The sequence below is a fragment of the Mirounga angustirostris genome, unplaced genomic scaffold (genome assembly GCF_029215605.1).
Source record: "Mirounga angustirostris isolate CCGP_5_RB_7025 unplaced genomic scaffold, mMirAng1.0.hap1 SCAF_7, whole genome shotgun sequence".
Taxonomy (NCBI): Eukaryota; Metazoa; Chordata; class Mammalia; order Carnivora; family Phocidae; genus Mirounga; species Mirounga angustirostris.
Genome location: NW_026991715.1, coordinates 145,790,072 through 146,061,966, shown reverse-complemented (window position 1 = coordinate 146,061,966; position 271,895 = coordinate 145,790,072). Strand labels below are relative to the sequence as shown.

General features: G+C 47.8%; 2 protein-coding genes, 2 long non-coding RNA genes and 1 pseudogene across 10 annotated transcripts; 3 read left to right on the top strand and 2 right to left on the bottom strand.

Annotated features, from left to right (window-relative positions):
- Positions 1 to 15,540: 15,540 nt before the first annotated feature.
- Positions 15,541 to 27,559, bottom strand: LOC123853661 (uncharacterized). Of its 4 annotated transcripts, none has more exons than XR_010413361.1 (5): positions 27,412 to 27,559; positions 25,034 to 27,229; positions 18,474 to 24,777; positions 16,928 to 17,798; positions 15,541 to 16,139 (listed from the first exon to the last, which is right to left on the bottom strand). It is a non-coding gene; the product is annotated as an uncharacterized LOC123853661 (long non-coding RNA). The 4 variants fall into 4 exon arrangements; XR_010413362.1 differs by having other exon boundaries at positions 15,541 to 17,798; positions 25,034 to 25,350; positions 27,084 to 27,229; XR_006793177.3 differs by having other exon boundaries at positions 15,541 to 17,798.
- A 26,651-nt stretch (positions 27,560 to 54,210) lies between these two features.
- Positions 54,211 to 128,641, top strand: ANKRD33B (ankyrin repeat domain 33B). Of its 2 annotated transcripts, XM_045863534.3 has the most exons (5): positions 54,211 to 54,712; positions 97,963 to 98,092; positions 113,532 to 113,672; positions 120,065 to 120,903; positions 124,105 to 128,641. In XM_045863534.3, the coding sequence occupies exons 1-4, from the start codon at positions 54,359 to 54,361 to the stop codon at positions 120,898 to 120,900; spliced, it is 1,461 nt and encodes a 486-aa protein (XP_045719490.1). In that variant the 5' UTR covers positions 54,211 to 54,358; the 3' UTR covers positions 120,901 to 120,903; positions 124,105 to 128,641. The 2 variants fall into 2 exon arrangements, with proteins under 2 accessions (XP_045719490.1, XP_054360768.1); XM_054504793.2 differs by lacking the exon at positions 54,211 to 54,712 and adding an exon at positions 68,813 to 68,956 and having other exon boundaries at positions 120,065 to 128,641.
- LOC123836609 (U6 spliceosomal RNA) lies at positions 108,501 to 108,599 on the top strand (annotated as a pseudogene).
- A 15,458-nt stretch (positions 128,642 to 144,099) lies between the features above and the next one.
- DAP (death associated protein) lies at positions 144,100 to 209,471 on the bottom strand. Its single transcript, XM_045863487.3, has 4 exons — positions 209,274 to 209,471; positions 198,824 to 198,920; positions 147,562 to 147,604; positions 144,100 to 146,005 (listed from the first exon to the last, which is right to left on the bottom strand). The coding sequence occupies exons 1-4, from the start codon at positions 209,326 to 209,328 to the stop codon at positions 145,892 to 145,894; spliced, it is 309 nt and encodes a 102-aa protein (XP_045719443.1). The 5' UTR covers positions 209,329 to 209,471; the 3' UTR covers positions 144,100 to 145,891.
- Positions 208,107 to 270,964, top strand: LOC123834328 (uncharacterized). 3 transcript variants are annotated; one of them, XR_010413360.1, is made up of 9 exons: positions 209,581 to 209,873; positions 211,948 to 212,047; positions 213,255 to 213,381; positions 223,897 to 224,107; positions 231,924 to 232,131; positions 244,915 to 245,048; positions 246,879 to 256,324; positions 265,277 to 266,586; positions 268,125 to 270,964. It is a non-coding gene; the product is annotated as an uncharacterized LOC123834328 (long non-coding RNA). The 3 variants fall into 3 exon arrangements; XR_010413358.1 differs by lacking the exons at positions 209,581 to 209,873; positions 268,125 to 270,964 and adding an exon at positions 208,107 to 209,030 and having other exon boundaries at positions 213,252 to 213,381; positions 265,277 to 268,058; XR_010413359.1 differs by lacking the exon at positions 268,125 to 270,964 and having other exon boundaries at positions 246,879 to 251,890; positions 265,277 to 268,049.
- The last annotated feature ends 931 nt before the right edge of the window (positions 270,965 to 271,895 follow it).

Sequence of the window (271,895 nt, the reverse complement as noted above, 5' to 3'; positions counted from 1 at the left end):
TCTTCAGAATTTGGGGGGGATCTGGATCCTGAACCATTTCAGCTTGAGTGCCAGGGCCCTTACAGAATGTGGAGGCAAAACTGGGGGATCACAGGACCAGGGTCCTGGCAGAATAGGGAGGGATGGGGCATGGCGGTGGGTTGAATAGTTTTCCCTCAGATTTCCCTCAAATTCCCCACATTCAAGTCCACTTGGAACCTGTGAATGTGACCTTATTTGGAAATAAGGTCTTTGCAGATGTCACTAGATGGATCTCGATTTAAACTCACATCCTTATAAGAAGAGGGAAAGACACAAAGAGACACAGCGGGGAGAAGGCACATGAAGATGGGGGCAGATCTGGGAGTGATGCAGCCACAAGCCAAGGAACGCCTGGGGCCACCAGGAGCTGGAAGAGCAGGAAGGATCCTCCCTCGCCTTCAGAGGGAGCCCATCCTGCTGACACCTTGATTTTATTTTATTTTTATTTATTTATTTATTAAGTTCAGTTAGCCACCATATAGTGCATCATTAGTTTTTGAGGTAGTGTTCAATGATTCTTTAGTCGGGTATAACACCCAGTGCTCATCACAACACGTGACACCTTGATTTTAGACCTTTGGCTCCAGAGCGGGGAGAGAATATATTCCTGCTGTCTGAAGCCACTCAGCGTGTCACGCTGGTCATTTGCCAGGGCAGCCCTAGGACACGGATAGAGGCCTGCCTGCGGGCAAAGGTGCAGATGGCCAGGATGGGGTGTGGGGCCGAGGAATGGGAAGGCATGTGGGGATCGTGTTGCAGGGTCAGGGATCCCAGCCTCACCAGGTGTGTAGTAAAGAGAATTGATGGGTTCCCCTACCTGAAACAGCCAGTGAGCCTCAGCTTCAGAGTGGCTGGATCTGGTCATTCCGAAAAAGCGATCTAAAACCTTCCTTTTCTCCATCTCTTGGCTCAGCCTGAGATGTGGTGCGCTCAGGAGCCTCTCTGTGGCCTGGCTATGGGGAGCTGCCGGTCCAGATGGGTCAGAGCAGGTGAGGAAGTGGGGCCATCTGTGTGGCCAGACCCGGGTCCCACTCATATCTTTGGAATGATACAGGGACGGGGGGCCTCCCAAAGGGAAAGTGGGGTGTTGTTACTGAGAGAGGCAGACAGGGATCTGAACGGGCAGAAACAACAGAAGCTGTAACCAGGAAGCACTCCATGTCTCCACCTCTGTGTCCCTCTGAACCTTAGCTCTTTCACCCACGAGTGACTACACTAAGTGTCGCGCTGAACATTCAGTGTCGTGGGACTTGGCAGAATGATCCAGCTGTGAAGAAGCACCATTCCAGATGTGCTGTCTGCTGCTGACTCGGAGGTCCAGGGCAGTCCACTTGGATGACCATTTCATGACTCACCTGGCCTCTCAGAGAGTAAATCCAGACGATCAGCACTGATTATCCACATGTTAAAATTTCCTAGGTGAATCTGACTGGGGAGAATATAGTAATCAGAGCGAAAAGATGTTGTACGGGAGAAAATGCGTCCTTTTACCTTTTGAAGGCTCTTACTCAGGGCCCCGGGGGAGCTTCCTGGGGTCTGTGCTGATTCCTTCTGACATGCAGCCACCCAGCGTCTGCCACGGCGGTCTTAGACCCGCCAATCCCGGGGATAAGCTGGGGATTATGTCTCGGGGATGAGGACATCGGTGTCCTGGGTCACCTGGCTGGAAATAGGTTCTAAATAGGGGGCAGGGGGGTGGGGATGGAATGAAGCAAACGGGATGCATAAATGGAGGTGCAGGGGTACTTTATTTTCTACTTAGGGGCATCTCAGCACATCTCAGCGGCCAGACAGCCTGCCTCGAGCATTCCCCTGTGGTGGGGCAGGTGCCCGTGGTAGCCAGTCACCCCTGTGTTGAGAGGCAGAGACAAGTGGAAGGTGCGAGAAGGCAGAGGAAGTGGGGGGAGGAGAGAAGATGTACATCATACAAGCGAATCCTCGGAGATGTTCACCGGACCCCAGACATGGTCCTAAGTGCTTCATCAGCATGGTCCAGACAAGCCCATGCTCAGGAGCTATGATTTCCCCCTTCGTAAGGATGCAGAGACGGAGGCACTTCATGGCCTGACAGTCATGAACGTTCACTGAAACACAACATGTTCAGGAACCCGGAGTTGAAAAACCGCGCATGGAGTTTGGATGTTCCCGCCACAGTATTTGCTAAAGGTGTTCTATGATTATGAAATCCACCGGCCCCCAGGGCTAAGGGGCTGAGTGTCCCTCCGGGATGCTCACAGCCTGAGGAGGGGAAGCACAGATCCACAGGATTGCAGCGGGGCGGGATGATGCCGGTCCTGGGTGCAGCCCCTGAAACACGGCGGGGAAACAAAGGGCCTGGAATTTCCCAGCGGGCGCCGGCACCTTTGGAGAGTTCCCAGTGTAGGACATTAGGGCCAGTGCGAGGAAGTAATGGATATGGAGTTAAATCGTGGGGAGGGTGTGTGTGTGTGTGTGTGTGTGTGTGTGTGTGTGTGTGTGTGTGTCTATGAATGCCAACACAAGGGGAGTGACCCTGTCCCCTGCCGTGGCAGACAATGAAAGGTTTCAAGATGGGAACGCGTTAGTCAGGACATTTTCAGTGAAAAAGGACAGAAACCAAATCCAAACTGGGGTAGGCAGAAAAAGGAATGTGTTAGAAGGACTCTGGGGACAGGACTCCAATGACCTCAGGACTAGAAGGGGGCTTTGGGGTGGGGCCAGGACTCCCTTTTACTTCCGACTCTGATGGAGGCTTTTCCATGATTGGCAGAATCCACCCCTTGGCGGATGGGTGTTGTTCATGTGGGGGGGAACCCACAAGGCAGGTGCCATGGGACAGATGCCTCTGTGTGGAGGCTGCCATGAGGGAGTACTTTGGGGTGGCAGTCCTGACCGACATCATGCGCGTTTAGGGGGCCCTGAACAGAGGGAACAGAGACCGATTTCCCAGCTTCAGTATGAAAAGCTCCAGGGCGGGGCACCTGGGTGGCTCAGTCAGTTAAGCATCTGCCTTCGGCTCAGGTCATGATCCTGGAGTCCTGGGATCGAGCCCCGCATCGGGCTCCCTGCTCAGCAGAGAGTCTGCTTCTCCCTCTCCCTCTGCTTCCCCCACTCTCTGTGTCTCATGAATAAATTAATAAAATCTTAAAAAAAAAAAAAGGAAAAGCCCCAGGGAAGGACTCTGATTGGTCTAGTTTCAGTCACATGACCAACGCCGGGCCAATCACGGTGGCCAGGAGAACAGAGCACGCAGGCAGGCCCGAGTCACATGACTACCACCTGACCGCGCCTGACGTAGGTGGAGGGAAGGAGGTGAGCGTGCGGTGCCTGGCGGCCCCCTGCCGGGAGGAGACGTGTTCTCAAGGAAAGGGATGAAATGCTGGTGGGAGAACAGCCGGTGTGCGCGGCCCGGAGGCTGGACCCGGCCTGGTCTTAGCGCTTCCGGGGCAGGTGGCCGGGCGGGGGAAGGGCTGGGTCTGCCGCCCCCCGACGTAGGCCGTCAAGGGCGGTGTCTCTCAACTTTGGGAAGCGCAAGCGCACCTGCCCCACGCCCGAGAATGGCAACGCAAGCCACGTTCGAGAATGGCAGCTGAAGCTCAGAGCAGATTGTCGGGGAGAGAAAGAAGCCAGATGAGCAGGGCTTTGCCTCCAAACCGCATGCCCCTACCCCAGCGAGCCGGAGCCCGCGGTCTCCTGCTGGGAGAGGAAAGGTCAGAACCGGAACGGAGCGGGCAGCTGCCCTGGTGAGAGGGGAGCGGTCCCAGTGGTGTGTAGACCAGGGCTTCTCTCCCTGCAGCCAGCCCAAGACCCCCCTGGGGAGCGGGTGCAAGTGCAGATCCTGACCCGGGAGATCTGGGGCAGGGCCTGAGATGCTGCTTTGATGGTGATGCCGTGGTCCCCACACCCCGCTTGCGTCACGAGGACTTCGAGTATGGATGGACTCGCCGCAACCGATGCGTGTTGGATGAAGCTGGGAGCTGCCTGTCCCGGCAGCCACCAAGATGGCGAGATCCGGCGTTTCCCCTCAGCCAGGCGGAGCTGGAAGTGTGGGAGGCCGGCCAGGGAATGGGCTTCCCCGAGCGGGCGCCGGTCCAAGTGCTCGGGGCCACCCACCTGCCCCCTGGACACATGGAGCGGTTGTGAAGAGCAGAAGGGAAGGGGGGGTCTGCTCTCACCCTTGGGTAGAGCCCGAGGACCTCAGCGCGGTGCCCCTCAGGGCACCTGTGGGGGGTGAGAGAGGGAGGGACCCATCAGCTCTTCCTGGCAGCAAGGATGGTGCCCCACTCCCATTCTCGCTATTGTAGGATGAGCAACGATGCTCGAAGATACCAGACTTTAATCTCCGGAACCTGTACGTGTCACTTTATGTGGTAAAGTCCTTGCACATACGACCAAATTAGGGAGCTGGCGGGGGGAATTATCCTGACTAATCAGGAGGCCCTGGCCCTCATTAGGAGGGACGCCAAATGCAATCACATGGATCCTTATAAGAGGGAGGCAGAAGGAGGTTGACGCAGAAGAGGAGGGCGCCATGTGACCAGGGAGGCAGCGAACAGAGTGATGCAGCCACAAGCCAAGGAATGCAGGCCGCACCCCTCCTCCGCCACCCCCCCAGCCCCCCACTGAAGCTGGAGGAGGCAGGGTAGGGGTTCTGCCCGAGAGCCTCTGCAGGGAGTGAAGCCTCCGACACCTTCACTTCAGATTTCTGGCCCCCAGAGCGGTGAGAGAATATATTTCTGTTGTTTTAAGCCACCCGGTTTGCGGTCCTTTGTTGCAGGAGTCCTGGGAACGGGGTGCAGCCTCGGGGGCTCAGGTAGAGACCGCCCCTCCTCCCCAGCGCCGTCTCTGCAGGGCCGAGGCGCACAGTCGCGCTGCTGACAGTGGGGGTGTCCGCGGGGCGGTGGGGGGCGCAGCGAAGACTCAGGTGTGGAGACTGTTCCGGGGATGAGCCACAGGCGGCCTGGACAGCTGAGGGTGAAAGGGCAGAGCGGGAAGCTGATCCATGACCCCGACGAACGACATCCACATCCGCACCGGGAAGGTCTGTGCCCCCCGGAATCAGCTTCCCCTGGCTCCCACCCAGCCTCTGGCCACGCAGCGTCAGGCTGGCCACACTCAGTCTTCTTCCCCTAACGCCCCCTCTCCTTGGCCCAGCAACCGGGAAGCCCCCCATCCTTCCCCACCCTCCCCCACCCGCACAGCACGCCGCCCCTACGCCCCACCCCCAGGACTTCCCCGAGGCATCAGTGGGTGGGGCCATGGATTTCCCTCCCCTTTGTTTTTATTAGGACCTAAACCTGCTCCAAAGCCCTCCTACCTTCCCTTCTGGGTCTCAAGAGCCTGGTGTGTGAATTAAAAGCCCTATCTGCTAAAAGCCCTATCTTTTGTGCTCCTGCAGTAAGGAGCCTGTTCCGTGTGTGGGCACCTGTCAGAGACAAAGGGAAGGAAAAAAAAGCACAAAAATTTTATTTTGAGATCTTCTGGGGCACAACAGATTGGATCTCCAAGAAAGGATTTGTTTGAACAGCAGGGTGTATAGGAACAAATAGTACCTGAGGGTGAACAAGCCTAGTTAACACCATCCCAGTCGTGACAAAGGTGGTGTTATGGATTGCATTGTGTCCCCCCAAAAAGATATGGTGAAGCCCTAATCCTCAGGACCTCAGAATGTGACCTTATTTGAAAACTGGGTCTTTGCAGATGTCATTAGTTGAAATGAGGTCCTCCTGGAGTCAGGTGGGCCTGACTCCAGTAGGATTGATATCCTACAAGAAGACGGCCATGTGAAGATGGGGACACACAGGGAAAATGCTTGTGATGTCCGAGGCAGAGACTGGAGCAAGGGATGCCGAAGATTGCTGGCCAGCCACCAGCAGGTAGGTGAGAAGCAAAGGAGGATTCTAACTGAATCTTGGAGGCCCTGCCAACACCTTGATCTTGCACTTCTAGCCTCCAGAACTTTGACAATGAGTTTCTGTTGCTTAAGCCACCTGGTCTGTGGTACTTGGTTATGGTGGCCCCAGGAGATGAATACAGATAGTGTCTACCCTGTCCTTGCCTGCCCCTCTGCCACGGTCCCTGGCCAGCCCCCAAGGGTGGACCCTCTTTTCCTCCTTGGCACCCACAACAGCACCCTTGTCCTGTGTCTGAAAATGGCTGATAACCATTAGGGAACCCAACTGAGGGTGGGAGTCCGATAAGGGGAGCATGACAGTCAGGGATCCGATATTTGACAGAACTTCTTTAGCCCTTCAAAAGAGGCACCTGCAGAAAGTCCAGGCTTCCGTTGTGCCCTTGTCCTTGCTCAAACTGCACTGGGACTTGTATAAGGAAATGCCTTTAGAACCAGATGGCAACCCACACGAGGAAACCAGGGATGTCACGCTGCAGCCAAATCTTGGATTTGCCTCCTAGTAGGGAACTGGGTTCGGTCACCCCGCTCACTCAGCTGACCTGATTCTGAATAACTTCCGGCCATTTCCAGAAATCGCCTCCAGACTGGAAAGGTGAAGGGCACCTGCTGAAGAGACGTTAGATTCCTATGCTTCTGGCAGCTCACGTCAGGGCCACCGATGTGACTGAACGGCTTCGTTCTGCACAGTTTTTGTGGTCTCAGAAATACAGGAAACAGCACTTCCTTTTGGTTAACGCCTTTCTCTTATTTCATTATCTCACCGCAAGGCTGAAACCAGTCCATCTGAGCGAGGCAAAGGAAGCTCGTATTTGTTTCCCTGGGCTGGGCTAAATTCCTGAATATTCTTCCAGTGGGAATGACCCAAAATTTTCCACTGAGCTTCCCTTCTGTGTTTCTTGACTCACCACATATGCAGGCTTCCAGTTAACTGAGCTTTTTAAATCAAAGAGCAGGTGAAACATGCCTCTCCTGGCCTATTTTTATATCTTCCTTATCCTTGCTTCTGCTCTTTCCTTCCTACATCTTTTGATTTTGTTTGGTGTTGGTGCCTGAATTAAATGTTCATTCGATCTGTCTGTATTGTTGTGTGAGGCTGAGTTTATCCTTTTTATTTTTGAGTAGAATCCCACTGTTTGAGGGGCGCCTGGGTGGCTCAGTCGGTGAAGCGTCTGCCTTCGGCTCAGGTCATGATCCCGGGGTCCTGGGGAGTCTGCTTCTCCTTCTCCCTCTGCTGCTCCCCCTGCTCGTGTGCTCTCTCTCTCTCTCTCAAATAAATAAATAAAATCTTAAAAAAAAAAAAGAAATAGGGTTATGAGAGATGTCATTAGTTAATATGAGGTCATACTGGAACAGAGCAGTCCTAATCCAGTATGATTGGTGTCGTATAAAAAGTGGAAATTCGGACAAAGGTAAACACACCGGGAGAATGTCATATGAAGATTGGGGTAAGGTGTCTATAAGCCAAAGATTGTTGGCAAACCTCCAGAAGCCAGAGGAGAGACCTGGGACAAATTCTGTCTCACAGAATTTGGGGGGAGACGAACCCCGCTGACCCCTTGATCTTGGGCTTCTAGACTTGACAGCTGTGAGACATTCAATTTTGGTTCTTTAAGCCACTGACTTTACGGTACTTTATATGGTAGCCTTAGCGAATAGTATACGGACTGATTATTCACTTTTAGAAAGATGTCTGTTTGGTAAAGAATGCTCACCACGTTAGTGTTCCTTGAGGTAGCCTGAGTAGCTATTGTGCTTACAACATATTTTGCCTTTTAATGGGGTGCCTGGGTGGCTCAGTCGGTTGGGTGTCCGACTCTTGATTTCGCCTCTAGTCAAATATCAGGGTCATGAGATGGAGCCCTGCATCGGGCTCCACACTCAGCACAGAGTCTGTCTGAGATGCTCTCTCCCTCCCCCTTCTCAAAATAAATAAATAAAATCTTTAAAAAAATAAATAAAATTTGATTCAGGAAGCCATGGAATGCATAATTTGTTGTGTTTCTGAAAACTTGCAAGGGAGGTAAGACATGACTAGGGTGATAATGAGCAGCTAGCTGATTCTGGTCAGCACGCCTCCGTACATGGGTAGCCCACTGGGTGGGGTTCCGGGAGCGGCCACAGAACAGCAGAGGAGGGCGTGTGGCGGGTCACGGCGTTTACCCACCGTGCCTTTCCCGACCTCCCTGGTCTCCTCTCTGGCTGCGCTGGCCCCTGGGGCTCCCTGCTGCCCTACCCTCCCGGGGACGCCCCCTCCCTCACCTCTCTCTGCATCCAGGCCACACACACACACACACACACACACACACACACGCTGTGGGCGTCCGCACGAGTGCCTCTCCCAGACAGGTTTCCCTCCACACCTGTCTAACGTTGCATGTGGCCCCCTCCAGCCACTGTCCGAGGCACAGCACTGTGAGGGCTGGGCCAAGCCATCTTCAAGGGTAGCTAGACCTTGGTGGGTAGCCTGAAGAACCAGTATTTTTCCTTGGCAGAGAGCTTGCCTGCCTTGGAAGCCTCTTGGCAACTCAACCCCTAGGGGATTTCTCTGGAAGGTTGAGAGGAGGGGAGGTCTCTTCCCTGGGGTCTGCGCTCACATCCTCCAGCTGGAAGTACAGATTTAGGATGCGCTCTTCCTAAGAACACATGACCCAGGACGGGGCTAAAAATAGTGCAATTTCTTAAAATTACACAAGGCTTTGATTACAGAGTATATTGGCTTCCCATGTCTGCCATAACGAGGCACCACAAACTGTGGGTGGGGGGGCCTAAAACAGCAGAAATTTATTCTGCAACAGTTCTGGGGGTGAGACGTCCCAAAGGGACCCTCCCTTCCCTCCTCTCCCTCTGTGGCCACCACCAATCCTCTGGGTTCTCGATTTAGAGCCACCTCACTCCAGTCTCTGCCTTGTCCTCTGTGGTCTGTTACTCCATGTCCAAATCTCTCTCCCTTCATACAGATGCCAGTCATATTAGAGGTAGGGCCTGGCCAAACCCAGGATCACCTCATCTTAACTTGATTATGTCTGCAAAGACCCTGTTTCCAAATAAGGTCCCCTCCTGAGGTTCTGGGTGGGGATGAACTTTGGGGATACACTGTTGAACCCAGTACACAGAATATCTCCTGTTTCGAAGTAAAGGTTTTATTCATTAAATGTGTTAACATTTGAGAATCTCTTGCCCCACTGCCTTGAACTTGGATAGTTTAGATATTCAGAGCACATTTGTGGATGAGGGTAATCTCGGTGTCTTAGTGGCTTTACATAATGTAGGTTTATGTCTTACTCTTGGGAAGCTGAGGAGGAGATTCTGATGAGCAGGTGGTGTCCACTTGAGCAGTGATTTGGGGACCCAAGGCCCTTCCGTAGGCTTCCCAGTTCTCCGTGCTCGTCCACAACAAACCTCGGCAGGGAGAGCACGCAGGGCGGTGCTTGGGCAGGTTTACCGGGGCGGAGCCTAGAACTTGCCCGTCACGTCCACGTGCATTCTGCAGGCACAGGCCACGCTGAAGGGCAAAGGTAGCTGGAACTGGAGGGGCCGGGGGCCGGAAGAAGAAGAGTGGGCTGGGCGCCTGGGTGGCTCAGTTGGTTAAGCGACTGCCTTCGGCTCAGGTCATGATCCTGGAGTCCCTGGATCGAGTCCCGCATCGGGCTCCCTGCTCAGCGGGGGGTCTGCTTCTCCCTCTGACCCTCGCCCCTCTCATGTGCTCTCTCTCTAATAAATAAATAAAATCTTTAAAAAAAAAAAAAGAAGAAGAAGAGTGGGCTGAGGGAAGAGCACAGCTGGGACGACCAGATCAAGGTGGCACCGAGGACAGGCTCATCCCAGCAGGAATTTTCCTTTGGCTTCTTCCTCTGGTTCTTCTGTCTGTCTTGCTAAGCACCAGCTGGCCTCCATTCGGACATCCTAGTCTCCCTACTCTGTAGAGCTAGTCCCTTGGACACCAAGATGCAAACATCAAAGGAGCATCGGCCTTTTGAAGGGTGACCCTCACTGGATAAATCCTAAATCCGTGTCCTTGGACACAGCCTAAGGGAATCTGTATGGCCCAGAGCAGGGGGCCTGCGGATGGGATTCATGAACTTCAGGCTACCTCTGCCTCCAGGGGCTTTGCAACCCTGCCTCCTGAGACTGGGGCCCTGGTGGGAGGGGCTGGTCCTGGGGGAGCTGGGGGCCCAGGTAGCCAGAGGGGGTGCCCAGGACCACACCTGGGCAGCGCTACTCCAAAGATTAAACTCACTCTCTCACTTCCCTGGCTGGTGGTTTTCAAACTGCCACACGAGGCCAGGAAGAAGCCAGTTCTTAAAAATGAAATAAAATAGTACCAAATAGAAAAATAGCAGGGTACACAGAACAATAGAACATAGTAAGAGAAAATATGTTTCAGGAAACTTTGATTTCTCTTTATATATATCTGTTCTGGGTTGTGATATAAAGCATTTCTTACCAAGGGTTGCAATCAAAACCATTTGAAAGCTACTGAAGCTTGAAAGTAGATGATAAACAGACACCAGGGAGGGGATAATGATGTTCTGGTTTTCACAAATGCTTTGTGCATCCCAGCAGGAGAGATGGTGTAACCCTGGGCTGGGTTTGGATCGTGGCTGAACCACTTCCCCCCTCCAGGAAGTACTTGGGAAGGTTGCTGCGTTCCCCTGAGCCTCCATTTTCTCATCTGTAAAATGGGCTAAATGATTACTTTGATGAGGAGGAGGAAATAGCGACTCACATTTATCAAGCACTTCCCATCCTGGAGCTCGTTCTGAGCATTTTGTGTCCGTCTCTACAGTGTTCCTCTGAGTAAGTCCCAGTACCATCAGGTGTATCTGTCCAGATGAGGAAGCCAAGGCACAGGGAAGTCAGGTAATATGCCCAAGTGACTTGATGTACGTGGAAACAGTGCTTGGCCCACAGAACTGAACAATTTTCAATTTCTTTACCATGATTTTGTTTCGGACGCTTTAAAGAATCCTTCAATATAAGCAGATGGGCAAGCTGCTGGAAGGCCGTGGGAGAGCCTGACTAGCAAGCTGCTGGAAGACCGCTATAAGAGGGCTCTGGAGGTGTGAAGTCAGATTCCGCCCCCACCCCACCCCGCCCAGGGCCTCGAGACAAGGGCTGCTCTCCTGAATTTTCAGCATCAGAGGAACTAACCACTCAAATTGAGAAGAAGGGACCCTCGCATCTGGCCCTGTGGCTTCCAGAAGGAAAGATAATGATGTGCCTGCACGTCAATAAACTGGCATATTAAAGTTTTTAAAGACTAGAGACCCAGGAACCCTCAGTCCTACCTTGTACCACCCCGCCCCCGCCCCGCCCGGAGTCAACACTGCTTCCAAGAGAAAGCCTGCAATTCAAACGCAACTCAGGAGAGGGTTGGCACCCACCCGGGAACCACAGGGCTGAACTCCCTTCGAGGGCATCAGCCAAGTCATTAGACCAAACTGCGAGCCGCAATTACCTCTTCGTTTCACAGAAATTATAAACAGAAAGCAAAGAGAGGATTGCATCACACCGTCCCAGGGGCAAGGGGACATTTGCTCTGAAAACAAAAGCTGAGCCCGGGAAGTGCGGAGGGGCCTTGGGAAGCTCGTTCTCAGCTTCTCAGCAGTTCTGACCAAGTTCAGCTCAGCGGGAGGTCTCCCCCCGCCCCCCCCCACCCTGTGACCTGCTCCCCCTCAAAGAGCTCCCCCCCCCCGCCCTGTTCTGACGCTGGCTTGTTCCAAATAGTTTTTCTGGATCATCTTAACTGCATAAGGTGCTTTATGCCTTCTGTTAATACACTTTTTTTTTTTTTTAATAGAATCCATGACTTGTTTTGGCTTCACTGACAAAACTCAATAGTTTATCTTGCACGGTGCTCAGCTCGGAGTGGTCATGAAATAAATGTGGAGTAAAAAGATGATGCTGGCTATCATAACGTACACAATTATATAATATTAAAACTAATCATGAACTCAGAGCTAACTTGCTGGAGCACTTTCTCTGCCTCCTGTCCTGCCCGTGGAAACACCCCAGCGGGTGCGCCCCGTCTTGCAAGAGCTGCCTCCCTGCCTTAGCTGGAAATAGCATTACTGCAAATGGTAACACTCTGGAAATGAGGGCAGGTGGGGGTGAAGGCTGGGTCAGGGCAGGAGAAATTAGGGGGCCTCCTACATGAGCCCGGGGCAGAGACGCTGGACCCAAGTTCCCGCATCACTCTCCCCAGCCCACCTGGAGTAGAGACCTGTCCCCCAGGCCCCCGAGCGCCCAGGTACACGCCAGCTGCAGCAGGACCCCTGGCTCCAGAGCTTGTGGTGGGCTTGGGGCTCAGGATCCCCAGAATGGGGGATGGTGGTGGACACAGTCATCTCCCAGGGGTGGGGACAGGCTCCTCGGGACAGGTTGGAGGAGCCCCGGCTGGCCTGAGGTCATGGGAAAACAGGCTCTCCCTGTCTGCTCACTGGGGTAACATCCTCAGCCTGGCTGGGACTGTCCCCTCACCCCCAGCCTCATCTATCCTCGATGGGAGCAAGAGCCTGAGTGGGAAGAGCTCTTCCCAGCCCTGCTCCAAGAGAAACTGCCTTCCTGGGTGACCAGAAGTTCTGCGCTGGGACGTCAGTGCTGTAATGTGACTTAACTATCCACAAAGTTGTTGCAAAGCCAGCTCCTCAGGATCCTCGGAGAACAGAAAAAGAACCACGAGCGGAGCTATAGGACCAAGTGAATACCTGAGAACAGCCTCTCTCTCTTTTTAATCCATTCCAGAGGTAGATTAGGGTCGCCATAACAGAATACCACAGCCTGGGGGGCTTAAACAACAGAAATTAATTTTCTCACAGTCCCTGAGGCTGGAAGTCCAAGATCAAGGTGCTGGCGGGGTTGGCCTCTCCAGAGGCCTCTCTCCTTGGCCTGCAGATGGCCCCTTCTCATTGCGTCCTCATGTGGCCTTTTCTCTGTGCATGTGCATCCCTGGTGTCCCTTTGTCTTTCTACAAGGGCACCAGTCATGTTGGGTCAGGGGTCCACCCTTTCGCTTCATTTAACCTCAATTACCTCCTTCTAGGCCCCATCTCCAAATACAGCCACATTGTGGGTTAGAGCTGTAGTGTATGAATTCTGAAAGGACACAGTTCAGTCCATAACAAGAAGAAAGTAACTGCTAAGTGGCTCCCAAAGGCTTCCAGGCTGTGTTTTGGTCTGAGGCAAAATGCCCAGACTCCACAGCCTGATAGAATGTTCGATATAGCCTCAGACGTACAAAAACAGGTGCTCTCCATAAATCCTGTGGTGAGCGTCAACTATCTGGTGTGGCCCACACTCTCAGACACACAAAATCATTGTTAGCAGGAAGCCAGGAGCCAATCAAGGGCGGCCCTTGGGGCGTAAGCTCCCAGGTCTGCTGAGCTAACCTTGCACCGTACGACCGGCATTGCTAAGTCCCTCTGGCTGGGACATTTGGGAGTTGCTACCATCATGCCAGGGGTTACCAGTCTGACTCGTCTTTGCCAGCATGTTTTGGGAGAAATGAGATGTTTTGATCCTAGTTTTCATGTATTTATCAGGGAAGCAGGAAAACTCTCTGCACCTTTCATGGCCATTGGGATTTCTTCTGTACTTTGTCTAGTCGTTGAATTTGTTTATGTCTGTGTTGGGTCACTGTTATTTTTTCCTAATTTATAGAAGCCAGTATGCATTGTGTGTATTAGCTCTTTGTCACATACTGCAAATATTTTCCTTTTAACTTTATTCTTTTTTATGAACCATACACAAATAACATAATTTTTATGTAGTCAGTCGGCCACTCTTTTCTTTCATAATTTCAGGCTTTAGTGGTAGGACAAGAAAGACTTTACTCTCCTCAAATTATATGCTCTCCCTTATTCTTCTCATGCTTTATTTTTAAGCATTTAAATATTCAACTTTTTAGGATGTTTTGTTGTATATTGTATTCATGTCCTAGGCCTGCTGTACTAAATGACCACAACCTGGGTGGCTTAAAAAGCAAAAAATTTATTCGTTCACCATTCTGGATGCTAGGGCTGAGGTCTTAGCAGAGCTGTGCTTTCTCCGAAGGCTCTAGGGAAGGCTCTATTCCCTGCCTTTCTCCCGGCTTCTGAAGTCGCCGGCAACCCTTGGCATTCCTTGGCTTGCAGACAGACGTTCCAATTTCTGCCTCTCATCTTCACATGCATTTTTTTTTTAAAGATTTTATTTATTTATTTGAGAGAGAGAGAATGAGAGACAGAGAGCATGAGAGGGAGGAGGGTCAGAGGGAGAAGCAGACTCCCTGCTGAGCAGAGAGCCCAATGCGGGACTCGATCCCGGGACTCCAGGATCATGACCTGAGCCGAAGGCAGTCGCTCAACCAACTGAGCCACCCAGGCGCCCTTCACATGCATTTCTGTGTCTCCTCTCTTCTTCTTATAAGGACCTCAGTCATATTGGATTAGGGTCCACCCTTCCCATCTCAAGTGCATTTGGTCTTACAGACTCCACCCACATGCCCATGCCCAGCACTGATTGGTCAGGGCCGGGCACCGGACCCTCGCTGGGCCAGTCAGAGCCCTTCCTTGGATTTCTGGGCTTGGGTGGGAGCCTTGGATTGTGGCTGTTCTTTGGTGATGAGCGCCCAGGGTCCTGGCTGCTGGCAGAGCCTGGATGGGGGTAGGAGAAAGTGAACTAAGACGGAAGCCAAGATAATCCCTGGAGGGAGTTTCTGCTTTGTCCCCGGTGTCGCTCAGAGCCAGCCACACCCGACGCCCTTTTTGAGTGATACGGGCCATGTGTCGGATTTCTCCTCAAAGCCCTCACTAATATAAAGACCACATTTCATCTTCCCTGCGTCTCCAACAGGGGTAGGCAGTGGGGTGCACAGTACACACCACACGATCAGTGAGTGAATGAAATAGCAAAGTTTTAGGGACACGTCGTCGACATCACAGTGTTTGCCATCTCTGCCGTTAGATTCCCGTTTCTAGAACCTGGTCAGTCAGAACCGTAGCTCGCTTCCTTCCTTGGGGTCATGTCAAACCTGTTGAACAACATTTGTTTTAACCGGCACCTTTAAGACACTGGCTAGGTGATTTGCAAAAACAATCTGCTGGCCTAATGAAATCAGAACAGCCTTGTTTTCCATCCTAAACTCGGGGATTAAAGAGGAAAAGCCGGTGTAAGCAGGGCGCCCCGGGGGGGCACAGCTGTGGAGATGTGCAGTGAGCGGATTGCTGGGCTCAGCACAGCCCACTCAGGAGAAGTCAGCTAGCACACAACCTCAGATGACAAAAATAGTTCATTAAAATCAGGAAAGGAAGTCTAGATTTTACTTCTCCAACAGCTCATCTTAAAAGAGATAAATAATTCAAGACAATGAATTGGTTGGACAAGCTGTTTCTACTTCATGGCTGTGGCCACACTAGGGACAGAAATAGGACACTGGTGTATATTTTGGCAAAATGAGACTCTCTTGCTTGCTTGTTTAAAACAGAACTGTTTCCGGAGCGCCTGGGTGGCTCAGTCGGTTGAGGGTCCGACTCTTGATTTCAGTTCAGGTCATGATCTCAGGGTCATGGGGTCTCCGGCTCTGTGCTGGGTGTGGAGCCTGCTTGGGATTCTCTCCCCCCCTCTCCCTCGGCCCCTCCCTCCCCCCCTACTCTCTCTCGCTCTCTCCAAAAAGGAAACAAACAAAAACCTTTTTTCTTCTGATTATAAAACATACAAGTCCATTTATAAGAAATTTGCAAAATATCAGAGAATACAATGCCCAGGGCTGGGTCACATGAGGAAGGTTAGGGCAGAAGTGGGTGGGGGGCTCAGGCGGCTCATGCATACCCCTGGGAGGGCCGTGTCTGTGGGGTTGGGCAGGGGGGTTGTGCGCGCCCCCCCTCCCCCCCGCCCAGCGTGGGGGCAAGAGAGCCTCACGCCAAAGCCTGGTGCTTAACTCCTCTGCTGTTGAAGCTGTAAGGAGACCTCCATGAGTGTTTAGAGCAGAGGGCAGCAAGGTACCCACCATGAACGGAGGTTTCCACTCCTGGGTGTTGAAGAGGGTCCGGTGAGACCTTTCCAAGCTTTAGAGGGAGTCAGGGCAGCACCCACGGCGACCGTGGCCCCAGTGGAGAGCTTGAGGGGTTGTTCTAGACTATTGCCCAGCTTTGGCACATTGAGGCTCTGACCTCAGCTCCAGCAGCAGCAGGCCTTGGGGTCCCAGGCTCTGGTGGTCCTGGGAGGCAGTGTCGGTCCCAGGGGTGGTTCTATGGGGGCAGAGGCAGTGGCTTGGGTTGGGAGTGTGTTGTTGAGTGTATAGTCCTCTGTTAGGAGCCCCACCGCACCCTGTACTCCCCCTACTCCCCGCACCCCTGCATAGCACTGACAACAATTCCAGTCAATAATTAACTGTGACATATCTGCCTCAGCAATAAGGTAACCAGCTATCTGTTAAATATGGCGGCCAACCTGTCTAGTTTGTCCATGGTTTCCCCAATTTTAGCACTGAATATACTGCACCCCAGGGCCTCCGCTCCATCCTGGGCAAACCAGAACCCTTGGTCACCCTACTCTGCAGACAGATGGAAATTTCCATGCCAGGGCCCTAGTGTCTGTTATTTGTGGCATCTCCTGTACCCCCGCTCAGACACGGTGCCTTGCACAGAGTATGCATCCAATAAATGTTTGCCAAAAGGGAATTATGATTACTGGAAATGCTCAGTAAATATTTGCTGAATAAATGTCCCCTTGCCAGTAAATGAGTTGTTTTCCATATGATAATATATTAACACAAAATGGGACAGACTGGATTTACAGATTCGTCTGAAAGGAATTAGAGATTTTTGCGTAAGTAGAAAGTGCCGAGTAGGATAAGTTTAGCAGGATAAATCCTCTAAAAAAGATCAGCCAATGGCCTAGAGGGGGTTGGTGCTGATTTCTTGAATCAGTCTGTAAGTGGAGATTATGGATTTCCAGATCCTCTCAGATATGAGGAGCCAACGCAGGAAAGACAGATGTTAAGCCAGTGTGACAGTCAGTCAGAGTAAGAACTTACCTTGCCTGTCACCTGCCATAGCAATCCTGCAAACATTCCCTTGGGTGGGATGCATCAAACCACAGCAGGCCTGGAGAGGTGATGTGATTTTCTCAAGGACACATACAGAGCAGAGATTTGAAAGACAGGCCATGTGTGTGCTTTCATTGCCCGAGTCTCCTATGACCAGGGCCATGGCACTGACGTCCAGTGGCCAGTAAATGGTTTCCTCAGGCTGCCTAAGCTGTATAGATGCATCTGTTAACTGTAGGCTGACGACCACTTGGCCAATGTTAAAATGTGGGGAAAAGAGCCAGGACAGCAGGCCTGGTTGCTGGCTCCTTGCTTGCATGTTTCCAAGGAAACCTGGAGGCATGATGAACCCTTGGCCAGTCCTTGGGAAGGTGGCTCTCAGAAGGTTTATTATGTCAGTGATGGATGATTTTGCTGTTACACCTAGAGCAGTGGACCAGGCCCTACCAGCTTGCTGGGACGCTTTCACAGATGTTAAGATTGACGATGTATGCCTGGTTTCATTATTGGGAGTCCTGAGTTTCAGTTGCCATGGGTGACTTATAGCAGGGTAAGTCTATCCGGCAACCCGTCCCCGGATAAACACCTTGGCCCCTGAGACCTGCATGGGTTTCCCTGGACAGAGGCCTTCCACACATGACCCCGGAGTTCTCTGCCAGAGAAAAAGCACATTCTGAGTGGGCTCAAATGAGGAGGCAGGACAGGGGAGTGCTGGACTTCTCTGGCCTCCCCGGATGCGTAGCTTTTCCAGCTGCTGGCTCTCCATCCTTCGCTGTCATAAATCTTAGCCCTGAGTACAATTACTATGGAGTCTTTTCAGTCTTCCTAGCAACTCACCAAACTTAGGGAGATGTGGGCCCTGCAATGCACAAAAGGAAGCAGTGAAAGCCCGTTTCATCTTTATTCTGCCGGATGCTACCCAGCCCCGTACACCCGACTCCCTCCACGTTCGAATGTGGGCTGTGAGAACCAAAGGTGAGAGTAGTCAAGGTAAACGAGGAGCTCCAGTTATAATGCCCTTGCAAGGGGTTCCTCTTCAGCTCACAGCCCCAGGGTCCACCCACCTGGAAGACAGGTGGCAGGGAAGAATGATGTCTGGGCAGAGGGGAATAGGTGGGGTGAAAGTCCCTGGAGAGCAAATTTCAGGGTTGATTGCTTTTTGGAATTTCTGGGATTTGTAGACTCAGGTTAATATACATACCTGGAGCCAAAGCCGCAAAGGCTTCCCTAGACCTCTGCTACTCATTATTGGCTCAGCCAGGCAAGTGCTTTGGGTCAAAGTATCCCCCAGCCCTGCAAATCCTCCTCCGTGTGTGCATCTGTTTCACAACCCAGAAGCACATTGCAAATCCATTCTTTCTCTTTTTCTATATCTATCTATCTATCTATCTATCTATCTATCTATCTATCTATCTATCTAATCTATGTACTCATCTTGAAGACTTTTATATATATAAACTAATGAGCACAATCATTGACACAAATACAAATGAAACAATTAAAAAATAAGATAATTGAATAATTACACATATACCTGCTATCGAAAGAAAGTCCCGGCATTTATTTTGCATCAAAAATTAATGGTTTTGGGGTGCCCAGGTGGCTCAGTCGGTTAAGCGCTGCCTTTGGCTCAGGTCATGATCCCGGGGTCCTGCAACTGAGTCCTGCGTCGGGCTCCCTGCTCAGACTCAGTGGGGAGTCTGCTTCTCCCTCTCCCACTCCCCCTGTTTGTGCTCTCTCTCATTCTCTCTCTCTCTGTCAAATAAATAAATAAAATCTTTTAAAAAAAATTATTGGTTAATTCAGGGGCGCCTGGCTGGCTCAGTCAGAAGAGCATGTGACTCTTGATCTTGGGGTTGTAAGTTCATATTGTGTGTAGAGAGTACTTAAAAATAAAATCTTTAAAAAAATTAATTGCTAATTCAGAATAGCCAAAACAATCTTTAAAAAGAAGGTCAAAGTAGGAAGACTCACACTTCCCTCTATCAAAACATGCAAAAAAGCAATAGTAATCAAGACAACATGGTGTTTATACAGTATAAGCATATCGACCAATATAGTAGAATTGAGAACCCAGAAATAAACCCATGTGTCTATGGTCAACTGGTTTTCAACAAGAATGCCAAGAGTTGGGCGCCTGGGTGGCTCAGTTGGTTAAGCGACTGCCTTCAGCTCAGGTCATGATCCTGGAGTCCCAGGATCGAGTCCCGCATCGGGCTCCCTGCTCGGCGGGGAGTCTGCTTCTCCCTGTGACTTTCCCCCCTCTCATGTGCTCTCACTCTCTCAAATAAATGAATAAATAAAATCTTTAAAAAAAAAAAAAAAAAAAGAATGCCAAGAGCATTCAATGGGAGAAGGGTGTCTTTTTAACAAATGGTGCTGGGACAACTGAATAGCCACACACAGAAGAATGAATTTGGACTCTTACCTCACGTCTATACAAAAATCAACTTAAAATGGATCAAAGATCTCAATGTAAGAGCTAAAACTATAAAACATTTAAAAGAGTTTTATATGGGAAAACTTTCATGATATTGAATTTGGTAATGGTTTCTTAGGTATGATACCAAAAGCACACGGGAAAAAAGTAGATAAATTGCACTTCATTACAATGGAAAAGGACATCATCAAGAAAGTGAAAAGATAACCCACAGAATAGGAGGAAATATTTGCAAACCGTGCAACTGAGAAGAGTCTAATATCCAGAATATAGAAATAACTCTTACAACTCAACAACAAGACAAACATCCCAAAGGACTTGCATAGACCTTTTCCCAAAGATGATATACAAAAACACGTAAACAGATGTGACTTAGACTTAAGTCAACATTATCAGTAAACAGACAAAATTGACATCAAGTGCCTCCATGTGCAAGGCAACGAGACGGACGCTTCACTATATATTCTTACCAAAAATGCATAATCCGAATCTAGTGATGAGGATACCTCGGATAAACCCAAATTTCAGAAAATCTGGATGAAGAGTATATGAGAGTTTTTAATACTATCCTCTTATAACTTTTTGGTAGCTACTTATGTGTCCCTTTCAAAAACATCATTGTCATGCAAGACAAAAAAAAAAAAAGGCAAAAAATAGCTAACAAAAGATGTCAGATTAAAGGAGACTGAAGAGGATTGGCAACCAAATAGGACCCTAGACTGGGAGAAAATTCTGTAGAGACATCATGGGGCACTTGATAATTAGATAATAGCACTCTATCAATGATGAATTTCCTGGCTCAGATACCATAGCACAGTTACGTGAGAGAATGTTCTTGTTCTTAGGAGATATACGTGGGAACATTTAGGGGTAATTGCATGAAGTCTTCAATGACCAGGGGAAAAATAATATGTACACTTATTTAGAAAAAGAGGGGTGATGTGGCAAAATAGGGCAAAACGTTAACAATGGGTGTGTCTGGGTGAAGGGTACATGAGAATTTTTCATACTCTTCTTGCAACTCATCTGCAAGCTTGTTATTATTTAAAAAAATAAGAAGTTATAGCACAAAATATATACAAATCTTATTTTAAAAATAAAATATTTATAATATAAAGTTAGAGAAACAAAAGGATGTCTGCCATACAAACTTTGGGGACAAAATCAACCCCAGCCTCTAGCAGGCAGTGCAGCCCCCAGTTGCCAGAGTGGTTGACATGGAACAAACAGTAAGCTTGGCACTGACCCTGACTGAGAGTCCCTGAGGCCTGGAGCCTTACCTGGAAGAGAAAAGCATCGCTTCCTGGAAGAAGATGAGGAGGAGGAGAAAATCACTTCTGGGACTAAGTGAGCTTCTAGAAGAATCCAAGAACCTGGAAGCTCTGCCTGTGTCCTCAGTGGTCTCAGTGAAGCCAACTGTGACCTTCCTAAGTCTGCTCCTTCCTGCCCCAGGTGACCAGAGCCGCGTTATCTCAAGTCAAGGTGCAAGTGTTGAGCGCCTACTGTGTGTAGGATCCTGTGGGAGTGAGGAGGCCACCAGGAGAGGCCTGGGTATGTGTGTGTGGCTCTGTGTTTGTGTTGCGTGTGTACACATGCGTGTTTGAAGTGGGGTGGGGGAAGACTTCAAAGCTTTGCAATTATCACTGCATTGGAGGCAGTGGGCAACCTCACTCCCTCAAGAAACCCATGTGGCGGCAATGACTCTTTCAATATGGTGGGGCAACGGTTAGTACTTCATGAGCACTTACTCTGTGTCAAGGGACACTTGAAATATTTCCCCCACATTAACTCCTAACCCTCATAACAACCCCAGGTGTATCACTATTATCTCTTATTTTGCATGTGAGAGGTTAAAATAGCTGGCCCGAGGCCACACAGCCAGTGACGGCAGCAACCGAGATGGGAGGTTCTTGGCCAAAGTTGAGGTGGCCTCCTTAGCACTTCTCCATACACCCCATTCTCCTTGATCTTGCCCTCCTGGAGCACTGGCTGAGTTGCCAATAAGAAGCAGCTCGAAGGAAACGTTCACGGTGTTCTTATCACATTGGGAGATGAGCCCACAGTCTTGCGATAATCCGGCGTGTTCATACACAGCCTTGTGGCCTCCTCCCCACTTTCACCGTGAGCTGCATTTGTCGTGCTTTTATTGCTCAGTTATGAATCAGTTGCGTGAATTGGCATTTGTGTGTGTCACACCAAACTGGAAAAAAAGATGGGTCCAGCCAGTTGGCATTTTAGGAGTATCTAAAATATTTAAATGTACCAGCTCAAGCATTTGTGCCTCCCTGTTAAGGAAAACAAAAAACAAAAAACCCAGATTGCTGCCAACATATTTGAGCATCATTTGCGCAAATTACCCTGCCACACTGCCCAAGGCCAGGGAGAGAAAGGTTAGTGGGAGCCTCCTTCTGTCTCCCTCTGGAGGGTCATTTAAAGGCAAGTAGTCCTTGGAGGAAATGCTCTTGGCCCCTTTATTATAAAGAATTACAGCCACGCAATGAGTCTGCATTTTGGTTCTGCGTCTACGGGCCACCACAAAGGAACATAGTAGCTAAGCAGGTTGCATCTGCCCCATAATTTTTCAGCACAAATAGCTACTTAGCCTTGGCCAATGGGCCAAATTCTTTAAACGCTTTAAATGCTTTAAAAAGAGTATGTCGTTCCGGGAGCCAGTGAAAGCATCACGCACCTACCGGGTGTCTAACCCGGCAGTCACAAAGCTCTTCATCTAACACAGGTGTCCTCCAAATCAGGTGTACAGTAGCATTACCTGGGGACCCTGTAAAAAAGACCAATGCTGCCCAGCCCCCAGACAATTCAACCAGACTCTGTGGACGGGCCCCGGAACCTATGTTCTCAACAAGCTCCCGAGCAACAAAATTGCCGAATGGATTTAGGTCAGAAGTGTACAGAGTTGATGAAAAGTAGTGCTTTTCTTGTCTTCTATCACCCAGCTACCAGGTGAGACTCCGGAGGCCACTGTCAGGAACAGCTGGGCCTTCTCTAACTAGATCACAATTTTAGGTAAATTAGTCCACCTAAAATGCTCATATGTTACCCATCCATGGTGGTTTCTCATTCACAGGAAGAAGACAACCAAGGTGAGAAGTTCATACCTTGAGGACTGAGGTCCCTCAAATTGAGACAAGGAAGTTTCTGAAGTGGGCAGGTGTGTGGCAAGCTGTGTTTTCCACAGTGTTCCCTCCCATCCCTCATGCTCTTCTGCAATTTGACCTTGTCACTCCCCTGTCGAGAAGTAGAGTCTCTTCCAGCCCCTGGAAACTGGGCTGCCTGTGGTTCGTTTGTAACGAATAGGATGTGGCAGACGTGATGCTGCATGACTTCTGAGGTTAGGTCAGAACAAGTCCCGAGGCTTCTGCCCGGTTCTTCTGGAATATTCCCTCTCGGGGTGCTCCTGCTCAGATCCCAGTCACCATGCTGGGAGAAGCCCAAGCCATGTGCAGGGCCTCCATCCGCCATTGCAGAACCCGGCCTTCAGGTCATCCCCGCCCAGGTGCTGAGAGCCGAGAAGCCTCCAGATGACGCCCGCCCCAAGCCATTCGTGTCTTCCCCGCTGAGGCTTCCATCCATCCCCATTCCACTCCATGCAAGTTCTTGACCCACAGAAACCCTAAGCATGATAAAATGGTTCTTGTTTGATGCCCTTGAATTCATTATACAGCATGGGTAACCAGAAGAACGGGGCTTCTCCGGTGTCATGTCATGAGGATTCTTGGGTGACAGAGCCCTGGGGGTGGGGACCCTCAGGGAGGCCAGGCTCTCTAGGCTCTGGTTAAGAGACCAGCTCCAGAGCTGCCTGGGTTCAAATCCGGTCCCTTCCACTTACCAGCTCTGTGACCTTGGGAAAGTTCTTAACCTCTCTGTGCCTCTCAGTTCTCTGTGTAGCGGAGATGATCATAGCAGTCACCAGAAGGTTGTTAGGAGGATTCAATATATTAATGTATGAATAGCCCCTGGCTCGCTGGAAACACTCTTAAGTGTTGGCAACATTTGCAATTTGCACAGGCCTTGGCCCGAATTTGATCACTGGAGGATTTAGCTCTGATCCTGTGGGCATTTATACTTGGAGGACAGGTTTATCTCCAGTTATGTGTCTCTCCTTGTCTGTGAGCTGGGGACTCGGGGCATCCGGAAAGAAGCTGCCTTCCCACTGGAAGGAGCTGGAGGGTTCCTGGGGAAAAGCACGCTGGTGGAATCGAGAATAAAGTGAAGCAGGAGAGAACCAGGCAAAGAAGCTGGAGAGGAAGGGAGCCTGGCCAGGCGGGAGGGTTGGTGCTTCACGGGGTGTGTGCTTGTATGTGTATGTGTATATGTGTGCACGTGTGCGTGTGTGCATGTGAGCGTGTGTTACCTGTGTGCGTGTGTGCATGTGGATGTGTGTGTATTCGTGTGCATGTATATGCATGTGTGTTGTGCATGCATGTGTAATGCATGTGTTGTGTGTGTGTGCGTGTACATGTGGGGGGTGATCCCAGGACAGGATGGGAGATGCCTCTGGAGAAGTGAGCCAGGGTTACCCAGCAAAGGGCTCACGAGATGTGACCACTGCACGCGGAGGTTTAAGAGTTGGGGATTTTAGGCAAGACGGCGGCAGGCACAGGGATGGGAAGTCCCTCTGAGAAAAGGCCTCTGGCAGTGGTGGAGGGGGCGTGGGGGGCACAGAATGAGGCACAGGCGTGACAACCTCCATGCTTCCCAAGAGCGTGGTACCGTCCCGGTCCTCAGCTCACACCAGGACAACCCTCTTCCGTGTCCTCCAACCTGGAGGGATCGAATCCAATTCTCTGTACGCGGGTATACATGGATACACGTTCTTGGGCTGATTTTCCTGTGGCCTCTCTCTTCCTGGTGAACGAGCTCGCTCCACTGTCCCTGGTCACCAAACAGCAGAGCCCTCCTTGCCAGCTTCCCTGGACCGTGTGCTGATCGCCGCCTGCCCTGAACGCCCAGCAAACCGCATCCGGGCGCGTGAAACGTTGAACCAGGGGTGTGGGGCAGTTATAATAGTTTTAAAGACCTTGACATTACTTGGATGAAAGTGCTGCGTGTGATAAATTATCTGTATGCGCCACCTGCCTTCGTTAAAGACAATAATGGGCTGGTTTTCCTGCAGAGGCTTCTGGCCGCTGTTTCAGGCTCGGCCAGAAAAGCAGATTTACGTTGTAATCACTTAGGCTCCCAAACGACTAAGCGTCATGGTACCAGTAGTTGGCACTTAGTGGGTACTTAATAAATGTTTGTGGGACGAGCGTGAACGAAAAACGGAAGAGAAGGCACTGGCAGTTATGAGGCCCTAATTTAAATCTCCCAGCCTGGAGCAGCTGTGATTTCCAACGTCACCCATGCAAGGCGCACGTGCTTGCTCAGTACCTGGACGCTACAAAGAGAAGGAAAAGGATCAGAAGAAGGGGCGGACTAATGCTGTGCACCTGCCTTCGGCGACGGGACCTGCCTGTCCCGGCCAGCATCTGCCCCCGCCCCGGGCCTCCTCACCCTCTTTAAGGGCAGGTTCCCAACCCGCGGGCCACGGGCTCCAAGGGTCTTAGAATGGGCTTGAGCAAATTCGTGCCCCTGGAAACAGCACTTGAGGGGCAGGTGTGGCCTCTTGCGGACGCCCTTGTGGGTGATCTTACCTGGTCCTTAGTCCCGTGCGTTGGCAGCTCCCAACACCAGATGGGCCTCGGTGCACAGCCCGTCCGCCTGTCCAGCTAAGTGGCAAAGCTCATCGCTTTTCACCTCCGTGTCTTTCATGGGGACGCTGACTTCTTTCTGGTTTCCTCCCGGTGCCGACTCGTGCTCTGCAGGCCTCCCCTCTGGGAGTGTGGGCCTCCCCAGCGTGACCGGCCTCAGGCAGACGCAACAGCCTTCTCCACAGCAGGGGAAGATACATCACGATTATGCAACTGATTCTTCGCAACCTCCGGCTGCCCAGGTCCCCCAAAGGAGTCACCTTGAGAAGCGAGATGCATATTTCAGTGTCCCTAAAACTTGAACTGCTTTCAAACCTTGTGGCAAGTTGTTTTGAATGGCTTCCCATTAAAAACAATTTGAAAGCCGTCAAACTCTAAGGGTTGATTCGAATGCGAGAAAAAGCTGAGTCATTCAGAGCTGAGTCTGGGGAGCAAGGCGAATGAGCAAATTTGAATAAATAAGGCATTTTTAGGAAAACTGAGGGCTGCCTTAAAACAAGCAAACTGGTTTTTGTACGTGACTCTTAACCTGAATTTTTAAGTACCACATAGATGTCTTGGGCAAAGACAGCTGTATTACTTAAAAGTATTTTTTCCCAAGATTGCCCACAGTGACCTTCATTTAGATGGACAAATGTAGGCGTGTTTGTTTCAAAAGCCAATCGTTTTCATTTATTGCCACAACAAGTACCTTCTAGAAACAAATTTGAATAAGCCAGAAGGATCAAGGTAATGTCCCCCAACAGACATCGGACGACTCGTTCTGTAAGATGTCCTAGCTTTAGAAACTAATAGTTGTTTTGTGTGTATATGGACTGTTTCACATTCTCTTTCCTTTCAGTCTTCACAAAAGTAACAGGCCTCTGAATGACAGAGACCCTAGGGCAGGACTAGCCCTAGTCCCTAAGATCCCACAGAGGCTCTCCATCAGACTATTTCCAGCCTCTCTCCTAAGTGGCTACACTCGGGTCATTTGGAGTTTATGACAGACCCATTTAGCAATCCCCCCTACACCCACCCCTGCCCTCTGCCTTGTTAGCAAAGAACCACCATTCAACCCAGATGAATGCATTCTTCTTGCAGCCAGAGGCCCACTGAATGAAAACAGAAGTCCCCTGGCTTCTGCAAAATTTCTAGCTTTCCTGATGAAAGGCACAGACATGGCCACAGCCTCCTCCTGTCTCCCTTCTTGCTGTCTTGAAGGTAAACATGATGTCTGGGGCTGCAGCAGCACTTTTGAAACCAAGAGGAAACAAGACTGAGGATGAAAAAGCAACTTGATAAGGACCGGGGTGAGCCTGGGGCCCCGATGCCATTCTTTAGCAGTGAAAACAAGGCCAGCAATCTCAAACTTCTGGGCTTCTTAGCATCCAAGAAGCACAAGACCGTTTGCTGTGGTGGCCAGGCTCTCTGCTAGCCTGACCTAACACACCAGCCATCCCTTTATTCAACAAACACATGGCAAGCACAGCTGTGCGGCAGGCAGGCAGGGTGGGAAGAGCCATGGAAGGAACATTGAGGCTGATAATTCTTGTCTTGACAGAATTCTGGAATCAATAGTTGTAACAATTTTTAGTTTCTTATGTAAAATGCACTAAAGCAATTGTATATTAATAGTTTAAATTTGCAAGTGACTCATGCGCTTGGGAGGCCATAGTCTTTAGTGGGTGGCGGGGGAGGGGATCAGATGCTGTTAGGACCCCTGCTCAGGGCAGAGATGAAAGGAATCTGGTGTTTAGCACACGCCTGCTCCATGCCCACGCTGTTCCAGAGACTCCACCCACATCACTCCATTGAGTTCCCGCACCCAACTTTGACAAAGAGGCCTTATTCTCTCTCTTTTATACATTTTGAACACAAGTCTCAGAGAGGGTATGTCATTTGTGAAAAATCACACGGCTGGTAGAGCAGATCTCAAGCCTGGCTCATGCATGACTAGACTTGAGTCACAATTTCTTGATGGCAATCTGTTGGAGAAGACCCCAAGCCCCACCTGCGAAGCATACAGTTTCTTTGGAGGGGGAGGCGGGAGCAAAATTCGTAACTAGAGGTTCCTGAATTCCTCCTCTGGTGCATTAGTTGAAGGAAATTGCTGGGTTGCTCTCCGGAGTATTTAGGGAGAATGTGAATTAGGAACTGCTGAAAGAGACATTAATAGATGTGAGGTTTCTGTCATGATTCAACCAATGCCGTGTTCATAAGAAACAGACGGAAGAGCCCATCTGTTTAATTCTCTTTTCTTGCGAGGACACAGCAGAACCGAGATCGAGTCCCGCCCGCCCCCCACCCCAGGACAGCCCGCACAGCCCTCCTCCCGCTACCTGTGTGGACAGAGCTTGGGGTCCGCGTCTCACGTAGTGTAGGCAAATATCCTGTGTCCACACCGTCTGTTCAGTTAGCTTCATTTCTACTCAGAAAAGTCCTGAGTGCCGTCCCGCGACTGAGCAAGCGGATTGAGGGTGTCTGCAAGGCCAGTTGGCGCACAGACAAGAGCTGAGCAAGTCTAAACTGATGTCTTCTTACGCCACCGTCCCAAGAGGCCCACTCTGGAGGAAGGTGGGGGGTGCTAAATTGTGTTCCCCCTCCATTCATATGTTGAAATCCTGAGCCCCAGTACCTCCTCATGGGACCTTGTTTGGAAACAGGGTTGTTGCGGATGTAGTTAGTGAAGATGAGGTCACGAGGCTGGTCCCTAACCCCGTTAACACTGGTGTCCTTCAGTTAGGGAAAATTTGGGCACAGACACACGCACAGGGAGATGGGCACATGAAGAAGATGCAGATAAGGATTAGGGTGAAGAGTCCACAAGGCAAGGAGCATCAGAGATTTCCCGCATACCCCCAGAAGCAGGGGAGAGGCATGCAACAGAGCGGGGGGCATACATATGTGTACATGTGAGTATATACATGTATGTGTGTGTCTATATGTGAATGTGTACGTGTGTGTGAGTATGGGTGTGTGTGCATGCGTGTGGACATATGTGTGAGTGTGTATATGTGTGTATGAGTGTATGTATGTGATGTGTGTATGTGGGACCATGTGAGTATAAGTAGGTGTGTAAATATGTGTGCATATGTGTGGACGTGTGGGCGAGTGTGTCAGCAGATGAGAATGGTGTGTGAGTGTGCCTGTGTTTGTGTTTGTGAATGTGTGTTGGCATGTATATGTGTGTGTGCATTTGGGTGCACATGTGTGTGAGTGAGTGAGCATGTGGGAGAGAAGGAGTGTCGCATGCGCGTGAACATGTACGTGTGTGATGGTATGTGTGGGAGTGAGTCGTGTGGTAGATGTCACAATAAATCTGTCAGAGGTTTTGTCACCTGTCACTCTCCTAGTGGAGTCTGAATTCCCCACTGGAGAAAAGACCACTGAAGGGTCCCTTGCTGTCCCTGGAGAAGGTTTGGGTCTCAAAGGGGCCGAGTGATTCTGAGCCCTCCCCTCCTGATCCCTGGCGCCCGTAGACAAGGGGGGTCCTTGGGAACAGATCCCCAGGACATGCACCGCAAGGACGGGAAGAGGCTGGAAACACTGGGAATGCCTCATTATTCCACACTGGGGATAATTTAATAACTCACCATACATCCATATAATAGCATATCACCCAGCCATTGAAAATTAAATTCTCAAGAATTTTTAATGCCTATGAAAGCTGCTTGTGGGGCACCTGGGCGGCTCAGTCAGTGAAGCGTCTGCCTTCAGCTCAGGTCATGATCCCAGGGTCCTCGGATCGAGTCCCGCATCGGGCTCCCTGCTCTGCAGGGAGCCTGCTTCACCCTCTCCCTCTGCCTCTCCCCCTGCTTGTGCTCTCTCTCTCTCTTTCTCGTGCGCGTGCTCTTTCTCTGTCAAAAAATAAATAAACCATAAAAAAAAAAAAAAGAAAGAAACCAGCTTGTGATGGTGGAAAACACCAGGGTTCAAGCGACAGCTGTGGTTTCATGAGACTCAGGAGCCTGGAATATTTTCTGGGCTCAAATCCTGAGTTCAAAGTCAAGGTCGCCATTTGTAGCTGTGTGACCTTGAGCGGGGAGCTTCCCTCCCTACCTCGGTTTCTTCACCTGTAAAATGGGAACGACAAGAGTGCCAACCCTTAGGCACTGGTGTGATATTAAAAGGTGTCCTGATACAGAGCACCCCCCCCCCATTTGTAGCATTGCTGACTTATTTGGGAGTAGCTACAGGTTAACCCCACTATCCCAAAGTACAGTGTTCCTATGAAAACTCTCCTAAGCCAAAATGCAAAACAAAGGAGCAATTACCATTAATTGATGTGAAAATTTTTGAGCCATCCCAGACCCCCAGAATAACCTTTCTTAGGCTTTTCTGATGCCTGAGGGCACATTGCTAACGGATGCACAAAATACGTGGAGATAAAGCCCAGATGCTCACAGGCACAGCGTTGCAGCTGGACCCCGGACACTGAGCCTGGTTCCAGCGGACGGAGCTCGATGGTACCCCTCTTTCCTGCTGCTGGGGGTGGGGGGGGCGCTCTGCTGCTCCTTTGTTTATCGGCTCATCTCCGGGGAAACCAATGCTGGACGCTCTTGCCGTTTTTCACCTTCTTTCCTGAAAGTGAAAATCAGCCTCTTCGGGTTTCTTTCGAGTTAGCAAAAACAGGTGGGTCTTTTGTGAAAGCGAAGTGCGGGCTTCCATAACATAAATTTTCCAAAAGTGAGAGGCACCTGTGCTCCCATAATGGCCACTTTCAAGCTCTGGATGGTTTAACAACTGACTTACAAAATTCTTGAGGACTTAACTGTCACCCTCAGAAGCCAGTTGAGGTGAAGAGGGCTTGGCTCCAGCAAACCACTGCCAGGGTTATTGTGGGGAATAAACTCATGTATGTATTAAACGCTTGGAGCAATGCATAGCACAAAAGACAGATATCAACCATCACTGTCAAGCTATTATATTTTGAAACATGGAACAAAATAAATCCGTAGAAGGAGCAATGCATGTGCAGGTGACACAGTGTGATGGATCCAGCGTGATGATCAACCAATTCTGTACATCTGAGGTCCAAAAAACAATTTTTAAATACGTATATGGCTAAAATGAAGTTCACCAACACGCCGAGGGGCGGGATTGCGGGCAATATGCATAGGTTTGAGGATTTGCCCAAGATTTGCACAATTAGCAAATAACATGATGTACTAATTTGATTTAATTTGAAGGTGGGAGTTCTGAAGGTGAAAACACCATCTCTTGGGACGAGGTTGGGGAAACCCGGCCAGAGGAGAGCGCCTACAGAGGGCTGCCTGGGTGGAGGGACCTCCTCAGCTGCTGGAGGACTGGATCTCCCAGTAAGTGGCTCATGACACTAGCATTCCTTCGGATCCAAAGGGTTGATGTTTTCTGGGCACATCCTACCTCCCGAATATAGCGAGAGAAAACCAGCTACATTTCTATCTGGGGCTGTGGGCGTCACTGTTGGGTGTATCAGGTTGAACAGTGCCCCCTGCCCTGCCTAAGTCATGTCCACCTGGAACCTCGAAAGAGATGTCATTTGGAAATCGTCTTTGCAGATGTAATGAAGATGAGACCATTCCAAGTCCCGCTGGAGTAAGATGGGCCCCTCAACCAACGTGACCAATGTCTTTATAAGGAAGAAGATGGCCACGTGATGTCAGGGCAGAGATTAGGGTAATGCAGCTGCAAGCCAAGGAACCCCAAGATTTGCCAGCAATCACTACAGCCTGGGAGAGAGGCAGGGAACAGATTTTTTCTCGGAGCCTCCAGAAAGAGTCAGGCTTGCGGACACCTTGGTTTTGGACTTCTGGCCTCCAGAGCTGTGAGAGAATAGATTTCCGTTTTTGACGCAAGCCAGTTAATGGTACTTGGTTACAGTGGCCCACTCAAAATGAATACACGGGGCCAAGGCCAAGAAGGGCCCCACCGTGGACGCTCCTCTGTGGCCAGCCCCCAGGCTGTCGCTGGGGGGGAGCCCCCCCCACCCCGTTCAAGGCTGCCCCCAAAGGGGCAGCGCAGTGTCCAGAGCGTGCTGGAGCCCTGGACAGCTTCCTTCATGAACTTTCTGATTTGCATGTGGGAAATGAATCCTTCCTCGCCAGCAGGACCGGGTGCCATGATCCGAGGGGATGTCCTCCACCCAGTGCACAAAAGGGAAAGGAAAGCAAGCTGCTGACTCAGCAGGTCGTTCCCTGGGTGGCTGGGAGGAAGGGGTCCCGGTTCTGGGGACCCCCCAGGGTGGCAGTGCCGAGGGTCCCCAGGCTCATCTGCCCCTCCCCCAGCTCATCAGGGACCATCCCGAGCACCGACGGGAAGGCCTAGCCCGGCAGCTTAATAGTCACTTCAGAACTAGACCAGTGGCAGATTAAGGGTTGCTAATTTGGAACCAGGGACTGATGTTCTATAAAAAGCAGAGGCTTTGGGATCTGTTTCTTTTCTTTCTTTCTTTTTTTTTTTTTTATAAAAGTAAGCCATTTTAGAAACTCTTCCTACACAAAAATGATGAAGTCAGAGGAATTAGTCTGCTTCCCTCACCCATTTCTTCTTTTGTGCATCCTCTTTTCCAGCTTCCTGTCCAGCCCCCCAGATGCCCCTGCTCCACGCTCGGGGTGCAGAGGGGACAGGCGAGACACTTCCAGGCCCCTCCAAACGGGGTCCGCAGCTTTAAAGAGATGCGCCCATCCTTCTAGGAGTCTAGGCACAGAGAGAGATTGCAGGGGGAGCCTCCTGGAGGTCCTGGGGTGGGGGGGGCCAGCGCTCCTGCAGGAAAGGGCGGATGGTGACAGAGGGGGTGCCTGGGAGTGGGTGACTGGCTCAAGGGCCCAGGTGACTCCTGATAGTCCTGCCAGGAATGTCTGCATTTCAGAAAAACACTGCAGGGACAAGAACCCTTGGGAATGAATTGCTCATTCATTCAGGGGAGTGAGTCAGGAAGGCCTTCCTGGGACCCCTCAGATTACACCACAGAGGCCCCATGGAAATTACCCCAAATACTTGCCCAGGACGGACATAACACGGCATCTGTGTCCTTCCTAATGTCAGGGGGGAGCAAGGCCTGGGAGACATCATAGCCCTCTCTTACTTGGCATGCAGACTAAATCTAAAGAGGAGGCAGCTCTGTGCTGGAAAAAATCAGAATGTTGAAACGGGCCAGGAAAAGGAACTTCACCTCGTTTCTTATCTTTATCCAACGGAAAGCAAGTTAGCAAGCAAAGTAACTTTGAAAAGCAGCTGCGTGAACACACACACACACACACACACACACACACACACCCTGAAGGGAATGTGTCTCCAGAAAGCAAATGAGGTACAATCTGGGAGCCTTGAGTGAACCAATTTCAGCTCCTCTCTGGTGGCAGAAAATATGTAAAGTCATTTTTTTTTCCTTTTTGTTTATGAGATTCGCCCCAAACTTGTTCTTCTGGCCCATCATAAGCCACTCGATGCGTAAGCCAAGCCGTTCCTCCCTGGAAAGCTCACTGGCTGTGAAGAGGCCCCCACTCTCTCACCGGCAAATTCTAGGACGTTCCTTTGGGGCCACAACATCTGCTGTGCAGCTATTGAGAGAAATTATGAAGAGCTGTCAGGGCAGAGAGAAACAGAGACCGGGGTTCGGAAGCAGGGGCCCGGAGCTACCCCCGGACCCTGAGATGGCTAGCTGGCCCCATCCTAATCAGGAGCAGGGCATCCCGGGCTGAGCGGGGCATCGTCGCCCGCAGACCAGACATGGTGTGGGGGAAGCAGAGCCTGGGGACGGCCTTGCCCTGGCCAGCAGGACACTCGAGGCCACCCTGTCCCTGGACACACGGGCCTGGGAAGGTCCCCATCACAGGGTGGGGACAGGAGGCCATAGAACCACAACTGCAGGACTAGGGAGATGCTTGCGAGCTTCCTTCTATTCCTCCCAGGGGACAAGGCGGTGTGGGCCTGTCCAGAGACAAATCCGGCTAACCCAGCCGTCCTGTGGGTGAGGTGAGCCACTCTCAGAAAAGGCGCGCACGCTGTGACAAGCCACCCTGTGCCTTGGATGTCTTCTCCTTCTAAGCCAGTTCACTGAAGTATGACACTGTGTCTACTTCGTGTGTAATTTGGAGAATTATGTAATGTCCTAAGAGGGCATTGCACATAGTACAATAATAATACAGTATAATTTATATACTTACATATAGTATTATAGAGTATAATTTACAAATCATATAATACAAATGTATATATAGTATAATAATTATATAATATAACACAACTTAGAGTGTTATGTGATTTATAGCATATATAAGTCTGTGATTTTTGTCAGACGTGTAACCACCATCATAATCAAGACATAGACAGATCTAGCACTTTTGAAACTCCCTGGATCATCATGCTCCTTTGGAGGTGGTCTCCCCCCAACCCAAGTCCCTTGTGACTCTGTCTGTCTTCTGCCCCCTCCGGGAGGCCTCCTGAGCCTGACTTCTTTCAGAGTGCTGCCCACACCGAGGGGCTGGATCTGGGGTGTGCAGCTTTCTCATTGACCCCACCCGTCCCCTCATGTTATTTTCACGTTTAAACATTTTATTAAGAGCCAGATCAGACTTGATTTTATTCTTACTTTCCAGGCTTTAAGGGAAGCAAACTCAGCCAGAATATTTGAAAATATACTTCTTAGCTTATCTCGTCTTCAACTGGGAGAACTGCCTTTTTTGACAATTAGTCACGACCTGTTGACGACCTTAAATAATTTTTGATTCATGTCAGCCTCCTGAAATGTGTTTTGCAGGACTTCCCCTATATACTGGTATTATTTAAAAAAAAAAAAAAAGTCCCCGAAACATGAAATCCCCTCCCAAACTTAGATCAGGTCTCACTAAGTGAAATTCCTGCAATGTCTACTATCTGTTCATCCGGGACTAGACAAACCCAGCATGAATTGGACTTAGAATCATCACTGTTATCAAACAGCCCCTCTCCCCCTCGGCCGGTGGGGATGCCGGTGTCTAAAAGGAAGAGCTCTTGTGACCGTTAATGAAAGATGTCACATGTCAGACCAAACTAACCAAAAGGCACCCAACACCCCCATCCCTGCTGACGCGTCTCCTTTGTCTTTTTTTTTTTTTTAAAGATTTTATTTATTTGAGAGAGAGAGAATGAGAGAGAAAGAACACATGAGAGGGGATAGGGTCAGAGGGCGAAGCAGACTCCCTGCTGAGCAGGGAGCCCGACACGGGACTCGATCCAGGGACTCCAGGATCATGACCTGAGCCGAAGGCAGTCGCTCAACCAACTGAGCCACCCAGGCACCCCTCTCCTTTGTCTTTTTAAAGCAAACATGTTCATGATGCAGCCGGTCCGTGGGGCCTGCTCAAGCCGCAGGCCCGGTCAGGGGAGGGGGGGATCCAAATCTGTCCTCTCGGAGAAGGCCCAACCCAGGCTCTCGCAGAGGTCTGGATGCCAACGGGGCACAGAGGCATGGGGCTCCCGAGGGCTGCTCGTGTTGAGGACACCCACTTCCCAGGACTGTAGTGGTGCCCTCCTTCCCCCACCACAGCCCGCTGCCCACCTGCTGGACGGCCTTCCTAGAGGCCCTACCATCACCTGCAGGAAACTCAGCCTCTTCTGCCCCCTCCATACCTGTCCTGGCCCTAAGCTGGGCTGAGAGGAGGGAGGTTTGCATGGCAAAGCCCAGAAGGGGAAAATTCCAGGTGGAAGGAATGTGTTCACGTGCTTGTGACTCAGGATGTTTGGCTGGAGCAGCAACATGAGGAGAGGGAAGGGGAGAAGAGAGACGAGAAGGGGAAGGGAGAAGGGGGAGGGGAAGCTAGTGCCCTGAGCTGGGCCAAGTTGGAGGGTGCTCTGGGGTCCAGCTGAAGAGATGAGGTGCTGCCCCTATCAGCCCCTATTCCTGACCCTTCCTTTTATTCTTCATTGTTTAATGACTACCTCCAGGAGGTAGAAGATGTCAGGGGAAGAGCCCAAACCCTAGAAGTCCAGTACGGAGGGGCTCAGACCAGGTGATGGCCATGAGAACGTTCCAGAAGGAGTGCAACGGAGAAGAAAGCCCTGACTGACCTTGGTCTTGCCCCCAAGCCTGTGTGTGTGTGTGAGAGATGAAGTATGGTGTGTGTGTGTGTGAGTGTATGTGCAAGTGTGGGAGAGTGAGCGAGCGAGCGTGGACATGCCGGACGGCCTCTGCTCGGGGTCGGGAGCGCTGCTGTCCCCACCTCCACCTGGGGTCACTGGTGGCTCTGCAGGGCGTCCCAGGCGGCCCTCCTAGGAGGGAGCAGGGGGTGGGCAGGCTGGTTCCATCACCACACCCACCATGAGGCCCTGCTTCTAAGACGAGAATAAATCACTCGGTAGAAGAACACGCTGTGCAAGGTGGAAAGGAACAAGTAGAAAGTCCCCACGCCTCCCACGCCCTGGGGGACTTCTGGCAGGGAAGGGGGATGACGGAATGCTGAGGCAGACGCAGACAAACCACAACTGCATGGCCTGCTATTTCGTTACTTATTACTTTTCATGTCGCGCTATGTCCAGGGAGTCCCTGAAACATTAGCTTCGGGATTAGTCTGGGTTCCCCCTCCCCCTGATGCCCAGGGACACACAAGACGACTCATTTAAAAAATAGCTTGATAGGGCCGCCTGGGTGGCTCAGTCGTTAGGCGTCCGCCTTCGGCTCAGGTCATGGTCCCAGGGTCCTGGGATCGAGCCCCACATCGAGCCCCACATCGGGCTCCCTGCTCAGCGGGGAGCCTGCTTCTTCCTCTCCCACTCCCCCTGCTTGTGTTCCCTCTCTCACTGTGCCTCTCTCTCTGTCAAATAAATAAAATCTCTAAAAATAAAAATAAAAAATAGCCTGATAACACCCAGTCTGGAAAAGGACGCTGTTAATGATTAGCTTATGGTGATTTTATGACAGCGTCGTCTGGGGAAGTGGGGTGAACTGAGTTACCTTTTGCACCGGGGAAGCTGAGTGGGGACATGACTGGGGTTGGAGCATTTTCAGGCAGGTCCTCATCCATCATGTCCCACCATGCAGGTTGGAGGTCACCATTCCGATTTCTCTACAGGATTCTGAGACCTGGCCAGCTGAGCTTCAGCTGCTAATTCGGCAAGCCTTTTTTCATGTCTTTGGGTTGACATGGAAACGCTGCTGGGCCTGCCACAGCCCCATCTCGGGGAACTTGCCCCATTCCCAGGCCCTGCTGGCCACCTTCTGGGCCTCAAGTGAGTTGGCCAGGAGTGGGTGGACTGCCAGCCCAAGAGAAATTCACACAGCAGCCTGCAAAATGGACCGGCACAGAGAGTCTGGCCCAGTGAGGAGAGGACTGGGCCCATCAGCTTCCTGCAGGTGGAGCTGAGGCCTTTGTTGACCCCAGGCTCATCAGACATCTGTGAGTGGAAGAGAAGATGAGTCAGATAAAGGATGTGGGGTCTCAAGGAAGGAAGCCAGCGCTGTGGACAGCCATGCAAAGACCAGACCGAGGTGGCCTGACCTGCCACAGACACTTCTCGAGCCCAGGTCACCATGCCTTGGACCCGCAGGACGTTCACTTCCAGTGTTACCCAAGCCTGGCCCACACATATCATGGCTCAGACCTTCAGGAGATTCTGGACCCTATTACCTCTGTGACAATAAACTCCATCTCCTAACTTGACGGGCCTGGGGGAGCTTCTGCCGCTTGAGGGAAAAAGGAAAACCCATGTAACTAAATCAGCCTCTGCCACGCAGGATTTTAAAATTCGTAATGGGGGGCGCCTGGGTGGCTCAGTAGCATCTGACTTCAGCTCAGGTCATGATCTCAGGGTCCTGGGATCCAGTCCTGGGATTGAGCCCAGCGTTGGGCTCTGTGCTCAGCGGGGAGTCTGCTTCTCCCCCTCCCCTGCCCTTCGCCCCATTCATGCACTTCCTCTCTCTCTCAAGTAAATAAATAAAATCTTTAAAAATAAATAAATAAAATAAAATTCGTAGTGGGACAGGGCCCTGATCAGAGCTCCAGGGCCTGGCCACTCCTGTGGGTGGTGATTCCCGGCCAGGCCACCCTCTGCTCCTGCCACCCTTCACCCCCCCACCTACCAGCATCCCAGCAGCTGTTTTATTAACTATCAGGTGAAATCCATTTCTGTTCCAAGTCTGTAAAGATTGATCAAATGGCCCCTGTGTGCAGGGCAGTGCAGCGGGGCTGTGGAGGATGCACAGAGGGCAGAGACAGGATACGAACCTTCCATCAGGAGAAGCACGAGAAGGAGGCAGCAGGGGATGAGGTGACCAGGAGCCCCTGAGGCCGTGTTAGTGATCGCTGGCACGTTATCTCCGGCGCTTCTCCGATCTGTTACTCTGGAACTAGACCCAGTAAAAATCCATCGGTACACAGCGGAAGCCGGGGAAAGGTGACATTACGTTGAGAAAAACCAATGCCACTTTTTCCAAACAATCAAGGTCAACACCAGCAGTGATAAATCCTGTTGATAATGTGGGCCCTTCATAGGGTATGTGATGAATATGGAATTTACCTCGATTGTCTTTCTCCCAAAACCCACCGTCTTCACCTATTCAGGAGAAAAACACCAGGCAAATTCTGACAGAAAAGCATTCTACAATATTCCTGACATAACTCCTCAAAACTGTCAAGGTCATCAAAAACAAGGAAAGTCTGAGAAACTGTCACAGCCAGAAGGAGCCTTAAGAAGACATGACAACTAAATGCAATGTGGAATCCTGGATGGGATCCTGTGACAGAAAGTGAATATTAGATGAAAACTAAAGAGATCTGAATGATCTATAGACTTCAGTTAATAATAATATACCAATACTGGTTCATTATTTGCAGCAAATGTACTGCACTAATGATTGCTATTAATTATAGGGGAAGCTAGGTGCAGGGCATATAAGGACCTCTCTGTACTATCAGCTCAATATTCTGTAAATTTAAAACTGTTCTAAAAACCTAACATCTATTTTTAAAAAACAAAACAAAACAAACACATCTGCAGCTTTGAGACTTGGGATGGCCAGCCTGAGACCCAGAATCCCTAGCTCTCCATTTTGGTGAGCTATTCAATATCTTCTACTAAAGCCATTTTCTGCAGAAGCTAGCTGCAGTGGGAATTCTGTAGTTTGCAAATAAGAACCTAGACCAGGACGTTCACATCCATATTTACATACAACATTGAAAAAAAGAAAGAGCTGCAGGAGATCTGGTGTCATTTTCCATTTTGAGTTACAATCATTTTAGAAAGGCAGGATAATGTGTCTGAAGTATCTGGGGACAGAATCGGGGCTAATGAGATAATATTTGCAAAATGCTCTGAGCTCCCTGGAGTTACAGAAAGGCAAGGAACATGTATTATCATCATTAGAAAAAAACATGCTTTGAAATTTTGGCAGGAAGGTGGAGATAAGTGGAAATCAGTTCAATTAACTCTTGCCTTTCAAAATAGACAAGTTCTATAAAAGTTAAAGTGATTTTTTTTTTTTTTTGGTAAATCAAATTCCTCCTTCATTCCTGTGTCAAACATTACTGTTCTATGATCTTTCAATTATTTTTGGTTGAGCTCCCTTTGACAATATACCCAAGCAGCTTTGGTTTCTCTGTTTTCAGATTCTCTGGCAGGATATTCTCAGACTTCAAAATCTATCCCTGTTTTGAGAAAAAAAAAAACCAAAAACCACAAACCACCCCAAACCGTATGCTTTCCTTTAATGTTATTTGAAATTTTAAAACAAATAACATGATCGAAACCAAATCATTGCAATGGTAATAATAGCAGAAATGATTTTTTTTTTTTCTTTAAAGATACATTGAAAAAGATCCTCAGCTCACAGAAACATGGAGTGAGCTTGGGCTTTACTGTTTGTCCTTCCTAAAGAGGAGGGTGGGGTTGTCACCGCCCCTCAGCATCAGCCTGTTTGGTTTTCAAAGTATGTAGTGAGGGGGGCGCCTGGGTGGCTCAGTTGGTTAAGCCACTGCCTTCGGCTCAGGTCATGATCCTGGAGTCCCGGGATCGAGTCCCGCATCAGGCTCTCTGCTCGGCAGGGAGTCTGCTTCTCCCTCTGACGCTCCTCCCTCTCATGCTCTCTGTCTCTCATTCTCTCTCAAATAAATAAATAAAATCTTAAAAAAAAAAAGTATGTAGTGAGGAATAATCAAGCATATGTGGGTAAAAGTTGGATAACTATGAGAATGCCTTCTCCCTCAGTTTAAGGGGAGGTATTTTACCCAGAAATTCTCCAGAGTGATTGTACCGGTTAAGACCCTGTTGTGATTGGCAGGGACTGTGGGCTCTGAGAGCACTTGAGCCACCTTTACCCCAAGCTAAGTTTTTTGGGTTTTGTTTTTTGTTTTAGATCTTGCAAAAGATCATAAGAATTAGCTAACACATTCCAGAACATTTTGCACCAAGACCCTAACACTATCTTGGTAGACACATACATGGCCCATTTCCTAAGGTGTAACTGAAGATGGTTTAATTAATCATTTTGCAAATACTAGCAAGAATTGCCAGTTTAAAAACTCTGCTAATGGCGTCCTCCCTGTTCTCCAGGCAGTTCAGCATTTTAGGACTTTTTTGATTTGCCACACCTACCTCCTGGCCCCCAATTCAGTTCGGCAAGATACTTGATGTGGCAACTAATTAGAGATCCAATTTAAATGACACGGGGGATTCACTGGCTGCCATAATGAAAGCCAGAGGTGGGCAGACTTCCCAGAAGGCTGATGGATGGCTCAGTTATGTGATGCAGAAAGCCGGGTTGTCTTCTTGCTATTCCTTTTGTAAAGATAGTTTTATTGTGGGGCGTGTCCCCCTTGTGGACCTGTAGAGGTCAAAGCCACCTACTTCCTCCTTAACATCCAGTGGGAGACAGAGTGGGTCTGTCTGCAAATCTCCCAAGAGCGAGGGTTACGTGATCAGACAGTTCCCATCACATGATCATCCCTGGACCAATGATGTGACAGGCACTGTGGGGCTCGGATGTGCATAAGTCAGTTCAGCGCCTGGAAAGGTATCACCTTCCCCCAAAACTCTGGGCTTCTCTAGGGCAGAGGGGGGTGCACCCAAGTGAAAATCTGGTCACCCTTAGGAAGGGGGGAAATGTCAGCAGATGCTCCCAACACACCCCTTACAGGGACCTCTGCTCTGCAGTCATTTTCTGGAAGTTACCTTTGGTAAATGCTCAAATTTCAAAATTTCTTCTTGGACACGTTTTCTGGCACAGATGGAATATTAGGGGGAAAGGGAGTTTATTGATAAGCTCCGGAAAGAGATTTTTCAGTCATGCTGTCTAGAAAATAGTCCCTAAATTCAGCCAATACACACCCTAGATACAAATTCATTTTTTGAAATTCTTGAAATTCAAGAACTTTGTCTTTGAAAGTTTTCAGTAAAAAAAAAAAAGTATAAAAAGACAATTTTAGCAAAGATTCCCAGCATCCATGGCTTGATTTGGGCACTAAATGTCTTAATAAGGGGAAGTTTACATTCAAACTTCTAAATATAGTTATCAAATATGATAAAGCTTTGCTGAAAGATGTCATTTTAAGAAGTTTACAGCTGTCTATCTTTTCTCTAGTTTTTCAAAAATAGGACACCTGCCTCTTGCAGAACATGAAAATGTGTATTTCACTTTGCCAATCAACAAATCTCAGTGGAGCCCATTGGCATTCAGATCGCCATGCAGCGCAAAGTGAATCATCTGGGGGCTGACGCATAGCTTTTCATATAATTGATTACCGTTAGTTGAGATTTTCTTATCAATTCCTGGACAGTGGGCTGAAAGGGACTGCTGAGGAGGCATGACCCAGTGTGTTCCCAGAAATGAGCGTTTTCCTTTAATTTTCATTCGGTATCTGCGAAGCCCAGCATTTCTGGAACACCACCAGCGCAGAACCCCATTAATACTTTTTTTCTATTTGGCCAATTTACTTGGAAGCATTTTCACTCTGCTACAAAAATATCATCAGCTTTCTCGAAGACCTGAGCAAGCCACATTTCTTGTCCAACAGTCTCTTGAGCCACGGTGCCTGATCAGATTATGAAGCTCCATTTCCTCGATTGGTTTATTCATCACAAGTAATAGGGAAAAGAGGGACACTAAATCAATGTTTTGCAAATCTTGAAGCTTGATGTCCTAAGCAAATTCAGCTAATCATTATTTGATTGAAAAATTGGAGTAGCTTAAACAACAATCTAATTTTTTTTCTTGGATTCTTCTCCAAAGACAACTTTGGCAGTTCGCAGGATGCAAATGTTCACAGGAGTTTCTCCACCACGAAAGGCTGACTTCGTTGCTGCTGTTGTTGCTTCAGTTTGGGGAATGGAAACAGCTGAATCATACAGAACCTTCAGGGCTTTGTAGGTTCCTGATATTATGTTCTAGTTCTGTCCAGTCTTACCTGCAGCAGAAAATTTCCTTTTGCAGAAAAAACAAGTGTATAAACATACAGAAAGTCTTCTTAAAATGTTCTGACCAAAATATCATTTAAATCAGGAGTTCCTGACATAATTACACAACATTTATGGAAGTCCAACATACTGGGAAAAAAAATACTCCATCCACTTGCGTGAATCTTTATCTGACATTGTCAAACATTTGTGATGCCGTCTTCAACTGCCCAAAAGGAAAAAAAAAAAAGCAAGGTTTTGACACAAACACCTGTTCCTGCACTTGGAGCATGATGAAGGGTGTGGTGTGGTGCCTGGTCCAGACTCCAGACATGTCTGAGACCCACGGGGCTGAGACCACCTTCGGTTTCCCAGTCCTGTCCTTGGCCTGAGCCCACCACATCCAATGGCACAGAGTCAAGATTTAAATCCTCTCTCTCAACAATGATCTGATGTCACCCTTACAGAATCAGGACAAGGGCTAACCTCTACAGACAGAAGACCATCCCAGGGTCTCTTTTTATACTTTATTACAGTATATAATTATGATGATGTAATCCAATGTTATTTTTAAGATACATGTCTATTTGTTTTTGTTTTTTTAAAGATTTTATCTATTTATTTGACAGAGAGAGAGATAGCGAGAGCAGGAACACAAGCAGGGGGAGTGGGAGAGGGAGAAGCAGGCTTCCTGACGAGCAGGGAGCCCGATGTGGGACTCGATTCCAGGACCCTGGGATCATGACCTGAGCCGAAGGCAGATGCTTAACTGACTGAGCCACCCAGGCGCCCCTGAATGAATTAAATTTTTATAGACCAGATGAACACAACACATTATATGAACACATGAGTTTCCTCTCAAGGCTTTCTTGCTTTGTTTTCTGCTCATCCCCACCATTCAGGCGGCTTGTTATTTATTCTCTGTAGTTTGTGTTTAAAATAAGTATGCATTTTTAATTTTCCAAATGTAACTTTAGATTAGGATACTTAATATCTTCACTCCTGCCATCGTATTCTGACATCCTCTCTTACCAAATACTTCCATACAAAGTGCTTAACGTGAAATGACCCAACAATGAATCTTAGAGAAGCAAGAGTTATTTTGTGCATCTCAACTACACTGATTTCCTTAAGGGCACGTAAGACAAAAACATTAAAAGAGGCAGTCCTCAGGTTATGAACGAAGATGTGCATTAAAATGCTGTTCGTCAGTTATTTATTTGGAATATGGAATCCTATCTCCATTAAGCAAAATGTTATAAATGGTGGCTCAGCGATGTCCTCTATCTGTAAATTGAATTATAGTGATCAAGTGACTTATGACATATGTGGACTCATGCAGAGAAACTGACCAGCCCATCTTCAAGCTCAAGTTTGGATGCTGGAAGCAGGGAATTCTAACGTGATGTGGGAGGTCTACGCTTCAGTGAGAAACCACACATCGTCTACCTACAACAACCTTCCCGGTTGTCTGGGTGTAGCCTCTCATGGTCTTTGAGCAATTTTATGTCTCAGTAAGTTGTGCGTGACTGTGCTAGCTTCCTGCAGCTTCCATCACAAAACGCCACGAACTGTGGCTTAGAGCAACAGAAATTGATGGCCTCACAGCTCTGGGGGCCAGCAGCCTGAAATCAAGGGGTCAGCAGGGCTGTGCTCTCTGTAAAGGCTCCAGGAGAGAATCCGTCATCACCTCTTCCAGCTTCTGGCAAGTTGCTGGAGGTCTGTGCTTGTGGCCTGTGGCTGGGAGGTGCCTCAGCCCAATCTGGCCTCTGTCCTCACGTGGCCTTCTCTCTTGGGTTTCTGTGTCCAAATGGCCCCCTTCCTATAAGGACACCAGTCATATTGGATTTAGGGTCCACCTTCATCCAGGATGACCTCTTCATAACTTGATGACCTCTGCAAAGAACCTACTTCCAGGGGCGCCTGGGTGGCTCAGTTGGTTGAGCGACTGCCTTCAGCTCAGGTCATGATCCTGGAGTCCCGGGATCGAGTCCCGCATCGGGCTCCCTGCTCGGCAGGGAGTCTGCTTCTCTCTCTGACCCTCCTCCCTCTCATGCTCTCTGTCTCAAATAAATAAATAAAATCTTTAAAAAAAAAAAAAAAAAGAACCTACTTCCAAATCAGGTCCCATTAACAGGTGCTGGGTGGACACGAATTTTGCGGGGACACTCTTCAGCCCAGTGTAGTAAGTAAGAGCAACACCCCACGATTCTGTCCTGTTCAGGAGAGGTTCAATTGACTTCTCTCCCTCCGACCTTGGAAAAACCAGCATGGCCTTTATTTGCACCTTCATTTCAATATTCTTGATCTATAAATGCATCTGCTCTTCAGATTCTCTTTTAAATGGGTTGGAGCATCTGCCTGGTTAAAATCTTTAACAAGCACTCATTTTTATATCTGTATGAGAGTCATCATTTTACTTTTAAAAAAAATGATCTAGAATGACAAGGAAGGAAAAAAAATGCACAAGGGAATTCCCTTCCCCTTCCTTGGGCCTTGGGCCAGCCCTGAGCAAACCACTGAAGTAGTCAAGGCTACTTTGAACCACCTCTGCCTTCCCCTCAACACCTGCTCCACCTCCCGGGAGATGTCTTCTTAGTTTCTTTGTCCTGCACACCAAGTGATTGGAGCCCTCACCTGGGGCCTGAGCACAGATACAAATGCTTTCTCGTGAACCCAGCCCACATTTCCCCATCCAAAGGCCTACTGTCCTCAGTGGCTCTGGGGTGAGTTCACCCTCAGGGATTAACTGGCCCCCTGTCCCTATGAACACCTTCACCATCTCCTGCCTTTTAAAAAGACAATACTTGCTGATCCAATTTAACCACTATTCAATATGATTTCCAGTAGTGGAATTGAGATTCTATTCCTCCTTTTTCCAGTCTCTTCCTCTTTTGCTGCTGAATTCAACTGTCTAAAGTTTTTTTTGTTTCTTTTTTTTCAATTGCTTCTTATGGCCTAGCAGCATGTAGATAGCTAGAAAGTCAGCTCTTATGAATTGGGAAAATTATCAGATAAAACATTTCCTTTTAATCTTATTTTTTTGGAAAAGGGGAATTGATTTGCTTAAACTTTTTTCTATTTGTACATTTTTCTATTCCCTTCTTTGGTCGGTGATTTAGTTTAAATTTTCAAAAGTGTTGAAAAGTATATAAATAATTACAATTTCAGTAATAACTTTAAGGATTTATTTATTTTTTTTTTTAAAGATTTTATTTATTCATTTACTTGAGAGAGAGAGAGAGAAACAGCATGAAAGCGGAGAGGGTCAGAGGGAGAAGCAGGCTCCCCGCCGAGCCGGGAGCCCGATGCGGGACTCGATCCCAGGACTCCGGGATCATGACCTGAGCTGAAGGCAGTCGCTTAACCAACTGAGCCACCCAGGCACCCCTAACTTTAAGGATTTAAAGATATATTTATACAAGGGGGCGCCTGGGTGGCTTAGTTGGTTAAGCGTCTGCCTTTGGCTCAGGTCATGATTTTGGGGTCCTGGGATCAAGTCCCACATCGTCAGGCTCCCCGCTTGGGGTGGCGGTCTGCTTCTTCCTCTGACCCTCCCTCCTCTTGTACTCTCTCTCAAATAAATAAAAATCTTTTTAAAAAATTTGAAAAAGAAGATATGTTTGTACAAGGATGTGCATTGCACTTTCCCACTGGAAATAAATTAAGAGCTCACCAACATTGGACTGTTTAAGTAAATTATGGTGTAACTGTGTAATTCAATGCTATATAACCATTAAGAAATTTGTAGGTTAGGGGCGTCTGGGTGGCTCAGTCAGTTGAGCACCTGACTCTTGGTTTCGCCTCAGGTCATGATCTCAGGGTCCTGGGGATGGAGCTTTGCTTGGGCTCTGCCTTAATGCCTAGTCTGCTTGAGATTCTCTCTCTCCCTCCCCCTCTGCCCCTCCCTTTGCCACCCCCCACGTGCTCTCTTTCTCTCTCAAATAAATAATCTTAAAAAAAAATTTTTGTAGATTAGTATTTGGGGCATGTGTGCCATTTTGCTGTGGCTGTTAGAACAAAGTACCACAAACCAGGTAGCTTTAAAGAACAAAACTTTATTGCCTCCCACTTCTGGAGGCCAGAAGTCTGAAATCAGGGTGTCAGGGGAGCTGTGTTGTCTCTGAAAGCTGGAGAGGACCTTTCCTCACCTCTTCCAGCTTCTGGTGGTTGCCAGACATCCCACCTCTGTCTTCGCATGGCCTTCTCCTTGTGTGTTTCTCGTCTCTTCTTAAAAGGACACCAGTCGTATTGGATTAAGGTCCAACCTACTCCCGTATGACCTCATCTTAATTTAACTAATTATATCTGGGGCGCCTGGTTGGCTTAGTCGGAAGAACATGCGACTCTTGATCTCCGGGTTGTAAGTTCGAGCCCCACATTGGGAGTAGAGATTACTTAATAATAAAATCTTAAAAAAACCCACAACAACTAATTATACCTGCAATGACCCTATTTCCAAGTAAGGTCACATTCTGAGGCGCTGGGAGTTAGGACTGCAACATATCTCTTTGGGGGATAGAGTTCAACCCATAACAGCATGTCAAGATATCTACATCATACTCTTAAGTAGAAAGAACTAGTAAAAAGATAGCAAGCATGGTACTGTCTCATTTAATTACAGAACGGGTTTGGTGGGGAAGTATGTGTCAACTTCTAAGGACAACCAGAAGCAGAGCTGTATTTACTAAGAATGGGTTCTGACTGAAGAGAAACCGTGAGCTACTCAAAGTTAGATTTTCAATGTTTTGTGGCATTCACTCAATAGAGTTGAAGTCAGATAAATGGATTTCAGGTTTGGAAGGTTTCAAAGCTGTAAATACTCACCGAGACCAGGAAATATCCATCGTTGTACCTTGGGTGGCTCTTCTAGCCTCAAGACTGGGGAGTAGCCCCTCTGGCAGGAAACATCAGGCCTGCCCCAGGAAGGGATTGGCAGGGGGTAGAGGAAGGTTCCAGGAGGCTAGAGTTGCCCCACTGAAAGCCGAGGGTAAAAGTTCAATGCGGCGTCCACATATCACGGTGGAAGGGAGTTGGCACTCCAGCTCAGGCCTGTGGTTGAGGTAGTCTGTAAATTTCTAGAAGCTTTCCCATGCTTGTTATTCCTGTGTTTCTATCCCAGGCCACAAGGAGAGGAGGCAGGCAGATTGGAGGTGACCTTGTTTCACGGCACTGCTGGAGAAAGGCCTTAGGTGTGGAAGGGCTATTGGTTGTTGTGTTAAAGAGGGACTGGCTCAAGGAAAGGGACATTGCGGCCACAGCTGCTGGGAGGCTGGGCGGTGGCCATGGGCTTCCTGGAGATGGCCCAAGATGGGTCCACAAATGCCTCAGCTTGGGTATCCTGCCTAAACTCTTTACCCTCTTCACTGCTTCCCTTTGTAATCTTCCAGAATTAGACCTGGGTCTCAGGTGGCTGGTACTCTCCCCATGCTCCACCCTGCTTCTCCTATGGTTTTTTTTTTTTCTGGAATGGGGTATAACTGGAGGCTAGTTCAAGCAGAGGAATACCAGGGTTCATCCTTCACGAGTTAACACTGAACAAACAATGTGCTTGTGTTCTAAAGAACAACGGGAATGCCAATTCTAACACTTACATAATGCTTATTATGTGCCAGGCTCTGTTTTAAATATTTTACTAAATTAGCTCATTTAATCCTCATTAACAAAACCGTGAAGAATGCACTATTACTATTCCCATCTTTATAGACAGAGAAACTGAAGCACAAAGAGGTTAAACAGTAGCTGAGAGACTCTTCTACTAGTCAAGGAAAACTCATGTCTTTCCTTGCCTGGGAATTATGTTAATAATGTCTCCCAGAGCAGGCTGATCTTGAAGAATAGTGTGCATTCTGGTGGGCTAGCTGGGGATTGAGAGCTGCTGGGCACATTCTTCATTGCCAGTGTCATTCTTTGGGTTAAACTGTGCAGGAGGAAGTCTGAGGGGCACACTGGGTAGGCATTCCAATTGGTGATCTGGCCATGGGGAATTTGGGGTCAACAATGATGTTAATAATGGTTAAGCTTCTGAGCCAAGAAGAAATGTCTAAAACATGAGTAAAGCTAGAAACAGTCCCGAATTCCAGATCCTGCGGGGATCTGGAGCCCCAAGGAGGCCCCTCCTCGCCCCACTGGGTAGGGTGGAGGCAGGAATTCCATTCTCAGTGGGAGGTTGGGGGGTGGTGGGCTCTCCTCCCCAGGGTAGCCTCCAACTACAGGGATTAAGATAATTTTGGGGGTAGGAGAGAGCTGGGCACTTGATTTATCTTGACCTCCGGGAAGGTTTCCTGAGGGTGAATGAATAAGAACAGCTAATATTAATCGAGTGCTTATTCAGTTAATTTTCATGTTAACCCTCTTCCATGTAATGTTTTCCTCAACCTTGTAAGGCAGGTGTTATTATCCCTACTGAGGGATATTTAGTCCTGGAGAGGTTAAATAACTTGCCTAAGTTAAAGAGTTTTAAAGAAATTTACTGAAGTGTGGTATATGTTGGGGAAAATTGTAAGGGTATAGGCTGATGAGTTATCTCAAAGTGAACCCCCTCTGTGCAACCATCTCTCAGGACAACAAATAAGGGCATGAAATTCCAAGTGTCCCACACACCTCCTTGACCCCTCCCCCATCATTCTCCCACCTCCTCCCCAAGGGTAAACGTTATTCAGATTTCCAGCAAAAGAGTTCAGTGTTCAAAAAATGAAATTCAACCAAGCAAATGTGAAGTTCTAATTGGTTTTATTAAATGATTCATGAATCAGGTGGCATTCCATCTAGCAAGTGGGGGAGAGCTCCAAGGAGTCCTACAAAATGGAAGTTTTTTATAGAAAGTTATTAGCAAAAGGAAAGAAAGGATAGGTTCAGGGGAGATCACCCTACCTTAAGGGGAAGGGTGGGGGTCTTATTATGCAGATTACCTCATCAGCCTTGTGTCGGGTGGGGACTGGGGACAGAGAAGGCGCAAGTGACAGGTTACTTCAGTAACGCTTCCCTCGGGAGCTCTTGGTGTGGGCAAAGCCAGGGAGATGGGAGGATGGTCCCAGAGGGAAGAGCCTTGAGGACCCTGACACTGGAGAGTCAGGTTGTCTGCTAGGACCAAGGGGTCGTGGCAGGGGTGTGGGGGTAGAAAGTGGGAAGTGTCTAGTTAGCAAAAATCAAGAATGGGCACAAACATTGGCAAATGGCTGGAAGAACCTCCCAGTGTGGTGACCACACCCACATTTTTAGGACCCTTCTCTTTTAGCATGGTGAGCTAGAGAAGGGGATGCTAAAGCAAAGAGCCCTAAGAGTGCTGGTTTGGGGAAAAAAGAAACCGTTTAGTATGAGATATTTTGGGGATTTAGGGAAAACATTTTAGAAAAATAGACTGAGGGGCACCTGGGTGGCTCAGTTGGTTAAGCAACTGCCTTCGGCTCAGGTCATGATCCTGGAGTCCCAGGATCGAGTCCCGCATCGGGCTCCCTGCTCAGCAGGGAGACTGCTTCTCCCTCTAACCCTCCCCTCTCTCATGCTCTCTCTCTATCTCATTCTCTCTCAAATAAATAAATAAAATCTTTAAAAAAAAAAAAAGAAAAATAGACTGATATATAGTTCAGAAATGGGGCCATTCCCCTGACCACCTAGAGAAGGGCCCGGGAATCTGGGGCTCAAGGAGTGGAGACTGGCATGGTGAGTGGTGACAAACTATTTGCCAATAGAGAGCGAGAGAATTAGGTGACATGAAAACAATTGTGATGCTGCGTCCTCTGGTGCGTGTTGGTGGACATGATCCTGCCAGGGAGAATAGGGAGCACCGGAGCCGCCCCTTGGCCATCTAGGGCAAGACAACAGCGACGCGGGTCACCTTACCGCACCTCTCACCCAACACACATGCGTTGTTAGGCTTGAGTGAGGGTTATAACGACCAGTGCCACAGCCAACACGTGTGGTCAGCCAGCCAAAGCACCCACATCCCACCAGCATGCCTCCCGTTTTGTGTCACAGACAGACTCTGGTCGAGCTGCTCCCCTCAACAGAGGCAGCCTCTCGGCACGAACACCTAAGTTCAAGGGTGTGATCAAGGGCCTGCCCTCTGTGGGGTCCTCACCACACTAGCCGCAGCTTTTCAGAGCAGGACCAAGCTGGAAGGCTTTTCTGTCCCTCCCATCAAATCAGTGCTTAACTAATAAATACTATCAATGAGAAGGACAAGGGACAGGAGGTCTGTGCTAATAAAGAAGAAACCAGAAGCCAGGACTCAAAGGGGGGCCTATCCATGAGACCTCCTTGCAGCCCGGTAGGTGAGGGGGACTCAGAAGGCAGGTGCCACAGCAGCAGATGTGGGCATGAGCCACTGGGGGGCGGGGGGAGGATTCCGTGGAGGAAATCTATGGTAAAATGTGCGTGGATTGTTTAACAAACAACTGTTGAGGGGTGCCTGGGTGGCTCAGTCGTTCAGCGTCTGCCTTCGGCTCAGGTCATGGTCCCAGGGTCATGATCCCAGGGTCCTGGGATCGAGCCCTGCATTGGGCTCCCTGCTCGGCAGGAAGCCTGCTTCTCCCTCTCCCCCTGTTTGTGTTCCCTCTCTCACTGTCTCTCTGTCAAATAAATAAAATCTTTAAAAAACAAACAAACAAACAAACAAAAACCAAACAACTTTTGACATCGCATTTGACTCCCAGAATCGGCCTTCAGAACCTTAACCTCAATCTTTAAAAATAACCAACTTTATTCAGATGAGGACCCAAGGCCTTTTGTCCTTGAGTAAATAGGGCTTCCCTAGCTTTACCCTGTTATTGCTAATTCCCGTCAAGAGCAGGAAAAAGGCAGAAGAATTGGCAAGGGGTGCACACAAGCCATGTACTTCTTCCAAATATCTAACCACAAAGGCAGAAATTCTCCCTAAAAGCAAGGGAAGTTGTTAAATGGTTAGATCCATTCAGCTCACAGAGAGAGGGATCCTGTGTCTGTCAACTGAACTAAGTTAGGGCCTGACAGCAGCTAATCGCTTTAATAAGGAGATCCAGAAATACACACAGAGACTTTTCTTTATATTTCTAAGCAGATCAGAAGTGTAAGCTGGTCTCCGTCATTCTATAGATTGACTGACTACAGGATATTCTAGGTTGCTTCCACGCATTATAATCAACCCAGGGAAATTTGCAAAAACTCCACGTCAAATAATTTTGGTTTACTGAAACTGTGTTTTTAAAAACGAGTGACTGAAATGTGTCCCATTTCCACTGGCTTCTGCTTCTGCAGGAGCTAGCTGCGAACCTCAAAGGCAATGCTCTTCTCCAAACCCTGGTCTTGGAGTGGAATTCTGAGGGGAATTGGGAGCCAGGCAGTGGAGCTTCTCAGTCTTTATGAAGCCTAGCCGAGGGGACCTAGAGCCACCCCGACACCCCGTTTTCTTCCTTTGACACCAAACACAGGGGCTGGCCTTAATTTCCTTTTAACTGTGGCCGTCACTCAGTCCAGACCCCAAGAAAGCAAGCCCCAAGCCAGCCAACGGGGCTCTCTCCAAAGCCCTAAAAGCAAGCAAACAGCTCTTCTCATTTTAATGAATTTTATTGCTACCCGCCAGGGGACAATAGGGCTAACAAAATCGGTAAACATGCTGCTTTTTCTTCTTGATTTGTAAACAATTTCTCTAGATTCTGGTGTGAATCGTTTGTAATGGGCAGCACAATTAATGTTTTCCCTACAATTAGGGTTTTTCCCCCATTTGGCTTTTTTTGGTTTGTTTTTATTTTCTGAATTAAGTTATATACCCACAGTAATAGACATTCAAAGTCTAGAACCATTGGGTTGCGATTCAATAGTGGCAGAATCATCATAAGAAGCCAGGTCTGTCTGATATCCCAATCCGCTATTCACCCCAAGTCACACTGCCTTTCCTATGGAAAAAATAAAAAGCATTTCTCATTCACCTCACATGGGCTGGTTCTCTCTGCAAACGGCAACATATTTGCAGAACCAGCTCCCTGGAGCAGTTTATATCATCAAGACTTATGGACATCTTAATTTTAATAACAGGGTAAGTTAATACTTATTGTGTGCTAAATTCTAGATGGACGTGCAAAGGTTTAAAACCACTCTCCCATTCCATCCTCCCTCCAGCCCTGGTTGTGAACAGTGGAGTGGACTTGGATTCACTCCATCCTCCATACTCTGCCTTCCAAACGAAGTTGGGGGTGGGAGGCTCCTACAGGTGCATTCCGTTTTCAGTCTTTAAATACACTGCTTGGAACATTGAAAGATTCTCCTGTTGTAGGTGTTACGGTTAGGTGGCCTGTTCCAGAAATAGAACTGAAGTAGTGTATTTTTTTTGGTTATGGTCCAAAGACAAATTATCCAACTAAATCGACAAATTGTGTAATTGTGATATATATAAAACTTAAAAAACCCTCATAAATTAAAATAATTGAAACCGAAGTCTTGGAGACAATACAATTTCTTGAGATTTAAAGTTATCCTGAGTGTTGGCAGTTTTGATAAGCAACTTTGTCCTTTCTATGCAGATCTTGTACACATAAGTGTTGACTTTTATTAAACATACATATGCCTCGTTTTTTGTTCTCTTAGCAACATTGAGAATCTTTTGTCTTTGTGATAAAAGGGGTGCATTTCTAAAAGGGGAAAATGATCTGCCTGGGTCTGGGGTCTGGTCACTCACAAATGACCAGGTAGTCCTTATTTGGGGCAAACGGCTCCAGAAATTTATCTTTCGAGGGAAAACCCCATTCCAGTGCTATTTGGATCCAAATTTCTAAGAAAGAAAAGGAGGAAGTGGTGAACTCGGAAGATAGGGCCTGAATTCCGTTGCTTAGTGATTGAGTGATGAGGACCACGGGGCGGCCGGACTCCAGAAATGGGTGCGTGTTGCTTGGTTCTAGGGCTGCAGCCCCGCAAAGACCCGGCCCCATCCCCCCGGGATCCTGCCACAGGCCGCTAGGGTTTTCTTTAATACCACCCCTCGCCTGCCGGTGCCCTACTTGGTTGGGAGGAGATGGCTTGCAAACCCAACCCTGCCCTGAGGGGGCACTTCAACTTGTAAATCCCCATGACCTCAAGTAACAGGCTTCTGGAAAGGCTAAAACCACCGTCGACCTTGGAAGGGGGAAATTCCCAGCGGGAATTTATGTAAATTTGGCCGGCTACAGAAAAAGATAGGCGCAGACCTTGATGTGGGTATTTCGGGCTTCAGAAAGAAAGCCCCGAGTACCGGAGGAAGCCAGTGCACCCAGGTCACTGCTAGCTCAGTTCATGGTTGTGTCTTTACTAGAAATCGGGGTCCTCCCCGCCTCCCACCCTCCCGAGCCCCGCGGACGCCAGGTTCTGAGCTGGCAGCGAGCACACCCGAGGCCCCGGTGACCGCCACGGAGGGTCTCGGGGCTTACAAGGCCTCGGAGGTCAACCCTGCTCGGGCCCCCCACGGCTCACACAGGGTAGTTTTGACCGTGTTCCCCACTGAGCCCCTCAGCTTGCCCTCCCAGGCCAGGGATCCTCAAGTTGGCCCCCGATGGCTTCGTCCGTCTGGTTGTGTCCACCTTTGGGCCCCGAGGGCCTTGCACGGGCTGGCCCATGGTGGGCACGCTATCACCAGCGGTGAAAAGGCAAGGAAGGAGAGGGGCAGAGAGGGGTGGTTGTGTCCCTGGTGGTATCCGCATCCGACCCCCCCCCCGCCCCGATCCAAACAGTTTCTGCCAAAGGTGTGACTCCTCCAACCCAGGCTCTCCACAGCGCCTCCACGCAGAGCCATTTCCGCGGGGATTTGGCCCGCCGCACACTCTCTTCCCCGAGGCCGGGGCTCCCCGCGGCAAATCACCGCCAGCACCGGGACAAACCCGGAGAAGCCAGGCCCGGGCGGCGTGGGCTGGAACTGGACCGCGGCAGCCTCCTGCGGGCCCGCTCTCTGCGTTTGGCAGCCAGCCCCGAGCCAGAGCCCGGTCGCGGCCTCACGCGGTTCTCGGTCTTGACTCCGCAGATCCAGGCACCGTGACGTGGGCTGGGAGTGGGGGAGGAGGGCACCCCTCAAGCTCTGGCCTGGAGCCTTTCCTTTTCACCCAGTGTGCCCACCCGAGCCCTTAAGACATCACCCTAGCGTGGCTTTTAGGAGCAACCTGCGAGCCACAGCTGCCCGAGTTCTGCGTGATCGGGGGACTCTGCGGACCGTCCCCTCCGGAAGCTCCCAGTTCAAAGGGGCGCGGCCCCGGGCCCCCTCGGTGGACTCCGCGTACTGTGCACCCACTCGTCCTCCGTGCCCTTGTCCCCGGCGATTCCCCGGTCTTAAGCTCGGAGTGGAGTTGGCCCCGGAGCCCGGTCTCCTGAGGCGGTGGAGAAACGAGCTCGGCGGCTCCGGTGCCGCGAAATTGTTGCAACCCCGGCCGGGAGGCCTGACGCCCTGGGCGGTGCCGGGCCCCGGGGTTTGGAGGTTCCCGACGCGGGAAGCAGGCTCAGCTCGCGGCGTCCCCCGACCCCCACCTTCGCCCTCAGCCCCCGGGGCCGCCGAAGGGGGGCGGGGCCGCTCGCCGCCCGAGACACGGGCCTCGGGTTCTCCAGTTACGGCTTCTGCTTCTCCCGCGCGTGCCTCTCTCGGCTCCGGGGCAAGGCGGCCGGGTGCGCTGGCCCCGCGGCGCCCCGAGGCCTCGCTCCGCTCTGAACTTTTGCCGGGCGCCGGGCGCCGGGCGGGGGAGCCCGGGGCGCGCGCCTCCTCCCGTGCGGCCGCCCCGCCCTCCTCCCCGCCCGGTCCCCGCCCGCGCCCGCCCGCCCGCCGCGCCCGGAAAGCCCCCGCGGCTCCTCCCACCCCCGAGGGGCTTTCTCCAGCCTCCGGTGACTTTAGTCTCGGAGCGCGGCTGCCCGGCGCTCGTTTCCGCCGGGCTGGAGCGCGCGGAGCCCCGCTCTTCTGGGGCCGCGGGGGACGAGGGGCGGTGACCTCGGCGCACGCCCCGCGCCCCGGCCGCCAGCATGGTGTTGCTGGCGGGGCCCGGGCCGGAGGGCGGCGGGGCGCGCCGCGTGTCCCCGCAGACGCCGTCCCCACCCCGGGACGCTCTGGACGGGGAGGACCCTGCCGACTACGAGGAGTACGAGGACTTCTCGTGTCTGCCCGACACCCACAGCATCGCCTCGGACGACTCCTTCTACCCCGTCGGAGGCGAGGAGGAATACGGCACCGCGAGTGCGGAGAGCGTGCCGGAGGGCGTCCCGGAGGAGGCGACCCTCCTGCGCGCCGCCTGCGCCAACGACGTGGGGCTGCTGAGGGCGCTGGTGCGGCGGGGACTGAGCGCCGAGGAGGTGCAGGAGACCGACCGCAACGGCCGGGTAAGTTGGCGTCCCCGCCGGGGTGGGATCCCCTCCGCCCGCCCTCCCACTCCGCGTCACCCTGATCCCGGCTCTGTCCAGTCCCGCGCGCCTTGGCCGCTGTCCTGCGGCTCGTGTGGAGCCCTGGGCGGCCCTGCGCCTCCCCGGCCGGGCTCGCAGTCTGGGCGGCAGCGGCGGCGGGGTGCGAGGGTGGCAGTGGAGCGTTGCCGCAGGTCGCAGCGCCGCGGGAGACGCCGCTAGGCTCGAGTCCTCACCGCCTCCCTTTGGTTTCCCGCCCCCGGAGTCCTCCTGTCCTTGAATTCCCCCGCCCCCAGCCCCGGGGGCCCGCGCTCGGATCCGGGTTGGAAGCCCCTCAGCGGGTCTTCTCCATCTGGGCCCTTCTGACCGTTACCCTTCCTGGCCTGCAGGGACAACGTCCTGCCCCGAGCCCCAATTGCCACCCCGGCCCCCCGGCCCCTCCGCTGCCCTTGCCCTTTCTCCTCCACGCCCGAACACGGACGGGCTCCTGCAGGCCCCGGGGAGTCGGAGTTTCCTCCCGGATCGCCTGCCCCCCTCCCGGAGCCCCCAGCCCCGCGGCGCCCCGCGAGCGTGGTCTCCGACTTCGCCGCCCGCGTGGCCACTGCCCCGAGCCAGGGCCGGCCGGGGTCCCCGGAGCAGGGCCTGGGAAGGCTGTGGAGGCGGAGACCCACCCCGTAGGGCAGGCGAGGTTGCGGGGGAGGTGGAGGGAGGCACGAGGTATCCCTTAGTCACGTCAGGACTCAGAGATAGCAGGAAACATTTTGAAAAGGGAAGACAAAGTTGGCTTTCGAAGACTTGAGAACGCCTGGCTCACAGGACAACCCACCCAACCCTCGGAGGGACACACTGCAGAGGGACCCCAGCGGCCGAGCGCCCGGACTCCCTCTGGGTCGGCAGCTGCTCACCTGAGTGTCACAGTCTCCGGTCCGGTCCGGCGGGATCCGCAGCCTCAGCCTCGCACAGATCGGGAGTGCAAGTGCTTTTTACCCCGGAGCCTGTGGCTGACAGTTTTACTCGGGATCTCGGGGACCCTGTGCCTTCCGTTTATCTCCGGAGCGGGGTGCTGTGTGTCCCCCTGTGGTTTGGGCTGGGCTCAGTCATGGAGGAGCCTGCCAGTGTCACTTTCTGCTTCCACCCTTGGGCGGCTTGCTTGACACAGCATTTGAAAGCAGGGAAGGGACTATGCTTGGTGTCGTGTGTCGCCAGCGCTGGCCCAGAGGCCCCGGAGCCCTGGAGGTGTTAGGACCCCGGGCAGTGCCTGCACCCCTCCTTCCCTCTGCCCTCACGGGGGGGGGGGGGGGGGCTGCTGGGGCTGTTTCTGCAGCTCTACTTTGGCTTTTACTAAGGTGCGTTTTCACACACAGGTGTTTATAGGAGACCTCTCTTGCCTGAAGCAGGTAGCAGGGCCTGCTTTTAAGGAAGCTTCGCAAAGATCAGGAAGAACATGGTGGGGGGCTGGTCGGTCCCATCTCCTGAGCAGCCTGGGGTGTCCAGGCGGCTGGGGTGGGCAGAGGCCAAGCTGCTTTGAGGCTCCACTGGGCCCAGCTTTATGATGTTTCCTTTGGGGGCAACAAATAAAAGTTCGGGGACTGCTGCATTCTAGCCATCTGAGAACAATATAAACAGCCCGTGGCTGGGGGGTTTCTGGGCTACTTTTGAAAGCCACTCCCCAGCATAGGGTCCGGGGAGGGCAGTGGAACTGGACAGAAGGACAGGTTCCAGCCTCTCTGCCTCGGTTTCCTAGTTGTACCTCCCAGGGTCGTGAGCATGAAACCCCCTAATGCACATGACACTGACAACAGCCTTCGTTAACCATCCCCTCCTGTTTCTTGTCAGCCTCCTCCCGGCTGGGAAGAACACATCCTCCAGCACTTTTTCCTTCTGCCAGGCGAAGTTTTTTTTCTCTCTGCTGTTCCCCTTGATTGCAGCGTCTCCCTTTGTTTCTCTGCGTTGAGTCTCCTCCTCTCTGCTCCCCACCAAATCATGATGGAGAAATGGTACATGGCTGGCAAATGGCAAGACCCCTGGGCTCTTGTATCTTCTGATCAGAAGGAGCAAGTCCTGTGTTCTGCGCTTTGGGGGAGAGGGAGGCCAGAGCTTCTCTTCTTCCCAGTGGCTCCTAGATTCTGTTGATCAAACAGCCTCCGTCTTCCTATAAAAACTGCGAATAAAGTGCTGTAAAGGGCCAATGCACGACCAATGGCAAATGGGACAGCGAGTCATTGCAGATGTGTTTCTTGTTAGGCAACGGTCAGGTACTGTAGGGGACCGGAAGAGAAATCAACAGTCCTTGCCTTTGAGAGTTGGCCCTTTATTTGAGGAGAGCACTCACAATAATAGTACCTGGTGCTTAGAGAGGAAGACTACCTGGTGCTTGGAGCCCGAGGCAGGGTCCCAGAAGGCAGTCCAAAGAGATACAGAGCAAGTGTCTTCAATGCAAGGAGCTCCGACAATCCTGGGAGCCTAGTGAGGACAGACTTGGGGGGCTGTGGAGGGAGGATGTTCTGGTCAGCTGACCGAGCCAAGGGGGTGGTGGTGGGGGCAGTATGGTTGGTTGTGCTGTGGTACAGGGCGGGGGGGTATATGGGAGCCAGAGCTGGAGAGGAGAGGCCAACCCGGGTCTGGTGGCAAGAGGCCAGCCAGAGGAGCTGGCTAAAAAACAGGAAATTGGGAAGTGAACTGGTTTCAGTGTGATAGTGTTCAACCTTCTGGCAGAGGTGTGCTCACTCACTGCCTTCAGGTCTCAGGGGCACCTTCTCAGGTAGCACCTTCTCAGGAAGGGCTTTTGTCGTATCCCAGTCTAGCCTGCAGCACCTGGAGCGGGGTAAACACAATCCAGGGGTTCAGGGATTGAGAGTGGTCACTTGAGAGAGCAGCTGACATTTGACTAAGATGTAGAGAAGATAATGTGGGGGAAAGCGCTGCAGGTAGTGGAGCGGCAAGTGCAAAGGCCCTGAGGCATGAGCCCTTTGGGCCTGATCTACAAGCTTATCAAAATTAGTGATAGTAAAAACCTTACAGAAAGCCCTAGAGAGAAGTTTGGTGGAATAGAGGGGTACTTGCTCCATCTAGAGAATGTGCAGCTCACAGGTCCTGCCCACAGCCAGCTTCCTAGAAGAAAAATGTCTCTAAAGGCTTTGAAAGGATTTCTGGGTACATTTGTTGAGCTAATGATCTCCGGTCAATTAAGAAGGGAGTTCTGCCCAAGCTGACAGATGTTTCATTCGGTTTGAGTAACCAAGGATCAGATGTGTCTTGTTTAAGAAAATGTGTTCATTCCTGGCTCCTGAGATGGGTACTATCTTGGGTGTGGCTCAGCATACAGTTTTCTTCTAAAATATTTATTGCTCTAAAAGGATCGCATAATTTAATATGCAACATGTAAATATTTGTCAAATAATTCTCCAGTAACATTCAAAGTGTGCTCTTGCTGTCATTTAGATTTATGGTTGTTTTGTTCCCTGTGACTTGGGGACGGTGAAAGCTGCCATAATTCTTTTTCATAATTCTTCTCTTCCTCTTATTATCTCCCGAGATTCACCTTTATGGAGGTGACAGCTCTGGAGACAGCCCTGAAACCAAAAGGACGTGTTTGTGCTGCTTTCATTGTTGTAGAAAGGCAGTTCGAATGTCAGACAGCTCTTGAACCAAATTAGGCCCAATTATGCTAAATTTAAAATATTGCCCTCCTTTCTTGATGTCATTCTCAGGCATGTTTAAATTCTAGGGGCTCTCCAAAGGCCCCGCCCCCCAGTTGCTCTCTAGGCTCAGCCAATTTGCTGTCTAGGCTCAGCCAAACCCACACCACCCAACCAGCATGGGGGTGTCTCCCTTTACTCGTGGGGGAGCTTAATGTTTTATAGATTTGCAGCAGTGACCGGGACCTTTATCTTGACACACACACGAGAAAAAAAAATCGTGTTTGAGTTTTGGTTTTGTTTTTTCGAATGCCACAGAAGGATTGACAGACTTTGGAATCCCCTTTCCCGAAAATGAGAAATCAAGTTGTTGGGAATTCACACCCAGCCCTCTGCCTTCACCAGGCCTCAGGCCTCCTGCACTGCATGTGCTTAGAATGGGGCTAGTCTCGATAGAAGGAGAATTCTGGCCTCCATAGGTTTGAGGGCCATCAAGCCTGGGGAGCTTGTGGGCAGGGAGCTTGACTTTGCTACTTGGGGATGTATGTTAGTGTGTTATTTCTGATGTGTGGGGGAGGGACAGGGAAGGGAGGATGAGCAGATTAGACCAGAGCCCAAGGGGCAGGAGCAGAGAAGTGGTCAGCTGAAGTGGGCATGTGGCAGGCAGGCTGACAGATGTCTGTCTGCTTCTTCCTCCCCACGGACCATGGCGAGGGTGGGGGGGGGTAGGTGGGCTTAGGGGTGTCCCTCTGGGCCCAGCAGCAGTAGAGAGGTCCATGCCTTTTTTTTTGTATCTTGTTTTTTATTTTATTTTTTTAAAGGAATTTTTTTTTTTTAAAGATTTTATTTATTTATTTGAGAGGGAGAGAATGAGAGACAGAGAGCATGAGAGGGGGGAGGGTCAGAGGGAGAAGCAGACCCCCTGCCGAGCAGGGACCCCGATGCGGGACTCGATCCCGGGACTCCAGGATCATGACCTGAGCCGAAGGCAGTCGCTTAACCAACTGAGCCACCCAGGCGCCCTAAAGGACTTAATTTTTTAAGGACAGTTTTAGATTCACAGCAAAATTGAGGGGAAGGTACAGAGATTTCCCATCTACCTCCTGCCCCAACACGTGCACAGGCTCCCCCATGACCAATATGTGCAAGCAGAGTTGTGCATTTGTTACAACTGATGAACCCACACTGACACATTATCACCCAAAGTCCACGGTTTACACTATGGTTCCGTCTTGATTTTGTGCATCCTGTGGGTTTGGGCAAGTGTTAATGACATGTGTCTACCATTATAATATCGTTAAGAGTATCCCACGTGTTTCTGATACAAGTGTGGCAGGTCTCTGTGGCCACAACTATGCCAGATGCCACGTAACTGAAAACTCAAGGGTGTGTACAACAGTAAACATTTTGCTAAGGATGGCACAGCTCGGGCTCCTGAGTGGCTCAGTCGGTTAAGCGACTGCCTTCGGCTCAGGTCATGATTCCGGAGTCCCAGGATCGAGTCCCGCATCGGGCTCCCTGCTCGGCGGGGAGTCTGCTTCTCCCTCTGACCCTCCCCCCTCTCATGTGCTCTCTCTCTCTCTCATTCTCTCTCTCTCAAATAAATAAAAAAAAAAAAAAAAAAAAAAAAGGATGGCGCAGCTCCGCTGATCTGGGCTGGACTTGCGTTCAGCTGGAGTCGGCTGCGGCTGGCAGGACCAGGAAGGTCTTCTCTGCGGGTGACTCTGCCCCGTGTGGTTTCTCATCCTCCAGCAGGCTGGCCTGGGCTGGTTCTCCAGGGCGGGCTAAGGGTTTCAAGAGAGCAAGCGGAGCTTACGAGGTTCGAGGTCACTTCTGCTGACGGAAGTCTCAAGGCCCCAGATCTACCCTCTTCAGGGGGAGTTTGCTTTTGTTTGTAAAAGGATGTTATTTGCCAACCCTGAGCACTTACTTGTTTATTTTAAATTTAGTTTTATGAAGGAACATTTCAGGTGGGTACCCAAGTAGAGGGTACCGAAAGCCTCCACATCCTAACGATCCAGCACCAGGAAGCCATCTGCTTCCAAAGTTCTGTTTTAATTTTCACAGGAAAGGGTGGTTTTTGATGCTGCTTTTCGTGTGTTTGTGTGGATGAAGATTTCAGAAATTTAGGAAGACCATTGTCATGGGATTTCAAAGATTTATTTATTTATTTTAGAGAGAGAAAGAGAAAGAGAGAGACAGAGAGACGGAGCACGGAGGGGAGGGGCAGAGGGAGAGGGGGAGAGAATCCTCAAGCAGAACCCGCCCCACCGCCCGCAGCATGGAGCCCAACCTGAAGCTGAGATCACGACCTGAGCTGCAACCAAAAGTTGGATGCCCAAACGACTGAGCCCCTCAGGCGCCCCCATCGTCATGGGATTTTAGAGCCGGGTTATTTGTCTCCACCTTTTTGCAGTAGGACAGAGTGAGGCTGAGAGGAGAGGGCATCTAGTGCGTCAGGAGAGGTGGGTTCTGGAGGGACCCTGGAGCTGCTTCTGCTGCTCCTTGGAACCCCGGTGGGCTTCTCCAAGTGGCTTCTGAGCTTTCTACCCTTGCTTCCTCCCGGCTGGGCATGAGAAATGGGAGAGTGGTTGGCTGATTTTGAGCATCTGATTTCTTGTAAAGAAATCCTATACTTGTAAAGAAAGACCTAAAATAATAACAGGGTATATCATTTATTCATCTGACATTTATATCAGTATAATAGGCAAACCATTCAAAGCGATTTTGCTTGACATGTGGCTATGACATAGCAAATGCTCTAAGTACTATTTAATTAATTATAAATCACTAAAATCCAAGCCATCCTATCAGAACTTTAGGTCAGTAACTCTTTAAAGCTTATAGGATAATGCATATTTTCTCTTCTTCCTCTGTCCGTTATAGTAACATCTATTTTTCCAGGGAAGTGTCCTATTTTTTTCTAAGTTTTTAAGGCCAGTCGTCTGAAGTTTCTATAGAGTTCTCTTTTTAATGTTTGTTATTACTGTCTTATATCCTCTTTTTCTATATTTTTGAGTTTGTGCTGTTTCTCATTTGTGACAAATATTATAAAAAAAAAAAATCTATCCAGTCCGTCCTTTCGGAGAGTCAGCTTTTGCTCTGGATCCGTTTCTTCACTCTTTCATCAGTTTCTGCTTTTTTTTGAAAAAATTATTTCCTACCGTCAGGTTTATTCTGCCTATAGTTTCCTCTTGAAGTATCAGTTTTGCTTTTCCCCCGTTTGGTATGTAGTATTTTCTCATTGTTCTGTTCTAATTTACCTTAGGCTTTCTTTTCTTCTTTTTTTGATCTAGAAGTTATTTAGAATTATGTGTAACATTTTAAAAATATATATTTTTTGAGCTTTATTAAATGAATTTTTAAAACCTGATTCAGAGAATATGATCTTTGTGACACTTTGAAATTTCTTGAGACTGGCCTTAGAGCCTTTTATTGGGCCGGTAATTCTAAATTATAACCATGTGATAATCTGATTTCTCCAAATTAAGTCAAACAGTTCCATACATAAGATAATATGTAATTCCTTTTAATTAAAAGAAATAAGAAGGTTGTAGTGAAGTTGTTAAAATATGTGAACAAAGAAAATATGTTTCATTCAAGATGATTGGGAAGTAATTTTTTTAGACAGCCTGCTGGAATGCTGGTGTAGGTGCACGCATGTGCATGTGTGCGTGTGTGCGTGTGCATGCGTGCGAGCACGTGTGTGCGTGTATGCACGCGTGTGCGGGTGTGCACGTGTGCGTGTGCACGTGTGTGTGGGTGTGCACGTGTGCGAGCACGTGTGTATGTGTTCTTAAGAGCTCAGATTTTAAGATGCAGTAGGATATTAAGAATCCTTGATGTCATTCGTGTGTGTGTACATAAAAGAGACTATTTTCAAGCAGTGTTCCTAAATTTGAAAGACAGTTGAAGGTGAATTTTACTTATTTCTACCAAGTCAGAGATAGGAAATGAAGGGAGATGTGAAATCCCCAGTGACAGTTGGCTTGGCGGCCAAATTGGATCGGAGCCGTGGGATTGAGAGCAATTTCAAAGTAACAAAAACAGATGTATGCTTCCCAAGGCGTATTTATGTCAGCTCTGAATAAGTTCAATCCAAAGTAGGCAAGTGATGGGATATGGAGTCAAGCAAGCATTTCTCTCTGGCTTCTGTTTCTGGATTTAACTGACTCTTGGATTAGATGTAACACCTGCGGAGGGAGGGCCGTTCCAGCTGAGAGAGGCGTGGGCAGCCGGTGGGGAGGTGAGACCAGTGAAGAGGCAGGAGCGTGCTTAGGGGAACTGCCTAGCACAGGCTGTTAAATAAATTTACCATAGCCCACTTTCTGAGACAAAGGGAGGTGCGTGAAGTTGGTTTATACATAAAGGAAGATGGGGGGTTAGGCTGAGTGAAAAAAGTCCATCTCAAAGGAAATGATGCTGTATGATTCATTGGTGTAACATTCTTGGAATAATACAGTTATAGCGACGGAGAACAGCTTATAGGTTGCCAGGGTTAGGGTTTCGGGGAGAGGAGGAGTGGGTGCCCCTCTAACGGGGTAGCAGGAGGGGGCCTGTGGTGATGGACAGCCCTGCGTCTGGACTGCGGTGGTCTGCACGTGGGTTGACATGACACAGGACCCCTTGCCCCGCCCTACGCCCGAACAAGCTCTGGATCGCAGCAGTGCTCATTTCATGGTGGGGCTCTTGCCCTGTAATTATTGCAGATGTTGACGTTGGGGTGGAAAGCCGAAGTGGGTAGCTTTCTGTAGGTCTATGGCTGTTCACAAGAATGAAATGAAGGAAGGCAACTCTTAAAAATGGTTAAGATGGAAAAACTTTATGTCAGTTTTGCCACCACAAAAAATTGGAAAATTAAATGAAATCATGCATTACCTTTTACCTGTAGCCTTACCACCACAAATAGATCGATTTCTAGAAACTAAAGCAGGATCAGACCTGGTTAATATGTGGGAATGGCACCCAGCGGGCATATTAGATGTTTGAACTGCTGCTACCGTGCACTGTCATCACCTGAGAGCTTTTCCCCAATACGGGATCCCGGGCCCCTCCCTAGACCTACTGGACCACAGTCTGCGCTTTATGCAACTCTTGAGGTGATTGGCACATACAGTTGTTGGAAGAGCGTTAGGACTTTTCTCAGAGCAGAAAACAAGTTTGGTGGCCAAAGATGGCAGGCTCAGGTTGGTTACATGATCCTGGACAAGCCGCACGATCTTTGGATCCTGAGTGTCCTCTAGATCCCCATCTATAAAATGGGAATCTTACTGTGAGGATAACAGTACCTCAGAGGCACCGAGGAGTAGGGGGAGGAGCGACTGTGGTGCATCTTGTGACCTGCACGTCCCCCTTTGTTGAAGGGTGGGCTGGCACAGGCCATGTCTGAGGTCTCCAGGCGCATCCTCCATGCACTGTGAGGGGTGGGGAGGCTGATTTTCACAGGTACCTAATGGCCCTCGAGGGTTATCAGCTCGCCCTGTTCTGCCCAGGATTTTCCCACGGTGGCACCGAAAAGTCCTGCATCCTGGAAAACCCCTGTGCCCCTGGCAGATTGAGATGGTCGGTCACCCTACCTGTGAAGAAGGCACTCATGTGTTGGGGCCACATACCAAAGGTCACCTAAGAGAAGCCGAAAGGCCTGCTGGACCACAGATTTCCTCCTTTGGCAGTATCTGGAATTCTACTTTGGAGGAAAGCGGTGGTATTAATTTATATTTTTGTGGGGGAGGGGATTGTCACCGGGAGGGAAGCTTTTGCCCAAATTTATTTATTTATTTATTTTTTAAAGATTTTTTTTTTTTTTTTTTATTCATGAGAGAGAGAGCGAGAGAGAAAGGCAGAGGGAGAAGCAGACTCCCAAGGAGCAGGGAGCCTGATGCGGGACTCGATCCCAGGACCCTGAGATCATGACCTGAGCCGAAGGCAGACGCTTAACCATCTGAGCCACCCAGGCGCCCAGCTTTTGCCCAAATTTAGTCGCTTAGACTGGTTTTGTTTTGTTTTATGTAAGCCCTATGCCCAAGGTGGGGCTTGAACTCATAACCCCAGGTCGAGTTGATGCTCCACTGACTGAGCCAGCCAGGTGCCCCTAGACTGGGTTGTTGTTGTTGTTGTTGTTTTTTAAACATGACAGAGAGCTGTCACCGAGGTGGGACACATGACAGGTGTATCTCTTTGAGGGTACTTTTGGGAGACCGGGGAGCCCTTGATCAGGAAGGGCCCCCGGGAAGGTCCTGAGAGGAGGGTTGAATCTTCACTGCCATGTGTGAAAAGTAGAATAGATACATTTCTCTAAAAAATTCAGTTACCATGAACTCTGGCGAATTTGGAATTTTCTTTGGTGTAAATAGATCTAAATACACTGGTTTTAGAATGAGGTACAGTGTATTTAGTTATTAAAAAAAAAGTAAAACCCTATCTCATTTGTTAAAAACAGCGTCTTATGGTGATTCTACTAATAATTTTATTGGGTCCCCAAATACTTAAGATGCTACTAACTTATTTGAAAGGTTTCCTAATGTTACTTCGGTGGAGGGGACCTTTGAACATAACTAAAAATTCATATCAACCATTTGTTTGCATCTGTTTCCATCTACCAGTTTGCGAATGGCTTGATTTGAACATAAGAGTTTTAGCAATACATAGAGGCTCTTTCCTTATCAGTAACATATGTACTTTAGAAGCAAGTCTCCGTAAAAATGAAAAAAGCTCATTTTTCAAAGAAGTGGCTATTCCTGAATGTTTGCTGTTAAAACATGTTTGACTCCATTCGAGCTGCTGTGACCAAACACCGTGGACTGGGTGACTTACACACATAGCATTTATTGCTCACAGTGCTGGAGGCTGACAGTCCCAGATCAGGTGCTGGTGGGATGGGTGCCCGTTGAGGTCCTGTCTTTTATCAGGGCACTCATCTCATCATGGAGCTCCACCCTCCTGATCTAATCACACCCAAAGGCCCCACTTCCTAATACCTGAAATGCTGAAGAAATTTTAAAAAATGCATTTAAAATATTTTTTTCCACTTGCAGAAGAGGTGGGCTGTTTATTTGTGTAATATGTGAAGAGCACTGCATGTGCATGGCTTCCACTCCAAAAAAGCCTAGGGTGTCTGCCTGGAGAATTGGATGGGTTCACATATGGATGATCTCCATCTGTGAAAGGATAGGATTCTGTTATTCTGTGATTTAAAAATAAAATGTTGACATGAGTAAAATTAAATAATGAAGTCGTCATAGAACGTCCAGGAATAGAAAAAAAATTTTTTTAAAGGGAACTAATTTAAGCCTTTAAAGTTCTAAGTGATGGGAAATCCCCCAAATGCAAACTAAAAGGAAGCAGTCTGAAGGGGAAAGTGAAGATAAGAGTGTTTTAACAACAGGTGCATTGATACATAATTCGCATACCATCCAATTCTCCCTCTTAGAGTGGACAAATGAGTGGTTTTTGGGACATTTACAGATGTATGCAGGCATCACCTCCGAGAGAAACTTGTACCCTCCAGCTGTGACCCTCTATCCAACCGGCCCCTCCAGCCCTAGGCAACCACTAATCTCCTTTAACCATTTACATTATTTATAACAGGACTGTTATGAAAGAAGAACTAGATCCTTGTCACTTTATGACCGGTTATCTTGACCTTTTACCCAATAAAAGAGTACAACATTCATTTCACTGCAGGAAGTGCCGTGTGCAAGACCCGGTGACAGGTGCAGACTCTTACCTTCAAGGGTCTTGCCGTGAATTACCTATGAGTTACAATGTATGATAGGAGTTCAAGTTTTTACACAAGTGTGCCAAGCCCCACACACGACCCATTTCACACTGAGCATCAAGCCGAACTGCCCTCTTGGTCGTCCCTCCTTGGTCTTGCTGACCTGTCCCTGAGGTCCTCAAAGTGTGGCTGCAGAGTCCAGCAGCGTCAGCAGCATCTGGGGACTCACTCCAGACTTGCTGAATCCGAAATTCTGGGCTGGGGTCGGCACTCTGTGTTCCACGACCCGGCAAGGGATTCTGACGCTCACTTTTGAGAACCACTGGTGGGTGGCAGGTACCTCTTCTGGTCCGTGTTTCGGTTCAACCTCTCCCGCCCCGGCTCATCCTGGCTCTCTATTTTGAAGAGAAGAGGGAGTTAGCTTTCTTCAGCCTTGTCCCCCCTTTTCTTGCTCCTGCCTCAGGGATAGCGGTGAGGCTGGCCAGGCTGGTTTTGCCCTTGACAGGTCTCAGGACAGGGGGCAGGGGAAGTGGCTCAGTAAAGGCCAAGGACACACTGCCGCACAGCCTACACCCCTCCCCTCTGGGCATGGAGCCCCTCCCTTTGGGCACGGACCCCCCCCCCAGCACGAACCTCCTCCCCCCAGCCCCCACCAGCTCTCCCATCTTGCCCTCTCTGCTAGTTCTCTTCTTGTTACATCATATTTGGAACCCTTCTCATAAACAAGGGGATAAAATCCCAAAGCAAACAAGTCCCAGACTCACTTGCCAGTGGCTTGGCTCTGATAGGCTCCTGAAGTCCTCTGCTTCCCAAGGCCAAAGTCGCGTGGGGCGGGCGGGTCTGGGGCGGGTGCCCAGGGCCCGGCCTTCTGCGCCGCTCACTCAGGACTCCCACCTTCTCTGGCTTTGCAGCTGTCCCTCTGGCTCTCTTGTCGGCTGTTGTGAAAGCATCCATTCCGGGGCGCCCGGCCTCATCCCCTGGAGTTCTTATTTCTTACTTCTTTTCCCCCAGCCCACCCACAGAAACTGCCCCTGGCCTGCGCAGGGCTGCCCCGCCCTCCCCAGGATTTTGGGTGCTTCTGTCAGAGTTGGAAGATGACATCCCTTCCGGGACGAAGGTGGGGGAGGGCAGGCCTGTGCCGGGCGCAGGTTGGTGCACAGTTCGGCGGGGTTTCAGAGCTCCTTCCTTGCTGGTCAGCCAGGTGCCCCTGGAATAAGCCGTCTGATCCTGACAGTGGCCTGACCTCGGGACCGCCCAAATCCCGGAGCCCCCGTGAAGTGGTCTGCAGCTGGGTCATGCACACTGAGGCCGCCTCCTTGGACTCCATGGGCTTCTTGTCTGCTTCTTGCTTCTTGGTCTCACCTGACTTTCTGGTTTCCATTTCTTGGCCCATTTCCTGAGCCTCTTTCCACCGGTTTGTCTCTCACTCCCCGTGGCGGTTATTTTTATGCATCAACTAGGCGAGGCTATATCACCAAGTTACTTAATCGCACACTTGTCTCTGCGAGCAGGGAAGGCATTTTGTGGACGTGGTTACCAGCTGCAGTAACTTAAGTTAAGGAGATGACCACTGCGGATGTGGGTGGGCCAAGTCCGATCAGCTGAAGGTCTCAAGAACAACCGAAGTTCCCCAGAGCGGGAGGAATTCTGCCTCAACACTAGCATCAGCTCCTGTCTGAGTTTCCAGCCTACCAGCTCTCACGCTTGTCTGACCGGTTCCTTAAAATACCTCTGTGTGTCTGTATCCCCTGCTGGTTCTGTCTCTCCGGAGAGCCCTGGCTCACACCCGCCTTCGGAATATTGCCGCTTGGTAGAGCCCCCTCAAGGCTTGTTCTGCTGATGCCAGCTCTCAGCCCCGGACAGCTCTCCCAAGAGTCACACTTGCGTTCACATCAGCTGCAGGATTTCTTGTGCCAACCTTCGCCCAACATCTCCTACTTGACAAGTTTGAAACACCGCTCATCACCACCCTCGAACATTTGGCATTGTTGCCGCTTGCCTCCAGGGCTGGTTTTGTGGCTGTGCAACCTGTGCAGTCGGTACCCAGGGCCTTGTGCTTAAAAAGGCCCCCTGTTTGGTGTCATGCTTTGCTGTGGCTGTCTGGAAGTTCTTAATGATTTTGAACCAGGGCCCGGCATTTTCATTTTGCCCCGGGGGCCGCAAAGTCCGTAGCCGGCTCTGGCTGTCCCCATCTGGCTAGTTGCCCATGGTTGCAACCCTGCATCTAGTCACTTTCTAAATACTGGACAGGCCCGTGATGGTCTCCCACTTTTCTTTGGGGTCACACTGATGTAATTTGGGGCTTTGCGACATGCCCCTGAAGTAGATGCTATACTTCCTCTCTGGTTCCCCCACCTCCCGCCCGCCCTCCACCCCTGCTGCGTCTTGCCACTTTCCACTCTGTTCTCCCGCCACTTCTCAATTTTTGTTCATACATGTGGCTTTAGTATGGCAGCAACATCTTCGGAAGCTCTTCCTTCAAGTCCCCCTACGAGAATGCTCCAATGCCTGGTTTTCTACTATGTCAGTAAGGGGATTGAGCCGGGTGACTTGCTGTCCCCCAGCCACGGGCTGTGCCACCTCCACACCCTGGCAGGTCCTTATTGTCCCTGGACCCCCACCCTTCCCCTCTCTCTACTGCAGGGCAGTCTCAGTTGGCACCTTTGCTGGAACTCTCTCCCGCGCCTCCTCACGGGGTGGCTTCTCTCTGGGTTCTCAGCATGTTTTGCAACTTGCTTATAAACTGTTTTCTCTCGGCTTTGTTCGGTAATGCTTGGTATTTTCTCTCTAGGCTTGGTAAGCTCCATGACGGAGAGTGTCAGCATCCTTCAGTTTATGTCCTCTTCAGCCTGGCAGAGGTTGGCGCACATAGTAGGTGCTTTGTACCTGCTCTTTGAATAAGATTGGGGAGCCATGTCTGCCTGTCAGTTGTATACCTTGTTTTTTGGGGTTTTTTTTTTAAAGATTTTATCTATTTATTTAACAGAGAGAGATATAGCGAGAGAGGGAACACAAGCAGGGGCAGTGGGAGAGGGAGAAGCAGGCTTCCTGCGGAGCAGGGAGCCCTATTCAGGGCTCGATCCCAGGACCCTGGGATCATAACCTGAGCCGAAGGCAGACGCCGAAGGCAGACGCTTAATGACTGAGCCACCCATGCACCCCATACCTTGATTTTGAAATCCTTAAAACTACAGTTTCAGGTCATATGCTCCAGTTTTTAATCCACTTGGAGTTGATTTTTGTGGATGGTGTAAGATAAGGATCAGATGTCATTCTTTTGTGTGTGAATATCCAGTTTCCCCAATATCATTTACTGAAGAGACTATCTTTTCCCCATTGTGTGTGTTCTTGGTGCCCTTGTTGAAAATCAGTCGACTTTCCGTGCTTGAATTTTTTTCTGGGCTCTGTTCTGTCGATCTGGGTGTCTGTTTTTTGGGCCAATACTATACTGTTTGCATTACTATAGCTTTGTAATATCATTTGAAATGAGGGAGTGTGATGCCTTCAGCATTGTCTTCTTTCTCAGAGTGCTTCAGCTATCTGGGGTCTTCTGTGGTTCCATACAAAATTTAGAATTTTTTTTTACTATTTCTGTTAAAAATGCCATTGGAATTGTAATAGGGATTGCACTGAATCTGCATGTTGTTTTGGGTAGTGAGAATATTTTAGCAATATTAATCCATGAACACAGGTTATCTTTCTATTTATTTGTAGTTTCTTTCATCCGTGTTTTATAGTTTTCAATGTACAGATCTTTTACTTCCTTGGTTAAATTTATTTCTATGTATTTTATTCTTTTTGATGCTATCATAAGTGGGCTTGTTTTCTTGATTGGGGTAAAGAAATGTGACTCATCTTTGCATGTTGATTTTGTATCCGGCAACTTTACGAAACTCATTTATTAGTTCTAACAGGTTTTTTTTTTTTTTTTTTTTTGTGGAGTTTTTAGGGCTTTCTATATATGGGATTATGTCATCTGCAGAGATCATCTTACTTCTTTCTTTCTGATTTGGATGCATTTTATTTCTTTTTCTTATCTGATTGCTCTGGCTAGTACTTCCAGTACTGTGTTGAGTAGAAATGGTGAGAGTGGGCATCCTTGTCTTGTTCCTGACCTTAGCGGAAAGCCCACTAGATGCCAGTAGGACCCTTCCCCTCCTCCCCAGTTGTTACATCCAAAAATGTCCCCAGACATTGACAAATGTCCCTTCAGGGCACAAAAATCACTCCCCAATTGACGATCACTGAGATAGAAAATAAAGGGATCCTGTGGGTGCCTTTTTACATGGAGAAATTCCTGCGATCATAGAAGAATCTATGGTATTTGGCACACCCGGTTGCTCTCTTCTGCCTCTTACTCACCAAATGTTTAGTCAGGTGTTTTTGAAATTTACACAGCTTCATTGGAAAATTGTGTTTACCAGCTCCTGTGAGCTGCTCCTATTCCATAAAATGAGAAAAACCCGTAGCTGCAATCCTCAGCACTGTAAACACTTACTAGTTTCTCAGTTGGAGTATTTGTTGTTGTCCAAATCTTGACGTTATACTTCATTTTCCTCTTGGAAAATACTCATAATAGGACAAGTTGTGCTTTTAAAAATGTAATATGAGGAGATGAGCTGCAAGAGGCATGACACATCCACTCAAATTTCACAGTTTGCCTTTCGTGATGATCACTCCCGCTTTATCCGGCACTGGGAGGACGTCTGGAGGCGGCCACCACATGCTCGTGGAAATTTAATTGATAATGAGCTAATGAGGAGCGAGAGATGACCCATTTCATGCCTGGCAAGACTTTGCAATGTACATTCTATCAAGTAAATTGTGCATTTGGTTTTGGTTTCAAGGGAATTTTTATTAACTAATAACACTTCAAGCAAACACTGAGCTGCAGTTCTTTAAAAAAAAAAAACTGTAGAAACTATTTGCATGAATTATGCTTCTTGATTTTGGTTCTTGAGTTTTGAAGTTACCTTCTTTTCTTTTTAATGGATTCATTGATTTAGCAAATATTTATTGAATGGGTTGCGGTGGGCAGTGTTCTAGGGACCGGAGGGCTGAACAAAGAAGAGTGAACTCCCTACTCAAATGGAGCTCCTGTACTCTTGGGGGAGAGAAACAATAAGTAAGACAATTAAGTAAAAGGCATAAAATCCCTAGCATGGGACAGGTGCTGAGGAGAAAGGTAAAGCAAGCAGGGTATGAGCGGCATGTGCCAGGCTGATCTGAAACTTGCCCTCCTCGCTGAGGAGAGAACTTTTGAGTAAAGGCAGGAAAGAAATGAGAGTCTTGCTGTGCTATTGTCTAGGGGAAGAGCAGTCCAGATGCAGCAGCAAGATCAAAGGGCTGTGAGGTGGGAACATCTGGAATGTTCTGGAACAGCCAGGAGGCCAGAAGGGCAAGAGCAGAATGAAGAGGCAGGAGAGGTCAGAAGGGACTGGTGAGCTCCCTTAACGAGAGAAGGCCAGCCTTGGGCAACCAGAGTTGGAGGGGCAGGAGGAAGACCCAGGTGCACTCAGAAGTGAGCCTGAGTAATGTCCCGTGGTGCTCTTGCCTTCAGGACTGCTTGTGGTGAGCTCGTCCGGTACAACATACTTAACTGGATGAACATCTTCCCAACAGTCCTGTAACTGAATCAGGTATTCCCTGGATGCCTATTGGGTTGGCAGCCAAGATCCCCAAACGTGGTTGTTGGTTTACAAATCTGTATTTGGGCTGCCCACTGATGTCCTTAAACTTCAGCTCCTTAGGTCTGACTTCAAGTCTCGGTGATCATTTCCCTCTGACGCAGGAAGTTTAAAAATGTGATGATGTGAGTCTGTGGAGCGCCAGGCTTTCCTCTTGGGATAAGAGACCCCGAGAGAAACCCCAGACCTGGAAAGCACATCTCGGGTCCTTGTGGCTTCCTCTGCCAGCCCCCCTGGCCTGGCTGCCCAGAGGCCCACTTCCTGAAGGTGTGCTGGGCGCCCTACCATGAGGAGGTACTGGGCTGTGGTGTTTGATGGGTTTCCACGTGGGCTTGCTGAATTTCAAGGTGCAATGAAGTTGGAGTACATGAAGTTTTCATTGTGGCAGAATGTTTCTAATTTTAGTGATTTGTGAAGGTCCTTCTGGATAGAGTTTGACTTTCCCTGTGAATGATCACACTACCCTCTGATCTTTACTCCTTTACTCTGATATATTAACAGTAATATTTGTTAGATTTTTTTTTCTGCTTCCAATATAAGTATTTAGGTGTGAAAAATGAAAACAAAACAAAAACAGAACAAGAAAGAGCCAAGTGCAAAGAAGAAAATATAAACAAGTACCACTGGTACCCGGAGATAATGAAGTTGATGTTTTACATGAACTGTTGGTCTCTTTATCTATCTCTAAAGTTTATCCTACAAATACAGTTTTGGATCCTACTTTTTTCACTTATAAGCATAGTCTGAGCTCATTTCTTTTAAAAGTACATTAGAATCTTGATTTTGAAAACCTATTCCTGCATACATCGTTGCTTATTTAATCATCTGCTGGGCATTTTGGTGTTTCTGAAATTTTGCTATTTATAGTAATGCTCTGATGAATGGATGTCTTAGTGTATCTTTTATTGGCACTCGGAGCATTGCTTCTTAGATCAAGCTTTAGGAGGTATATTATAGGGTTTAAGAGTATGAGCCTTTTAAAGGCCATCTTGCTTTCTAGGAAGACGACTGATTTCTCCTTGCACCAGTAGGCTTATGAAATTGCCTGTTTTGCTGGATCCTCATGACACTGCACATTAATTATTCAAAATATCGAAATGGATTTGTTGGTTTTTGAAAGATTAAAGTCATGCATTTTTATTGTAAAATATTCAAATAACATAGAAAGGCAAAATGCCAAAGATGAAAATCTCTGATCTAGAGATAATTAAATGTTTTAGGTATGACTTCACAGTAATTTAATATAATATGGTACATATAATCTGCTTTTTTCCTTAGCAATTTATTGAGGACATCTTTCTATGCCAGCAAACACACATCATTATTTTTAATTCCTGCAATATATTCTATTTTCTGTACATTTTCATTTATTTAGCTTATGACTTCCTGGTAGACACTGAGATTATTTCTAGTTTGTCCTTTATGAGCAATATAGCAGTTTACATATACATTTGCCTTTTTTTTTAAAAGATTTTATTTGTTTATTTGACAGAGAGAGAGAGAGCACAAGTAGGCAGAGAGGCAGGCAGAGGGAGAGGGAGAAGCAGGCTCCCCGCTGAGCAGGGAGCCCGACGCGGGGCTCGATCCCAGGACCCTAGGATCATGACCTGAGCCGAAGGCAGACTCTTAACAACTGAGCCACCCAGGCGCTCCCCCCCCCCTTTTTTTTTCTTAAGGAAATTGTTAGGTCTTGAGTTTGGATGCACATGGTGGGTCCTATTCTCGTGAAAAATTCTGCCTCTCCCTGGAGCATGAGTAGGCTTCTCTCTCCATAGCATTACATTTGGTCATTCCACTTGCTCTGGCCAAATAGTGTAACCTTTGGTCATCCTTGTAAGACCCATGGCATATGGGTTTTCCCTTTGCAAGAAGACTCGCAATATTCCAGATAGAGCCTTCTCCATCAACCCCAGTCCTAGAGGGAAGACAACACAGAAAAGAGCACCAGCCCACCTGCAGTGGTTGTATCATGTGAGCAAGCAGACATTTGTCCCAAGCCATTGGGATTTGGGGGTTGCTTGTTACTGCCACAGAGCCTAGCCTATCCTGGCTGATGTGATACATAATCACAACTTGCCCTCTAGAAAGAGTGAACCTGCTTATGCTCATTAGCAAGATAGCAAAGTACCTCTCCTTTCATAGTTGGCCAATGCTAGTTATTTTCACTCGTTTTAATCTTTCGTAAGTCATGGTAAAAAAACAATATACCTCACTGCAACATGCGTGTCTTGGATGATTAGTGAGGTTGAAACTTGTTTCATATAGCATCGTCTTCTCTGTCCATTTGTTTGGATTAGTCTGCGTTCTCTTCTTGAGTTCTGAGAATTTTTAAAATATGCTAAAGTTGTTATTCTTTGTCTAGCTTATGTTCCACATTCTTCTTCCAGTTGTATTGATTTTAATTTCTCAACTTTATGGCTTGATAGCTTTTGTCAGTTTGGGAACGTCCTCTGCTTATGTCCTGTTAAATATTGTTTTGTCTCATTTTCTTTTACTTTCCATTGTGTGACACCAGATTCACAAATACTAGACTTTTTCCACTATGCTCCATGTGACTCTTATGTAGTTTTTTTTTCTTATCTTTCCATCCTTTTTTTCCTGTCTGGCCATTTTTGGTTTACCCGTCTTCCAAGTCACTAATTCTCTGTGTGTCCTAATCTGCTTCTTAACTCCTTTTTATTTATTTATTTATTTGTTTGTTTATTTATTTTAAGAGATTTTATTTATTTATTTGAGAGAGAGCGAGCACAAGAGTGAGCACTAGCTGGCGGCGGGGGGGGGGGGGGGGCAGAGGGAGAGGGAGAAGCAGGCTTCCCAATGTGGGGCTTGATCCCAGGACCCCAAGATCATGACCTGAGCCAAAGTCAGATGCTTAACCGACTGAGCCACCCAGTGCACCTTAACTCATTTTTAAATTCTTAGTTTCATTTATTCTATATTTTATTTCCAAAATTTGATTTGTTTTTTTATAGATTCTAATTCTCTGCTAAAACTTCCCATTTGTCATTATTTTCTGTTACATATTAATCACAGTTACTGTAAAGTGATCACCGCAATATCTGTATCTCCTGGAGATGTTTTTTATGGTCTCTTTTTCTTTCGGTCCTGTCTCCTGATGTGTTTGGTAATTTTTTTTTTAAATGGTAGACACTGTATGTGAAAAATTGAAGTAGCTTTAAATGATGTTATCTTCCTCCAGAGAGGATTTAATTTGTTTCTGGCAGACAGAGTGGGCGGATGAAAGTAGGCTAGGTTGTGGTCTTTGTGAGGTCTGGTCTATTTTTGGCTTGCCCCACACCAGGGGCTCGCCCTTTGGGCTTGCTACAGAAAATGTGGCATGTTTAACAGGCCTGTCTTCCTTGGCAGGCTATGAACTCCGATTTTGTCTCCTTAACCCGAGACTGTGATAGACTTTGCCTAATGCCTCTGATCTGTAGTTAGTGCTCTCTGCTTGGTTTCTTGGTCTCTCAGCCTTATGAATCAGCAAATACCAGGAGGGGACAGTGGTGAGAATGGAAGTTCGTCTCAGGACTTTTCTGTTCTTTCTGGGATATAGAGCCTGCAAGTCCTGGTTGTTTTGGAAGTCGGATGCTTCCAAATAGATTTTTTTTTTTAAATTCAATTTTGGGTGCCTGGGTGGCTCAGTCGTTAAGCGTCTGCCTTTGGCTCAGGTCATGATCCCAGGGTCCTGGGATCGAGTCCCGCATCGGGCTCCCTGCTCCACGGGAAGCCTGCTTCTCCCTCTCCCACTCCCCCTGCTTGTGTTCCCTCTCTCGTTGTGTCTCTCTCTGTCAAATAAATAAAATCTTTAAAAAAAAAAATTCAATTTTACTTGTGTTCTCAGTGGCACAGTAGATGTAATTGAACTTAGCTGTTCATAGCTGAAGGTGAAAGTTCCTGTCGTTTGTCTTTTTACTTTGTGCATCCTGTTGTTTTGCTGGAGAGTGTCGATTTTTGTATAGTCAGATTTATCTGTCTTTTTCTTTATGGTTTCTGGCTTTGCTATTATGCTTCAAAATGCTTTTCTAAAGCCAAGTTTATAGAAATCATCATCTAAATTTTCTTCCAGTGTTTTTTTGGTTGTATATTTAATGATTCATTTTGGCATAAGCCACGAGGTAAAGGTCCAATCTTATTTTCCCCCATATGGCTAGGGCATTTATCCAACACCATTAACTGAGTAATCCTTCTTCTGCGAATAACTGAAATATAATCTTTTTTGTTAAGTACATGGTGTCTCATTAATTTTTTTTTTGTATGTCAATCACATTTTTTTTATTTATTTTTTTTAGTGTCTCATTAATATTTTAATTTTCACTACTTTGCTTACTAGTGAGATTATACATATTTCACATATATTTATTGACTTTGTTTTCTTCTGAATTTTCTGTTCTTTATCCATTATTTAATGCTGATATTTAATACATTTCTGTTGATATTTAAATAATCCTGTATATGTCATTAATTTTGGTTGTTGTTTTTAAATTTCTTTTTAATTTTGCTTATGATTTTATAAATGTAAATGAATATTAGGTTTTCATGTAAATTTATATTTTTATTTGTTATTTTATTTGTTGTTATGCTTTTGAAGTCCTTCCTTGCCTTGCGATCAAGGACATTAACTATTTTAAGATGTAAGTGTATATATATATATTTTTGCACTTAATTTTTTAGTCCTTTTGCTCTGTATTTTGCTATATGGTGTATGTGCGTATACTTTGCCTCCTTAATAATCAACTTTCCCAACAATGTTGGTTAAATAATTCATCTATTTTCCGTGTTATTCCTTTTACATGCCTTGACCTGTAAACACAAGCGTCTTATTCTGTGCCATCTGCCCGTTTTACCTTTTCCCATTAATGTGCTTTGAAATTCTTGTCAGTATTCTATTCTCTTCCTCCTGTTTTTGTTTTTTTTTTAATTGAGGTATAATTTAATTATTATACCTCAATTTAAAAATTAATTATATATATAAATATAATTATAAATTGAGGTAATATTACATAAGCTTCAGATGTACAATGTAATGAGTTGATATTTGTACGTATTGCAAAGTGATCAGCACAATAACTCCAGTTAACATCCATCAGCACACAGAGTTACAGCTTTTTTTCTTGTGATCAGAACTTTTAAAATCTACCCTTAACAACTAGTAGCTTTCAAATATGCAACACGGTATCGTTAACTATTGTCATTGTGCCAGGCATGACATTCCCCTGGCTCGTTTATTTCATAACTGGAAGTTTACACCTTTTGACCCCCTTCACCCATTTCTGTTAAAGTCTTGCATTTATCTGCTAGAAGATATTCTTGCCGGTGTGGCTTGTAGTGGACGCGCCCCAGACCTTTTCTTTGTCTGCTTTCCAGAAGGGGTCGCTTTGAATCATTCCCACTTCCTTGTCTTCCGCCGTTCACCGCCCTGCTGATGGACAGCTTGCTCCTAATGGGTGTCTCGATTTATCCATTTGGGACAATACTAATGACTCCCTGCAATGACAGATGGATGCTGACAAGACTGCTTACCCCTCTTTCTCCAGTCAGACACACTCATCCATAGTGTTTCATATTTATTGTTCTAATGCCTTCCTGTATTGCCTATCAGTGGTGATGCTACCAGCTAGAAAAGCCTGGGGCTCTCACCTGGGCATTTCCCCAACCAGAGCCCATGTTGTGCTGGATTGGCCCTTGTGGTTCGTACTGGGCAAGGAGGAGGAGGGAGAGCACTCATGGGTCTGCCGTTCTGCATTTATTGGGGTTGAGGGTGGGGGCTAGGGTTTTGGGGGTTCACTCTTTATTGGTGAATTTAAAACACAAAGTGGGACTTACGGTGCAGGAGGGGAAGCAAGCAGTCCGGCCATCTAGAGTTATCTAGGTCACCCAGGGCTTTCTAAAAAGGGGAACATCAGGGGTGGGGCATCCTGGCTCCTTATCTAGTTGAGTAACTGGCCCTGTGTTTAAGATGGAGGTCTTGGAAGCGGTTGCCTCCAGAATCAAAAGCTTAATGTCAGGCACTTAGAAGTGAAAAAGCTTATTGTCGAGTTACACACCATAGTATCTTTCATTTCAACCTTGATTTCTTTCCCATAGTTCTAGTCAGTATTTCTGGACTCCCGTGTTAGGGAAGGATGTTCCCAACCTCACCCTTACTTCCTCTCCCCGTGCCCACCTCTCATGTTGTCCTCATTATGTTTCCACTGATGAGATTAATAGCATTTTCTCTCATCTGTAATTATGCCTCCGTATATCTCCACTTTATCTGTGGCTGAATTCCAGCAGTTGCAAGCAAGTAACGTTGGTATTCCTCTAACAGGCTAGCTGTTGTTAGTTAAGACTCCACTAGGGTGCTAGACCACCTTTCCTTCTTTGTTAAGTTTCATGGTATATATTGACTCCATATTTCCTTTTCATTTTTGTAATGCTTTAGCTAATCAGCCCATTAAGCTCTTAAAAAAATGACCGGTCTTAGCTTTTATTGCTGCCCTGCTGGAATTGGAATATAGCGTAGGCCTTACTTTGTTCTGGCTGTCATTTCAGGTATTAAAACTTTGCAGTTTGGGAAACCTTTCTGCCCTCCATTCAGTTCTGCTGTGAACCCGAAACTGCTCGAGCAAATAAAGTCCAACGACAGCAACATTTTGCGGGTGGATGTTTGGGGCATCGAATCAGTCTATGAGCGCTGGTTTTGGGAAGTCTGAGAGGCACACCTAACTCTAAATTATAGAGCTGCAAGTAGAAGGGATTAGAGATGCCCTGCATTCCTAATGTTCCTGTAGGGAATTAGGATCTTGGAGCAGACGAGTGGGTGAAGGCGGGTGGACCCTGCTCAGAGCTGGTGTTGCAGGGGACTAACCAGAAGCCTAGGCGAGTGAGGGCCTCCCTCCCCTGTTACCGATACGGGATGCTCTCTGGTGGGCTTAGCTGCCCAGACGGGCTTGTTTCTTTTGGAGGCATGTTTATGTCTCAAGGTTCTATTTGCAGAGTATTTATCCTGTTCATTTCCCAGATCAGCCATATTTTGCCATGTATTAAAAGTTGAAGTTGCTGGTGGCTGGAAGAATAAAAGTTAAACAAGGGACCAGACATCTTGAGGATTTTCACGCACAGCACAGTTGGATCTGAGTTTTGCAGATGCCCCACACGATACCTGCTTTTACTGCAAAGGTCTCACTGACATGGTGCCCGCCCAGGCTAGGGACAGGGGGCAGGGGCCAGCCCCGGGCTCTTTCTCCTGCAGGCAGCTGGGAGCTGCAGGAATGGACACACTTGAGGGTGGAGGGTGGAGGGTGGAGGGGAGTCAGGCCAGGAGGCCGGTGACCTGATGGGGGCTTTCGCTGCCTTTGCGGGCCAGGGAGGGCCTTATCCAAGGCTGGTGTTCCGAGTCGGAGAGGAGGGGGAAGGTCACGTGGAGGAGATGCTCGGAGGACACGGGGCGAATGTGGTGCCGGAGTGCTGACATATTAGTTTCCTAGAGCTCTGATAACAAATTAGCACAACGTTGGGGACTTACACAACAGAAATTTTTCCTCTCACAGTTCCAAAGGCTAGAAATCCCAAATCAGGGTGGCAGCAGGTTTGTGCTCTCTCCGAAGACCCTGGAGGGGTCCTTCCTGCCTCTTCCAGCCTCTGGTGGCCCCAGACGTTGTTGGTCGTTGTTGGTGTGTGTCTGCACCAGTGTTCTTGCTGCCTCCAAGTTCACATGGCCTCCCTGTGTCTGTCTCATCTCTGGCTGACCTTATCTCAAGATCCTTAACTTGATTATATCTGCGAAGACTCTTTCCAAATAAGGTCACATTCACAGGTACCAAGGGTTAGGACTTGGACATATCTTTTTTGAGGGGGGTGCATGGTTCAACCTACGACAGGTGGTTAGTGGGTAGGTGAGGGAGAGAGGGTCGTGGCTCAGAGGCCTGAGTGAAGGGAGTCTTCTCAGAAGAGGGCCCTGGGCGGGGGCAGGGTGTGGCAAGGGGAGGCCCTGAGCGCCCTTCCAGAGAAGAAACAAATCCTCAGAGGGCCCTCATTGCCTACGAGGCCCTCTTTCTGGGCTCATCCGTGCACCCCAACTGGGCATTTTTGTCCCATCTTATTAGTCACGACCGTCTGGATGATTATGACTCTAGAAATCTCTGTCCGTTGTCCATTTTTTTGCCTTCTTAGTGAACGGGCCGGTGTGATGGTGTGAACGAGGAGGGAGGCCCTTCTAATGCTTTCCTCAGAAGACATTGCATCCACTGACTCAGGGAAAAGTTTGAGGACATGCTGTCTTGCATGTGCCTGGAGGATATATTGTTTTTGGCATAAGCCAGGCAAATGATTGCCAGCCAGAGAAAAAGCAAAAGAAAACAACAAAATGACCTCACTATGCACCACTGCCCTTTAAAATTAACCCTGCTTTCTACTACGAGCCTCAGATTCAAGTTGAATATATCTTGTATGTATGTGAGACTCTTCTTTGAGTTGGTTCTAGATTTCTGGGCCTTCATCTGCTTACCAGGAGCACTGGATTTTCCTGCTGTGTTTCTTGCCTTGGCACACGACTTCGATGTTTTCTCAGGGGCCCAAGTCAGAAGGCAATCTCCTCTTCTAACGTCCCGCCCCACGTCCAAGTGTTTGTTCTCCTGGCTTTGCTTCCCTCAGCGTCCGCCATGCCACCACCTTCTTCAATCGCACCATCTCCTTCCCGGTGACCGATGGCAGGGTTTTTTCTCAGTGCTTGCCCACCTCTGGCCCTGCTCTTTCCCACACCCTTCGCAGCACCATCCATGCCTTGTTGATCCTAAGCCCCATTTTTTGTAGTAATAGTAGTTTATTGAGGTCTAATTTGCATATAGTAAATTCTAAATGAACAGCTGGATGATTTTTGACAAACTCATCCACCTGAGCCTCATCGCCCAGCTCAGGATAGACTTTCCCTAGTTTCTGCTCAACGTCCCCCCCCCCCCCCCATCAGAGGCAACCACTGAGATTTCTGTCACTGTGGATTAGTTTCATCAGCGTTGGGACAGGGATGGAATCATACAGCGTGTGCCATGGCGCTGGGCTTCTTTCACGCGATACAATGGTTCTGAGATCTGTCCGTGTTACGCAGGTATCACTAAGTTGCTTTTCTTTCTTTCTTTCTTTCTTTTTTTTTTCATTGAGGGATAATTCAATATATTTATACATATACTTTGTCCATGTAAGGTATAGGTCTGAATGGCTTTGGGCACACTCCACTATGACTGTTTCTAGTGTGGTAAATATATATAGATAACATAAAGCTCCCCTTGTACCCACTGTAACCGGCGTATAATTCAGGGGCAGGACTTATGCTCATGCTGTTGTGCAGCTGTCACTGCCGTCTATTTTTATCACCCCAAACAGAAACCCTGTAACTGTGAAGCAGTAAGTCCCCATTCTTTCCCCCCTCTTTGGTTCCAGGAACCTCTAACCTACTTTCTATCTCTGAGTTTGCCTATTCTAGATCTGTCACATAGATGGAATTTGTGTCTGGCTTCTTGCACCCAGCATAACGCCTTCAGGGTGCATCCCTGCTGTGGCAGGTGTCAGAATTTCAGTCCTTAATTTAAAGAAATAACACCCCAGGGTCTGAGACCACATTTTGTTCATCCATTCGTAAGCTCAGGGACACTTGGGCTGCCTCAGCTTTCAGCTCTTGGGAATCACGTTGCCACTCTGCACACGGGTGTACAAGTATCTGAGTCCCTGCTTTAAATTCGTTTGGGTACATACTAGGAGTGGAATTGCTGGGTCATATGGCCATTCTTTTCTTTTCTTTTCTTTTTAAGATTTATTTATTTATTTATTTATTTTAGAGAGCTAGAGAGAGCTCGGGTGAGGGGAGGGGCAGAGGCAGAGGGAGAGAGAATCTCAAGCAGACTCTGTGCTGAGCGCAGAGCCTGATGCAGGGCTCAAACCCATGACGCTGAGATCATGACCTGAGCCAAAATCAAGAATTGGACACCCAACTGACTGAGCCACCCAGGCGCCCTCATGGCCATTCTATGTTTAGCTTCCTGAGGAGCTGCCAGACCGTTTTCCACAGCAGTGGTGCTTTGGTTCCAGTTTCCCCTCATCCTTGCCGACACTTGTTGGTTTTTGTTTTTCTTGATGATAGACATCCTAGCAGGTGTGGCGTGAAGTCTCATTGTGGTTTTGGTCACTCGTATATCTTTGGCTAACTTGGTTTTTGTACGGTTGTTACTTCATCGAGATAATGATTTACACACAGAACATGCAGAACTCTTAAGGGTACAGCTCAATGAATTTTGACAAATGAACATACACGTATAAATATTACCCAGATTGAGATATAGGACGTTTCCATTACCCTAGAAAGTTCTCTCCTACTCCTTCCAATAATCCCCTTTACTGTTTTTTATCACTATAGATTAATTTTGCCTGTCATTGGATTTCATTAAATGAAGTCAAACAGCATGTACTTTTTTATGTCTGGCTTATTTCATTTGATGCAGTGTGTTTGAGACCTTTTGGTGTTGCATGTATTAGGATTCTGTTCCTTTTGGTTGTTGAGTGGTATTCCTAAGCTTGAGGAGAGCAGAGCTTCCTTCTCCACTCTTTTGATGATGAATATGTGGGTGGTTTGCAGTTTGGGGCTGTTATGAATAAAACTGCACTGAACATCCTTATACACATCTTTATGTGGATATAGACTTTATTTCTCCTGGGAACATACCTGTGAGTGGAACTGCTGGGCCATCAGGTAGGCGTGTGGTGAATTTTATTAGAAACTGCCAGTTTTCAAATGTGGTTATTCCACTTTACGTGCCCACCTGCTGGGAACACAAGAGATCCACACCCTCACCAGCATTTGGTATTGTCTTTCTAATTTTAGCCGTTCTGGTGGTATCGCAGTGTGGGTTGAATTTGCATTTCCCTGATGACTAATGATATCAAGAACCTTCACATTTGGAAGAAGTTATTTTTTAAATTTTTACGTTAAAAAAAGTGAAGTTGGAAGACATTAAGCAGGTGTGGCGTGAAGTCTCATTGTGGTTTTGGTCATTTGTATATCTTTGGCTAACTTGGTTTATCACCTGGAGAAGAGACATCCCAGAGCCCGGAATGTTATGTTGAAGCCGTTGGCCCTGACAGATAAGAGTCAGACAGACAGATGTCAGTTTCAATTACATCCTAAATCAGGAAGGAGTTGCCAAGTCAGCTTGAAAAGGTGGGGAGGGGGCACATATTTATTTATTTATTTATTTATTTATTTTTAAAGATTTTATTTATTTATTTGAGAGAGAGAATGAGACAGAGAGAGATAGCATGAGAGGGAGGAGGGTCAGAGGGAGAAGCAGGCTCCCCGCCGAGCAGGGAGCCCGATGCGGGACTCGATCCCGGGACTCCAGGATCATGACCTGAGCCGAAGGCAGTCGCTCAACCGACTGAGCCACCCAGGCGCCCCTTGGGGGGCACATATTTAATAAATATTTTGAAAATAGAAGAAAATGGCAAAGCTCTCCCCTTCCACCGTACTTCCCACCAGAGGCAGGTGGTTTTTTTTTCCTTTTATGATGTGGGCTTTTCATTTCTTTCTTTTTTTTTTTTTTTTAAGATTTTATTTATTTGAGAGAGAGAGAGAGCATCAGGGGGAGGGGCAGAGGGAGAGGGAGAAGCAGACTCCCTGCTGAGGGGGGAGCCCCATGCGGGGCTCGATCCCAGGACCCCGCGATCATGACCTGAGCTGAAGTCAGACGCTTAACCGACTGAGCCACCCAGGCATCCCCCGGAGGCAGGTTTTTAGAAGGAATATCTGATCATGATGCATCCTGCCTCAGACCTCAGTTGGTTCTCCCTAGCTTCAGACAAGACTCAAGACTCCTTAGCCCTCCTTGCCAACCCTTCACGGTTTCCCGAATTCCCCTGGAGCTCCCAGCTCCCGGCCTTTGCACATGCTTGGCCGCCACTTGGGAAGCCATCCCCCTCTTCCCTGACACCGCTGGGCCTCCTGCTGTTGGGCTCAGCGGGGTGACTGCTAGCCTCCTCTCCCCACCTGTTTCCAATCCCTTGTCCTCCCATAGTCCTCTGGGCAGGCCTCGTCACTGTTGTTTACCTCCCTGTCTGCTTCCCTAGACTGACTTTCCCCAGGGGAAGGACCGTCTGATTTCACAGTTCACCTTTGCCTTCCTAACAGCCAGCCGGGCATACATAGCTCGTCAGTACCGGCTTGTCCGGTGGTAACCAAATACTCACGGGTTGACCAAAGAGCCTTCTGAAAGCAGTGTGACCCGCCTCCTCCCCTGGGAGCCTTCTTTGCCCTGGATTTGTTTTATTACGCTGTCGTAGGGCTCCTACGCCCAGATCTGTAAGGCAAATACAAATCATAAAATCCTGTGATCTCCCCTTCTCTCTGTGACCCCTCCATCCCAGCCGGCGACCAGGGATGACTCAGGGGGAAGGATCAAAGAGCAGGTGGCAGACAGGACCAATGAGGTGGCATTTTGAGGGGGTGCCCGGAGGCATCTGGGCCAGGACTAGGGACAGTCAGGTAAAGTCAGAATCCAAAAACATCAAAATCAAATCAGTCAGATTCAAATAAAAATGAACAGGAAATCAAGATAAAATACAATGAAAATAAAATAAAGTCAATGAAAATAAAAATAAACGGGAAAAGCAAGCTGAGCTGTTATTTCCAGCATCCCAGAAGGGGTTGACTGGGACGTCTCGCACCTTGGGCTCCCAGGTGCGGTACGCCCATCATCATGTCCATCTGAGAGCCCCGCCCCGCTCCCATTGAGCTCCTCCTCACACTTTTTGTCCCGTAGACCAGCTGGGGGCTTGAGACGTGCACACTCTGAGTCACTAAGTCTGGACAGGTGGGGTGGGAGGGGCAGTGTTCTGGAGTCCTGACAAGCTTTCAGGGGAATGCTGCCCCTGCTGGTCCGGGGACCCCACCCCGAGTGGCCAGCGTTGAACACCAGCCAAATCAGAACACAGTAAATAGGTGGTTTGGGGGAATAATTAGCCAAGTTGTTTATTCGCCATTGGCTGGTTTGGATTGTACTGGGTTACATCACACTGTGTGACACAAGACCAGTATCTGTGCATTACAGACTCAGTATTTGTGAAAAAAATTGCTTTAAAAAAATCCGAGTCCAGTTTCTTTATCATGAGTAGAGCGCACTGTTGTCTGAGACCCCCCAGCAGACCTGCTTTGGCAGTGCTTTGGCGTGACAGGCTGAATCTCCAACAAGGGTTTCAGTTCTTTGAGGCCAATGTCGTGGGCAATTTGGGTCCCTCTCTTGAAACTTTATGGAGCGTTTTTGCAAGAAATGAGGCTGACGGTAACCCCCAGGTCCTGAAAGGGTCAATTCGTTTTTTCGTTTATGGATTGCTTGCTTGATTGTAAATCTATTTCTACCCCTTTCAGCTCTTTCCAGAAAAGGATAAGCCCCAGCTCTCTTTCTCTCTCTCTTTTTTTGTACTGGTTCCTCCCAGTCTACGAACTTGCTTATGAAGTTGAACAAGCAGGACACTGGGAAGTTTTATCAGAATTTTTTCTTCCTTAAAAACTTTAAATTTTCTGATGAATAAACAGAAGTGTTCATTGTAGTAAAAACGGGACTTTTTATTACAGAAAAGTATAAAGAAAAATAAGCCACCTGTAATGTCATCTAGAATCAATCACTACTGAAATTCTGGTGCATTGTTGATAATTTTATAAGCCTATTTATTAAAGTATATATTTTTCATTTTATATTACGATTTAAGCCTTTTCTTCATGACTAAAATTCTTTGTATATCTCATTTTTACTAATGCTTGATAACATGTAAGATTATATAATAGAAAAATGTTCTTTTTTTTTAAGGTTTTATTTATTTATTTGTCAGAGAGAGAGAGAGCACAAGCAGGGGGAGCAGCAGGGAGAGGGAGAAGCAGACTCCCCACTGAGCGGGGAGCCCGATGCGGGGCTCAGTCTCAGGACCCCGGGATCGTGACCTGAGCCGAACGCAGACGCTTAACCGACTGAGCCACCCAGACCTCCCAGAAAAATGTTCTTTAACTTTTGTTTTCTAATTTCAAAAGGAGAACATTTTTGAATAAAGGAAAAAATAGTATTGTGCTCATGTCTTCTGAAGAATATAGTGAGTTCTGATTTGAGCCCAGAGGGGAAATTTTCTTAGCTGGTTTGTGGCATTAATTATATCTCCTTGTACCTAGCATAATACTTAGTAGATTTTAATGGCTAGTTATTAATGAAATCGTAGTACACTTTATTTAATTATGTATATCTTTGTATAAACATGTATTCAACCTTTAGTCCAAGAATCCAGTTCTTAAGACGGAAACATAAGTTGCTAATGTGTGTGGGGTGCGGAAGATTATGACTGTGTGTGTCTGGGGTCTCCTCTTGTGACTCACTGGTGTTTATCTAATGCCACATAACATCACCCCTCAGAATATAGTGGCCCGAAGAACCATTAGTATTCATATCCTCTCCCAGTTTCTGGATTCAGGAGCAGCTTGGCTGGGCAGTTCTGACCCAGGATGTCGCATGGGGTAGCTGCCAGCATCCCCCCCGTCAGCCCTTTCTCACTGGTGGGGTACTTTCTGTGCCATTCTGTTTTCTATATTTTGCTCTTCGAGTTCTTCTCTCTCTTTACAGTTCTTTGCTGAGCTTTGTGTATATGTCGTAAAAACTCGGGATAAACGGTGAGAGGAACATGTCATGGGTACTGACAGTCGCTGCCTGGAGGGCCTCTCCTGGTAACCAGGCCTGGCTTCCTCTCACTGGTGGTAAGGTGACTGTGGGAAAACCATTGCTGTTATTGGGAAAATAAGCCTGATAAGTATATAATAAATAATGTATATAACTGCATGTAATATATATACTGGATTTAAAGAGACACTATCGTTGAAAAAGTCACTTCCTAAAATGACTAACATTCTTGAAATCATAAATCCAAACAAGAGGTTTGCAGTGATTATAAAATTCACGTTGTTTGCAAAGTTTGGTCTAAAGGGAAATTGTTTTGAATTACAACTTCGAATTTGTCTATTCTTAATCCAAAGGCCGTTGGGTGAGCCCTGCCTCTGAAAGAATTTTCCTGATATATTTTGTCCATTTTATCCATAGTAATGTTTGTTTTTGTTTATTTAAAACTTATTAGGCATCTCTTTGACATAAGAACACATGAATAAAAATATAGCCTGTAACCCCATTGCCAGAATAATTTTACTTGTATACTTAAAAATGTGTACCCCTTGAAAGGACTTTGAAACAAATCCAAAATATTTAATAAAACCTCTAAGTCCCCTCTCTCATGATATGTGTCTTCAAGGTGGCTAGTTAGATTTCTTTCTTTTTTCTTTTTTAAGATTTTATTTATTTGTTTTGAGAGAGAGCGCATGAGTGGGGTGAATAGCAGGCAGAGAGAGAGGGAGAAGCAGACTCCCCACTGAGCAGGGAGCCAACACAGGGCTCCGTCCCAGGACCCCGAGATTATGACCTGAGCTGAAAGCAGGCGCTTAACCGACTGAGCCACCCAGGCGCCCCTCTAGTTAGATTTCTTACATCTCCTTTCAGGAAAATGAAAGATCACTTATGAACATAGACCTTCCAGGAGCCATGCACACATTTGAACAGTTCATCCCAAAAGAAATGATATCCCATGCCCTGTTCTGACCTGTGGTTACGGTTGTTTTACTAATACTGTCCCCTGAAGATCTTTGCACATCAGCACCTGCATTCCGACCTCATTCCTGTTGGGGGCGGCAGAGTGTCCCATAGCCTGCGTTGTTTTCAGGCTTTTGCAGTTACAGCTCTTCATGCAGATCTGTTGACATACTGTTGATATCCTTGAGGTGAATCCCTCACGGGTGGAACTCTTGAGCCTGCTTTCGATTTCTTTGCATTCGGTTGTTGCTTTCACATCTGTGTTATTCAGCCCCAGATCTGGCAGCGATATTTAGCAGCGATACTGTGATATTTAGCACAGTAAAGGTACCTGTGTTCTTGGAGGTTCCCTGGGACCCCAAGTAATTCCCTTGCTTGAATGTGTCAGTACCGTAAAAAGCTCGAAGCTCGTCACCGTGCCTCCGTGCCTCGGTTGAGAGAGTAAGCTGAGCACTGTGTGAGCTGGGAGGTACTAAAACACGTCAGGGGCATTTCCTTCATTCAGCAGATGCTTATCGAGTGTGTTGTAGATGCCAGGCACTGAGGAAACAGAGTCAGAAAGATGTGGTGCTTCTCCACTTAGAGCCCACCTTCCAGTGGGGAGTCCTCCCAGCCCAGGGAGGGCACCAGCAGACGGGCGTAGTAGAGGGTGACTAGACCCATGGCAGGCGGGAGGCTCAAACGGGTGGCTCAGACGGGTGCCTGGAGGCTCGGGGTTGCAGCTGTGAGGGGGAGGAAGGTGCATCAGGTGGAGGCCACTCCAGGGGCGAAGGCTTGGAGGCATGGAGAACTGAGTGAGGGCTAGCGGCGAAGGTTGGCGCTGGCGAGAGCCCCACTATGGGGACTTCGTGTGGCCACATTAGAGGTCAGAAGCCATGGGTGGCAGCATGTTCAGGTGCTCAGGTACCCTTGATGGTACCACGAGGAACAGTGGTTACCAGGCTGGAGGACTGGCCTTGTGTAAGTGTGTTTGGAATATGCGGCAGGACGTAGTTACCAAGATTTGATGTTGCAAGCTAAGAAAGGGAAATACCATCAGAAACTCTTTCTCCATCCTATTGTAAGTGAAAGTACATTGTATGCCCGATCAAGGAGCAAGGACATAATCTTAAAATGAAGGACAGTTTTTCCCACGGAAGAAAATAAATAGGAACACGATCGACACTACTGTACCTGTCGTATGGGTATGTGTTTGTAGGTTATGTTTGGATATGGTGTGTTTGCAGTGATGAGGATCACCCCCAAGATTCGCCTCTTGCTCATTCATGCTCTTGTGGGTTGGCTGGAGGTGCGGGTGGGGCCCTGCTCTCCAAGCCCTCACCCAGACCTTGGCTGAGAGACATTCCATCTGTGAGCTTCAAGGATGGTCAACGCAGAAAACAGGGACAAAGTTCTGTTGTGCACCTTACCAGCTCCGTCGTGGACTGTCACCCACACGTGGGCGAGTGTGTGTCCTGCGCATATGGAAGACAGGAGAGGCGGAGAAAGGATGTCGATCAGGACTTTTTGGGGGACTGCTAAGGGTTACTTGGGATGGCAAAACACCCTAGATGGTGAGCTTCCAACCACTTGTTTTTCTGCTAGACTCTCAGCGAGTGCATCTGATTATTATAGCTTCACATTACTGAATCAACAATTCTTTTTTTTTTTAAAGATTCTATTTATTTATTTGACAGAGAGAGACACAGTGAGAGAGGGAACACAAGCAGGGGGGTGTGGGAGAGGGAGAAACAGGCTTCCCGCGGAGCAGGGAGCCCGATGCGCGGGGCTCGATCCCAGGACTCTGGGATCATGACCTGAGCTGAAGGCAGACGCTTAACGACTGAGCCACCTGGGCGCCCCCTGAATCGACAACTCTTAACGGTGATTTCCTTTGCCCCTTTCCAGGAGATGCTACAAAAGCTCACGGGTGGAAGTTTTAGCACGACTCAGGGCCCCCTCCCAGCCCTTACTGCCTCATTAGTATCTCATTAAACTTTTTAATGTTGATTACGTGTTATAATCACATTTGGGATATGTTGGGTTAAATAAAATGCATCCTTAAAATGAATTTCACCTGATTCTTTTTCTTAATGTGGCCACCAGAACACTTAAAGTTAAGTATGTGGCTTATATTTGTGGCTCCTGTTATATTTCTGTTGGATAGTGCTGACTTTGAATATGTAAAGAATTCAGACGGATCAATAAGGAAAAGAAGCCAGCAGGAAATGGGCAAAGGATATAAACCAGTCATTCACTGGAACTTGTGGGAGCTCTTCTGACTGGTGATTGGGAATGCAAGCTAAAGACAGTAACAAGGACTTCCCATCGGACTGGTGAAAAAGAAAAGCGGGTTGAAGAAGGTTATAGGAAGAAGGTTGTAGGAAGGAGGTTGTAATTTGTGTACACCAGTGGTAGAGTGTAAGAAATTGCAGCCATTTCGGAGAGCATTTTGGCAGATCCTACTCCCATCTAGTTCACTTCTATAGGCGGTTCTCACCTGGGGGCGATTTTGGCCCCCCCTGGGGGGGGACATTTGGCAATGTCTGAAGACATTTTGGTTGCCATTAGTTGGGGATAAGAGATACTACTGGTGTTTAGGGATATAGCTAAACATCCCGCAATACGTGGGATCTCCTCTCAGGATAGAGCCATAAGATCCCTCATGTAGGGGCGCCTGGGTGGCTCAGTCGTTAAGCGTCTGCCTTCGGCTCAGGTCATGATCCCAGGGTCCTGGGATCGAGCCCCGCATCAGGCTCCCTGCTCAACGGGAAGCCTGCCTCTTCCTCTCCTCCTGCTTGTGTTCCCTCTCTCGCTGTCTCTCTCTCTGTCAAATATATAAATAAAATCTTTTTTTTTTTTTTTTTTTAAAAAGACCCCTCATGTAAACGGTGCCGTGGTCCAGAAACCCTGACTTTTAGATGCCGATTCCAAGGTAGTCCTAGCTCAGGTGCATCAGGAGATACAGACCAAGGTTCTAACTCAGTGCTCCGTATTTACACTTGCGGGACTTTGGAACCAAATTAAATTAAATGTCTATCAGTTTGGGGATATAAATGACTAGGGAGGGACCCATATGTGGAGATGCTGTGCTTGCCTGATATTTGGGTTTATCTCACATCCAGCACTGAGTAAATCAGGTTGCAGGCTCACAGGTACACAGAAATACTGCTTTTTTGTAAATATTTCAAATACAAAGTAACAATCTATATTCAACATATTGTTTATAGATACATGGCATAAGTAAAAAAATTCAAAAGCCAAGTCAGGATACCTATCAACACATAACTGGTTGCCTCCAGGGAGGAAGGACGCCCCAAATCAGCTCTTTTTGGAATGCTGATTTTTTTCTTTTTTCTTTTTTTTTAAAGATTTTATTTATTTATTTGACAGAGAGAGACACAGCGAGAGAGGGAACACAAGCAGGGGGAGTGGGAGAGGGAGAAGCAGGCCTCCCGCAGAGCAGGGAGCCCGATGTGGGACTCGATCCCAGGACCCTGGGATCATGACCTGAGCTGAAGGCAGTCCGCTCAACCACTGAGCCACCCAGGCGCCCAGGAATGTTGATTTCTTACAGAAATGTGAAGCGGTTATGACAGAATATTAGCCTTTGCTAACGTAGTCAATGTGACGAGGGTGTTTGTTATATTACTTACTTCCCATTTTACTTTTCTCAATATTTGGAATTTGTTTACAGTGAACGCTCACGCGTACCTCCTGGAGAGAGCTGCCAGAGTTGGGGCTGCTCGAGCCCAAGCAGATTATCAGGGGCTGTGCTGGTTTCTATCCGGTTCACTTGCGTCCCCCCAGCATTGAGCTGTGCTTGGCACAAGCAGGCCCTCAGTGAGTGTGTGTTGGGCCACCTGTCCATGGAATGTTCCATGGGACTCGTCCTGTGAGCTGGCTCGTGAGAGGTCCTGGGGCCACGCCCCACAGTGGGAGGTGCCCTTGGGACCTGCCTGCTGGCCAGGTGGTCACCTCCACCCCCCTGCACCAGACCTACACATCTCTTTACCCTCCAAACTTCTCATAACACATCACAGGAAGTAATTCAGATCAAGACACTAAAAAAAATCACACCTAGGAAGTCTAATAAGTGTGTGTTTTCAAAGGAAAACAGATGTCATATCATAGAAATTGCATGCTAATGTGAGTTCTTAGGGAGACACTTCAGAGAGGAAGTTTGCTGCCTGGGCTTTGTGGTTGAGCTCATTCAGCTTCCCCAAGACAGTTGGGAAGGGTTTGCCTCCAGCGACAGCCATTTCTTAGTTTAATGAAGAACTGAAGCAGAGCGATGCTATTTGACATGGTGCAGTCAGGCTTCTCTACAAGACGGTGCGTGTTGGGGATTCCGTGCCTTGCAGGTGCGCAACCTCTCCTAGGCTGTTCATGTGAGGCCCATGGAACACATTCCTGCCTGTGGAGCTGGTCTTAGAGCTTCATTACTCACCTTTTCCCTGTACTGTGTTGAAATAATGAGCCAGTGTTAGGGGAAGACTTTTATAGAATACCCTTTCCTTTGGAATCTCGTTGGGAGAATAGCTTAAGTAGATGGTAAGGAGGTGTTTTCAGAAGACTGTCAGAGTGGAAAATCTGAGCCAGTCTTGTGTTTGTGCTGGTTTGAGTGTGCCCGCACCACTGTGTGAGGCTGAACCAGGAGCCGACCCCTCGCAGGGACCTCACCCTTCTCAGGCCATTGTCTTTGCTGCAGCCAGTGGTCTGGGTTATTTTTATCCTGGGTTCCCACCTCCGCCCTGCAGTGGAATATTCTTTTCTTAGGCCCCTGATTTTAATTCACATCATCTTAAAAGTGAACAAAGGAAAACTTGGCTGTGATTTTCGTTCTAGAAGGCCAGCCTAGAGTATTTCATAAAGTCTGTCTCACTTCCAGGCTTGCAAACAACCCTTCTCCCAAGATTATGTGGGTTTTCTTGACCATTCCCCCACTGCTCCCTTGACTTCATCAGCCATCCCAATTGTGAGCATGTCTCAGGGGACCAGAAACATTTCTCAGTAAAATGTCTCCTCACAGAAGCTGCAAATGTTTTACGAGGTGTATAACACAAAAGCAACATTTTACAAAGTGATAGTTTGGTGAGAATTATTTAAAGCCTGCAAGCTCAGGCAATGTTAGTGTGAGTGAAGTTGCTAGATTTTTTTGCCTTCCAAATGGGCGGGAGCAATGTCTGTAAGCGTCCAGGCCAAGCTGGGGGTGGTGGAAGGCTGATGGTGGACATCACCTGCCATCCAGAAAGGTGCTGGCCATGACCTTGCCATCAAAATGTGGTAGGGCCAAGGGCAAATCCATTGACCATCTGGGAAGAAACTGTTTACTAAAAATCCTCGTATTCATTTATTTGTTCCATAAATATATCACAGCTCAGCATTGTCCTTAGAGCTGGGGGCTCAGCAGTGACCAACATGATCAGATTCCCATCCTGGGATTTACGTTCTCATCTGGTGCTTATTCATCATAAATAAGATTATTGAAACTATGCCACCAAACACATCTGACCCAACAGAACACACTCATGCTAGCAGTAACTCATGGCAGTTTTTAGAAATACCATGTATTTTAGAGGACTGGGATTCTTAAGTTCTTTCACAAAGCCGCATGAACATTTCCTGCTTCCTGCTGGTGGTACTATTATGGAGAATGGAGAAAGGTGTTGCATTGAAATGGATTTTCGAGTCACTGAGGTTTCTTCCCTTGGTACCCAACTTTAAAAAATTGTACTACGAATGATGGAGTTTCTTTCTCACATTAGAACATGGGTAATATCCTTTTTCTTCTGGATGATCAGGATGATTACTAGATCTATTTTTGTACCATACATATGGCCACGGGGTTCGTATGTGCTTCTTGGTGTACTGGTCTCTTCGCTTGGCTGCTTGTCAGTTCCTGGTTTCTTCTGCCCACTGCCCCTCCTCCCTCCTCATAGATGGTTCTCTTCACCACTGTTTACAGGGGTTGTTATAAAACTGTATTTCCTAATGAGAGCGTTATGCATGTAAACATCATTACTTGTACTTGTTTTTCATTGTGAATTAAAACCATGTAAGTTCCTCACAAATACAACTTTGTTTTAAAGAACGCAAACTGTACAGAGACATACAGAGTAAAAAACAGTTCCTTCAAAGTGTTCCTTTCCCACCTACCTTGTCTTAATAAGGAGTCTCCAGAGACACAGACCAATAGAGTTTCTGTGTCTGTAGGTATCTGTCTACCTATGTCTATATAGCTCCATATATCTTGAGCTAGATGCACACACACACGTATCTATCTAGCTATATGTAACTCTATAACAACTGTGTGTAACTATATAGACAGACATATACACACATGTACAGATTTTTTTCTGTTAAGGAATTGTTTCACACAATTGCAGAGACTTGGCAAATCCAAAATCAGCAGGGTGGGCTGGCAGGCTGGAGACCCAGGGAAAAGGTGTAGTTCAAGTCCAAAGGTGGTCCTCTGGCAGAATTCCTTCTTGCGTAGGAGAGGTCTGTCTTTGTTCTATTCAGGCCTTCAGCTGATTGAGTGAGGCCTACCCACATCAGGGAGAGACAATCTGCTTTACTCAGTATAATGATTTAAATGTTAGTTTTGTCAAAAAAAAAAAAATACTTTCACAGAAACATCTAGAATAATGTTGGACCAAATATCTGGGTACAACATAAAATTATGACACCTAAAATTAACCATCATGTACACCCTATTCTCATTCCTTTCACAGAGGACATTAATACTTTGGTGTAATTCATCTAGATGTTTCCTGTGTATTTTCTGGTTGTGTGTGTGTGTGTGTGTGTGTGTGTGTTGATGACCTTTCTTCCTCCTGCCTGCACCTCTTTCATCTGTCAATACAATAAATAATGTTACTAAAATCCTGGTGTTAGATCCTCCTTTCTTCCTGGGAGAAATGGAGTTTTGGTTTGTATATTTTTGTTTTTTGATGTGCAAACCCTTACATTTTTTAAGCAGAAACATCTCAACTCATTTTTGTTGTTGTTGTCACGCCAACATTGCTATGGTGTGTAGACTTAAAAATTAAGCTTATGTTTTGAGGGACTTGAATTTCTAGCTGATGTCCAAATGGAAGCTTCTACTTGTAGGTAGTTTACTGATTTTTTTCTTAATAATATTATTTTGTTCTCATGGACACTTTGCTTGTAATTAAAAAAAAACAGCCTATATGTGGCTTCGGGGACCATCTGCAAATGGGCTTCTGTCAGTTTAGCAAGTGGGTAATATTAATTTGCCTTTGTGACAAGTCTTTTGTTGCTGTTTGTCTTGGGAGACCATGGTCCAAGAGGGCCAGTAGACCCCCAGAGGGTAGGGAAGGAAGGTTATTGTGTTAATAGTAATGTAAGTCAGTCTCTGCTGGGAGACGAGAGGTATCCGATACCATTTTTTCCTGAGCCCTCAAATTTAGGTTTCTCTTTTTTCCCCTGATAATCTTCATTTCTGACCTAAGGTTGTGCTGAGATTTCCAAGGCTACTCTCAGCAGTGGTGTGCGGCACATTTTGGGAAGTCTTACTTTAGGTGGCCAGAAGGGGCTGTGGTTCCAGAATGGACCCTCCCAGTGGTTGTGGTAGCAGGGAATGGAGGTGTGCATGATTCCAAAAGAGAGAGCATGGAACCAGGAACCAGGTCCTGAGGAGCACTGGGGAGCACTGTTTTATTATCCACTGATGGAAATTCCTCCTTTTAACCCAGAGTCCTTAAGTAAAGATTGGATGGCCAGATCGGCAAAGGTGGGGGCCCTTTGGGATATTTTTGAAGGACAGGTTTTCATATGTGTTCAAGGCTTTCAGAATATCTCTTTCCTTTAATCCAGAAATACTACTTCTAAGAATATCTCCTGAGACAGTAAGGAATGAGAAGCATGAAGCCGTGGTTCTAGGGATTTTCATTGCAGGTTTTACTCATAATTTGGAAAAATTGGAATCAATCTCTGCATCCAAGAGTGGGGATGCATTAAATAACTATGATTCTGCCCTACTAGAGTAGGGTGTTCCACATCTGGTGGAAATGTTGACACACAAGTGTTTTGATTGATGTGAAAAGACATTGCTGATATAGTCCTCATTGAAACATGTAACAAGTTATCCTATTTTGGTATAGAAAACATGGGCATGTGTGTATGTGAGATTGTGTGTGTCTGGATAATTTTTTGTCTTCTCTGTTTCTGGATTTCTTCTCTGTAATAAATAAGAGCTTCTTGTGTCATTATGTAAAAAGGAAGAGGTTACACTGTGTTCAGCACGCCTTATTTATAAGTCAGGAAATTGTCAGACACTTGAGAAAAGCCTCCATCCAAAGAATTTCAAAATGAGATTTTGGTGCCCACCAAGTGGCGTTGCAGGTTTTCCGGGCCGTTTATGCAGCAGTGAGCAGACAAGTTGGGTGGGAGAAGGCAGATATTGGTGGCAGTGAGCTCTAGTTATTAGAGACATTGAAAGCCTGGACTCACTCGTGCTCTCTTCTCTTCTAAATTAAATTATTGTGAACCATTTCACTCTATGGATGGAATGACTTACTTCAAAGAAGGCATGAGCTGGGGCATATTAAATAGGCTTTACAATAGTCACAGCATGGTGGAGTTCCTTATGTTGCCTAAGGGAGGTCAGTATTTAAAAAAAAAAATCTGTGATCGTCTCTAAAACTGAAAATTCGAATATATGTGATTCAGTATTCTTCTGGGACAGCAACCAGGAGCTTATTGAGATAAGCAGGTGGGATTGCCCGTGCCCTTTCCTTGTTCCACGAAAAATGACATTCTTGTTAAACCCCTGGCCCACATAGAGCTGGGTCACCGTGGAGTTGCTCTAAACGTAAGCTTTGCATCCCCCATGCGGTGGTGTGTACGGTGGGCAGTGCTCAGCGTCACGTGATCCTTAGCTCCGGATTGCCACGTCTTGAATTTTAGCATGTCACTGAATCCATGGTGTGAGGAGCCTTAGATCATTTTCCTTCGTCACAAAGTGTTTAGTCAGCTCAGCGGCTGCAGCGAAATACTAGAAAGTGGATGGCTGATCAAACGGCAGAAATTTGTTTCTCACAGTTCTGGAGCCTGGAAATCCAAGACCAAGGTCGGGGTCCGGTGAGGGCTTGCTTCCTGGCTCACAGCTGACCGCCATCATCGTTGGCCCAGCATCTGCAGGAGTCCCCTGTGATGTCTTTTTTCTCTGACACCAGATACGTGTGGTTTTTCCATCCCAGTTCTCCAATTCTCTGACAGCAATAGGGTCTGCAGCGATTCCAGGAATTCTGACACTAACGCTCCAGGGTTAGCACAAACCCCACAGGTGTGCAGCTCCGTCCCACAAGTCTCAACCCAGGGGTCACCTTCTGACCAACTGGCTACAAATTTGGGGATTCCCACACTCCCCCCTTCATGTTTGGTAATTCACTAGAATAACTCACAGAACTCAGGAAAGCTCTTTACTGACTGCCACTGGTTTATTATAAAGGATAAAAGCCAAGAACAGCCAAACGGAAGGGGTGCTCAGGACGAGGTATAGGAAAGGGGTGCAGAATTGGCGTGCCCTTTCTGGGGGCACCACCCTCCCAACACTTCAACGTGTCACCAACCCTGAAGCCCCCCAAACCCCATTGTTTAGGGGTGTTTAAGAAGCTTTCATTAAGTAGCCATGATTTGCTCTAACCACTCAATCATTGGCTATTGGTGATTGAACTCAGTCTCCAGCTCTGCTCCCCTCCCTGGAGGTGGGGTTGGGGGGGTTGTGCAGAGAAGGAGCAAGATCTCACCTCCTACTTGTGGGGCGGTCGGTCTTTCTAGAGACTGGCCTCCATTCTAAAGCTACCAGCACCCTGCCCCCGATGTGCATCATCTCATTAGCATGTAAGAAACTAATTTCTAAGGGTTTTCAGAGCTGTGTGCCAGGAACTGGGGACAAAGACCAAATATTTATGTTTATGACACCACCCCTCCCACCTGGTCTCCCCACATCCAGGCTGGTCTCGTAGACGCTGTTTCCATCCAGCGGCTAGACTTGATGAGGGTACCTGCAACTGACTGCTCAAAAAGCTGAACAGTTTGTGCTGTGGCCTCTTGGGGTTCCGAAGCCCCTTGACGTCCTCCTCCTGGCTCACGAGGCTCCACCCCCGGGCCTCCCAGGCTCTTCCTCACCTCCTTCCCATCTTCGTCCACCGTCTCCTTCCCAGGGAGCCCACCCCGCGCACCCTACCGGAGCCATGTCCCCCCTGCACTCACAGCCTCTCTTACCCTAGTCTCCTTTCTAACACACTCTGTCCTCACTCATCTGGTAGGTCTCTAGTTTGCTGTTTGACCTCCCGTTAGAAGGCACACCGTATAGGCAGGGATCTTGGTTCTCAGACGTTTCCCAGGCATCGTGCCTGTCTCGTGGGCAGCACCCAGTGAACATTTGAAAGTGAACAAAAGCCTGGCTTGCTCTAAACTGCCAGCCAGAACCGGGGCCCGAGGTTCTCTGTGTCCCCCCGGGGGGGACAGTGTGTGCACATGGGGTCTGCAGTGGTGATGCTCGGGCTCTGCGCCTCTGACCCGCTTCCCTCTTCACTTCTAGACTGGCCTTATTGTCGCCTGCTACCACGGCTTTGTGGATACTGTGGTGGTCTTAGCAGAGTGCCCCCACGTTGATGTCAACTGGCAGGACAGCGAGGGGAACACGGCCCTAATCACAGCCGCACAGGCAGGTAAGACCCGGCTTTGCCTTCCCTCCCGGAGCTGAGGCTGGGGGGGCAGCTGCCAGGTGGTGGGGGGCCGGTGGGCGGGGGGACGGGGCTCTGCACTTGAACTCAGGTCGTGAGATTAACGTAAGGACTGGAATTGATCAGAAATCTGTTCTGCTGCTAAGAGGTAGAGGAGAAGGCCGGTTAGGACGCGGACACATTGTCCTTGTGCCTTGGGGACGATGCAGAGTTTATTTGTGCAGAGCTTGCTGTTGGGCACATCTCGCCCTGATACTGCACAGTCTTTGAAGGTGAAGCTGCAGCAGAAACCCAAGCCTCGTCATCCCTTCCCCTAGAGCACCGTGCCCCACCCAGTGCTTGGAGTTGGGGAACGGAGAGATGCTGGTGAACTCACTACCATCACGGGCGGTAAGGACTGGATCCGATAGACATAGTTACAAGGTAACCTTACACTTGCAGGTAGATGTAAAGAAAAGCCAGGAGCTACTTGCCGAGAGTGTATCCGTGTAACAAGGCGGGACTGTTAGGGAGAGAGCCTCCCAGTAAGGGTCCTTCAGCCCTGCCACCGAGCGCATTGTGGCTGTCCTCTTCTAGAATCGTCCTCAGACGTTTTTGGAGACAAGCACGTGCTCGTCCGTTCTGGACCATACGTCGTTTGTCCCTGTGGTGTTAAGTGGGTTTGTCACTTGACCACCTCGAAAATTCTTGGCTTGCAAGATTGATCTGTTTGATCAGTCAGGCTCCCAGCTGCAAAGAAGCTGCTTCCTGCCGAGTTGGGAAGAAGAGGCGTTTGCTTATTGACGGAATGTAGGACACCTCACGATGTCATGAGGAGCTGCTGGGTGTTGGACTCAGGGCTGGGAAGCTGGAGAAAATGCCCCAGACCACACCGCACTTTGATTCTGGAAAGGGAACATCTGCTGTGCCACCAAAAAGAGACCTCCCTGTCCTGTTTTGCATCACAAGCTCCTGGGTCAAAGCCAGCATGGGGGTGACTCTGACTCAAGGAACCCGGGGAGACCAGGGAGCCCAGCAAAGCCAGCATCTGGCAGCTTCATTCCCTGTAATGTAATAGGGAGTAGTCCGTATGTACACATTGCTTTTTAGTCGAGCTGGGTAAGGTGGAGAACCCCCCCTGAATTAGAGAGGAGCCAAATATGTGCAAAGACATGTTCGCCTCAGCAGGTCTTAGGGTGCGAAGCTCTGTCCCCATTGGGCACTCCAGGCTTCGAAAGCCGAGATCCACAAGATCCTCAAGTGCAAGAGTGGAAGTGGGTAGCGGGAGGCATTCAGTGACCCCGGGCTCCCCATTCATCGCCTCCCACTGGCCCAGGAATGGGGGATGCCCAAGTCAAGGGCAGCTCTGCCCTCCAGTAATTCTCCGGCTCAGTAGGCCTCTGATGGAGCTCTGATGGAGGGTGTGCTGGGGGCCGTGAGCGAGAACGCCCCACCTGGCCTGCTGGTTGACGACAGGGGTTGTGAAGAGGGGGGATGGGGAAGGGGGTTTGAACTGAATGCTGAAGGAATCAGAGGGGGGCCATTGCAGCCGAGGTATCCAAGTGCACGGGGCGAAGAGGGGGCCCGGCCCATCTCAGGGGGTGTGGCGGGAGGGTTGCGGGTGACTAGGAGAGATGAGAGGTGGCCCCACGAGGAGGCAGGGACCGGATCATTAAGGGTCTAGGTGCAACATGAGAACATGAGGGAATGCATTTGAGTGCCATGAGGCTGGGTGTGTGGTGACAGGGGCTGGATAATCCTCATGGGCTCAGAAGTGGCTTCAGAAGCAGAGAAGGAGCAAGACCTGCCTGACAGAAAGTGGTATGAGGGTGTTGGTGGAGGAGAGGCGGCCTCTGGGATGGCTTCTGGCATCAGGACAGGGGATGATGAATTGCCAAGGGACATATGTACAGTAATAGGTGGAGAAGCATTGGCTCCATTTGGCACTCAGGTCTTTGAGACGTGACATATCTAAGTCAGAGGCCTCAGCGGTAGGTGGAGGGTATAGAGCTCCAAACTCCACAGTGTCCGCTGGGGTACAGAGCGGGGAGGGTTCGGGGGTTGCCGGAGAGGGGGGCTTATAGCACAGGCTAGACATGAACACTAGGAGAATATGCAGTAAGACGAGGTTCCTTTCTTATTGATTTGCCAGAACTCTTTGTGTGTTAAGGGTATAGGCTGTGGTTACCCATGAGGTACCTTCTGAATTCTTGCCTATTGAAAATAATAGGATAACAACTGTCCTTTGACCTCCCCCCTCTTTTTTTCCATTGAGTGTTGCAGGGAGAAAGTCTGAGTCCAGCCTGCTTTTGTCTTTGTTGAGACCCACTAGGAGAATATGCAGTAAGACGAGGTGCCTTTCTTATTGATTTGCCAGAACTCTTTGTGTGTTAAGGGTATAGGCTGTGGTTACCCATGAGGTACCTTCTGAATTCTTGCCTATTGGAAATAATAGGATAATGACTGTCCTTTGACCTCCCCCCTCTTTTTTTCCATTGAGTGTTGCAGGGGGAAAGTCTGAGTCCAGCCTGCTTTTGTCTTTGTTGAGACCCTCATATTGCTGAGATTGGAAATATCTCCCACCTCATCTTTAACAATGAAAACACCACCCCCTCCGCTGCCGTAACTGTCGTATATCTCAGCTTCTTCTCTGCGTTTGTTTTGACTTACATTAGGTGTATTTTTAGGAACTCTCTGTTAATCTCTTTGAAACACTGTCTGTCTTGTTTTGTTCTTTCTTCCTGAGATTACCTTTTAGACATAGAATAAGTCACCTGGTCCTCACGCCACAGTGTTCTTTCTCATTTTTTCCCCCCTATCCTTTTACTCTAAGGTCTGAGCAAATTCTGCATATTATTTCATTAATATGTTTCTATGCCATTCATCGGATTACATTTACTTTATTCTTCTCGAGCATCCCTGAGGTCAGTGTGTTTGGGCTTCTATAACAAAAATCCCACAAACTGGGGGAATTAAACAACAGAAATTTGTTTCTCAAAGTTCTGGAGGCTGGGAGCCCAAGATCAAGGTGCGAGGCAGGGGATTTGGTTCCTGGTGAGGGCTCTCCTCCTGTGCACGGGGCACCTCCTTGCTGTGTCCTCACATGGTGGAGAGAGAGAGAGTGAGGTCTCTGGTGTCTCCTCTTATAAGGACACCTGTCCTCTTGGGTCAGGGCTCCACCCTTGTGACCATCTTTAACCTTCATCACCTTCATCATCAGTCTGGTTCCACCCTGCTCATTGGGGCCACGACTGGACTTTCCCAAAGTCGGATGTCCTGCAACCTGCCCCGTCCCCACCTCCAGCAGGCCTTCTGTGGTTTCGGGCATCGCGACTGCCTTCCCTCTGTGCCTTTGGTCACCCATGGGAAGCAGGGAAGGGGACAAGACTCCGGTGTTCACGGCCCCGGTGGAGCGTCCCCTGCAGCAGGAGGGAGAGTGTAGCGTGGTTAGACCATTAGGATTGCCGTGGCTGGCCTGTATGTGATTCTCTGGGCCCCACACGTCGGGGTGTCGCGGGGAGGTGTCCGGGCTGTGACCCAGGCTGGGTCGTGCCGGAGGGTGGCTGTCCCGGGTGCTTTCTCTACTTGGCACCGCTGTTGGTCTACTAACTTGGTTATAAAATATAATACACAGTGTTCCGAAGAAAACCACATAAGCAAGCAAAGTTAAACACAGAAAGCCAATGAAGTTCAGGGTGAAAATCACTTAGCTCCTCGCCCCCAGGGCCTTCCAGTTCTACTGTCTGGAGGTAACACTTGTTAATTTGATGGGTTTATGGGTTTTCTTCCATCTTAAAAAAAGTGTCTATCATTATAATGTATTTTCTTTCTTTCTTTTTTTTTTTTTAAGATTTTATTTATTTGCGAGAGAGAGAATGAGAGACAGAGAGCATGAGAGGGAGGAGGGTCAGAGGGAGAAGCAGACTCCCCGCCGAGCAGGGAGCCCGATGCGGGACTCGATCCCGGGACTCCAGGATCATGACCTGAGCCGAAGGCAGTTGCTTAACCAACTGAGCCACCCAGGCGCCCCTATAATGTATTTTCTTTTCTTGTTTTAAGTTCTCTCTTTCTACTGGGGTCCAGATCCTTAGCTCATTCACTGGTTTGCTCAAGCTGTGTCTGCAGCTGGCTAGGTCCCGGGCCCACCCTCTTCTGTCTGGTGCCCGCTCCCTGCACCTGGGCTCTGACCCTTGGGGCGCCCACCCCAGGCCTGCTGTAGAACTGAATTGTTTGGGGGAGATGGGTGGGGAGGAGTAAGGAGGTTTTTTTTTTTTGGCCGCCTTAAAAAAAATCTGATTAAAAAGCATTTCCTAGTTTGTCTTAATTGCCGCAACGGGAGGAAGTGATTTTTCCCTAATTTGTGTCTGAAGGTGGTGACAGGACCTCCCAGAGCCAAAGCACACAGACTTCAGCCTCCCAAATTTTTAGAGGGTGGTGCGTGCAGGGTTCCTGAATTAGCCCGTTCAAGGACACCGCGCTGTCGTGAAGCCATTTGTGTTCTGGGGGTGCCTTTTGGAGGAGGGTGTTTTGAGCGGCAGTTGTTCTCAGGGGGCCGAAGTGAAGAGCTGACTGGCCGTGGAGGCGGGGCCGGGCTAGGGGTGGGACCCTGAGAGGGTGACAGGGGGCTGCCCCTCAGTAAGCCCACAGCCTGTGGGGCGGGACATGGGCGGGGAGGCAGGGTTGAGTCCCCCCCTCCCCCCCAGTCCCATCTCCCTCTCCTGCCCCAGCCCCTCCTGAGCCACACCAGAGACCCGAGGGCCGAGAACGGGCAGGTGCTGTGTGTGGAGGCCAGCCTCCGGGCCTGAAAGCAAGGGCAGAGAAGGAAGAGGAAACGATGCACGGAGAGAGTCTCAGAACTCAACTGCTTCATCAAAGGACACGTGTGTTTACGTAGCCACTGCCAAGGGGCCTTTAGGAAAAAAACCATACCCATTTATACTTTCTACCAGGTCCCCAAGGGTATTCTTGCCAACCCTGGAAAAGATCAATTTTTAGTGTTTGCCAGTCCCTGAATGATGGTTTGCAGTTGTGTTTCCCTGATTCTCACTGGGGCCCAGGATCTGTGTTTCTGGGTGCAGTTTACTGAGTACCCAGCAAAACAGGGCTTCGCAATGAAGAAACTGCCTTCTTTTGCAGCACGATGTGTTTGAAGGCCCCTGTTCAGGGGTTGCTTCATTGAGCAGCCCCAGAAGGCCGGGACTGGGGCCGGCTTCTCACAAGGGCTGGTGACCTTTTCCTCATGATGCCAAGACTGTGGCACAGGCTCCAGGGGGGAGGAGCAAATCCCTGTCTGTGTGTCCTGTTCTCTAGGGCAGGAAAACATTTCCAGAAGCCTCCAGCAGAGTTTTGTTTGTATCTCACTGCCAGGGCTGTGTCGCACGCCCCGTGCCAAAACACGTCGCTGGCAAGGGTGATAGAATGACCCCGGATGACTTGGTCTGGTCAACGTGGCCCCAGCAGGATCTGCGTGGTTAAGGAAAACTTTAAAGCAACCATATATTTATATTATTTGATCCTGCAACCCCACTGACCGTCCGGAATTTGGGGGTCCTGGCTTTCTACAGCACTCAGTCAGCATTTGTGAGTATACATTAGGGCACAGATGCCTTGATCTGCCTGTCGGGTGTTCTCTAGAAAGTCTAACCTCTTCAGATACTTAATGCATAATAAACATTCAGCCGAATCTGTATTAGGCCTTTATGATGGAAAGACTGTGTGAAATGTATGAAATATGTATGTATGAATGTATGAAAATAAATCCTCCGATAATCTCTAGGTCTCATTTAGCCAGCAATTTCAACTTCTACCTCCCCCAACAAAAATAAAATATAAAGTGAGATAACCAAGGCAATGAGTAAGACTCAGGGTTGGAGTTGTGCGTTTATTTCTCCATGTGTCCTTCCTCTTTAACAGAAGGACAGGGGTGAGGCGAAGTGGGGGAGTAGCAGGTGTCTTTTTTTTTTTTTAAGATTTTATTTATTTATTTGAGAGAGAGGATGAGAGGAGAGAGAGAGCACATGAGAGGGGGGAGGGTCAGAGGGAGAAGCAGACTCCCTGCCGAGCAGGGAGCCCGATGCGGGACTCGATCCCAGGACTCCAGGATCATGACCTGAGCCGAAGGCAGTCGCTCAACCAACTGAGCCACCCAGGTGCCCCAGCAGGTGTCTTTTTAAACTGGTGATAAGATAGGGTTGGTTGGGAATAAGTAACCTCTGGTGCATCCTTGAAACTTGTTATTCCTTGAACTTATTTTTACAGTTCTGAAGGAAGTGCATAGAGAGCCAGCCTGGCATTACGCATGCTGCTCGCTGCAGGGGATAGAGTGGCAGTGAGGTTCTGGAGGGTTGGGGGGGTGGGAGGATGTGGGGATGCTCCTCAGGCCACTTGTGCATGGCCTGCCTCATAAACCAGATTTAGGGAGGGCCCCCTTCAGAGGAGAATGTACCACTTGGCCCGAAGCCAGGAATAAATGCCTTTTTTTTTTTAAGACTTCATTCATTTATTTACTTAGAGAGCATGGGTGGGGGGGCAGAGGGAGAGAGAGAGAGAGAGGGAGAGAGAATCTCAAGCAGACTCCCTGCTGAGTGAGGGGCTGGACATGGGGCTCGATCTCACCACCTTGAGATCATGACCTGAGCCGAAATCAGGAATCCCGGATGCTTAACCAACTGAGCCACCCAGGTGCCTCTAAATGCCTCTTTATTTTTTATTAATTTTGTTATCACCTCACATGATCATGATGTTAGTCTGACTTCATTCAGATTTTTTCTTTTTAGCTTTTTAAAGTGTTTTCCTTTTTCTTGGTTTCTAGTGTTTCTATTAAGAAATTAGAGCTTGGCAAGTCTCTGGGCTTTCCTAGCCTTGCCTTGTCTTTTCCTATAAACTCCAGTTTTCTGAGCCCTTCTCACTGGCCACTGCAAAGCCCCTCCCCGCAGCAGCTCACCCCGCTGTTCAGTCTGACACCTGCTCGTCCCGCAGACCAAGAGGAAGCCTGTCTGTACTGCCCTTCCACGCTCCCCTATCCATATCTCCCCACTCCCCACCTCCACCCTTGGGGAACATCTATTCACTCCTGCCGCTTTGGTCAGATGTGACATTTCCAAAGCCAATGGTTCCCTCTACTGGCCTGGTTTGGAAAAGTACATTTCAAGTACCTGGAGTCAAACCAGTCAAATCTTTAGGCAACTCAAATTCTCTAACATTTTCCCATTTTTAGAGGAACACGGGTTTATTGTCTCTTTGCTTCCCTTGAATAAAGGAGTAAATAAGATTCTTAACCCAAGACTGGTATTCACTAAAATGTTGAGTGAATTAACAATTAATATTTGTGATGTCCATGGAATTTTTAGGTAACATGGGTGATAGTTTGACAATTAACAACCTTTTTGATAAGTGAATTTTTTTTTCAAGGGAGTAGTAATCCTTGCATCTTATCATTTACCAAATATGGATTTATTGAGTTTGCAGTCAGCTGGGAGTTTTGGATGTATGAACATGGTCATAAGGGTTGTAGTGGTGGTGGGGATCCATAGCCACATGGGAATGTGGACCTGGGATATCATGGTTCAGGTGCCTAATCCAGGTTTGGGGGACCAAGGAAGAGCTTCCATTGCAAGAGATGGCTCATCAAATAGCTGGGTAACAAAAGAAAAACAAGTTTATAGATGTGTATACCTCATGTATACATGGGAGATACCCAGGGAAAAGTGAGTAACTCAAAGAAGTGACTTAGAACTCCAGCTCATATGGGATCTTCAACAAAGAATAAATATGGGGAGAAATGACAGGGCAGAGGAAAGTAGTTTTAGGCTTCCAGAGATGGCATTCTGTGGGAAGGTTAACTAATGGTAGATAAAGACTGGAAGGTTTGTTATGTAGATTTCTCTGGTGCCATCTCCAGGCTGATAAGATCTGCAGTTGCCTTAGTGATTAACTTCTGTCCTTTCTGGTACGAGGGAAGGAGCGACTCCTTTGGAAATGTATGTCTTGCTTTTAGACAAACGGGTGAGGGCAGGGAGCTTTTCTTGTGTCTGCCTTCGGTTCAAAATAATCCTGTGTCAAAGTAGCATATTTCTGGGTGGCATCTTCTGCTACATTTCAGGGAGTAGGGCCAGATTTTTAAAAGGAGCTAGTTTGTTAAGGAGTTGGGACTTCATCTAAGGAGCAACTGTTAAGTGTTTTAAGTATAGTTGTCTTGGTTGGAAGAGTGTTTTGGAGTTATCATGTTGGTAGTGTGGAGAAGTGATAGAGGGCAGAAATGGGACCAGGGAGGACAGTTAGGAGAGGGGCTATAGTGTAGCCCAGTGGGGGTGTGGTGACCCAGATCAGGGAGTAGATATGGGGATGGAGGAACAAGGATAGACTTGCAAAACATTTAAGAGATGGGGGTTGGCAGAATTGCATGATGGTTAGAATGAGAAAAAGTGAGGGAGGGCTGAAGACGAAGCCTAGATTTCTGGCTTGGACACCTATGCCATTGGTTTTGTTCATCACTGAATAAGAAACATGAGAGAGAGGAGCAGGTTTGATTTGTTTGTGGGACACTCAAGATGAAATATCCATTAGACAGATATTTAGATAAGAAAGTCAGGAAGAGAGACAGAGCTAAAGAGTTCTATTAGCTCTAACTGGATCCAGGAGAATGGATAGGTCACCAAGGAAGAGTGTATGGATAAGAGGAGGGCTTAGTCATGCATCTGAGGCACAAAGGCATTTCAGGAAGGAGAGAACAGAGAAACTCATAAAGGAAATTGAGAAGGAGTGGCCGGAGAGATAGAAGGAAAATCAGAAGGATGAACTGTCAGGATATCCATGAAAAGAGAATGTTTCAAAAAGGATGGAATGGACAAGGTGTAAACACTGGAGAGGTCAAATTAGAGGAAAACTGACTCATAGCCATTGGGTTTCTCTACAATATGGTCATTGGGGACTGATGGAAGGCAGTTTCAGGAGGATTTGGGGAGTGAAAGTAGCAAGAGTGAGAGTGGATGACTCTGGAAGTTGAACTGAGAAGTTGGAGGACTGAGGGTAGAGGCTAGAGTGGGGAGACAGGTCCACAGGATTATTATTGGTCATTGCAATGGACTGGATGTTTTTGTTTCTTCCAAACTTGTGTTAAATCCTGGCCCCCAAGATGATGGTATTCGGAGGTGGGCTTTTGGGAGATGATTAGGTCATGATGGTGGGGCCCTCATGAACAGAATTAGCGCCCTTACAAAAGAGACTCCAGAAAGTTCCCTCTTCTGCCATGTGGGGACACAACAAGAAGAACAGCAGTCTGTGAATCAGGAAGCAGGTCGCATCAGACCCTGGATCTACTGGCATCTTGATCTTGGACTCCCCAGCCTCCAGAACTGTGAGAAATAAATATTGTTGTTTAAGCCACCTGGCCTATGGTAGTGTGTTAGAGCAGCTTAATTATATATAATTATTATTTTTTTAAGATGGGAGACCCTTGCACATGCATATCCAGTTAGGTATTGCTGCGTAACAAGCAACCCCAAACTCTAGTGTAAAATATGCTTTATTGCTCCTGCATCATTGAATGGGCTGAGGATCGGATAATCTCTTTTTTTTAAAAAAAAATTTTATTTATTTATTTGACAGAGAGAGACACAGCGAGAGAGGGATCACAAGCGGGGGGGGAGGGGGGAGACCCGGGGAGGGAGAAGCAGGCTTCCCGTGGAGCAGGGAGCCCGATGTGGGACTCGATCCCAGGACCCTGGGACCATGACCTGAGCTGAAGGCAGACGTTTAATGACTGAGCTACCCCGGTGCCCTGGGGATCGGATAATCTAGACGGCTTTTGCTCACATATGTGTGAGTGAGCTGGACCTTGTTCTAGGGTGTGCTTGTGTACTTCAGCTGGGACAGCTCTGCTCCAACACTTCTTGTCCTCTTCCTGGGACCATCAGGCTAGCCTGGGCAAGTTCTACTCATGAAGATAGCTAGACTCCCTCTCACACTTCTTAGGAAGTCTAGCCAAGTAAGTGCACTTCAGGCTTCTGCATCATGCCTTTAGATGTCCCACTGGCCAATGTGACAAAGGGCAAAGTGAAAAATGTGGGCCATCACTGCAGTCTGATGGGAATGGATTTGCAAGGAGGGAGAGGTCAAAGAGAAAGAGGAGGTCATCTGAAGCACAAATATTCCACGGAAGTGAGTGGAGAGTGTTTTTAAAGCACTGGAAGGGGAGGAGAGATTGGCATCTTTAAATAGAAGAGTCACCCTTCCTTTTTCCTAAGGAGGGAAGGAGGAGAGGCTGCTTGTGGATGTGGGGAAGTTTGTGGGATGATGTAGGAAAGTTGAGCGGGTTCCCTTCTTGTGGTTTCTGTTCCCTCTGTGAGGTAGAGGTGTGTCATCTCCTGAGAGTGGGGTTATCTGTGAGGTAGGTGATTTTGAGTGGGAAAATTGTGCTCGCTTTGGCAGCCATCCACTAAAATTGGAACATTCCAGACATTAGCATGGCCTCTGTGCAAGGATGACATGCAAATTCATGAAGTTCCATATTTAAAAAAAGGAAAAAAAAGCAGTGGGAAAATTAAAAATTTTCCACATGCAGCTTGGGGGATAGTCTGGGAAACAGAAGCATAGGTGGGCCAGGTGGAGGAGCCAGGCAAGCTTGTCCATCCATGGGCACCACAGGTATTTTGGATTCCCACCCTTATATAGTCATTTGGAGAACATGCCATTGGCCAACGGTAGTGGAGCCGGAAACTTGGTGGTCGGGTGATACCAGAAGTCATCTTCGGCTTTTTAGTTTCTGCTGCTGGCTCAGCCAAACAATCACCGAGTCCTGTCTATTCACTTCTTTAGGAGCCCTCCATGTCGGCCACGCCTCTCCACCCCCCTGCCTGCCTTCCTGGGATTCATTGCATGCCCACCACTGAGGAAGGCTTGGGCACAGCGGGGAGAGGATCTGCACCCAGCTGCCCACCCAGAATCATTGTCCTGCCTTGTATTCTTGTCGAGTGGCCCCATGCTAGATCCCCCTTTTTATTTTTTAATTTTTAAAATTTTTTAATTTTTAAAGATTTTATTTATTTGAGAGAGAATGAGTGAGCACAAGCAGGGGTGGAGGGGCAGAGGGAGAGGGAGAAGCAGACTCCCCAATGAGCAGGGAGCCCGATATGGGGCTCGACCCCAGGACCCTGAGATCATGACCTGAGCCAAAGGCAGACTACTTAACCCACTGAGCCACCCAGGCGCGCTATAGGTCACCCTTTTTAAATAAACACTTTTGATTTTAGAATAGTTAGACTCACAGAAGAGCCGAAGAGAGGGTACAGAGAGTCTCATATGCCCGCACGCGGTGTCCCCTGTCATTGGGATCTTACAGTATCGGGATACGTTTGGCACAATGAATGAACCAGGATCAATGCTTTATTATCGTTCACTCAAGTCCACTCTTTACTCAGACTTCCTCAGCTTTTCTCTAATGCTCTTCTTCTGTTCCAGGATCCCGTGTGGGGGCCCGCATTACATTTAGCTGTCATGTCAAGCTCCTCTTGGCTGTGACGGTTTCTCACACTTTTCTTGTTTTATGACCTTGACGGTGTGGGGAGTACTGGTCAGGAAGTTTGTGGAATGTCCCTCAATTTGGGTGTGCCTCATGTTTGCTCATGATTAGACTAGAGTTAGAAGTCAGCAGAGGCGGGGAGGACCACAGAGGAAAGTGCCATTCTATTCACATCTTATCAAGGGTACCATTAAAAAAAATGGAGTGACACTTGCTAAAGATGGTAAGGCCGACTTCATTCAGGACCACTGTGATAGGTGGAGGGACCACCACAATGGGATTTTGCAGTGGGGGAGAGATGTTGGCTCAACTCCAAGTACAGCACGGGCAAGTGGGGATTTATAGCCAAGGAGCAGGGTGGGGGTCAGCAGGTGGAAAATGACTCAGAGGGGTAACGGAAGTTGTGGCTAAACTGAGCTAATGGGGTTCTTGCTGAAGGCAGGCCAGGGTGATCCGTCATCCCCTGGGGGGTGTAGAGGATGAGGACCGTGATCAGATATGAAGGGTGGGGTACTGGTCAAACTGAGCAGAGTTCTTGCTAAAACTAGATTTTCCAAGGAAGTGCACAGCTGGGCCTGGAAGATTCAGGAGGCTGACTAAAGTTTGGTCAGGCAAAAGTCTTTGTCAGTACAGCCGTCGACATGACTCATCACCACTGCTGTTCACCTTGGTCACCTGGTTGAGGTCATGTTTGTCAGGTGGCTCCACTGTCCCCTACCTGCTCGCTGTAGTCCCTCTTTGGAAGGAAGCCACAATGCACAGCCCACGAGTTAAGGAGTTGGTTGTTATGTTCCACTCCTTGAGAGTGTGGTACCTGCATCAATTATTTGGAATTTTTCTGCAAGGCACTTTTTACACACCCTGTCTTCTGGAAGTTTCACAGTGGTGATGTTGAAATTATCTCCCATTTTCCAGAAGTGGAAACAGAGACTCAGTGAAGTTGACTCACCTTCCCAGGGCTACCCATATATATATATATATATATATTTTTAAGATTTCATTTATTTATCTGAGAGAGAGAGAGAGAGAGAGAACACAAGCCGGGGGAGGGGGGGGAAGAGAAGGAGGAGCAGACTACCCACTGAGCAGGGAGCCTGATGTGGGACTCCATCCCAGGACCTCTGGGATCATGATCTGAGCTGAAGGAAGATGTTTAACCGACTGTGCCATCCAGGAGCCCCAAACAGCCCAGATTTTAAGTGACAGGCTGGGACTTGAACTTGGGTGTTCTCACAATCAGCTCTTCTAAGTCCTAAGTTCTCTCTCTACACTGGCATTTAAATCATGCTACTGAAGCTAATTCATCCAGAATTCACTTAACCCCTGGGTCACTTGCGCTCTTCCCTTAGGCAGGCTCTCGGGGGCACTTCGGGGGTCTCTATGGTGAGCCCACCCTTAGGAAGGGCTTTTTCGGAGGACTTCAGGAACCAAATCCTATCCCAGAAAGTTGGACTGGGCTCAAACTAGATTTCAGTATGGTGCATATTCTGGTTCTGTTATGTAAGGAAGGCTGTGTGCGTTAGCCTGTCCGTCTACCTACTTATCTATCACTATCTATCTGTCTTGCTAAAGAAAAGGAAAGCTCCCCTTGGTTAATTGTCATGGTTTCAAAGAAGTGTTAAAAGAGAAACTGCGGCAAATTAAAAATGTCGAGTTTGAGCAAAAGTTGATTCAAATTGGGCAGCATCCCATCTAGCAGATAGAAAGGCACTCCAAGGAGTTGTACACAGTAGGAGATTTTTATAGTCAGAGGAGGAAGGAAGGGAAGCGGGGAGGAAGAATACGGAAACTATACAGGGCAGAAAAGTGGGTTGGTTATTGCAAGGTCACTTTCCTTTAGGGGATGCCAGGGGTCTATCAGGCAGATGATCAGGATCACTAGTGCTGATCAGGTGATTCCTGATTGATTGGTTTAAGATTCCATCTCCGGAAAAACCCAAACTGTAATTAAGTCTCGGTTTGGTGATTGGGGGCTTAGCATAAGCGACTCCATTTTGGACCTGTTGTCTTGTTTTTAACGGAAGAGAGGTTAATATCTGTATATACTTAGAAGCATCTTGCCCATCCTTGATTTCATTGAACGAGGCCATCTGTGTCCTGAGAAAGCCAGTGGGGAGGCGGGCTGGATTTCATGGATTATTGAAAGCTTGTGCCTGTAGTCAGAACAAGTTGGCCACATGTTGGTTTTCCAGAGCTCAACATAATAAGCAGAACAGTTCTGTATAATGGGCTGTTTGCTTTGTGGATTTTCAATATTTCCTCTCCCCGACTGTTCAGAGTGTTCAGGATATAACGGTGCAAAGGACATCCTGCTGCAAATTACGACAGACGCTTTCACATTTTAAAAGAAATGGCTCTAAACGAATTGCAGTTCGTTTCACTCTAAATCTGACAGGTGCTGCAAAGTGTTTTGCTGGGTGACAAACCTAACTGAGATCAAAGGACCCCCCCCCCCCCCCCACACAGTTGAGAGCATAAACGCTGAGTGACGAACCTGAGATCAAAGGACCCCCCCCCCCACACACACACAGTTGAGAGCAGTTAAACTGCTCTGGGCTCCTGCCAGCTAGCGTCTTCCCCACTCTGGCACCTTCGATGACAATGGAGGGCCGAGTGAGTAACTGAGTGAAAAAGCACCAGCTGCTGGTTGGAATCCGTGAGTCATGGTGATAGTGGGGTGCACCCGCATGTACCCATTTGTAGCTTGTTTCGGGTGAGGTCATATTAGTCAGTGTTTCTCTCTCAGAAAGCTTCATGGCTCACCTTTTAATTTTTGCCGTGAGTTCAGGAGATGGGCTGAGGTCCATGGTAAGCAGACAACAATGGTTCTAGAAGAATCCGCACCCCACTTTTTGTTGAGAGTGGGCAGCCATGAGACCTCACCTCCTCTGCCACATCCCAGATCTCATGCGCTACCTGTTGCAGAGTCAGCTGGGGAAGGGGCTTCATGGCTCTGGCATCTCGATGGTGCAGAGGCCCCCCGGGGGCCGGAGGAGGAGGAGAGGAGGTGATGTTCAGTTAATGACAGAGGGCACCGGAGTGTCCACGAGGCCCCACGCCTGCAGCCTGACAGTGGGAGTTCCCCAGGAACATCTGTGCACTGGGAAGAACGGGGAGATTTCAGAGGGCTGGATCCCCAGCGTGTAAGGAAGGAGACTGGGCACCCAGCCCCTCCACCGGTGCCCAGGGGAGAGACTCCTGCAGACTGCTTGAACTCTCCAGGGCCTATTAGCTGAGGTCAGCAGGGGCGAGGTTGGGGATGGCAGCTCAGAGAAGGGCCTGGGGGTGGGGTGCAGGGGCTGGGTGGGTCTGGGTAGCAACATTCCCCACGTTCCTTGCTTCCTGCCTCTGTGTGTGTGTGTGTGTTTGTGTGTGTGTGTAACAGAGAGAAAGAGACAGACAGACAGAGACACGTCTGAGTGGTAACAGCAGGTGACAGCATGAATTGGCATATCCCCTCGCTGTGATGATGACCCTCTCCTAGGGAGCACTGAGAAATGGCTCTGAGATTCATTTTTAGTTTTGCATCTGTTTGCGTTGGCATCTCCTGCTGGGAACTGACAGCATCCAGGACCTTCCCCCGATCAGCCAGCGTCTGCCAGAGGCTTGCTTAGTGCAGTTTCCATATGCCGCCCCCACCACATGCTGGCTCCCCACGGTCCCTCCTTACCCAGTTGACAGACAGTTGGGCTCCCCGGTGGGTGGGCCACAGAGAACCGGAATGAACTGGGGTGGCGCCCTGTGTCTTGCGGTTTCCTGGACGCCGTGAGAATTATTTCTCGTGTCTCAGGGGCAGCCTCAGCCACCCACACAGATGGGCTGGTCCTGGAGGTTGACCGTGGGGCCGTCCTGGCTCTGGGGAGGCTTCCGGGGCATGCACACTGTTGGTGGAATGGGCTCGATAAACGTGTGTGATTCTCTTCGCAGGGCATGCCACCATCACCAACTACTTGCTGAACTATTTTCCTGGCCTTGACCTTGAGAGGAGGAACGTGTTTGGGTTCACTGCCCTAATGAAAGCTGCCATGCAGGGCCGAACGGAGTGCATCCGAGCCCTGATGTTAGCAGGTTTGTCTCCGCCCATCCTGGGGCAGGGATGGGGGGTGGGGTCCCCAAGGGTCTTGGGAAATGCTGATCTTGCTCCTTTGGAGAACATGTACTGAGATGCATCAGTTCCATAGAGACGGAGCCTAGTGGATGCAACGAAGAATAGTTTCTTTGAAGGGTGTGGTTGTCATGAACTGAGTTGAAACAGATGGAAAGGAAAGCAAACCCTTCTGGGTGGGGCGGGAGGTCACATTACTGGTCACCCTACAGGAAACCCCTCCTTGCACCCTGATAAACTCTTCCCTCCATCTTAGCTTCCTCCTGCCCATATTTGTTCTTCTTTAGAAATGTGTGTTCTGGCCTTGGCTTTGAGCGGCAAGCCTCTCCTACTGAGGGTGGGCACAGGGATGGGGGTATCTGGGGGTCTCGGCTCCGAGTGAAAGCCTGTCTCATTGAGGGTGAGCACAAGGATGGGGGCATCTGAGGGCCTTGGCTCTGAGTGCAAGCCTGTCCCATTGAGGGTGGACACAGGGATGGCGGTGTGGGCCCAGTAGCCATCCTAGATCCCCACTTGCTGGTGGTTGGAGTCACATGCTGAGACAGGATGCAGCAGTTTCCCTTGTGAGTGACATGTCACTGAGTGGAAAGATGGGCACCCCCACCTTGCTTCTTCTTCTTTTTTTTAAAGGAAACTTTTATTTGGGACTAATTTAGATGTATGGAAAGTGACAGAAATAGTACAGAAAGTCCCAGATGGCCCTCACTTGTCTCCTGCATGTTAACATCTTACAGAGGGGCCAACGCTGGTACATTACTATTAACTGAACTCCAGACTTTATTCGGATTTCGCCCATGCATCCATTGCTGTCCCCTTTCCGTTCCAGGATCCCATCCAGGCTCCCACATGTAACTGTCCCGTGTCCCCAGGGTCCTGAGGCCGGGGACCGTTTCTCAGTCTCACCTCCTCATTCCTGACCTGACAGTCTCCATACCGGCCTGTATACAGTGTCCCCAGCCTGTCTGTCATTTTCCTTGTGATTACATTGGGGTTCTAGGATTCACAGCTTGCTTAGATTCTTTTCTCCCACTTCAATCTGAGTGTTTTAGGGGATGCTGGAAGAAAAAGAAATTCAGTAAGTGATGACAGGTTTCAGAGATGAAAACTTTCACAGAAATAAAAAAGAACGTAATTAGATTTAATCTCATTGATTGTGCTTTTGACTCTGACAGTTCATTTTTTAAAGGCAAGATAACAGTTTCAACTGAGTTTAGGCCTTGCCTGTCCTATTAGCAACAAGAGGTCGTTCTTCCTAATTAAACGGTGTTTATGATGCTTTTGTGTTTGGGGGAAGCTTCATCTGCTTTTACTACTTCTGGAGCTAGTTATAATTGAGTGTAGGTTTTTAGTAATTTACTCCCCCCCCAACTATGATTGATCGATTGATTTTTAATGTTTCAAGTTTTTATTTAAATTCTAGTTAGTTAACATGTAGTGTAATATTAGTCCCAGGAATAGAATGTAGTGCTTCATCACTTACATACAAAACCCAGAGCTCATCACAAGTGCCCTCCTGAATGCCCCAGGAAAATGCATTACGTTTTCCTTTTACAGTAGATGCGCATGTATGTCTTAAAAGAAAAAAAAAGACTTGTGCAATCAAAGTCCCTCCTGGCTTGGGTGGATACCAATAAGGATACTGGTTGGGATATTTAAAAAATGTGCACAAATATTTTTAAGTTTTGTTATTTAAATTTAATATATCAATATTTAGAAAAACTAAAGCCTTTAAAGATAATAATGCCTGAATATTTCTTTGGATTGGCATTTCAACAGCGAGTGCATTTGTGTGCAGCTGGGGAAGGTTCCTTGAGAGCTAATCACAGAATGGGCATCCTGTGATCATTTCAAAAGCAAAAGGCACAAACAGTATTACGTTGAATGGTTAGGGTAGAGATGTGCATCTATCTCATCCTCATTTTTTCAAGCGCAAGCATCCTTCTGCACCTGAATTGAATTTCCAAATTGCAACTTCATTATACTCAATAGGAACCATTTCCTTTTAGAAATGATGGATCATTGAGTTGGATGCCCCCTAAATGGTTTAGATTTTCCAGTAGTTCATAACATCCAGATACATACCATCTTCTTATTTTACCTTGTCAGGCAGAACGAAGTAACGTTCGAATTATCAAAACTTTGGATTTTCATAAAAATGTAACCAGGTTCCGAAAAGCTGATTTATTGGCTCTTTGGTTTTTGGCTTCCCAAGGAATAATGTCAGCTCTGCTGATAACGCATCGCAAATGGGGCTGTGGGTTCTTGTTAATTCAATGGAATATTAATGCCCCGAAGTGACAGGTCTATTTAAATAAGTGGCTCTGAGAAGCCATAACGAGGATGTGATTTTCTCTGAAGAGAAGCAGAGCTCAGTGGAGGTTGGAAGGCTCCAGACTCGCTTAAGAGAGCTGGCTTTTATCCCTGAAGTGTGTGATTGTTGTAGCATTTGGGAAGCAGACACGTGCAAACAAGATGCTCGCCTCTTCCCGTGATTCTGGGCAACCAGGCAGACTCTCGAGAGGTGTAGGAGGCTTGTTCAACGAGGGAGAGGCACTCCTGTTGTTGGGCCTGTGGCCATTCTTGTCCCAGGCAAGCCCTGACTGTGTGCTTCTGGAAAGCCAAGTGATTTGATATCACTACAGAGGTTTCTTTCTGTTTATAAGGAAAACATGGATTTCCTGTGACCTGAGAATTTGCTGAGTTGGAATAGTTTCAAATGATTATGCAGGGAAAGGGCCAAAAGTCAGGCATTCCATGTCACCGAGGGCAGGGTTTTAGCTTGGGCATTTCGCTTGGCCCGAAAGCAAACCTTGAGAAAAGGACTTGAGGGCAACTAGTTTTTCTGGAAGGGGAGCCAGGAAGCCATGTGAAGGATGGGGAAGGGGGATCCTTAGGCAGCTGGGGGTCAGCCCTGTTGAGACCCTCTGAAAGACCGAGTACAAGATAGCTCGGAAATGCCTTCGGGGGTGGGGCAGGCTGGAAGCAGAAAGCATCTCTCCCACCCCTCAAATCAGGTCTCTTTCCTGAGACCCTGCATCCTGATTTTTCACATCGATTATATCCCAAGTACCCAAGACACAGGCCAGGATGGCACAGGAGGAGACCTGCAGGGACAGGTCCAAAAGGGTCCCGTGAGACCAGAAAGGCCTCTTGGTGGGAGGGGGACCAGTGCTGGGCTTAGAAGGGTAGATAACATGGGGGGCTGGCAGAGAAACAGGAAAGGAAGTGACACACCCCAGGCTCTGCCTGCCTACTGCTAGTCCCATGACCTGGCCACGACTCTGCGGAGAAAGCTTCTGATGGTGAGTGATGGAAGGTAGTTTGTTTTCCTTTAGCACCTGTTTTAGAACGCTTTCTGCTTCCCGTCACAGACATCCTGACTTGACAGTGGCTGAAAGAAAACAAGCATCTGTTTTGCTCACCTCGCCAGAAGTCTTGAGGTAGGCAGTCACGGTGCAGAGCTGGCCCGAACTCCATGAGGACATCACAGAACTAGGTTCCTTTTTCTGTCCACCCAGCACCCCCTAGGACCCCCCCTTCCTCTCCCGCCTGAAACTTGGTCACCAGAACTGTAGGCTTCAGACAGGAAGCAGCACCACCAACCACATAGTCACTTTTATCAGGGTACAAAAGCCTTCTCTTTGGGGCTCGATGACCAGCTGTAAGCGAGGCTAAGAAAAAGGGGAACAGGATTGCAGTTACTGGGTTAGACCAGTAATTCTCAACTGGGTGTTGCCCCCCACCGCCCCCCCAGAACATCTGGTAATATCTGGGGACATTTTGGCCTGTCACAACCGTGAAATGCTACTGGCATGTACTGGGTAGAGAGAAGGGTTGCCCTTAGAAGTCTTACTAATGCACAGGAGAGCCCCCACACCACATAATGGTCTGGCCCAAAACATCAACAGTCCCGAGGTGGCAAAACCCTGGTTTACACCAGTCATGATGCATTGCCTAGAACTGAGTATGTTGCTGCCTTGAGTAAAACAGAGGACTTTGTGTAGACAACTCATAGCATTCAACATGGCGGCAAATGGATGCACGGGTGGGAGCCCAACTTTTGTCTGCGTGGCTGGAGCCCTGGGTGAAACAGCCTTGGGTAGGGGGTGAGGGTGCCAGTAGTTCATGGGCAGAGGACGCATACACTGGCCTATCAGAGTTCTCCGTGTTCTCTGAAAGGTTTCTGTATATAGGGTTCATCATTGGTGCTGGCCTTCCATGATTTAATCACACTGTCCAGGCTGTTAATATTGCCCTTACTGATTGCTGAAGGAAGTGGATCCCCAAATCATGGCATGAATCACATCCTTAGGCTGCACTCCTGTCCGCATGGCCTTGTTCTTCAGAATGTGTGCAGTTTCCAAGATCATCTTGAAGAGGCACGAGGAAGGCACAGGAAGAAATGTGCTACACCGTGGACAGCTGTTCCTTTAGTTTTCCATTAGCTCTTGAAAAATGTCTCTCTCCAGCCGTGTTCATTAAGAATTTAATTTTGCAGTTTGTACCTTTTTAAGTGACATGCAATTAATTAAGGTTTAATGTGTCATCTATTTTTTGCGGTGACATTTTTACTGCCCCCTTTTCATTTTTGTCAGTTTATAAATTGTACTCTGGCTAATGAGTTCCATCCCGATTTCCAGTTCCAAATAATTACCACTCCTCTAGTATGCCTATTTTTTAAATGTGCCCCAGGATGAAGAGCACTATGAGGCGATCTCAGGTGGGCTGGGCCTGCCTGGGCCGGGGGGCCACGGGAGGGGTGCTGGGGCAGGGAGGCTGGTGAGCTGTCCTCGCCTCCGTTCAGCACACGCTGAGCTGCCGCCGCACGTCAGACACCTGGGTCTGCGTGGGATATAAATGCAGAAGCCTCCGCCAGTCCTGGTCCCTGGGGAGCTCACAGACTAGATAATTGCCCTAGTTCTCCACATTGCTTTGCCAGGGAAAGTATGACTAATGGGACCTGAAATCCTGAATGATTTTTAACCGTATGAGGCTGAGATTGGACCAAGATGAATTGAACAGCAATTCCTTATTAATTTCTCTTATAGTACCACGCTGAAATTTATGAACATTTCATCAAGTTGAGTTGAAGTTTAAATTTGCAGTATTAGGAGGGGCCAGTGGGTGGTATGGGGGAGATTTATTAAGGAAGTGACTAGTGTAAGGGAGACTGAGGATGTAGGAGGCAGGGTTCTCCAGAGACGCAGAACCAGCAAGAGATATACATTAAGAGATTTCTTTTAAAGAATTGGCTCACGTGATTTTGGGGGTTGGAGAGCCCAAAATTAGTGGGGGCAGGCCATCGGGCTGGAAACTTGGACAGGAGTTAATGCTACAGTCTTGAGGCTGAATTCTTTTTTCTCCCGAAAACTTTAGCTTTTGGTCTAAAGGCCTTCGACTGATTGGATGAGGCCCACCCACATTATTGAGGATCATCTTGGCTCAGTCAACTGATTGTGGGTGCCAACTGCATCTGTGAAATACCTTTACTGTGCACCTAGCTAGATTGGTGTTTGTTTAAATCCCTGGGTACTTTAGTCTGACCATGTTGACACAGACCAGTAACTGTCAGAGGAAGCGGTCCTCTCTCTGCAGGGTGGCAGGAAGTGTACAGGGCTGCGACTTTCTCTGTTACCATCTTTGAGGCCTCAGGTAGGTCCCTTGGCCACTGTGACTACCATCCATTCTGTAACAAACCTCTATTCAATGCATGCCTCCTACCAGCCAGGGTGAGAAGTGTGAGGAAATGAAAACGAGTAAGATGTGGGCTCTGCCCTGGAAAAGCCCAGGATCTGGTAAAGAGGATAGACCCAGGACCTCCTAACCACTCAGTACAAGAAGTGAAGGACCACACATTTCCTGCAAAATAGGGACCCTCACATTCCTCACAAGAGATCTGTGAGGAAAACATGAGATGATAAGTAAATAGGACACCAGATGCCTTGCAAGTGATTATTCCTTTTAGTATTCTAGAACATTCTAGTAACATCATTGACATGTTCACAGAGCACCTTTGCTGTCTAGTCATCTCTCCATTGCTGGAAAGCCATGAAATCTTATTTCTTTAAAAATCCCATGACTTAGGTGCTGAGTTCAGGCAGTTTTGTTTAGGAAAGGTGGGCCATTAAACGGAGCACTTAAAGGTGGGTTATGTTGTAATAATAGTACATGCAGTAGTTCACGGTCAGCTGCACGTTCATCCAGGTGGCACAGCTCCAGGTAGTCTGTCCCTAGGTTTTGGAAGTTTTACCCTTGATCCATTTCACTCTTTCGTTTCCTGCCATTGGCCGGGAAAGTTCTTGTCGCATTCACCCATTACTGTTTGTGTTTGCGTTTTTTTTTTTTTTATTTTCAGGAGCAGATGTCCATGCCAGGGACCCCCGCCGTGGGATGTCGCCCCAGGAGTGGGCCACTTACACCGGACGGTTGGAGGCCATCCGCCTCATCCAGAGGCTGCTGGAGCGACCCTGCCCGGAACAGTTTGGGGAAAAATACAAACCAGAGCTGCCGCTGCCTCCGGAGGCCGTTCTGAAGCCCTCGGGCTCCAAAAACTGCTTGCAGAGGCTCACCGAGCTTGTGCGGTCCATGCTGACCTCCCGCTCACGCCAGGGCCTGGAGGATGGGGGTGTCCTGGACCACATGGTCAGGATGACCACGAGCCTCTACAGCCCCGCCGTGGCCATCGTCTGCCAGACTGTGTGCCCCGAGAACCCCCCCTGTGTGGGGAAAAGGCGGCTGGCGGTGCAGGAAATCCTGGAGGCTCGGGGGAACCGGGACACGCACGCCCAGGAGAGTGACAAGATCGAGGGCTCTGAGCAGCCGTTCGGGACCTCCCAGGCCGTCGGGGGCTCTAGAGAGGTGGCCCCGAGAGCCAGCCTCCCGTCTCCGCAGCTGCCGGGGGCCCCGCGGAGGACCAGCCTCCTGCCCCTGCAGCTGCTGAGGAGGAGCAGCGTGCGGCCCGGCGTGGTCATCCCCCGGGTGCGCATCAGCAAGGCGCCCGCGCCCACCTTCCAGCCGGAGCGGGCGGCCGCCAAGGGCAGCACCAAGGACAGCACCCACCTGCAGCTCCCCAAGTGGCGGTACAAGGAGGCCAAGGAGGAAAAGAGGAAGGCGGAAGAGGCGGAGAAGCAGCGGGTGGCTGCGGCGGCGAAGAAGGAAAAGCGGGCGCCCTCCTGGAGGAAAAGGACGTGAGGGGTCAGCTGCCTGGAAGCGTGTGCGGTGGGGGAGGGGGCAGCGGGGCTCCGCGCGGAGAAGGATGCGGGTGTGCCTCCCTCCTGCCCTCGCCCCTCCCGCAGCGCTGCACCTACCTCCCTGCACATCCCGGGCAGACAGGCTCCCTCGAACCTGGACCCAGAAGGGCTCCCTGTTCGTTTGCTCAGGCTGCACCCTTGTGTGAATTGGGCAGGGCACAGGTCGATTCGCCTGAAACCAGTTCCCCTAGCGATCAGTACACCTGGTGGGCAAATTTGCCTCGAAGCCTACCTTTAGAACCTCACTTGAGAAATTTATAAGACCAGTTTATCAAAGGGTCTGAATAATTTTGTATTTTTAATCATGATCAAATTTGCAGCAATTTACTGGTGATGGGGCTGTTTGTATTTAAGACGGTTTTAATACATTTGCCCGAAGACCCTTTGTTTAACATACTGTTTCTGGCAATAATTATTTGTGATATCTCTATGATTTCATACAGAATTTGTCGAAGTCTCCCCTTTCTTGCTGTTTGTCGTTCCTTCTCATTGGACGCGCACATGAGCATTGTATGTTCTTACTGATTTGATTCAGTGATTCTGAATATTTGTTTCTATTTGATGGAGGCATTTCCTTTTCCAGCAAAATGATGACGTGAGACAGGGGAATCAGATTTCCTTGTGTCTTATTTTAAAGCTCTCTTACTTAGACGGTAATAATAATGAAGAAAAACCTGTTGTCAAAGTATGAAACCATGCATAGAGAAGCATGTACTTATTGCTGGAACTAAGTATTTTAAGCAAGGGACTTTAGATAAACTGGATGCAAAGCCTTTAACATATTCAAAAATAGATAGGAGAAAAATCTATTATCTAATAAAATGGGGGCAAATGTAATAAATTTTTACTAGAAATACAAAATTAATTCCTCTGCGCTCTTAGATAAATTGAATTCAGATATCCTTAAAATGTAAAAAAGATGCAAAAGAATAAGGCACCAGAGTGATACAAACCGCTGAGAAGGGGGGTGGGCAAGAAGAACAGGGATTAGAACTGAATATTAAGCAAACTTGTTTTAGGCAAATTCTCCTGGAGTGGGTTGGATGGCTCCCTCCTCCAGACTCAATTCCTGGTGTGGAATTACTTTTATTTTTCCTTGGACTGCCCGTGATGTTCAGTTTATCCTCATGCGGACTTTGTAGAATTTCCAAGATGCGGGGTCTTGGGCAGAGCACGTACGTGATTTGCCCGGAGCCCTGAGCTCTCAGTGGGAGTTCTGTCCATACTTTTTTTTAATCTCCAAAGCACTGAGAGAGTCTACTGAATCTCTGGCCATCTGGGTTGCAGAGTATCTGTCATATATGCTCTCTGACAGCACTTTATTTAAAAATTCTCCTCCTCGGAAGCTGTAGATTTAAAATAGTGGAGACCGATTTGGAAGCTCTTACAACCCTGGATTCGCATGTCAAATCGTGCTCCCTGGCTGGGGTGTGATGAGCGCCTGTCTCATGACGTGGACAGGGATGGCGCTGGCCTCTCCTTAGTCCCTCCCACTTGGCACCGTGAGGCATTGAGCTATCCGGGGTCTCACACTCACCTCTCCAGAAACCTCAATTAACACGCATTGCGCAGCACCAGCCTGATGGGTAGGTGTGATGATAAGTCAGATTTTAGTGAGCTCCTCCCTCTTTCCAGAATGGCATAGAGGTCTGGACCCGCTTTTAGCATCACCGACACTGGGTGGCTGCAGGTCACCCTAGTGTCCAAGAGTTGGTATTGGCCAGGTCCCCTTGGATGAGACGAGAGCTGGTCCCCGAGGTGAAGAGAAACACCCCTAGTCTCCCTGACAGTACGACCCGGCATCCTTTGAGATCATTGTCTGGTTTATGTATTTTCATTGCTTTGAATGGCTGGCTGCGTCTTCTCACTGAGGGGTCGCCCTTTGCTGCTTGCTCGCTTCCAGCGTCGGTCAGGGGCAGGGGTGATGATGGGCAGTCACCTCCTCCTGCTCTCCGCATGTCCCCTCAGCTTCGTCGCCACATTTTTTCCCTGCCTTCCACTCTGCCCGCTCTCTTCCTTGCTTGCCTCTCCTTCCTTTGCCTGTTTACTTCGGCAGCTGCGGCTAGCTGCCCTGATCCTCCCTGGCACCATCACCCTGAGGTCTAAAAAGGGCAGAAAAGCAAGGCGATCATGAGAGGCAGTGTGGTGTCCCTGCTGAATTACGTAATGACCTCCACCGACCCAGTGACTGAAGGACAGATTTCCCCAGCTTCTGTGCAGATGGTTTAGGATTTCGGCACAGCCCCCCACACCTTTTATTATTATTACTTTTTAAGATTTATTTATTTATTTTGAGAGAGAGAGAGAAGAGGAGGGACAGAGGGAGAAAATCTTTCAAGCAGACTCCACGCTGAGCAAGGAGCCCGACGGTGGGGCTCGATCCCACAACCCATGAGATCATGACCTGAGCCGAAACCAAGTATCGGATGCTCAACCGACTGAGCCACCCAGCTCCCCCCTTATGCCCATTTAAGGGAGGGGGACCTAGTTTGCTCTCCTGACAGATGACAGCACCACTCTGCTGTCGGAGGGAATGGGGGAGCTGGGGTCTGCTTGCTCCCCTGATGTTTATTAACTGTAAATAGTGAATTTCAAGTTGACAGGTACCTTCTCAGGGATTTATATATAAATGTAGTTAGAGGAAAAGATGAAGTGTATTTTAATACTTTTACTAAAATGTTTGAGTGAATTATGATTACACTAGACAGAAGAAATATTTCCAAGACGACGTCAATGCTGCTGTCTTCTAGGGAAATGTCCGCCATCTCCCTCAGTTGCGATTTTCTAGTTATTGGAGACCTGGGACTTTGGCAGCTGAAACGGCTCTGGGGTGGACGTGAGGTTACCTCAGCACGTCTCAGTTACCTCTTAGTTACCTCTTGTGGATGTGGACCCTTGTATTTAAAAAAATTCAGCCTGTATGTTAAGTAGTGGTGGTCATGATAACTGATTTTACCTCTAGAACTGGCTCCTCCCCGTCTGCTCCCGGGTGGGCGGGGTGACAGTGACAGTTTCTCGTCCCGGCTTATGTGACTCCAGTGTTCCGTAGTCTCCCCGCTGTGCAGGAGGGAAAAGCTGGGAGAGGTTCGTCTGGAATGACCTCAGTGTTCAGAGCATAAACTCTCCATGTCTTTGGCCACCCTAGAAAAACACAGCCCAGAACATCATGGACCAGAACATCGTTGACCTTCCTTCCTCTCTCCGAGGAAGGAGTATTCCATCACCTGGCAGGCGCCTGGCAGGACCGGGTACCTCAGCCACATGAAGATCAGAAATTGCAGTTCCTTGTCTCAGCTTCAGGCCTTCCTGGGACACCAAGCTCATTCTGCGGAGAAGGACGGAGAGATTCGTGATGTCAGCTGAACACAGGGCTTGTGCGTGCAGAAAGGCCGTTGCAGACTGCCTCTCCCCACTTCCTTCCATACTTTCGGGGGTGAGCAGGTCTCTGGGGATCCTGCATCTGAGTGGGGGCCAGGCGGTTTTGTGTGAAACAGAATCCCATGAGGTGGGGCCAGCCCCCAGTCCCGAAATGGATGCAAAGCCTGTCATCCTTAGGGAAGAATCTGGGGTACCAAGTCATGAAGAAAGGTCTCCCCGAGAATTCAGTAAAGGAGCCAAGACTAAGAAGTGGGCCTGGTTTGTCCCTTGCAGCGTCTGGCAAGAGCCCTACCTCTCCCCCCTTGTCCCCACAACAGTCGGAGAGCAGACTGTCTTTTCCTAATTTCCCGGAAATTCCTCGGAGTTCCAGGCCTGATGTAAGTCAACCGTTCCTCTTTCCCCAGGTTCACCTGGAGACCCCTGCTCGCTCATTGCCCATTCTCGTACCACACACCGACGCCCCAGGCTCTGGAGATCCATCATCAACCATTGTAAAGCTTCTGGTCACAGGCTTTTACGTGACGGAGTGCTCACACTTGTTCTTTTTTACAGCATTCGGGAAAATTCTAACAGGTACCCTGGTGTTTGCTCGGGACCCTTTCCGGCCTGTGTGGGTCTCTGGAGGCTGCACTGGCTGTGGGTTCTCCACACACCAAGTCCGCTGTGTGCGGGGCCCTCGGTTCCTGAACGAACTTGCTGTAGGGGAGGGAAGGTGGAGGGGCCATTGCAACTGGTCCTTAGAGAACAATGAGGTCACGTTTCTGGCAGCAACTGGAACTGGGAAGACAATGGTCACAGTGGGGGTGCTGGTACCCACAAAGTTCTTCTAAAAGACTGCTGGCTGTGTTCCCCGTTTCACACCTTGAAGCATTTAGAACTTGTTTCGTTCGTCTGGGTAACTCTGGAGTCAGCTGCTCATTTCTGGGACCTTGATGAATTCACATGTTTCTTCATTAACATGTAAAAGAAGAGGCTAAAAAAAAAAAAATTCCTCCTGGAAGTGGTTTTTTGAAGGAAAAAACATTTAAAAAAAAAAAAAAAAAAAAAAAAGCAAAAACACCAACCCACCACTACCTGAACTGATTTGGCTGGTTTTCAATGCCCAGGTTGTGCACACGATCGCCTCACTGTGAGCCGGCCTGTGACAGGCACAGCGCCCCCTGCAGGGCTCCGATGGCCCTTGGCTGCTGGGTGTGCCCAGGTGTGAGCGAGCACACACACGGATGAACTGAAGGGAGACCGGGCTGTGTGGTCGCAAAGATGACCTCTGCTCTGGCTCCCGGGGGAGGTCGGGGGTGACCTGCTTCGATGCGTGTGTTCAGGAGGGTTGGACAGCCCAAGACTCACTGGAAGCACTTTGTCCAACGGGACACGTAACACGGCCAGCGTGTCAGAACCCAGATCTTACCGCGAGGCAGCTATAGGAGCTCCTCGACGAGGTCCAGTAGCCGATCTGGGGCACCTCTCTGCCTTTGACGTTCACCCTTCACATCGAGAGGCGGAAGCCAGAGACAACTCTGCTTGGGGAGCACCACCGGCCATTCAGCGGCGGCCACGGGGTGGGGGCCTGAGTTTCTTGGAATTTGGTGCCAGGTTAGCCGTAGAATCAACATCTTACCCTGAGGAAGCGCTAGGATTTTCCCAAGTCTGCCCAAGGATTAGGTAGTCTAGTGAAAGCTAACACAGTTGGGTTTTTGAGAGAAATTTATTCATCCTAGTGTTACACCTTTGTCTTGTTTTAAAAGGAAATGTAGGCGAGAAACAAAGATGAAGCTGGTCATTCCGGAGAGAGCAGTGACCTGTGTTGACCTGACACTTTATACTGTTTTGGGAGTTTGCATTGAAGCACTTTAATGCCAGTTTTTGAGCAGATGTTCTAGAAGCTGGTTTGGAACTGTATGACTGGAGAACTGGATGCGAACTATATAAGGGTCCTATAAACCTTGCGAGCCTTGGGGACATCCTGAGGAATGGGAATGAGATCCCCTGCTCAGATGAACAGAAAACGCTCTCCTTGGAATTCTCTTCTTTCAAATCCTTGTCCCGCCTGGCATTTTTTGGGGGCGTCTGAGGGTGTGTATTTTTAATAACAAGAGGACTGAACAGACTTCAGCACGGGAAGCCAGATTGCAAGTTAGGCCACCTCGGTATATAGGCTCTGTTCTCTGAACATAAAGCTATTTTCATTGTTTCTGAAAATGGATATTGTAAAAATGTTGACTCTGGATAGAACTGTGTACATTTCATAGGTTTTTATTTTGACGTGAGTTTTGTTACAGTTTATAAAAGCTATTTTCCTATTTAGACCTCAGGGCTCCTTCGGGACCTACAAATACATGTGACTCCCAGCAACTTCAAATCCTTGCTATCCAAAAGGTTAATAATACTCTTTAGGTTAAATAGGATACCTTATTCAGCAGGAAGAATGTGTCCCTCTTAACCTCTGACAAATTCTGTATCTCATATTTTAAAAGTATAGAAGAAAAATAATGTAAACATATGGGGGAATTGTGGCTACAGGATTAAAAATCACTTGTGAAATAAACACTCTCCTGGTACAATGGTGTGGTATTGGAATAAACCAAAGTGTGTATAAATGAGAAAATGAGACACATACGTCAGTATTTTTAATGTCCCTTACTTTGCTCGAAATAGATGTGCACTTTCTTCTTCTGACACACTTTTACTTTTCAACGGTAAGATTTTTAAATTAATGATTCATCCAGGAATATTTTCACTTATGTTAAAATAATCTTGTTGCAGTTTTCATCTTTTCAGGGGCATCCAGTTTTGCTTTGTCTGTATTCTTTTTTTTTTTTTTTTAGATTTTATCTATTTATTTAACAGAGAGAGAGAGAGCACAAGCAGGAGAAGCGGCAGGCAGAGGGAGAAGCAGACTCTCAGCTGAGCAGGGGGCCTGATGCGGGGCTCGATCCCAGGACCCCGGGATCATGACCTGAGCCAAAGGCAGACCGTTGACTGACTGAGCCACACACATCTCTCTGTGTATTCTTTACCTAACTGGTACAATGTAAATGTTGTTCTGGAGTTTCTTTATTTAAAACATGTCCTTGAAAAGCTTAAATCAAAGAACTCTAAAATTAACTTCATTTTCTTTTAATGGCTAAAAAAGTAATGCACACACTCAGAAAAAATAAACCAAACTCTGTAAAAGGGTCTCAGCTGACAAGCAACTGACCCTCCCCCGGGGCAGTCCCTCCGACCAATTATTTATGCATCCTTCTAGAAATAGGTTTTAAATGTTTTCTTCCCTTTGTGTGTTATACAAACGAGATCCCGGTGTACGCACGGTTTCCATCACTCCTGTTTTGGGGAGAGCACGTTTGGCCCCTTCGTTCATGTGGGGTCCATCCGGTATTCCTCAGTAGAGATGTGCCCTGGTTCACCGAACCATTTCCTGGTCTCGGGTTATTGCAGTATTTTTGGTTCCTACCACGTAGGAGTAATGAAGAGTCTTGACCTGCACAGGGAATATTTCTCTAGGATTGACCAGGGTGAAAAAAGGCAGATTTTAATTTCAATAGTCCTGCGGCGTTGTTCTTTCCACAGCCTCCTGAGTGAGTCCTCGGCCACCCACCCGTGGACAAAAGAGGCCGTGTGCCTCCCACAGCAACACCTGCTGTTCATCTGACAGGCTGAGGGCTGCTGGGCTGGCGGGTTAAAAAGCTGTATCTCATTTTAATTTTCAGTTCTCCAATTACTGGTGCGGTAGAGCCTCTTTTTGTGTGTCTTCCGACCATTTTTATTTCCTGTTTGACAGATTCCTTATTTGTATCTGTTTCTCATGTGTTTTTTATTGTACTTTTTGGTGTCAGTCTTGCCGATTTGTAGGATTTTGCTATAAATTTCAGATCATAGCTGTTTGACACAGATTGTGGGGTTTTTCTCATCACATATTGTCAAGGTGTCTTGTATAAAAGTGTGAAATTATGATTTAGCCAAACGTATTTTTTTTAATATTTGAATTTGTGTTTCTTTTTTTTTTTTTTTTTTAAGATTTTTATTATTTAAAAAAAAATAATCTCTACCCCCAATGTGGGGCTCGAACTCACGGCTCGGAGATCAGGAGTCCCATGCCCCACCGTGAGCCCCTAGGTTATTTTTGATGAGACTGAAAACAGCTCCTATTTATTTGGGAAATTCCGCTTCGCCTTTAGGAAGTCTGAAGTCTGACCCATTAACAGATCGTCATTCAACTCCCTGAAAATCATTATTATTAAGGAAGGACCTAAATAGGAAGTCAAATTTTAAATAAAATTTTCTAGGCCACAATTGTGATTGGAGATTATTTGTCTTTGTTGTTTGTGACCAACGTGTGTGTGTTGGGTAGACGTATTAGAAAATAGGAACACATACAAGGGATAGTTCTTAAAAAGTGAAAATGGGATGTGAAAAGTGAGGGGACGGGGGGGGGGGTCTCATCCCCTTTATTTCCCTCACTGATTCTGCTTGGGGCTGGTGAAGCTGCAGCTCCCGCCCACTGCAGCCGAGGGCTCGATGGGCTAGGCCTCAGGCAGGTGCGACCGCCCTGTCCCCCAGCCGCGGGAGCGGTGTCTCCCCACCCGGCAGTCCTGTGGTCGAGAACGTCAGGCCTCGGAGGACCTCAGGACTGGTCACTCCTGCCATCTCCCTTGTGACGTCCTGGCTGGTTTGCAGCCAGGGACAGGAAAGGTGGCCCAGGTGTTCTGAAAGCCTCCGGTCTGCTGAGGAAACAAGCTCTGAGGTGCAGACGGCTCAGGTAAATGGTCAGTAGGCCAGCAACTCCCCATCCCAGGGTTCCCCGACCCGGCAGCCACCAACCCTGCCCCGCCTGCCTCAAGACCTGTTCTCCTGCCCGAGCTCGTCGTGACTCTCACTTAAAACAAAAACCTAACAAAATGTTAATACATCTTCCTGGCTAAAAATAAATAAATAAATAGATAGATAAATAAATAAATAAATGTATAACTCAAACTCTAATCGACCTTGATATTTCAAAAGCATTATTTCAAGAAATTAGTTGCGAGGGTAGGATTTCAACTTTTCTTTAGCTCTTATTGAAAAAAGGAGCTTCATTAATAGTGCCAAGAGCCTGCATGAGAAGCTGGACGGGGTGCCTCTTTCTGGGCCACCAGGAGCAGGAGGGTTTGGGGCTGTGGTGGGCAAGTTATCTTGTAGCGGACAAGGGGGCAAGGTGTCTTCACTCCCTGGGCAAAGGAGTCCGTTGGCTGGGAGCCCTTAGCCGTCCCACTGCCCCATCATCCCCTGTCCCTGGGGGGCCTCCCGGGACTGGGAGACTGGCTCTTACCTACTAGCTATCCGGAGTGGTCCTTGCCAGGGGCAGGCTTGGTGGCCTTCCTCACCAAACCCCGTTGGGATGGCCCTACTCCCTTGGTTGGAGTACCTGATGCCCTCTGTGGGGTTGGATGGGAAAAGCGTTCCCTGGCCTTCTTCCCTCCCACCGCTATGCAGGTGCTGGGCTCAAGCCCCATCCCGTGCTGAGCGCCCACCTGTGTCTCTTGAACTCTACCGACTCATCCCAGTCGCACACTCAGGCCGGGTGCCCTGGAGATGCCGCAGCAACACTCATGTTGTCCCTGAGCCAGTGGATTGATCTCCACAGTCGCTTAAGCCAGTGGCTCTTCAGGGGCTAGCGTGTCTGGGACCGGCAGCATCGAGATCGCTTGGAAACGGTCGGAAGTGCATCCTGGTCCCCCCTGTGTTAGTTTCTTGCGATCGCCGTGGCAACTGGAGATAACTTGGTTGGCTTCAACCCCAGAAATGCATTCCCGCCCGGTCTGGAGGCTGGATGTCTGAGATTACAGTGTCCGCAGGGCTGTGCCCCACTGAAAGCTCTAGAGGAGGATCCCTCCTTGCCTCTTCCAGCTTCCGTTGGTTGCCAGCAACCTTTGGAGTCTCTGGCTTGTGGACACGCCACCTCCGCATGGCTGTCTCTCTTCTCTCTGTGTCTGCATCTGCATATTCCTCTTTTATGAGGCCACGAGTCATCGGATTAGCGCCCACTCTCATCCAGGGTGAGCCCGTCTAAATTGTATGTGCAATGATCTTATTTCCAAACGAGGTTCACGTTCACAGGCGTCTGGGGTTAGGACCTCAACAAATCTTGTTGGGAGACACAATTCAACCCACACCACCCCAGACCATGGAGTCAGAGATATCGGGAGCCTGGGAATGCTGCCCCCAAACTTTGCCTGCCCACGGGACCCCTTCCCAACACTCACTGTCCAGCGCCCCCACCTTGAGGGCCACCGGTGTCACCAGCCCCTTCTCCTCGCTGCACCCCCGAAGGCCACGAGGGCAGAGGCCACGTCTTTGCGGTTCACTGCCATCTTTCAGCATCTGGAACAGGGCTTGGCCCCCAGCAGTTGGTCCAGGAGTAGCTGCGACTGGCGAGCTGGACGCTGGTTTCCTGACTTGGGACTGAGGCCCTTGAGTATAGGCCGTGGGCAGACGTGCTCTGGGAGGCAAGCAACAGAGGAGCCGGGAGAGAGGAGAGCATGGACCCTGGGTCCACTCTGCCCCCTTCTGGCTGCAGAGCTCTGGGCAAGTAACCTAACCTCATGCTTCAGTGCCCTGGTTTTAAAGGGGGGTCACCTGGGGGGCTCAGTCGGTTAAGCGTCTGACTCTTGATTTTGGCTCAGGTCATGATCTCAGGGTCGTGAGATCGAACGCCTCGTGCAGAGCCTACTTGAAATTCTCTCTCTCCTTCTCCCTCTGTCCTCCCAATTCTCTCTCTCTAAAATAAATAAACAAACAAACAAATAAATAAATAAAGTGGGGATTTTCCTGGTTTGCAGGGTTTTCATGAAGATTTAATTAAATGACACAGAAACTGTACCGAGATCTTCAGCAAGGTTGACAGAGTTGGCAGCCACTGAAAAGTTGTTTCCTCCCCCTCTCTGCTTACTCCAGACTAAAACCTAGGGACAATCACAGGGACATCTGCTTTCTAACTTTAGACCAGACTCCCAGGTGGGGAGTGGAGCGCTAAAGCCTGCCCTCCCCCGCACCGGCTCCCACTTAACAGCTGCTCTCTTCCCATTGGCTCTGAGAGCTCCTCGGCTGTCAGAGGCCACATCCATGGCCCAGCTGGACCTTTTTATCCTGATGCCGAAAGAGTGGCCATGGCTGGCACCATCACCAAATGCACTCGACATCCCCCAGACGGGAGTCCCTCCATCCCACAGAAGCAAGGAGAAAAGGGCGTCATTTCCCTCTCTGTTCCTGGTCCTGGGACAGCCTCGGGGGCTGAGCTTGAGCCTCCGACCATGGGTCAGTCGGGGTCTTGTGGCTCCCTTCCCCATCTGAGCTGCTGTCTGTGTGCATCTCCCGGGGTCATTCATGGGGCCTGGGCTCTGTGCCGGGGAGGTGAGCAGAAGCTGGAGGAGGCCCCAAGCACACCTGGGGCAGCCACCAACCTCCTCCCTTCATCTGCCCAGGACAAGGAAAGAACAGACTTGCGCCGGGGGAGGTGGGGTCAGTGGTGGCTGTCCTGCTAGGGATACTGCTGATCAGGCCACGTTGATGAGGGGACTGGTGTTCCACAAGGACAATACTAAGTGACAGTGGAAACTAGCTCAATCAGCTCGGTAGAAAACAGCAACGTGGAAAGTACCCTGCTTTATTAGATTCAGCCTGGCTTTTCTCCCAGAAAAGCATACGGGGAAGAAGATGCTTGGCTTGCTTAATTAAATGAAATGACAATATACATATTCTAGGCTGTGTGGGGAAAGGTCTTTGGGGACAGACAGACAGAGGTCCAGTCCTGGCTTTGCTACAAGTTCTCCTTGTGACCCAGGCAGTGTTCATCATTTCCTTAAAGAATGAGTCTCTGAATGAACGCTGCGCACCCTGTCTGTTGCCTGTCCTGAACACAGTGCTGGGGGCCACTCTGAACTTAGACTCCTTACTGGTTAAGTTGGATGGTAGTCCTCAGGGGTTCTCCATCTCTTCTCTGCCTCCATGACCTCCAAGTGATCAGGAATGCCTCTCAAGAACCCTTGTGTTTCCCAATGGAAGGTAGGTCATCATAATAATGGTTTGCAGTTGGCATGAGGACAGACATGTTTTAAAGGCCCATTAGGAAGTCTTCTTCCAGACAGAATCCGGCCAGAGCTCTTCAGCCCCAGGCCCTGTGTAAGCCCCTCCTCTGGTGAACTGCCTTGGATCATGCATGGTCTCCAAGCAGGTGGAGAGGTGTCCCAGCTCTTTGCTCTTAGGGCTGCACTGCCAATCATGGTGTAGCAGACTATGATCTGTGTTTGGCTCGGCTGCTCTGGTGGTCTCAGTTCCAGGAGCAGCGTCCCAGACCACCTGGGTCAAGATCTTTCTAACCACCGTGAAAAGGAAGAAGGGTGGCCCCTGGGAGAAGTGCCTCATTTCTCCCCAGAGCCCGCAGTGGAGCCTAGCGAGGAGGCCCATCCTCAGGTCTTCTGGGAGGAGGGGGACCTCTGAGCTGGATGGTTGCTGCTAACCTGCCCTCTGAGCATCCAGCCACCTGGAACTGAGAAAAGCAGCCAAAGAGGGAAGTGGGCCTTCCATGAGGCAGTGAGAGCCTTTACTTCCAGCCCTCCACCAGCACCCAGTGGTCCTGACTCTGGTCTGTGCCAGTGTCCTCAGGGTTAGAGCATAGGACAGCGGAGCCTGGCGTTGCCCCAAGAGATCGGAGAATACAGGAATAAAGTGTTTAATTACTGTGAGCTCCTCTTTTCTCATTTACTAATAGATGGAAATTATGCTGAAGAAGTCATGAGCACAGGATGCTTCAGGAGCTCAGGACGGGAATGCACACGAGGAGCCTGGAGGTCTCACTGTAGGGTTCAGAGGAGGTGGAGGGGGGTTGGGCACATGGAGCATCATCCCCGACAACCTTACCAACTCTCCTCGGTTAGGCATCTGCTCCCTAGGGGACCTCATTCTTATCCTGTGGTCTCTGGATGGTCTCTCCTCCTTCCTTCCCTCACACAACCTTGACATCCTCTCTATTGCCTAAAACTCATCGGCCAACTTAGCAAAACTGAACCTGGTAGTTGGCTGAACAAGTCATTTACTGGGGTTCCCAGGGTTGCTCCGGGTGCTCCTTCCTGGAAACTGGCCTGTGATTTTCTGACCTCATGGCTTCCTGGAGCAGCTGCTGGAGGAGGTGAAGGAGCGATGTCTCCTCCTTGGTTCCAGGGAAAACCCACTCCTGCTTGGCCACTGTGAGCATTTGTGTCAGATGGGATTAGGTTGAGCTGCATATGAGCGAAAACTCAATATTGAGTTGTCATTGTCATTGTCGGTGGTATTGTCATGACCATCACCGTCATTATGATTTAAACTAGAAAAGCTTACCATGCTACTGTGTGCCAGGCACGTAACAACCCTGTCACATAGAAACTATTATTTGCCTCATTTTACACGTGGGGAAACTGAGATACAGAGAGGTCAAGAAACCTACGTAAGGTCTTAGTGCTAGTGGGTGGAGGTGCTGAGATATAATCGAGGCCCAGCTTCAAAGTCTGTGCTCTAACTTTTCTGTTATGGACAAAAAAGTGGCTAAAATACATCAGGGTTTGTTTTTCTCTAGGCAAAGTCTAGAGAGGCAAGCTGGGGCTGGCACGGTAGTGCCGCTGTCATCAGGGATCCAAGCTCTTTCTGTCCTTCTGTTCTGTCATCCTTGGCAGGAGTGCCCATTCCCTTGGTTGCCTCATAATCCAAGTTGGCTGCTGGAGTACAAGCCATCACATCTGTTTTCCACAAGAGAAAGGGGTCAAGGGCAACAAGAGGCAAATCTTCTGGATGATTCACCTCCCTTTAAGACACCACCCACTTGTGTGGCATTCACCAGAACTTTGTCCTACACCTACCTGTCACGTTGAAAAATGGAGCTGTGGAACTGGGGGCATTGCCTGTATAGCAATAATGGGGCTCTATTCCAAAGAGTAAGGGGGAGTGGACACGGGGGAGAAACAGGCATCCCTGCACCAAAGCAGAAGAAGGTCAATGTTTTATTTGTATTTTCTACTCTCAATCATCTCCTGGGGTGCAAGCAGAAGGAGGCCCTGTCCTCTTCTCCATCTGATTTTGGGGGATCCTCACCACTGTAGACCTGCTCCCCTCATACAACTTTCCCTTCCAGTTTGCTCCTCCAGCCCCACTGGAGATGAGCACTGGCAGCATGTGCCTAAAAGGGTCCCATTTACTGCTGGAGGAGACAATGTCTAGAACTTAGACTTGGATTTCCAGACAGCGAAGCAGGACTTAAATCTAGTCTGTCATGATTTCCTCCCTTTTGTGATCTGGCCCAATAAAGACCTTCAAGAGGAATGGGGCTCACATTTCTCCTAGGGCTACCCGTCCAGGGAGCAGAACCTAGGCATCTCTCAGGCTTCAGTCTAGATGTTTGGCAAGCAGAGGACCTTGCCGTTCCTCCAGCTCTTGGGATCTTCTGCTGCCCAAGATGACTTCTGTTGGTGGGCAGAGGAGCATTGGAGCTCTCTTCTGTGGGGGATCCCAGAGATGGTCTGGGTTGTCAGTGGGTAGGCGATGGATCGGGTGGTGGAAAGCCTAGAGCTTGGCGTCAGATCAATCTTAGCTTTGCCATGAGCTGTGTGAACAAGAAAGTTGCTTACCACTCTAGGCTTCAGTTGTCTTGTCTTTATAATAGTGAAGGTAACGTCTACAGGTGGAGTTGCCGTGAGCGCCTGGCACATAGTAAATGCTCAATAAATGTGAGGAGGAGGAGGATGGTTGTGGTGATGATGAAGATGCTGGTGGTGAGTATGGGGGTGGGAAATACATCTGCTTGGATGCCTTTGGGAGTCATGGAAAATAGTGTAACTGGTTAAGTTTATATAGTTGAAACAAAGCATTAATTAATAAGTGCTCATTTATCCTTTTCTTATTATATTCAGGTTACCTAATTGTCTTTGAAAAAAATACTTGTTTATCATGCTAATGCGGGTTCTCTTTCTTAGACATCGCGGTACTTTGTGCCTGCAGAGTAATAATCCTTTGGTTTTGTTGTTGTTTCCTAGGATAACTTTTTTGGGGAATCCTTTTAATATACTAAGAGCCTCTATGAGGATAGTAAAATCACCTATTAAGTTGAAAACAACATTCGTTTTAAGGCAGGAAAAAAGCTTTAGCTATGAAAGCCAAACAATAAATCTATGAAGGACTTCATCAATTATCTTAACTGGCAGGATGGCCTTGGCATCATCCTAGGGCTGGGAAACGTATATGATTTGACATCATATGTCTTTGAGGGGGTTTCTGGATTATGTTTGAAGGGAATCTGACTTATGGTGACTCCAGATCCTGTTGCTTAGGTTTGTTTGTTTGTTTGGGCTGTAATTTTTGTTGAGAGGGACTTTCTACTAAAAATCTCCCTTCTGAGGCCCAGTCTACACTAGTTGGAGAGATGGCGCGTGCCAGGATGTGGGTTTCTTGCGCTGGTCCTGCAGGCAAGGACGAGGACTTGCCCACAGCACTCTGTTGTCGTGGGCACAGGAGATCTGGGGACTGCTTTTCTGGCTCTGGCCTGACACCGCCTCTGCTGTTCGGTAATTCTCATGACCGGAATTAGGATGAGTCTGAACCTAACTGAAAGAGCTACTCCTTTGTACCGAATGACTTCCATAGTCACACACGGCTTCCCCGGTTAGTGATGACACCCTGACAAGGAGTGTTTCTAGAAATGACTGAACCCGAAAGTTTCTAGCCAACTGACGTACAGAGGCTGAGGCATCATTGACATTGAGGGTGGAGAATTTTGTGATGAAGCGCGTGACTTTTGCAAACTTCTGTTCTGTCTCCCGCTCTGAAATGTGGTTTCTATATACCTTGGAAGGTGGTCTAGTTGCACACGCTGCTGCCAAATGTAGAGCAGCTCATTGGACATCCTCATCTTGGAGGGGTATAGAGATGTCACCTTTCCCAGTGTGTCACCCAGGTAGGGTGGAGATGTGGGTCAGAAGAAGCCACCTCCTCCAAGAGGTCACAGCTGACCTTAGTCCTTCGGTGGCTGAAACAAGGGTTGGCAGAGGGGCTGCTGGTGGGTGGCTGGGGACTCTGCCAGGACACAGGGGTACAAGGTGCGGCCGAAGTCCCTGCCCAAAGGAGATCTGTACCCACACAACTTTCTCTTCCCTCCACATTATGCTCGGCTCCTCGCTCTGCAGAGAGATGCCCATTTTCCAATTTCAGTCTTCACTCCTCTGCCGTGTGCACTAACTCCGAGGTTAATCAGCTTGAGATGTACACGGTCCATTTTGGAAAACAGGATGCAGTCATTTGGACAGAGGTTTCTAGACCTTCTTATGAGGATATGAAGTAGCTGAATCAAAAGTCTGCGTGTCTGTCCTGTCTGTCCTAGCGAGTGTGCTGGGGAAGCCACAGGGGCGGGGGGGGGGGGACATTTATCTCCGCTCTTCCTTGTATTGGTGACCCGGGAGGTCACTCTTATGCTGGAGAAGCATTGCATGCTTTCCCTGAAGGAAAGGCTTGGTTTCTCTAAAATTTTCCATTGCATCCAGGAGCCGATCTGCATCAGGGCAATTTGCTATTTGCTGCTCCAGGGACTGAAAAGCATACACAAGCCCAAGCTACTTGAGCTGCTTGCACCAAACGTGCCCTCGTCACTGAAACACATATATCATTTTTTTCAAGATTCCAGGATGCGGGAAATTTGCCTCTAATTATGTAATTGCATTGTTAGACGTCATGCAGTTCAAGAACAGGACCATTAGGGCTTCTCATCTTTGGTGTTGTTGATATTTTGCTCTGGATAATTCTTTGTTGTTGGGGCTGTCCTGTGCATTGTAGGATTTTTGGTTGCACCCCTGGCCTCTACTCACCGGATGCTGCCCCTAGCACCTCTCCCTTCCTCCCCAGTCCCCAGCTGGGACAACTAAAAATGCTTCCAGATATTGCCTGAGGTTCTCTGGGGGGTAAAATCGCCCGAAGGTGAAAACCACTGCCCCAGAGATCATGAAGATTTCACTAATGCTCCAAATACACTCCATGTTCTCGATACATCTCTACTTAAAGGATGATGCAAACAGGTTTCTGGTAATTTGCATGGAAACTGAGCCTTTGTGTGACAACATGTTGGGCTCTCTCTTTTAGAAAGTGATCCTCAGCAGCACAGAATGACAGTGCTGAAAGGTAATCAAAAAGCTGATTCAGAGCTTCTGGGGTGAGGTCCCAAATCTTCCTCATTGGATCAGTTCATTAGATCAGATCATGTTGGGTCTTTTTCAGTTGATAAATTCGATCTTTTTCTTAAATTGGATTTATAATAATATTTATAATATAAATATAAATTTATAATAATATTTAGGATTAAGGGGGAGGGGGAGGGAGAAAATTATTATTTTTTTGTCCTGAATGCCCTTAATTGCATCTTAGACAGTCTGTTTGGAAGGTCTGCTTAGAGGTTCGACAGAATGTTGCAAAGAGATGCAGACGCTTCAGCGTGGTGGAAGTGAAAACAAGTTCGAGATGCTTTGAGGAACCCGAGAAAAATGAGCAGCAATGAAAGGTCAAGATGGTTCATTTTACGTGTCCTCTTGGCTGGGCCACGGGGCCTAGGTATTTGTTAGAACATGATTCTGGATGTTTCTGTGAGGCTGTGGTTGAGATTTACATTTAAGTTGGTGGACTTCGAGGGAAGCAGGTGCCCTCCATGCTGTGGGTGGGCCTCATCCAGTCATGTGAAGGCCTGAAAAGAACGAAAGACTGACCGCCCCCAGCAAGAGGGAGTTTGGCCAGCAGACGGCCTTTGGCCTTGAACTTGGGCTTGAACTCTTCTCTGGGTCTCGCACCTGCTGGCCCAATCTGCAGATTTTGGACTGGTCAGCCTCCATAAACAGGGGAGCTGATTCTTTAAAATAGATCTCTTTATTTCTCTAGCTAGCGATCATCTATCTATACCAAGCGTCACCCACCATCACCTCCTGTCCGTTCTGTTTCTCTGGAGAACTCTGGCTAACGCAACTACTGAGGAAATTTCGAATACTCCGAGTTTCACAGTTAACCAGCACCACCCGCTCAGCCCCCCTCGGCTCCAAGAGCATATGGCTGTAGACGCCTCCTGGGATGGTTACGAAATGCCTGGGGTTTTGTTTTTTGTTTTTTTGTGGGTTTTTTGGTTTGTTTTTGTTTTTTATACTGCAGAGGCCAGCAGGATACCAAGTCTTGAGGGGAAAAAAAAGTTTACTTTGGGGTTTGTAAAAAGAAGCATTTAACCAGCATGGCAGCTGTGAAGTTAGAAAAAGCTGCAGAACAGAAGAGCACCACGGGCCACCGAGGCAGGAGACAGATGTTTTAAAAATATTTCATTAATTAAAAACCTGCTGGGTCTGGCAATATCTTTCCTCTCCCTCCAGATCCTCCCTCCGGCCCTGCCCCTTCTCGGGGTGCCTGAGCGTGGCGCCCCCACCCGGGGCCGGGCAGTGCCCTCCACTTGGCTGGTGATCATTCCACTGTCCCCGGGGGCGCCCACCATTTCCGGCTGGTTTCTGTGAAGCTGTGGGCCGGTCGCACCCAGACGCTTTGCTCCTGGTGCACACACTGGCTTGGCTCTCTGCGGCCCTATCTAGCTTGTGAAAGCACCAGGACCAAGGATGGGGAGCAGTATCATCTGGGTTTGGGCATGTGCTTGGGTGCACTGGACTCAGCCTTTGAGATCGTAATGCCTGAGGGTGCTCGAAAGGCCCATCGCAGGCCCCCCACTGCCTTTGCCCTGCTCCTCAGCCTCTGCCTGGTGTTTGCTTGAATCGGGCAGAATCTCATGGTGTCTCTGTTCTTGCACCATAAATGAACAACCATCACGATGATGATGATGATAAATTAAGATCAGCTGAGCGCTCCCCGCCTCCCCCGGGAAGTTCAGGAAGGTTCCTTTCGGCAATGATAAAGCTGAGGCCCAGAGAAGAAAAGCCAGCTGCCCAGGCTCTGCAGGTTCCAAGTGGGAGAGTGGAACGTGACCTCAGAGGGCCCACCCTTGCTCTGAGCTCCGACGGCGGCCGCCAAAGCACCATCAGGGGCTGACCCTGGAATGAAGAGTAGAGCCGAGGCGGTCCTCTGAGGTGGGTGGGCATTGATGTCATAGGTGTGGACCTGAGGACGAGGAGAGGCTGTCATATGGCCCCTGTCTTTTTCCCTGGACCCAGGGAGGGAATGGCACAGGCGGGGATGTGTTGAGAGGGGGGGGCCGGTCTCCCCAGACCAGGCCAGGGTGGCAGCGGGCCTCACAGGGGATCCTGCCTGGAGAGGTGGTCTCCTTCTCAGTCTATTTCAGGGCAGAGCACAGGGTCTGGCTCCACGGGCAGCAGCTGGATGAGGTGGCAGCCCAGGAAGACCATACGTGCCTCCCCATAACCTCTCAAGTCTCCCATCAACCTATAACACTTGTGAACGTTACCAGGGGATTTCTTGTTGAAACCAGTCAAGGGGCTGAGCTTCCTACTGGGGACAGAAGCCCAGTGCACAGCATGCAGAAGCTAGGGGCAAATGCAAGCCTTGTTGACCTCTGTCCTAGGGGGTCCCTAGGGTCCTCCAGGTCCTAGGGATCTGCCCATTCCTGCTCTGCTGATAATTAGCTGGGCCTCGGTGGTCTCCTCTCTAACTGCGTGCTGTTGTTCCTGGACACAGCCTGGGCTGGCATCGATCCAGCTCTCCCTTTCTGCAATCCCCTGTCCCTGCTATCCCAAATCTCTGCATCCTACCAGTGCCACCTGCCCATGGTGGGAGCTCTGTTCTTTTGAAACTGGTATCTATATTAACCAGGAAGTTAATATCCATGATTTTTTTTCATCCTTGCAAAACCCCTTTCTTTGCTTACATAACGGCCCAGTCAGACAGGTGGAGAACTGAGGGCCAGAGATGCTAACTGAAGAACTGGCCTCAGCAGAGGTAAGGTTGGCGCAAGCAGGTGAAAGCTGCCCCCCACCCCGTCCCAGTGCATGGCCCCCTGCCCCCCGCCTTGCCGCAAGTCCCCCTCACCACCTCACCATTACGGGGCATGTCTGGGCTCATCTGCTCAAGACCTGGCCTCCATTAAGACTCAGCTCAGCACCGGACAGCGCAGCCCGCGCCTGCCCTATATTCCCCTTTCAAAGGGCAGCAGCTAACCAGAGCTTTTTGTCCCTGTGGGGTTTTTAGATCAGCATTTGTCCTCATCACAGACCTTTTTTCTTTGTGGTTTCTGCCTTCTGCTTACACTCACTCCGTGCCTACCCAAACTGCTCGCATCCGGTCACCCCTGGGATTCCCTGTCTCCCCGAGGACTTCAGCATCCAAGTCATAATCCTTGGGGTCTCAGCATCCAGACTGCCCCTTCCAGGCCATCTCATCTCCTTGCCTCCTCTCACTTGATCTTTGCCATCCCGCTGCCTGGCTCCCCCGAATTCCTCTGCCTGCCAGTCCCTTGGGCCGTCACCTGACTCCCAAGTGTCCCTTCCATGGCAGCTGCCCTTCCAGGCTACCAGGCTGTGGGGCGTCTTATTGAACTTGCACTCTGTAGCCAAACTGCTTGCATGCAAGTCCAAGTCTCCCGAGTCTCCTTTGCCTTGTCTTGTGAGCGGGTGAGATGATGATGCAGCGAGCCATCTCCACTGTCCTGGGATCACTGAGAGGGTTCTGGCGGACGGTGCATGGGGAGTGCTTAGCCCAGTAACAGATGCCTGGCACAGCACGAACATGCGGCAGGGGTTAGCGGCGACCTTCCCCGGTGGCCCCCAATCTCCGCTAGCTCAAGCTACTGTAGGAAGCACCTGCACCCGGTCCCGAGTCCCTGAGCTTGGCCGCACCACCTATCCCTGAGCTCGAGTGCAGGGCAGCCTCTTCTTTCTCCAATTCCTCCCCTCAGGGCTGGTGGAAGCCCTAAGACGGGATGGAATAGTTCCACTACAGACCCCGCTCCTGTGTGTGTCTCAACCATTCTTCCTGCGCTCCGGAACAGGTTTCATCACCTTTACCAGGCCCTGAGTATCACCACCCCAGCTCTTCACTGCCCCCATCTGCAGACAACAGGCTCAGCAGGAGGCTGAGCACCTGCATGTGCGGAGAGAGCACCAGCTGTCCTCCTGACCTCGGTGCGATCTTCCTGGGCCCACATGGATTCTGTTCCATCCTCCCCGAGTGGGAGCTTCCTGCGGTGGCCCACGGGGCGGGGGGCCCATTCCTGCGTCCCAGCACCTTTTCCACCAGTGCGCATCTCCTCCCGTCATCAGCGCACTGGGGCTCCCCCCGCAAGCTCGGGCAAGGAAGTCTCTCGTTGGCTCGTGCTGATTCTCCTTCAAACCTACTCTCCCTGCCAGCTAGGGTCTTAGCAGGCTGCTCCACTCCGACTCCTGGGAAATCTGGCTTGTCTCTCCTCGTCCCGGAAACCCCAGCTCACGGGTCACCGAGGCCTCCTCATGGAGCTCCTGGTCCTCCCCAGTCTCTGGGTCCTGCCAGCAGAACTCTCCAGAACCCACACCCGTGCGGTCGCTGGCTTGCCTGCCTCTCTCCCCTTGCCTGGAACCCTGGGGTCCCATCTTCAGTGTGTCCCCAAGGGCCCCACCCTCTCTCCCTCCCCAGTCCTCACCGTCATTCTCTACCCCCGCGGGTGGATGCAGGCTGCCCCCTCCGGCCCTGACAGCGCTCCACGCCGTGGCCTCACTGTACCCAAGACCTGCTCAGCAGCTCTGCTCGGAGGCCCCACCCCGTCTCTCGCTTCCCTCACCCATTCTCCCCCCGTCCGTGCTCAGTCTTGTTGGCACCTGTTTCTGGTTAGTCTCTGTTCTGGACATTTCCGAGGAACGGAATCCTATACTACATGGTCTTTTGTGCCTGGCGTCTTTCACTGAGCATAATGTGTTCAAGGTTCATCCGCCTTGTGCCTTATGTTAGTGCTTCACTCCTTTTTAGGGCCACATAATACCCCACTGTACAGATATACTCCATTTTGTTGAACTGTCCTTCCGCTGATGGACGTTTAGATTGTTTGCACCTTCAGGCTGTTGTGAGTGCTGTCGCTACGAATGTTTGTGTGCGTTTTATGTTGACGTGTGTTTTCATTGCTCTCAGTGGCTGCCACCATTTTGTGCTCCCAGCAGCACAGCGTGGGGGTTCGGATTTCCCCGCGTCTTTGCCAACACTCGTTATTATTTGGCTTTTTGGTTTTAGCCATCTTAGTGGGTGTGAAGGGACTGTGATTTGCATTTCTCTGGTGACTAATGATACTGAGCCTCTTTTCATGGGCTTATGGGCTATCTGTAGATCCCCCTTCGACCAACGTTGGCTGACAGCAACTTCTGCCACCGGGCACTGTGCCTCAGGCTTCCCATCCGTAAAATGAGAGAGCGGTCAACAGACAGACACCCGGCTGGACGCTCCAAGCAGGCGGATGCCTCTCCCGTACGTCTCCCCGCTCCTGCAGGCAGGCTGTGATGGCTCTCACTAACCTGCAGCCGGGGACGCATTCTCACAGCGAAGTTTACTAGAAAAGCCATTTACGGAATGCACAGTACGTCAAACAGTGTGAGCGGGGAGGGAGGTTCCTGGCTTTTCAGCACGCGGCTGATGCTCTGGGTTGAATTACGTTTCCCCAAATGACGGGTCAAGTCCTAATCCCCGCTCTGTGAACGTGGCCTTATTTGGAAATAGGGTCTTTGCAGATCTAATTCCTTAATGTGATGTCATACGGGATTAGGGTGAGCACTAATCCAATGACGGTGTCCTTAGAAGATGAGGGGGATGTGGACACAGAAGCACACAAAGAAATCCATTGTACTTATGTTGCAGCCAGCAGTAAACACCGAGGAACACCAGCAGCCATCAGAAGAAGGGCATGAGCATCATCCAGAGCCTTCCTAGGGAGCAGGGCCCTGCTGATACGTTGATTCCAAGCCTCTAGACTCCGGAACCACGAAATGATACATTTCCATTGTTTTAAGCCGGCCAGTTTGGGGAACTATGTGACGGCAACAATGGGGGAACAACGCAAGTGACAGTGTTAATAATAAAGCCCTGGAGGCAATTCTTGTCCACGATGGCTGTGTGTTTGGCATTTCTGGCCACCAGCATTTATTTACAGAGGCCAACTGTCCACCGAGTGATACTAAATGTGTAAGACCCTCTTTCAGGTCTCAGTTGAGTACGGCTGATGCACTCATGCAAACAGCGGCCCCAGAATGAGGAATGACCAGGCTTGTTGGGAGATGCTGACTCTGGCTTATCAGCCCCCCTCCCCGTCCCTCCCCTCTCCCCCGCCATGACACCCAGGGCCTCAGCCGACCACGGAGTCCCTGTGGGGGAACCTCAAGGGACCCTCCCAGTCCAAGTCCATGATCTGTCTGGATCTCGAGGTCTGACAGTTGTGCTCACCTTCTCCTCCCACCCGTAGGGTTCCCAGAGAGCTTTGGATAAAGGCAAATGTGTTTTTTTCATCAAAAGCTGCTCACAGCCACCCCCGAGCTTACTACTAATGCTTTCTTAAGTCTGTCCCGGAGGGCCTACCTAGCGTAGGGCAAGCTGCTGGGCACAAGTAATAGGTTTTAATCAGCTGCATTAAGCTCTTCCATTTTAAGACATTTTAAAGTAGGTGATGAGACTCAAGGTGTCAGGTGTCCCAACAGTTCGACTTCGTGGCTGGGCAACAATTTGTGAAAATATCCATCACATAGGCACGCTCGTGATTCTACTGAAACCATCTGGGAACCCCCGTAAAATGTACAAGAAAAATCTCTGAAATATAAGAAAATACACGCCCTGAGAAGAAATGCAAGAGTTTTATTACAAGCATTATTATTCTCGAGGTTCACAATTGATGAATTCATTCAGGAAAATATTTTGCATGTAATGATTTAGAGCCCAGGGAGACACGTCAGGAGTAGCAAAAAGGACATGAACAGTGTACTTTGGGAAACATCGCGACACTCCGGGCTGCAAAACTAAAAAGTATCAAGGATGCGTCTGACTTTCTGAATTTCGTAGGGGAGGGTACAGTGGTCCGCACGGGCCTGACCTAGCTCCAGGAGGTAGCTGGGGGCGGCTGCTGGCTCGCTGTGCTCCAGGGCATGCTGCCTCCCCACCCCCAGTCTGCATCTCTGCAAGCCAGTGTATACCAGCATCTCGGCATTTAAGAAATACCAGGTGTGATGACAGGGTGCTTTGAGGGTTAGACCCTGCCTCCCAGCAAATCAACGAGAAGGGAAGCCAAACCGGGCCTCTAGAATGTGAAGCAGAGCTGCTTCGCCCTCGGGGAAGGGCGAGAGGCGGCTCTGACGAGGTCTGCGTCATTTTTACCAGCTGGCAGACGCAGGTTGGGTAAGGACACCCCGAGGCTGGTGGAGTGCACAGCTGCTGACCCGCCGCAGACACGGCTGTTGGCGAGTGGGATGTCGGCGCCGTACGCGCTCCCAAAGCCTCTGTTCTGGAAGCCTGCGATGGCTGAGGAGACCAGCCCACTGGCTTTTCAGAAAAATAAAAGCACTCTATAGCCATGAGCCGGGGAGCAGTCTAGGGCAGCTCTGGGCAGGAAAAATGGGCGGAAAGTGTAGGACGATCGGACTCGCCCAGGTGAACACGGGCCCAGGCACACCTGCACTTGTTGGATGGACAGGTTCTTCTAGCTCAAACGGAACACGGTGTTTCTACCTTTCTCTAGGAGACAACGGGCGGGTTTTCATCTGGTCTCTCCATGCATGCAATGCTGTTGCTTTAGTATTCCAGAACTAGCTTTATGTCTATTCCTCCATCGGTTGGTGGGCCCTTCTAGAACCCAAAAGCAGCTCTAGAGGGGATTCTGAAACACGCAGCTTTGCCTGATTGCCCCGGTGGAGGCTGTCTGGATCAGGAGGCAGTGCCGGACCTGGGACGCACACTGTGATCTCCTGCTGGGGGCTCCCTTTGGGCAGACTGCCTAGATTCTGATTTTCCAGGAGGTGGGTCCTGAGATTAAAGAGCCACTTCAAGGATGGGAGCTTCTCTTTGGCTTTTCCCGGGAGCACCTGGTGTCCCCCATGCAGTGACCCCCATCTCATGGGGAGAGGAATTCAGGGACACTGGTGTCACTTTGACCAAAAACCTTCCCTGCCCTGCCTTCCTGAAACCTGCCCCATAACTCACGCCCCGTTCTCCCCTAGCTGTTAAGACGCAGTGTCCTGTTACTAAAAAGCATGAAGTGGGCGACTTCTCTCGCCTTCACCTGTCTTGTCCTCCCAAATGTGCGCCCCTCTTGTTTTTAAGACCACAGGTAGGGCCTCGGATGATTGCAGACAGAGAAGTAAAGCTGAGCTCTGGAAACTTCCCTTGACTCAGGTCTGGGCAAGTTCGGCTTATGGCACTTGCAGGGAAACCATGACTCCCTGGACACGAGGTTGGGGGTCAGATCCTTTCTAGCTTCAGATATGGAAATTTAAGGCAAAGGCAGGGGCACTTGACTTTGTCTTAGATTTCCCAGTGGAGCAGTGTTTTTAAGAAAATGCCGTTCTCTTTGCCAGGGAAATACGAAAGGTCGGGAAACTGAGGCACTGCTGGTGGAGGCGCTGGGTCCTCGCCGTTCACTTGCGAGGCTGCTGGATGTGCTGGGTTCTCGGGGAAGGATGCTTGTCTATGGAGGCGTGGGGCTTCTGGTGAGCCACCTGCGCGGCCGCCGGGGGGAAGTCTTTGTCGCCCTGTCAAGAGACAGAATGCACTGGGTCACCGACAGTGAGCGGCGGGCTGATGTGCTAGCAAGGCCCCCAATGCCACGTCTACCGGCTTCCCTGCACGGTGGGTGATGGCACGGGGACCTACTGGCAGGCAGCAGGCTGTCCTCTGGGACTCTGGGGGTCCTGAAGCTCTCTGGGGTGCGGCCCAGGAACCATCCCAGGGGTGAGGATGCTCATGGTCTCTGCCCCCACGCCTTGAGCTCAGGTCATCGTGGGACTCCCTCAGAACTAAGCTGGCGTTGGGTGCCTTTCTTCTGCTAGAGCTGTTCTTGTGACCTTTTGAATGGGGCAAGACAGAACCAAATCCAGTGTCTTCAATCCTGGTTTGCTGCCACAGCTGAGTCAGGGCACTGGTTGGGAAGGAGACACACGGGGCGGGGCTGAGAGCCGGGAGGTGAAGCCAGGTTCAACCTGCTGAGTCGCAAAGAAGGTACCCGGCTATTTGTCAGGCGGAACCGCCTTCTCGTGCCAACAGTGCAGGTGTGGAGGTGGCTGGGGCCCAGGCCACCGCGAGCAGGCTGGGGCCATGGCCAGCTTTGGCTGAGCCAAGTGGCCGAGGGCTGACTCAGGACTTGGGTCAGCATTTAGTTTTCTCGCACATAGTAGGTGCACCACCGGTCTGTCCCAGGGGCCCTGTTCTTCATTCATCATATGCTAAGGGCTCGAATGCACTCGAGCCACAGGGCTGTGGATGGTATTCCTGTGCCATCCCTCAAACGCGACTTTGCTGATAGGTCGTTAAAAAAAAAAATGTTGCGGGTGGGGGGGCACCTGGGTGGTATAGTCAGTTAAGTGTCCGAATCTTGGTTTTGGCTCAAGTTGAGATCGAGCCCCGCCTCAGGCTCCATGCTCAGCACGGAGTCTGCTTGAGATTCTCTCTCCCTCTCCCGGCCCCTCCCGCTTGTGCTCGCTCTCTCTCTAAAATAAATAAATAAATCTTTAAAAAAAAAAAAAAGTTGGGTCTCACCAGAAGAAGGGGCTCTTGAAAGGTAAAGTGTGCGACAAACACCTGTGATTCAGTCCAGGGGTTGGCAAACATTTTCTGTAATGGGCCAGATAGTAAGTATTTCAGGCTTTGTGGGTCACACGTTTTGTCACTGTGGTGGGAAAGCGGCCACAGACGCACGTGCACGAATGGTCACGGCTGTGTACCACTGAGACTTCATCCGTGGCCGCCGGGATAGGAATTTCACGTAATTTCCACGTGTCATAACATATACTTCTTATTTTGAGTTTTTCAACCATTTAAAGACGAAAAAGCATGCTCAGCTCACAGGTCACCCAGAAACTCTGGGCTCGGGGGTGGCTGGCCAAGCCCTGGTTGGGTCTAAAGAAAGCGGGGGACTGAGGGGAGGGGAGGGGGTGTGCACCGTGCGGTCACCGTTCCACACGGGGCTCGCGGCAGAAGTGCCCCACGGACACGACAGCCCAGGGGCCCGGGACCCCGACAGATGAATGGGGTTTAACAAGGACAGGAGGAGTCCGACCCCATGCCAAGGGTTTGATGGAGTGGCTCTTACCCGGGCGATCACACCAGAGATGAACACGGTCGGCTTGGGCGGGCTGCAAGACAAGAAGGGAAGAGCGATTTCAGGGAACAGAAGTGGAAGGAGGCAGGCAGAGTGAGCATGGAGGAAGCAGGTTTGGGGGAGTGTAAGGGACAGTGACCCAGGAGTGACCTCCTCGTCTGTATTATTTCATCTCCCCAGGACCATCTGGGGTCCATCTCCTGAGTTGAGTTCAGGCAGGAGCCAGAGACTAGCAAGCAGCAGGTGAGTTGTGTGTTTTCTTTGTGTTTTTTGTTTGGTGGTGGTGGTGGTGGGGGGTAATCATTCTCAAACAGTGGCTGTGGGCGATCCCAGTAGTTTTTGTTTCATGAGATTATGGACATGGGAAAGCAGGGAAGAAGTGGGCTCATGCTGGGCTGAATGTGGAGACTCCCACCAAGGAGGAGGGATTCTCCTCCTGGGCTCTTGCCACGGCTTCTGGCAGCTTCTAACGGGGGAGATCCCAGAGCCAGTGCAAAGCTCCTGGCCCTTAGGAAACCCAGGTATTAAAAATGTAGGGTCCTTGTGAAGCTATTGTTATTTCCTAACATCTGAAATTGTATTGAGCTCCCCCACCTGTCAACACTCCTGGGGAGGTGGGAGATAGGACCAAAGTAACACAAGTCCATTGCTGAAAAGAAGACAAGTGTGAACATGTTAAAATCAGTTGTCATTCTACCACATGGAAATGGTCACAGTTAATACGTGGCTCTCCGTCCAATCTTTCTATCTATGGATAGACAGACACACTTGTTTTCATATTAAACTTTTTTCTTACAGAAAAGTCATCCTGTTTTCTGCATTTAGGATATGCTAAGCGTCCTTCCATGTTAGCACACGCTCTCCTGTGTTAGTACACACTCTCCTATGCATGTTTTGAAAAGGCTGCACATGTCATAATTTAAGAACACTAGAACACCGCTCCAGGGAGTACATAAATGCACAGTAGGGTGGCTCCCTGCCCAAAGGGAACCCCAAAAAGGTGGCCGAGGAAGCTTGAGCCATTATATATATAAAACACACATGCTCTTTCTCCCTCCTGGTCTGTCTATATACATGTATGTATACATTCACTGTTGAAAAGCAGACAAGGAAAAAAAATGTTAAAATCGCTATATTACTGTGTGTAGAAAGTATACAAATGCATATTTGCACACAGAACTGGACTATAAGAAAACTGCAGCCCAATCAGCAGAGGGTGCTCCTTGGAGAGGTAGCGTCTGGTTCTGGAGAAAGGAGGTGACCCATAGCTGGCAGGGTGTAGCAGAGTGCCAGCCTGCGGTGGGTCCCTGTGTCCTGAACCTCTCGGGCCCTCAGCGCCCTTCCTGCCGCTCCCTGGTGCACCCAGCCCCCGCTGGACGGCAGCCCCTGCCCCCGACTCCTGGGAATCTGGTTATCAGGAGACTGTTGGCAGCATTCCCTACCCGCTGTGTGCATGGAGGAAGGGTCTCCAGACCCTTGGAACCCCATCATGGGTCCCACGCTTCCAGCCCATGGCCTCCTTCTCTTCTCCAGAAGTGACCCTTCAAAGTCTGGCTATTTCCATCCAAGTTGGGCCCTGGGCGTCTCCTACATTAAACAAGAGTGTGGGTTCCAGACCTTGCTTGAGAATGTCTTGGGAAATGTGTGTAAATGATCGTGATTAGAGGTCATTAATGACCCGGGTCCAGCCCCAGCGTCAGAGGGTGATGGCCACTCCACTGGAATCCAACTCCCAGAGCCTCCCCTCCAGTGCATGACCACTGGGCGGCCATGGAGACTCTGGGGACTAAAGGAGAAGACCCTAATATAAGAACCCTCCCTTCCAGCCCAGCTCATTCCCTTAGGGGTGTCCAGGGACAGTGGAGAACCTAAGGATCCACCCAAGGATAGGGCTGCAAAATGGTGCTCTCCTTGCTGACCCTGTCTTCCTGAGGCACTTACGCTTTGACATGAGCTTTTACACTAAGCTCTTGTGCTTAAACAGCTCGTTGGATTCTCCTCATAATGGAAAAGTGTGTCCGTGAAAAGCAAGCTGGGCTCAGTGTAAAGACATACGCTCTGATAACCGCTGGGTGATGGATGGAGGAGAGCTGGGTGCTGGTGGCTCTGTGAACTAGATGTTTTATGGCATGTGTGTTCGGTCCAAAGTGGCTCTTTAGGTTTGAGATGGGGGGCGGTTTCTGAAACATTCTACTGGAATTCATGAACCACTTCCTGGTTAGGGCTGAGAAGAGGGAACAGATGACAAAGTTCCTGGAGCACATCCTGCAGATACATGCATGCGGTGCATATATCCCACAGTCCCTTTGAAAAGGAATACAGAAATGGCTGAAATGGTAAACAGTACAAATGACAGAAGTAACTATTAAAATTTCATATTAATATAAATACAAAAATAAGTCAATACCAAATAATTAAGGATTAAAAGTCCCAATAAACTCTTACCAAATCTTTGTTTTTGGTGTTGTATTAAAAAGTACACAGTGCCTTATCAGTGCCTGCCCATATCACATGTTCATTGACGGGCATACAGCGGGACCTCTCACATGCAGTTCTAAGACAGTGGGCCCACTGGGGTATTGAGGGAGCCGGCTGGGGGTGGGGGGCGTGGCCTAGGACGCCACCGAGGCCACACCCACCCCGTATCTTGGTCACGGCAGGCCCCATTCCGGCTGCCAGGTGTGGTGCTTGTGCCTCACCCTAGGGTCACCCTTTGCGCACAGCAGAGGGCTGATTCTGGGCCAAGGAGCAGGGGCAGTAAGTTGGCTTCAAGTCAGAGCAGACCTCTGGGACACAACCGAAACAATGCATACGCTGCCCACCTAGGCTGGGGGGTGCACTGGTAAAGACCTCAAAGACTTGACCCCACATCCCTGTTCTCCAGGGTCTCTACCTGTTGTAGCTGGCAAGAAATAGAGCACTGAAAGGAATAGGGAAAAAGCCCTGTAGATCCAACACGTTTTGGGGGAGGTTCTTGCTTTAAGATTGCACCTTCTAATTTTTAAAAAGCATTCAAATCAAGTGGGATTTATTCCTGGGCTCTTGGGGTAGTTCAGTATTCACAAATCAATCAACGTGATGCACCGCCTTAATAAAAGAAAGGATAAGAACCATATGATCCTCTCAAGAGATGCAGAAAAAGCATTTGGCAAAGCACAGCATCGTTTCTTGATAAAAACCCTCAACAAAGTAGGGAAAGAGGGAACATACCTCAACATCATAAAGGTCATATACGAAAGACCCACAGTGGATATCATCCTCAATAGGGAAAAACTGAGAGCCTCTCCCCCACGGTCAGGAACAAGACAGGGATGTCCACTCTCACCATTACTATTTAACATAGTACTGGAAGTCCTAGTCTCAGCAATCAGACAACAAAAAGAAATAAAAGGCATCCAAATTGGCAAGGAAGAAGTCAAACTTTCATTATTTGCAGATGACAGGATACTCTATGTAGAAAACCTGAAAGACTCGACCAAAAAATTGCTAGAACCAATATACGAATTCAGCAAGGTCGCAGGATTTAAAATCAATGTACAGACATCTGTTGCATTTCTATAAACCAATAACTAAGCAGCAGAAAGAGAAATCAAGGAATCAGTCCCACTTACAACTGTACCAAAACCCAAGAAGATACCTAGGAATAAACCTAAACAAAGAAGTAAAAGATCTGTACTCTGAAAACTATGAAACACTGATGGAAGAAATTGAAGAGGACACAAGGAAATGGGAAAACATTTCATGCTCATGGTTTGGAAGAACAAACACTGTTAAAATGTCCATACTACCCAAAGCAACCTACACATTTAATGCCATCCCTATTAAAATACCACCAGCATTTTTCACAGAGCTAGAACAAACAATCCTAAAATTTGTATGGAACCACAGAAGACCCCGAATAGCCAAGGCAATCCTGAAAAAGAAGAGCAAAGCTGGAGGCATCACGATTCCGGATTTTAAGCTCTATTACAAAGCTGTAGTCATCAAGAGAGTATGGTACTGGCACAAAAACAGACACATAGATCAGTGGAACAGAATAGAGAGCCCAACTCTATGGTCAACTAATCTTCGACAAAGCAGGAAAGAATATCCAATGGAAAAAAGACAGTCTCTTCAACAAATGGTGTTGGGAAAACTGGACAGCCACATGCAGAAGAATGAAACCAGACCACTTCCTTACACCACACACAAAAATAAATTCAAAATAGATGAAGGACCTAAATGTGAGACAGGAAAGCATCAAAATCATAGAGAAGAACACAGACAGCAACCTCTCTGACCTTGGCCACAGCAACTTCTTCCTAGACATGTAGCCAGGGGCAAGGGAAACAAAAGCAAAAATGAACTATGGGGATTTCATCAAAATAAAGTTTCTGCACAGCGAAGCAATCAACAAAATTAAAAGGCAGCCTATGGAATGGGAGAAGATATTTGCAAATGACATATCTGATAAAGGGTTAGTATCCAAAATCTATAAAGAACTTATCAAACTCAACACCCAAAACCCAAATAATCCAGTTAAGAAATGGGCAGAAGACATGAATAGCCATTTTCCCAAAGAAGACATCCAGATGGCTAACAGACACATGAAAAGATACTGAACATGACTCATCATCAGGGAAATGCAAATCAAAACCACAATGAAATACCTTCTCACACCTTTCAGAGTGGCTAAAATTAACAACACAGGAAACAACAGATGTTGGCAAGGATGCAGAGAAAGGGGAATCCTCTTACACTGTTGCTGGGAATGCAAACTGGTACAGCTACTCTGGAGAACAGTATGGAGGTTCCACAAAAAGTTAAAAATAGAACTACCTATGATCCATCCTGCACTACTAGGTATTTACCCAAAGGATACAAAGATACAGACTGAAGAGGTACATGCACCGCAATGTTTATAGCAATATTATCAACAATAGACAAACTACTGTGTCCATCGACTGATGAACAGATAAAGAAAATGTAGTATATACACAATGGAATACTACTCAATCATAAAAAGGAATGAAATCTTGCCATTTGCAATGATGTGGAGGGAGCTATATTACGCTAAGCGAAATAAGTCAGAGAAAGACAAACACCATATGATTTCACTCATATGTGGAATTTGGGAAATAAAACAGATGAACATATAGGAAAAGGAAAAAAAAAAGAGCGAAGGAAGCAAACCGTAAGAGACTCTTAATGCTAGGGAACGCACTGAGGGTTGCTGGGGCGGGGGCGGGGGGGGAGGACAGGCTAGATGCGGGATGGGCATTAAGGAAGGCACTTGATGTAATGAGCACTGGGTGTTATACAGAAGTGATGAATCACTAAATTCTACCTCTGAAACCCACGCTATATGTTAACTAGAATTCAAATAAAAATTTGGAGAAAAAATGTTAAAAAAAACAGAAAAGATTCAAGGATTGGGTGGTACGCACCAGCTCTTACCTGGCCTGGAGAGAACTGGGCCTGTGTTACCTCCCGTCAGCTCCAGGTAAACAATGCTCCTAAAACTGGAGTGCATTCTCCCCTCCCTGCCAGGTTTGCTTTAAAACCCTAGCGAGCTCAGCAACCAATTAAAAAAATTATTGATCATTTTAGCCATTTTTACTTGTATAGCTGTACGGTGGTGCCCCTGAGCGGCTGGAAGTACACGCACAGTGTTATGCAGCCATCACCACCATCCGTTTGCAGAGCCTTTCCAGAATCCTTAGGAGAGACTATTACACAGCGATCCCAGCCCCTCCCCGGTCCCCTCCCCCAGCCCCTCCCCCAGCCCCCTCCACGGCCCCTCCCCCAGCCCCTTCCCCAGTCCCTGGCAGCTAGTTTTCTACCTTCTGTCCTAAGAACTGAACTACTTGGCACCTCAGATGAGTGGAATCACACAGCATCTGTCCTTTTAGGTCTTGTTTACTTCCTGTGGCATAAGGTTCACCTAGGTTGTAGCATACATCAGAATTTTCTTCTTTTTTGGGCTGAATTATATGCCATTACATGGGAGGGCCATATTCTGTTTATCCATTCACTGCTGATGGACACTTGGGGTGTTTCTACCTTTTGGCTGCTGATTAATGATGCGGTGAACACTGCTGTGATAGGATCTGTTTGAGTCCCTGCTTTCGTCTTTCGTGTATACACTCGCAAGTGGAACTCCTGGGTCCTATGGTGGGTAATTAAACATTCAACTTTGAGAGACCACCGAGCGGTTTTCCACGGGAGCTCCACCATTTGAGATTCCCATCAGCAAAGCACAGGGTTCCAATTTCTGCACATCGCCAGTACTTACTACTTTCTGGGTTTTTTTGGTAGTAGGCATCTTAACGTGTGAAACGTGGTATGCTGTTGTTGTTTAGACTTAGCAACTAATTTTAAGAATAAGCTTCCTTGGGGCGCCTGGGTGGCTCAGTGGGTTAGGCATCTGCTTTCGGCTCAGGTCATGATCCCAGGGTCCTGGGATGGAGCCTCGCATCGGGCTCCCTGCTCAGTGGAAAGTCTGCTTCTCCCTCTCCCTCTGCCCCTCCCCACTGCTTGTGCGCTTGCACGCTCTCTAATAAATAAATAAAATCTTAAAAAAAAAAAAGAATAAGCTTCCTTGCAGCAGGGAGTAAAAATATCAATGTGCATTGATCATCATCCAAGGTCTTTATGACACCACATCCCCCTCCCCACTGCCACACCAAGTGTTCTTCTCCCTTCTGAAACTTTAAAAAGGCTATAATTGACTGCAAGGACATATGGCAGCTGCCAGTGACAAGATGATGGGAGGCTGACGTCCTATGTGCCACCTCACAGAGACATGGATTTTCACGTAGTTCTTCTTTGGCACAGGCTGCGTGGTGGTGTGGGTTGTCATCTGGCTTGGCCAAAGGGCCCCTTGCTCTTTGTCTTTCTCCACCTACAGTGAACAGCCTCTCACACTGGCAAATGATTGTCTGTTACAATTATCTAGTAAAAACCCTTCCTAAACTCCTTGAGATAAGATAGCTGCAACAAAAATTCACAAACGAGAAACCCTGGTAAAGAGCCTGCTTACAAAGCTGTGTTTGCAAAAATACACATATTTTAAACTCCATTAGGGCTCCATGCAAAGCATAACCTACATTTCCAAGATTCTATAAACTGTGATCGTGGCTTTGAGGATTTATTTAATCTGATGAAAATCATTCTGACAGATGTTGTTTTGAAGAGGCAACATTACTTTCTCTTAGGAAACAGAGACAGTGAAAAATATCATCCCTGCCCTCCCCACATTCTCAGGCTTTTCCAGTTTCTAAAAACCACACTTATTTAAACTTAAAGGAACTGCAAGCAAGGCGGAATTAGCGGGGATTAGCGCCCCAGTAACGGCTTCTTACACATCAGCAGAACTGTGCCTCCTCACACCTGCCCTAGGCAGCTACTGAGTGTCTGATGCATGGAACTTTCCAGGGCTCACCTGTTCAGGACCTCACAGTCTTAGCAGGGTCGTCTGTCCCTAACTAAATTTTCTTAGTATTTATTTTATAAGCTTCCTTGATGGCTAAGGTTTATGCCTTCCTGGCATTCCAGACAGGCAGGAGAAAATGCCAGGAATGCTTAGGGAATGAAAGGCCCTGTGGAATGCAGACGGCCCTCGGGACTGGGTTTGCGGGTCTCATCTTTATTTTATTTTATTTTTTAAAGATTTATTTATTTTAGAGAGAGGGACAGAGAGACAGAGAGAATGTGTGCACATGTGCACGGGAGTAGAGGCAGACAGTTTCGAATCTCAGGCAGATTCCCCGCTGAGCGCAGAGCCCGACTGGGGACTTGAACCCACGACCCCGAGATCATGACCTGAGCCGAAACCAAGAGTCAGACGCTCAATGGACGAAGCCACCCAGGTACCCCGCTGGTCTTATCTTTAAATAAAGGTCCCCAGGGCTGAGAAAACCATTCATGTTTTTAAAATTCTCCTCAAATCAAAAACAGCAATTATTGAAATAAGTGTCAATGTATTTAACTCAACATATCCGAACGACTACTAGGCCAACATGGGATCAACAGAAAAACTATGGATTTTACTTGATGTCCTAAGACCTCACAACCTGGACTGTCAGTGCGGGTCCCGGGTGACGGGACGTTTTCCGCCCAGCTCTGGGGGGGTGTAGCTCGGCCGTTAGGGTTCCAAAGGAGCCTAACCATGACCTAGTCCAGCTTCCCTCCATGTGGACCACCACCCTGGCCTGGGCCAGGGTGGCCTCTGCAGATGAGGACCTCCAGGTCCCTCGGGGGGCAGCCTCTGCATTGTCTCAGGCCCCCAGCATTTTGCCCAGTGGCTCCATCCCAAGACAAAGGCCTCTTCTAAGTCCCTCTTGTGGGACAGGCTTTCAATGTTTGAGGAAGGCTACTACGGGCCTCTGGGACACCCCCTTCCTGGGCTACGGGACATGGCTGCGAATTCCTTCACTTTCTGGGGCCCTTCCCCCACCTCGATTCCAGTGTAGTCTCTATAGAGTTTTGGCCCAGAACGGCACGCACACTCCACACGTGCCCCCGCAGCCCAGGCCGACGTGGTCTGGGAACGTGGATATTACTCTTGCTCAAAGCTATGGAGAGCAGGGCAGCCTGGGGAAATGATTCTGGGCTCCCTGGCAAGGACCAAAATGCTAACCTTCCCAGGCCTGATATCAATAGGCAACATGGTCAGCGTGTGTTTGTATCAACCCTGCTTTCCTAGCTAGTTATATGGGGTCCTTTCTCTTCCTCCCTTTAACTCTGGGGGAGAGCTGTTTCACCCTCAACCAAAAATTGGTTTCTATGAATGGGAGGTGGTGTTCAATGCCCGAGGGAGCGGTTGGCTTATGCCCTCCCCTGCATTCTGACAGAGATGAGGGTTGCTTAGTTGCTGTGTCAGAGCATTTTGGGACAGGGACACACACACACACACACACACACACACTGCAAGTAGTCAAAATGGCAGCGAAGGCATCACTGGAAAGTTCCATTTAACAGAATCATTTTCATGTGAGTGCTTTTGATCTGGGTTCAAGGTAGTCCACTAATTACCCTCTGCAAATACTTTTTCCTCTTCAGGTAAATGCACTCTGAAAATATCAGAGGGAGATGTTTATACAGAGATGGGGTCATGCGGCCTTTAATGCGTTGTTTGTTTCTTCATTTCTCTAAAGGGTGGAATGATCTTGGATGATAATAGCTCCTATTTAAGGACCACTTACCATGGCCAGGCACTGAGTTAAGTGCTTTACCTAGAATCATTGTATCGAACCCCCTCAAACTTGTGAAGTTGGGACCATCATGTCCACTTTACAAATGAAGGAATGGTAAATCAGAGAGGTTAAGTAATTTGCCTGAAGGCTGCACAGTAGAGAAGTACTCAGAGCCAGACTTGGAACAAGGGCAGGCCAGGGCACTAGCCTAATGCCCTCATTTCAGGGCTGAGAAGAGGATCACTTAGTGGCCTCTATTTTCAGATTCTGCCTCCTATGTACAATTTAGAGATGCAGATTTTTAAAGTAAGTAATCTAACTGTAGTCATAGGGTCCCTTATTTAACCAGATTTGAATATATTCAAATCTGCCTCAACATTTACTTTGAGTCGATAACGTATTTTTTTTCCTCGAAAACGATCATTTATGTCTATAGCCCTTCACTAGGGTACAGAGCACTTCCACATAAATGAACTCATCTGATTCTCTTCTGCAGGGGGTCATGTGTATTTTACCGATGAAGCGATGGCGGACACAAGAGGCTGGAATTTGTTCGAGGTCCCGGCGGCAGAGCCGGGGGGGCCTGGGCCCCTGAGCTGTTAGCTCGCTGCTCTTTGCTGGGGTCATTGCTGGCTCTACCCACGGGAAGCTTCAAGAACAAAGCCCAGTGAAGGTTTCAAGCCATCTATCAAGCCAGAACGCAGTTGACACGGTCCAAGAAGGCAGCCGGGAGGAAAGGCGGCAGCTGGGCCCAGCCAGGCACGGGTTCTGAACCCAGATGTCCGTGTTTGAGCCCCGACTCTACCAACGACTGGCTGGTGGGATGGGGTCTGATGGTTCTGAGGCTTAGCTTCCTCCTCTGTGACGTGGGATGGCCACGGACCCTACCCCATCAGCGACCTCACATACACACATCGCTCAAACTCTCCACCAATGTCGCGTGTTGAGATGACGACACATCCTCACCCCCGCCCTACGCACCTCCTCCCCACCCTTGCCCTACGCACCCTGCCTTTCGTTTCCACTGCCAAGTCACATCTGGTTCAGTTCTGAAGCCATGGAGAATAATACCCCACTTGTCTGGGACAGACAGGGCTTCCAAAGCGAACAAAATGGCCTGTGATAAATCAGACGTCCCAAAACCCACAGACTGACTGGACTTGGAGGAAAACTCTCTAGGCCCTCAATCTGTTCAGTTCCTATGTCGACACGACTCAGACGGCTTGTTTAGTTTCTCAGCCCACTGAAGCCAGGAGGAAACGGTCATGAGGAGGCAGCCAAGGACCGTGATGGGGCCACCCGAGCTTACAGTGGAGGCTGCTGTCTCTGGGGGAAAAGGCTGGGGAGGAAGGAGCTCCAAGCGCTCAGTCCTGAGGCCACCAGCCCCTCCTGCGCCCACAGCTCCTGGTCACAGCACAGGAGGTGAGGATGGAAGGAGGCCTGGCTGGGCCACTGGCAGGGGTCAGTGGAAGCAGGCCATCATGCAGAAAAGGCGACGTCAGGACCTGGGAGGGGGCCATCAGGTGACACCCCCTCCCTTCCTGGTAAGAAAGCAAGTGCGTGCTCGGGAGGGGATTCCCCCCAAAATCCCCCTAACCGTCAGCGTTGTCTGTGAGTCAGCGACCAGTGCTCACAGAACACCCAGAGCCTGTGTCAGAGTCTTGATTTCGTTTTCCGGTAAGCAGCTAACAGTTCCATGAGTCCTCCCCCGAGGCCACACGACAGAAGCAACTCCCCATTTAGCCTGCAGGCTGCTCCCAGACCACAACGCCTTTCAGGGGTGTCGTGCGGGGTCAGAGGGGGAGGGGGGGAGAAGAGGCAGGATCCCCCCAAATCGCAGCCCCGCAAATGCTGCAGATGGGCTGACAGGCTGTGAGGGCTTCACTGTGCCCCCCCGAGGCCTGAGAGCACGGCTGCCCCTCAGGGGGTGACCCAGCGCAGGAGGCCAGGTGCAAGCCCAGAATGAGACGTGGTGGCCAGCGCCGGGAGAGCATCGAACAGGGTGCTCTTCAAAAGGGGGGTGGTCAACACAGACCCTGACAAGGTGATGTCTAAGCTGAGGCCTGCAGGTGTGACAGGAAGGACATGATGCTGGGGCCCAGTGAGCAGAAGGAAGGGACGTGATGTGATTTGCTTTTGTCAGCACAAAGTGGGTGAGGTCAAAGGGGGCCCTCTTCTCCTGCAACAATGTAGGTGGGGTGACATGGGGTGCGGCCCAGCTCACCGGACAGGCCCTCCTTGTGAGAGGATAGAGCTCTTCAGGCAATCTAGAAGCAGATTCTGCCACTGTCTTTTGACTTTGCTTTCTAAACTCGTGGATTCGTGTTCTCACTGAGTTTACAGAAAAATATATTCCCACCTGGGGTGATACGTGTCCTAGTCCATAGATGGAAAACAAATCCTTCCTAGCCATTTTTTTCTTGACATAGCTTCCTGGCTTGGTGTTAATTTATTTGGGTTATTAATTTTCTAGACACCAAAATAATAATTAGCATGGCTGGTGACCGGAGGGAAACAGCTCACTTGACTGCACCCAGACATTTCTTTGTAATGTGGTTCTTCACAGACTCGTTTCCTACTGGCAGCCCGAGCTCAGGGGCCGAGAGCATTCCCACAAGATGGCGCTGCCGGTCCTCTCAGCTGCGGACGGTCGGGCTGCAAGCTTGGGTCGGCGCCCCCAGCCCAGGGCCGCAGGACGCAGGCTGTCCCCGGTGGGCTGGGGCCACCGGCATCTCAGGACAGGTGTGTCCCCCTTGTCCCGTGGGTCTGACGAAAGGTAAATAAAACACAACTCCAGTGCTTCTTTAAATAAAATTCTAAATCTGAGAGAAAATAATCTGGAACCCAGTTCCTTCTGGATTTGGTAAAATCTTTTTTCAAGGGCCTGAGCAAAGGTCCTCTTCCGGAGAGAATGTCTGAGCTCATGTTCAAACCAGTCTCCTAACACCTCATTTTCAAGGAGAGGACAGAGGCTCCAGGTCAGCAGTGATGGGGTTCTCTCACCCCCTTGTTCACACCTTCGCCCGGCCTGTTCTTCGGAGTCCGTCCTGGAGACGAGCGGGGGTCCAGGTCTCCATGTGGGAGGGCTCCTCAAAAGGCTTTTCCAGCTGGCATCCCCCCTGCGCACTCTCAGCTGATCGCTGACCCAGATGCCAGCACTTTACCCCCCCATTAGTGTGAGGAGGCTGACCGCCCCCCCAAGTCCCGAGTGTGCAGGGCAAGTGCGGCTTATGCATAGACGATGTGCTCCACAGACATCAGGACCCATGGCAAAAGCTGCTGACTGTTTAACCAGGGCCTGGAAATGTCACTTTCCCCCTTGACCTGTATTTCCAGAAAGCTACTCTAAGCTTAGTGCTCTTTCTGTACAGAGATCTCATCCTGTGACTTAGGACCTTCCCTTCTTCTTGCCTTTGTCCTCACCCCCTTGTCCCTCTTCCCTGGATGCAGAGAAGTACAGCAAGTACTCTAACTGTGAGCGTGCGTCTTATGGAGTTAGTACATAGGGGTCGTCCCGGCTAGAGACCGTCTCTGCGTTCATCACAATAGAGCGTGACCACATCGGATGAGACCACATCGGATGAGAGAAACCCTGGCCATGCTTCCTGCCAGGTGTGGACGGGCGATGCCACGTGCTGGGCACCTGCACGGTGTGGAAAACCTCTGTGGAGACTCAAGGAAGATCCAGAAGCAGTGAGGAAAGTGTATACTGGAGCATCTGAGCACCGGGCTTTGGAGACAAACAGCTCTGGGTTCAAATCTCCCCTGAGATAAGCCGCCTCTCTGAGCCTCAGTGTCCATCTGTACAATGGGAACAACACCTACTTCATAGAACAGTTGATACTTTAAATGGAATAATGTGTACACTGTGCTTAGAATGCTGTCTCCACTGACAAAATTACGTTTAGTGGCAACAGATACTGAATTAATTTCCTATATAAAGAGGCCCACACGTTGCTATTTTGTCTTCTAAAATTGTAATTTAAAAATTCTTGCCTTCTATCTCCCTCCCTCCCTCTGTAATAGAGAATTCCAGGGTTTCTTAGAGCTGCTTTGAACCTTGTTTTCTCATTCCTTGTTTTGAGCACATACTGCCATGGGGGTACAAATGGAGGGTTTTTACAGAGAGAAAAGGCCCCCGTGCCAAAGAATTTGAGCCCCTGCCTGTCTCACTTGCAGCATCCTGTATTATTCAAACAGCATAGGGAAGGAAAAAAAAAAAAAAAGGACTGCCTCCTTTATGTGGCCAAATGTTCCAGGGAAGTTACATGTTAGGAAGAATGTAGATTATCATTAAAGGCAAGGGCTAAATTTTAAAATAAACAAAAAAAATCTGTTTTCCCACGTGGTAATGTAGGAGGTGCTGGAAAGAAAAGCGTGCCTGTCGGTTAGCTCCAAAGCTACATTCCTGGAAGATGTTTGCTGGAGGTGGGTCACCAGTGATTAGTCAGTGCTGAGTTGGCGGCTGCTAGAGTTAAAGTAAAAAAAAAGAAAAAAAAAGAGAAAGTATTTATTGTCTGTAGTTTGAAATCAGATCTAGTCATCTGTTTTAGGGTCATGGGTCATGTTTACAATGATATGAGCTTGGGAGGATGGTGTCCGTGGCTCAAAGTACAAAGTATGTGTTTTCTAAAGCTGCTATAGCTTTAAATAGGAAAATGACTGTGTAAGTAGAACAAAATCTGACAACTGCTAACAGAATTTCTATTAGGATGAAGTACACACGGACATTAGATCAAATACAGACACCAACAACGCATCCGGCCTGCGTCTCCTTCTCTCTCCAGATGTCCAGGTGGCTGGCCTGAAATGGGGCCAGCCAGTGCTAGGATGTTTTTTGTGGAGAACCCAACAATAAAAGAGGACAGATGCCAGATTTCACTTGCTCTCAGGAGACTTTCGGCCATGGGAGCTTTGCATCTAGCAAAAGTCAAAACACGCCGTGGGAGGACTGAACACAGCTTAGGTTAAAGTCAAGTACACGGCATGATGGACAAGAGCTTTTGGATTTCTCTGTTGCTGGATTCGCCTGCAATTATATCCTTAATCCACCCTCCAAACTCCTGGCAGGGAGGGATTTGGTGGGCTGATTGCGGCAGTCCCAGCCCCCTGCCTGCCGGGCCGACACGATACGCTGCTGCCTGCAAGGGTCTCTGGATTTGCAAATGCAGCTACGGCCAGACTAAAAACACTAGCTCTTGGACCCTCCTCAGGTCACAGCACACCCTCATGCGTTTTCAGGAATTAACAGATAAAGAGGAGCAAGGTCAAATGCACAGAAACCTAATCCCACCTCGAATTCAGCTTTACTGTTACAAACCAGTTGGTGAGTTAGGAGGACGTGCATTCAATCCAAGAACCCCACCCTCATGCACCTGCTCAGAGCAGATGCTCCAGAGTATCCAAACAGCCCGGGAGCACGGCAGGGACGGATCGTGGTATGGACGAACATCAGAGTCCCTTCCGGGTGTGAGAAAAGCACTCTGGGCAGTGACTGAAGTCCTCATTCACTCCCTGACATTGATTAGTCATGATGCTCTGGTCTTGGCGACCAGGTCACTCCCTGGGGAAATTCATGTATTCAGGGCCCTAAGGTTTATTTGTGGTCTGTTTATCTGTTGGTGTCCCTTGTTTACTCACTCAACAGATAGATGTCTGAAAGTACCAAGCATGCTTCAAGATGAGGCAGCGATGAGCTACCTCTGGTGCACCTCCTGCCTCTTGCTGTTCAGTAGTGGGAGGGACACGGGGCTCGCCTGCGCTCCCCATCACCGGCTCTCCTCCACTAACGAGTGTTTGGGGCTCATCCGTTGTCCTGAACGCCGCACTAGGGGCTGGCTAGAGATGAAAGACAACAGAGCGCTGGACCCAGGCCCCCCGCCCCACCCCCCCGATTGTCATCAGGAGGCCAACCGGGCAGTCCCGTGAGGTCTGCCAAAAGCTAAGGCAGAACACAGGTCATCCCTGTTTCAAGGTGGCCGGTCTCTGTGGCAACCAGAACAAAACAGAGCACGTTCTTGTCCTTATCGACAGGAGGAACGTCCACGGGCCAATCCTCCGTCAAGGCTGCCGAGTTCCCCAGGGCTGCTCCTGGGGACACGTGGGGAATCAGAAAAGCTCCCTGAACTTGGTGAACAAGGACTTCAGGTGGCGAAAGAAGACCAGGGGCACGAGACAAAGCCAGCCGCCAACGCATGCCGCCCTGGACCCCATGCCCAAAGCTCCCATTACCACCTCCTCCTTCCAAGTGCTCCCTGTGCGCCACCCCCCTTCCTTTCCTTCCACGGAGACGGCCAGATAACCTGCCTTCCCCACCAATGAAGCATTCACTGAGCCTCGCATTAAAAAGGGAACCAGATAACTGGAAGGAGAAGCAGCTCCAAGGGGCCGGCAGACAGAAAAGCACGCCTTCGAACGGACACCCAGGCACCTGAGACTCAGTTTCCTTATCTGAAATAAGGAGCTAACTACCCCCTCCGAAGCTCATGGGAATTTGGGGAAGATCAAGTGAGCTCCACATGATGGTAGGCACGCTGCACATACAAGGTATGACTCAAGGAGAGAACCGTTACTAGCTAGGCGTGTAAATCGAAGCAGAGCTTTCTAGGCCACGTTATAGTGGGGGGGGGGGCACAGGGCGGCGGCTATCCTACATGTAAAAGGAAGAATGGAGGAGCACATCCTGGTGCCTGGAGGACGGCTCCCGGCAAGCTGAGGCTTTGCTCGAAGACCACGATGTGGATGTGGCCAGGTGGGGTCAGGATGGAGACCAAGGAGAGACCGTCCTGTGGCCGTAGCCACAAACAGGGAGGCCCCCGCTGAGACACCCTGGTTGACCTCTCGGCAGGCTGGATGTGATGTGCTTCGAGGGGGAAGAGCTATGTATAAGGGAATCAAAGGAGAACTTTGATTTTATAATCCTCACTTTGAGATGGCATGCAAGAACGGGGCCTCATACCAGAGCCTGCCTTCCCCCCACCACGGTTAGGCAAATAAATCCACACCTAAGGCCCACCTATTCTGAGGGAGTGAGGCAACGTGTCAGAACAGCACGGTTACAGGTCATAGGAGGTGGGTCAATGACAGTGGGGGTCAGTGACAGTGGCAAATCACAACAAATGTAAATGATCTAGAATGCAATGCAAACAAGGCTGGGAAAAGGAAGATGGGGCCTTTTTCTCTTTTTCCTTTAACCCTGCTGGCCCCGCAGAAGGCGGAGTTTGTTAGGGTTGGGAGAGATGGACATTTCAGTTGAAGAGTCGGTTCTGGCTGGGGAGCTCGACGTGACACAGCTGGGGTCCAAGAATGCACAGAGGCCAGGAGCATGGCAGGCAGGTCTGTGTATGCGGGTCTCTGCATGGCTACTGCCGTGCCTGGGCCCCTGCATCGAATGAACGTTTTCTGAGCAACCACTGGTGGCAGCCACAGGGCTGGGTACTAAAGACACAGACGGGGGCCTGGCTGCCCTCCTGGAGTCTAACTTGCATGAGGGCCCCGGGGCTCTCCACAGTGGACTGCAACTCAAGACAGACTTGCCAATGAACCCAGGGCCCCTACCTTATAGGTGGGATAACTCGATTGCTTTGCATTTTGTTATCCAAAACCAGAACACACTGCCTGACAAATGGAAATCTCGTGTGGACGGTGGGGGAGAATATTTGAAAGCAGGACTATTCCAGAAACTCTGTGGCCCCGGGAGTAGCGGGTGGAAATCCCCTGTGTTTGTGCTGTTCCATAGCCTCAGGGGAGCATCTGATGATCAAGCTGTCACCTTGGAAACCAGAGGGAGGGACCCCAAGGAAAGGTGACACCCATGTGGAGCAGGGAGCCTGCCTGGGGTAAGTGGAGGCACGACAGGGACCTAAAGTAGCCCCTTACCTTGAGGCTTCCCCAAGGAAACAAAGGTGCAGTATTCCGAATGAGATACGTGAACGTGAACGAAGCACCCAGATCAAAATCATTTGCATCGATGCTGCTTGTTTCACAAAGGCAGGTGTAGAGGGAATAGGAGCACTAACTTGGAACACCATCTTAAAGAAGTAAGTTCTATCAGGTACAAAGAACCACAAAGGGGAGTTCTCAAGCTCAAGGTGCAGTTTGTTGCTTTTCCTCAGCATTTGCCTCAAAAGAGTGCTGATCTGAGTAGAAAGGAAAAGACAGCATCTTCATGGTGCAGTAACATGGCTGTGAAAGCGTCCTAAACCACTCTCGGTGACATAAGTACAAACATTTTCTGCAACGCAGTCTTCAAAATGATACAAAGGCAGATGGCATGATGTTTGCCTTCCTATCCTTTTCTAGGAAAAAAAAAAAAAAAAGCAGCTAACCTCCTGCTGCCTCCTCCTTGACCAGTAGAGGGGAGGTAGAATCAGCCTCAGTTATCCCTGGGATGGTCATGTGTCCCTGACTCCTGGAGCTGGCTGTCAGGCTCGGCCTCTGTCCTGGCGTAATTTCAAGGAGCGCCACGTTGCACCCTCAAAAACATACCCATCTAAACATGTTGCATGGTCACTCGAAGCTGAGACACGGAATTCTAGAGTGATCCTCAAAGTTCCTGGGGCTTTTAGGAGTTTCACTGTGCGTGGAAGAAATGCTGGTGTCCCCTCTGCCTGTATGACCTTTTTTTTTTTTTTAAGATTTTATTTATTTATTTGACAGAGAGAGAGAGAGCACAAGCAGGGGGAGCAGGGAGAGGGAGGAGAAGCAGGCTCCCCGCTGAGCAGGGAGCCTGACATGGGACTCAATCCTGGGACCCTGGGATCGTGACCGGAACTGAAGGCAGTCACCCAAACAACCGAGTCACCCGGGCGTCGCTGCCTGCATGACCTGAACACCGAGCCGGCTGGTAAATACTCCCTCAAAGGCCTGCTCCCATGTTATCTTCCCATTGCCTTCCCCGATCCGCTGGCTGAAGCGGGTTTTCAGCTGTGTTCCCACAAAAACTCCCCACTTAGATAAGTGCACACCCAGCTCCCCTTCAAGGTCAAGGGCGGTGGCTGAACCTGTTCTCAGCACCTGCAGAGTGTCTGGTGCACGAAGAGCCTCAGCAAATGCTGTTAAAGCCACACGCGTGGCTGGCCCGGTCTGCACGAGAGACAGGAGCAAATCCACCTGGGGGTTTAACTGGGGCTGTTTGTTGCTCATGTCTTGGAAATGCATGTAACTCCTCGTGCGTGGAGAGCCTCAGAGGCTCGCAAGGGAGTGATTAGAGATCAGGTGCATTTATTTTTGTTACCTACCAATCTAGCTGCGCCAGGCAAGCTGGGGATCGGCAGGAACCTGGGGTTCCCAAGCTACTGGGCTGTTCCTCTGGTGACTGCCAGACTAATCTCGAACTTGTCCATAGTTTTCTCCCTATTAAGAGCGAGCTCAGGCCAAGAGGCACTTTTTCAGATCACCTCATGTCAAACTTGAGAATGGTGATGGAACAATCTGCGGAATCTTAAATAATCAGCGTGCTGGGGGCAGAAAAAGAAGGGTACGTCCTCCTTAAAACTGTTTTCGAGAGTCTGAATTAAGAAATTTAACAGAACCGCCCCCCCCCACACACCTTTCTATATGGTGATTCCTGGTAGCTGCCAACAAGGGCTGGATTTCTTTGTGGGACTCTTGCCATACTTCCCTAAAAATCTAGAGTGGTTCAAAATATACAGGTGATCAGACTGAGGCCCAGGCTCAAAAGCAGCCAACTGTGGAAAGAAACCAGCGTCTCTTTATGGTGTGACTTCACCCATGACGAAAGCTCAGCTCCATGCAAAAGGGACCACACTGTCTAAGGCATTTTCTCAGGAACTTGGAGAAGATAAAGATGTGCAGCCACCATCCCTTGCCTTAACAAGGACAGTCTAGCAGGCCCGGCCTCCTCAGCTGGATTCTCAAATGCCTGAAGGACCCAGGGACTTCCCCCTCGCCTACAGCCGTCCCCTAATGAGCGGGTTTGCTCATCTGCACGAGTCCATATGGGGACACAGGGCCTGCTTCTACTGACTTCCTGTCATCACCAAGCACTGACGGGCATGCGGGAAATACGGGGCTCGGTGAGGAATGACCCACTTCAGGGCAGTAGCTTGCAGCTCACAAAGGAGAGGGCTCAAAACAGAGCAGTCACTTACTGGCATGTGGAAAGATTTCTTCCCCCTTAGAAACAATATTCATGATGTCAGGTCCCTTTACGGCCTCATAATCCATGTAACCCAAGTGTCGACACTAAATGCCAGTGACCTGAGTCTCAGGGCTGGGATGAGACCGGCTGGCTGGCTTCTGAGGTGAGGCAGCCCCGGGTGCAGGCAAAGGGAGGTAAGCGCCGGCCTCCATCCAGGTGGACAGGTCGATATGCTGGGCGTCAGGTACTTTACGCTTAGGAACAGTTGTGTAGGGTTCTGTTTTGGAATTCTGGAAGCATCACCGAGGGAGGAGCCAGGGAAGTCAGCTCTGAAAGGACTCTTTTCCCCACCAATTAAAAGAAATATACCAAAGGACCCATAAGGAATGAGTAAATTATTAAACTATTAAGAAGTTGCTATAGATATGCAGTGCTAATTCAATGATTTGTAATGGACGGGTACAACGAGATTTCTAAGGCTCATGAAATACTGCTGGCTTTTGGTGGTAGTGAGCTTCCCGTGCTCCAACTGCTTCTTTACTGGACAGCCTGGGTGGGGGGGTCCCAAAGAGCCCTGATGGAGGAGAGAGCTGGGTCCCCACCATGCGGTCCAGGGCCTGGCACCGCCTTGTCTATGGCTTCCAGAGGGAAGCAACAGCAGGGAGGAGGGAGGCGTCCCGCCAGGAGCCACAACAGTGATGAGCGCTGGCATGGGTGTGGCCGCCTGTCACCTTGATCCAGCAACAGCGTGGCCTGCTCCTCAAACCCTTGGCCGGTGTGGGTGCCATTCACCTTCAAGTGTGCTCTGTGCCTCAGTTCCCATGATAGCCCCTGACCTCTTGCCTGGAACCCTTGGGGCCAGACAGGTTTCAGAATACAGATTTTTTCCCCCAAAATTTTATAAAAGACAACACATTACAGAGATCATGTATAATGACCGCTCCCAGAGCGGTCTGGGGCAACACCCCATATTTAAACCCATTAATATTTTCTACAGCAAAATGTCTGGGTATTACACTAAGTAGGATAAATAAGGACTATAAATAGCAATTTTTGCCACCGTAGGAGTTTTAGCATGAAGACAGAAAACCTTTGCAGTTTTCCGAGGCCTCTGGACTGTGCATTTTGCTTGTCCTGGGGACACCTGGGCATTTTCCAATGACGGCTTCCCACCAAGCTCTGGCTACCACTCCCTCTAGCACCAAGAAAGAGGAATGGGTTTGGAAGAAACAAGAAAGCACAGCTGTCAAGATGTGGAAAGTATCATAGGCAATGATCCCAGGCAATCTGGGATTACATGGAGAAGCTGCGGGCAGCTCTACATTTATCTGTACAGAGTAAATATGATTCATGCACGTAAGCAAAACCTTCGGCAAGGCAGAAGAAAACAAATGGAAGCAGAGAATTTTTCCCCAGTGGTCAGCTGCCCCCTGTCCTTTCCTGGCAGAGAGAACAGTGTACGAACGCCCTGTCTTCCATCTGCAGGCTTTTTGCTGATTGCAGAGTGCGTTTCGCCCATGTTCCAGTGTCTTCACTGCGGGCTTGCAGGGCGGCCGGCCCTGGGGAAGCGCTGGTCTCCTTTCACACGAGGAAGCAGCCAAGCTGCAGAGGCGGCCATGGCCCCCGGTGGTCAGGGGCCTGGGAGGAGGTGGAGCTGGGACAAGAACTCAGGTCCTCAAATTCTCCCGCAAACTGTCTTCCTGACACCTGCCACACACACAGCCCTCTGGACTGTGGCCCCGAGTCTGATCAGTCCGTCTCCGGTCCTGCAACGCGATTTGCGTGACCTTGGTCAACCGGGTTCTGGCACCACCGTTCCTGTCTCCTCTTCCTGGTAATTTAAATGCCCTTCAGATACCAGGGCCCAGAGACAACTTGTGGAAAGCGGATTAACTTCATTGAACCCATGTTTCCTAAACGCATTCGAATCTGGAACCCCTTGGGGGCAGATTAACATCGACACACTCCGGGACACTGATTAAAGGCCAGTTCCACTGCTGAATGTATGATTTTACGCGGAGTCGAGAGCAGCTTATCCATTTGGGAAAGTGTTTTCCCTGGAAGGCTGAAACAGAACCCAATGCGATGATCAGGAGACCCTGTCTAAGGAATCCGTTTCTCCATCCTCCTCCCTTTCCTCCACCTCCACCGCCAGCTCCCTCCAGGCCACGGGCCATGGGGTCCCTGGGTGGACGAGCCTGAGCGCGCGCCGCTGCTGTCTGAGAGCAGGGCTGTGTCTCCAGCTCTGATGCCCGGTGCCTTGTCATTTGTGGTGGGACAAGAGCGTCCCCTCCAGGGCCGATGCCCTTGCTGGCCTGCATTGTCTGCAAAACCTGGTGGACAGCACATTCTTAATGAAGTAAGGGGAACTCAACTTCAGTCTAAAACGCCTTCTGCTCTCCTCTGATTTTCCTTTCCAACTCAGTACAATTTTTTACGAGCAAGGGGATGGGAAGGGAAGGCAGATTTAAAAGTAAGGTGAAGTCATACCTTTGCAGTCTGATTTCCCTCTGCAATTCTTTAATGGACGCATGTGTTAGGAAATTCTAGAAGTTCTGAAATCCTTGGTCAGGTGGGGGAGCTGGACCAAGTGCCCTTGGTGGAAGATTAGTGAGCCAGCCCAAAGTGACATTCGTTTGGGCAGTTACTGCCCTTGAAGTCACGTGAGCTCCCTGGAAGCAAAGCATTTCTCGAACATGCATTGTGAGGTGGGACGAGGAAGTAGCCACAGTCACCTCCAAACGCTGCACTGGGAGTCTGAGCTTAGCGCAGCATCAGCAATTCTATGAAAACCGTGCGACGCTGGGAAGATGCCCTAAAGCCCGATGGGCCTGCAGCGCCTGGGAGCAGCACTGACCACCTGGCTCCCGTCACACCTTCCATGAGGAATGCATTACACAGAGAGAAGAGGCAAAGGCGTCCTTCTAAACACCCTGGGCCTTAAATATTCTAGCCCCTTACAGAGGGCTAGGGTTACTTTTAGTTCCAGGGTTTGACTGTAAAATAGCAAGAGACAGAGTCATAACGGAATACTACTGATGAGAGCTAATATTTCTCTTACTCTGTGCTTCCAGGCGCTGTCAACACACCGACTCATGTGATCTTCACGACCGCCTGCTCAGTAAGAGCTAACATCACTCACACTTTACAGATGAGGACACCAAGGCACAGGGAGGGTTAGTAAGCTGCCCAAGGCGACACAGCCAGTGAGAGGGGGAGCCAGGACCCCAGCTCAGGAGCCTGGGCCCCTAATGGCAGTCGGTGCTTTTCAGAGTCCAAACCTTAAACTCTTTCAAGGCCTTTTTTTGGCTAAGGCACCATTGTGTGAATTCACCCAAGTGTTGCTGGGTTTATAAGAAAATCAGACAGGCTGGTTAAGACTAACTTTACCAATCAATGACCGGGCAGATAAGAAACATTTTTTCTAGGGAGAATTTCTTTTAATAGTTTGTGAGACAAAACTATAATGGAATTTTATCTGCAACACACTTTTACTAACTTGAGAACAGCAGCTAGGGGCATGAAAACGCTTATCTGAATTTAATACACTAAATTGTATCTAAGAGATGTCAATCCTACACTGCAGGTTCCAGACAGGTGTAGGGAAAAGCACTGAGAGGTCAGGCAGGAACCCCGATGCACGGACAGTTCTGGTCTTTCTTCGGGAACAATACAAATCATCGCATCTTCCCCTAATCATGGAACGCTGGCCAAGCAATTTCTCCTTTCCTGATTGGGATTCCCACAACTGTAAGATGCAAAGGGGCAGGCTAAGTCCAAAACCTACACGGAGAGGTCATAGGGGGCTTTAAAGAGAAGCCAGCAATCTGCCTCTGAGGCAGGGGGCCAGGCTGCACACATCTGAGGAAGCTGGGGGCCACCGTGGAACAAATAACAGGAAATTGAAAGCCTACATCCAGGCAAATAGCTGGGACCGGGAAGGACAAGGTGCTTTAGGAGTATGAACAGCAGGGTTGGAAGAGCGTGATGTTTCTGCTGAGCTCCGAAAGAAGAGCACTTAGCTGAGCGAGGAGGGGCATCCGTCAGGTGAGTGAGCACCACACACAAGGTGGGCCAGGGGCCAGGGGCCAGGGAGAGCGGACTGGGGGCAGCTCTGTCTTCTTGGGTCCCAAGAGCTGGATGCTACCCCGAAGCACGTATCAACCTTTAACAGTGTGAAGGAATTCCACTGCGGGTACAAACTCGGGGTTGCTGGAGCTCAGTTAGCAGGTGGGTCACAGGGGTGTGGCACCACTAAACCAGAGAGAATTTGGGGCGCAGGGGCCCGAAGTATGACATTAAGCAAGACGTGTTTCATCTTAAGTTAGTCATTCTCTTCTATCTGGAATTGCTTGAGCTATGTTCTTTCAAATGGCTGTCCCATATTTTGACCATGACCCACAATAAAAACTTGGATCTTTTAACTCTGGGACCCAGTGCACGGACACACATACATAAAACGCAGTCTGACTCTTACAGCCTGGAGTGCACTCTGATATTTTCTGCTCAATCCTAGTCCATTAAAAAAAAAAAAAAATGCTGGTCTCCACCCACTGAACTGACTTCATGATCCACCCATGGGCCACAACCCACAGTTTGGAAAACACAGTTTTCTCTGACGGAATGCATTAAAAGATAAACCCTCCCATGCTTCCATTTTTCCCTGTAATCGTAACCAATGAGCAAAAGGCACAGTACGGTCATGCAGACAACCCTGTGTTATAGGTCAGCTACAGGAATGGGGTTTAGGGACAAACAGCTAAGGCTCTGACCACAGTCAAACATCCTTAGACCAGATATGCAGGGCACCTGCTGGGTGGGAGGGCGCTGCTTGTGTGTGTTCATGTGAGTCGTTTTCCCAATAGAGTAAAACCTTACTTAGTTGGGGTTCACTAATTTTGAAGTTTGTGTTCATTAGAAGAAAGGGGGGGGACACACAGGCAACACAGACAAGATGGTAGGAAGAATATTAACCCCTTAAGAAAATAAGGTTTTGGGAAGAAACCCAAAGCACCCTACAATGAAAATTTATACACAAATATTGGTATGTTTGTTACAAATAAGTCTTACTTATGCATTGTCACGTCTCCTCTATGAGAATTTACTGGCAGCACTAATTAGACAAGTCCGACTTACAGTATGATCACGAAAGTAACAATACCCTATTTTTTAATAAATATTTTACAATTTGGAAACTTAAAAAGTCTATCACCCTACCATTCACTAGAATTAATACAGACTGGTGAAGTTCTATTGCACGAGTTTCTTAGTTTTCTTAGGTTTGCTATCCAGATGTGTACACATATTCCTATGAAAAGTCAGGCAAATCACGCGGGAGGGCCGATGACAAAAGCCCAGTTTCACGAGATCCCACAACAGTCTGGTTAAGACAGTGTAACTGTGGCTCAAGGTTCAAGACCCAAACAGAATGTACTCCCAGAGACGAAGGGATAAATAGGTAATGTGTTCGAGAAATCCCACCATTGGAGAGGGTTTCCTCTCCCACCCCGTTGACCAGCTGTCTTCACAGACTTCCCGCGGCACAGCGCATGGGGTTGCACATGGGGTTGCACGTGGGGTTGTGTGGCTGTCTCTGGCCAGGTGGGAGGTTCCCAGCTGGGGACCACAGGAGGACGACTGCCTGACTTCTCCGACTATGGGGCTCGTTATCAGAGTATTTATAGGACGGGCATGCTGCGAAGCAGGCTTTGAACAAGGCTACCCGAGGAACACTCCCACAGCTCGCACTGGCATTGACAATGTGGGGAATGCCAAATAAGCTGACATTTAGCTACCTGTAACATGTCCCAGGTGAGGCCCTCAAAAGGGAAGAGTGGCTGTCTCTAAACAACGTATAGAGGTGTTGCCTGTATTCTTGAGGGCAGTGGTTGTAAGGGCGGTCCCTACACAGCCCCGTCAATTCATCTGGGTGTTGACTGGAAATGCACGTTATCATGTCCCACCCGGACCTACTCAATCAGAACCTGGGGGGGGGGGGGGCGCCCATGCTGGCAATCTGTGTCTCACCCCCCACCCTTCCACCCCCCCCAAGATGCTGGCAGGACTCAAGGCTGTGCTCAAAGGTGGGGAGGGGCAACCCTGGAGTCCTGCTCACTTCACTTTCAGAAACAACTTAGGGAAAATTCACGACCATATGCTGAGGCAATTCAGACAGACAAGTTTTTTTTTGTTGTTTTTTTGTTTTTGTTTTTTTTAAAGATTTTATTTATTTGAGAGAGAGAGAGAACACATGAGAGGGGATAGGGTCAGAGGACGAAGCAGACTCCCCGCCGAGCAGGGAGCCCGATGCGGGACTCGATCCCGGGACTCCAGGATCATGACCTGAGCCGAAGGCAGTCGTTTAACCAACTGAGCCACCCAGGCGCCCCAGACAGACAAGTTTTTAATCTGCATTTACATTCACACACACACACACACACTGCAAAAATACCACCCCCCCACGCCCATCTAGAAAATTCAGTCCTGATGCCTTAGGTGGAGCAAAGCAGGTTGGTATTTCCTGAGTGCTGCTACTGACCAGCACCATGCGGAAACCTTAACCAGCCTCTGTGACATGAAATCCTCCGAAAAATCCTCTGAATGAGGTATCGCTGCCCCATCTCCAAGATGGGAATCTGAGGCCCAGGACATCACAGGCATGTGGCCAAAGCCACAGGGCGACCCTGGCAGAACCAGGTTTAACCGCCCCCCCCCCCCATCCTGAACTCAGCTCACGGCACCAAGATGCTTCTGGGAAACCTGTCCCCACAGCCACAACACAGAGCCCTGAGTCACAGGTGTCTGCCAAGGGGTTCCCAGGGGTTCCCAAGACCACGAGCTAGCAGTCAGGTGCAGTGGGAAGTGCAGGTGCAGGGAACACGGCTGGAAGGCCGCATCTGGGGACACCTTGGCTGAGGAACGTGCACTGTCCTCCGGATGCGATGTAAGACCTCTGCCCCTGGCCCATCAGAGACACAGGCAGACGGTGCCCTCCCACTCGGCCTGTGGTGTGGCCCTGGGGAAAACGCCCAGGTTCAGCTTAGCCCAGGCTTAGCACCCAGACTCGAAACCTTTCTGCGCCCACTCAACCTGCCCCGGCCCGAGCGCCTCCCCGGGGACCGGCTGCCTGCAGCGCCCCCCACACTCTTCACTCCACAGCCCAGCACACGCTGAGTATTCGAAGGAGAGGAGAGAGAGATTTTACAAACACAACTTCAACGCTTTGTGCCTTCAAGGAGCAGAAGCAGGGGCGCTGAAGAGGGGGGGCGGCCCGCGGAGCACCCTCAGCCCCAGTGCCCAGGATGGAGGAACGCACAGGTGGCCCAGGCCTGGCTCTCCTCGGGGGGCTCTCACCCTCCTGGGGCTCAGACCGTGAACGCGAGGCAGAGAGGGGCTGAGGATGGCAGCCCCTCAGCAAGGGGAAAGTGCATTGCACAGAGCTCTGCCATGAAATCAGGAGTGAGTCCAGTCGGCTCGGTTGTGTGATTTTTCTCTGGAAACATCCAGACTCTTGCTGATGGGCACAGGCCTGGAGGTGCACACAGCGTACTGTGTGTGGTCACACTGGGGGGCGAGGTGACTGCAAGAAAGCCACCACCTCGGGCTTTAAGGTGCGGGGGGGGGGGGGGCGAAAGAGAAGCAGGTAGGACGGGGGAGGGGCAAGTGGAATTTCGTTTGTCTCCAAACGGAGATGCCCAGCTGAAAGCTGGCAATACCAGCCTGAACCGGGGGAGGCGGCGAGGGCTGGACAGATGGATACGGGCTTAGCTGTAGGATCACGGTCCGAGAATCTGTGAGTGGGGATGAACTTACCCTGGGCGCACGTGGAACGAGGAAAGAAGGGACAGAGGAAAAATGTAACGTAGCAAATAAAATAACCATTGCGAGCCTTCATTTGAACATGAATGAATGTAAAATGTGATCTCTTGAAGTATTTGAAATTGTCAAGTGTGACACAACCCCTGCTGGGGGTACACACTCCCAGGGTGTGCGATGAGGGAGCGCGAAGGCTTATACTCTGTTCGCTGTCAGGGGAAGGTGAGGGCAGGCAGGCCTAGGGGTCAGCATGGCCAACAACACCAGACGGCCGGCTTCCCACCCAGCTGGGGCCTGAAGCTTTTCTCTTCTTTAGAAGCCGGTGCTCTGGGAGACGGACTTGGCCTTCTCCAGTGTCGTTCATGCTCGGGGAGCTATGCTGGTCACGTTCTCCTACTACTCTTTTGGTGTTTTAAATCCCCAGAACCCCTACGGTGCTTTCTCTTCTACTTCAGTCTTGGTGCTTCTCCCTGTCCTGACCACAAGTGTTATGCCCTGTCTTCCTGATTAATCCATAAGCAGCTCATTTAGAGTGAGGTCCCTGTTTACATCCTTCTCACGCTGTCCTCCGAGTGAGGCCTCAAGCCCTGCAGGGGTGCGTGAGTGATCTAGGGCATGATGGTCCCTCAGCGAGAAGACAGTCTCCAGGAAACACAGAGCACGGGCAGCCGGAAGGACATGACAGGTGATGACCGCATGCTAAGGGAGGGGCTGTTACAGGCTGCATGGTGTCCTCTGGTCCTAACCCAAAGACCTCAGAATATGACCGTGTTTGGAGACAGGGTCTTTCAAGAGACCTTTGGTTAAAATGAGGTCATTAGGGTGGGTCCTAATCCACTAGGGTTGGCGATTTTATAAGAAGAGAGAACTTGGACACAGACACACACAGAGGACAGTCATCCACGAGCCAAGGAGAGGGGCCTCAAGAGAGAGAAACCGACCCTGCCGACACCTTGATCTCGGACTCCCAGCCTCTAGAACTGTGACATGATCCGTGTCCGTTGTTTGAGCCCCCAGCCTTTGGCACTGGGTCTGCCCGAGTGGACGGATGCAGAGGCACACAGAGCTCAAGTATCAAGAAGTCAGGTGGGGGCAGACCCCGGGGGCTGTGGCAGTGAGGGAAAGCTTTGTGGAAAAGGAGCTTGCGTGGGTCTTGAAGGATTGGTACAGTTCCGGTGAGCAAGCAGACATGGCCTGCTCGGGCCCCAGATTCAGGGAAACATGGGGGGAAGACAGGTCTGCAAGGGGGGTCGGATGCAGTGAGACTGGGTGGGGCTACACAGAGTAGGAGCCCACAAGACCACCAGGAGCCCCCAGCCAGGGCCAGGCAAGCGTGAGGGTCTATAAATGAGCCTTGAAGTCTTGGCGGAAAAAGCCCTTGGCTTTCTCAATGATCCATCAATAGCCGTCATTCATAAAGTGCCTTATTGTAAGAGAGTTGGTGGTATCTTTTCACCCTGTGAGGGGTCATCATTTTTACCCCCAATTTATGCCCAAGGAGCCCAGGCTGTACGAATTTAAGTACTTTTCCCATAATCACATCAGGCAACAGGTCACAAAGCTGGGAGTGAAACCCAAGTTTTCTGCCCCAAACTGAGTTCCCTGTGCTCCACCCCACTGCAGAGCTGAGCTGAAGCCCGCCACCGGATGGGGCTGGCCCTCCAGCCAGTGGGCAGCTCGGGACAGGCAGTCAAGCTGGGGCGAGCCATTCAGCAGGTAGCCGTCATCGGGGCGAGGACTCGGCGGGAGGACACACATGTTCTCCAGTGGGGAACAGAAAACAGCACCGAGGTCTGAGGGCTGAGCGTCAGGGAATGCTCCTCCAAGGAGGTGAAATTTCATCGGTCTGCCCATGCGCATTCTCGCTGCGCCTGAGAATGAAAAGGGTAATCGGGACTGGCAGCCGAATCCTTCCAACTAAGCCGTGGGTTCTTTCACACTGGAGGCACATCTGGGGTTTGGAACTGTGAGCATCACATCCAGAGCCTTGAAAAGCTGTCTGATGCAAGCCTGGCATGTGAGTTTAGACGTATCTGTGTTGATATAATACTATAATCTATATGATATAATACGGCTCTAATAGGCACAGGATGAGGTTCTTAACCCAAGGGGCTCCGAAATGGAAATCAGGGCACCCACAAATGGGGCGAGGGGAAAACCAACCCGCCTCGTACCTCGTCCTCATCAGCACCTGGTATTTCACACTCCCTTTCCTTACGAATTCAGGCAATGAGTCCCCACGCTGTTGGGAGCACCTGTGACTTTCACCCCACATTACTGTCATGCAGGATTTCGTAACGTATGGATATCCAAACAACAGCGGCCACTAGCCCTATCATGAAATCTCGTTATTAAATTTCTAAAGATCACAATTTAAAATGATATTTTGATAACAATCTCCTTCTTATGGCAAGGAAACCTATAATATGAGTAAACAAAAACAAAGTCGGGAAAATTGTAAAGGAGCGAATTCGGAAGGGTCTGGGGAATGACGGAATAGACGTGCAGACACGCAGACTATGGGGTCTCCCATCGGGGGGCCAGGGGTCCCCCCCAACCGCGCGGGGACTTCCTGCGGTCCAGCCTTAGCCCACGCCACCCATGGCAAGCATGGGTGCTGAGCTGGCTGAGCTGCTGTTAGAGAGAGAGGGACGTCTCAGTGACAAAGGCTGCAGAGGCTAAAGACACCGTAGTCAGCCTGGTGTCCCCGGCTCCGTAGCAGGATGGGCTGAGCCTAACAGGACAGGCATGGCTCTAAATACATTAGGAGTAACTTCCCAGCCCATGTGCTGCTAATGCCTCCTCCCGCCTGCAGGTGGCGCTCGGGTAGCCAAATCCGTGCCCTGTTCCACTCTCCCGGCCTGGGGACACGGGGTAGAAGCCCCACCTGTTTGTGGGTTCCCACGGCAAAAGCCTCTGACTTTGTGGCTGTTTAACACGCAGTTCTTGAAGACCGGCACATGGGCTCATAAAACAGGTGCTAGGTGAAGAGCACCCCTCGAGAGCAATTCCCCAGAGTTCATCTGGGGAGGGAGAAGAAAAATGCTAAGAATTTACACAACCGCCAGGAAGTAAATGGATTAATGAAGGTTTCTAGGCAAATAGGTCACGGAAAGGAACTCGGCAGGCTGCGTAGGAAGGGAGCTCTCCTGCCCTGTCCATCATCTGAGCCCCCTGGCCATGAAAACTCACCGTGGAATTTTAACAGGGAGGCTGCATGGAGTTATTTATCACTTTACATGTCAGTTTGTCACATGTAACAATTAATTTGATGATCCCAAATTGGACCTGACATGAATCCTCTTGATGATCCAGCACGCCTGGATTCAGCAGAGATGAATACTGTTGTTAATTTCTCCAGCAGATGATCCAAGAATTGACCAGGGTCGCTCTTGGTAATTTCTATACCACTCGACTCAGCGCCCACCCCAGTGACTGTGCCCCTTTGGCTGACAGCTGTGGCCAATTCGGAAGCATGGCGTCCCAGCGTGCTTACTGCGGTTCACAGTTTTCAGAGACAACAGGATGTAGGGGAGCAGGAGAAATCAAGTGCCATCAGAAGAGAGTCGGGGAAAATGGGGCTGAAAAGTCTCTGAAGATAAACTTTTCAGGAACACATCAATTGTGCCAAGTAAACTCCCTTTGAAGTCTGTACGTCCCTGGACAGTGAGAAGAAATCTTTTCTCTTCCCTCCCCCATCCCTCCCACAAGCAGCTGCTAACTCTAAACCCGGTCCCGGCTGCCCAGGGATCAGCTGCTGGATGCCACACCCCACCAGGCCCAGGTGCCATGGGGACGCACCAGTCACCTTAAGGAAACCCACTGGGAAGATGTCAACATCCACATGACGACGCTTAGCCCCTGACAGCAGTACCCTGCTCACACCCACCACCCAACAGCAAGTGCTCATGATGATTCTCTCAATTACTATTCCCCACCACCCTTTAGACTGTGGTTAGGAAGGAGCCCACAGAACCGAGTATCCATCACAGAAGCTGCGTGGCAAGACACCCAATGATCAATGTACTGAAAAATCCTCTTTGCACATCATTATGCTTCTGGCCACTGGGGCTACAAAATCCTGGCCATTAGAAGGCATGGCCATCCTTCAGAGCCATGTCCCTTGATAAAACGTCAATGCCAAAGAAACACAGACAGATACACCGTACATACCTGCTGTCTCATCAGCCTCCGCCACCACGGTCCCTTTGAAACAGTAAGCAGTTTATGAAAGAAAGCTAAACATTTAGTCCCTCGAAAACAGCATTTATGGTCACAAACTCTTAAGCTGAGAGGAGAGGGAAGATACAGTATTAATAGCCCACTAGATTCAAACAGAAGACAAAAATGTTAAAAACCATGGAAAAGAATTCAACCACCCCTCTACATATGTATGTGTCTCCTCTCCTAGAGATACAATTTGAGTTGCAAAGCTTGCTCAGCTAGCTAGTGGTGCAGCTGGCCCAGCTCAGGTCTCCTAACTGGGTCCTTCTCGTGCACCCTGGCGTTTCGTAAGAACTCAGGGGCTACGGAACACTGGAAATGATACTCAGCGCCTCTGGGTCATTCTAACACGAGTCCCATTAAGCCCATGTCCTGAGGACTCTTGGGAAGAACTAACAGATGACGAATGGAGGCACATATAGGAATGATCATTAAGAATATCCAGGCAAGGGCGCCTGGGTGGCTCAGTCATTAAGCGTCTGCCTTCAGCTCAGGTCATGATCTCAGGGTCCTGGAATTGAGTCCCACATTGGACTCCCTCGCTCGGCGGGAAGCCGGCTTCTCCCTCTCCCACTCCCCTTGCTTGTGTTCCCTCTCTCGCTGTGTCTCTCTCTGTCAAACAAATAAAATCTTAAAAAAAAAAAAAAAAACCCAGGCAAGAAATAAAACAAAGCAGCTCTTGAGCAATTTTAGTAAAGACAAAGACAGCATGCTATAGTCCCTAATTAACACACGGCACTTCACAAGGAGAGCTTATATGGCAGGCTCTGGGCCAGAAGCTAAAGCTAAAGAACAAATGTGCGAAACCAAGCTCCTGCCTCATTAAAAATCTTGGTCTGTGTTGGCTATACGTTTTATTATATGCCATTATCTTCATCCTCATTATACCGTGACACCTTCAGTTGCTCTGCATCTTAGTCGGGATTGTGTGTTATCTGAGTGCATTTTCACCGTGTTCATTTGGAAGATTATTGAAGCAAATACTGTAATACAAATGATGCATTGTTTGGGTGCAGGAAAAAACCACAGAGCACAAAAGAAAACCCGAGAGATTTGTTCCGCGAACTGTAGCGCACAGACAGTCCATTTCCTTGTGCTGTCCTAAAAATGTCATACAATACTTCTCAGTAAAAACTTTAAAAAGATTTACAGGCACAGCACCTTTAATCCTGTTTAAGTCTGAAATAACTCATTACCTACCCAGGATCTACTCTACCACCAAAAGAATGCAGACGGCCTCACTGAGGACCGATCCACCTGCTCATGTGTCTTGAGGACTGACTTGTGTTTTCTCATCTCCTCCAGAGTCCAGTGAAGTCCCAGCCACCTAATAGGAACTCCATAAATGCGTGACTGTTATTAATTCATGTGTGCTTTTCTTCAAAGCCTACAAATATTCATTTTCCCTCATTCTGTTTTCATCATCAAAGTCCCATTAGAGAAAAGACTTATCTACAAATGTCATGCTATGGATGAAGAGCCAGGTCCTGAAGGTTAGTGCTGTACCTGGGACCACCCAGGAGCCACGGGCCAGGACTCAGGGAGCCCTGGCTCCATCCCCAGCATGAGACTTTTCCAGGCCAAGCTGCTTCATGTACATTTCACGCGGACAATGGAAGGCTGGCCCTAGGCGACTCCATGTCCCTACACTGCTTGGTGTCATAGTCCTAAATATGGTCTAGAATTAAAAAAGAAAGCTATGAAGACCAACAGATAAACAGATAATAAGCCCAGCCTGAGTTGGATCAAACTCAAGCTTCAAGTGGAAACATTTCTCTTTCCTGGTTCTGTTGTCCCCTAAGGGATGCCGGCTCAGTGACTCAGAGGGAGGAGCCCTTGTGCTCACCCCCAGGCGTGGGTTTCCAACACCTCTCATCCAGGGACCAAAGCCCTATAGGCACAGAGTCTGGAGCTCTGAGTGCCCAGAAGATGCAGGAGGGTCAACGGACTCTTGCTGCCCTGAGCCTCCTTCCCCCTCCTCTCTTGGCTTCAGGCTCCCCTCGGACCCAAGAGAGGCAACAAAGGCACTTCTCATGGAAACCCACCCCACAGGCTCAGCCTTGCCAGAGCTGGAAAGGGTTTGCATTTGTTTCTATCTACAAATCGCATTCAAAACCTCTGGTAAAATGAAAACAGACTCTTCCATTCTTTAGTAGTATTTGTTTTTGGCCCATGCAGCACCACCCTTCCCATTTAAGACTTCTTATTTCTCTTTTCCACTTAAAGTCATAATGAATTTAGTAGCCATGAGTCATCGGTTTTGCCTCGATGCCAAGTTCCTCTGATTTGTGCTTTTCTGGTCTGATTTCCTCTCTTCGCTGACTTTAGGAATCTCCAATCCATGGCGTCTGAAATCGAGATGGACCCAGTGTTTGTGGTCTGTGTCTCCCACACACTGGGCTGGCAGTTCCAGGGCGGGCGGTGATGTCCCTGGCTCCGTGGCTCCTGTCACAAGAGGTCTCAGCACTTGCTGGAGTAGGAGCGACCACTATGCGGGCTGAGGGAGTGAGGGTGCCCTCGTGGGAGCCCAAGCCACCCCAGCACCGGGCCTGGACCAGAGTAAAGCTTGAGTTGACAACTGGGGTAGAAGAAAAAAATGACAGAAACTCTTCCTTCTTAGAGGAGCTTGGATGGAAACCAGTATTTAGCAAGATAATCCTAGTACTACAATTACGTCTCTGAACTTTAAAATTCAAGGTAACATTTTAGGCTCTCTTTTTAATAATTTCTCCCAAACTCTTTGGGAAAAGAGGGCTGGTTGCCAGAATATAAGTGGTAGGCAACAGAGTGGCCGTCTTTGGAATCAGAACAGGTTTGGAGTCCAATCTTCCTTGTGTCAGTTCCCATGGGAATGACCTCAGGCATGTCATCAGCCTTTCTCAGCGGATTTCCTCACCCTTAAAAGGAGGGGCCACTGCCTCCCTCTGTAGGAGGTGAGGACAAAGTAAGACTAAGTATTTAACGCACCTGGTCTAACGGTGGCTTGTATTTGTCATTATTTGGCTGTTAGACTTTCTGAATGATTCTGGTCATTGATAGCAGGGATAATCTTCTGAGCTTCTTATTCTCCAAGGCCCAATTAGGACAAGACAGATCATAAGCTCAACAGGTAGAGTGACAGACATGTTCCGAGTAAAGTCTCAAAAAACAGTCCTATAGACAGGTCTCACACATCCTGTCTCCCTTCTCCTCTGTGGGGTACTTATAAATACAGTGGTCAATTAGGAAGTTAATAATTACTTATGAATAGCTAAAGGGTAAATTTTTCATATAACATTTCCTACATTTTATACAGTGTTGACACATTTCTGAAAAGCATATAGACGTCAGTAGCATTGCAAAGCCTGGGATGGAATCTCCCTACTCAAAGTGTGGTAGGAAAAAGCGGCACCACATCCCCTGGGAGCCTGTGAGAAACGCAGTCTCACGCCCCACCCCAGCCCCGCCGAGGCAGTCTGCATTCCCCGGTGGTGTGCAAGCACACCGAAATTTGAGAGGCTCTGCCCACTCCTTGGTCACTCAGAGGAGACAGGCTATGGGATGGGACCTGCGCTGGCTGGGGACTTGGGAGCCTGGGATCCTGTTGATTGCTACTCAGCCCCTGCCACTTCTGCTTAGCTGAGCACCACTGGGCAATCACATCGCTTTACATGCTTCTTCCTTCCATCCGCCTGTTAAATCAGGAACTGTGAAGGGTCAGAGGTTTTATCTGACCTGTCAGTTAACCAGTTAGCCTGCCACAGTGTGTGTGTGTGCGTGCACATGTGCATGTGGGCATGCACATTCCCCCCCCCACCCCCCAGGACACAGACCTCTGGGATAATTCCACAGCTAACATAATACTCAACGGTGAAAGACCGAAAGCTTTCCTGTTAAGATCAGAAGCAAGAAAAGGATGCCCACGCTCAAAACTCCTATTCAACAGTACTGGAAGTCCCAGCCAGAGCAATTAGTCACAAAACAGAAATAACAGGCATATAAGTCAGCACGGATGTTTATAGATGATATGATCTTAGGAAATCCTAAAGGCTCCACCAAAAGCTGTTAGAACTAATAAACAAATTCAGTAAAGTTGCAAGATACAAAACCAACACGCAGAAATCGATTACCTTTCTAGACACAAACCGCAAACTAGCTGAAAAAGAAATTTTAAAAAATACAATAGCATCATAAATAATAAAATACTTAGGAATAAATTTAACCAAGGAGGTTAAAGATCTATACACTGAAAACTATAAAAAGTTGATGAAAGAAATTGAAGAAGACACAAATAAATGGAAAGATAGCCTGTGTTCATGGATTGGAAGAATTAATACTGTTAAAATGTTCAGACTACTCAGAGCAATCACAGAGTCAATGCAATCCTTAATCAAAGTTCCAATGGCATTTTTCACAGAAATAGAAAAAAATAATCCTAAACTTGGTTTGGACCCACAAAGACCCCAAATAGTCGAAGTAATCCTGAGAAAGAAGAACAAAGCTGGAGACGTCTTACTTCCCAACTTCAAACTATATTACAAAGCTACTGTAATCAACACAGTATGGTACTGACATAAAAACATACAGACCAATGGGACGGAATCAAGAGTCCAGAAATCCGCCCCTTCCCACACACTTAAAATGCTGGGGAGAAAACTTAGACTTAGCCCAAGGGATAGGCAAAAAAGACAATGAAGAGCTTTGGTGGACTAACACTCTATTTGTTTTGCCTTATTTTTCAGAGCTTCAGGGAAATGAAATATAAAGAGATGATGTACAGAGTGGCAGATTCTGGGGTCAAGAAACTGGAACAGTGACACTGGTGTATAATCCCACTGATCTACAAATACAAATGTTCTTTAGAAACCTGACCTGCCAGTAAGTCCAGGTAAATGGGTATCGTCACCACACTCCTAGGTTCAAATTACTGGCAACTCAGGAGGAACATACCTTGCCCGAAGACAGGAGTCTTGGGCCATGACCCACATTCCTGGGCAGGCACGCCCCGGCACGCCTTGACGCCACCTTGGTGAGATGCACCTCCACATGGAGCCCTTGTGCCAAAGTGCGCGAGAGAGGGAAGCGATGCAGAGAGGAAGAGCCAGGGGAGAGAGAGCCGGCCCAGCCCTCCCTCCAGCATCAGCAGTCTCATCACTTCCTCTACCTTTTTCAAAATGCTCATCTACACCGTTCCCCCTGACTCAGACGCCCCCTATTTCTGCTTATCGCATTTCTGTATGTGCTTCTAGCTTCAAAGAATGTCACCTCTTCCATGTTAATTGAACAGCATGTTAATTAACAGCATTCAGGTAGTTAATTGTCCTAGTTTTTCTGTCAACCTGCAGAATTATCCAGCACTACAGGGAAGTAACCACCCTTTCCCCGCAAAGTGGGGAGGTTTCAAAGCTCAGAAATATTCCATCATGTCCTCTTCCTACGGAATCCGAGGGTGCCGAAAGCTAATCTCAGCTGCAGAGGTCAAGCTATTCTGGAGGTAGGGATGTTGTTAAATCAACAGAATGAATTAGTACTTCTAGAACCAAACTTCAACTTCATGCTCAACTGCCATCTTGCAAAGTGGGTGCCCACATCAGAACTTCGTATTTCTACTCTGTCATCTTAGCTGTCCTTCCCTTCATTTCCCACCTCCCACGACACCCCCCAAAAAAGAAAACAGCAATTACTTCTCTAAATTTAGTTAGACTGGCCAAAGATGCTCTAGATCCCATTGTCATCGTGCCACGAGAACCTGCTCTACAAAGGAACACGTAACAGATGCAACTTAACCATCTTCGCGCACCAGTTTTCAGCTTTCGTCCTGACATATATATTCAAAATTATCTAGAATAAAAAGTTAGGGTGGCAGTCCAGCTTTTGGCCAAATTCTTGGACCACCCCAGACACACTTTTTTCTCCAGTGCTATGCAGTTCTCCCAGAGAAGGCTGTACTTTGTAGAGAGCCAGGGAGGCCACAGACAGCCGCCTTTCAGCCAGGACACCAAACAGCCCACCATTGTGCCTTATTTGCAAAAGCCTTAATCTCAGGCTTGACCATAAATTCTTGAAGCAATTTCCAGAAAGATCCTATTCTGGCTTCCTCTTAGCAGAAAACCCATCTTGGCAGCGACTCCATGTCAACAGTGCCTGGTATCTTGGCGACCAGCAGGGGACTAAGTGAGCTCAGACCCACTCATGGGCTCATGGGAACAGTCTGAGCAGCCCTGCCCTGTGATGGTGACACAGTGTTGATCTCCACATCCTCTCTCCTCCCTGTGAACGCCTCAAGCCCATTCATTCCGAGAGGGCTGAGAACATTCCCCTGAGCTGACCTCCATGTGCAGCTTTCCTAGGGGATGAGGAACCCTCGAGGCCCTCCTGCTTTGTTTTTCTTCCCAGGACTGCTGACTCCACCTGCTACAGCTCCACACACACGGTGCAAATCGCCTGATGCCCCCCGCTTCAGAAGAGGGGTTTTGTCTTGTTCACTAACGTGCCCCAACCATGGGGAAGGGCGCCTGGCACATAGTAGGTACTTACAGGTGTCGAGTGAATAAATGAGCGGCCCCCAGCGGGAAAGTGGACTACTTGGATGCGTGTGCACTGGGATATCAGCTCACGGCTGCCATTTTGAAAAATGACTGGGGCACAAAAACTCTGTCTCATAGAAATCTACTAGAAGAATGGGGGACGGTGCCATTCTAGTAATTTAGCCAGTGTCCTTTGGTTAGTTCTGATGGTGCCTGTAGGGATTAACCTTTCAGATTTGGTCTTATTCACAAATCCCACAGGTTTTATTCTAAATGTGTATGACCACGACTTGTGTCAACTTCCGGGTCCAAAGACACAAGCTCTGGGGACTGGATGTGGCTTTAAGAGGGGGCTCTATTGGGTGCCTGGCTGGCTCAGTTGGTTAAGCGACTGCCTTCAGCTCAGGTCATGATCCTGGAGTCCCGGGATCGAGTCCCGCATCGGGCTTCCTGCACGGCGGGGAGTCTGCTTCTCTGAGCTCTAACCCTCCCCCCTCTCATGCTCTCTCTCTGTCTCTCATTCTCTCTCTCAAATAAATAAATAAAATCTTATTAAAAAAAAAAAAGAGGGGGCTCTATTGACAGCCCTTGGGACCGGCTGGGTGCTAGTCCTCACTCAGACCCTGGGCCTTGCTCTGACCTCCTGCCACCAGCCTCGTTGGCCTAGGACCCTGCTGCCTGCACTGTGGTCCCTGAACTTGTTCTCCAGCTCTAGGCTGAGGTTCTGACCTCAGGCTCTGCTGGCTTCCCTGGACTTCCCTCCTCTTCTGTGTAGACCTGGGGCACCTGTTTGTCCATGTGGCTCTAGGGGACATCCCGGACCAGCTTCCGTCTGGCCCACATGGCCTCGGGTACCGTCTTCTCAAAATCCACTCTGCCGCAAACCCTCCATCTGGGACCATCTCAGCAGTGCTTGAGTTAGGGAGAGTAGCATGATCCCGTTCTGACCAAGAAGTTTGCTAGAGGGTTTCTGGCAAAGCTTTCCTTGCTTCTAAAAAGAGACTCTAGAAGAGATGTCTGTTTCTTCCTCTGGATAGCACGTGTCTGGATGTGAAGGCTGGACCTACTCTGGCCAACCCACCACCCACCTGCGGGGGACGCTACTCCAGGAGGAAGGCAGGGCAATGAGATGGGGCGTAGAAGAGCCCGGAGGACCCCTCTCACCTGCAGTCAACCCTACCCAGGAGACCCTACTCTTCACAGGAGACCCCCTGTGCCCTTGCTGCCCAATCCAGTCTGAGCTGGATTTGTTGCTGCTTGCAGGGCAAAGCATCCCACGAATGCCTCTCTCCCCAGCTCCCCTGAAGCATCCTGGTATCCCCCGAGTATCGCAGGCATGGCCCTCCTGAGGGCCCCTTGGCTCGTCCCTTCTCCACGTTCCCAGCTAAGAAAATGTGGGAGTTGGATTACAGTCCTGGTTCCCAACCTTTCATGCATGGGGACTGTTTTTTTTTTTTTAAGCGAGACAACACTCACATATTACGAAATTCACCATTTTAACCATTTTGAAGTATAATTCAGTGGTTCTTTTGATACACTGACTATGTCATGCCATTACTCCTTCCTAATTTCAGAACACGTTCACCATCCCCAAAAGAAAGCCCATACCCATTAAGCAGTCACTTCCTCTTGCCCCCTCCGCTCCCCAGTCCCTGGCCACCAGGAATCTGCTTCTGTCTCTTGGAATTTGCTTATTCTGGACATTTCATATAAAGGGATGGAATCATAGAATCTGTGGCCTTTTGTGTCTGGCTTCTTTCAGTTAGTATCATGCTTTCAAGGTTCAGCCAATGTTGTAACATGTGTTAGCACTTTGTTCTTCTTTATGGCTGAATAATATTCCACAGTATGGATATGCCATGTTTTCTTTATCCATTCATCATTTGGTGGACATCTGGGTTGTTTCTACTTTTTGACTCTTGTAAATAATGATGTGATGAACCTTCATGTATAAGTTTCTGTTTGAACACCTGTTTTCAATTCTCCTGGGGTATACATACCCAGCGGGAGAACTGCTGGGTCATATGATACAGCCATGTTTAACCTTCTGAGGAGCCACCATAGCAGTGAGGTCTATATGTTTTGTTTGTTCTTTAAAAAAATATTTTTATTGTGGTAAAAAAACATACATCATAAAATTTACCATCTTAGCCATTCTTAGGTATACAGTTCCATAGTGTTCAGTAGATCTACACTGCTGTGGAACAGATCTCCAGAACCTTTTCATCTTCCAGAACTGAAACTCTACACCCATCAAACAACTCCCTTTTTCCTCCTTCCCTCTGCCCCTGCAGCCCGTTGTCTTTACTATCTCTATGAATCTGACTGCTTTGGACACCTTGTGTAAGTGGAATCACACAGTTTTGTCTATGAATTTTTGTTTTTGTGACTGGCTTATTTCACTTAGCATTATGTCCTCAAGGTTCATCCATGTCGTAGTACGTGACAGGACTTCCGTCCTTTTTAAAGATTGCATAGTACTCCACTGTATGGATTTTGTTTATCCATTCATCCATCGATGGACATTTGGGTTGCTTTCACTTACTGGATATTGGGAGTAGTGCTGTTGTGAACCTGGGTGTGCAAATATCTCAAGACCCTGCTTTCAGTTCTCTTAGAGATACACCCAGAAGTTGGCAGGGGCTTCTTTTTAACATAAAAAACTTTGGGGTCTCTATCCTATAGATGTTTTGCTGTTCGTATCTAGGCCCTTATAGATCTTTAGTAAAATCTGACATCTTCCCTAGATTAGGTGACCTATCGGGTCACGTCCAGCTCTAACTCTGATGACTTTCTGAGGATTTTCTGATGAGAACACCATCCCCATGACTCCAGTCCACATTCATCTTACATTAATGCCTGCAGCCCTACCTTAGAACTTGCACACATCTAAAGACCAAAGTAAATATCCTGCCTGGAGGGAGCTAAGGGCCCAACAGAAGATGTCCACAAGAATAAAGAATGTTCCTCCTCCACACTGACCCTACCTCATTGATCTCTTTCTCTAGCTAGGAAATAAGAAGTAATCAAGTTAATAAAGTTGATGAACTATTTTGCCTTTAAAGAATCAAAGTCTAAGCTGTTTATTATTGACTCACCAAAGTATTTTCTGAGTGCTAGGGATTTGAGACAGTTGAAGTCAACAGAAGTTTATTTAAATAGAAGGTTTAAAAATTTTAGGCATAATAATTGTAATAAACTCAAAAAAGGCCTCTTGTTTCCACGTAGATATTCTTCTATGTAGCCTTATTCTATGAAGTTATTATTACATATTTCTATAAAATCCAAGCACTGCAGAGTTGATTTAAATTCCGTTCATATGTTTATGTAATAAGAAAACACTCCTGATAAATATTGCAACCCTTGAGTAACACCATAAAAACAGAAGAGGCTGATCCACTGCAGAAGCACAGAGCAGTGTCTGGGGGGAAAAACTGATGGCTCCATTTCCTTGCTTCCCTCCTTCCATCTGATAAAAAAGAGCTCTCCCAGCATGGAGGGGAGCGTGACAGTCTTGTAAGGAGGCTGGAGGCCTGTGCAGGGGGAGGGGGCAGGAACAGGGCGCTCAGAAGCTAATCCATCACACCTGGTTTCTGCATCTGCTAGAGAACCAGACGCGGTGTAAGCATCGCCTACAAGCCGATCACCAGCAGCACCAGGCGCTGGAGGAAAGCCGGGCCTTCAGCACTTTCCTTCTCATCCCCAAACTGAAGGAGTCCAGCCAAACTCCTGTGACATATGGATGCCCATATGCTCCCTCCCTTGGCAGAGCAGGGAGCCTTTGATTCACTACCTGCCAGACTCAAGCGTTCCGCTGGTGCCCATCTACATGAAAAGAGGACTCAGAGACCCAGTTCCTGGCGATGCTAATGCCCGTGAGTTCTAGGACACAAAGTGTCTGGGTCACACACATCGCGCTCTGTGTTCGTCAGGCGATTCTGGGAAAAACTTCCTAATGTACATAGCTGCCTTCCGATCAACCACCCTAACATGCACAGAGCTGCAGCCTTTGGAGGAAATGTTTCATTTATGCCACACGTAACAGGAAAACTGGTACGGGGGCCACCCCTAACCCATCAGTGACAAAGGCCATCCTTTGTGCTTAACACAGGGCCTCAGTGTTGTCAGGGAAATGAGATAAGCATGTACATCTATTCTATTTATGTTTATTTTTTGTCTGAAAAAAACCCAAACAAAATGAATTAAGCTTTAGCACTATTTACTATGTGGCTGTTCTGCTTGTCTGTCTCGGGGCCTCACGGTCCTCAGGGCTCCGGAGGAAGGAGCGGGGGCACCTCCCACGTGCCCTGTGCCCCTTCAGCTGCTTCTAATGTCTTCCAATATACGGGACACATTCGTTAACAGGGTAACGAATTCAATTCTCTCGTTTCAGCCTCGATACATCCATGCACCCAGAACTGTGCTCAAATGTATTAGGAATGAATTTAACCTAACTTTTACAAAATGGACTTAACGTGATGGCTTAAAAAGATCCTCACAAAAGAACTCCAGGGGCAGAACTCCTACCCAACAAGCCCAAGTGGAGAGTAATAACAGAGAAGGGCTCACCCTTCTCCTAGTGTAAGTGCCTCGGGAACCACGTTACAGACACCAACGATCTAATCAGATGTGACAAGATGTGGCCCTCCCCCACAAACTCTGATATCACCAAGAAGGCCATTAGAAATTTAGATTTACATCCTGAATCACTAATGAGAAAGCTCACTTCAAGGGTATTTGGACCTTGAGATATTAGCTAATGTTAATACAAAGTCACAATGATTAGCAAGACATTGAACATATTGCTTATTTATCTAATACACAAATATTCATTTTGGATCCAGTCTATAATTTATATAACAGTAGCACAGTACCCATGTATAAATTTAAAAACGAATATACACATACTGGGGGTGCAGGCCCCAAACAATTTTTAAATTGATGGGTTGTGTGACCAACGTTTGGGGCCCACATCCCTGGTACAGAGCATCGGCTCGGCTGGGTAGGCATACTGCTGCAGTGCTCGACCCAGGCCACACTGCACGCTGGCACAGAGAAAAGAGACATTCGCCCTGTCATCGTCATGCTTAATAAATTATTATGCTGCCGTTATTGTTGGTATGTCCATGAAGCTGGGCACTGTCAATTGATGCCTGGTGGCATGAGGTGCTGTTGCTTACTATGGGTTGAACTGTGTCCCCCTAAAATTTCTAAGTTAAAGTCCTGACTCTCAGTACCCCAAAATGCGACCTTATTTGGAAATGGGGTTATTGCAGGTGTAATTAGTTAAAATGACTAGGATGGGTCCCTAATCCAATAGGACTGGTGTCCTCACAAAAGGGGGAAGCTGGGGGGATGCCACAGGAAGATCACAGTCATGCTGCCACCAGCTAAGGAACTACCAGGTGCTGGGAGAGGCCTGGAATAGATCCGGCCCTACTGGTTCCAAGGCGGCACGGCCCTGCTGATGCCTTCCTCTCGAACGTCTGGCCTCTAGAACTGTGAGAGAATGTTTCTGTTTGTGGTACCTCGTTCGGGGAGCCCTAGGACATGAACACACTGCTTCTTACAGGAGGCAGCCAGCCCATAGGCGTTCTGCCTGCTCTAACCTGGGAGACGTGAGCGTGGGCTCTTCCGAGCCTCCATGGAGGGAGGGCGAGAAGAGGGCGGACATCAGGACAGGCTGCAGTCTGCAGGGATGTGGGGACCGGCCCCTGCTCCGCCAGCTTTCTGCTGCCCAAGCCGCCACCGGCAGAACGATCGCTTTCATCCCTCCCTTGCTGGTGTGCAAATGTGAGCCCTTCATCAATGCCCCATGCTGCCTGCAGGCTGAGAACACTGATCTACGAGTCTCATGTGGGCAAACCTGACAGAGAGGTGGCCGACGGCGCCTAGAGTCTCCCCCATTTTCCTTACCAAGACAGTCAGGGCCCTTCCCCGCTGTTCCCGCCACCATGACTTCGTGCCTCTCAGGCTTTCTATTCTAGGCTCTCACGGTGCCTTCAGAACTGGCTCTCCCTGGCGGAGGCATCTATCCGTAAGCAGGTGACAACCACTTAGCCTGTTCCCAAGGACATTCCATGTCATTTGATGCCCCACCACATCAACACTCGGCCTTGGGTCCAGGGCAGGGGTCTGTGGCCCACTGCACCCCAGCATCCGGGTGATGGGCCCCACCCACCAACACAGGGCACCGGGACCAGAACAGGTGTTGGTAGCTGGTGGGCACTCAGCACCCCTAGCCCACCGGCATCTCCACACATCTCAGGGAAAAGGACACATCCCTTCTAAAAGGCGGCTGGCAACTAGCCTGGATAGAAAAGATGATCTTGGAAAGTAAGGATGATGTTGAAATTGGTTCATCACATGGTTTTACTAAAGTTCAAGCACAGAGATAATGGCTTACAGAAAAAAAAAAGGTATATAGATTGTGCCATCTCTTAACTCCAGAGTTTTAAATTTTTATTTATTTATTTATTTTTAAAGATTTGCTTTATTTATTTGACAGACAGAGAGAGTACAAGCAGGGGGAGCAGGAGAGGGAGAAGCAGCCTCCCTGCTGAGCAGGGAGCCCAATGTGGGGCTCGATCCCAGGACCGCGGGATCACGACCTGAGCCGAAGGCAGACGCCCAACTGACTGAGCCACCCAGGCACCCCTTAAATTTTTATTTCTTAAGAATTCACTTCAAGTGAGAGAACCATTAAACATGGCCACAGGTTGTCATTTGGCATCTGTTGGGACTGAATTGCTTTCCCCCAAAAGGATAAGTAAAATCCTAACCCCAGTCCTTCAGAATTGACCTTTCTAGGAAATAGGGTTTTTCTAGAAGTAATTGAATTAAAACGAAATCAGTAGGGTAAGCCCTGATCCAATGACTGATATCCCTACAAAAAGGGGCATCTTGGACACAGAGACAGATATACGCAGAGAGAAGATGATGTCAACAGACACAGGGACAGCACCGTGGAGACAGACTGAGGTGAGTCATCTACGAGCCAAGGATCGCCAGCAAACCACCAGAAGCCCGGAGGGAGCGTGGAATGGGTCCTCCCTCATAGCCTTGGGGGAACCAACCTTGGTGACACCTCAGTCTTGGACTTTCAGCCTCCAGAACGGTGATGCACTACATTTGAGTTATTTTAGCCACCCAGTTTGTGCTATTTGTCATGGTGGCCCTATAATAATACAGCAACCATACAGCAGTAGCTGTTTCAGGCCAGGGTTATCGGTGAATGCTGAAAGTAGCAGGTGCAGTCCTGACGAGAAGCAGGTGCATGCGCAAAGCAACGAGAAATTGGTCACTGATGTGCAGGTTCCCACAGGAGGTCAAACAAGATGGTGTTCTGCTTTATTTCAGCTTTTATACTGCAACAAGTGTCCTTTCATGGTCTCCACTGTAAAGATACTCCTTGTTTAATAAATAAAGATACTGGGGGAGAAACTTGGAGACCATGCAAATACCTGTTTCTCCTGACTTTCACCCACTCTTCACAGCATCCATCAGTGGATCTTGTCTGCAACAGTTACTGAGCTGTTTGCCTGTTGGTGATATTCTATTTCTCTCTCTCTTTTTTAAAGATTTTATTTATTTGAGAGAGAGAGAGAACAAGTGGGGGGAAAGGGCAGAGGGAGAGAGAGAAGCAGATTCCCCGCTGAGCAGGGAGCCTGATGTAGGGCTTGATCCCAGGACCCCGAGATCATGACCTGAGCTGAAGGCAGATGCTTAACCGACTGAGCCATCCAGGTGCCCCTCTAATTCTCTCTTTTATCAATTATTAATTACAATTCTTTTTAAAGAAAGATTTTATTTTTATTTATTTGACACAGAGAGAGTGAGAGAGAGAACACAAGCAGACGGAGTGGCAGAGGGAGAGGGAGAAACAGACTTCCCGCAGAGCAGGGAGCCCGATGTGGGGCTCCATCCCAGGACCCCAGGATCATGACCTGAGCTGAAGGCAGACGCTTAGCCAACAGAGCCACCCAGGTGCCCCTATTAATTAAAATTCTTCTGCAAAGAGCTGTCCCTTCTCCTCATTCATACATTCAATTACTTATATCAGGATGCACTCATGAATGTTTATTTTACTCTATGGGTTATAATCCAATACTATCATTTTGTTGCAAATTGCTCCAGCTTTGGCCATTAGGAGCTCGTTTGGGTTGGCTTCTGTGTTGTTCTGACAAGCCCCATCCTTTATAGCACACTTCCTCATGTTCAGCACTACAAGGTGTTCCAGGCTCATCTAGGACTTTCCTGCCCTGGCCCTGGAATTTGCCACTTCTGCAAGGAACCCTGGTTCCCTTGAAGTGGCGGGTGGGGGTGGGGAGGGAAGTGTTTAGGAACAAAGATCTGGGCTCTAGGGATGCTCATGGTTACATGGGTGTCGGTCCTCACGGCTTTAGGCTCTCTCAGTGACCACAGCAAGGGAGTACAGGTATGCATGCCAGCCCCCCATCTACCTTTATTTCTGCACCTAGGTACACGTCTGCACGTATCTACTATCTATCTATCTGCCATTTAAAACCGAGTTCATGCAAATACCTCTGATTCTGATTCAACACCAAAAGCTCATTTCAGTCTTCCTCCTTTCTAGCTGTAAACTCTCTCTGACAGCGAGAAACTTGGCTCTCATTATCCACCACCCATTTACATATTTGTTCAACCCTACTATACACACAATGCAATTTCAGAATTGCTAACCCAAACCCCTGTAAGAAACACATCTGCTAACTGGAGTACAGCATTTTTGGACAGTTTTTGTCTTTAGTCTTAAGAGTATCCGGTCAACATACTGTTTTCCAAAATTATTTGGGTAAGTTGTTTTCTCCCCCGGTCCTTGCAACGGGTTATAGTAATCACTTGTATTACAATTAAGTTCATTCGGTACTGTTCGGAGTCCATTTTGGGTCTCTCCCACATGCTGGATAATTTGAATTGTCTGTTTACTTCTTGGGTATGTGAGGTTCTTTTTTTTTTTTTTTTTTTTTTTTAAGATTTTATTTATTTATTTGACAGAGAGAGTGAGCTAGAGAGAGAGAGAGCACAGCCAGGGGAGGAGGGAGCGGGAGGAGCAGATTCTCTGCTGAGCAGGGAACCTGATATGGGGCTCCATCCCAGGACCCTGGGATCATGACCTGAGCTGAAGGCAGACACTTAACCGACTGAGCCACCCACGTACCCCGGCAGGTGAGGTTCTAAGTCAGAGCTGAAAAGAGCCATGCTCAAGAAGGGCTGTGCACTCTGCATCCTTGTCACCCCATCCCTATATCTCCCCCTTCTTTCCACTGCTTTCCCACCAGCCCCAGTGCACACCATCTAGCAGCCACTCAGGAAAGTACTGGCTAATAATAACGAAGCCTATTCCTCTTCTTGGAGATGAAGAGCCACAGGTAACTAGCGCTCAGCTTGACAGGAATTCTTGGGTAACACTTTCAAATTTCTTGTACTTTCTTTTCTTCCTCCTTTTTAAAATGTAGCATCTCAAAACAACTTGGCAGCCTAGGAAATTATTTGTAAATATCTGGAAAATTAAGTAGCAATAATATTTGCAGGAAAAAATAATCTGAGTAAAAGTTTTTTTTTGTTTTGTCTCATAATAATGCTCTCGTTGCTCATTTTCTCTGTAATCAGGATTTGATTTTAGACTAATGAGGAAGGAAGCCACCAGAGATGAGTCAGTAAACGCAAAGCCAGTTATAAAAATCTGGGAAAGAAAGCAAAGAGTTTTGCAAATGTGGACCTAAGGAGGAAATTGGCATCTGAGACCCTACACTTATTTTTATATCCAGAGGACACTTGGATCAAAACATGAAAAATAATAAAACTTTAGGATTAGGGTAATGTGGATGGTGAAGTCACATGCCATGACATTTCCAAGAGAGTAATGAAATATTTGGCAAATTCTGCAAATAAGCAGGCCTTTTTCTATGCCCAGTCCTCCGAAACCTTGTAAAATGATAATCATACCACCTGACAGCAAAGCTGCACAGGTAGACTCACAGGCTTGAGGAATATGGAAAAGGTTATGGGTGATCCAGAATCAACAAGTTTATTTGATAAATATTTAATTTTATTGATAAATATTTGATCTGGATTTACATTCTACACCTGTCAATATATTCTCTCTATTTTGTGTCACGTCAGGGGATTCTATAGCCTGTTAGGGGCATGAGTCTCCAAGTCAAGACAGAATCGGGGCTGAATCCTGGCCTGGCCACTAACTGGCTACATATCATTGGGCCAGATAACCTCCCTAAGCTTCGGTTTCTTCATCTCTATAATGGGCACAGTGATACCAACCTGTAGGTGGCGTGAACTTTGAACCCGATGTGAAAAACTTAGTAAGTGCCTGGTACAAACCAAGTGCTCCCTTGGTAAGCGCAGCCTCAGGGTTAACAGTGAGGACTCTGGGCTCCACTGGAATGCTGGCTCTGCCACTCATTTGCTGTGTGACCTTGGAAAAGTCACTGAACCTTTCTGAGCTGTTGAAGAGGGAGTAGTAATCTGGAATGGGGATAATAATTAATAAGCAACTCTGAGGGGCGCCTGGGTGGCTCAGTTGGTTAAGCGACTGCCTTCGGCTCAGGTCATGATCCTGGAGTCCCGGGATCGAGTCCCGCATCGGGTTCCCTGCTCAGCGGGGGGGTCTGCTTCCCCCTCTGCCCTCTTCCCTCTCGTGCTCTCTGTCTCTCATTCTCTCTCTCTCTCTCAAATAAATAAATAAAATCTTAAAAAAAAAAAAAAAAAAAACAACTCTGAAATAGCGATGACAACAAATGGAGTAGGTACCAGGATCCAGTGAATTAATACGGACAGAGCACAGAGAACGGGACCAGATGTACCGCACTCTAGAATACTGTCAAGGACAGTTAGCTAGGATTATTCAGTCAGCCCACCGGATGGATGAGGAGGGCACCCTGGTGGGAGCCATTTCTTACACAAGAGTACCAGGCCTGGTGCCAAGGTCTGGAAGGAGACGTGCTGGCAGTGTTTGTCGACGGCTTCGGAGTCCTCAGGGGCTTACTCCATCTGTCAATGGCGTGTCAAGTGGTCTAACCCACAGTGGTCAAGAGCAAAGCTGGAGTCAAGAACACAGGAGCTGACACACTCATAAGGAACACATTACAGCAATTTGGCTGCAGGGAAAAAAAACAAACCCTTGCTCATGGGTTATGCAAACCCTACTCTGCAGTCAGCCTGCTTCAAAATTCTGGGTTCCACAGAGAACAAATCTTTGAGGTGAGTAAGATGCTAAAATCTAGAGTGCTGGGTGCTTGCTCCTTTGTCTTGCAATCATTCATCTTCTGGTATATTTATTCAAATTGCATGTCTTTGATAAAGGTTGTATTTCATCTCATGAAAAAAAATCAATAGAAAGAAAATGAGTGGGCTGTTTTGTCTTTATTTCTAAACATGCTAATAAATTATCTACTCTCACTGTACTGACACTGTGTTTCACAGGGAAACAGCTCTTTGTACCTTACTCTACTTCAAGTCACACAGAAGAGCATGTTCTATTAACTCCCCAGGCAAGGCTTTCTCTCCCACCTTCTTTCTCCCGACGGAACAACGGGATCCACAGACGGGACCTCCCAGGTTCTCTAGTGGAGGGAGTGACACAGGCCCACACCCTCTTATACTTGATACTGAGTTCAAGAATTTTCTAAAAACGGAAAGTTTCCTTATACCCTGTATGGAGGCAAAAGTCAATCTGAACTGACCCACGCCTGTAAATGTAAAGAACTTACCTCCCTTGGTGTGAATATCATACACGGATTCGGATATGATGCCCAGGGCCCTGCCATGGGCGCTGTATGGAATGTGTGATGCTTTATTCTCATAAAACCCCCCAAAATGTCTCAATTCTGAAACAAACTGGGCCCCAAGATACAGGACTGTGGACCTCTAGGAGAGTTACAGATGCTGTTCTGTTCCAAACACAGCTGTGTGAAAAGAACCAGTGAGAAAAGTAATTCTAGAATTTTCTCTCAACTGCCACCTTCTTTTAAAACCAGAACTTGGGGACGCCTGGGTGGCTCAGTTGGTTAAGCGACTGCCTTCGGCTCAGGTCATGATCCTGGAGTCCTGGGATCAAGTCCCGCATCGGGCTCCCTGCTTGGTGGGGAGTCTACTTCTTCTCCCTCTGACCCTACCCTCTCTTGTGCTCTCTCAAATAAATAAATAGAATAAAAATCTTAAAAAAAAATAAAATAAAATAAAACCAGAACTTGGGCCCAACTACCACATTGCGGATCTCATGATTTTAAACAGGCAATAATCACTCAGAAAAGACTTTGCCCCCAATTGTGTTTGCCCCTCAAGTGACCGCACCATAACTTACACCCTACAAGGTTCTACAGAAAACGCTCAGTGGTACATACATACAGGGACACACATGTCCTTTTAGGGGATGCATGCTCTCGGGAGCTACTCTTCCAGAGGGAGAAATAAATGGAATAAATAAATAAATATTTATAAATAATTATATTCATATATAATATTTATAACTCGCCCTGTGAGTTAATGGATCAGGAATTTAAACCTGGGTCCAACAGGGCGCATGGCATGAGCAAGTTTATGGCCTCTGTGGACTTTAGTTTCCCATGCGAAAATCGGCAGACACCACCACCTACTACTCAGGGCTATTGCACTGAAACAAAATAATGCCCACTGTCCACAGAGACACAGGTTAGCTGTTTTCCACACCCTTCTGGCACTTAGCTTCCTCCTCTGGCGGAGACACTCTCCGGGGACAAAGGTGCAAGGCAGAAAGCTCGGTGTCCACTTTCTCTCACACGGGCAAGCTCAGACAGAGGGGTATGGATATGTAAGGTATACGCATTTGTAGTGCATGTTTACCTATGACGGGGTGGCAGGAAATGGATTTGTACGGAGGTTCTGGACCCAAACCCAGCATCAGAAGGTCCGAGGAAAACAGGGAGTAAACAAAGCTGGGGGTACTGCCAGTAGAGGAGCTGTTGGGGACCAGGGGAGATGTCATTTAAGGACACCTGCGCACTCATAAGGGCATGGCCTTGCTGGTTTGGATTTGGCTGTGGAATGGAAGAGTCCAGATGTGTGTGGACAGCTTTAAATCAGTAGTTCCCTCTCTTGGCTGCAAGATGCCAGGCCCACCCCAGAGAATCAACTAGAATGGTATGTTCGAAGGTCTCAAGGTGATTTCAGTATTGTCATGGAAGACGAGGCCACTGAACACAGATGGACGGCAGGTGCTCCAGCTGCCCGGCTTCTCCCGTCGTGGGGGTGGTGGTTACAGAGCCTCACTGATTAGGAAAGGAAAAACACACAGCGCAGGGCCTCACGAAGCGAGGGGTCATCAGAAGCCCGGAGCAGAGAACAAACGCGTTAATGTTTAACCAAGTCACGGCTGCCCGCGGAACAAGCCCGAGACCCGCCGGCATTCTCACCTGGGGCTTTCCCATTCCTGGTCGTCCTTGTCTTTCTCTTCTTTGGTGTCTCCTGAATGTGGGTGTTTCTGCACGATGCGCATTCCACCAGCTTTCACTAAAATGAAAACAGAAGGGGGTGTGATCAACCTGGCAGTGGACCAGGGGAACTAGCTCGAAAGCTTTCAGCAGCCCCACAGCTGCGAGCTAGTCCAGATAACCTGGCATCAAGGATGAACCACAGAGGTTCCTGCTCTTTCGGGGCATTCGGTAGGATGTGGCAGTGGACGCGATCTTTTACTCCAGAGCCACGTAGAAACCTTCCAAGGCTGCTTGCTTTAGGTCCTTGATGCAACCGGGTCTCCCTTAGCCCCCGCCCTGTGACATTTTCTCAAACGCCGATGATGCTTTTGATGGGGTGATACAGCCCTGGGGGACACAGGACAGTCCCAGAGCCCACTCAGGCAGCAGCCAGTGACATCTGTGGTAGCCTTTCCCAAACTGTGTTGGGAAGCCTCGGTGTTGGCACGTGTTAACTTTTAAAAATGCTCTTACTGACATATAATTCATATACAGTACGAGTCACCCATGTAGAGTGCGCAACAGTTTTGAATGTACTCAGGGCTGGGTAACCGTCGCCACAGTCAGTTCAAGCCCACGGTCATGACCCCAGACAGAAACCCCAACCCCGTGAAGGGTCACTCCCCAACCCCCTCCCCCAGCTCACAGCAACCCCTCTTCCAGGCTTGCCTGTTCTGCATATTTGACCCCCTTCTTTCACGCGCATGTTTCCAAGGTTTACCCAGGTGGCAGCCTGGGTCAGACCTTCGTTCCTTTTTTTATGGCTGAATGATATTCTACTGCACGGACAGACCACATTTTATTTATCCCTTCATCTGTGGGTGGACACTTAGGCTGTTTCCACATTTTGACTATCATGCATAAGGCAGCTGTGAACAACTTGTGTACAAGTTTTTATGTGGATACATGGACGTATACCTTCACTTCCTTGGGTATACACCTAGGAGTGGGAGAGCTGGGTTACACGGTAACTCTCTGTATATCCTTTTGAGGAGCTGCCAAATGGCTTTCAAAGCCACGGCACCATTCTGCATTCCAACCAGTCGGAGCGTTCCAATTTCTCCCAATGCTTGCCAACGCGTACTATTGTGTAACTTTTAGGTTATGGCCATCGCAGTGGGAGTGAAATGTTATCTTATTGTGGTTTGATGTGTGTCCTCAATGGCTAATGTTAATACTGCTCTGCAAGAAAACAAACCAAATCCACGCCCCCCCCCATGCCCAAATGGGGATTCCAGGATCTCTTAGTGTGGGAAATGCGGTGTTGAACACATTAAGTGGGTTTCCTTAAGACAGATTTTCTTGGCCTTTAGCATGCATTGTAAGCTTTATGAGGGGCACAGAGTGTACAATCTTTCCCAAATTCATTTGACCCCAAAACTACCCCCCCCACCCCAGTAATGCTGGTTATCATCCTTCAGGACTTTAGTGTTCCACATTAAATAGAGTTTGGGAATGCTGGCCTTATATCCAAAAAGCCAGCCTCACCTGGCTGTCACCAGCATGGGCTTTGGGGTCGGTAAGCTACAACACGTCCTCAGCTATAGGGTGTCGGACTATTTAGCCCCTCAAGCCTTGCTGCTTCATCCGCAGAAAGGGGTTAAGAGCTGCATCCTAAGATCTTTAAATAAGAGAAGCTGTCGAGATGCTGAATATTTATAATAAATATAATGTTTTCTTTAAAAAAAAAAAAAAAAGAGAAGCTGTCAAACCTTTCCCCTGTATGGTGTGTGGAGATGGGGCTCTGATCACACAGACTGCCAACCTGTCAGGCCACGTCCTCTGCTGTGACAAATTTGGTTGGACCCTGCTGCATTAAAAAAAGTCCAGGACAAGTCTCCTTCTGATGCAAAAGGAGGGAGAATGTGAAAAACGCCCCCAGGCTCTCACACTTCGAGGTTATTAGTTTTCAATGTCCCAGGGAGTTTGTGGGCCCCTGCCTTCAAGAAGCTGACAGTGCCCGCTGCCTGGCCAACAGTCCCTGGCAGCAGGCTGCTGAAAGAATCCAAGGCAGAGGGCAGGTAAGATAAAGGACTCTGTATAATGATGCATCTGCTGCCACCACTAATTCTTTTCAAGGGGACGTTCTGCTTTGGAAAGAAGGATATATAATCCTGTTTAGTAATTCTTCCAAAAATTTGCTTTTTATCCCATCTATTGATGTTTATTTCAATCATTTTATTTTCCATTTCTAGAGCTTTTATTTCCCTGTCAAATTCACCCAGTCTTTATTTGATAGGGTCTTATTCATTCTTCATGGTTTTAATTCTTTTCTATATTTAATCATTTTAGGCATACTTGTTTTGTAGTTGTACATTCGATTATTTTATGATCTGAGGTCCTTGGGAGTCTAATCCCACTGCTTGCTTTTGTCTGCTGAGTCTCTCTCTCGTTGCAGTAACTGCAGATTATGAGCTTTTCTTCAGTAAGGCTCTGTCTGTGGGGATCCTCTGGGGCCTGGGGTGTAGACATACTTCTGTCAAACCAGGAGTATAGGCACCCGGAAATCCTTTTTACGTCTGATTTCTCAGAACAGGAACTGCCAAACGGTATAAATTTGAACTCACAGCCCATGTAAAGGCAGTCCTGCGTTGACAAATTCTTAGGGAGAATTTTTTGTCCCCCCACCCTTGCTCCACAGGCTTGGCCTCTAAGCCCCCAGCTGTATGTTGTTAAATGAGACCAGTGGGGGTGGGCCCTAATCCAATCTACTGGTGTCTTTATATGAGGAGGAAGAGAAACCAGGTTACTCCCTGCCTCACGTGGGCCCGAGACTCGTGCTAACAGTGCTGAATTTCAGTTTCTTCGGGTGTGGTTCCTAGGGATTTTCCTCCCTTCGGGCTCAGATTTTTTCAAAAAGAAAGAACAAAAACACCACTGCAGGTGGCTTATCAAGATATTCCAGGTTGGGTAGTAAGTCAAACCTTAAAAAATAGAAACGGAAATAAAATTCTGTAGTTATGTTAAGATAATTTTCTACTCTATTGAAATGTAAGCGTATTTTTGGCCAAAGGAGGAGGCTGGAAAAATTGTTCCCTTACATTTTTTTTTTTTTTTAATTCATTTCCTCCCCATCCATCCCACCCTTAGTGCACATCCATTAGAAACTCGTCAGAGGTGCTGCTATGGGCCGAGTTGTGTCCCCGAAGCTCATGGGTTGAAACCCTCACCCCTATAACCTCAGACTGTGACTGTATTTGCAGACAGGGTGTTTAAAGACTGGATGAAGTCAAAATGAGGCTGTGAGGGCAGGTCTTGAGCCAACAGGGCTGGTGTCCTTGTAAAAAAAAGGAAGAGACAGGAGGGATGCTGCCACAGAGAAGTCGAAGGAGGACGCAACAAGAAGGCAGCAGGTCTGCAGCCAAGGAGAAAGGCCTCAGAAGAAACCAGACGTGCGGGCACCCTGATCTGAGACCTCCAGCCTCTAGAACTGCGAGAACAGAAATTTCTGTGGTTTAAGCCCCCAGTCTGGGGGATTTTGTTACAGCAGCCTGAGCAGATGAATACCCATGCCTATTTAAAAAAAGATGTCTGAATCATTTCAACTTGGCAGACATCAAACATTAAAATGGTAACTCACACGTATGCTCTGTAAAGGGACTGAAGGGAAAAGGGCTGTGTCACTAACTACAAAGAAGACTGATGATGAAGGTCAAGGTGACATTTGAAATAATCGAGCCCAAAGCCCGGCCACCCCTCCGTTGAAGTACACACGTCAAGGCTCAGTCACCTCCCATTAGCGCTTCATTCAATTCGGTTTATAAAAACAATTAACTTCATCAATCCCTCACAGTGTGTGTGGTGATTAATGCAGCAGTAAAAAGTGGCAAGAATAGTAATAACTCAACACCGAGACAGGTTCATTTGAACTTGCAATACTGCCAAAACGTTATGATGGCACATATTTATTGTGATTGTTTTACCCCTGTCACGAGGACTCTTCATTTGTGAAAAATACAAAGGCAGAGTTGTTTCTGCAGAAATCTTTGCAGAATTATTTGCAAATGGAAGTATTTTTACGAGACATTAGAAAAAACAAGGACTCGGATTGTTGGTGTAGTGGTTGTTACTCAAAGGAGAGCTCAGAACTGAGAAGAATACCAAATACTGTATTTAGTATTAGAAGTGTATGGACAAAAAAAAAAAAAAAAGAAGTGCTGTATGGACGACAGCGATGTGGGTCCTGGAGCCAGATCTCTGGGCTCGAGTCCCAGCCCCAACTGCTCGCGCGTGCGTGTAAGTGTACTGTGTATGTGTCTTTCCGTGTGTGCGCGCGCACGCGTGCATGTCTGGGCACATTGCTGGCACCCTCTGTGCCTCAGGGTGCTCCCTCTGTGAAGAAAGGGGGACAGCGCTCTCCCTGCCAGGGGTTCGCCGAGGACTCAATGAGTTAGCACATGTGAAAGGCCTCCCACCGGGCCCGGCACCTGGCAAGTGTTCCACTGATGTGGTCAGCTAAGCATCCCTAGGACTGTCGTCGGTACATCGCCATCTAAGTATGGAAGCTTCTAGAAAATCACAGATCCTGGGTAATGCTTCAACTTTGTTCTTCTTCACCATCACTGTGTGCAGAGCTCTTTCTCACCCCTGGCCACATGACATCCCACCTTAGAGTAACCCAATGGAGTGGATCCTGAGGGGTGAAGAAGGGGAGGCCAGCAGGCCCGGAGCTGGATCTGGCCCTGGCAGCCTGTACCCTTGATCACACCCTGCAGGTCCTTCTTTGCTTGGACCTTCCAGGAAACAAGAGAGCATCACTGCTTCTCAGAGGAACACAAAGTGATGGCCCAGGGCAGGCTCTGATTACTGTGCCACCCAGGAGACGAGACGGAGAAAGTGAGTTTGACATTCAAAGCTCTTTGCAGAGCGGCTTCCTGCCTATGGGGTAAAGGGAGGGGAGGAAGCCTTCTCCGTGGTCAGACTTCGCCAGGTAAGGAGTACTGGGGAGGCAGCTGAGGACATCTCCCCTGTCCCGGGTCTGGGAGATTAGGTGGGGACGGGACTAAGGAACAGGGTCCGTGGCAGCTCGGAGAGACAGCTCTCCAGGAGAGGGGAGGGAGAACCCACCGGCAAGTGAAGAAGAACCTCCTGTCTGCGGGGGCTCGTGGGTCTGCGGTGGGGCTGGGTTAAGGGGAAAGTAGGGGATGAAAGTAGGGAGAGGTGCTGCCAGCTGATCTACCCCCCTCCCCCCGCCCTGAGGAGAACCTGCCCCCCCCCAAGACACCTGCAGTCCTGACAGGGGCTTCCAGGTCCGTGGGCAGCGCGGGGAGCAATGGCTGGTGCTAAATAATGAGCTCTGATCAATTCCTGAGCTTGTGCCCCGGACGGTTTTCTCTCTAAAAAGCTGAGGAAGAATGAAGGCAGATGGCTATCCTGCACTTAGAATCATAGACCAATGCGGGAAGGCCCTTAAGTGACACAGAGCAATCCAGTCACTCGTGGAGCTGAGGTTCAGACACATGACGTGATGGCTGGGGCCACAGAGCCCTGGTCAGAACTGGACAGGCCGGGCCCGCCTTCCACAGTGTCCATTCTACCACCGGGCTGGGATCCAGAGCACAGAGTGAGTGGTGACCGGCCCAGGACGGGGACCTTGCTGGACAGACTGGGCCAAAGCTGAGGAGGGGGTGCGGGCAGCCGCTTGGGGATCCTTCAGTTTAGGGAAGCTGATTGCCGAAAGTGCAGGGAAAAGGAGGATCCATCTTCCCCTCCCCCACCAAGATGTCTACGCCCTAGTCCCGTAGAACCTATGGATGTGTTGGGTTAGCCGGCAAGGGGGAGTTAAGGTTGCTACTCAGCTGACCTTAAAATAAGGAGATTCTTCTGGAAAAGGCGAAAAAAAAAAAAAAAAAAAAAGGACTCTGCAGAACCCTCCCAGAAGGAATGAGCCATGCAGACACTTTGATTTCAGCCTGGTGGGCCCCATCTCAGACTTCTCACCTCCCGAATGATAAAATAGGAAAGTTGTGTTATTTTAAGACTCTAAGTTTATCATGCTTTGCCTACAGCGGCCACTGGAAAGCGATGCAGTGGCAGACTTAAGTCCCAGGTGTCACCATAAGCCCCCACTCCCTGTCCCCTGTGCACAGGCCATGGGATGGGGGGCCTTGGCCTCTGCACTGTTCCTTGTAGGAAGGCTCCCCGGGAAGGGAAAGAGACCCCCACTTGTTCAGCCCCACCGCTGAGATTCTGGGTTGTCTGTGAACAACAGTGAGCACTACTGAACTCACTAAGGCAACTGTAACTAGTACTTTATACTTTTGATGTCACTGTAACTAACACAGTACTTGAAACAACAGTGAGTGTTCCCTATACAAATGAAAAGATTTCTGAAGTTGGGAAGGGGAAACATTCCCCAAACCACAAAAGAATGCACGGGGCATCGTCTGGAATGGAAAGAGGATGAAACCAAGTACGGAACAATGAAGTGAAATCTAAACTATGTTTTAGAAATGCTGCGTTCCACCCTGACAGGGAGTTTTTGAAAAAAATGCAGTGACTAGAAGGGTCTTTTTTCTCTTTTTTTCTTGGCATGTCGGGAGCAAAAGCAGACTTTCCTGTGCTCTTCAAGGGTTAGTGACTGGATTGAGGGCACCAGGGGTGTGCTTAGCAAATCTGTGACTGAACAGTTAATACAATAAAAGACAAATTAGTCTTCCATTGCTGGTGATAGAGTGGCCTAGATAATCTGAAAACCTTCCTGCAGGAGACGATTTAGGGAGAATTATCACCCACAAACTTTTAAATGCATCCTTAACTCATGTTTGAATGATTCATGTAACAGAGACTTGAATTATCCTCAAATGACTAAAAAAAGTAATCTGTTTTCCGTTTCACTTTAAATAAATACAATTATGTTTATATTTCCATTTGACTCAGTTCTAGAAGGGACGGAAAGTCTACTTTTCAAAGAAAACCATATGTAAAATTAGTAACGCTCAGAGCTATCACATATTAGATTTACAAGAACTTTACTGACATATGGTTTTGGCTACCCTGGGAAATGGAGGGGAACGGGGCCATCAAAATGTATTTAACAGAGAGATTTTACCCACATCACCACCACAAACTCCTGAAGATAGGCAGAAATGAGTAATAGCGTGTCTCATAATTATGTTCCGTGCCGCCTTGGCACCCTGGTCCTGCTATTTGATGGAACAGAACCTCGCTCACTAATTCTAACTTTGCTAATCTGTATTTGCAATAACGCTCATAAAACAAGCCGTCTCAGCCCATTTCTCCACGGATACTTTGTAGTGGAGAGCAGTGGAGGGGTCTCAAGTCATTAAGACTTCATTACTTTTACCGAGGGCCCAGATGACAGCGCCCTGCAGGGTGAGGCGGGGCCGCCAGCGCCTTTAGCTCAAGCTGGTGGCTCCTGCCACGACAGGGAGTTACTTAGTTTCCCTCCGTCTCTCCCACTAATACAGGAGGCCTACATGTTACTAAACTTCTGTTTGTTTTTCTCTTGTTAATCCGCCATGAATTTAGAAGGGTAGAGGGCAACACCAGCATGCTGTAACACTCAGCACACGTTAGTTACTATTTCCACTACTAAGATGCTACCTGAACTGGCTGAGAGGCCCCTTTGCATCACTAGTACACACTGGAGATGGCTCAGAAGTGGAGGGACGTTGCAGATCCTGCATGCTCTGGGGGATGAGAGGTGATGAGAGGCTCGGGAGAAACTCTCTCAGGAGCTATTTATTATTTTGTGCCTGGCACTGGGCCAAGGCCCTCGGGACAATGCTATCAATAAGACTCGGCTCAGAAATGGGGTGCCTGGGTGGCTCAGTCAGTTGAGCGTCCGACTCTTGGTTTTTGCTCAGGTCATGATCTCAGGGTTGTGAGATTGAGCTCTGCACTGGGCTCCGCACTGAGCACAGTGTCTGTCTGTTCCTCTCCCTCTGCTCCTACCACCTGGCCCCACCCCTTGCCCCGCGCAAGCGCGCTCTCTTTCAAATAAATAAAATCTTTAAAAAAAAAAAAAGACTCAGCCCAGAAGTAAGGAGAAGAGAGGCAGATAGGTGGAGTTAAGTGTGATAATGAGGAAACGGGTTGCTGTGGGAATGCACAGGGGGGCACCTGGCTCAGACAGCAGTAAAAAGAAAACACAAAAGAACATGAAGATAGTTATGGGAGAGGACTTTATTGTTTCCAATTGAGAATTTAAGCACTAGTCTTTGTTACTCAACTTAAGCACTTAATGAAAGGGTTCCCAAAGTTTTTAAGGCTGTTATTTTGATTTATGATTTACCTCTGATGATTATTCTTTATTATAGTGGGTTGTCGTTTTTTTAGTTTATTTTTTAATAACATCTACTCCACAGAACTGCCTCCTCTCTGGCCATGCCAGAGTAAGCACGGACACCCTGAGCTTTCTTGCTGGAACCTCTGTAATACAGGGGAATGCACTGAGGGGCATTGCTGGTAAGCAAAATACTTCAAGCAGCAAAAGGCCCCTTTCTAACCAGTACCCCTGGGTCAGGATGCCAGGCCCTTCCTCCAACTCTGGCCAAGTGTGACTGGTCTTGGAAAATGCAGAATAACAGTGACAGATCCCTAAGTAGCTCCTACTTGACTGGGGCCCCAAAGGCTGAAGGACCTGTCCTGAAATTACTTGAGGAGTTTACCTGTGGGATTAAATGCCCTTTGGCACTGGTCCTGATGGATGGAAGGAACAGAGCTGAAGAAGTAGCAAAGGAAGCCCTGTCCTGAGCCTTTCCCACAGGAAGGTCAGCTGGCCCAAACCTCCCATTTAAAAGAATAGGAAAACTGAGCCCTAGCAAAATGATGGGCCTCAAAACTTAGAACCCAAGTTCACTGCTCACCAGCACAAATAAGTTGGTTCCTTGCTCCTGGCGCATAAATAAGCTATTTAATTTGTAATTCACAAAGCTTAGCTGTTTACAATTCAAAGAAAATTAGAGCCCTTTATGAAGTTTCTCCTGGGAAGCTAATAAGTACAGTTTACATCTCTGATCTTAAAAATCTCCATATTGATATCTCTCCACGCAATTTAATTACGGCGACTTTGATTTGGTATCATTCCAACAGATACGCTTTAATGCCACTCAACAGCCAGGGACAGGGGAGTCATGGGCAGACGGCTGCCACATAGTCCAAGGCCATGAGTGTAACTGGGGGTGTTCCTTCCTGTGGAACTGCCCAGGTCAGTGGGCAGCTGGATGCGGATCCCTAGCAGTAGGAACTAAAGGTCAAAGTTATCTTTAAAAGCAACCCCTTTGAGGCACTCTCTCCCTTTTTTGTAACTAAACCAATGCAAAGGGCCCCAAAGCCTATTCTCCATGATAGTGGAGCTGTTTTGTGAAATCCCATGCCTCTTCAGTCCCTACACACCAGTTAGCCATTATTCTTCTAAGTGCCAGTTACTTTACTTGTTGTTGAGAGCTTCTCTCACCGGTGAAAAATAATATCTACTCTGGAATGCAACTTATTAAAAACCGCTTTGTTGCCCCTGTTGAGGGAGAGAATTAGTGCCCTAGAGTGGGAATGGCAGACAGAGATCACCGGGCTCTCCTACAACAAGAATGGGCACAAACGGGCCCCCCAAAGCAGCCATGTTTGGATAAGGCTTCTGTTAGTGGAAGACTGACTTTATCAGTAATGTGTACAATGAAGACCCTGAAGGAAGCCCCACACTGAGGTGACTCAGTTTCTGCGACGGTGGCCTTGGGTCCTCCCATATGGATCGACTGTCATTCCAAAGGAGAAGAGAAACAGACATCGACAGGGTTCGTACAGAGTCGGAAGAACAAACGGGAACTGTGCTCGGAGAGAAGGCGGTCTGAACATAAAGCCCGCTTGGATTCGTATTTTTTGTTTGTTTTTAAGAAAGATGACTCTTTCCTGGATTTAGCTTCCTTGGTTCAGAAGTTTAGGATTTGAAGAGGAAAAAAAAAAAGCTCACGGAAAAAACACTTAAGAAAAGCTGGATGCGAAAGAAAGTCGGGCGAACGGGGACCGTCACAGTGAGTAATTAATGACAGAAATTGTTTCCGCTCCTCTGGTTCTTTTGTCCGTATAAGACGCTGTCCGCCTACAATCACTCATCACCACGACACTACACACATGGACTTCTAATCGCTCCGGATACTCGTTTTCCTAAGACATCTGCTCATCCTGAGTGAGTACTGGGCGCAAACGTGTCTGGGGAGCTTGTGCAAGCAGGTCCTTCAAGTCATTCTGATTTGCATGCAACTCCCACCGGCTTCGAGGCTGCGGGCCCTGCGCGTCCGGGGCCTCGGCAGCGCGGGCCGAGTTAGTCTGCGGAGCCCCGGAACGGCCGCCAGAGCCCGCGCCCCGGCGCCCCCTCCGCGCCCCGCCCTCGCGCCCCGCGGGAGGACAGAAAATGGGAACGAGTCAGTACCGGCGGGCGGGTGTCCGGCCTTCGTCTCTAGCTTCCCCTCGGGAGGCGAAGACATGATGCGACCGCGTGTCCGAGGGGCTGCGACGGCGACGGCGAAGACAGCGGGCTCGCGGGCCGGGCTGGAGGAGCGCGAGCGGGAGCGGGGGCGGCGGGGCCGCGCACGGAGGCGGTGACGGCGGCCGCCGGGAGGGGCGGGCCGGCGCGCGCCGACGTGGCGCGTCCCGCCCACCGCGGCTGCGCGTTGTCGTCACGGCGCCTGGCCCCGCCCCTCCGGCGCCCGCGCGTGCTGTGTGGTGAGCTTGCGCAGTCGGCAGCGCCACGTTGGAAGTTGTGGCTCGGGGCGCGGGAGGAGGAGGCAAGGCGAGGGCTGGTGTTTGTGGGGAGAGGAGGCGGGGCTGCTGCTGGCAAGGGTTGTTGGCGGAGGTTGAAGTGGCCCAAAAGGAGGGTGGCACCTTCCCGGGCCGCCCTCTACCGACCGCCAGATGGACGGTGACGACGGTGGCGCGCCCCTGGGGACCGGCCTGTCTGCCAGATGCCCTTGTCCAGCTCACGCTTGGAGAGATTAATCACGTGCGGAGAGGAGACCCCCCCCCCCCCCAGGTGGGACCGATCGGGAGCCCGAGGATTGGAGGGATTTGTTAAAAGATGCTGCAAATGGGAGTACTGCCCGTGAGAAAGCGCTGGGAAGCCGGGGGTCTGGACAGAGTTCCAGGACTGTGTTGCGCCTGTGTCCCGTGTGCTGTCTCCTTGTCGCGATGGATCTCGATTCTGTCCAAAGCTGATCCTTCGCTTTCGTGCCCCGGTTCGCATCCTTCCCGCTTTCTCAGGCGCTTTGCAATTGCAGATATCCCCTCCTGCGCCATCAATCCCGCCTTGCTGAATTAGCGTTCAAACATGCCCAGTGTCTTTAGAAAAGGAAACACTACCGTCTCTCTTGGCTCTACATCTACTTTTGACAATACAGTACCTCTTTTGATCAAAGAGGTTGAGCATCTCACTCCCTCTTATCCCTCAGTCCAGTCCAATCCATCTAGTGATCCTCCAGCTGTACAGAGGCTGCCCCCAAACCGGGAAGGTTCTTTTGCCAAGGTTACTTAGGACTTCCATGCTGCCCAATCCAGTGGTCGCTCTTCCAGTCTCATCCTACTTGACCTCTCAGCAGCACTTGACCTAGACGACCGTCCCCCTCCTTAGCTTCAGGGATGCCACATCCCTGCCTTGACATCAGTGTTCTGGCTGGGTGCTTGGCTGCGAACTCTGTTAGGTGTGTTGGCTTCTTTTCTAGATTTGTAAACATTTGAGTATTCTAAGGCTCAGCACCAGCCTTCTTCTCTGGACTTCGCTCTAGTGGTCACCTACAGGCCCACAGGTATGACCGTCATCCATATGCTTAAGGATACCAAATCTGCAAACCCATTTCACTATCCCTGTGCCTTCACTAGGCTTCAGGCTACTTCCTTGACCTGTGGATGTCTAAGGAGCACTGCCCAACTCTGCATCACAGCACACATAGAAATGCACATTCTACTCATTTGTCCTGGGCTTTCTCCCCACATTTCAACAGTATAATAGCAAGATAGCTGTTGGCCAGGCGGCAGTCATGATATATTTGTCATCCCTTACATTCATTCATTCACATCAAAACTCAAAGACAGGTGTCAGCAGCTTAGAAGAAAATCCAAAATAAATAGTAGAGCGCTCTTTTTAAGAGATGCTGCATCACTTACACTCTTAATGCAGCAGAGTGAGAAAATCCACAGACAGCTATTGATTTGGATTCTGAATGGAAAGAACGTTTAAGGATACCCAACCAATTAATTGTATGAATATTTTCCTTTTTATGTATGTGCATGAGTACTATATGGTTAAAAACTCGTCTTAATAAGCCCAAAAGAACCATTTCTAGGAAGTATAAAATTTCTAGGTTAGAAAACATTGTGTTATAGTTTAATTGGCAGCATTTTTGCCTTCAATGGTACATAAAGTTGCATGTTAAGAGTGATGATATTTTCTATCCTGTGACGTGTGGCATTCCTAGGGAATCCTAGGGTAAAAGAAGGAGGTTTCTGAGGAGGGAGTCAAGCTATCCAGGGGCCTTAGTGGCCCCACTGGGCTACCCTGAGGCCTCAGAGGATCCATATCTTTGCTAAGCCCTGTTCTGGGACTACACTGGGACACTTCGATGTGATTGTCATGTCTAGTTTTACTTATTCAAAGCAGAATTCCTGAGTCACCCACCTACCCCATAATACTTTCCTACCTAGAATAGCATCCAAACTACAGTGGGGGGTACCTGCCTAATCAATAGCATTGCTATTGAAGAAGATGTGGTTGTGTAAGCATCTTGGCTTGGAAAAACCACCTGTGTTTCCCAGCCTCCCTTGCAGCCGGGGGTGGGGGGCAAATTCTGCCACTGGAATGTAAGTGGGAGTTTGTTGGGAGATTACTGGCAAAATTTTGCATGCTTGAGGGGCGCCTGGGTGGCTCAGTTGGTTGAGTGTCTGACTCTTGATTTCAGCTCAGGTCATGATCTCAGGGTTGTGGGATTGAGCCCCGTGTCGGGCTCCATGCTCAGCACAGAGTCTGCTCGAGGTTCTCTCTCTCCTTTTGCCCCCCCCCCCCAAATAAAATAAATAAAATCTTAAAAAAATTTTTTTGCATGCTTGATATGAAGACTGCCCTTCCTCTCCTTGACTTCACTGTTGATACTGCCCTGAATTCAGCCAGGAAGTGGAAGACAGAGCAATCCTATTGCAACCATGAGGCGACTAAAGGTAAGCATGCCAAATGCTAAGGGTAGCAGAGCACAGAGATCAGAGGCATGTGGGATTTGAGGTTCTGTGGAGGCTCTGCAGAGCAATGGACCTCCCTTATAGACTATTGTGTTGTGTGGAAAACAAACCCCTATTAGATCAAGTCCCCGTGGTTGGTGTCTTTACATGTAGCCAAATGCAGCCCCCAACGCACATGGCCTCCCAGGCCCTGCATGATGGGGGCCATGCCCGCCTCTGGGAGCTCATGTCTCATGGCCCCTCTGGCCACCCTGGCCTTTCTGATACTCCTTTAGTGGGACAATCCAGTCCTTCCCTTTGGGCCTTACCATTAGCTGTTCCTCCACCCGGAACCATCTCCCGCAGATTCTTGCACGACTCACTCCTTCTTATTTGGAGTCAGCTTTTCCATCGGGCCAACCTTGCCCACCAAACCTGAAGAAGCCAGCCCAGGTACTTGACTCTCGTCCCTTTGTGTTCACAGCACTTCATCCTCATCCAAAATTCCTCATCCATCTTCTGGGCATTAACTCTCTGTCTCCTCTGACTGTAACACCAATCATGTGTTAGCCCCACGAGGGGAGAGACCTTGTCCAATTTGCCCACTGCATGGGCAGCATCCAAAACCAAAGTGAGCACATAAAAAGCACTCCGTGGATATTCTCCCTCATAATTCCAGAGCATGGATACATTTAATTTCTTGCGACTGTTACCAAAATGAACAGCCAGTAGGGACTACACAGAGAATGAAAATACACCTACCGTGTAGGTACCATCAATACAGATGGCCATGTATCCTTTCTACCACTTACTTCCACCATGCACACGTTTGTGTGTGCATGTGTGTATGCGTACGTGCAGGTGTGTCAAGCCTCACCAGTCCCGGATGCTGAGGGTAAATGTCACGCACCACCCACTGGAAGGTTTCTATGTGGCCATGCACACCCAGCTATTATTAGAATTGCCGAGTGACTAATCTCCTTTGAAGCTCACTCTAATTCTGAGAGCAAGGCGGTTTCACTTCTTTTACCAAGGAAAGAAAAGTAAGCGAAAGGGAGAAGGAGGGATTGTTGGGTTGATACGGGACACAACTCGTGAGTCACGCGGGGACCAGAAGCTGGCTTTTTGAAGCCCTAATCCCATTTTCTCCCACTATTGGCTGCCTTCTAAGTAGAGTGCTGTGAGCTGTTTCCCTTTATTCTCTAAGTAGACTTGTTCGATCCCAGATGGTGCTGGAAAAAATGGTGCCGAATGCAAGATACTTCTGAATGTGAATACTGTGAGCACCGGAAAAAGTATTTGAAGAAGGAACAGAAAGTGCAGATCCTCTCCTCCAGGTGTGTGTGTTGTCCCCTGGGCTCCAGCACTGAACCTCTCTCAGCCTGTGTCCTTATCTGCACGATACATCAGAGGTGTGAACACTCACCTCCTCAGGGCTTGTGTGAATTCAGGATGAAGTGCTGCATACAGGCTGCTGAGCTCTTCGTGGTCACATTAGCTGTCCACAAGATCCTGAGACCCAAGGGCTCCTCCATCCTCACTGATGGAGAAACCCCGCCCATGAAAGGCCAAGCACAGGGATCGGTGGCTGGTATGGGGGAGACCCGAGAAAACCCCATGCTTGTCACCATCCTGCTCTGTAAACCGTAACATCCTGGATTATGTAGTGTTACTACTGTGAAGGGAGTTTTCATTAGCACTCAGGAAATAGGTGAGTTGTCCTAGGGTGTATTGAAAGTACCCCACCTATCAATCAGTTTGATGAACGTTGCTTCCTTATTCCAGACTGGCCCATAAGTTCTGTCTTCTTGCGCTGTTTGTCTGACAGGTGAGGATTTTTATATTCTGACTCACTACACAGCACTTCTCTTCCATTGTTGATATTGCTCAGAAAGGGAGGGCAGCCTTCTTGACTTTGTAACATCCAAGAGATTTCTTATTATATTATGGAGGTTTTAAAGAATATTAATTTAAGGATAATTTATGTGACACCCCCACACATACAGTACTTAAGGAGAATATGCATGTCCTAGAGTCAAATAAAAATAATAGAATATCACGGGTCTTACACCCACCCACACACACACACACACACGAGGAATCCTTTGGGATTCATTGGGCTTCGACTTGTCAGTCACATGGTAATCTAGAAGCACTTTGGGTCATTTTTCTAAAGTAATTCAACAGCTAATAAAGGACATGGAGGTCAGTTTTGGTCACATAGGAGGTTATCCTTTAGCTAAGGATATTTGGAGAAAAAAAATCCCAGCCTGAATCTTGGCAACACATTCTTCTTATCAGTATTTGGAAGTGAGAAATAGAAACTGCAAAAAAGATGAGTGGGCTACAGCCACGAATGCTGATTTCCCACGGAACTGCAAATGCTGTGGAGTCTGTTTATGAAAAGTGTGTTTTAGCGAGAGATGTGGGGTGGGCGCAGGGATAATTTTGTTTCTGGCTCTTTCACAGAGTCATGATTTGACCTTGTGCAAAGCTACATCCACATTCTGGGATTATAGTTCCATAGTGGAGGCGATAACACGAATCTCACTCGGATTCAAGTAGTTATTCAATATTAGTCTTAGCATTTATCTCCTTATATAAAATTCTTACAAGGGTATCTGAATTGCTCTAAGTATAAAAAATAAACATGACAAAGACATCAAGAATAAAGAGGTTTTCAGCAAGATAAAATCATCTCAAGGGAGTCTGAAATTGAAGAACAACATATATTGCTTAGATTTTTTTTTTTTTTTCTTAATCTATCCAGGATTCAGTGGTCCTAGGACATTATTTTACCCTTGTCCCATTAAAAAATTTGGAAGTTTCTTCAGGGGTGAGTATGTCATTTTTAGAGAGCTAAAGTGAAAGACAAACAGGACGTTGAGAGGCTGCTTCGGCCTTTCAGCCGTGAGCCTCTGCTCAAACTTTCCACTTGGGATTGGCCTGGGAAGGAGAATCTACAAATGGCGGAGAGCTGGTCTCGGGGTTTCCAGACCAAGGTTTGAGACCCAGCCTGATCACACAGATGTGTGACACCAGGGAAATGCCATCGTCTCTGAGTTTTGATGCCTCCCTCCCCTTAAGAAATGGGAGTAATAATGCACCCTTCTAGAACATTTACAAGAAGAGTATGTGATAGCATATTGAAGATGCTGGGTAAACTTCAAGGAACTAAATACAAGTCTACCCAAAGCACATTACTTGTTAGAGATTTTAGAGAAACAGCAAAGTAAACATGACAGACCATGACGACTATTCAAGACATACATACACAAGACAGAACAACTGTCTGTCTTCTATGTAATATACAAGACAGAACATGATGAATATTCTGGAACAATACGAGGTTCCCAGTGATTTGTGGATGGGTAGGAATGGTGATAATGAACTGGTTTCAAGGGTTAGGGGACATAGAGTCGAGCTTTGCAGGTTGAGCAGAATGCCTTTCCAGTCGACAGGAGGCAGAAGGAGGACATACCATATGGAGGAATAGCAGAGGAGAAGCCTGGAGGCAGGAGGCAATGGTCTGTGTGTGCAAAACAGTGATTCCTCCAGTCTGACTTGAGGGTGGGCTGAGCACGGAAAGGTAACAGAGGATCAAGGAGGTCCTGGATTAAGGTCTGGCTGAAGAGAAGACAGTGGGATTCTCATCTTGGCTTCTTGCATTCAGTCTCCTGCAATATCACATCTTGTAGCCTCTGGGATGCTTCCTTGTACACTCAAGAGGAAATGAAAGTGGAAAAAAGCAAAAAGCATTTCAGTATCATTTAAAAAAAAAAAAAAAAAAAAAAGCTTTGACCTTACATTTCCTCTGAATGCGTATAGGGAGCCTCCAGAGGTCCCTGGACCACATTTTGAAGATTGCTGTTTGGGATCATTGTTTAGACATATACTGATTTAAGATTAAGAATAAAAAAGAATTTGGGTTAACGAAAAGAACCACCACACCATCGTTAGTGGGGATGTCAGCCCTACAATAGGCTTGGACCGCAATGCCATCTGGTATTCCCCAGCGGTGGTCCAGGTCAGCAGGTGGACACTCAGGGGCTCCCTCTTCTGAGCTGATTCGCAGGTGCTGGGCCAGCCGGGTCCGATGGGAGGGTGGTGCGGGATTGTCTTCCTGAGTGACAGCCGCAGCCCCCGAGGTCTGGGCTTCCCTGCTTACCACAGCTGTTTCCAGATGCACAAAGCCCTCCTGCTGTGCTGCTTGCCTTCAAAAAGGCAGTTTGAGGAATCTTGGAGTTTTGATAGTCTTATAGACACCAGTTTTCAAAAAAGCTGTTTTCACAGGCTTTTCAAAAAACCGAGATGGGTAACATTGTACAAGTACAATGGTGATTTGATACATTAATATGTTGCAATATGATCACCACCTTAGCATTAACTAACATCTCTATTAGGTCACATAATTATCATTTTTGTGTGTGCAGTGGGAACAATTAAGACCTAGTCTCTTAGCAACTTTGAGATTTATGATATATTATTGACTATAATCACTGTGCTATGAATTAGATCTCCAGAATGTATTTATCTACTAGTTGTAAGTTTATACTTGTAAACATCTCCCCAATTCCTCCAACCTCCAGCTCCTAGTAACCACCAATCTACTTTCTGTTTCTATGATTCAGTTCTTTTAGATTCCACATATAAGTGATACTGTACAGTTATTTGTCTTTGATTTATCTCACATAGCATAATGCCCCCAAGAACAATCCCATTCACAATAGCCTCAAAACCAATAAAAGGCTCCGGAATAAATCTAAATAAGGAAGTGAAAGATCTGTGTACAATGAAAACTACAAGACTTTGATGAAAGAAATTAAAGACATAAACAAATGAAAAGATAGCCCATATTCGTAGATTGGAAGAATTAATATAGTTGAAATGTCCCCACCACTCAGAGCTATCTATAGAATCAATGCAATCCCTGTCAAAATTCGAAAGGCATTTCTCACAGAAATAGAAAAAACAATTGACAGGTTTTTAAGTGAGGAATGGTGAATGATCTCAAAGAGCTTGTTGGCTATTTCTTTCCCTTCCAAAGCTGCGTGTTGTGACTTATCTCAATAGGCATAGATGTTTTGACTACTACATAGTAGATGTTTGGACTACTTTCATGTAAGAAGCACTTTTTATGAATACATTAAAAAAATAAAAATATACTTTAGAAAACCTAAGTAATAGAGCAGTGTCCAAAGGTGAAAGCAATAACCCTGTCTCAATAATCCTGTCAGCATTAGAATCTACCACATATGACATCTGGCTTCCAGAAAAAAATAGATAAGGATTCTTTTTAACTACCTTATTTAGTACACTGTCCCTCAGTTTATGCTTGTCTAATGTTTCCCTCATTGTTAAATAGAGGTTATGGGTTTTTATTTATTTATTTATTTATTTATTTATTTATTTATTTTTAAAGATTTCATTTATTTATTTGAGAGAGAGAGAGAGCACATGAGAGGGGGGAGGGTCAGAGGGAGAAGCAGACTCCCCGCCGAGCAGGGAGCCCGATGCGGGACTCGATCCCGGGACTCCAGGATCATGACCTGAGCTGAAGGCAGTCGCTCAACCGACTGAGCCACCCAGGCACCCCGAGGTTATGGGTTTTTAGAAGGAAGACCATAGAAGTGAAATGCCATTCTCTTCACATAATTTCAAGGGCACATGTTATCAATATGACTTATCATAGGTGACATTCACCTGGATTACCTTGCAGATAGAAAGGGCTTTAAGTATTGTTATTTTATGGATTTAAGTTAATTTATTGGTGATTTCAGCTCTCAGGAATCAGCATGAACAGGAGCTTGGGTGGGTTTGGCTTATTTATTGCTCCTAAGTTATTTGCATCATAACATTCAAGTGATGAGCCTGTATCAATAAGCAAATACATGTCCATGATTCTGGAAGATACCTTTGGGCACTTCTCTCTCTCTCACTAGTGAGAGGGAGTGAGTTTCATTCTTCTCACTATTCTGAGGTTAGAGATGGCAGATAATTTCCCTAACAAACTTAAAGCCTATTTCCCTGCTGAAATTACCTGGGTTTCTTTTTAAGCTATCTTTCTTCCCAGTGAAATGATTTAAGAAAATTGATTAATTCTTTCATTCAGGCTGAAGTCTCTGTGTGTGACTGCAGGCTGAAGGAGGCTGTATATAAGGATTTTGGAGGGCGTCCTGGTTCTCCCCATGTTTTGAGGAAAACCAGTTCTGCTCTTGCTCAATTTTTAGGAAAAGGTCCGAGCTTAGGAAATACAATTGTGATTAATCCAGATAAGAAAGAATGTCAAGTCCATCCTTCAGGCTTAGAGGGACCCTCTGGGGCACCATTCAGAGCTTTTTACTGACATAAATTAATAAACTGCCTTTGGCTATGGAAAAGATAAAAGAAAATATACAAGCTTCAGTAGCTTGCTTGAGACTTACAACATGACTATTCATCTTAACAAAGAACCATGGAAGGTTTAGGTAAAGAAACGCTACACTTAGGGTATTCCTTGCAGGGTCCGTGGAAAAGGTGAAGTTTGATGTGACATCACACCCACAAATAGCAGAGTAACACGCTGGGCCGGGCTTGGTGGGTTTGGCTTATTTATTGCTCCTCATCACCTGAGGATGATATTCTCCCTTCCTCCCCTCTGCTCTTCCTTCCTCTCTTCTCTTTATTATTTTCAGAAAGATAAACCTAGTCTGAATAGTTATTGGAACATTTGTGGAATATGGCGGAGCTCATGGGATGAAGGAGAGGGCGCCAACGGCCTCTGAAAGGAGGCAAAGCAGGGAAGCTCTGGACCCACCAAGGGCTGAACTTCTGTCTGGGCTGCTGTGAGAGGACGACCCCGTGCGATGGTGCATTTTGTGTGTTAACTTGGCTAGGCTGCAGATATTTGGTCAAACGTGATTCTAGATGTTTCTGTGAAGGTGCTTTTTATTTTATTTTATTTTATTTTATTTTATATTTTTAAGGATTTTATTTATTTATTCATGAGAGACAGAGAGAGAGGGAGAGAGAGAGAGAGAAGCAGGCTCCCCAAGGAGCAGGGAGCCTGATGCGGGTCTCGATCCCAGGACCCTGGGATCATGACCTGAGCTGAAGGCAGACGCTTTACCATCTGAGCCACCTAGGCGCCCTTTATTTTATTTTTTAAAATTAATTTATTTTATTTATTTATTTGAGAAAGAGAGCAGAATAAGAGAGAGGACAGGAGTGGGGATGGGGAAAGGGCAGAGCAAGAGGCAGAAACAGACTCCTCGCAGAGCAGGGAGCCCAGCACGGGGCTCGATCCCAGGACCCGGGATCACACCCTGAGCCGAAGGCAGACATTTAACCGACTGAGCCACCCAGGTGCCCGTGAAGGTGTTTTTTAGATGAGACTAACATTTAACTCCGTAAACTGTGAGTAAAGCAGATTACCCTCCATAATGTGGATGGGCCTCATCCAAATAGCTGAAGGCTTTAATAGAAAAAAGACTGATCTCCCAGGAGGAAGAGAGAATTTTGCCAACAGACCTCCTTAAAACTCAAGCTGCAACTCATCCCTGGGTCTCTAGCCTGCTGGCCTACCCTGCAGATTTTGGACTCACCAGCCCCCATAATTGCACGTGCCAGTTTCCTAAAATAAATCTGTCTCACTCTCTTTCTGTTTCTCTCGGTCTCTATCATCTATCTATCTATCCATATATCTATTATCTATCTATGGAGAGACAGAGAGACATCCTATTGGTTCTGTTTCTCTGGAGAACCTTGACTCATATACTCAGCTACAACTGTTTCATTCTCAATCTCCACTTGAGATTTGATTCAGAGAACATGAAACCTCCTTAGGTCTCAAGCTACTTTAATTCAGGTGCTATGTTTTAAAAGACCTTTCTGGATGTTGTTAAATAAGGTGAAGGGGCTAGAGCGTTTCCAACCCAGCGAGTTAAATAAGGAGCCCTGTTAACTGACTAATCAGGCTGAGAAGACCTTAAGTAACATTAAATTTGACTATGCCCTGTTACCTATCTTAAAACCTGACAGGTTTTTCTGGAATTTGATGTCAAGAGATAGAACACTCCTGTTATCCATTGTTTATTCATTGTGAAGGTAACCCTTTAACCTCATACCTTCTGTAACAGCAAGAACTGCATCAGGTTCTAAACCTACCCGTTGCTGGGAATAGCGTTATTATGCCTACTGTTAATGACTCAAGCTGCAAAATGACCTCACTGACTTTGTATCAGTTTAACTCACCACCAGAGAATATATATATCTTACATAAATTCTCTTGCTTGTAAGAAGATTCTCAGACCTTGGGGTCTAGTGTTTCCTCCTTGCACACTTACAAATTGCCCATAAATAAAAAGCACTGCCTGTAACGGATTTTTTACATGATGGGAAGTCTTGCTCTCCACCCCTTTCTCCCTCCCCCCCACCTCTCCCCCTCTTCTTACCTTGCTGTTTACTTCTGATAATGAAGTCTGTCCCATCTCATCAGACCCAAAGTTCACTGCAGGCTCTCTCCATCCACTTCCCTAGGCTCTCTGCTTTTATCCCAGGCTCCCTGGGCTTCATTTCCAACTTCTCCAACTTTCACTGAGGTGGTTGGAGAACTGAGTGTTCCTTGAGACTCTAGATAGCAAGCTGGGTCTGCTACAGTAGCTGAGAGACCGAAAGGAGCCCTGTCCTTCTCATCAACTCATGTGGTGATCCTGGAAGACATCCCCCTGGGGTCCCTGTCCCATTCCTACCATCCCAGGGGAAGCATAGTTGGCTACCAGGCTCTGAGGGTCAATCTGGAAATCTCAAGACTAGGAAGGGGTTTATTGATTTTATATACTTTATTTCACTCAACAACTATTTCTGAAGACCTACCCGATGCCAGGCACTTTTCTAGAAATTGAAGGTAAGGTCTTAGCTTTCTCAGAGCTTACACTGTAGTCCATTGGAGGCTGAAATTGTGCATAGTGACAAGCAACAGATGTAGGCTTCCGATGTTCTCCTCTAAAACAGGCTGAAATGCTGAACAACTCCCCAGTTTCTGAAGCTTTGCAATGTTAATATCCTGGGTTGTTTCTGAACAAATACTTCATAGAGTTCCTTGGAACACATTTTAAAAGACAAAATTCAGGTGTCATGTCATTCCTGGTTCTCTGTTCCTCTGCAGGTAAGATCCTTCAGGAAGAAACGTGGGGTGGGAGAGACTGTCTTTGTATACCCCTTACCCCTTCCAGGCATTTCTTAGGCCCTGGGAGCTAGGGCACGCCTGGTGGTGGGAGTCCTTCATCCTCTGGAGCAGGGATGGGCCAACTGTGGCCAACAGACCAACTCCAGCCCACCAGCTGTTTTTGTAAATAAGGTTTTACTGCAACAAAACCACCTGCATTCATCTGTGTATCGTCTATGGCTGTTTTCCTGCTACAGTGGCAGAGTTCAGATATGGCTGGGTTGCAAAGCCTAAATATTCATTATTTGGCCCTTTCAGAAAGTTTGCAGACTCCTCTAGAGCAGTGGTTCCCAAAGTGTGGTCCCTGTTCCAGAGGCATCGGCATCACCCGAAACCTTGTAAAGAAGTGCAAGTTCTCACCCCACCCTAAATCTACTCAATCAGAAACTCCGGTGGGGTCCAGCAACCTGTGCTTTAGTGAGCCTTCCAGGGGATTCTGATTCGAGCTAAAGTTTAAGAATCACCCAACATACAATTTTCCCCTATAATTTTAGGGAACCATACATAACCTACCAGGAAGTCAAAGCCCACAGCAGTTTTCGAATTCCTGATCTCTCCTTATTTTTTCATGTGGTTGCTTAGAAAGGGAGCATTGCCTGTTGAGATGCATTGGCTGAGGCCTTTTAAGAGAAGCCATATCTAATGGTATTAATGATTAAGAATGATGTTCACCGCACAAAGGAGCATTAACTGATTTTATAACACTTAGGAGGGCTAATAGTTAGCTCATTGATTTATGAATATCACATCAATGTTCCTTTAAAAATGAAATCTCTTGGGTGCCTGGGTGGCTCAGTTGGTTAAGCGACTGCCTTCAGCTCAGGTCATGATCCTGGAGTCCCAGGATCGAGTCCCGCATCAGGCTCCCTGCTCGGCGAGGAGCCGGCTTCTCCCTCTGACCCTCCCCCCTCTCATGTGCTCTCTCTCATTCTCTCTCTCTCTCAAATAAATAAATAAAATCTTAAAAAAAAATGAAATCTCTTCAAATTAATTTTTGATCACTGTTGAGGAGAAGATGCTGACTGATTATATGTAGCAGTGCATGGTGATTACAAACAACTCTCTGTACCATCCCAGGGGGCCACGGATGAGTCGGACTTACAGACTGCCATGCAAGGCACAAGAAGGGCGTGCAGATGGCTGCCCTTCTTCCCTGGAGTAACAGTACCAGGTGGTGCTGCTGACTCTTGCCCACTATTGCCCTCCTCTAAAGAGGAGAAAGTCCCAAACCAGGGGCACATGGAGTTTAAATGTTTGGGATTTCTGAAATGCAGTGACAATGATGAAATAGAAGGTAAGTATTGGGAGCCCTCAGCCCATTGTTTGGAATTTCTCCAGGAACGTGAATCAGTTACGGGCGGAAAAAATTTCATCCAGCTCCCTTGAACTGGTGGCTGGTCTGGCTCTAGTTTCCAGATGCTCAGACTTGAAAAATCGTCATGAGGAAGCCTCTTCTTCCATCTTCACTTCAGGTTCAGAAATTATGTTTATGAGTTTTCCTTTCATTTAGATTACCTGTGTCCGCCCAACAGATGGGATTTTCACAGTCAGCCCAATGTTCTTTTGTTGTGTCATTAAACAAAAGAAATGAATGGAAGTGCTGTTCTAGGTGACTAGTAGAAGTTCATCATTAGGTTGGCAAAATAAATATTTTAGTTCATTTTGGACCTTCCACTCTCACCCCATTGACTCAACAGCTGCACAACTACTAATATTCTAGATGACAGGAGAGCTCGCAGGTCATATGTTCTCTACTTGGATGGTGATTGCCAATATGGACTCAATATTATTTGCATGTGTTTATGATGAAGCATTTTATACATGTGTCACCTGAATGCTTTGTCAGAAATAGTACCATGCTAGTTCTGTATTTTTATTGCTAATTTCTGTTTTATTCTCAAATAGACTATAGGCTATTTTCTACTGCACACTTGGCAAACTACAAGCTGTGAGTAAAATTTTGCCTGATGTCTGTTGTGTAAATAAAGTTTTATTGAAACACATTCATGCCCATTTGCTTACATATTGCTTAATGCTACTTTTTTGCCACAATGGCAAGGTTGAGTAGTTGTGACAGAGGTCATGTGGCTTTCTAAGTCAAAAAATATTTACTGTCTGGTCCTTTGCAGTTAGGTTTGGTGAGCCCTATATACTGCAGGAAAAAAAAGTAGAAGCAAAGAGCTTTGTCACCCAGTAAATATTTTGATAATGGACCACTTTAGGATTTTCCATAATTTATTTTTAAGCCTTTATTTCTTATGTGTATAGAAACATGACATGGGTAGATCCTTGCAGGGAGTGCCATCTTTCCTACCTGTGATTTGGTGATATGAGCTGTAAAGAACAGTTTATGACAGAATGTAGGAAGACACTGTTCTAGGGGCCGTGTTGAAACTCTTCTTTGAGTCAAAATATGGGAAGCAGCCTCCTAGAAAATGCCTCCTAGAAAATGCCCCCTATCCCCTGCTCCTCGGGATCATGTCCTTGTATAACACACTGCCCTTGACTGTGGGCTGGATCTGATGACTGGCTTCTACTGGACAGAATGTGGCATAAGTGATGGACGTTGTTTCTGATATTAGGTCATAAAAAGACCGTGACTTCTGTCTCTCATTCTCTCTTGCTGCCCTGGTTTGCTTACCTTCAGGAGAGCCAGACCATGAAGCAGTCCTGTGAGGAGACACATGGGCTAGGGACTGGGCCCTGCCAACAGCCACGTGAGTGAACTAGAAGCTGATTCATGGCCCCCACACCATATGAGAGCCCAGCCCTGGCTGACAGATTGCCTGTAACCTCCTGAGAGACTCTGAGTCCCAGGAACCCAGCTAAACCACCTTGGATTCCTACCCACCAAGATGGTGAGATAATAAATGTTTGTTGTTTTAAGCCACTACATTTTGGGGGTAATTTGTTATGCAGCTATAGGTAACTATTACTGAGGAAAAAAACACCAGAGCTGAACTAGGAAATGATAAAACTTTTAGGTGGATATAACTTTTTCAGTCTGCTTTAAGTTAAATGAAATTGGAAAATATTACACAGGTGTTCTGAAGACAAGATTCACAGCAACTGTACTCATAGTTTTGAAGGGGAAAAACACTTTACTGATGTTATAAAAATCTAATGGAAACAGAAGAAAAGGGAAATCTGCACATAGATGAGGGCAACCATAAGCAGTAAAGAATAAGACAGAATCACATCAGATCAGGTGCTTACAACATCCAACCTCATCAGCTGGGGAAGCCCCATGGGAACCCCTTCATTAGCTGGGGAAGCCCCCCCCCCCCAGCCCTCTGTGGAGATAGCCAGGCTGGAGTCCCAGTTGAGAGCCTGGGTGGAGCATCCTCCCCTCAGGTGAGACTTCCAATGACCATCTCCATATGGGTCTTTTTTATAGGGCAAATGATGGGGTCTGAAGTTAAACAATTCTTTGCCTACGTGCAGTTTGGAGAGAGCTGCATTTCTATGTTATCGTGTCTTGAGATTTTCAAGGATGATGGGCTAGGTGTGTTTGCCTTCCCTCCCAGATTCTACTCCAGGAGGCCAGAGCAGCCTGGAGCCAGATGAGATAGAAGGCGAGATTTACACCTCTTGGCGTCCAGATCAGAAGGGCTATTTCTGACCTGGAGGCCAGCTAATGTCAACTCACCAGGATCCCGAGGTCACTCATGCATGAGTCTCACAAACAACATGCTTTAGCCTGCCTGCCTACGTGCAGACCACGGTGGTCGGTTATGCGGGACACATCACAGAAACCCCCATTCATACAATACAACAGGTAAATTAGTGCTCTTTCCAAGCGTACTGTTATTTTCCATGAGTTCAGATGTCCCCACCTCTTAGCCTGTGTGTCCTGGCATGGGTCAGCCTTCTGCTCTGGGGCCAGGCAGGATGTGGCAGGTGGATCTCCACCTATCTTTATGCACAGAGCTGATACCATAGCTCATGTGGGAGAATGGTCTCAGTATATCCGAACTGGCCAATATGTATATAAACCAACAGGCGAGGAAATGCTCACTTTGTGTTGAGCTGCTAGTTCTTGCTTGGAAAATGAACCCATAGCATACCGTAAGTACAATCTGGACTTCGTAAGAATCCACACTTTGATCTGCATGCATGCTGTGAGCAGCCCCGGTGCTCTGGTCGCTCCCAGAACCCGCCGTGGTCCGGCAGAGCAGCGGTGAGCAGCGGGCGCTGACCTGCTGTGGCTGCCCCGGCTGGTCCTGCTCGGCTGCGGCCCTGGGGCCCCGTGGCTGCTCCAGGTCGGGTGGCGGCAGCGTCCGGGGATGCTCGGAGGCTTTCAGCTGGAGCCATGAGGGTGGCAGAGGCAGGACCACCGCTGGGGCTCCTTGGGTCTGGATGGAAGCCAATTTGGGCAAAGACAAATCCATTCGACTTGTATTCTTTACCTTTTCTCATTTACATTTGTGGACTCTTGCAATGAAGCTCCTTTCTGAATATGGACATATGCTTAGAAGGACATAGGCGTGAACACACGGACACACATGGACACACGCATGTGAGCACACACGCCTTTCCTTCTCATGTTTTGCTTCATGTGGATGGCAAACAGAGCTGAAGAATACTTTGAGGCTTGTCCAACCAGAGGCTCTAAACCAAGCATCTGTTTTTGGTACCTTGGGGCTGTTTCTCAAAATGCAGATTTGGGGTCCTGTTGGGACCTAATTGAATCCAAGTCTCTGGTGGTGGGGCCCAGGAGTCTATTTATAACATGCTAATCTGGTCTAGCCCCCTCCCCCTGCAAGAGGTCGCCTCGTGCTTGGTGAGTGGAGACGTGTTTCAGTTTGCTAGGGCCGCGGTAACAAAGAACCACAGACCAGGGGACTTAAACCACAGACATTTATTTTCTCCCAGTTCCAGAGGCTGGATGTCCAAGATCAAGTTGTCCGCAGGGTCGGTCCCTTCTGAGGCTGGGAGGGAGAGTCTGCTTCAGGCTGCTTTCTGTGGGGGGTCAAAGGTCATCTTCTCCCTGTGTCTCTGCACCCCCTGTCTTCCATTTATGCGTGTCTGTGTCCAAGTTTCCCTTTTGATAAGGGCACCAGTCATACTGGATTGGGGCCCACCCTCATGACCTTAGTTTAATTGGATTACTTCTGTAAAGACCCTGTCTCCAAATAAAGTCCTGGTCTGAGACACTGGAGGTTAGAGCTCCAACGTATCCTTTTCGGGGAGACACAATTCGACCTGTAACAGCATCCGTTTCTATAATAGATGACTATGTCATGAGCATCCCATGATACTAACATGATCAGAGCTAATGTTTTGGGGTACTCACTATCCTTGCTAAGTGTTTTACATATACTATTTAATTTTATATATTTTATTTTATTTTATTTTTTTATATAAATTCAATTAGCCAACATATTCATTAGCCATCATTAGTTTCAGATGTAGTGTTCAATAATTTATCAGTTGCATATAATACCCAGTATTTAATTCTAACCATCATAGCAAACTTTGAAGACGTTGTTACATTTCCCAATTTGGAGACAATAAAACTGAGGCTTACAGAAACTAGCTAACTTGCCCAAGGCCCCATCACGAGTAGATGGAGTAGAAGAATGATGCCAAACACCATGCTTTTTTCTGCTGTATATTCAGTTGTCAGAGGCTTTAACCGTTGCCCAAGTCTCTTTGCTTTGAGCCAGTATTTACTCCCCTCTGCCCTTGGTCTAATTCCTTTGTCCTTTTTGTGGGGGCAGAGTGACTGTATTCCTCCTCTTTGTCAGAAGCTTGTAGAAGGTTTCTAGGCCCTTCCAAGCGTTCACTTTCTGGTGTACACACCTTTGTTCTTTCCTGGGTGACACATCCTGAGTCCTCTAACTGCAGTGGCCGCCTCTACTTGGACCTCTCCAGTTTGCTGATGAGCACCTTCGTGTTGTCCCCAGTGTAGACCGGAACTGGGTTTGGACACAATCCTGCTCCAGGTGTTGGCTTATGCTCATGGTAAACCAAAATCTCCCAGCTACATGGGTACAGTGTCTCATCAAGGCAGATGACACACAGTTTCTGTCCTTTCTGTGTAAGAGTATCAGAATAGAGGCTAAGCACACATTGTGAGCCAGAACTCTATGCCTACTTGGTGTCAACCTAAAGAGCATGTTCCCACTCTACAGACCAGGGCAAAATTATAAACCGAGGCATGTAAGCCCTAGTGTTCCAGACAGAGTGAAGGCCCTACTGTTGGGACCCTTCCCCACGTTTCCAGCTCACGGGACAGTGCCAACATCAAACTACCCCCCTTAGGTAGGCCTCTCATGCCGAGCAAGCCAGCAGCGAGGGTCTGTCAATGGTGTGTTGGATTTCTCCCTCCCTGCAAGGCTCTTGTATATCTGAAACCAGAAAGGACTTTCCTTTTCTCCATCTTAGTGTCTTACTTTAGCTTATGTAGTTGCCCTTTGATAACTTCAGAATTCAAGAGATGGTTATTGTCCCAGACTTGTGGTTTCATACTTGGCCTCCTGAACGACTGAAGAGATTGACATCACCGCATTGAGTGTGACCATACAGCCTGACTGGTCTCAGCATTTACTATGGGACAGGTGCCTGGCTGCTGAGCCCTCCCTCCCTCCCTCCCTCCCTCCCTCCCTCACCAACAGGGATGGGCTTTTGTTCCAGGTATTGTTCTAGATCCTGGGGATCCTGAGGTTGAACTAGACAGACAAGGTTCCGGCTCGCAGGGATGTTCTAATGGTGGGTCAACTGGGCCCCACCACCAGAGACTCTGTTGACCAAGCAAGTAAACCAATGACGTACATTCAGGTTGTGATAACAGCAGTGTTCAAAGTAGACAGGACAACAAGGTGTGTGTGCACGTGTGTATGTGCATCTGCATGTGCATATGTGCGCATAAGCCTTCTCCTCCCAGGTTCCTCCAATGCTAATCTTTCCAGTTTCTGGCTTATGCACCATAAGCAGAGCTACATTCTCTTGACACACCTTTATGTCGGCACTGTGTTACCTGTGTCACCTCCCATCATTTGCCAGGTGAAGATCATGCAAAATAAATTTTGAATTTATCCCATTTGTGGAATTAGAATTAATTAAATATGCACTCAACCAACTGAAAATTATGAGTGGTTCTTGCCAGTGTTCTTGTTGAGTTGTACATGATTGTGGATACTGGGTATGAAATGACCTGTTTGAAAGCACCTCTGTCATGTGAGCATCAGTGGAAGCAAAGTGGAGCCAGGAGAAGTTGTGGAGTTGAGCCAGGGGTCTTTCTTCCTGTATCTCTGCCCTTCACCTCCTCAGTGAGGCCCACTTTCCCCCTTCCAGCCCTCTTCATCCTTGGTCTCCTCCACTTATCCAAGTAAGAAGAGAGTGTCATTACTGGTCAGATGGAAAATTGGGGTTGGGGGTACTAGGCCTGGGACTCCATCCAGAAATGCAAGATGGTACATTTTTCTGGAGCCTCTAGAGTTCTCATTCCTGGGGACCCCGAGCTGGCCCACTGAGTCAGGGGCTCCAACAGGTCACTGCATGGGAAGAGAGGAGCCGTGGGTGAGGTTTGGAGACAGCCAGGGATGGGATCCGTATCGGAACAAACACTGTCATCCCAAGGGGCAAGAGGGCCTCAGACCCTGGGAGGAGAGATGGCACTTACCGGGTCCCTGGTTTCCTGAAGCTCAGTAGGAAGGGGCTGACAGCCACATTCAATATCCCAGCTCCTTGCGTGGAACCCTACTGAGGTGGAAAATCTTGCAGGCTCTCTTTTCTTTCCCCTTCCCTTCCCTTCCCTTCCCTTCCTCTCTCCCTCCGTTCCTCCCTCCCTCCCTTCCTTCCTTCCCTCCTTCCTTCCACATTTTAGGCAAACAATCTCATTTGTGAAGTGGAAGGCCCTGGCCTCTTTAAACAGGCATTGGCAGACTGAATGGCCTATCTCCTGGGCAGTGGGGTGAGGGTGTGGGTGCTGCTCTGAGCCCAGCCTCAGGTCCCTCTGAAATCTTACCCTGGGTTGGAGCACTCCTCAAAGGAACCTCCCAGCCTGCTCCTGCGTGGCCCCTGGATGGGGGTCAGGTTCACTCGTGGGCCATTGTTGCTGCTTCCAGGCTTCTGTGCGTATGTCCCCAAGCTTGGGCTGGGGGCAGCTGGGCTCCCTCTGCTGCAGCCCAGGACTGGAGCCCACCATTTCCTTGGAGTTCTGCCCTGTGAGCTGGCCACCTCCTTCCTGGCTTTCCCTCCCCTGGCTCCCTCCCTTCATTTCCATCACAGAAGCTGGGGCTCCCCTATTAACCTTCCTTTAGCCCCTATTCTTCCCTCCCTCTGGGTAAAGATTTCCAGCTCTGCAGAGCTCATTGCCTGGGAACCTTCTGTGCATCTTCTATCCAAGCCTCTGCCTGGGTTTCCCATCTACTCTGAGGCAGAGGTGCCAGGAGTCCATCATTCCTGCTGCTTTGGACTTTTGGCCAAAACTAAAGCAGGAAGCAGGAAGCAGTTATTTGTGCTACTTCAAGTGTCCTTCCTCTGGGGTCCAGGAAACTTCAGCCTGCCCAGGGGCAAGGAGATGAACGATACAGAGAATCCTGCCCTTGGGATAACCTGTAAAGAATATTCAGGAAAATTGTTGACCAGGATGCTGATTTCAGCTACTAGAGAAATAACAGTGTGAGATAAGAAAAAAAATACTGAGAGCTCTTGTAGAAATAATTCCACTAACTGTGATTTGAACAAACTACTTATCACCCATGCCTATTTGTCACAGGGCAGATAAACACTCATGCACATTAAAAAAAGTCTACTTAACTTGGAGGCAAGTTTTCTTCCATTATAAATAGTCAAATCTCACTCATATGTGTGCCACCTTCCTGGTGTGTTTGGGTAATGTGGTCTAAAAAGCAGCTAGAGAGACACTGGTCGGTAATGACCATGGAGTAGGCACCCCACTGTGGACATTTTATCAAACAGGCTACTTGTGTTTCTTCCTTTCCATAGTTGACACATCATGGAAAATTTGAGTGCAAATAAAAACTTCTCATCATACAGTATTTCAAATATCCTTTAAGATCTGTCTCTAAAGCATGCATTCTCAAAGGGGCAATATTGTACTCAAGAGAGCATAAAAATCATACTCCTTTATACAGTGTTTATACAGCTTTTTATGTGTAAAACGTTGATATACATACAACACATGAATAGATATGCAGTATGTCTTTAATATTAAAATTTTATTGGGAAAGGGATTTGGACAAAAATGTCTTAAAACGTCTTAAAAGCCTCATTGCGGGGGTGTGGAATAAAAAGCTTGAGAAACACTGCCCAAATGGGTACTGCTCGTATTCTTCTATTTTATAGTATTTCCTTCTAATTAGTTTTTCAATAGAAAGGTGGATTTTCATATCTTGAGCTTGCTCAGAGTCAGACAGATCTATTGAAAGTCTGTTACTGCTAGAAGGCAACATTCATCCATCTTAGCCATTGTACAGCAGCCCCCAGGAGAGTCTTCTAGCTGGGAAACCTGTGCTATTATAAAATAATAAGGCTGCTTATTGTCCACAGCTCGTGCAAGCAGTCTCATTATTATTTTATGGTCAGATCTCTGGTGATAATAGTACTGATAATTACAATGCCATATTTCATCAAAGCAAGACTCCACTGATTGTAAGATGTGCCATTAAAATTTGACACAATGCTAGGCTGCTGAGGACAGTCAGATGCACTAAGAAATATTAAAATGTGGGAAGATGTGCATCTTAGGATCAATGAAGAGCAGAAATGATATCTGACAACCTCTGAGTCTTTACCACATGCCTGGTTTATCTCACTGAACACTTTCAATGGGGTTATGCCCATTATAAGCAATGATACTTCTTATTATCCCCGTTTTTTAGAAGAGGACAACTGAGATTCAGAGACGTTAAGTAACTTGCCCAGGATTGCAGAGCTCCAAAATGTTGGGAGAAAGAATCAGCTCCAGGGCCCTCACACCTCAGCATTCTGGAGAACACTAGGCTGCATCTTCCTCTACCTCTCTTTTACTCCCAGTTACTCCCAAAAGCAGGTGGTCCTCAGTTCACTCAGCATACAAGTTTGTAGAGAGGGCACACATGGGATGCTTGTATGTTTCCAATTCACAGGGGAATTTTATTTTTTAAAGGGGTGCTATGGAAGAAAGGCTTTGGTTGTGTGGTCTCCCCACGCCCTCCTGATCTGGTAGAAGGAGAATTTATCTTGAAGCCAGAAGGACGAGGGTTCGGTCCTCACTCCTGCACACCCTTGCAGTGGTAACATGGCTGAAAGTTCACCTTTCTGAGTCCCAGTGTCCAGGTATGAGTCTTGAAGACTCATAAATCCAGGCTCTCATGGTCACACAGCCTCATTAATAAACTCCTGAGGATGAGATGTTAAACCCACACTCCTAATAGCTTTATAGCTTTCTGCTTGGGGGTTGCTGTGTGGGGAAGGTGTCCTATTTTTATCTCTCTTTTGCCTTTGTTCGGATTGCTATTCTGTAAAGGATCTCGGCCATCCAGAGTGTATTTAGTTCATTTGGCTGGGACACTTCCTTAATGGTATAGAGATAACCAAGTGTACAGTTTATATTGGCATTGAGAATTTTGCCTCTCTCAAGAATATTATTATCTTAACTTATTGTTTGAGGCTCCATTGCTTTTGGATAAATACGAAAATGTGTTTTCTCTTTCTCTATTCCAGTGGGCAGTTTTTCAAATGGACTGTAACAGAAGCTTCTCTGTTTGCACTGGGAGTCACCTCAGGTTTACATTCAGAAAACTGAATAAAAATGGGCAGCAAACAACTGAGCTAAAGCAGAGGAATGAGAAGAAGTTGTTTGATGAGGATTTTGCAGAATAATGGCACAGAACCATTATTATGCAGAAGGACTTGGCGGCTTCTTGGGAAGGTGGGTGTTTGTGTCTCCTCGCCCCAGGTAGTCATTCCCGAAGATTCCGATGACCCTTCATCCCTCAAGCAAAACTGCACACATAAGGCACAGGATCCTTCCACACTGGCCTCACTTAGACTGGGGTGCATTTCCAGTAAGTTCTCCTTCTTTTCTGACTTCATGTGCTATTTGAAGTTATTTAAACCAAACCCAAACAGACCAAACAAAAATTCCATAAAAGGTGATGGCTGCTGGAGCTTACCCAGTAATATTTATTCTGCCAGTTTCTGGACAGAAAGATGTTCTACATTTGTTAACTATACATTTTGCCAAAAGTCAAAAGGAAGGTCCCCCCCCCAATATTTCTCCGTAATTTTAGTTTGCTTGAGTAAATATTGTCAAATGAACAAATAATCTTTGGCCTGTAGGTGTTTGGGTTAGGTTTTTTCCTTGGAGTTTGGAGTCCTGGTCTTGGACTGGGAAGGTAAGCCGTGCCTGTGATTCATACTGGTGCTTCCCTAGCAGCTGAGCAGCTGATGGGGCTCATCAGAGCTGACCATGCTGCTGTCTCTCCCAACCTGGCTTTCAGCAATGCCATGTTGGTAGCTTGAAATCGGCCTTGAGGAAGTATTTACACCACAGAAATTGACAAATCCTACAAACCAGGGCCTTCTCCCTGCCCCTTTCCCACCCTGAGATCCCATTGTTTAATACTTACGCTTCTCCAGTGCCTATGACTATTGAATCTTGGTGACAAACCTTAGAAGACACGTTATAAATGTTGGACAGAAAGTCACTGTCCAGGCCTGCAAGAGGCTCATTTTAGATCTGAAGACACCTGTAGATTGAAAGTGAGGGGATGGAGAACCACCTATCACTAATGGATGTCAAAAGAAAGCCGGAATAGCCATACTTTTATCAGATGAAATAGATTTTAAGATTTTATTTATTTATTTGACAGAGAGAGACAGAGAGAGGGAACACAAGCAGGGGGAGTGGGAGAGGGAGAAGCAGGCTTCCCGCGGAGCAGGGAGCCCGATGCGGGGCTCGATCCCAGGACCCTGGGATCATGACCTGAGCCGAAGGCAGACGCTTAACGACTGAGCCACCCGGGCGCCCCCAGATGAACTAGATTTTAAACCAAAGATGGTAACAAGAGATGAAGAAGGGCACTATATCATAATAAAGAGGACTATCCAACCAGAAGATCTAACAGTTGTAAATATTTATGCCCCTAACTTGGGAGCACCCAAATATATAAAGCAATCAATAACAAACATAAAGGAACTCATTGATAATAATACAATAATAGTAGGGGACTTTAACACTCCGCTCACTGCAATGGACAGGTCATCTAAGCAGATAATCAACAAGGAAACAATGGCTTTGAATGACACACAGGATCAGATGGACTTAGCAGATATATTCAGAACATTTCATCCTAAAGCAGAAGAATACACATTATTTTCAAGTGTGCATGGGAAATTCTCCAGAATAGATCACATACTGGGTCACGTATCAGGTCTCAATAAGTGTAAAAAGATTGAGGTCATACCATGCATATTTTCCAAACACAACGATATGAAACGTGAAGTCAACCACAAGAAAAAATTTGGAAAGACCACAAATACATGGAGTTTAAAGAACATCCTACTAAAGAATGAATGGGGTTGGGGGGGCACCTGGGTGACTCAGTTGGGTAAGTGTCTGACTTCAGCTCAGGTCATGATCTCAGAGTCCTGGGATGGAACCCCACATCGAGCTCCATGCTCAGCGAGGCATCTGCTTCTGCCTCTCCCTCTTCCCCTTCCACTCACATACCTCAACATCATAAAGGCCATATATGAAAGACCCACAGCTAATATCATCCTCAATGGGGAAAAACTGAGCTTTTCCTTTATGGTTAGGAACAAAAGAGGGATGTCCACTCTCACCATTACTATTTAACATAGTACTGGATGTCTTAGCTTCAGCAATCAGACAAAAACAACAACAACAAAAATAAAAGGCATCCAAATTGGCAAGGAAGAAGTCAAATTTTCACTGTTCATAATATTGCTATAAACATCACAGTGCATGTACCCCTTCAAATGTATATTTTTGTATCCTTTGGGTAAATACCTAGTAGTGCAATTGCTGGGTCATAGAGTAGCTCTATTTTTAACTTTTTTTTTTTTAAGATTTTATTTATTTATTTGACAGAGAGAGAGTCAGCGAGAGAGGGAACACAAGCAGGGGGAGTGGAAGAGGGAGAAGCAGGCTTCCCGTGGAGCAGGGAGCCCTTCTGGGGCTCCATCCCAGGACCCTGGGATCATGACCTGAGCCGAAGGCAGACGCTTAATGACTGAGCCACTCAGGCGCCCATATTTTTAACTTTTTGAGGAACCTCCATACTATTCTCCAGAGTAGCTGTACCAGTTTGCATTCCCACCAACAGTGTAAGAGCGTTCCCCTTTATGATTTAAAGGGGGTACATGCACCCTGATGTTTGTAGCAGCATTATCAACAATAGCCAAATTATGGAAAGAGCTCAAATGTCCATCGACTGATGAATGGATGAAGAAGATGTGGTGTATATATACAGTGGAATATTAGTCATAAAAAAGAATGAAATCTTGCCATTTGCAATGACGTGGATGGAGCTAGAGAGTATAATGCTAAGAGAAATAAGGCAGAGAAAGACAAACACCATATGATTTCACTCATATGTGGAATTTAAGAAACAAAACAGATGAACATAGGGAAGGGAAAATAAAATAAGGTAAAAACAGAGAGGGAGACAAACCATGAGAGACTCTTAACTATAGAGAACACACTGAGGGTTGCTGGAGGGAGGTGGGTGGGGATGGGCTAGATGGGTGATGGGCATTAAGGAGGGCACTTGTGATGAGCATTGGGCATTGTATGTAAGTGATGAATCACTGAATTCTACCCTTGAAACTAATATTCTGCTATATGTTAAATTTAATTTAATTGAACATAAATTTAAATAACACCTTGAAACAAAAAAATAAAGATAAATATTTTTTTTAGTTGTTACTCAGAAGAATATTACTTAAATTTAGTAGCTGTAGGTTAGAATAGCTACTAAATTGATTGGAATATTTTGTTTTCTTCAGAAATATTTTTGTCACAATGATACTAATTATAAATGAGTTATATTAAAAAAGAACAAGAGAGAAAGTCAGTGTCTGGGAACCTGGTCTGGGGCTTTACCAGCAGACGAGTAAGCTGGGCACTCCTCTTGCCACCATCTCCACCATCAGTCACCTGGAAGTTGTTGCTGTACCTGTGTGTGAGCCTCTGTGTGTGTGTGTGTCCCTATGTGTGCATCTGTGTGATTGAGTGTGTGTATGTGCACATGTGTGTGATTGAGCCTGTGTGTGCACGTGCATGTGCATTCATCCTTGTATGCGTGCATGTGTGTGATTGAGCCTGTGTGTGCACGTGTGTGCATTCATGCATGCACGCGTGCATGTGTGTGATTGAGCCTGTGTGTGCACATGTGTGCATTCATGCATGCATGCGTGCATGTGTGTGATTGAGTCTGTGTGTGCATGTGTGTGTATTCATGCATGTGTGTGTCCCTATGTGTGCATCTGTGTGATTGAGCGTATGTATGTGCACACGTGTGTGCATGTGTGTGATTGAGCCTGTGTGTGCACATGTGTGCATTCATGCATGCATGCGTGCATGTGTGTGTATTCATGCATGTGTGTGTCCCTATGTGTGCATCTGTGTGATTGAGCGTGTGTATGTGCACATGTGTGTGCATTCATGCTTGCATGCATGCATGTGTGTGATTGAGCCTGTGTGTGCATGTGTGTGTGTATTCATGCATGTGTGTGTGTCCCTATGTGTGCATCTGTGTGATTGAGCGTGTGTATGTGCACATGTGTGTGCATTCATGCTTGCATGCATGCATGTGTGTGATTGAGCCTGTGTGTGCATGTGTGTGTGTATTCATGCATGTGTGTGTGTCCCTATGTGTGCATCTGTGTGATTGAGAGTGTGTATGTGCACATATATATGCATTCATGCTTGCATGCATGCATGTGTGTGATTGAGCCTGTGTGTGCATGTGTGTGTGTATTCGTGCATGTGTGTGTGTCCCTATGTGTGCATCTGTGTGATTGAGCGTGTGTATGTGCACATGTGTGTGCATTCATGCTTGCATGCGTGCATGTGTGTGATTGAGCCTTTGTGTGCTTGTGTATGTGCATTCGTACAAATGTGTGCATGTGTGTATGTGTGTGATTGAGCCTGTGTGTGCACGTGTGTGCATTCATGCTTGCATGTGTGCATGTGTGTGATTGAGCCTGTGTGTGCATGTGTGTGTGTGTGTGTGTGTACATGTGTCCAGAGGCTCCTGCCAGCAAGCTTGGAAAGCAGCCCCCATTGGATGGGGCTGGGCATTTGCTAGCCAAGGCAAACAGCTGCTCAGGGCAGTACATGGCTTTGTGGGGGTGAGGAATGGCTCTCTAGGAGAATCTGAGGATGGGTGCGACTCCTATCCCATCCTTCCCTTTCTCTTGCCTACTGCTCTTTCCTGTCTGTTAAACTTAACATTCAGGAACTTTTAAAGAGGAAAGGGTGCCTAACGGGGTGGTTGGTGGGGTAGGACAGAGGAGGGAGCGCTAATGCTGCCTGTTTACCTGGCAACAGGGAGAGTTTTTGGGATGGCCATATGTCAGAGCCTTGGGGCTTCTCTAGAACCTTCCAGCTGGGCCCCCAATGAGAACTAAGACTGAACTCAGGGACCTGTGGCTTTGTGCAGTTCTTGGTTGTTGTTTGGCCACTGTAGCTACTGTTCAGGCTATTAGGCCTGAGTGACCACCCAGAGTTAGAGATGTGGGAAGGATCCAGGGTTTCTTCTCTGTCCCCTGAGGCTGGCTTGCTCCAGCCCCTCCATGTGCTTATGGTTTGCCTCTTTGCTCTACAATCTTTACACAGGGATCCACTGGGGTAGGTCCCTCATATTCCCATTTCACGGTTGGGCAGACTGAAGTGCCAAAACATGAAGTAATTTACCCCAAGTCTAACAGCCAGCAAGTAGCAGAAGCAGAGGTGAAAGCCAAAGTTCCAGACTCTAAGTTGCATTTCTATTTTGTCTGGGGGCCAGAAATAATTTTTCAGCTTATTTGCAGATTTCTGTGATTTTAAACATGATTCTCCCTTCAACCCATTTTGTACGTCAAGCATAACCATGAGAATCCTTCTTTCCTAGGCCAACATGAGGGTCTTGGTGTGGAATCCATTGCTCAGGGTTCTGCTTCACTCTGGGGCCTTTGCCTCTAGCTCCACTCCATGCCCCAACTTTGGTGGGAGATGGTCCCCTGTTGAGACTTGACAGACAAAGCTATGGGAGAGGGTCTATCCCTCCACCCAGCCCCTGTTCTACTGTGGGGGAATCTAAAGCCAAGGGAGTGCAGAGATTTGCCCAATGTAGAATGTGGACTGCAGGCTCCACCAGGTCAACACCCTTCCTTCCACCTGAGGGTATAAACTAGACTCTGCTAGGGGCAGAGGGTGGAAGCATGGAATCCCTTGAAGGGTACAGGAGATTATTGGCATGGAAGGAACACAGGGAATGCCTGAAGAGAGGTGCAGAAATGGCCTGGTGCATGGATGGGGCTGCAGAAGCCAACGTAAGTGTAGACATCGTTGACATGACCCAAAAACCAGTGACCACTGGGGTGGTGGGGCCCCTTGTCCTCCCCAGAGACCCTAGACCTCACACAGCTATGGCAGAGGCTAGCGGGGGATTTTTACCTCTGAGGCCATGTCCTGCAGAAAGCAGATGCTCAGAATGTGTGGTGACAGATGAATAAAGCAAAGAAGGCATGAACAGCAACACTTTTGACAGCTCATCGGTCTGGCTGCCTTCATTGGCTTTTTTCCCCAGAGCAGAGAATGCTTCTAATGAGTCTGACCCTAGCAATGATCAAATAAGGCCTTGGTTGTATTCCTTTTCTTAATGGGAATTGCTTGTTTGAGCATGACCATTTCACTGCCTGCTAGTAAAGGGGAATATGCTAAAATCTTAGAAGTTTATGAATTTCATAAATTTTTGATTTTTAGCATTGAGAGATGTCCATTTTTGGCCCACTTGTTTACTGTTCATGGATGTCACATTGAGTATGATCTTAGGGCTCCATGAAGATTTTGACTATTGGTATTTAGGTAATTACAAAAATATATTCAGAATAATGTTTCAGATATTAAATTTTTCTAATGGTTCATTTTAGGTTTGAACAGAAGAATGTCAAGCCTTAAAATATTCTATAGCTCTGAGGGGCCTGGTTGGAGATAATGATGTTCTTTTGTGGAACACAAATTATAGAAGAGAGATTCCTTTTCTCTTTGCTTCAGTAGAAGAAGTGTTATTTTTTTTAATTTTTTTATTTTTTAATTTTATTATGTTATGTTAGTCACCATACAATACATCATTAGTTTTTGATGTAGTGATCCACGATCCATTGTTTTCGTATAACACCCAGTGCTCCATGCAGTACGTGCCCTCCTTAATACACATCACCGGGCTAACCAATCCCCCCTCCGCCCTCCCCTCTAAAAGCCTGTTTGTTTCTCAGGTCCATAGTATCTCATGGTTCATCTCTCCCTCCAATTCCACCCCCCCTCCCTTCTCCTAATGTCCTCCATGTTATTCCTTATGTTCCACAAATAAGTGAAACCATATGATAATTGACTTTCTCTGCTTGACTTATTTTACTTAGCATAATCTCCTCCAGTCCCATCCATGTTGATGTAAAAGTTGGGTATTCATCCTTTCTGATGGCTGAGTAATATTCCATTGTATATATGGACCACATCTTTATCCATTCGTCTGTTGAAAGGCATCTCAGCCCATTCCACAGTCTGGCTATTGCGGACATTGCTGCTATGAACATTGGGGTGCATATGGCCCTTCTTTTCACTACATCTGTGTCTTTGGGGTAAATACCCAGGAGTGCAATTGCTGGGTCATAGGGTAGCTCTATTTTTAACTTTTTGAGGCACCTCCACACTGTTTTCCAAAGTGGCTGTACCAACTTGCATTCCCACCAACAGTGTAAGAGGGTTCCCCTTTCTCCACAACCTCTCCAACATTTGTTGTTTCTTTTCCTGTCCATTTTTGCCATTCTAACTGGTGTAAGGTGGTATCTCAATGTGGTTTTGATTTGGATTTCCCTGATGGCTAATGATGATGAACATTTTTTCATGTGTCTGTTAGCCATTTGTATGTCTTCTTCAGAGAAGTGTCTTTTCATCTCTTCTGCCCACTTTTTGACTTGATTATTTGTTTTTTGGGTGTTGAGTTTGAGAAGTTCTTTATAGATTTTGGATACCAGCCCTTTATCTGTAGTGTCATTTGCAAATATCTTCTCCCATTCTGTGGGTTGCCTCTTTGTTTTGTTGACTGTTTCCTTTGCTGTGCAGAAGCTTTTTATGAAGTCCCAAAAGTTCATTTTTGCTTTTGTTTCACTAGCTTTTGGAGATGTATCTTGAAAGAAGTTGCTGTGGCCGATGTCAAAGAGGTTACTGCCTATGTTCTCCTCTAGGATTTGGATGGATTCCTGCCTCACATTGAGGTCTTTCATCCACTTTGAGTTTATCTTTGTGAATGGTGTTAGAGAATGGTCGAGTTTCATTCTTCTGCATGTGGCTGTTCAATTTTCCCAGCACCATTTATTGAAGAGACTGTCTTTTTTCCATTGCATGTTTTTACCTGCTTTGTCAAAGATTATTTGAACATAGAGTTGAGGGTCCATATCTGGGTTCTCTATTCTGTTCCATTGGTCTGTATGTCTGTTTTTGTGCCAGTACCATGCTGTCTTGGTGATCACAGCTTTGTAATATAGCTTGAAATCGGGCAACGTGATGCCCCCAGCTTTGTTTTTCTTTTTCAACATTTCCTTGGCGATTCAGGGTCTTTTCTGATTCCATACAAATTTTAGGATTGTTTGTTCCAGCACTTTGAAAAATGTCATTGGAATTTTGATCAGGATGGCATTGAAGGTATAGATTGCTCTGGGTAGCATAGACATTTTAACAATGTTTATTCTTCTGATCCATGAGCATGGGATATTTTTCCATCTTTTTGTGTCTTCTTCAATTTCTTTCATGAGTGTTTTGTGGTTCCTAGAGTATAGATCCTTTACCTCTTTGGTTAGGTTTATTCCGAGGTATCTTATGGTTTTTGGTGCTATTGTAAATGGAATCGTTTCTTTAATTTCTCTTTCTACAGTTGCGTTGTTAATGTATAAGAAAGCAACTGATTTCTTTGCATTGATTTTGTATCCTGCCACATTACTGAATTGCTGGATGAGTTCTAGTAATTTGGGGGTGGAGTCTTTTGGGTTTTCCACATAAAGTATCATGTCTGTGAAAAGAGAGAGTTTGACTTCTTCTTTGCCAATTTGAATGCCTTTTATTTCTTTTTGTTGTCTGATTGCTGTTGCTAGAACTTCTAGTACTATGTTGAACAACAGTGGTGAGAGTGGGCACCCTTGACATGTTCCTGATCTTAAGGGAAAGGCTCTCAGCTTTTCCCCATTGAGGATGATATTTGCTGTGGGTTTTTCATAGATGGATTTTATAAGCTTGAGGAATGTTCCCTCTATCCCTATACTCTGGAGAGTTTTAATCAGGAGAGGATGTTGTATTTTGTCAAATGCTTTTTCTGCATCAATTGAGAGGACCATATGGTTCTTCTCCCTCCTCTTCTTAATGTGTTCTATCACATTGATTGATTTGCGAATGTTGAACCACCCTTGCATCCCGGGGATAAATCCCACTTGGTCGTGGTGGATGATCCTTTTAATGTATTGTTGGATCCTATTAGCTAGGATTTTGTTGAGGATTTTGGAATCCATATTCATCAGGAATATCGGTCTGAAATTCTCCTTTTTGATGGGGTCTTTGCCTGGTTTGGGGATTAAGGTAATGCTGGCCTCATAGAATGAGTCTGGAAGCTTTCCTTCTGTTTCTATTTTTTGAAACAGCTTCAGGAGAATAGGTATTATTTCTTCTTTGAATGTTTGGTAGAATTCCCCAGGGAATCCATCAGGCCCTGGACTCTTGTTTTTTGGGAGGTGTTTGATCACTGCTTCAATCTCATTACTGGTTATTGGCCTATTCAGGTTGTCAATTTCTTCCTGTTTCAGTCTTGGCAGCTTATAGGTTTCCGGGAAGGCCTCCATTTCATCCAGATTGCTCAGTTTATTGGCATATAGTTGTTGATAATAATTTCTAATAATTGTTTCTATTTCCTTGGTGTTAGTTGTGATCTCTCCCCTTTCATTCATAATTTTATTAATTTGGGTCCTTTCTCTCTTCTTTTGGATAAGTCTGGCCAGTGGTTTATCAATCTTATTAATTCTTTCAAAGAACCAACTTCTAGTTTCATTGATCTGATCTACTGTGTTTCTGGTTTCTAATTCATTGATTTCTGCTCTAATTTTAATTATTTCTCTTCTAATGCATGGCTTAGGCATCGTTTGTTGCTTTTTCTCTAGTTCTTTAAGGTGTAGAGTTAGTTGGTGAATTCGGGATTTTTCTATTTTTTTGAGTGAGGCTTGGATGGCTATGTATTTCCCCCTTAGGACCACCTTTGCAGTATCCCATAGGTTTTGGACCAATGTGTTTTCGTTCTCATTGATTTCCATGAATTGTTTAAGTTCTTCTTTGATTTCTTGGTTGACCCAAACATTCTTGAGCAGAGTGTTCTTTAGCTTCCAAGTGTTTGAATTTCTGCCAATTTTTTTCTTGTGATTGAGTTCCAGTTTTAGAGCATTGTGGTCTGAGAATATGCAGGGAATAATCTCAATCTTTTGGTATCGGTTGAGACCTGATTTGTGACCCAGTATATGGTCTATTCTGGAGAAAGTTCCATGTGCGCTCGAGAAGAATGAGTATTCTGTTGTTTTAGGGTGAAATGTTTTGTAAATATCTATGAGGTCCATCTGGTCCAATGTATCATTCAAAGCTCTTGTTTCCTTGTTGATTTTCTGCTTAGATGATCTGTCCATTGCTGAGAGTGGAGTATTGAGGTCTCCTACAATTAACGTATGGTTATCAATATGACTCCATTTTGGTTAACAGTTGGCTTATGTAGATGGCTGCTCCCATGTTGGGGGCATAGATATTTACAATTGTTAGATCTTCTTGTTGAATAGACCCTTTAAGAATGATATAGTGTCCTTCTGTGTCTCTTATTACAGACTTTAGTTTAAAATCTAATTTGTCTGGTATAAGAATTGCTACCCCAGCTTTCTTTTGAGGTCCACTGGCATGGAAGATAGATCTCCATCCCTTCACTTTCAGTCTGGATGTATCTTTGGGTTCAAAATGAGTCTCTTGTAGACAGCATATGGATGGGTCCTGTCTTTTTTTTTTTAAAGATTTTTATTTATTTGACAGAGAGAGATACAGCGAGAGAAGGAACACAAGCAGGGGGAGTGGGAGAGGGAGAAGCAGGCTTCCAGCGGAGCGGGGAGCCCGATGTGGGGCTCGATCCCAGGACCCTGGGACCATGACCTGAGCTGAAGGCAGACGCTTAACGACTGAGCCACCCAGGCGCCCTGGGTCCTGTCTTTTTATCCAATCTGCAACCCTGTGCCATTTTATGGGAGCGTTTAGGTCATTCATGTTGAGAGTGATTATTGAAAGATATGAATTAATTGTCATCATGTTGCCTGTGAAGACGTTGTTTTTATACATTGTCCCTGTAAATTTCTGTTGTAGATCATTCTTGGGGTCTTTCTCCTTTTATAGAACCCCCCTTAATATTTCTTGCAGGGCCGGCTTAGTGGTCACATATTCTTTCAGTTTCTGCCGGTCGTGGAAGCTCTGCATCTCTCCATCCATTCTAAATGAAAGCCTTGCCAGATAAAGTATTCTTGGGTGCATGTTCTTCTCATTTAGTACCCTGAATATGTCTTGCCAGGCCTTTCTGGCTTGCCAGGTCTCTGTGGATAGGTCTGACGTTATTCTGATGTTCCTCCCTCTGTACGTAAGGAATCTCTTCCCCCTAACTGCCCTTAAGATGGTTTCCTTGGTTCTAAGATTTGCAAGTTTTACTATTATATGCCGGGGTGTTGGCCTGTTTTCCTTGATCTTAGGAGGGGTCCTCTCTGCCTCTAGGACTCGAATGTTTGTTTCATTCCCCAGATTAGGGAAGTTCTCAGCTACGATTTGCTCAAATGCATCTTCTAGCCCTCTCTCTCTCTCCACTGCCTCTGGGATTCCAATTATTCTGACATTGGAACGCCTCAGGGTGTCACTTATTTCTCTGATTCTATTTTCATGGATTCTGAGTGGTTTTTCCCTGGCCTCCTCTTTTCCCTTTTTATCTATTATACTGTCTTCCAGATCGCTTATTCTCTTTTCTGTCTCAGTTACCCTAGCTGTTAGATTATCTAGATTGGATTGGATCTCATTGATAGCATTTTTAAGTTCTGCCAATTCACCTTTTATTTCTGCCCTTAGAGACTCTATGTTGCCATTAATTGATTTCTCCATTCTAGCCATTGTCTTCACAATTGCTAGCCTGAATTCCATTCTGCGACATCTTGGTTATATCTGCATCCATTTGTAAATGTGCAGCATAAGTCATAATCTCTGAGTCTTTTCTGTTTTGGGGGCTCCTCCTCATAGTCATTCTGTTGATGGGTGTTTGAGGGAATGTGTAGAGTCCAAATTATTGACCAGAACCCAAGCAAGATGCACCTGTTTTCTTGGGACCTTAGGGTTGCTGGCCTCTTGTTTTCCCAGCCTGTCTTCTGTGGGAGGGCCTGCCCCGCTGTTACTCAGGCAACCCTGTTTGGGCGGAGTTGCCCTGCACCCCTGTGGCGGGAGATGGGCTCAGTGGGAATCAGTTTTGGGGGCTTTTGTTCTCTGGCGCCTTTCCCTGGTGGCTTTCTGCATCTCTTCGACAAGTCAGAGCAGAAGAGACTGTTTCCAACCCTCTGCCTCAGAGCAGAGAGACCTCAGTCTGTTCTTCAGTGAGCTCTCCAGGCCACACCGTCTCCATTTCTGTCCATGCTGCTATAAACTGCAGCGGCCTGGGTTGTGCGCCCCTCCGCAGTGCCCCCAGTCCTGCCTCCAGGTCGGGGCTCATCTCTGCCCTTTGTGCTTCTAATACCGCCAACCGCTCCCAGTCCGCGCAGTGCGCGACTCCTCCACTTGGGGTCCTGTCCCGGGGGCTGCAGTTCGTGTGCGCGCGACTCCGCCGCTCGGGGTTTCCACCCCGGGGGTTGCAGTTCACCGGCGGGACCCCGGCGCACCGGGTTTCTGTCTTGGAGGCTGCAGTTCGCGTGCGCGTGACCGTCGCTCCGGTTTCTGTCTGGGGGGGGCTGCGGTTCGCGTGTGCTTGACCCCGCCGGTCTGGTTTTCCACCCCGGGGGCTGCCCTAAAGTCCTTTCCCGACGCTACCGGTCTGCGAGTCTGCGCCCCTCCGCAGTGCGGGAGGCTGTCACTCACCGGCGGTGTAGGATCCCCACGGCCAGGCTCCCTCCCGCTGCCGTTTATCCTCCGATATCTGCCCGCAGAATCAGGGCTCCCCGCTTCGTACCTCGAAACCAACCTCCTGCGATATTCTGTTTATAGAGATCCAGATCTTCTTACATCTCAGGCTGGTTTCGTGGGTGCTCAGAGTGGTCTGGTAGATATCCAGCTCAATTCCGGGGACCAGTTGAAATAGGGTCCCCTACTCCTCCGCCATCTTTCCCCCCTCTCTCTAGTAGAAGTGTTCTTGTACAATACATCTCAGATGCACCTGACATCTGCTCTCTCCATCAGAGTTCTCAGAAGTACGCTGAATAAAACTCAGTAAGAAATCGCAGAATATTCCTTACTTTTGAATGTTGTGGGGATTACACACAACAATGTGTGTAAAGCCGTCTTCAGATGGTGAGCACGAGCTACTGGATATGGTGAGTGTTCAAAACCTCCCAAATAGCATTGTCCCGGGTGGTGCTGATAGCCGTGACCTTGACGAAAGCCATTGTTCTTGGTCGGATCTTTTATTTCTAGGTGCATGGACTGCCATCTTCTCTCATGCAAAAATATCCCTTTGACCTCGTAGTCACCAACAACATCTCAAATGATGCTTTTCTAGTGGTCCTACTTGGTGTGCATTAACAGGTCATGGGACCAACCTGTAATTATTTCCCACATGGTAGAATTAAGACAAACTTATCAATGGTTTTTATCTCAGCCCTCTAAATTCAACACATGGAATAGGTCTCAATTCTTTACCTCTCCCTTTTCCCAAGCCCTTTGTCAAGTGACTGCTTATCAAGGTGTGACATCTATTTCCCCACCCCTGAGTGTGGGCTGCCTTGTGACATGCCTTGGCCCAAAGACACAGTGGATGTGACAGGGTGGCAGGGACCTTGTGTACTTCTGCTCCCTTTCATGCTACTCTATTTTGCCATGAGGACATGCCTAGGCTAGCCTATTGGAGGATTGCCCCAGCCAAGATCATCCCAGGGCAGCCTGTCCCCAGCCATCCTGCCCATCCCAGGGCAGCCTGTCCCCAGTCACTCTGCCCACTGATCACAGACTCACGAGCATGCCAAACCAACAACAGCCCACCTCAGATCACTGGAACCACATAGCTAACTCAGAAATGATAAATGGTTGTAGTTTTAAGGCACTGGACTTTGGGGGCAATTTGTTACTCATCAATAACTAATTGATACACATTGAGCACAATAAGTGTTTGGTAAATGTTGCTAATATTTTCAGTTTATATTAGCTCACCAAGGAAGTCCTGGTTGCTCCACTGTGAGCCCTCCTTCCTGTGTGACTTTCCTTTCCAGTCCCCATTTACCTCTGTTCTCTGTGCCAAGCACCAGCTTCATAGACAATGACCATCCTCCACTCCCTTTTCATTTCCCTATGTAGTGCTCAAGAAAGAACGCACCAAAGAACTTCTTAGTAGAAAGAGTGGGGTATAGCAAATTCCTGGAACTACATTACATTTACATGACAAATACAAAGTGAAAGGTGACTTGCTTCCAGGCACTGGTATTTGGCATCAATTTGATCTCTTTCCCTGTCTTTTAAGCAGAGCACCAACATAGTCCTCATCCTCACAGTTGTCCCAGGCAAGCCCCAAAGTGCCAAGCACAAAGGGAAAACTGAGTAAATACCTGTGGAACAGAGTTGAATTAGATGGAGAGACACTCAGTCTAACTGGATTTGAATCCTACCTGGGCCAGCTATCTGCCAGTTGACCTTGGCCCAACTGGTCATCCTCTCTCAATGTGTTTCTCTTTCTGTCTGCTTTACTTACTTCATACCTCATTGCAAGGATTAAATTAGATGACACCTATGGACATAAATGCTTTGTAAACTATGGAGAACGGTGTCGTGCGATGTAAGGCACTGTTATGATGGCTACTATTTCAGGTACAGCAAGGAGCTTGGATCTGGGGAGAATGGCAGAAAGCCCAGGGTTGCAGGGTGGAGAGGCTGAATTGTTTCTTTATCGGCAGATAAAGTAGGAAAAGCACTATGACTCATATCAGAAAAGAAGCCTGGCAAACACTAAGAACATAGTCTGGAGAAAGCTGACAAGCCCACAGTTGGAATTCTGCATTGGGGTTTAGAAACACGAGCATAGGATGCCGAAATCATTGGAAGGAGTCCAGGGAAAAGCAATGAGAGTCACTCCAGAACAGAAGGCCCAACTTGGGAGGGAGTCAGCATGAAATGTGTGAGCTTTGGCTACCAGGAATTTGTACTTATTTCCCCAGGTTCTTCCAAGAGGAAGCTGTTTCAGGGATGGGTAATCTGCTCTGGATGACTGCTGGTGTACAGAGCCCTGCCCAGGGACCTCCAGACTCTGCTCCTAGTTTGGGTGAAGGAAACAGAGATGTGCCAGGTGAAGAGGAACCAAACCCTTCCACATGGACCAAAGGGAGTTATACAGATTAGGGGACTTTTGGCTGCAAGCCACAGATAAACTAACAACAAAATCAACTGGAACTCAGTTCACCCCACCTGCTCTCCCTGCTATCCTTGGTGGCTTGGCTTGTCCTATTAGGCTGGCTTCCCTCACAGTTTAAAGAAGGCTGCTACAATTCCACCCATGCCATACAGATGGTAGCTCTGTCCTTTTTTATGAGCAGGGAATAATTTCACAGATATTTCCCGGCAGATTCCCCCTCCCATGGCACTTGACTATGACGGCATCCTTTCCAAACCTGAATCAGTCACCTACAAGAGGTATAAAATGGCAGTGACTGGCTTAGACCAATCAAGATTCATCCTGGGACTGGAGAGAGAGCCTGGTCCTCAGAAGCACAGGGCCTTCTAACCCCTGAACACAGTTGGGATTCTGATGTAAGGGGGGGAAGAGTTTTGGGGGCATCAGAAAGGGATAGCTGTACCCTTTGGTCCATGCGACCCATGGACAAAGCTCCTTAAAGTGTGATCCATGACAGATAGGAAGCTAACAAGTATCGGGCAGTTACTCTGCCCTGGGAGGGTACTAATAACTGTAGAGGGGTTATCCCATTCTCTCATCCCAACAGCCTGAAGCCCCCTTGTAATGAGCTTTTTGGGGAGAAGACAGAGGGACCTTTAGTAACTGAATCTCCTTGGGAGAGCTCAAGACTCACCTTTCTTATATCAAATTGCTCTCTCTAAATAACTGTTTTATTGTGGTTCTGGCGAATTTCAATTTCTCTTTCTGGAAGTTGACCTTACCTTTCGCCACTATGATTTCTTCCCTGGGTTGTTTTCTGGGATGGCATCCTCAGCATACATGCCTGGGTGTCAGGGAGAGAGTCCAGTAATATAGAAAACCAGCCCATAATGGAAAGTCCTTTGAAGTTGCACAATTATTGATATTTTATTTTTGTTTTTGATTTTTTGAATTGATACACGTAATTTTTATAAAATCCAAGCACAACAAAAGTACTGTTAAAAGTCAGTTTGCCTTCCACCCTAGTCTTTGCCCAAATGCTCTCTCTCACTATTCTATTCCCTTCCTTCCACCTCCCTCCCTCCCTCCCTCTCTCCCCCTCCCTCCTCCGTCTCCCTTCCTTCCTTCCTTCCTTCCTTCCTTCCTTCCTTCCTTCCTTCCTTCCTTCCTTCCTTCCTTCCTTCCTCCTTCCCTTCTACTTTCCTTCTTTCCTTCCTACTTACTGATGAGCTATTATATGCAAAAGTCCATGCCAGGTTCAGGTCTACTCATAGAGATTCATGGGGTTATCTTTGGTTCCTCACCACCCTCCCCAACATTGATTTTCACAAAACCTCCTCAAGTCCTACTCCCTTGGTCCATTCATTGTTCCTCACTGACCCATTGTGCCAGCTTCCAACAGCCTCCTGTGCCCCACTGCCTTCTTGCTCTGTTCGGTCTCCATCCTCTTTAAGGGCATTTTTTTAAGTAGACTATGTCGTGGGCCGAATTGTGCCCCACCTCCATTCACATGTTGAAGCCCCAACCCCTAGTGCTCTCACAATGTGACTGTGTTTGAAAATAAAGTCTTGAAAGAGGTGATTAAGTTAAACTGAGGCTGTTGGGGTGATCCTAATCCAATAGGTCCAGTGTCCATATGAGAAGAGCAGATTAGGACACAGAGAGGTACACATAGGGAAGAGCATATGAGGAGACACAAGGAGAAGACAGCCATCTGGGGCAGGAGAAAGGCCAAGGAGGTAGGCCTCAGGAGAAACCAACTTTGCCCACAGCTTAATCGTCAGACCTCTAGAACTGTGAGAAAAGTTTCTGTTATTTGAACCACCCAATCTGTGGTACTTTGCTTCAGAAGCCCTAGAAAATGAACACAGACCACATATAATCAAGTCCCTCATTTGTTCAAAAAGTTTTTAATGGCTTCTAGTTTCTTAACATTAAGGTAAAATTCTTCTCCCAGGCCTTTAAGGGGCCTCATGACCTGGCGCTAACCTACCTTTGCTGTCTTCACTGCTTATCTATCCATCCTCTATGTTTGCTCACACTGGATCGGCTTCCATGCAGTGGACAAGGCCTGTGTCCCCCTACCTCTGGGCCTTTGAACAGGTTGTCCTTTCCGTCAAAAATATGTTTGCATTCCCCAACCATGTCCCTCCCATTTCTAACTGTTGGAATCATGGCTATTCCTCAAACCCAGCCTGAATGCCCCTAGTGGGTCACTCTCATCTACCCCTGCGTCACTTTGCAAAATTGTTGTGATAGGCATTGTATTCTGCCCCACATTCTACTGAGGTGGTTTTTGATTTGACTAAAATTCTCAGGCATAGGTTCTCCATCTTGCTTATTTTTCAGTCTTCAATCTAGGATGGTTAGACAAGTAGCGTATTTTCACAAATATGAATGGAATTACAATGACAGGCCAGATTGAAAAATAAGATCAAAATTAGGGCACAGACATGAAAATAATGTCCCTAAAAAATAAGAAATAAAAAAGATGGACTAAAATGGTGTCAATTTTGGGATGACCCAGAGGAAGAAGTGAAATCCTGATGGAGAGAAACCTCAACAGTAAAAAGACAGTTCCTGGGCGCCTGGGTGGCTCAGATGGTTAAGCGACTGCCTTCGGCTCAGGTCATGATCCTGGAGTCCTGGGATCGAGTCCCACATCGGGCTCCCTGCTCAGCAGGGAGTCTGCTTCTCCCTCTGGCCCTCCTCCCTCTCATGCTCTCTGTCTCTCATTCTCTCTCTCACAAATAAATAAAATCTTAAAAAAAAAAAAAAAAAAAGACAGTTCCTTCTCCTGATATTGCAGCTGTATTTTAAAATATAGACGACTTAAGATAGAACTTTGGCTGAATATTCTGGAATGTTTTCTGAAAGGAAAACAGTTGATCTCTGGAGACAACTCCCCAGTAGCTTTGCCTTGGAAAGCTGGCTGGACGGAGGAGCTTCTGAAGTCTTTTTACTCTGGAATTGACTTGCCTTTGAGATGCTTTGCTAAAGTGTGAACAGCGGTATTCAGCGGGGAGCAGGCTTCCAAGAGCAAGCATACGCCCTCAAAACCATCTACTATGCAAACATGTGGAAGCCATCTATAAATTGTAAGCGTGGGTTGGCCTGGACCTGCTGAAACACGATCAAAGGGAAAGTGATTTATATAATCTCTCCTTTCCCATGTGATTTTGGGGCTGTACTGGAGTGAGGAACTCAATCAAAAGTTTTAAAAAAATAAGGAAAACAAAACACAAGAGTCCCACCTCTTCCCCCAGACACCTGCAAAATGAGAGAAAAATACTTTCTTCTCATTGCAAGAGAAAACTGGGAGATGAAGCTGTTAGCCATGTGAAATCTAGTGGGAAAATGGGTGGATTTTTTTTCCCCTAGTGAATCTTAAAGCTGTAAGGCTTTTTCTCCCTTCCTTTTCTTTTTCTTTCTTTCTCCCTTCATCCATTACATTAGTGAGGCTTGCTGACGAGGACTTGAGCAGCTTCTGTAATGATCCCCAGGCCTCCCCAACACAGTGGCACATTAAAACGTATGCAGAAGCCAAGTACATGGGGAAGGAGCCCTAGCAGCAATGGGGAATTAAATGGGCCGTTGTCCCTGGGGCTCTGCTTTGCAGCTCAGTGTAGAGAAGGGGGGGACTTTGTGTCCCTGGAACATGCCTGATGGTGTTGGATTTCTGGGGTGCCCCCGTGTCCCAGCTGTCAAAGCCAGGAGGTTTCTGGGAGGAAGGAAGTCAAGCTGGAGACAAGGAAACGGGGGTGGAGTCAGGACCTGCGTCTGTGGTGTGAAGTTGTGGTAGGGGCCAGAAAGATCCCCACCTACCCAGACACTCTTACTCAGTTGCTAAGTGTCTAAAGTCAGGCTCTCAGAAGCAGAACCTGAGACAGGAGAACTTGTGCAAGGGGTTTATTGAAGAAGGGCTCTCAGGACAAGGGAGGGAGGGGCCGGGGAAGGGAAGGGGGGTGAAGGGACAGCTAAGCGAGGATGTGGGCTCCACTGGAGGCCAGCTTCAACCTGATCCCACGGAAGCCTCTCGAGCATGAGTCATGCCACACGTTGCTTTCTTTTGAGGCAAAAAGGCCAGCCTTTTGTACTTCCATGTTTGGTCGCTGATCGCTGGCCGTGAGAGGGGCAGTGGTGGGGTAACATCTGCTCGGACAACAGGGATGTTCAGGAGAAGGGGCAGGAGTGAGTTACCCGCTGTGTTAGTGCTCTAGGGTTGTCACCAAAGAGCCACAGACCAGAGGGCTTAAACAACAGACATTTCTGGTCTCCCGGTTCTGGAGGCAGGAGTCCAAATCAAGGTGTCTGCAGGGTTGGTCTCTTCTGAGAGGGGTGAGGCAGGATCTGTTCCAGACTTTTCTCTGTGGTTTGTGTCTTTTCCTGCCTTTCCTCACCTCCTCTTGCCTCTCTGTGTGTCTGCGCCCAAATCTCCCCTTTCTAGGGGACACCAGTCATATGGGATTAGGGTCCACCCTAATGACTTCATTCTAACTTGATTACCTCTGTAAGGACCCCATTTCCAATAAAGTCGCAATGTAAGCTGAACTGGAGTCTGAGTAACAAGGGATCAGATTTCTCCCTGTGTGGGTAGAGCTGCCTGACTCCCCAATTCCATCGGCTGCCTGTGCTCGGCTCCCTCTCTGGCTTCTGTCTTTGCCCAGGAACCTCGGATCCCGGGGAGGTGACCGAGAACATGTTGGCAGCGGTCATGCGGATCCACACTTGAAGCTTTCTGATGGGCTCTGCTCAGGACAAAGTTCGTCAACACGGGACGCTGGGAACCATGGCTGCCTCTGAGGGTCTGAGGGAAGTTCTTGGGCACAATGGGCACAAGTAGGTTTTCACAAGCTCCTTAGTTGATGCCGAGAACGTAGAAACTGCTTCTCTCTTCTTTCAGGAGAAAAAGGAGCAGCATTTCTGATTGAAGACACCTTAGTCTTGGGGATCTGATTCTTGCAGAGAAAAGACTCTCTTCGTGGGGGCCTTTCTCTGTTCCTATTTGGTGAAAAGGAGACCACAGTGGATGGGGCATGTGGGGGCAAGTGCAGGAAAGGCCAGCAGGGGACCAACACAGACGGGGCGACGCGGTACAGAGGTGCTCATTGCTACAATAGAGTTGGCTTCCGAGCAACTTCAATTACTTGTTAGGTGTTTAAAATAGGTAAAGTATATATGTGTGTATTGTATATCGTGTTATCATTACACCTAAGCAAAAGTAATGGGAATGGCTTTGTATCAGGACTGACTTAGTATCATTAAATTCCCAGGTTGTCCTCCGTGGGTGTCTCCCCCCCCCCCCCCCCCGCCCCATCCTCGTGTGTGTTATAGATGTGTGTTTCTTGTTTGTTTCAATCAGGATGCTAACAAGGCACACTGGGTGACATCTCTCTCACGTCAGTCTTAATCCGCAGGGTTTCCCTGCAGTTCTTTGCCAGTGCAACTGAGGGTTTATCCTGTAGATTCTCCAGCAGTCTGGCTTTTGCTGATTCGTCCTCCTTGGGACATTGAACACATCCCTCTGTCTGCTGTACTTCCTATGAAGTGGTAGGAGGATGGAGGATCAGATTCAGATTTGGTTTATTTGGCAAGGTTGCTCCTGTGTGCTGGGGTGAGCTCCCTTCCACTGGAAGTAAGCAAAAATTATCTGGCTCTCTCTGATGTTGGACACTGTGGAGGAGCACATTCTTCTTGTTTTTTTCTTTGATCACTCTCTAAAAATATAAAACCAGTCTTAGCTTGGGGGCTGTATGAAACTATCCTCAATTAACTAAATCCATTACTTTATTAGAGATTGCAGAATGGTGATGGTCTCACTCTTCACTCTTCATTTATTAGCTGGATTATTTCTATAAAGTAAAAGTTACCCCTTATCACTGACTTAATAACCCTGAGGGACAGTTCGTTTAGGAAGGGCAGGATAAATGCTTGAATTTTTTTCTCTTTACTTACTGATTTTAATAATAATGAGTCCCTAGACTTTTTTTCAAAGACAGTCAACACTTTTTTTAGTATCATTATGAATTTATGGGTTTAACCATATTTCACATATTTTAATCCAATGCATTGATTGTCCTTATTGGAAATCAAATTTGGCTGTCTTTGACCAGGTTGGTCCCTGAATTTTTAAAATAGTTTTATTGAGATAGATAATTCACATGCCATACAATTTACCCATCTAAAGTTTATAATTCAGTGGTTTTTAGTAAATTCAGAGTTGTACAGCCATTATTACAATCAAGTTTAGAACATTTTTGTCACCCCAGAAAGAAGCCCTGTATCCATTCGCAATCACTCCCAGTTTCCCTCCACCTGTGTCCTCCTCCCTCACACCCCCCAGATCTAGGCAACCACTGTTTGACTTTCTGTCTCCATGGATAAGCCTATTCTGGACATTCCATATAAATAGAATGATACGATATGTGGATTCTTTTACCTGGCAAAATGTTTTCAAAGTTCATTCATGCTGTAACAGATATCTATACTTTGTTTCCTCTTATTGCTCAATATTATTTCATTCTATGGGTATACACATTTTATTTACCCATCCATCCCTTGATGGACATTTGGTTGTTTTCACTTGGACCCCAAGTTATTTTGATAGAACCCTAGCAGTCTTTGATAGCTTCCTTGCTTTCTGGTATGATAAGATATTTGGACTCCTACAAGCCCCGGACTTGTAAGAGCCTGTTTTCCAAGGAGCACTTATTCCCTTAAATGGGAAAATTAGGGTCAAGACCAAAAACTGGGCACTGGGGATTCTTATTGCTGTTGGGCTGGTCACTGATTCTGGGACTTGGAATACACAGAGATAGGAAATATTTTTGTGTGTTTATTTGCTGTTTAAGATAAACTCTATCCAGAGTTCATGCCGAAACTCCCAATTCAAAGTTTAGGGCCATAGTGTTTTTGGTTAGCCTCATCAATCTTACATTCAAATCTTTTCTTCTATGTTAAAATTCAGGATCTCAGTGACACCAATGCAATTAATCATTTGCATTATCTCATAGCACACACATACACATTTCAAATCACTATATCAACATTTACAGGAGCAATTTATTTATTGAAAACAATTTAAGATTTGTTTGAAGTTATTTTTCCCTTAGGGAGTTGTCACTGGAGATGTACAGTTGGGAACGTGTTTTAACAACATATAGAATTAGTTTTTTTGTGTGGTTATACTATCTACTCAGTATCATTTAAGTTCATTTGATTCACTTTATTTTTGATTCTTAGGGATTTTTTTAAGTTAATTTTGTTTTGTAACTATGGTCTTAAGATTAAGTCTAACAAGATTTAGTCAAAGAAGTCTAGCTTTAGTCTCCATCTCCTCTATCCTATTCCTTCTTCTTTCTATAGGCAACCATTAATGTTTTTTTTTTTAATTTTAAGCAAATTCCTATATATTCATATTCCCGTTTTTTCTTAGCCTATCATATTTACTATTCTCCACCTTGCTTTTTTCATTTGACCATACATCTTAGAGATCACTTCATAATGGAAATCTTCCTTATTATTTTTATTTTTTTTAATACTGCAAAGTACCCTGGAACTTTATGGATGTATCTGGTTAATTCACCTTGCATCTAACTGATGGACAATTGAGTTCCCCCAAGTTTTGTGCAATCTCACAAATAGTGCTGTAATGAATAATCTTTTGAATACAGGTTTTCAAATATTTGCCTGTGTATAATTGGGCTAGATCCTAAAAGTGGGATAGGTAGGGTAAAGAAGAAGCACATATTGTCAAATTTTGGAATTTTGCCAATACATTAATTCATTAGGGGTTGCAAAAGAGTGGTATTTCAATTCCATCATTCTTCATGTATTAGCTGGGACAGTTCTATAAAGAGAAAATTCCCGTTATCACTTCTTTGATTACGCTGAATGACAGTCCATTTAGGAAAGGCAGGATAAATGCTTGATTCCTTCTCTTCACTTGCTTATTTTCCCAGTAATGAATTGCTTCTCAGGCATCCTCCAGGGAGGAACAACGAAGACTTTTTGCCTGTTTGTGTCGTTAACGAACATATAGTTGTAACCATATCTGATGTGTTTCAATCCGGTGGTATTTCAGTATAATTTCAATTTGCTTTTCCCTTATTATGAGCAAGATTGAACATCCTTTTATCTAAGAGTCAGTCACATTTATTTTTCCATAAACTATTCATTTATATGTCTACATTCCTTTTTGGTAGAGTCGTTGCCCTTTCCCCCCCTTGTTTTTAGAACCTCTTTATGTATTAGACTTACTGACTCTCTAATGTTTTTTTCTGTGTGTCATTTGTCTTTCCACTTTGCTTATGCTTATTCTTTTGCCATAAAAGTTTTTCCTTTTATAATCAGATCTTCTCTGACGGCTCTTCCTTTTCTCTGTCCTTTACCGCATTTTCTTACATAATAGCACACATCCAGGAAGGCTCTTCCCGCTCAGACCCTTACAGCTTTCTCCCACGTCAGGCTTCTTCTCGGAGCCCCTCTTTACTCTTCAGCCGGTGTCTCCGACTCCTTCTATTGCTCTCTCTCAATCTCCTTTTTGGTCTTAAGCTTTTGTTTTCCCTGTTTTCTCCTTTGTAATTCCATTGGTGAGCATATTGGAGTATAATTAGGACTAAGTAAAAAAAATAAAATCCCATCCAGGAAATGAGGTCTTAAAACTAATATATGAAAACTTTTTACTGTACATGTTTAAGGTTTTGTTCCTAGAAAGGCTGCTTTTTGTGTGTAATGTAAAGCACACAGTACATAGCTTAGCTTATCCTGAAGATCCTCAATGATAAGAATAATGGTGAAAATCTCCATTTAGTGGGCATCTCCCACATGCCAGATGTTGTGCTAGAAACTCATCCATCCATTTAACAAATATTTATTGAGTTCCAGGAACCATTCAAAGTGCTGTGGATAAAGTCTGAATTCTCAGTCCTCACTGAGCTTACATTGTAGGAGGAAGACAGAAAATAAATGACATAAATCAACAAAATATATAAGGTCCATCTTCACCCTGCTCCTCTAGAAAGTAAAGGTTGAGGTCAGGGTGGGGAGAATATTCTCATAAGGACATTGGCTTTTGCTTGGCATGAGACAGGAAGCTGTTGGAGGGAGGTCTTAGAACAGAGGAGGTGACATTAATCTGACTTAAGTTTTTCACAGGATCAGAACAACCCTGTAAAGTCAGTGATTCAGGCTCCAGAAATGCACTAATTTCCTGATGGTCACACAGAGAGAAGGTGGTGGAGCCAGGACTTGAAACCAACTACTCTCTTGCTCGTAAGCTCTTGCTGTCTCTACTAGGGGTATTTCCTTCCAAATATTTTAGTTGCAAAGTTTTTATTCTACACATCCCATTTATGCCTCCTTTCAGGTCCGCATATTTCTGCTTGACGGAGAGTGAAGTTGTGTTAAGTCTGGATTCTCTCAATCCTTCCAAAAGTATTTTTTCACTTCCTGTCATGTGTTTGGCGCCATAAATTGTACTCAGGGGCATAAAAGAGGTAAAAGACAAGGTCTCTACTCACAAGATGTTTATAGACAAGCTGTAAAGAGAAGACAGATTTTGTATTTAAATTATTTAAATCCAATGATTTTTATTTGTGTGGGGGGGTCTTACTTGTTTCATGTAACCACTAAAAGAAAATTGCTTCTTTTTTCAATTTTTTTTTTTGAAGAATAGCTCCATCTGAGAACTGGAAACAGACAAAATATAGGATTTCCTGTTCAATTTTATAGATTTTTACTTCCAGCTTGACTATTCAGTTAGCACATGAAAAGATGACTCCCCCCGCTCCCCAAGCCTACGCCTCCACAAACCCAACCTGTGATCAGAAAATCCAGCTGTGCACTTGCTATTTCTCACCTCAGGGCCCAGAATAAAGATTTAGCAATCCCTGCTCAACTGACAGTGTTGCCAGTGACACCTGAGGCAAAGTAAAAACCAGCTCAGCAGTTCTGCGGCTGCTGAGCCGCTGGGGCAGAGCGTGAGTCAGAGCAAGGTGCTCCTTGGGCTGGGGCCGGTGGGAAGAGCTTCAATCACAGTGGGCAAAAATGTTCCATATCAGAATCTGCCCTCTCACTTTGATTAGAAGATGTGACAAGGCAAGTGTTGGGTCAAATGACTGTTCTGTTTACCTTTCGGCCACTGTATCAGTGGTTTTCAAGACATAAATCCATCAGTCCTGCCCCTGGCCTTCTTGCTGGAGATTCCAGAAAACATTATGCTTTAGAGAACCAGCTCAGGATACAGATTGAGCATGCAAGGGGTTGAGGTCCACTGCTCCTGCATTCTGCCTATAAATTGTGCAATCTCTAAGAAATGATTCATGAAGTCATTCAGTTTTTTAAGGAAGTCATTCAATTTTTTAAGTAACCCACAGGAACTCTATTTAGGTCTTGCAGAGTCCACAATGGGAAGCCAACAGAGCTGTACCTGGGCTCTGTTGCCTCCCTGCTCTGTGTAAATCTGCACAATCTCTCTAGCTTTACAGATTAGAATACATCCACGACCTCTACTAGAAACAAACAACGATCTCCATCTTACCTAACCTGTTCTCAGATAATGTGTCCTATTAAGTAGATCTCCACACTGGTTTCTTATAGCTGGTATTTAATGTCCTATAGGCCTGGAGTTCTTTCCTTATCATAGCCGCTTCTTACATGGTTATGAAGTCATCCATCCATCCATCCATCTCTCTATCCATTCAATGAATAAACATTTATTAAGAGCCTGTTACTTGCCAACTGTTTTGAAACTTGGTGTCCATCCCTTCCCTTTGAGAAGCTGATGGTTCAGGGGATTCATACTTATGCCCTTTGCTTCCTTATTTGAATGTCTTTGCTATGGTAAGTTTACAAAAGAGGGAGTCTTCCAGGGAACTTTGCTTTCTTTACCGATCAAGTTTCCATATGTTAGAAATCTCCAAGATTCAGTATTAGAAGTCATTACAATAAGGAAGTCCTGATTTATTTTGTACGGGAAAATCTACTTAGCAATGGTAAATTTTCATTCCTCCTCCCCCAAACCAAAAAAAGATAGAAATGATTTCTTACAATTACTTTTAATTTTTAAAAAGATTTTATTTATTTATTTGACAGAGAGAGAGAGCGCGCACAAGCAGAGGGAGTGGCTGGCAGAGGGAGAGGGAGAAACAGGCTCATGCACGGCTCAATCCCAGGACCCTGGGATCATGACCTGAGCCGAAGGCAGGTGCTTAATTGACTGAGCCACCCAGGCTCCCTTAGCTTTTTTTTTTTTTTAAAGTAAGTTGTTTAGGCAAGTTCTTCTTAGCTCCAAAAACATAAGCAATATTGGTTTCAGGTTTTGAAATAAGTCTGAAGATATGAATGTTAGAGTAACTAGTTGGAAATACACTTGAAGCATGCAGAATCGAGCCTGCCAAATAGTTTTGCACTGATTATGAAAAAATTGGATTTTTTAATGTGTAGCAATTGAATTTAAATATGGATCTACCAAAGAGTGTAGAAGCATAAGAATCTGTTTTTTTTCAATTCTCATATCACTTCCCTTTGTCATTAAAAATGTATTTTTACTGTCAATTCCAATTTAAATTAAATTGTGTGCATGTGCAAACTGTGTATTCAAATGAAAGTGATATAGTAGATTGTGGTAATAGAAGGATACTGAGGCTTGGTATGAAGAGTTTAATGGGGTTCACACTATATCATACTTTCCAGTGAGAAGAGCTCCAGGTCTGCCCTGAACCAGCAAGCACTTTCAGATTTCCTATCCTGTTCCTCTGTGTGAGTCAGTGACAGTGTGGTGATAGAAGACAGACAGAGCAGGACTAAGTGCAGGAAGAGTTAAAAATACCATCTCTGAAATGAGAATGTGTCTTACAATCAACGTTTCTTAGATTTGTTGAAATATGGTTATCAGTGGGCTGGAATGCAGGAGTCTTTTTTTTTTTTAAAGATTTATTTATTTATTTATTTATTTATTTATTTATTTATTTATTTCAGAGAGAGAGAGAGAGAGAGAGTGGGGAGGGGGCAGGGGGAAAAGGAGAGTGCAATAAGCAGACTCCCTGCTGATCCTAGCACCCTGAGATCAGGACCTGAGCCGAAATCAAGAGTTGGAGGCTCAACCAACTGAGCCACCCAGGTACCCTTGGAATGCAGGAGTCTTAATGCTGGCCAGCTGATCAAATGTAGCTACGTCTGCTTCAGCTTGGAATTCCCACTGTCCCTAGGACAGTGCCTTTTACACCCATAGTAGACTCTCAAGTATTTGTTATTAAAGACATATTGAAGAACTATAGCTGAAGAATACTAGACGACCCAGTTATTCTGGAGATTAGTGTTAGCTAATTTAATTAGTTCAGTTTAATTAGTCATTCCTAGAGTAGATTAATAGTCTCATTCAAATACTTTTATCCATAAGTGGTCCTTCATGGACTATCCACTTATGGACTCGGCATTGAATAAAATGTACTCCTAAACATGTTTCCATGTTTCCCTAACTCTGAAAGTATTTCTTCCGGTTTCCAGGAGATTCCCAGGTTATGAGGACTCCTGAGAAGCCAGTTGGTTTCTAGGACCACCCAGCAGGGAGAAAATACCTTGGATTCTCCTCCATCCGAGGATGGAGATGACTCCTCGGGGTCTTCAGGTTGCTTCCCCAAACAAATATTTTTTGCGTGCCTCCCATGTGTGCTAGGGATACAGCCCTGAGCAAGACAGATGACGTCTCTGCTGTCATAGAACTGAAGTTCCAGAATGCTGTGTAATGCACGTAAAAGGCATTCGTGCAATACCCAATGTTGAGTAGGAATGCCAGGAATGTTAGTTGCTTTTCTTTCCAGGGAGAGCTCACAAGCTAGAAAAGGCAGTGAGCCTCCTCTCCCCATTCACACTCTCATCTAGCTCTTCAATGCCCGGGCATTGTTTTCCTGTAAAAAAATGCACCAGGGCGGACGTTTGGAGAAACATGTGGTTGCTGCTAATGGGAGCCTGTCTGGAAGAAGCTGCGGCAGACGTCTGTACATATTAGTCTAAGAAAGTGTTCCCAGTCCTTTAAGAAAACCATTACTTGGCTCACTGCAGGCTAATTGCATTTGTTCAGTCATTGTGAAATGGATGCAGACGGGATGAGGGAGCTAAGAAATATCCTACTGTTAAATCAGAAATAAAGCCACTTGCTCAGGAGACACTATTACCTGAGATGAGCTTTTCACCAAGAAGTGGGAAATTGTTCGGTAAATTTCTTTTTTCTGCTCAAGCAACTCTTTTAATTAATTTTTACTGACCTACTCCTCCTTTAACAAAAAAAGTGTGATCATATAAAGAATTGGGCTTGTTGACAGTGCCTTACAGGGTTAAAAGGTGAAGATGAGGGAGACAAATTTGTTCCTTTAAGTCTAGGACAAAGCTTTGTTGTGTTAGGCTCTGCAACTTTCATAATGAGCCACAATGGATACATTGTTGTCTTATTATCTTATCATGGCTGCGTGGGTATGAAAAGATCTTATTTTTAAAATAAATGCCATTATGGGAATAACAACCAAAAACGAGAATCACGTGTTAATGGGAAGAAGTGCACAGCATTTTGATAAAAATACGTGAGATCTCTCTATTTAAAGGAGACAGGTTAAAACTGTAACATAGTTTCTTCTATCCCATAAAGGCATCTTATCTATTGGTTTGGTTAAATGATGCCGTATTGTTTTCTTTTCATTAGTAATTAAACATAAAGGTGTAGTGTCATTTAGTAACTTGATTCCCTATGGTAGAAATTCTAAAAGTGTTTCAGAGTTTGGGGAGAGATGTTAATCCTATCAGGAAGTAAATGTTCTAGAAAACTGTTGTTCACTAACCTTATCGTATCGGTAGCTTGAAGAAAAATGTCCTATTGAAGCTCTATATTATTGACTCATGTTGCCCAGTATCTGAGACACACAAGCTTATGAAGGTTATTGGAGAGGAGCAGGGTTAACAGCATGCAGCTGGGAGGGGATAATACAGAGAGTTGGACCCTTGGGAAAAGAACCCCAGCCCAACCTACCAGTTGGCTGGTCAACCAGTTGGCTGGTAAACCACATAGATGAAGTTCCTTTCTCAAGGTTATGCAGTCCATCAGAGCAGCACCAGGACAAGAACCTAGGTCTCCTAAACTAGCCAGGTCTGCTTCCACCTTTTAAAAAAAATGCTATGGTCACCCCTCTTAAACATCCTACAGGGCCTGTGATGAAAGAACACTTGGAGGTCTTGTTAATTCCAAGTTTGTTTGTGGGACTGGTTTACGGACAAGGTCCTCTGTCTTCAATGGTTTGGCTTCCAGTTCCAAATGGAAAGTAAGCAAAGTTCTTACGTCAGGATCAGGGGATGAGTGGGTTTCCATGGCTTCCTTAAGGTGCCACAGACTTATATCAAGAAAAAAAGCTCTATTGTGAGTGATGCTGTGATAGACATGGAGGTGTAGATACCTCTTCGAGACCCTGTCTTCACTTCCTTTGGGGTATACCCAGAAGTGGGATTGCTGGATCATATGGTCGTTCTATTTTTAATTTTTTGAGGGCAATGTGGATGGTCTTAGAGGGCATTATGCAAAGTGAAATAAGCCAGAGAAAGATAATTATTGTGTAGCACCACTTACCTATGGAATTTTAAAAAGCCAAACTTATAGAAACAGAGAGTCGAAATGGTGGCTACCAGGGGTGGCGGAAATGGGGAGACATTGGCCAAAAAGTACAAACTTTCAGTTAGAAGATGAATAAGCTCTGAAGATCTAATGCACAGCATTGTGATTGTAGATGGGAATACTATATTTATATATTTGAAAGTTACTAAGAGAGTAGATCTTAGATGTTCTGACCACAAAAAAGAACTAGCAATTATGTGACAGGATAGAGGTGTTAGCTCTCGCTGCGGTGGTAATCACATTGCCATGTATAAATGTATCGAATCAATACTTATGTCTATTGTATCTCCATAAAGTCGGAAAAAGAAAAGGAAAAAAGACTCTACTACCACTTATCGTAGCATCTGGAAGGGTTGAGCCAAAGGCTCCTGTGGCTAGGGTGACTGTCTGTCCTGGTTTGCCTAGGATTGAGAGATTTCCCAGGAAACTGGAACTTCCCAGTGCTAAAACTGGGAAAGTTCTGAACATACTGGGACGAGGTGCTCACCCTATCTTTGGCAGGAAGGAAATCTACATTTCACACTGGGAATACATACACACACGCACACGGACATGCACACACATATGATTCATGGGTCTAACCTTGGAATGGTAACCCGCTTGTTAGCATCCTAGATACTGGATGGCAAAAACCAAAAACGATTCTAAAAGTACTTTAGCCAAAATCCTGTTCAAAGTTTGCAAATACATAAATGTCTGTCCTCTGTATCATGATTTGAAAGTGATCAAGGCTTTCTACTGCTGGCCACATGAGACATACAGCACCCAAGTTTCCAGAGTGACATTTTATCATTCTTGAAGCTTCTTGGAGTTTTAAAGATTCAGTAAAGGCGATGACAGACTCTCCAAATTGCAGCGTGGCTAAAAATTTGGGTAGCGAAGCCCATCTGTTTTTAAACTGTGAGGGAGCTCCTGCCACTTATTAAGCTGTTGTTTGCCTTACATTGCAGTTATCTGAAGGGACACTTTCCCTCCACTCCTGCTTTCCAGAGCGCAGTAACCATAACTACCTCTTATTTGGGAAATTGCACGTGGGTTGCTCCTCCACTTGATTAATACATGGAGTCAATATTTTTGCTGCATTTTACGGTGTCCCAGTGAGGGGCCGTGTTGCTTGAATATTCACCTTCTCCTCCTCTCTCTTTCCCTTCTCTCCTGCCATAAGAGCGGGTACACTAGACATTCTATTTCTAGCAGGAGGGAGAAACCAGTGTTAAGAGGAAGTCTTGCTTGCCGTTTATTGACAAGATAATCTGGGCGCACAACCTGCAGCATCCACAGGCACATTTATCACTGCAGTTCTCAAAATGAGGCACAACAAGGGACTCTACGCTCAGTTGCTTGACTCTTTGGTGAAGAACACTTCCTCCTGAAATTTCAGCTTCCTTCCTTCTTCTTTTTTTTTTTTCCTGACTTTCTGGTTTTCTTGCAGATCAACCTACCTTGATCTGGGCCATGAACTTGTATCCCTCTTCTTTCCTACTTGTGCAGATGGACATTAGAAACATACACAACATGAGGGGCTTTAAATGCCATGGCGTGGCTGAGCCCCTGTGTCTAAAAGGGGTACCGATTAGGGACAGTGTTCACAGGAATCATCAGACACTAGAGTCTCAGTTTCATGCTCTTGTTACTTACTCATGTGTTTCTGTTTTAGAGATTTCCTCTGTTTACTTTTTTTTTTTTTAAGATTTTATTTATTTATTTGAGAGAGAGAGAGTGCACAAAAGGGGAGAGGCTCAGAGGGAGAAGCAGACTCCATGCTCAGCAGGGAGCCCGATGCAGGACTCGATCCTGGAACTCCAGGATCATGACCTGAGCCGAAGGCAGTCGCTTAACCAACTGAGCCACCCAGGCGCCCCGTCCTCCATCTACTTTTAACCACTGTATTCAGAAGAAAAATGAGAGACACAAAATAAACTGAGAAGTGGAGTGGCCTTCGAGGGATCAGAGAAAATGAGACACTCTGTGTCTCTGAATGTTTGGGGTCTTCTCTTCTCTCTCTTGAGCTTTCTTGTTTTCTTCTTCTTCATCTAGTAATCAAAGCCCGCACTCACTGCTGGTGGGGGACCCTCCAGGCGAGAGGATGGACAGGAAGGATGTGGGGGCAGAGTTCTGGAGATCTGGGCAGGTGAAGGATGGGACTTGCAGGCAGAACCTGGATCATCTCATGGAGAAGATGTCCAGGAGAAGGACATGCCTTGCTGCATGGAGGTAAATCCCCTGAGTGTGTTTGGGGGTGTAGGAGTGCATGTCCACTGGGAAAGAGAGTGCCAGCAAAGTGAGAAGCCCCAGACTAACCAAAACTCATACAACTAAACTAATGGACTTCTTACTGTTTGTTCCTAGTTATCACAAAGCCCAAATGTCTCATAGGTGTAGTGTTTTAGATTTACCTTGCAGCAAGTTTACTTGTCTGCAGGAGAATATTCTACACACATCTAGCTCCTGCGTGTGTGGAAAAGCACACGGAGTCTCCCAGACGGGTGGACCCCAGGGATGATGGCAGGTTCAGGGTCCAAGGACAACAAGATTCTTCACATGTCCAGAACTTTACCCATATGTCCTATCCTCTTAAGCCTTTGGGAAGGAAGGGGGATTAAGAGAACAGAAGGGTAAGGAGGTAGGAAGAAAGGGCAGTCTTCCACATTTCCTCTTTTGACCTATCCACACAGACTTTCTGAATTGATTCCAGCCAGGTTATCCAAGTACTTGCTTAACAAGTGTTGGAAGAATGTTCTTGTTGCACATCAAATCTCCACTCTCTGCTTCAGCTGAAACTCCATTCGTCTGGACTAGAGTAGATGCAAAGCCTTGTTATATAAGTATAATGGGAGACCATGGGTTGGTATAAAAGGTGCCATGCCAATGTGCAAATAATGGAATCAGATCCTATCCTGTTTTAATGGGGGAAAATAAAGGCACTGCCTGGACAGAGTGGGGGAGAAAAGGAAAGGTAGAGATGGTACGGATCTCAGTTAAACTTCAAGGATCTAGCTCTTTTCTCTTCATCTGCCCTGCTTTATTGACGTTTAAGGCAAAAAGTGACCTTAAAGGCCAGCTGGTTCAATATAGTCATTTCACAAGCGAGGATCATGTACCCCCAGAGGTCAACGCCTCACCGAGCGTCGTCAGGATGGTCAATGGCAAAATACATCAAGGAGCAGCAATCTCGATTTGCAGTCCTGTGCTCTTTTCACAGCAATATGTCGTTTCCAGTGTCCGAGGGCAAAATGAACACCAGGGGCTACGTTCCCTGCCAAAGCTGTGCACAGAGGGGAGGCCCCTTCGGAGGGATGGGAGGGTGGTGGGCAATGAATTATTAGCTGTCCCCCAGCTACTTCTTCCTGAGAATTCTCCCCAGGACCCTGCATCTGCAAGTTTGCTGGGGGCTTACTGTGGCCCTATTTGCAAACTTTCACATTGTCAATGTTGTCATTCTGGTCTAGATTTGATAATTGGCAGATATTTGTTGTAGCCAGTTTTTTTTTTTTTTTTAATTCTGATTTTGTCTGGACAATTGTGTTCTGCCTATCTTCCCCATCTCCCCCCTCTTTCTTTTTTCTAAGGTGCTCTGTTAGGTCTCATTGTTCAGATTCAGCTGGAATTCACCACTTCCCCACCATCCAACCCTGTCTCTGTTGAGTAGCAATCTCGAAATCAGGCATCGAATGAATGCAGACCTGGGCACCATGGAGCACACAGAGAAGACCCTCTCTCAGGTCAACGCACGCTCTTTGTCAAGTGATGGATGCCTCTGTCTGGGGTCACAGGTGGCTGTCCCCTTGGCACTGTTTTACCATGTGACCTGAGGCACTCTCTGGGCCTCAGGCTCTTCATCAAGGAATGACAATAGCTCAGATAGCTCTGTTCAACTCACAGAGTTGGGAAAATAAAATGTGGGTAACAAAACAGGGTCACACATTATAAAGTGCTGTGCAAATACTCGACACTGCATCACAGGATCCTACCTGTTCATACTCTGAGAACCTCAAAGCTCTGTGGAAAAACAGTTAAATTTAACACAGATTTTATTTTAGAGAATTCATATTGTTAAAAAAATGAGATAGCGCATCATTTCAGGCAAAGGAGAACGGTTCTGTTTTAGAATTCTCTAGTTATCCTCTACCTTCTCCGAGTATAATTGAGTGCTATAATACTGTTTATTGCTCTCTATTCCTTTGGGTGTTGCAGTATATTGAGTAAATTCATAGAGTGCTATGGAGTAGCTGTCCAATTCACCGGATTACAAATGAGAGGATGAACAAGCTGCTTCACTGACCATTTGTTCCGGAGGTTCCCATTATGGGGCCATTTTGATGCGTCCATCAAACCAGGGGCACGGTGGAGTAGGCAGCTGCAATTCGTGCCTCAGAGACACACACCGCTTCTGGATCTCCACCCTCAACATTATTTCCATGTTGTAAGAACACCACATGATTTCAGAGTTGGTAGAATCATCGGATGATATCTGATCCACTTTCCTTTTAAAGCCTACAGGATGGAGGTGGAGAGAGACTCGGAGTCCTGTGGAGACTGCAGAGCCATGGTTCTCACCCCTGAGCCCGTTTCTTGATGGCTCTTTCATGGATTCAAGGAGACGGCTGCAGTCTTTAGTTTGGGGATACAGGAAAATATTCCAGAGCAGTGGTTCTCAAGCAAGGGGATTTTTTTTGCCCCCTCTACCCTCGGTGGACGTTTGGCAATGTCTGGAGACATTCCTGCCATGATTGGGCGGTGGTGCCACTGGCATCTGGGGGTCCAAGGACAGGGATGCTGTTAAATCCCACAGTGCCCAGGACAGCCCCCACAACAAAGCAGGATCCAGCTCAAAATGCCAGTCGTGCTGAGGCTGAGACACCCTGGTCTAGATGGACTGGTAAGACTTAGATTCAAGCCCTGGATCTATATCCTCTGTCTTCCTAAGTAGGTTGACCAACTGCTCTGTGACTCAGTTGCCTCATCTGTAAAATGGGTATCATAATAGTGCCTATTGCATAGGATTGTCACCAGGGCTAAATAAAATACTGCACGTAAAACAGAGGGACTGTCATGTGTTGGTGCTACATAACTTAACTAGGATAACTAGATGTATGTTGGTAAAATCAAGTAGGGCCTGTGTCGATGCCTGCAGGCACTCACAGCTTGGTAGGGCAGACAGACCCTTAAATTCTGCTTCCAGTACCCCTAAGGGAGGGAGCAGTCCAGTCAGCTTGGAAACCTCTGAAGGCGAGGATTGCCTCTTTCCCCTCCCTGTCCTCAGGATCTAGCACAGGATCTCACTAACTGGTGAATAGGTAAGTGAATGAATGGAGGAATTAGGGAAGCTTCTAAAAAATGTGCTCCTTGCTTGAATCAGATAACAGTGACATAACATAAAAAATAAACACTAACACGGCATAAACAATGAACCATAGGAACATTGTCTATGTGTGAATTATCTGAGTGAGGGGAGAGGGCACTTTGGGCCAGGGCACAGCGCTCAGGAAGATCTGAGGGTAAGAAAGAGCTAGATGTCCTCAGGGAGCCTCAGGTGCCCCAAGTGTGAGCTTTCCACTCTGGAATTTTTATAGAATGGACAGAGTTGAATCCAGAAAGAAATGCCTCTGCTTTGCTGGCCTTTGGCTGGTGGCACTGGCAGCCATATGCCCGGGCCACCCAGCTCCCGGAGACCGATGGATTTAGGAATATATGCTTTTTGGAACCTGTTTTTAAGGACAAGGCCCTTGGCAGGGCAATTCTCTGAGGCTGAAGATGTACTTGTGTGGGAATTTGGGGGGTTAGGGCCAGAAGGGAGGGCAGACGGTGAAGGCTTGGGTGCAGGACCGGGGAGGTTAAATTGGACCAGAGGGTTGATGTTGTCCCGGTTGCACTATAAGAATCAGCGATGGCTAACATAGAAACCGACATATATCATGTGGCGATGGCATGCTCTGTGACAGGCCCCCCTCTGATAACCTTACAAGTATGTGCTCATTTAACCCACATGACGACTTCACCAAGCAGGCACTATTTTTTCCCCTGGTTCACAGATGGGCCAACTGAGGCACAGGGGGTTCGGTAGCAGCTGGTAAGAGGTAGATCCAGGATTCGAGCTCTCACATTCTATTCCGGACTCCACGCTCTTAATCCCTATGCTGTCCATGAACTTGGTAATAGTGCCCAGTGCACATTAACGGGGCTCCTGTCAGCAATGGGGGGAGGCAGGAGAAAGGCTTGCGGAGCCAGGGACAAAGGTGAGGGGCACTGGCATTGAGACAGGGGCGTGGGGATGAGGTGGGGAGGGAGTCCAGAGCGGTTATGGAACCACTGACCCTACCTGCAGGTGGCCCGAGGCAGAGGGAGGGGTCATGGGTACTATGCCAGCTTTCAGTAAAGAAGACCCTGGTTTGCTATTTTAATTGTATTTTTCTTAAGGCTGAGAAGTTTTAAACGTTGATCCAGAAGCCAGTGTGAAAGTTCTTCAACATTTCAGTGATGAAAGGATGAAATAATCCCCAAGGGAAACCGGCTCAGCTTTATTAGGACAATCTCTCTTCTGGGCTTGCTCTCCGCAGGGCAGTCTGTGCATTTAGTTTGGAGACCGTGAGGCTAATGCCACCCGGGGCCAGGGGCGAATAGGCTGAGGGATCCCACCACGGCAAGATGCCCACAGGCAGGTCTTTTCAACGTAGAGCTCGGATGTATTTTGGCCTTTGGCTCCTACTTATTAAAAAACCAGCTTATTGTTTATGTGTGAATTATATTATTGAGTTCCTGACATGCTGGGTTTACAGTTTTATGACATCAAATCTGTGGATTGTGTTGTTGAAACTTCTTCAATTGCTTTTTCGTTGACGAGAAAACGATTCTTCATGCAGACTAATTTTTCTCCCATATTTTCTTGAGTTTCTTGTCTCTTGCATATTTAATTCTTGAAGACATCAGCAACCTATTTTCGTATGTGGGTTTCTGTACCTGATTTTCTTCTAGTTCCGTTTATTGAAAAATCAATAGCCTTTGTATATTTCCAGGATTTGTTTCACGTTTACCTCTCCTTTTCCACTCATCTGTTTACTTCTTGCACCATACAATGCTTTTCAATTATTATAGCTTTAAAATATGTTTTAATATTTATTAATGAAAGCCCCTCTCCCTCCTCTTTAAAAATTTTTAATTAATAATGATATTCTGTTGGGCTTTCGTATTTTCTATTTTTAATATTATTTGTTTATTTGTATTATATATTATTTGTAAGAGCTATAACTAGGTAGATTGTAAGGATCTGATCCCCTGGCTTGGATGTGTGTTGATGAAGAAGCAGTCTGAGGAACGCCCAGGTCCCTCATTTTATGTGTCTCTAGGAGGAAGGTAGGACATTTCCAACTGAGAACAGAAAAGAGAGCAGTTTGGGGGCTGGGTGGACCCCGAGGACTAGGGAGGAGGGTGTGGGAACTTGGCTGGGGGACACAAACAATGTAGTCAGTTTGAATACTTGCTAAAACATCCACAAAGAGGGTTTTATTGGTGAGTCCCGGACAGACATCCAGGTTTGGGAGACCCCAGCATTCAGCGCTCACGGAAGCCCTGGGTTTGTACGGAATTCCTCCCATGAGCACAGAGGGCTCCAGGGAAGGCGGCTGAGCAACATTTTGAAGAGGCCCGCAGAAGAAAAGGATTGAAGGAAACAGACTGAAGAGAGCTAGGGAGAAAACTGGGAAGAGAGTGGAGGCGCCAAAGCCCATGGAAGACAGAGGAAGATGATGGCCAAACCCTGCCTCCAGGACAGACGAGATAAGGAGGGAAGAATGGCTGTAGTATTTATAGTTCTTTTTTTTAAATTTTATTTTATTATGTTATGTTAATCACCATACATTGCATCATTCGTTTTTGATGTGTGTTCCATGATTCATTGTTTGTGCATAACACCCAGTGCTCCATGCAGAATGTGCCCTCTTTAATACCCATCACCAGGCTAACCCATCCTCCCACCCCCCTCCCCTCTAGGACCCTCAGTTTGTTTCTCAGAGTCCATAGGCTGTTGTATTTAATAGCACTGAGGCATTGGTGTGGGGTTTCAGGCGAGTGGTGCACGCAGAAACAGACGTCAGCATTGCGGACAGAGGGGAGAAGGAAGAGAGACCCGGCTGGGAGTGAGGGGCAGGCTGGTCAGGCAGCCACTGCAAACACTTGCTGGATTATAAATGGAGGACGTTCCCATCTCCTGGGGCTCCTGGGCGATCAGTGCCTTCAGGACAGAAGTCCACCTTAAGGCTACTTTTCTGATATCATCATTGCCATGCCAACTTCCTTTTCCTTATTTTTAGCTTGGTGTGTCTTTTCCATTCCTTTCCTTTCAAACCGTCTGTATATTATATCATATATTATATTATGTTAGAGTTTCTGTATGTGCAGGCGTCTGCCGGACAAGTTCAACAATAATCTAGATCTGGTAAGCCGACGGTCTCAAGACTCCTCTTACTTGACCTTTCCACAAATTTCAACAATATTTTCCATAGTTACTCACTCCTTCAATTTTGAAACCGAGCCTGGGCGTCTGCGTGGGGAATGGAAAAAATTATAGGCCTCCCAAGAGAAAGTAAATCTTTTCCATAAAGTGGCCTGACACAGCGTCCAAACATACACTATTCATGTGGTTGAGGAATCCCAAGCCAAGAGATTAGTTTAAAACACGCCAGGGCAGCAAACCTTTGGGATTCTCAGCAAAACAAAGGCTAAACCACTCTGCAGGGACATTTCCACAACCCAGAGAAGGTGCGAGTCCCACGGGAGACAAGCTCACGATTAAGTAAAATACAGAACACAGGGAAAGCAATCTTTTACAATATGTGCACTTGGCTTTATCTTGCTGCAGAGTTGGAGAGCTTTTTTAATCCAAACGGCATGAATTTCTCTAAAAACTCCAAGTTCTTACCTAGTATCTTTTAAAATGTTATATCTGCCCCATTTTCTCTATTTCTTCTTCTGAAACTATTTTCTAGGCATGTTGGACTTTCTCATTTTATTCTTCATGAATTCTAATGATGCTTTTATAAACATATGTATACACACACATATGCACGGACGCACATGTGTTTATATACATGTAGTTTAAAATTAATTTTTTAAAAATTCATTTTTGTTAAAGTACTATATGTACAATATTTAAAGCAAAATGGTTCTATAAGACTCGTGACAACATAGGGAAGAGTCCCTGCCTCACAGTAGATTTCAGCTTCCAAACGCAGCCATTTCCAACTCTTTTTTTTTTTTTTTTAAGATTTTGTTTATTTATTTGACAGAGAGAGCAAGAGAGCACAAGCTGGGGGAACAGTAGGTGGGAGAGGGAGAAGCAGACTCCCCGCTGAGCAGGGAACCCGAGGCAGGGCTCAATCCCAGGACGCTGGGATCATGACCTGAGCCGAAGGCAGACGCTTAACCGACTGAGCCACCCAGGCGCCCCAACCATTTCCAACTCTTTTATTTCTTTCTTCTGGTATTTGCCTCCATATTGCTATAACACAATATCCACCTGACGGAATTAGCTCTTTTTAAAAAAAATTAATTTCCTTGGGGCGCCTGGGTGGCTCAGTCGTTAAGCGTCTGCCTTCGGCTCAGGTCATGATCCCAGGGTCCTGGGATCGAGCCCCGCATCAGGCTCCCTGCTCAGCTGGAAGCCTGCTTCTCCCTCCCCCGCTCCTCCTGCTTGTGTTCCCTCTCTCGCTGTGTTTCTCTCTGTCAAATAAATAAATAAAAATCTTTAAAAAAAATAAAAAAATAAAAAATTAATTTCCTTGATGCCTTTCTCTTCCTTCCATCATCTTTCAAACTTGTCATGGAAGTTTTTCTTTCTACTGTCATATTTTCATTCTCCAAGAAATTATTTTTGTGCCCCGGTTGTTTCCTTTTTGATTGTGTCCCATTCTTGTTTAATGTATGTGCTGTTTTCTCTTATAACTCTGAGGATATTAGTTATAGTTGTGGGTTTTGTTTTTGCTTCTTCTTTTTCTATTTCTTCTGCTTCTGTTCGTTGCTTTCTTCTTCTCTTCCCTTCCCTAGTCTTCCCTAGTCTTCCCTTCCTTCCCCTGCTCTCATCCCCTCTCCTCTCCTCTTTTTGACACACAGAGCTTCTGATGAACTTTTAAACCGTCAGTCTTAAATACGAACCCAGCCAAAAATTACCAGACATTGGAGGAAAGTATTTTGTAT

What these genes read in the sequence shown, in the direction of transcription:
- DAP (XM_045863487.3), bottom strand. Translation starts at nt 209,328, where the DNA reads ATGTCTTCGCCTCCCGAGGGGAAGCTAGAGACGAAGGCCGGACACCCG. An exon ending in GGCCGGACACCCGCCCGCCG is followed by an intron (nt 198,921 to 209,273) that starts GTACTGACTCGT and finishes TTTTCATTTTAG; the next exon opens with TGAAAGCTGGTGGAATGCGC. An exon ending in CAGGAATGGGAAAGCCCCAG is followed by an intron (nt 147,605 to 198,823) that starts GTGAGAATGCCG and finishes CTTGTCTTGCAG; the next exon opens with CCCGCCCAAGCCGACCGTGT.
- ANKRD33B (XM_045863534.3), top strand. Translation starts at nt 54,359, where the DNA reads ATGGTGTTGCTGGCGGGGCCCGGGCCGGAGGGCGGCGGGGCGCGCCGC. An exon ending in AGACCGACCGCAACGGCCGG is followed by an intron (nt 54,713 to 97,962) that starts GTAAGTTGGCGT and finishes CTTCACTTCTAG; the next exon opens with ACTGGCCTTATTGTCGCCTG. An exon ending in CCGAGCCCTGATGTTAGCAG is followed by an intron (nt 113,673 to 120,064) that starts GTTTGTCTCCGC and finishes TTTTATTTTCAG; the next exon opens with GAGCAGATGTCCATGCCAGG.